General features: G+C 36.4%; 1 protein-coding gene across 4 annotated transcripts; it reads left to right on the plus strand.

Moving 5' to 3' along the window:
* The first annotated feature begins 1,681 nt into the window (after positions 1-1,681).
* Positions 1,682-135,438, plus strand: Ttll7 (tubulin tyrosine ligase like 7). 4 transcript variants are annotated; one of them, XM_047555609.1, is made up of 22 exons: positions 1,682-1,881; positions 21,901-22,034; positions 52,257-52,457; positions 52,660-52,791; positions 54,596-54,717; positions 55,580-55,647; positions 59,593-59,751; positions 63,520-63,736; positions 67,342-67,506; positions 70,564-70,722; positions 75,388-75,482; positions 81,336-81,483; positions 81,569-81,642; positions 82,729-82,864; positions 84,923-85,009; positions 88,855-89,047; positions 94,481-94,686; positions 95,682-95,816; positions 97,628-97,708; positions 111,222-111,382; positions 117,806-117,979; positions 133,242-135,438. In XM_047555609.1, exons 3-22 carry the CDS (start codon positions 52,433-52,435, stop codon positions 133,360-133,362), a joined length of 2,658 nt encoding a protein of 885 aa, XP_047411565.1. In that variant the 5' UTR covers positions 1,682-1,881; positions 21,901-22,034; positions 52,257-52,432; the 3' UTR covers positions 133,363-135,438. The 4 variants fall into 4 exon arrangements, with proteins under 4 accessions (XP_047411565.1, XP_047411573.1, XP_047411589.1 ...); XM_047555617.1 differs by lacking the exon at positions 21,901-22,034; XM_047555633.1 differs by lacking the exons at positions 111,222-111,382; positions 133,242-135,438 and having other exon boundaries at positions 117,806-117,973.
* Positions 135,439-288,358: the final 152,920 nt, after the last annotated feature.

The following is a 288,358-nucleotide window of genomic DNA, read 5'->3' on the forward strand; positions in this document are numbered from 1 at the left end:
GATTGGAAGAATGATAGTATAATATGTTTGAAGTGCAGCATAAAGTGTAATCTAGTGTATCTACTGTAAATGATCATGTAAGACTGATTAGTGGGAAGGCAACGGAGAATTGCTCCTCATTCTTATTTGACCCTAGCAGTGCATTGCTGATGTTGATGTTTCAGTTTAATTCTGGCTGAAGTCCAGCCTCTTCTTTTTAATTCCTATTTCTACATCAGTGTGATGTCTACTTTAGATACACCTAAGGTCTCATCTCTCCACTGTGAAACCCAGTCCTCACAAATGAAGGTTAAACAAACTCACATTCAGTGCCAATCATAGATGTGATAAGACTTTATGTGTATCTCTCCCATAGACACTAGTGGAAAGGCATTAGGTGAGAAGTCCAGGCAGCAGAGTCTTTCTGCCACTCATAGTCTGTGAGAGTTTAACCGAGCACTACAAACTCTGAATCCAGTTCCCCTACTTGAAAATTAGGAATAATGTTACCAATCTCACAGTTTTTTAGAATAGTAAGTGAAGGGTTGAAATTGACAATACTGTCAGTACAATGTTTAGTTTAAAGAAGGTGCTGAACTTATGTTTATTTACTCAGAATAGGACAAAACTTCAATCTAGAGAAAATTACTTTCAATTGTGAAATTTTGTATTATTTGTGATGCCTTTTTTCTTTTAATCTTTTATAGGTAATTGCTAATTCTGAACTCACTTCTCTTTCTTTCTATAAGGAAAACTGTACACTTGTATTGAGCTTCGCCATGGTCTGAAATGGACCTGTGTGTTTGATTTCAAAAGGGGCCAGAAACACACAAGTCCAAGGAATGTATATATGGGAGCTCTTCCCAGTTTCTACAAAGTTAATTTCATATTAAGGAAATGATTGTCTCCCACTTCCCAGACATTAATGTTTAACATGGTGAGCAATAAATATCACCGAATTTTTCTATAATCTTTTGTAGCTCTCTAAATTGAAACAGCGTCCTAAATCTACATATTCCAACTGCTGTAGTTTAACACTTGGAACTAAGTGTGATTCACAACTCTTCCTCACTTCTCCGCAGGTACAAGGCACCTGCAGGATGGGGCTGCACCTGGTTTTATTTTCTAACTTCCAACACGGTCTTGGATACCCTTTTATCCTTTTGCTTCACAAAGATGCTTAGTTAAAGGATCTGAGGAGCACCTTCAAAAATTCGAGAGGCTCCACTGTCTGGTGGGTGAGCTGTCGGTGATAAACCGCACACCAGGACCTGCTGCCACCGGGCCGCAAGGCAGAGAAGGAGGTGGCACGCAGCGCTGCGCGCAGGCCAACGCCCTTTCGCATCTCCCTCGGAGGGGACACCGCCCAGGCGCTCCGTTGCTAGGTCCTCTGTTTGCCGCGTTCTAAAGGAGCCCTGAGCGCGACCAAGACTAAAGGGGAGGGGGGTGCCAGGAAAAGCTAGAACACTGTTTTCAGTAAACCACGGAGAGCAGCAGCGGCTCCTCCCTTGGTCCTCCTGTCCCCAAGCCCCAGCCTTGCGGGGGGCGTCGAGCTATTCCCTTGTTTTTGGTCGCTCCCAGCCTTCGCGAGCCCTCGGAGCCCTCTGCGTCCGCGCCTCTCGGCACGTCGCGCACCCCCGGTCGCGGCGGGAGAATGGTCTGGCCCGTCGGTAGCCGCCACCCCCTTGGGCAGCTACAGCTGTTCCAGCGGCTCCGGGTCGAGCACCGGAGTCCCGAGCCGTGGCTGCCGCTGGCGGTGGGCGGGCGGAGGGGGTCACCGAACCACCAGCGGAGCTGCCGGGCACCGGGCAGCCGTCCGCCGGCCAGTGGCGGAGCGCGGGAGCCGCGGAGGGACCGCCCGCAGCGGGGAGGCGAGGACCGGCGCTGGGCTTCTCTCGCCCGGTGAGTACCTGCTGCCGCCACCTCCCCGACGCCCTCTCATCGTCCCCTCGCCCCAGAGGTCTCGGCCTCCCCCCCCCCCCCCCCCAGTGACCGTCCCGGGTACAGTGTCCTCAGCCGAGCAGCGGAACAGAGAGCTGCTGCTGTCAGGCTAATGATTCAGCACCATTCGCACGAAGAGGTTTGGGCAGAATGGGGGAGGGGGGAAGGGGACGAGGTCAGTTGCGGGTCGCACCTCAGTTTCTAGGCTCTCAGTAGAAGACCTGGGCGTCGGGGTCGGGTGGGGTGATCACAGAGGATCCCTGCCGGCTTGTTCTGTAATTGCGTGCTTTTCCCACAAGCTAGTACAAACCTCCGTGAGTATGGGGTGCATTCTGGAAAAGTGTGTCAGATTAATGTCTTTCCCCCACATCCAAGTGAAGTCTAGGGCCCTTGTAGGTACCTCTGTTTCTCTGCTTCTCTCTGCATTGGGTCATGCCCTCAATTTTTATTTTATGCTACAGCATTCTCTCCGCTAACGTGAAAGATGTTCTGTCAAAGTTGTCTTGCATTCTGGGTGGGTTTGCTTGGTCCTGGCACAGAAGGAAAAGATTTAAGGGAGGTGGGAAGTAAAACTTTCATATCCTAAACTCTTACTTTTATATGTAATATTTCACTAAATCCTCACAACAACCCAGAAACAAATGTGAAAAGTGAGGAGCAGAGATGTTACATTACATTCTCAAGGTCACAGAATAGGAATTTGAATTCAGGTCTCCCTAACTCCAAATGCCATGGACTTTACTGTATTAAACACTAGTGAGTCCAAAGTATACGTATATACACAGTATTAGCTATTAAATATAGAATTTTCATAGGAAAGTGATCTCAAACAATAGCAACAACAACCTGTAAACTTTCTGTATGTGGAATTATTGCTTTTTTAGTACAAAAGAACATTTTTTTCTTTTTTATGTGTAAAAAATCAATTTTCTTAGAAAGCATTTAGCAAAAAATAACATCTGAACAATTGCAGAGCTAGGTCATGATGGATGTTCAACACATTTTTGGCAGTGAAATTTGGTGGATGCTCATGGAGAAAGTCATGGAGAAATGAATTAGGGCAGTAAAAAAAATCTGGATTTTTTTTTTTAACTTTAGGTAACATTTGAAATAAGAACAACCATTTGGTTCATCACACACAATGGGGTGACAGATAAACCTAGACTCAGATCATGTTATTTGGTTCATTACAGCTCTATAATTTGACAGCAATAACTTCCATTTTGTAGACAAAAGAACTGAAAAGCAGAATGTCCAAAAGTACTCAGTAAGTGGTATAGTGTGGACAAGAATTTACTCTTAGGTGCTACCTCTCTCATTTAAAAAATATGTATGTTGTCATAAAACAGAGTTCTGTACAGTGGGGAATTGAATTGATTTGTTTTTGCCCTACCTTTCAGTCAAGAATTATATTGACCTTGTTTGCTCCTTCTGTAAAAATAATGAATGTCACGTTCTTTTTTCTTTTTTAGTGGGTCATTTGATTTGCTTTCATTCATGATTTATGAGTTTCTCTTAAGATGTGCAACTCTTGTTGATGTCTTGGGGCAGGATGCTATAGGGCAAATGTTTTTCTCTAAGTACCAGGATCGTATTTAATGGCAGATAGGGACATAGTCATTTAGTTTATCATTTCTAAAGTATTGAGTCATTTACTTTGGCGAATTCTTTCTTAACTTAATGGGAGATTGATAGACTAAAACCCACTGCCTAAATAAGGACATAAAATTTGAACACATATTCATATTTGTTGTTCAGACAAGACTATAAGTGAAGTAGGGTTCTATATATAGTCTTAAATTTGATTCCTAGGAGGTCATTTCTTTTTGTGTTTATATATCTATTGACTATACTCTGAACCTTGGTGAGGCATTTTGCAATTCAATCTCTTGAATCCCAAGGGTACAGGAGAATTGATTTGAATGAATAAGCAAAAATACAGCATCACTGCTGTTAAAAAAAAAAAAAAAAGGACAGTGCATGTCCTAATGATGAATGGTCAGTAGCAACACTTTAAAAGGGAGACATCATGTTTTATTTAGATAACATCACTGAAGGCATGAATGTAATATCAACCCAGCTTTAGAACTATACTTTGTGTCTTTCCCTGTATGTATTTATCTAATTGCTGCTGTCTGCAGACCATCTAAATTCCTGACTTAAAGCCTAGCTAAGGAGATATTTACTTAACACATGAGTAATTAGCAAAATAATTTAGAATTGGCTTTATATTGGAAAAAGGTGATACAGAATTAAGTGCTATAGCAACACCTTAGGAAAAAGCAGAAATACAGGAGAGGTTGAGATGATCAGAGGATCAACAAAATCTTCATGAATGGAAGTGTATTAAACCAACCTCAGAACTGATAAGCATTTCCATAGGCAGGGAGAATGGGAGACAAATGGGAGAAATGCTCATCTCTTTTGGATACATGGTGACAGATTATGAAGAACCTTGAATGTCTGGTGTGAGATCTGTGTCTGATCTGGTAATAATAGAGAACTAGTGTAGATTTCTAAGCAGGTCAAGTTTCTCTTGTCCCTGTTCTCCATATCCCTTGCCCCAAGTCCCTTTCCAGAAATCAACATGTTTCCTAATAGTAAAATAATTTGATATCAATTAAATGTGAAAAAAATTTTTTCAAATAAAATCTTTCCCTTCCAAGGAAATTTGCCCTTTTTAAAAAAAAGCAAAAAAACCAAATTATAGAATTGTGAACAATTTAAAAACTTTAAGAACATGAAAACAAAAAAAATCACATAATCTTACTAAGTAAAGACGATCTTGACTAATATTTTGAGTTTTTCCATGTATAGTTTTAATCGTACTGTATTAATTACTTATGTATATATATTTTAATTCTGTTTAGATATACATGACAGTAGTGTATTTTGACATATTATACATACATGGAGTCTAACTTAGGATCCTATTCTTGTGGTTGTACATGATGTGGAGTTTCACTGGTCATGTATTCATATATGAACATTAGGAAAGTTATGTCCAGTTAATTCTACTATTGTCTTTCTTATTCTCATTCCCCACACTTTCCTTCATTCCCCTTAGTATATATATATTTTAACTTTAAACGCTATAACATTAGTTTTCACTGAATTACAATTAGGCAGTAAATATTTAAAATGAATATATAATTTTCTACTTGGTAGATGTACTAGAATTTCCTAATTATTCCAGTCACTATTTTACTGATATAGTTACTGCTAATAAATAACACCATGATAATAGACATCTTTGTTCATAATTTTTTGCTTTATTTTGACTACTTATTATTTAGGATAGTGTCTCTGGTAAAAAGGTATGAATTCTTTGATTTAGACTAGTTTAAGCAAGTTTTGAAGCTGGTGGATTCTGTATGTTCCATATGTGATATATACATATTGAATATAGAATAATTGCATATTAATATTGAAGATACCCAATACAGTCTATAGCTCCTTAGATTATACTCTTTCAGGCAACCTCTTCTTTTGATTAGAAAGATTAACTAAATCATAGGAGCTGGGAGAAAGATGGGTAGTTGGGACTATGTAAGAGAGAAGCTGTAATTAAAATGGGAAGAACATATTTGGGGGTAAAGTGAGCAAGAATTTATAGTCTCAGAATGGTCATGATCATTGACTTTCTGGTCCTAGGCTTGTATTTGGGGACTTTAACTTTAAATCTCCACCTCCCTTGCCCCAGTACACACTGTACACCATATCTGTAACTTTAGACTTCAACTTCCATCCACTTGTACCAGATTCTCACATCTCTAATTTCATTATCCTAGTAATTTAAAGCACAGATATGAGCTCACTCTTGCACTCTTATTTGGAGAATTCACATTGGTGACAATGGGAATTTGGGGACTTTGCCCAAATCTCCGCAGAAGCCCTGGGTACAAGTACAAGATTGTATGGAATGCACACTTGATGGACACTGAAGATTCCTGCCCCTTCCTTGAGCACATTTGCCAGAAATGACTTTTTTTGAGAACAGTGACCACTGGAAGATGCATAACATTCCTAACATCACCCTCAGTATTCAGATACTCCCTTCCCCTGTTCCCAATATCTCTTTACCAGAGAAAATTACCCTCATGGGGGAGAAAGATTTGCCTCAGTTTCTCTTGTTACAGGGACACTTTGCACTTGATTCTTATCATGAGAAGAACAGGGACCCAGTTTTGTCATGGTCTTAGGTCAGGCCTCTGACTTTCTCTTCCACGTTTGCAGCTGAGCTTCTTCTGGGACTGCTTCTACTTACCTAGGGCCACAAGGCTGTTGAGGCTCATAATCCATGAAGTATCTCTGAGTACGTCAGGGATATGAATGTATTTTGAGGACAGATCTAGGGAGCAGAGGCAGCTTATTATAAGATGCTATCATTCTTGGGGAAAAGGAACAATGACAACAAAAACATCATATTACAAACCTCAAATAGGCCATTCTCCCCCCTTTCAGGTCCCAAGAGATGTTTTCTGATGGAACTGGACATTCAGGTAGGCAGAGTACTTCAGGCAGAATCTGTCCTGTTTTTAGTTGGGACCCATTATTAAACAATTTGCGTAAGCTCTTAGGAGGTGATAAATCTATTTCCATTTCCCTCATATATTATTTTTCGAAATTGAAGTGAGACTCAGAATCTTCCCTAGTGTTTAAAAGTTAAATTTCAATATACTTTCCTATTTATTCTCCGCTAGCCTTTATTTCCCATTTGACATTTATCTGTTAACACTTCTGTTCTTAGTACACATAGTAGTTGACAGAGCTAAGGCACTGGGATTGTTTAGGCTCTCAGAAGGTGAGTGATAAATATCTTTTCTTCTTTTTTTAACTTGCAAGTACCTGGTCAATACACAAATCTCAGTCTAAATCTTTTGAAGATTTAGAGTTAAGTGGTCAAGTGCTCACTGATCTTTTCTCTGGCTGCCCCAAAGATCTCTGAAAATGCTTTCCTTGTTGAAAGTGATGATATTGTTGGTCCACTGGGTGTGCTGAACTACCTATATTGTTTGCTTTTTCTAAATTGTACTGTGGCACCCGAGCTTCCAAACTTCTGTGTTATTTTTGTCCCACTGCCTAGCCGTGTGAAGTAGAATGTTATATTTGACAAAGGGTTATTTTGGAACATTTCTCTTAAATACTGTTTTGTAAAGTGTGAACTGGTGCCACAGCTAATTTGACAAGATGGCAGTAGCCTATTTTTGTAAAAAATTGTCCTTGCTTCTCCTTTCGTGTATGTGCAATGATATTATCTTTTTTAAGCAATCTGAGCATTTGTAGATTTGGATGATAGAGCAGCAGTAATACAGGCAGCAGCTTCAAGATCATTTTGAGGCTTTGAATCAATTTTAAGGATGTTTATGTATACTTCTTGTTTAGGGTAGTACTGTCTTTCTTTTACAAGTGAAGTTACCCCACTTAAACTTTGCATAAAATCTGTTTTAAGTGATGTGGTCCTACTATGTCATAAGTGTGTGCAATATTGGTAGAAAAAGTTAGGAACTGTAAATTTAATTTGAATTATTGAGTTTGTTGGAAAATTTTTCATGTGTAATTTTGTCATTATTATTTAAAATCTTTTTTTTTTTTTTTTTGGGTGCTGGGGATCGAACCCAGGGCCTTGTGCTTGCAAAGCAAGCACTCTACCGACTGAGCTATCTCCCTAGCCCCCTAAAATCTGTTTTTTAAGGTACATTTCAAATAAACTCTATGCCTAATATGTAATATTCCTAGCAATTGCTAAAAAATTAGGACAACAATTTCAGCACACATCTCAAGTCTATATTTAGAACACTCTGCAGCTAACCAACAAATACATGATAGTTCTATGGAGAGGAATGATAGAAATTACACACTTTATATAATCAGTTTAGTATTTATGAAGGCATTTTCATTTAGCTTTAGGTTTGATCACATCCAAGATGATATTTAGTTACCTAGCATGTCTCAATCTAGAATCCTAAAGATTGGCAGGTACTGTTTTGTCCAATTTAACAATGTAAAAAAAATAGAGCTAGAGAGAAAAAAAATAAGACAAAATTAGCTTTCAGAATCACAGTGGTATTAGAAACTGGTCTACAGCTGCCCCTTAATTGGATAGTATTTTTGGATTTACTTCTTTAAGAGTGTTTGAGGAAAAATTAACTTATTGAATGTTTTTACTGATCTGTGACATTTATTTTCAGTTCTCATCATTCTACTTTGGTCAACACACACACATTTCAACCCATTATTTTTGGAATATGTAAACAAGTTATTTCTGGAACTTGCCATTATAATTAAAGGAAAATTGACATATAAAAATACTAAGGGAAATTTGAAAGGGTTGTCACTGTATCTTAAAATTAAGCAGACTGTATATATGTGCAAGTGCTTTTTCACATGTCAAATATCAGTGCCAAATAAACATTTTTGCCCAAAAGAACCATTTACTATTAATGTGTTTTGGTATTTTCACTTTGAAATGAGAGGCATTTTCTCTTTTAAAAAGTTATTTTGGGTATATAATACATTTTAAGTGCTATTTTCTTTATAAAGAACTTAAAAAAATACACCAAAAATACAAAGAACCCAGTCAATAAATGGGCTAAGGAACTAGGCATACACTTTACAGAAGAAGATACAAGGTGATTAACAAAAAGTATTCAACATCTCTAGTAATTAGAGAAATGTAAATTAAAACCACCCTAAGATTTCACCTCACTCCAAGTAGAATGGTTATTACCAGAAACACAAGTAATAATAGGTGTTGGTGTGGATGTGGGGAAAAAGGTACACTTGTACACTGCTGGTGGAGTTGCAAATTGGTGCAACCTCTCTGAAAAACAGTAAGGAGATTCCTCAGAAAACTTGGAATGAACCCACCTTTTGTCCCAGTTATCCCACTCCTCGGTTTATACCCAAAGGACTTAAAATCAGCATACTACAGTGACGTAGCCACATCAATGTTTATAGCAGTTCAATTCACAATAGCTAGATTGTGGAACCAACCTAGGTGCCCTTTAATAGATGAATGGATAAAGAAACTGGTATATATATACAATGGAATATTATTCAGCCATAAAGAATAATAATATTATGGCATTTGCAGGAAAATAGATGGAAGTGGAGAATATCATGCCAAGTGAAATAAGCCAATCTCAAAAAACCAAAGGCCGAATGTTTTCTCTGATAAGTGGATGATGATCCATAATGGGGGTTGAGTGGGTGGGGGTAAGAGAAGAATGGAGAACTTTGGATTACATAGAGGGAAATGAGAGGGGGAGAGGGAGGGGGTATGAAAGATGCTGGAATGAGACATCATTACCCTATGTACATGTATGATTCATGTACATGAATGGTGTGAATCTACATTGTGTACAACCATAGAAATGAAAAGTTGTACCCCATTTGAGTATAATCAGTCAACATGCAGTCTGTAAAAATAAAAAAATTCAAAAAATAGAAATAATATTATAAAGGTTGCCAATTAAAAAAAAGAGCTATTTTCATCCTTGATTAAGAATTAAAAATTAAACATTTTTCATTAGTTATAGTATGGCATATATACTTCCATATTGTGCTTAACAATGTAATTGTAAATTTTGATTTTAGGACTTACAAGTAATTGGAATAATCCAAATATAGAATGCATGAAGGTAGTAAAATATAGCATTTACTGGAAATGAAGTTAAGCAAATACACTGAACAAAACCTATGAACAGAGAGATTTAGATCTCCAAGAAAAATTAACTACTGGTATGACCCTGGAGTTTTTATCTCTATATATTACTATATATATTCTGGTAATATGAAAGTGATTATCATATTTTCTGGAAGAAAACAAAATATAATAGTTCCATTATATATGTTATCATGTTCCAGGGTTTCAGTTACCTGTGGTCAGCTGTAGTCCAAAAATATTAAATGGGAATTTCCAGAAATAGCAATTTATGATTTTTAAATTGTATGCTATTCTGAGAAGCATGATGCAGTCTCATGCCCTCACCTGCTCTCCAGCCTGGATGGAAATCATCCCTTTGTTCAGTGTATTTAGGCTTCATATCCTATCCACCCGTTAGTTACTTAGTAGTCATTTCCATTGCAGCAGCCCAGTGCTATATGTTCGGGTAACCCTGGTTTTACTCAACAGTGGTCCCAAAGTGCAGAGTAGCGATGCTGGCAGTTTGGTAGGCCAATGAGAAACTGTAAGTGCATCCTTTCACTGAAAAAGGTGAAAGTTCTCAATTTAGTAAGGAAAGAAAAAAAAAAATATACAGAGTTTGCTAAGATTTACAGTACAATAAGTATTTGGAGGGGGAGAAGGAGAGAGTGGGGTGTGTGGGGACACATTTACATTATTTTTACTACAGTATATTGTTTTAATTGATTTTATTATTAGTTATTAATTTCTTACTGTACCTAATTTATAAATTAAACTTTACCATAGGTAAGTATGTATAAGAAGAAACAGTATATATAAGGGCTAGTACTATCTGAGATTTTAGGATCCAATAGGGTGGACTACTGTGGTTAACTTTTTTTTTTTTCCAGAATAGTGTAAAAATATTGCTATTTATGTAATTCTTTGGTAGATTTCTGACAGGTAAGCATTCCACAGGTGCATAAGTTTTTGCCAGTTAATATTGTAGTATTGGATTCTTTTAATAGTTTTTATTTTGATAAAAATACATAAGATTTACTGTGTTAACCACTTCTAAGTGTACAGCCTAGCATGTTAAATATATTCACATTATTATGAAACTGGTTGCCAAAATTTTTCATCTTACTTGTTGGAAACTCTGTACCCATTGAGCAACTCAGCTCACCTTTCTTCCCACTTCACCCAGACAGCCACCACTCTATGTTCTGCTTCTGTGAATCTGATCACATTAAATACCACATACAGGTAGAATCATATGTAACTGACTTATTTCACATAAAATAATGTCCTCAAAGTTCATCTGTGTATATGTCAGAATTTCCTTTTGAAGGCTGGATAATATTCCTGTTTATCCATTCATTTATCCCTGGACATTTGTGTTGCTTCCTTTTCTTGGTTATTGTGACTAGTGCTTCTATGATTATGGACTTGCAAATATATCTGCATGACCCTGCTTTTATGTATTTATTTTTGATTAGACCCAGAAGTGGGATTGCTGGATCAGATAGTAGTAGAATTTTGTAAGTTTTTGAGAAAACTTCATAGTGTTTTCCATATGAGTTACACCATTTTACAATCCCATCAGTAGTGCATAAAAGTTCTAATTTTACCAAACCCAACTTGCCAATACTTCTTGATTTCTGAGGTGATATTTCATTGTGGTTTTGATATTCATTTCTCCGAGAATTAATGATGTTGAGCACCTTTTTGTATGCTAATTGATCATTTGTATATCTTCTTTGGAGACATGTCTGTTTTAAGTGCTTTGCCTATTTTAAAATAGCATTATTTGATTTTTTTTGTTGAATTGTAGGAGTTTTATGTATTCTAGATGTTAACCCCTTATCAGATATTTGATTTGCAAATAAATATTTTCTCCCATTCTGTGTGTTACCTTATCTCTCTGTTCATTATGCCCTTTGGTGCAGAAAAAATGATGTTAGGGCCAAGTGCGGTGCTGCATGCCTGTAATTCCAGTGGCTTGGGAGGCTGAGGCAGGAGGATCAAGAGTTCAAAGTCAGCCTCAGCAAAACGAGGTGCTGTCTCTAAATAAAATACAAAATAGGGCTGGGGATATGGCTCAGTGGTCAAGTGCCCCTGAATTCAGTCCCCAGTTTTAAAAAAACAAATGATGTTTGGTATAGTTCATTTTTGTATTTTTGCTTTTTTGGTTTATGTAGCAAAGGTTATTTTTAGCAGTTTAAAGAATGTATTGTTGAAATTGTTTCAAATTGATATTTATTAATTCTTTTTCTCCTTATTCTTTAAAGTGTGTAAGATTATTTTGCAACTATGTAATTATGATACCTGCCATAATTATTTTACAAATCATACTTAATTTGATTGACTTTTTCTTGGTGAAGACCCACTTATTTATCTTCAGTGAAGGATTTTGTCATAATAATTTAACCAAATGTTAATAGGAATTGTATCAAACCTATTAACCATTTTAAAGAGAATCACTACATTGATTCTTCCAGTCCATGAATATGACATGTCTTTCCAGGTATTTAAGTCTTCTTTGGTGTCTTTAATCAGCATGTTATCATTTTGATTATACATCTTGTACATGTGTTGTTAGATTTATATCTAAGTACTTAAATTTTCTTTGGAGCAATTGTACATGATAGGGAAATTTAAATTTGTTTCCATTTCTTTGTTAATATGTGGAAATGCAGTTGATTTTTTGGGAGGGGCACCAGGGATTAAACTCATGGACACTTAACTACTGAGCCACATCCCCAGCCCTTTTTTGTATTTTATTTAGGGAAAGGGTCTCGCTGAGTTGCTTAGGGCTTTGCTAAGTTGCTGAGGCTGGCTTTGAACTTGTGATCCTCCTATCTTATCCTCCCCAGCCGCTGAGATTATAGGTGTGAGCCACTGCGCCTGGAGATTTTGTATCTTGATATGATATCATGCAACCTTACCAAACTTGCTTTTTGTTCTAGAAGTTGAAGATCTTTTGAATATTTTTTAATGTATAGGATTTTGTCATCTGTTAATATAAATATTTTTCTCTTCTTTTTATCTATATGCTTTTATCATTCTTGCCTTATTCCAACAACTACAACTTCCAATACTATGAAAATAAAAGTGGTGAGGGTGCCTTTTTCCCAACCTTAGAGGGAATCATTTAGTCTTTCACTATTATGTTGCTAACAGTAGTTTTTTTTTGTAGTTATACTTCTCTGTCTGTGGGTCCTTCATCATTCAGTTCAACCAATCATACACACATTTCCTTTTTTGTCATTGCTTCCTGAACAGTACAGAATAATATCTATGTACATATCATTTATGTTGTATTAGGTAGTAATCTAGAGATGGCTTAAAGAATATAGAATATGTGTAGATTATGTGCAAATACTGTGCCATTTTATATAAGGAATTTGAGCACGCAAAGATTTTGGTACCCACAGAGGGTCTCGGATATAGTCTCTCACATATATGGAGGGCTAAAATTGTACATAATTTTTATGGGGTTGAGGAAATTCCCCTCTGTTCCTAGTACAATGAGTCTTTTGGCCCTATATGGTTGTTGAATTGAATCAAGTGCTTTGTCTATGCCAATTGATACGTGTGTATGGTTTTTCTTCCCTCGTCTGTTTATTTGGTGGATTACATTACTTGATTTTTGACTATCAAATCAGTCTGGCACACATGAAACAAGATTCAATTTTTCGTGTCTACACACACATTATTTACATACATACATATGCATACACATATGTACACACATTGTTGGATGCAGTTTGCAAAACTTTGTTAAGGATTTTGCATCTGAATTCATGAGAAATATATTTTCCATTAATCCATAGTTTCCTTTTTATTGTGCTTTATTTGGTTTTGATTGTCAGAGTACTTTTCACTTCTCTTTCATGTTCTGAAAGAGGTTGTATGAAATTGGTGTAAATTTTTTGTTTGACAATTCTCCAGTGATACCGTCTGGCCTGGATATTTCCTTTTCAGGAACTTTTAAATGACAAAATCCAAATATTTCTCTAATAATTAGAGAACTATTCAGGTTATCTGTTTTATCCTAAGAGTTGGTAATTTGTGGTTTTTTAAGAATTGATGCATTTCTTCTAAGTTGTTGAATTTATGAGTAAAGTTATTCAGTTTTTCCTTATGCATTTTCCCCTGTTGTTCTTTTATTGACCATAGATTCTGTTGAGATAGTCTGTTTTATTCTTGATATTGGTGACTTGTGTCTTATCTTTTAAAAATATCTTTGTCAGTCTTTTTAGAGGTTTATTGATTTAACATTTTTTGAAAATCTAGTTTTTGTGAGTATCATTTTTATTTCACTATTTTCAAGTTAATCAATGTATCTATATACATATATGTATATATATTTACATCAATGTACATATATGTGCATATATTTTTTTCTGCTTCTTAAGGTAGGAACTTAGATTTTTAAGAAATATTTTTGTAGTTGTCAGTGAATCTTTTGTTGTATTTATTTTTATGTGGTTCTGAGTATTGAACACAGGGCCTCACACGCACCAGGCAAGCACTCTACCACTGAGCCACACCTCCAGCCCTGGAACTTAGATCATTGATTTGTCATTGTTCTCTTTTGCTTATGTAACCATTTAATGCTCCAGACTTTCTTCTCAACATGGTTTTGTCTATATCTCACAAATTCTCATGTATTGTGCTTTCATTTTCAATTAAATTTTTTTTCCTTTCAGGCGTCCTTTTTGGCCTGTCGACCATTGAGAAACATTTTATTATCTATCTATCTATCTATCATCTATCTATTTTTTGTCTAAATATGGAGTTTACTGTGTTGCCCAGGTTGGTCTTAAACTAATGGACTCAAGTGATCCTCCCACCTACCTCCTGAGTAGCTGAGACTACAGGCATGTGCCACCACACCTGACTGGGAAAGCATATTAATTCCCAAGTGTTTAGAGTTTTGCTGTTATTTATGCTGTTGGTTTCTAGTTTAATTTCATTCAGTCAGAGAACATACTCTACATGGTTTAATTTCTTTTGAACTTACCTTTGTATGTTTTATGAGCCACAGTAGTGCATGTTGGTGAAAACTCTGTAGGCTCTTTAAAGAATATGAGTTCTATTTTTGAGTACAGTGTTCCAATGTCAGTCAGATGCTACTGGTTGATGGTGTTGCTCAGATTTCCTGTATTCTTGCTGATAGTTTTGTCTAGTAGTACTACAATAGCTGAGAGTCGGGTATTGAAATTCACACCTACATATGTAAATTTTTAAATATTTTTTTTAGGTATATCAGTTTTTGGTTTGTGTATTTTGAAACTCTATTGTTTGGCACATACACATTTAGGATGGCTTTACTTTCTTTGTCAGTTGAGCTTTTTATTATTTTGTAATGGCCCTTCTTGCCCATAATAATTTTCTTTGCTTTGAATTCTGCTTTAGATGTATCAATAAAGATACTTTGCTTTATAAAATTCATGACTGTATGATATATTTTTTCTATCCTTTGATTTTCAACACACTTATGACATTATGGGTGAAAACTGAGTTTTGTAGACAACATGTAATTAGTTTATATTTTTAAAATTCACTCTGCTGATCTCTCTTTTAAGTGATGTATTTATACCAGTTACATTTAAAGTAATTATTGATATGCCAAGTTTTCCCTTTTCCTCCTATTTTTTGTGTGTTTTATCTAAGTTTATTTTTCTTGCCTTTCTGTGGGTTACTTGAACATTTTTTAGAGTTGCATTTTGATTTATTTATGATTTTTTTGTTATATCACTTTTTTATATGGGTTTCTTGGTGGGTGCTTTTATATGTTTGTCACAGCCTACTGTAGACATTTAACCATGATATAGAAAACTGTACTTCCATTTAGGTTCTTTTACCCTCTCCACTTTTTAAATATAATGAAGTGTTTCCTCTGCATACATTGACTACTGTAACAGTGTGACATGTTGCTTTTCCTGAAAAAAATGATTATAGAATTTTATGAGGTTAGTGACAGGCTATTATGTGTACTTCTGTTTTCTACCTTTTCTGTTATTCTCTTTTCCTTTTTGAAGGCCCCAGTCTTCTGTTATCATTTTCTTTGTATTAGAAGGTTTTCTTAAGACTTTCTTTCAAGTTAGGTGTGCTATTAATAAATTATTAGTTTTCCTTTGTCTAGAATGCCTTTTCTGTCTTTCATTTCTGAATGTCAGTTTTGCCAGATATAGTGGATAGGGTTAGTAAGTAAGTATTTTCTTTTAGCACTTGAGAAATGGGCCCCTGTTTCTGGCTTCTACAGTTTCAGATGAGAAATTTGTTGTTAACTTACAAATAATATTGTCATTCATGTTACTGTTTTTAAGATTTTTTCTGTCTTTAGTTTTCATAAATATGATTTTGATATGTCTTAGTATATGGGATTCACTTAGTTTCTTAAATCTGGAGACTTGTCTTGACAAACTTAGGGAGTTTTCAATCACTATTTCTTCAAATGCTTTGTTACTCTCTATTCTTTCTCTTAATTACTAATAACATTAGATTTTTTTTAAAAAATGGTTTTAGTTGTAGATGGATACAATACCTTTATTTTATCTGTTTATTTTTATGTGGTGCTGAGGATCAAACTCAGTGCCTCATACATGCTTGGCAAGTGCTCTACCACTGAGCTACCCAGCCTGATAACATTAGAGTTTTTGTTATTGTCACTTAGATCTTGGAGGCTTTCCCAGCCTTCTTTCTCTCTGTTGTTGAGTTTAATAAATTTCATTAATCTTTCCCAAGCTCAGTGGTTCTGTTCTCAGTCCTTACCACTTTAGTATTGATACCATTCAGCAAGTTTTTAATTTTAGCAGTTATATTTTTTGAGCTCTTTGGTTTCCATTTGATCCTTTTTCATAACTTTTATTTCATTGCTGGTGTTTTATGTTTTTTCATTTGTTTCAAGAGAACTAAAAAATTGATCATTGAGGCATCTTAAAAAAAAGTTGCTTTAAAATTCTGGTTAACTCTAGTATCTGATTATATTGGGATTATTCCAGTATGATGCCAGTATCTGATATATCTTGATGCTGGCATCAGTTGATGGTCTATTTTCATTCAGTTTGTGATTTTCCTGAATTTTGGTGTGACAAATGAATTTTGATGGTACCCTTGGCATTTTAGTTGTTATGTTGGGAGACTCTTAGTCCTATTTAACTCGACTCTTTTAGCAGGCGGTCACCCTATTTAGGTTTGGTGTGTAGGTTCTGTCCTATCTTTTCATGCTTTCCGGAGCCATTGCCTCATGACTCTGGGTGGAGGAAGGAGAGACAAAAGTCTCTGCTGACACTTTCCAAGCTAGTGAATCAGACTGTCTGAAGTCATTTTCCTTGTGAAGTGGAGGTACAGGTTCCGTTAGAAGGCTTTTTTTGTGGATGCCTGTTGGTATTCATGGGTGGAAGATTCTGTGATGCTCTGGGGAATCTGTGATAAACAGAAAACCCAGGGAACTCACCACATTGTTGTTTCTTACATCCTGAAGTTCCTAAGGCTAGAATGCCTTCTTACTTTCACATTTCAGAGTCCTTTCATTGTTTTATGATGGGTAATTTCCAGGGTAGTCAGTTGTATATAAAAAGCAGGACCAGAAAAAATTAAATCTATTACAGTTTGTTTCAGAATCAGTATACATGGTTTTTAATGTGCTGTTTTACTCACAGCAAAGTATGCACAGAGCATTTCTGCTGTACATCAAAGTTTGATGACTGTCTGAAGAAAATCACTTGTGTGATGTTTTTAGATGCTTTTGAAATACCATACCATTTTTACTTGAAAGAAAGACTAGCATAAAACAGGTTTTTTTTTTTTTTCAGATTTTGGTGTTTGGCAGTCATTTTTCATGAAAATGAAATGAGCCTATCACTTCAAGGAAAATCAGTGTTTGTTGCAAATGACAAAATTTGTGTTTATAAGAAAAAAGTCAGAATTTTGGAAACTTTAATCCACCACTGTGAGCTTTTCTTCTTCCCAGTACCTAAATATGCTTTCGATGAAATCATTTAGTGTTTTTTGAATACTGTATAATGAAATGTATCAACATTTGGAAGATCTGCATGGCTGAGCAAACCAGTATTTTGTAATGACTAATTCTCTATGTTTCAGAATGATGAACAGGTAAAACTTTTATTCAAAGTATAATATAGATCACTGAATTTTTAAAGTTATTATATTTCATTGACAAATTACAATAGTACATATTTTTATGTTTTGATATGTATATCTAATGTGACATGATTAAATGAAGTCAGTTAATATGTCCATCATGTCACTTACCTGTCATTTTATGGTGAGATGTTTGAAATGTACTCTTTTAGTTATTTTAAGACATATAATACAGTTATGTGTTGTATAATGATGTTTCAGACAATTGATGATAGTCCCATAAGATTATAATGGAACTGAAAAAGTTCTGTTGTCCAGTTTTTCTATTCTATCTTTACATGTGTTCAATACATGAATACTTACTATTGTGTTACAGTTGCCTGCAGTAGTCAGTACAGTAACGTGCTATACCAGTTTGTAGTTTAGGAGCAATAGTCTATACTTTATAACCTAGATGTATAGTAGTCTACACCTACTAAGTACATTCCATGATGTTTGTTCACTGACAGAATTGCTTAACAATGATTTCTCAGAACATATCCCTGCTGTTAAGTGTCACATCACTATACTTTATTGTAGACTACAGTCACTTTTCCATGTTAAGCTCAAAATCCATTCTTCCTGCCATTCAGAAATTTTGTGCCTTTTGACCTACAGTTCATCATGTTTGCCCCAATCTCAGCTTCTGGTAAGCATCATTCTACTTTTAATGAGTTCAACTTTATTAGATGTCATATGTAAATAAGATTATTATTTATCCTCCGTGTCTGGCTTATTTCACTTAGCATAATGTCCTCTAGATACATACATGTTGTCACAAGTGACAGAATCTCCTCTTTTAAAGGGTGAATAGTTTTCCATAGTGTACACACACACATACACATCCCATATTTTCTTTACCCATTCGTTTGTTGGTAAGACACCTAGCTTGTTTCCATATCTTGGAAGTTGTGAATACTGCTCCATTGCTGCAATGAATCCAGGAGTGAAGATATCCCTTCAACCTAATGATCTCAGTTCCTCCGGATATCTAGATGTACACCCAGAAGTGGGATCACTGCTTATGTGGTAGTTCTGTTTTTAGTTTTTTTAGGAGCCTCCATATTGTCTCCCATAATGGTTGTATTAATTTACATTCCCACCAACAGAGTGTAAGAATTTCTTTTTCTCCACATCTTCTCTAGTACTTGGTACCTTTTGTCTTTTTGGTACTGGCCATTCTAACAGATATAAAGTGATGTCTCACAGTGGTTTTTGTGTGCTTTCCCTGATAATTGGTGATGCTGAACAGCTTTTCATATGTCAGCTGTCCATTTGTATTTCTTCTTTTGATAAATGACTTTTCATTCTTTCCCCCTTTTTTTCATCAGATTATTTGCTTTCTTGCTATTGAAGTTTTTGAATTCTTCATATATTTTGGATATTAACCCCCTTATCAGATGGGTGGTTTGTAAATATTTTCTCCTATTTTGTTGTCTCTTCGCTCTGTTGATTGTTTCCTTTTCTGTACACATAAGTTTTTTAATTTGATACCATTCTATTTTTGCTTTTGTTGCTAGTGCTTTGAGGATCATATCCAAAAATTCATTGCCCAAGTCAGTGGCAAGAAGCTTTCCCCCTATGTTTTCTTCTAGAAGTTTTACAGTTTCTTTCTTTTCTTTTTTTTTTTTTTTCAAAGAAAAGCTAGAGAGCGTTTAACTTCCTTTTTGTGGAAAAAGTAGCAGAATGCTTTAATGTTTTATAGTGTCACCTTTAAACAGATTAGGATCTGCTTATTATCTTCCAAAAATGCATTTAAATTCCAATTCCAGTATGAAGAACAACACAAAATTGTATATATAACTTATTGACAATAGGTTACTTTATCCAGCTATAAAACATCAAATGACAGGAATAAATACCAACCAAATTTGTTATTTCTATACAAATCCAAGACTTTTGCTGCAGATAATTTTACTTTGGATAACACCAACTTGGCAAAGTGCTCTCCTAAGCTTTACATTTAACTAAGTTTAATTTTTAACGTATAATTTAGAATCCAGAACATATGGTAACAATAATCACAGGTCTGCATGGATTAACAAAAAAAAAAAAAAAAAAAAAAAAAAATCAAAGGATAGCCTTAAATCTCCATACATTTAGGAAACAGTGTTAATGATCAGAAATTGACTTAGTTGAAGTCATATGAAGACCTGAGTTGGTTTTTTTTTTTTCTCAAAGTGAACCATGTTGCAGCAAACTATACTGTTCAGGGAGAGAAGGCGGGAGTTCTCCAAAGCAAAAGGCGCTTCAGCAGCTGGGAACTCAATCCCTCGCCTTACTCATAGGAACAGTGCCTCTGGTTCAATCCTAGGCAAACTCATCCATCTCCTCACTCTCCTGCAGTTGACTCTCAACAAGTTTGCCAGCACTGTGAATCCTCAACATGGAGGTGGGGTTCCTCGGAGAGCCAGGCCTGACAAGAAAGATGAGCAAGGACTGCTTTCTGGTCCCATCTGGATTGCTAAATTTGTTGCCAAGAGCTCAGTTCTTGTTCTGGATGCCAGTCCAATAATGAGGACATGGTTTTGAGAAAAACAAAAAGGAAGGTTTATTGCTTTGCTAGTAAAGGAGAAATATAGGGGACTCTTGCCCCAAAGGCTGTTATTCTCAGTTTTATAGTTTCAGTTCTTATGTTTAAGTTGTTAAACCATTTTGAGTTGATTTTTGTATATGGAATAAGGTTCTAATTTCATTCTTCTACATGTGTATATCTAGTTTTTGCAATATCATTTGCAATGGTTTGAATATGATTTATTGCTTCCAGAACTCATGATGAAATTTGATTGCCACTGTTGATATATGGGAGGTGGAGCCTTTAAGAGGTAATTGGGTCATGAGTGCTCAACCATCACAAATGGATAGTCCATGAATTTATGGATTCATGGATAAATGGGTTATGGCAGGAATGTTATACAAGCCAGCCTTTCTTTGGCTTGCTGGCTCTGTCTCCCCATGTGGTGCCCTCCTCCATGTTACAGTGTAGCAAGAAGCCCTTCCTGGATGCCAGGGCCATACTGTTAGACATGCAGTCCAGTCTTCTTAACCATTAGGTAAATAAAGTTTTATTCTTTAAAAATTATTTGACTTCCAAGTATTTTGTTACAAGCAACAGAAAATGGGCTAAGACACCATTTATTGGAGGGACTATCCTTTCCTCATTGTACGTTCTTGATATCTTTGTAGAAAATCAGTTAGTTGAATATAAATGTGTGTGTCTGTTTCTGGGTTTTCCATTGGTCAATATGTCTTTTTTTTGGTGCCATTATCATACTCCTTTGACCATAGTTACTTTATAAAATATTTTGAAATTAAGGAGTGTGTTGTCTCCAATGTTCTTTTTGCTCAAGAGTGTTTTGGATATTTATGCATTTTGATGTAACACAAAATGAAAGGTTCATTAATTTAATTTAGATTTCATGCCTCTTCTTTGCAGCTATATCTCTGTGATGTCAGATTCTCATATTCTTTAACAAGAACAACTTAAATTGAATGTGGAAGCACTTGTAAGAATATAGCTGTCCAGTGTGAACCAAGACATTCAAGAGATTTGAAAAAGTGTGAAACAATCTCCATCTCCCTGTTCTTTTTTTTTTGTTTTTGAAATTTATAGTTATTTTTAAATAAAATGTTTTGTTTTTAGTAATATTTAATAATGAATGTTTTAAATATCACTTTCAAGTTCTAACACGTAAATATTGAAGGTCTAAACCATATAACCCAATAATTTTTAAGAGTGTAAAGGGTTCCTAAATGAAAAAGTTTGAGAATCATAGCTTAAGGCAGCCAAGGTAAGAGGAAAAGTGAAGCTGGAGGTGTGGGCACGTGGCTTATCACATTTGGCAAGTGAAGAGCTCTCATCTTATTGGGTTGAGCTATATGCTTGCTTTCTTCTCTCTGTTCTAATACTTGCATCTTCATAAAAGGTGATTTTTCCTCCACATTGTAGTAATTGCACAAGCATTCCACAAGGGTTACTTGCTTTGTTAGTGGTCTTTTAAAGCTATCAGAGGAACCTATCAGGTTTTTGATTTTTTAAATCTTTTGAGTCTTTGTTAAGAGTAGGATTTTCGTCCCTTATTAATCCCATGAGAATTTGACTTTAGCAAATCCTGCAGTCTCCACACATTTTCCACATCATTTAAAGCCACCCTGGGCTATCCACAGAGGACTAACCCAGTTTCATCCTGTGTCTGCAGGCTGCTGAAGCTAGAGCTGATCTCCTCTGTCTCCAAGGGAGGGCCCTGAGGAGAGGGGCCCAGGTCATTCCTGTCTGAACTAATCCAGTGGGAAGGTCATGGTCATACGATTCTGAGTCCACCACGCTCTTTAGGTATGTGTTGAACTAATCAATAAATTAAGACTCAAATATATATCCTATACTCCAGTACTGTTGTATTTCTTATTAGAAATTTTCATTTTGATCACCACTAGATTGGAATTTGAGGGTTTTAAATAAATCTCTCCTATCATTCTCATTTATTTTTCCTTTTCTGAATATGAAAGTACTTCTTACTTTATTGGAAGGCCTTGTGATATAATTTTGGTTTAAACTGTTTCTCAAAAATCAGTTGTAAACATATATTAAAATATGTCTTATTTTCATGGTTGAGATTTATAATTTCTCAGGAAAACTGGATGACTGTGTATGTACATGTGTGTGTACATTTTCTTTGTCACTCATAACTGGATGGACACCTAGGTTGTTTCTGTTTCGTGGTCATTGTGAGTACTGCTGCAGTAGACATGGGAGTACAGGTGTCTCTTTGACACACTGATTTCATTTCCTGTCTTAATTCACATTCCCACCAACAGTGGGAAGCTTCTTTTCTTTCCTCCACATTCTTGTCAGCACTTATTTTTCTTAGTCTTTTCAGTGTAAGCCATTCTTACTGTGGTTTAGATGAACTATACTTGATTTTTGACACAGAACATTTCTTCTCTATAATATATGGAATCTCCAGTATACCATTCTAGAGAGTGATTGGGAAGGGTAATCCTACTACTTCTTTTTTTTTTTAAGTGCCTATAATTTACCCATCTCATTTGCTCATCTCATTTGGATAGAGTTTTGGCTAAGGGTCCCTTTGTTAGGCTGTATTCTCTACTTGTGTATTTTTGTCTGTTTGTGAGCAGTCACCTAAATGCACTAAAAAGCTGAGAAAGAAAAACTTCATGGGTTCATACAAGGGCACATTGGTATCTCAAGCTCTCTGACTTGTGCCTGCTTCATTTTTTATGATCTGTTTGAGAGCTGCCTCTGATTCCATAGTGGATGAAAGATTATTATTTTTACTCTATGGTTTTTAGTTATATATTAAGTAGGTAAGATAAATGTTATATAAAATCTAATGGACAAAATGAGGAGAACAGGAAGTGCATTGATACAGGCTTCTTGCAGGGAATGGTATCTAAAGGGCAATCTAAACTTTTAGGTGACATAGTCACATAACTCTTATATATAGCATTAAGCAAATAAGAAAAACAGTGCTGTATTCTAAAAACATACCTAAATCATCTACCATGGAATCACATTTTGGCTTTGAAAGTTTTTACATTTGTGTTGCCCCATTTCCTTTTTTTTTTTTTTTTTTTTTGTGTTGCCTCATTTCCTTTTTTTTTTTTTTTTTCTTTTGGCTAGAAGAGCCAAATTGAAATTCAAACAGCAAGCTGTGAATTTGTCCATTCCTATTCCTTCTGTTGGTGATCTAAGGAGAGAACTGGCTTATGACCAGTTCTCTACCTTCTTTGGACATCTTTGCACTCTGGGTGCTGTAGGCTGTATCTTCCTGACATGAATCTGCAGTATTGCTTGCCAGTCAGTTTCAACAATGCTGGCTTTTGCTTCTAATGACTAAGCCTGTGAGTGTTATGTGAAGCTGTATAAAATAGAAGATCATAAAGTTATTTGATCTGGACCAGTAATTTAAGGAAAAAAAGTACTACATAATTTTTTCCCTTTTGTTTGAAAATTGCATGATGTTTATAGAAATTTTAAAGTTTAACTTCTCAGAAAGACTGGCAGACTTTTTCCTATGGATTCCTAAAACAGATTTTTATAGAGTGATGTGTATGCTCTCTGGAATTCTCTTTTAATTCTCATTTCTGTCCTATAGTAATTTTAAAATTTTATTTTGAGGCAGAGTCTTGCTAAGTTGCTTAGGGGCTTGCCAAATTACTCAGGCAGACCTGGAACTTGAGATCCTTCTGCCTTAACCTCCTTAGTTGCTGCCATGCCTGGCTTTAATTCTGTTTTTTAAAAAATTATATATTGTTTCCATATTAATTGGTACTTACTAGATGCAATCAATAATATCTGTTAAATGTTTTTATTGTTTAGATCACTGTGATATATAGGACTTTCTGCTTGTCAGGATATAAGGTATTAAAGCCACATATAGATGTTATATGTATACATACATATATAATGCATATTTATTAAAAAAACCTTTTTTCAATTATCAAAACATCCCAATATTTCATATAAAGTTGAGAAATGGGAGACATGATAAAATGACTATTGATATGATCATAGATAATGAAGAGTTTGATGGAGCTAAGAAGTCAAAATCAAGAAAGAATAGAAGTTTGTATTCAATTATTGTTTTTATGAAATTCTTTTTCCATTATAATTCATAACATAGAAAGAAATCATAACTTATTTGGTGTATTTTATTTGGTAATTGTTCAACAAATGCCTGTTGAATTAAAAGCAAGTAGGGAAACATGAATTGGAAAAGTCTGTTTTACATTAAAGTGGGTAAGAATATGTAGTTTGGAGGGCTGATCTATGTTAGTTTCTGTGTTTTACTCATATTGCTCAGAATGACACTGCCCTTTCCAGTAAAAATTTTAAAGCAGATACGTAGAAATATAAGACATAATGTGGTAGGCATTGTAACAATGGGGATACACTTGTGTTAGTTAGCTTTTCGTCATTGTGACCAAAATACCTGACAAGGACAACTTAAAGGAAGAAAGAATTATTTTGGTTACAAATCAGTAGGTAGAGCTCAGAATATAAAGAGAAGCCCCTTTGATATCCAATATGCAGATTTGCAGAGGAACTATTTAACACTTTCTCTGCAGGGTTTCAAGATGGTAGGAAACACAACTGATGATGGTGGCATATTTGCCATTTAGAATTCAACATGGTATAGTGCAAGGGTTTGGAGAGTTGGCAGACCTGTCTAATTCTTTAATAAGTCATTGAATCTCTCTGAGTCTCAGTTTTCTCATTTGTAAAATGGATTTGAATGAATGGTCAGTTGTTTCCAGAGGTTTCCAATATGACAAAACGCAAACTGGTAATAATCCACTTGGATTGAATTCTAGAATTTGTGAGAAATATCCAAACCAGAGTTGGCTCTTATGAAGACTCACATATATTAGTATGGTCATCGGCCATGTGGTTCTACACTTCTGTCATTGTCAAATTGCCTCTTCTGACACTGTGGCACCTTAAGAGCCCCTTGTGAGTGAAAGTTGAAATCTAGAAACCATCATGGATAGATTTTGGGACAGCATTGACTGAGACTATATGATTTTTTTAGGATTAATGATTAAGCATATTTTATAGAAAGTAATGAGTTCATGCATTCCTGTGTGACTAAGTAAACAGACTTGATTTTGCCAAGCAGAAAAATTTAACTCCCAATCCTTCTTCCATTTGCTTTCTTCCCTTACTATATTTATTTCTTCCTCCTTCAATTTTTTTTGAAAAATTAACTACATTCTTTTGAAAAACTTTTATATATAAACAGGGTAATGTATATTTCCATTCTGCATTTCCTTTCATTAAAGAGGTTGAGATGTGTTAAAATGATATTAATGAAAAAGTAATGAAGTTGGTCATGATCATATAAGTGTGTTGTTAAAGGTGCTGTGTTGTGTCTTCTAATCACCTTTACTTATGTCTGAAAAGAAGATAGTGCACATAGTTAGCTCACTGTGGAGATTAGTCAAGATAGGGTTGGTGAATGTGAACATGGAAAACAGTATAGGGATACATTTGAAGCCTGACTTCAGCAAGGTGGATGGATCAAGTTTTTTCTAGAAAAAGCAATGAACTGGTGTTGCAATTGGGTCCTCTAGAATCCAGGATGGCTTTAGGTAAGTCAGCAAACTTCTTTAATCTCAGTTGCTTCAAACTAAAACTGTTTTTGCTTAAGTAGTAGGATACTAGTCCTAGAACTTACAGCAGTGTTTCTTCAACTTTTTATCTGCAAAATGGGAATGATAATAGTACGAGTCTCTGAGGTTTTGTTAAGTATTCTATAATATAACCTACATAAACACTTAACATAGTGCTTTGATACAGAGCAAATATTCATTCATTCATTCATTCGATAAATGTTTATTGAGTGCCTGTGATGTTGCAGGTACTTTTAGGTGCTTAAGATATGTGAGCAGAACCAAACAGGACTCTTTGCAAATTTATGGTCTAATGAGAGTGAATTAAACAATTAAACACATAATTATTATGATAAACATTGTAAAAGAAAGGTACTTCAGACTGTAAGAGTCACGTCTGGGAAGATGGACTCTAAGTAGTCAAAGGCTAAAGATAGGAAGGGTTGAATTCCAGGAAGAAGGAATAGAAAGTGCAGAGTTCGTGTAGTAAGAATATGTGGTGGGTGATTGCAACATGGAGAGTGAAAGGGAAGGTGACTCAGGATCTGGATGGAAAGAGTGGAAGACTGACAGCCACTTGGTTCTGTTGGGGCTGCAACAGGGAGACAGAACCTCTGAAAATGATTTGGAATTAGGTTTTATAGGAATTGGAAGATGTCTACTGAGGACTGGTATCTCTGCATCTGGTGGTGAATCAGCAGGGCTGGCTATCATAAAGAACAGCTGGACATCAGTTGGAACTTACTAGGATAAAACCAGAGTCCCTGTCAGACTCTCACTCTTTGCAACGTTGACCATGTGGTTGACCTCCATAAGGAGCTGGTGATCTTTGCCAAGGAGCTGCCTAATTGAGGGGGCCTGAGTTTGATATTTGCCAAGGGGGGGTACTGGGTTTAGAGGAGCTGAAGGAGAAGTGCTGGCAGGAGCTGGGGAAACTGCAGAATCGGGTGCTTTACTATGCCAACAAGGAAAGCAAGCAGACCTATGCCACCATGCAGGAGCTACAAAAGTACATGGTGCCTTACATTAACTTTCAGAGCATAATGATTAATACTTTAATTCTGCCTTCCAAAATCACATGCTAACTTATTTGGCTAACTCCAATTTGAAACCAGGCAGGGAAAGGAATTGTATGGAATATTTTAGGCTGAACTGATATTATCAGTCCTCAGAAGATCTTTTTTGGCTATGATTAGGGTTTTGGTTTTCATGATGTGAACCAAAAAAGCCATCAAAAGCAGCTAAAGTGTTGGGGGGAAGAGAAATGGGAAAGTAGGATGGCAAGATTTTTGACAAAATTTATATTTTGAAATCCTGCATTCCACTTCAGAAAATTAATTGAAGGAGACTGAGGGTGGAGATAAGTACTGTGAGGAAGTTAGTACAGTGGTCCAAGTGAGAGATGATGGTGGCTAGGATTAGAGGCAGAGGTAAAGAGGATGTGAACAAGTGACAGTGAGTCCTAGAGATATTAAGAGGGTAAAGCACACAGGATTTAGGGATGAAATTGCTGAGAGTGGAGGGAGAAGAATGCATCAAGATCATGAATTTGGTATTGGACATTTTGAGTATTTGGTGGCTTTGAGAATATCCAGATGGAAACATTTAGTAGGCAGTATAATTCTGATATTTGTCATTGCTACAGGAGTAGAAGCAGCAGTAGCAGAGCAGTACTGCTGTTTATATTATTATCATTGACTTATTTTCCAGGCACTAATACTATTTTAATTTTATGGGTACTCAGTACCCTCATCATTCCCTGGCATAGAATAGGGCTAGCTTTTTATATCTCTCCTTCATTCTTTCACTAAATCTTTTCATAAGGATACATTTTTTACTCTTTTCTCTGTGTCTGTTCATTCAGTTTCCTTCCAGTTCCTAGATAATCCTCTTGACTTAGTTTGTGGGTCAGCAAACTTTTTCTGTATAATACCAATTAGTTTCTTTTGCAACTATTGAACACTACCTTATTAGGGCAGAAGCAGCTATGGACAATACATAAACAAATTGGGCTGACTGTTCAGTAAATCTCCCTGTCCCCTATTTTTCTGGTATAAATACTGCACCTATTTGACTCTTTTTAAATTTATTTTTCATTTTATTTAATTGATTTTAATTTAGTAAAGCTTTATTTAGAGAACAGACGTGAGGTGAATTTGGCCTGTGAGCTGTAATTAGACCCTTGTGCCTAGCCCATTATGTACTTCACTTTTGTTTTATTTTTAATTATCTTCAACCTACTGGCTCTCAAATATGTCAAGTTTTTTTCTAATATCTGCATCTTCCCCTCATACCCCTTGCAAGAAACTTTCATTGAGTTCCCCTTTTCCCAAAATTATATATCATCTTCTTTCCTCTCACTTCCTGAAGGTCATCTCTTTCCATCTAGTTATCTTAGTAATCTGATTTGTCCTATTGCTGCCTCAAAAATAATCATGAACTTTTCTAAATAAGATGATCTCTTTTTTTCCCCCATCTTTCCTTTTGTATTATCTCATGTGGTTGCCCAAGCTGTGCCTTTTGGAAACCTCATTCTCCCTTTGACTTCTGTGCCCTTGGAGTGTCCTCTCATTCTCTTCTCTCTGATGGCTACATACCACTACCTTTTTAATACTTTAGGGACAACATATTTAGAATACACTGCACAAATCTTAAAGGTCCAGCTTAGCTATACTTGTGTAAGCATCACCTAGATCAAGTTCCTTCATGACTCTTTCATGATTCCTTCATGACTCTTCCCTTACCCTGATCCCTCCGCCCCCCCACCACATTTCTTTTCCTTTTTCCTTTCTAACTTCTATATATGAGAGAAAGCATACCACCCCTGACCTTCTGAGTTTGGTTTATTTCTTTTAACATAATTATCTTAAGTTCCATCCATTTGCCTGCAATGACATGTCATTTTTCTTTATGATTGAATAAAACTCCACTGAGTCTATACACCACATTTTCTTTATCCATTTGTCTGCTCATGAATACCTAGGCTGTTCCATAGTTTGGCTGTTGTGAATTGTGCTAATGCAGCAGGCTTTATAAAACACCCTTTACTGACTGTCTTCCTTTTTTCTGTTGAGTCTCTGGCCCTCTACCAGTGTTTCCTGTACTTTACAAAACTACTTGTATTTGAATCCTCATATTTGGGTTTGTTCCTGGAGAACCTGAACTAAGACATTAGCCTTCTTGGGTAATACCTACAGCTACATCTTATTTCCTTAACTTGTAAATATCCTCTAAGTTTTAGCTGCTTCCTGGAGTTACTGCTCGGATATACTATTGATATCTCACACAGGACATGTCTAAACTAAAATCAGAACTTGAAAAATGAAGTGCTTCTGCATTGATTAGGAAGAGAAGATTTCTAAGATTTTGTCAGCATGCTATTCATTTCTAAAGGGAAAATCTTTTAAATGATTCAGTATGTACTGAATGTTCCTAATTTTCTCTGATTTGGGTGTGAATAGCACCTCATACAAATATAACATATTGTAACTTCACTGTTAGCTATTTTTACATGATGATGTCAGCCTTGGCTTGGATTCCTGGAATATGAGATCAGTTATTTTATATTTTGATTTATCCTGCAAGTATTAACCTCAGAGGTGGTTTAAGAATTACTCCAAGGACTGAAATAAAGACAAAATGTTGTAATTCACAAATATAATCCTTGTGTACCACTTAGGAATTAGTCTCTTGAGAATAGTCAAATTTATAGGTCATTTTAAGAGGTTTATTATATACCAGCAGTCATCCTGGCTTATCATTTATAATTGAATTTTTTCCTATCTTTGCTTTAAAATATTAAGAACTTTAGACAAACAAATTGAATTTCATATGTAAAGTAGATAAATAAGAAATGTGATATACCAGTTTTTCCTTGGCTAGGTTATAATAAATATATAATGATTTGAAAAAGAAATATAACAGTTTAGATATATTTGTGTAGTTGCAATAAGTTAAAGCAAATTTTTTTGACATTATTCATTAATTCATGGTAAAATAAATATTATTTCATTTATTATACATCCTTACTCAAATAATTATGTCTTCCTATACCAGGAAAATCTCTTCACAGTCATTTTTAAAGACCATATGATAACCTGCTGTTTGTCTGTATCTTATTTAATTTCTTTATTGGATACAATTAGATTGTTTTTGGTTACAGGGATTCTAAATAATGTCTTGCCATACATTCTTGTTCACAAATCTGCCTCAGTGTTTTGGAAGATATTATTAGAACTGATTTCTAGAAGTGGAATTATCAAATTAAGAGTATAGCTACAGAACATATTTTAGGCTTTTGCTAATGCTTTCTAGAAGTTTCCTTTAGCGATGGTCAAGAGAGAAAAGTTCCCATTTATTTTCCTTATTTTTAATTGGTACATTACATATATAATAGTGGGATTTGTTGTTACATATTCATACATGCACACAATAGAACAATATAATTTGGTCAGTTTCATTTCCCAGTATCTCCTCATTTCCTCCCTTCCTACCTACTTCTGGTTCCTTTTCTCTACTCTACTGGTCTCCTTTGTATTTTCATGAGATTCTCCCCAACTTTTTTTATCCCTTCTATTTTTCTTTTCCACATTTATGAGAAAATTTAGAACTCTTGACTTTCTGAGTTTGACTTATTTCTTTTAATATAATACTCTCAAATTCCATCCATTTTGCTGCAAATGACAAAATTTCATTCTTCTCTTTGATTAAATAAAACTCCATTGTGTATACATACTACATTTTCCTTATCCATTTATCTGTTGATAGACACCTCAGCTATTTCGTAGTTTGGCTATTGAGAATTGTGCTGATATAAACATGGGTATACATGTATTGTTATTGTATGATGACTTAAATTCTTTAGGATAAATTCCAAGGAGAAGTATGGTTGGGTCATATTGTGGTTCCATTCTTAATCAGTATTATGCAGGTTTTTTTTTTTTCTATAGCTCAGTAATATAATTTGAAGTTTTGTATTGGGATGCCATTAGCAGTGCTTTCTTTTCTTACTTTTTTATTAGGAGTATTTTTTAAATTTTATTTTTAGTTATATACATGATAGTGGGATTCATTTTGACGTAATTATAAAAGCATGTAATATAATTTGTTCTAATTCAGTTCCCAGTATGTCCCCATTTCTTCCTTCTTCCCTTCCCCTGTTCCTTTCCCTTTGCTCTACTGATCTTTCAGTGTGTGTGTCACATTTTCTTTATCCATTCATCTATTGAAAAGCACCTTTCCCTATCTAATTCTTCTCCCTTCTCTTCATTCTCCTTTGTCTACTCCACTGATCTTTCTTCTGTTCTTTTTTTTTGTCCTCCCCTTTTATTTTGGATTAGTTTCCACATATCAGAGAAAACAGTTGACCTTTGACTTTTTAGTACTGTCTTATTTCAGTTAGCATGATAGTCTCCAGATCCATCCATTTACTGGCAAATGCCATACATTCTTTTTTATGGCTGAGTAATAGTCTACTGTGTGTGTGTGTGTGTGTGTGTGTGTGTGACATTTTCTTTATCCATTCATATTGAAAAGTACCTAGGTTGGCTCCATAACTTTGCTATTGTGAACTGTGCTGCTATAAACATTGATGAGACTATGTCACTGTAGTATGCTGATTTTAAGTCCTGTAGATATGCGCTGAGGAATGGGATATCTTGTTTTCTGAGGAATCTCCATACTGCTTTCCAGAGTGGTTGCACCAATTTGCAGTCTCACCAAAATGTATGAGTGTGACCATTTCCCTATATCCTTGCCAAGATTTGTTGTAACCTGTAGTCCTGAAAATTGCCATTCTGACTGGAGTGAGATGAATTTGCATTTCTCTAATTGCTAGAGATGTTGATTATTTTTAAAATGTATTTTCTATTCATATATTTCTTCTTTGAGAAGTATCTTCAGTTCCTTTACCCATTTATTTGATTGGATTATTCTTTTTTTTGTGTGTGTGTGTTTGTGTGTGTTAAGTTTTTTGAGTTCTTTCCATATCCTGAGTATTAATGCCCTATCTGAGTAGCAGGTGAGAAAAGATTTTCTCCCATTCTATAGGCTGTCCCTTCACACATTTGATTGTTTCCTTTGGGGTGAAAAAGCTTTTAAATTTGATGCCATCCCATTTATTGAGTTTTTATTTTGCTTCTTGTGCTTTAGGAGTTAAGGCAACATTTTGGAGTGTTGGGCCTACATTTTCTTCTGGCAGGTGCAGGATCTCTAATTCCCAGGTCTTTGATCCACTTCGAGTTGAGTTTTGTGCAGGGTGAGAGATAGGGGTTAAATTTCATTTTACTACATATGGATTTCCAGTTTTCCCAGCACCATTTGTTAAAGTCTGTCTTTTTTCCAACATATGTTTTTGGTGCCTTTGTCTAGTATGAGATAATGGTATTTATGTGAGTTTGTCTCTATGTCTTCTGTTCTGTTCCATCTGGTCTTCATGCCTGTTTTGGTGCCAGTACCATGCTGTTTTTGTTACTATAGCTCTATAGTATAATTTGAGGTCTGGTATCATGATGTCTCCTGCTTTGCTTTTCTTGCTAAGAATTGCTTTGGCTGTTCTGGTTCTTTTATTCTTCCAAATGAATTTTGAATGTTTTTCCCCCCAGTTCTGTGAAGAATATCATTGGTATTTTTATGAGGATTGCATTGAGTTTGTATATTGCTTTTGGTAATATGGCCATTTTACAAGTAGTAATTCTGCCTACCCATGAATATGGGAAATCTTTTTATCTTCTAGTGTCTTTCTTAAGTTTCTTTGATCAGCGTTTCATAATTTTCATTGTGGAGGTATTTTTAACTTCTTGGATAGATTTATTCCTTGTATTTTTTTTTAGGCTATTGTGAATGGAATTGTTTTCCTGATTTCTTTTTCAGCAAAACCATTATTGGTGTATAGGAAAGCTGTTGATTTTTGGATGCTGATTTTGTATCCTGCTACTTTCCTTTCCTGATTTTGCTTATTAATTCTAGAAGACTTCTGGTGGAACTTATTGGATCTTCTAAGTATAGGATCATATCATTTGTAAACAGTGATAATTTAACTTCTGTTCTTTATTTTTAACTCTTTTATTTCCTTCACTTGCCTGATTGTATTGGCTAGAATTTCAAGTACTATATTGAATAGGAATGGTGAGAGTGGACATCTTTGTATTATTCTAATTCTAGAGGCATTGTTTCCAGTTTTTCCTCATTGATTATGATGTCGACTTTGGATTTGTTGTATATAGCTTTTATGATGAAGTAATTCTTTCTGTTCGTAGTGCCTTCAGCATTTTTATCATACATGGATAATGACAGAAAAAAGTTATAAACTATCTTTAAATAAGCAAACTAATAACTTAAAATGTTTTGAGTTTGATTTTAGTAATTACTGTGCCCAGTTTTCTAATTTAATAGTACTAAAGTCATAAAGTAATGATTTGTATATACAGCAGTGATACATTTAATGTTGTGTTATATGAGATATTATTTGTAAATAACATTTCAAATTTAGTAATGTAACTCTGGATTCAGTCAGTACAATCTAGAGAGTAAACTGAAAAATTTACCATTATCTACTGTACAGGTGTGTTCTCATGTACCTGTATCCTCTCTGGAAATCTAAATATTTAATTTACTAAATTGCCCTTTTACCTCATGGTCAATTTACTAAGAGTAAACTTGCGGAAAGTACAGTAATCAGGGACATACACTGAATATCATCAAATGTTGTTCCTGATACATTTCTAAGAACATCTTGTTTACTTTGAGGAAATAATTATAAACAAATAAAAAAATTTTTTTGTACTTTCAAGCTGAAAGCTCTTTTGTAATTTTCATTTCCCTATGAATTTTATTTTTTTATAATCAATATTTTTTAAATTTTTTATTTGTTCTAATTAGTTGTATATGTCAGTACAATGCATTTATACGTTTTGATAGATCATACATAAATGGAATGTAATCTTTCATTTTTCTTTTTTTTTCTTTTTCTTTTTTATTGTAAACAAATGGGATACATGTTGTTTCTCTGTTTGTACATGGAGTCAAGACATACATACCATTTGTGTAATCATAAATTTACATAGGGTAATGTTGTTTGATTCACTGTTATTTTTTTTCTTCCCCCCACCCCTCCCACCCCTCTTTTCCCTCTATACAGTCCTTCCTTCTTCCATTCTTGCCACCCTCCTTAACCCTAACCGTAAACCTAACCCTAACCCTAACGCTTACCCCTCCCACCCCCCATTATATGTCCTCATCCGCTTATCAGCAAGATCATTCCTCCTTTAGTTTTTTGAGATTGGCTTATCTCACTTAGCATGATATTCTCCAATTTCATCCATTTGCCTGCAAATGTCATAATTTTATCATTCTTTATGGTGGAATATAATAATATTAATAATATAATAGTAATAATATAATAATATTAATTTCATTGTATATATATGCCATAGTTTCTTTATCCATTCATCAATTGAAGGACATCTAGGTTGGTTCCACAATCTGGCTATGGTGAATTGAGCAGCAATGAACATTGATGTGGCTGTATCTCTGTAGTATGCTGATTTTAAGTCCTTTGGGTATAGGCCAAGGAGTGGGATAGCTGGGTCAAATGGTGTTCCATTCCAAGCTTTCTGAGGAATCTCCATACTGCTTTCCAGAGTGGCTGCACTAATTTGCAACCCCACCAGCAATGTATGAGTGTACCTTTTTCCCCACATCCTTGCCAACACCTGTTGTTGCTTGTGTTCTTGATAATCGCCATTCTAATTGGGGTGAGATGGAATCTTAGGGTAGTTTTGATTTGCATTGATCTTATTACTAGAGATGTTGAACATTTTTTCATATATCTGTTGATTGCTTGTAGATTTTCTTCTGTGAAGTGTCTGTTCATTTCCTTAGCCCATTTGTTGATTGGATTATTTGTAGTCTTGGTGTAGAGTTTTTTGAGTTCTTTATAGATTCTGGAAATTAGCGCTCTATCTGAAGTATGAGTGGCAAAGATATTCTCCCACTCTGTAGGCTCTCTCTTCACATTACTGATAGTTTCCTTTGCTGAGAGAAAGCTTTTTAGTTTGAATCTATCCCAGTTGTTGATTCTTGCTTTTATTTCTTGTGCTATGAGAGTCCTGTTAAGGAAGTCTGATCCTAAGTCAACAAGTTGAAGTTTTGGACCTATTTTTTCTTGTATAAGATGCAGGGTCTCTGGTCTGATTCTGAGGTCCTTGATCCATTTTGAGTTGATTTTGGTGCAGGGTGAGAGATAGGGGTTTACAGAACACTAAAGAAAGAAATTAAAGAAAACCTTAGAAGATGGAAAGATCTCCAATGTTCTTGGATAGGCAGAATTAATATTGTCAAAATGGCCATACTACTAAAAGTGCTATACAGATTCAATGCAATTCCAATTAAAATCCCAATGATGTACCTTACAGAAATAGAGCAAGCAATTATGAAATTCATCTGGAAGAATAAGAAACCCAGAATAGCTAAAGCAATCCTCAGTAGAAAGAGCAAAGCAGAGGGTATTGCAATACCAGATCTTCAACTCTACTACAAAGCAATCGTAACAAAAACGGCATGGTATTGGTACCAAAATAGACAGGTAGATCAATGGTACAGAATAGAGGACATGGACACAAACCCAAATAAATACAATTTTCTCATACTAAACAAAGGGGCCAAATATATGCAATGGAGAAAATATAGCCTCTTCAACAAATGGTGCTGGGAAAACTGGAAAACCATATGCAACAAATAAAATTAAATTGAGAATTTTGCAGCTATTATTTAAAATTGTTAATTTAATTTAAAAAATATTTGAGCTGTGTGTGGTGGTGATCGCCTGTAATCCCAGCAACTTGGGAGGCTAAGGCAGGAGAATTGCCATTCAAGGTTAGCCTCGGCGGCCTGGTGAGACCCTGTCTCAAAATAAAAATTTTAAAAAGGGCTGGGGATGTAGCACCCCTGGGATCCCTCCCCCCCAAAAAATATATGGCATGCTGAAGTGTCTATCATATGTGGAAAATGTTTTTTTCTTAATCAAGGGACAGTTACTCTTTTGTATGTTTCATAAGTACAAATAAGTAAAAATGGACTTGTTCTGAGAATAAAGATTTTATGTTGAAACGAATGTTTATACTTAACTCATTCTTCTCATTATGAAGACTTTATTGGATAAAATTTTAAATAAAACAATAATAATAAAAGGGCAGGGATGCTTTCAATAAATAGCTTTAATGTTCATTATTGATATCCTTACTACAACTTACTACCTTCTTTCATGAAGGAAAATTCCATTTGACAGTTACATGATTCTCATTATGAAGTCTGCATTTGTATTTTTTTCCTTAACAGGTAAGATGAGAACACCCTCAGGAAGAGTGTAATAATGAAGAAATTTTAATTGAGAAAGATACTTCAGCTGCCTATCCTTAGTGTTAAAAGAGGTCAGAGCAATGATAATTTTCATGCCAATATCCTCATTTTGTTTGAGTCTTCCAACATATATATATATATATTTTTTTTTTTTTTTTCTACTAATATCTGCAATAAGATCTTCTGCCTGGAATTCAGCTGTTTTACAGTGTTTTAGTCAGCTTTTTCATTGCTATTCCTAAAAGACCTAACCAAAACAACTGTAGAAGAGGAAAAATTTATTTGGGGGTTCATGATTTCAGAGGTCTCAGTCCATAGACAGTAGGCTCCATTCCTCGGGACTTGAGGTGAGGCAGAACATCATGGCAGAAGAGTGTGGCAGAGGGAAGCAGCTCACATGATGATCAGGAAGCACACACACACACACACACACAGAGAGAGAGAGAGAGAGAGAGAGAGAGAGAGAGAGAGGGAGAGAGGGAGAGAAACTCCACTTGCCAGATATAAAATATATACCCCAAAGACATGCCCCCAGTGACCTGCCTCCTCCAGCCAAACCCTACCTGCCTTCATTTACTACTGATTGGGTTAAGGCTCTTATAACCCAGTCATTTCTCCTCTAAACCTTCTTGCATTGTCTCGCAAATGAGCTTTTAGGGGGGCACATCACATCCAAACTCTAACATACTAGAACCCAAGTGAGAATCATGAAGTAAATGTAATTGAGTTCAGGTTAGTTAAAGAGGAGAAACATCCCCATAAATAATGTGAGTTTAGATATTATCTGTTTGCATTTTGATCACCTGCTAATGCACTTATCTTCTTGGTGGAAGAGTGAGGAGCAGAGTGTAAAGAAAGCAGAAAGCAATGACAGGCAACCTCATTTTGGGGTTAGGTGAGATGAAGGACTGGTATGACACCAGTATTTTTCTGGCTAATTGTATTATGGTGCAGTATCAGAACCACAGGTATATGTGCCATTGAGTTTGCTATTGTTTCTGGCAAGTCCAGAGACATGGTGCTTTTCCATACTTTGCTTCAAATCAAGGCAGTTCCCCCCAGCACCATGGATTCTGGTTCTCCTCCTGCTCTGCCCTGGAAGAACTAACACAAATGGGTGATGGTGTATGAGAATGGTCCTAGGTTAAAATGCCACTCCCACTTCTTCCCCCAGGTTCATCACTGGTATCTTTACTACAACTTACTTTCCTTACGTGAAGGAAAATTCCATTTGACCCATATGTGACTGACTTTATGAAGTTTAGCATTCTCATTTTCCCGGCTTTCTCACTTTTCCTTGAATTGAAGCTTCTTCATTTCTTGTATGCCTTTGGTCATTTTCCAGAATCCTGAATGTTTGTTTCTTTGACAGTTTTGTGCAGTTTTATCATTGTCTTTTGAGGAGAATTGCTGAAAGCAGTCTCATTCTAATTCTATATCCTTTTTTTTTTTTTTTCAAACTAGAAATTGAACCCAGGGGTGTTTTACTACTGAGCTACATTCCCAGTCTTTTTAATTTTTTTATTTTGAGACAGAATCTCACTAAGTTATTGAGAACCTTGCTAAATTGCTCAGGCTGACCTCGAACTTATGATCCTCCCGTCTTGCCGTCATGAATCACTGGGATTAGAGGCTTGCACCACCATGTCTGGCTCTAGGTTCATTTTTAATTGAAATATGAGAAGTTATATTTTGAGTGAGACTTGTGTTAGAAAACCTATCTAGGTTATAAATGAATAACTTAAGCCCTTTCCACCTCTGGGGCCAAAACTTTTGAATTTTAGAACTAGAAAGGATCTGAGTTCCACTTTCTGTCTTTTTCACATTAATAATTATAAACCCAAATGCCTTCTGCGGATTGTTGATGTCATTGATTTAGAAATAGATCATGCATGAATCAGTCATTGTCCCTTACTCTGTGCAGCAGCAAAAGCTGATGTCCTTCCTCTGTGCTCAGCCCTCTGACCCTGAGCTAATCCAGGTCTAAGTACAGAAGGATTCTCAGCCCTGCCCAGGGGTGAGTCTCATGTGAATTGTGCTGTATCGAATGAGAAGCACAAGTAGTCTGTCTCCAGGAGATTCTGATGCACATTCTAGTTTGAGAACTACTAGCATGCTATAAAGACTTAAAAAAAGGTGGTTACTGCTGTCATGAGGTCTGTGTACTAGAAATTCTGATAGCTATTAAGTTGCTGTTTCTCACAGCAACAGTTAAGATCAAATGCATGTAAGACACCATTGTTTTATTCACTGGGGTAAAGAACTGCAATTTCAAATATGTAACAGTGTTTTGTTTTTAAATTTTTTTTATACCTCTATTTTATTTATTTATTTTTATGTGGTGCTGAGGATTGAACCCAGCTTCTCACACATGCTAGGCAACTGCTCTGCTGCTGAGCCACAACTGCAGTCCCTAACAGTGCTATCTTAATCCTGCAGTTTATTTCATACATGCTGAAAGAGGTGATTAGAGGTGGTTTTTAAGTATCACATCACTTTCATCCATATAGAAAAAGGAAAATACAAGTAAAATTAGTTGGTTAAAGCCTTCCTTAAGAAATTTTTTATGGGCTGGGGATATAGCTCAGTTGATAGAGTGCTTGCCTCGCAAACATAAGACCCTGGGTTCAAATCCCCAGCACCACCAAAAAAATAAAAAAAAAATTCTTTACATTGGAGGATGTAATTTCTTCTTGATTCAATTTTCACACCACATCATTCATTGAGAGTTGATGTTGCAGTATTTTATTTTTATACTTTTTATTGGTATATTATAATTATATGCATAATTGGCAGTTATTATTAAATATTCATATATGTATACAATATAACAATATTATTTGATCAATTTTATTCTCCAGTACCAGTATTTCTTAAGAAAGTTCCACTCTCATATATGGATTTTTCTTTCAGCTTCCAACACTGATGCTGTACATTTTGTTGTGTATGCACAGACAATAATAACAATGTCAGGACTGCCACCTGACTGACTGCAATGATAAGATACATCATAATTTTAGGGGTTCTTTTTAAATGGTAAAAAAGAAAACAGTATGGTTTACAATCAAAGAAATATGGTGGTAATTATAGATAGTATATTATCTCTCATTTCCCCATTCTGTTATACATACAGTTCTGTTGATTCTTCTTTATACAATGTCCTCATTCATTTATTTCTTTTATAATGATCATCCTTATTTTAAATCTTGATTATATTAGTTTATCTTTGCATCGGGAATTTTCTTGCCATGCAAAGCATTTTCAATCATATTTTTAGTTACATGAAATATAACTGATCCTATGGAATGATGAATTAATTAGTCCAGGTTCTCCAGAGAAACATAAACAATAGTGTGTGCATGTGTGTGTTTGTGGTGTAGTGTGGGCCAGGGGAGGGAGGAAGAGAGAGTGAAGATACTGATTTGAGCAATTGGATTATGTGATTAGGAAGGGTTTGCAAGTCTAAAATCTACAGAGTGGGCTGGCAGGGAAGAGTTGATATTGCAGCTTGAGTTCAAAGACAATCAGAATTCCGTTGTTCTGGGGGAAGCTCAACTTGTTTTCTCTTAAATTTTCAACTGATTGGATGAGGCCCACACATGTTATGGAGAGTTATTTGCTTTACTCAAAGTCCTACAGATTTAAATATTAATTTAATCTCCAAAGTACCTTTACAGCTACATCCAGATTGGCATTTGAATAAGTATCTGGGTATTGTGGCCTCTCAAAAGTTGACATATCAAATTAATCATCACATAAGATTACCTGGTATCTATGATCTTAATTTTGTGATGCCAAATCTTGATCTTCCATAGATAAAGTTTCTGAGTGAGTTAATCATTCCCTAGTGATTTTACTATTTTTACCTATTGCTGTATACTTAGTAGTAGGTGGCAAGTTTCCGTTCTCAGACTATGATTTTGGGGTGTGTGCTGAAGATGTGGAAGTTAGGTCTGCGGATGAGGAAGAATTTGAAGTATTTAGTTCCTTAAACACATGCTTACTGGGGACTTATAAATGAAGAGCCTGTATACCCTGCACCTTTGCCCTTAAGACACTGACATTTTAGTTGACATGTATTTTAGAACACATTCAAGTGAAAAATTTAATTTAACAATTGAATAACAATAATGAGGTTAGAGTATTGAAAATTGTATACCGAATGTATATTGTTATAAGATTTATCTTTGCATGTTCTTAATGTAAATAAGTCTGTTTTTGTTTTAATAGTGTGCCTGAGAATAGAGAAATGAAGTTTTTCAAAGTAATGTATTAATGTAAATTTTAGCAATATGGCATGTTCATCTAAGCCAGTTCAAGCCAGAAATAGATGAGTTTTACAGTACATTGATTAAAATTTCTCTAATAAATGTGAATTTTTTTCCTAGTGAGACTTGTATATTGGATAATTCTGAATACTAGGTATGATTAAATAAAAAGAGTAAGTCCAGATCCTGAGTCACAATTGAGAAATCAACTGGCTTTGTTGATTTAGTATAAAATTTAATTTATAACACTAAGATGCACATTTTGAGTATATGGTTACATATGGTTTAATAGATATCTAGGACCAATCATCATTCTTGAGTGTATTTATAGTTGATAAGAACAATATTTCATGGATTCCAGATGTATTTTTATTTTTCAAGTAGTTTGTGAACTGATAAATTCCCCAAAAGAAAAATGTGTATGTCAAAAACAGGAGGCATACACACATTCACTTATTATAATTATTAATGCATATTGATTGTATAAAGTAATGGGGTTCACTGTGACATTTCCATTTACACATATATATTATGCTTTAATTATGTCTACACTCCCTTTTACCCTTTCTTTGCCTCCCTTTTCTCTTATATTGCCCTCCTTCCCTTTTTCTAATACTCTCTCTTCTATTTCTAAGTTTGTTTGTTTGTTTTAGTTTCCACATATGAGAGAAAATGTGATACTTGTTTTTCTGTGACTGGCTTATTTTGCCTAAAATGATGTCCTCCAGTTCCATCTAGTTTCCTGAAAATGACAGAATTTTATTCTCTTTGGTCGAAGAATACTCCATTGTGTGTATATAGAAATATATGTATGATATTATATATATTGTGTGTATGTAGATAAATATATATATGATGTATATGTACACACACACACACACACACACACACACATATATATATATATATACACATACATTTATGCATTCATCTGTTGACAGGCACTTAGACTGATTACATATCTTGGCTATTGTGAATATTGCCACAACATGGATGGCTATTCAGGTACCTCTTTTGTGTGCTGACTTCATTTCCTTCCCATAATAGCTGGGAGTGGATAGCTGGATCATATGGTAGTTCGGTTTTTAATTTTTGAGGAACTTCCATACTGCTTTCTGTAGTGGCTGTACTAATTAACAGTCCATCATCAGTGTGTAAGGGTTCCTTTTTCTTCATATCCTTGTTAACTTTTGTTATTTTTTGATAGTAGCCATTCTGACTAGAGTGAGATGGAATCTCAAGGTAGGTTTGATTTGCATTTCCCTGATGGCTAAAGGTTCTGAGCATTTTTTCCTTATGTTTATTTGCCATTTGTATTTTGTCTTTTGAAGAGTTTCTATTTGGATCATTTTATCATTGTTTTTGAATAGATAACTTGTTCTTTTGTTGTTAAATTTCTGAATTCCTCATATATTCTGGATATTAATTCTCTGTCAGACGAACAGCCAGTGAAGATTTTTCTCACATTTTGAAAATTATCTCTTCACTCTGTTGACTGTTTCCTTTTCTGTGCAGAAGCTTTTTAATTTGATGTAATTCCATTTGTTAATTCTTGCTTTTGTTTTCTGAGCTGTTGGAGTGTTCTATTCAGGAAATTGTTGGCGGCAATATCTTGAAGTGTTTCCCCTGTTTTTTCCTAGCAGTTTCAAAATTCCATGTTTCACATTAAGATCATTGATCCATTTGGAGTTGATTTTTGTATAGGGTGAGAGGTAGGGGTCTAGTTTTAGTTGTCTATATTTGGATACCCAGTTTTCTTAGGACCTTTTGTTGAAGAAGCTGTTTTTTTTTCCTCACTTTTGTCAGGAATTAGTCGACTGTAGATATGTTGGTTATTTCTGGGTCCTCTGCTGCATTCCATTTGTCTGCATGTCTCTTTTCACCAGGAAGTGCCTCTGCATGTCCCTAAGGGCAGAGGAAGGCTGTGGTATCTCAAAGATCTGTACTGGGGGATGATGGTGGTGAGTTCTATGTAATTCCCCATCCAGTTTTGGTGTTTTCAGCCCTTGCCTCCTACCCGGGGCCACTGCTTACTCTCCCAAGCTCTAGCAGCAGGTCTGTCAAACCACCAATTCCAGAAGGAGGAGACTTCTGTTCCTTCTGCCCTGTTTCTCAAAGCAGTAAGCTCAGGCAGTAGGGCCCTTTTCAAGATGGCAGAGAACTTCTCCAGAGTCAGTTCATCATTCAAATGTTTAGCCTCTATTTCTGTAGGGTGCTGAATCCTATGCCAGTGGTGTGCGCTGGGACTCTCCCTCTTTCTCCTCTACCCTTACCATGCTTCCATGCAATTGGTGATGGGTCATTCTGTTTCACTCTTCATTCCACTTTTTTTCCACTATCCAATGTCTCTGTGTTTCTCTAAGTCTCTTGGAGAGACTCGTCTGTCCACTATTGTACTCCAGTGTTCTCTCATGGTCAGCTATGTTATGGTTGTTTTAATTGTACCTCAAGGGGATACCGGCAAGTTTTTATTGCCTTTTATATGCTATCATTGGAAGCAAATATATATTATCTTTGGCATTCATTTTTTTTCTTTCTAGGATACCTAATGAGATGATGAGCACTGACAAATATTTGCTGCTTTAACATCATATATAATGAAATAATGAAGAATAAATAAACTTCTAAACATCGGTGACACATCTTTATAGCATTTACTATGTGTGAGAAGAGAAGACAGTGGTCAAGAGAAGGAATGAAGGATTAAAAAAATGAATTTGAATTATTTCAGAATATCTGTGGAGATTATATTATTGTCCACTGGTTAACTTCAAGTCCCAGTTCTATTCTACATTCCATTATTGTTTGTTAGATTGAAGGACAAAAATAGTTCTTTTCCTCTGCATTTCCAAAAAAGGACTCTCTTCATGACAAAGATTATGGTGTGAGAGAGTGTTTTAAAAGAGCTGGAATGACTTTTGGGAAAGATTTCTATTTTAAAATGAGCTACACTTATTAAATATAACTGATTTGAATTAGTTTTTTAACAGTCTACTAGATAAATGGTATTAATATTTTATTTCTCTTCAAAGATTATCTTGTAAATTCACTTTGGATCTCAGTTAATGATTCAGACACAAAATAGTCTTATTATTCTCTCTTAAAATGTTCTGCTCACATTGTAGCTTACCTGATGGAGACACATGGTGCATTATGTGGGCTAGGCCTATGGGTTTGCCTTATTCCACATGGATTTTATAAACTTTGATTCTTGAACCATGTCATAATTTACTGGGATTTAATTTAATTTAGAGGGATTTGAAAACTGTGACAACCTTACTGATTCTAGAAGTTAGTACAGTTAATTTTTTAAAATTTTAAATTCAAAGACTTTCTAGAGAACTGTAGCCCCTGATGTGGTTTCTCAGCAGTTTAGCTCCTGTGTTCCAGGATCTGTGTTTAGCCTGGAGAATATATACCTTGACATTTTGCAGGCTGTCTTGGAGAGCTAACAGGTTTCACTTAAATTGTGGCATTTTAGGCAAAGACATTTTGGAGTAATTTTCTTTATTAAAAAAAAAAATCAAACCTAAATTCTTCTTCAGGCTCTGTTTAGAGGGAAGATGGGGACCAACAACTGTAGGCATGTTTCTTTTCAGATTCAAATCCAGTTCAGAAGAAGAACCTGTCTTCTTCCTGAGTCTTAAAATTAGCTCCAGTGCTGACTCTGACTGACCTTAGTTGGATCCATATTCATTGCTGAACCAACTCCATGGTCAAGGGGATGGAATTCTTCAGTCGTAAGTCACTTACCCATCCTTGTAGCTAGTGTCAGCTTCATTCTACCCAAAATACCTTTGAAGGAGTTAATGCAAAGTATGCATTTTGGCATATTGATTATTTCAAGCTGAAGTTATCTGAGGAACTGTAACTAGTAAGGGCCATTTGACCTGCTTTTCCCTATATGCAGCAAGCCATAAAGATTCTTTTGAGAGGAATGCCCTTCATATACCAAGTTTAGAAATTAGCCATGATTACCAGAGATTAGTAATGGGACTGCAGTGAGCCCAAATAAGCAAAATCCTTGAAGTCACCCTTGTCTTCCACAAGCTTCTCCCTACATTGCTTACCATAGATCTCTTTACGATGTCCCTAGAAATTATTACCTTGCTCAAGGTATCCATCCATCCTGTCCCATTCCTTCATAGATTTTTTGTTGTTCATCTAAAAAGTATGTAAGGATCATGTTCTGGTCATTTCTTCAGACCTTACTCTTTGTGATGACCCACTATAATAATTCTTTTATGCTTTCTCTCAGCAGTTTTTGTATTAATTGTGTTCCTAGGCAAGTTAATGAGTGCACATAAGAGCTAAGGAGGTAGCATGATCTCTTTTTCCCCTGCACAGGAGTTGAGAGTGAGGGAGCAGTGCTTCACCAGAGGAAAATCAAATTACTGTTAGTGGAAAATGGGTAAACATAGACTGTGGCAAAAATGGTAAATGGTCAGAATCACTGTATCAGTGACTTTGCATTTTGGCTAGTATATCTTTTTTAGAACCAAAATAGTAATTTCTTTTGGAGTAGCCTGTCCATTCAAAGGTGTAGTTAAGTGATGGTAACAGAATTAACGTAACAGTAGCTTAAACATGAAGGAGGCTTATTTTCTCTGGAGGTAGGCTGTTTAAAGTTAATGTATTTCCAAGACAAAATCAATGCACTGTGCATTGCCACAGCTCCTGCAATCACATTTGCTTCCCAGTTTGGAAGGAAGAGAAATAAATAAGTGCTCATTGATTATCCTTCCCTGCTCAATAACTTTAACTTCTACCTCATTGGCTTATCAGTCCCCATGTTCTTGTAGCCTCATGGCCACATATGTATTCATGTAAGGAAGTCTGGGAAAGGGAATTATTTAGTTAGGCACAAAGCCACCCCTAATAAGCCCCAATAGTTGGTTTGTTAGTAAGTATTATTTAGTGAGTAGCTACTAGGTAGGTGAGTAGTAGTGTTAACTAAATGTTTTTAACTAATATGGGTGTCATAGGAGGCTTAACAATTCAATGAATTTTATAACTTAATATTTAAGATTCATAGAAGCAGATGGAAATACAATTAGCAAAACTAAGATATGCCCTGAAATTGGTAACAAGGTATACTTTGAATGGGTATTAAGCAAAGAGTTCAACAGAAAATTAAAGATAATTCTGATGTATTTCTCTTGGATGCTTGACATTCAATATTAGGTATATCTTGGTATCTTTTACAAAGATGGGGAACATAAAAGGATTATCAGATTTTTAGGAGGAAGTTAAAGAGTTAAGTTTTGGATGATTGGAACTATAAATACTGGCATCAAATGACATTTGGTTGATGTCATCTGTTCACCAGCTAAGCAGCTGCACATTTTAATATCTATTGTGCATTATCTGGCAAACAAGGCAGAACTTGCTATTTTAGAAATTTTCCACTTCCCTTATTCCCTCTCTTCCACCTTGTCTGATTCCCTCTCCCCAGGACCTTGGACATGCTAGGCAAGTACTCTGCTACTGAGCCACACCTCTACCCCACACTTTTACCTTTGATCCAACTCTGGGAAGAACTGGGTCCAAAGAACAGTCAGTTCCAATGCCTTAGCTTAGAACAAGAGTTCTTTTTGTACTAAAGCATAGTTTGGGTGTTTGGAGGATACATATAAGTTCAACTCTGCTGGTTTGGGTTCAGTACTTTGTAGGATGAGGGACTAGGAGGTGGCAATGGTTTGACAAAAGTGAGTGAGAAATGAAGTTAACTGATATCATCACATGAGATTTCTAGGGAGCAGAAGCGATTTATTTTTAGGCTACTGGAAAACTCTTTAGATCTGAAATATTATATTGTAGGAGAAAATGTTATATTATAGGAGAAATGTATCCAAAGGGCCTTTCAACTCATTTAAGTATTTGATTGATACATTGTGAAATAATTTTGTCTTCTGTCACTTTAAATAACTATAACTGTTACTTGCTTTGACTTTTTCAATTCACCATTTATTCAGTGAGGTTTTCGCCTTTTTTATTATCCTAAGTAGTAAAAATACAAACAGTAATAAGGAAAAATGCCTTTAAGATATGCTATGTTACCATTACCTTTTTATCAGTACCCCCCTTTTTATTGTCACTGTAGGCTAAATTCTAAAGACAAGATAGAACACAGATCTAAGTGTGGGTGATGTAGTTTAACCATAAATACTGAAAAAATACTAAGCAAGCTAAGGTCAATTTGAAAAATAAGTAAGTTGTACACATATGGGAGATACTATTGCTCAAGGTCAACATTAATTCTGTTATAGAAAGAATAAATAGTTATGTTTGTTCTTCCAGCATATCACACTTGATTCATTACTGCTATCAGGTTTATAGAGGTGATTGATTAAATGATACTTTCAGATATCTAGAAGAAACTACATCTTTAGCTGTGGCTTTGGGGAATATGCCCAGCTGTGAAAAGGGGCAGAAGTATGGGAGTAAGTAGCTTCTCTAAACCCTTTAATTTGTACAAAGAGTGGTGTCAATGCTTTGTTGTTACTGGGGGTGTTTGGGTGAGGTCATTTGTTCACCCATCATGCAGCTGTGCATTTTGAAGTCTATTGTCATTTCTTGGCAGATAGCACAAAAATAGCAAGGGACCTTTCTGTGGGTCCCCATTTATAAAAATAGATGCTTTCTTTATTCCTTATCTCCAATTACTAATTTTGTTTCTATTTTTTATTCATCTTTTTTTGCTTATATAAAACTGAAGTCATCTTATACCTCCAGTTTTCTTTCCTTTTTGTAGACATTTCCTTTTTGATGCTTGGTAACAGTTCCTACCCAGTTTCCTAAGTCAGAAATCTCCATGTCATATGAGATTATTTTTCCCTTCTTGATCACCAAGTCCTGTTACTATTCTATAGTAGCAGTATTCTTCTTCCCTGTATCTGTTGCTTTGATCTGTGATCAAGCTCTTAGCATCTCTTTCCTGGACATTAAAATTGCCTTCTTAGACTCTCTGTCTCCACTCCGGCACTCACAATAACTGACTGTGTGCTCCGTCAAAGAGAACTCTTGATTATGTTACTCTGCTTGGTGTCCTTTAGTGATACCACAATGCTGACAAGTTAGGATCACACTTAACTTTCCACAATGTGATTTAGAACATAGTACTTAAAAAGACACACAATGACTCAAACAAAAGTATCATGACTGTTTTATGTCTACCTGTTATTTCAAAAGAATAAGCTATGATCAATGTATACTTTATATTAGGAAATATATCTCTGGTATGTAGAAGAACACAGATGCTCAATGTAAAAAACAGGGCTATTACATCCTCCTCCTTTCTCTCAAGAGGTATCAGATTTGGTGTTTATCATTCACCTAGTTCTTTATATTTTTGTTTCAAATGTTTTTTCTAAGCTAACTAAAACATATGTAGATTTGTAAATATGTAAAACACACATACACTCACACACATACACAAACACACACGTGAGAGTTTTAGTTAACTTTCCTTCTCTGTGACTAAAATACCCAACAGGAACAATTTTGAGGAGGGAAAGTTTATTTGGGGTTCATGGTTTCAGAGGTCTCAGCCCAGAGATGGCTGACTCCACTGCTCTGGACCCATGGTAAGCAGCATATCATGGAGGAAGGGCCAAGCAGAGGAAAGCTGCTCAGCTCAGGGGGAGATCAGGAAACAGAGAGAGAGAGAGAAAAAGAGGTTAAGGAGGAAGGAAGATGTCACAAGGAAGCTGAACCCATTTCAGGGTATGTCCCCAATGACCCATCTCCTCTAACCATGCCCCACCTGTGTCAGTCTACTCAAACTAGTATGGACTTATTAGGTTATAAAGTTCATAATCCAATCATTTTACCTCTGAACTTTCCTGTATTGACAGGAGATTTGGGGGATACCTCATTATCTATCTATCTATCTATTGATGCAAACATCTCTGCCAATCTTTGGTGGATATGTAGTGTGATCAAGAAATAGTTCTTAATTATTTTAAGTTCCTGAGATTTTTTTTTTAATTTGAAGCAAAACATACTTTGTTCTGACTAATAAAATTTGGTTTTTATCAGTTTTGAGAACTGAAAAGTCCTGCCAAAGGATAATAATTATAGAAATGAGATGGGGAATGAGCTAGATTCCAAAAATTATGATGCGAGGTAACAAAAAGAGGACATGAAGCTTGATGGCTTTGGTTATAAATATGAAATTGTTGATAGAAACTTTTATTATAAGTATTTTATGTTTTTTGAATAGGTAAAATATGCGTGGGATGCTAAAAGGTGTTCATGCAGGCAAGTCTCCCTGGGCCCTGTCCCCAGCCATAGCAGGGCAGCTACTGCAGTCTGTATATACCCAAGTGGCTGTATAATATTCTTTATACTTTGCCTTTTTTACTTTAAAAATTTGAAAATAAGAGATTGTAAATGATGCATGTTTTCTTCTCAGAGCCCCATGACCATCTCTCCTTATTCCCAGCTGTCATGGTTGATTTTTTTTCAACTCATTGTCTTAGTCCATAGGTACTGTTAGAACAAAATACCACAGATTGGGTAGTTTATGTACAATAAAAGCTTATTTTTCATAATTATGGAGACTGGAAATCTCTTGATCAGGGTACCAGAAGTATCCTTGTCAACTGAGGACTACACTCTTTGCTTTTAAACTGCCACCTCAGTGCTGTGTCTTCTGGGAAGGATGGCTTACAGGGCATGAGGGATGGAAAGGCGAAGGGGGCAGAATTCTGCCGGAAGCCTTTTTTATGAGGGTCTTAAATCCCATTCATGAGGGAGGAGCTCTCACCACCTGATCAGCCCCTAAGGCCCCCCTGCCAGTTCTGTTGCGTTGGGGATTAAGTTCATCATGAATTTTGGAGGAGGCATAAATGTTGAGCCACAGCACTCAGTAACAGGTGCCTTTAGGACACTGTGTCAGGCACCATTCTAGGCTCTGGGAGTGGAGGAATGAAATAGATGGACAAAAACCACCTTGTTCATGGAACTTGCCTTCTTGGCTGCTGGTTATGATAGAAGTATGAGAAAAGATCTCCATGATAGACCAGAGGAGGGAGAAATGAATTTCTTTGGACATGATCAGAGGAAGATTTCAGAGAAAAGTGGTAGAAGTTCAACATGAAAATCTGGAAAGAAAGGATTCTCTTGCACCGGAATTATTTTGTATGTACTGGAATTATTTTGATTTTGTTTCAATTGTGTTATGTATTGGTACTAGGAAGTTCTATATTCAAGGTTATTATTTGCTTGAAATTTTGGCAGATTGTTTTCTTTTAGAAATGATTTTTTGGTTTCTTTTTCTTAGGAGTCATTTTCTGTTGATCTATTTCTTTTTTGTTCCTCAGTTTTTTAGTTGAACTAGACATAAAGATTTTTATAAATGCTTTTAAATCTGTTTTTTCTTAATTTTAAAATTTGTAATGATTTTTTCTGTTTCACTTCTTATAATTTTATATGCATGTTAAAATTTTATTTGCTTAAATGTCCTTAGGTGCCTGTAGTTGAGATTCTCAACTTTGGATGCACTCTATAATCACTTGAAGAGCTTTAAAAATGCTGTTGAGTAGGTGCTACTTGGTTCTGAGGTTTAGTTTGGTCACCAAGATTTTCAAAAGCTCCTCAGGTGTTTCTCCTTTGCAGTCAAACTTTAGAAATCATTGACTTAAGGAATTTAGGAAGTTAACTAAAACATGCTGTTTTGGGAAAGCAGATAACTGTGGCTTACCTGAGTAGTATGATAAATCTGTCATTGTAAATTTCTTGCCTGGAATGAAGTGAAATAATTATAATTGGGATGATATAGTGAGGTCCTCACATTTGTTAAACATTTTTACCAAACCATAAAAAAATTAAATGAAGTCTATATATGAACATAATAATTTCTAAGACTTCAAATTCCTGAATGGATGGGATAAACAGTCTTATTTTGAACTCTATAGAAAACAAATACAAGATTTGTTACAAATTAGCATATCTGCTCACAGAGCCTAGTGTAAACGAACATTGTTTTCAAACTCTTGTTGACTTTGGCACCTACTTTTAATGTACTAAGTACTCTGACACTTATAAAGGGGGCCTTTGTTTACTCTAGTGACAAGATGTTGGACATGACCTGGTAAACTCAGTTATCTCCCGGAAGTATCAGAAAACTTCTAGAAAGAAATGGAGCTGAACTCTATGCTTCTACTTTCTTTCGTTCTGAGATGTGATCTAGTCTGTGTCCAGCTTGCAGTTGGGAACTGAGAGATAGGTTAGAGATGTTCACTATGATTTCACTGTTTGGTTTTAAGTACTGTGGATACTGTTGCAGTACATACTGCAAGACATGCCAGAATACTGACATACAAGAGATGTAAACTTCTTGTATGTATATGTAGCCTGTTAGCATGGTGTCTGAAAGCAGTGGAATTCAATGAAGAGAATACTTAATTAGAATTTAGATCAAAGTCTAGGTTTGCAGTTTCTAAACTGTTGCCTTACCTCCAGCCTTCTTAGTTTCTACATCTGGAAATCGGGGGAGAAATGAACTGCAGTTCAAGGTTGGTTAATGAGATGAACTGTTTTAAATATTAATACACTGCCACTTTTGTTCTGTAATAAATAATATATTCCTAGTTTTGGTATTGAATTATACTGGACAGTTACTCTAGTAAAAGTGATACCTGTGAACAAATAAAGCTCTAAATTTCATTAGTAATGAATCTTATAATGATGGTGTTTGGAATGATATATGTGAGTTACATTTAATGTAGCTGCATTTCTGGATAGTTCTGAATTTCTGATGACTGGGTAAATTTCCTTGTGAAGGTGTTGGTAACATACCTTTGTTTATCATAAAAATAGGTTTCATAATTTTTCATTGTACATAGAGATGTTTTATAAGAACTCAAAGATTATTATACTATGAAGGGAGAAATCAGAATGTTGATAATAGAGACCTGGCAGTACAGTATAGCCAGGGCACAGAAGCCTAAGTTCATACATATACAGTGCACACACAAAGTATACTGTAGGCCAAGATAACATGTAAATCAAAATGGGTCATTCATTAAAAAAAATGCTTGTTTTGTTTTTCTCTGTGCTCAGATAAGATCATTATAGTGATACCCATCCTATTTTTATGCCCTTCAAAATCATTTTTATTTTTTAAGATACAATTCAAATGTGGTCTGCTTTGTTGTTATTCCTTTTTCCCCATTAAAGACAAATCACTTCTCTGTATTCACTCACTCAGCAAGCCTTCTCTACCCTGGTGGTTCTTTTATAAAATATCAATATTTTACTCATGTTTAAATGCAGTTACATTTTAGGTATTGGGTTGAAGGTTGCATGGTTTCTGGTTAATGAACTCTGACTTTGACATTAGAAGTATCTTCATTTTAATCTCCACTTTTGTCTCTTAGCAGACAAAATTATTTGTTCTTTATGAGCTCAATTTAGTTACCAATGAGATGGGGATAAAAAACTTCTACCTCAAAGACTTGCTGAAATTAAGTGGCATAATATAATGCTGAAGATTGTAAGTGTTCAATAAGTGGTAGTGAATTTTTTTATTGTTGTTATCACTTATGTATGTTAGTGTTCATAAAAGTTATACATAATCTCATAAAACCCCCTCCACTTAACTTGCTCTCTTTCAGGACAGAGAACCATCACTTTGCATTTTGTATAAGGTTAAGAAATTGATTGATAAATACTTGTTGATTGAATACATTAATTTTTGTCATTACCTGATCTTTAAAAAAGAATAATATTGGCATGTATCAAAAATTCATAAAACATTTTTTCTAAATGATTTTGTTTTATAATCCCTATAGGTACTTTCATAGCCCATAACTTAAGTGTCTTGAAATCTGAGGATTCCACCAAGATAATATGATAAGAACTTGCAGTCATTTGGGACTACATCCTACTTAAAGTAACCTGAGGCTTCCAGATTTCATGAGAGCGTGGTACAGCTACATACACTTCTTTCCTATTGGCATAGGCAGTAATGCCATCTCTGCCTCAAGACGGAGGTAAGCAGACTGGCTGAGCCATGTTACACCATGTGATGTGTTGTAGATCCTTACTGTTTACTGTTGAGTATTCAAAATTGCTTGTGTACTTTTGAAGTACCATAAATTATAATTTTACCTTGTTGGAGGGCATTTGTGTTTCTGGTGTGGATTATTTTTCAATTTCAGTTATATTTGGTTGTTTTTTATATTTCTTTTAAAGTTATTCAGGGATCCTCACCCCTGGATCTGAATATGGAGTTACCTTATCAAAGCACTGTGAAAAGGAAAGTCAGAAAGAAGAAGAAGAAGGGAATCATTACTGCAAATGTTGCTGGGACAAAGTTTGAAATTGGTAAGTTTCCTTGGAATCATGTGATTTTAAAAATTGCTTGAAAAACTGATTTGGTGTTGAAAACAATACCGAGAGATAACTATCTTTTATGTAATGGGTTTTTAAGTGCTTTCTATAAAATTTCTGACATGTTAGAGGGATTCTTTTTCTGTGCAGTGGAGGTTGATATCCTTGAAAAGATCTTAAGTGGTTTCTAAAATTTCAGTTCAAACAAAAAGGCAGTTAAATAGCTTAGGTGAAAAAAAAAAGTGAGTTTCAAACCCGACATTGTATTTTTTTCTTAAAGCTCAATTTGGCTCTCTGAACTTTGACATTCTTTATAAAAGGGATTTATATATGACTGACCCTAAAATTTGATTTGTGAATATAAAAAAAGAATAAATCTTCTTCATTCCTCTTATGCAAACTCCATGTTCCCAGCTCCACTGGTTTGTGTGCACATGATACCCAGATTTAAGAAGCGCATCGTACTCCCTCCTCCATAATTGCCAGGAGTTCCATTTATCTCAAGGTCCTCCCTGTGATTTTTGAGAGGCCCCTGACAGTGGCTCTCATTTACTCAGGAATAGGTCTGCTCCTGAGCTGCTTGTGGACTGGTTAAAGGAGTCTCCCAGGCTGTGCTGCTGTTGCCCTTGCCCTCTGTATGTCTGAGCTCTAGGTAGCACAGCCCTCAGAATGCCAGAGCTGTGACAGGAGTCAGTAATGAACCTTTCCTTCAGTTCTCGTGTGTTTATATATGATCACCTGGGGCTTCAGTACAGCCCCAGGTTCCACCAAGCCTCCCTGGAAAGCAGCAACTTCAACTCAGCAGCTGTCTCTATCTCCCTCACCTCTTCCACCCACACACTGTCTACTTCTTTATGCCTGTCATGCCTGCATATAGAGCCCTTTCTTTCTTTTCAGCAAGTAAATATCAGGAGGCCCTAGAACTTGAGACCAACAGGTTTGGGTTATCAGTTTTGTACTTGAGATAAATCATTCCAACAGTTGATATGTTATAGGTAGGGTTCCCGTAAAAAGAAAACATTAACAAAACATTCTTGCACTCTTGTATAGCTCTGTATCATTCTGTTAAGGTTCAGAATTCTGTTGGAACCCCAGAATTATGCTAAGTATATTGCTTATCTTTATTTTAAAATTGAAATTTGTTGGAAGAAAAAGATCAGTATATTAACTGTGAAATCTAGATCAGAGAGTAATGCTTAAATAGTTTGTACTCAAAACGAAGCTTTTTTGAGTATTAACTTCCTCAGTAGAATGACAGAGTTAGGTCAATATCTAAATTCTTCCAGTGAATTCTGCTACACTAGTTCATACTCTGAGTAAACAGAGATGACTTAGTTTCAGGAGCCAAAAATAATTTGAACTAGGGAGGTGGAAAATACAAGATCAGTCTCAAGATCAGGGGCTATTTTTACCTTTGCCCTTTTGTACCTATCTTTAGGTCATGAAGAAGAAATAAAAGTGAATTTGTATCTGAGTATAGGTTTTGTCTCAGCTACTTTTGTGTTTTTATTGTGCTAAAAATTGACTACTTAACCCTTTGGGAGTTTTGCGTGCCTGTTAAATCTGAGAGGACTGAAAGTAGGGTTTGGGGTACAACTTAATGCGGTTCTTAGTTATTTTGAGAAAAATGTGGTCCTAGATAAAACCATTTTAACTAAAATTGAAGTTATGCTATAACTAATGTGTATTTTATAAATGAAATACTGTATTAATTAGTTTGTAGTATTTATAATACTGTATATTGCATATATAAATATTTCAGAAGTATTTCAATTCTGGTTTAACTATTTGTTTGCAGTTCGTTTAGTAATAGATGAAATGGGATTTATGAAAACTCCAGATGAGGATGAAACAAGTAACCTTATATGGTGTGATTCTGCTGTTCAGCAGGAGAAAATTGTAGAGCTGCAGAATTACCAGGTGGGACATTAATCACAACCAATTCTTGGTATGAGGGAAGTTATATGAATTCCATCATGGTTTCTTTATATAGGTCCTTAGTATGCTGACGTGGTAGATTTCAGTTCTAGCTTACCTCAACAGCCTGTTTTGTTGCTTTGCAGTTGTGTTGACTCTTTGCATGAAGCCTGCATCTTTTTAAAAAGCTTAACTTTTAACCTCTTTCTTTCTTTAAAGAAGACTTAATAGGAAAAAACCCTTTTCCTAAGAATGTGTTCTGCATTACACAAAGAGGAGTGAAATGGACTAGATTGCATAGGCAGATCAAGAAATGGAAATATCTTGCAATGTCAGATATATGTAATTGGACTTTTATTTTTACAGTGCAACACAAATTTTTATTCAGAAGAAAGTAGACATCACATTGAAAAGCTAAAAACAAGGCACTTCAGTCAATTGACATTTTATATAGTCCTTCTTCATTTGTTAATTTAGAGGATAATACACAATTAGCCAGTGGTAGCAAATATTTGATAAGTTCATTTTCAGCATTTTTTTCTACAATCCCTGTGTGTGTTAAGATAGTAAATGTAGAATGCCAAAAACAATTTGGGTATTGACTTACCACTTATTCAACACAGGACATTATTTACCATCAACATAAAATCTTTCTCTGATTTCTTTAAAATTTACAATTGTGTTCTTTATTATGACAGATTCTTTAATTCCATAATTTAATTATAGGTCATTTAATTTAAAATATTTTACACTAATAAGTTCCAGTTTATAAAACTCAAAGGATGAATTTAATTGTATTATAGTATAAATGAATATATTCATTAAGTTAATGATAATATTAATATTTACTTTTTTTATTTTCCAGAGGATCAACCATTTTCCAGGAATGGGGGAGATCTGTAGAAAGGATTTCTTAGCAAGAAATATGACCAAGTAATCTTCATTTCTTTGTAATAGAGAAGACCTGTTTGAGATTTTATACTATCAATATTGTAGTGTTATCTTTTATGAGATTATATTGATTTGAAATGATTTCTAGATGAGAGAGAATTTTAGAGCTAGAATGATCTTAACAGTTCCCTCATTCTAGTCTTTCATTTTGCAGAGGAGGTAACTGAGGATCAGAGAAATGAATATCTTGCTCAAAGTCAAACAAATAGTTAATAGCAGAGCTGGATCAGAATTCATCTCATAATGTCAGTTCTCTTTTTTACTGTAATTTGCTGTTTCTTTATAATGGAAGTTTTTCTTTTAAATGTAAGTGGTCAATTGATATTTGTTTATTTTTAGTTAAACTGTGCGGTAACTAATTTGTTGCATTATATGCCGTGTATGTGTGCTTGTGTGTGTCTGTGTGTGTGTGTGTGTGTGCGCGTGCGCGTGCACGCACGTGTGTTTTTATACTGGTTATTGAACACATCTAACATGTGCCAGGCACACTGTAATAGGTGCATGTGTGCACACAATACACGAAGATACATGTATGCATGCTTACCCAGGGATGTACATGCACAGAAATTTATCTCTGAGGTCAGTAACAATGTACTTTCATGGAAAAAATTAACATGTACTCCAGTGTTTTGCTAAATGAACTGTAGAATTTTTGTCTACTTTATATTTCTGCTGGTTAGGTTGTTTTATGTTTTAGTTTTTTTTTTAGTTTAAGAGTGTTGAGTGGGTAAGAAGAACTTTTTAAAGGAACTCTATTCTTAAAGTTTAGTAAACTTATGTTTATAATTAAGAACTATTAATATGCTTCCATGTTAAAGTTTATAAATATTCATCTATTCATGAGACAAGATTTTTTGTAGGTCTGGCGCATGCTCCAAAAACTGCTAATTTTTAAGTAAAAAGATATTAAGACTTAGTTCCTACCTAGAACTCACATTTTAGTAGAGGAGTAAGAAAAATATGAAGTGTTAAAGTCATGGTGGTCATATGCCACTATTAGGGAGAGATCACTTTGGTGGTCAGAAAGGTATAGTTAAATATACAATGGATGTAGAAAAGTGTACAGGGTTTACTCTTTGAAAAAGCTCACAGCAGAGATAGCAGTGGGTGAAAATATGTGAAGACTTGAACCAACTTAAAGGTGACATTTGGGCACCTTTAAGTCGTTTCTATGGTTATGTATGTTGTGAGACTCAGCCTGAGATGATGCTGGAGATTTATGCAAATGCAGGGTCAATGTACCATATTATATTTTATTTCATTATTCTTTTATCTACTCAACAAAAATTTTTTTCATCTGAGGGAATTATTGAATTAACTTAAGCACAGAAATAATGCCTGAGAAAATCATGGTGGTACTGTGCATAATGAATTCAGTAAAGGTAGGACTGGAGGAGAAAATGGTGAGATGATCATCACTATCTAGTTAAGAAATAATGATCATCTAATGAACCACAAGAGTGATAGTGGGAATGAGGAACAGAGAATAAATCTGTGTGTTATTAAAGATAAAATTGGTCTGCTATTAAAGATGTTAAAGAGATGGAATTGACTGAAAACAGCTGCGATGTGAGTATTAAAGATGGGAGAGGTTTTCTGGATGATTCCTGGGTTTTTGATTTGGGATATTATGTAGGTAGCATGATTATAAGGATTATAAGAAGAATGGACCTTGGGGGGGAAAGGTAATTACCTCTGTAAAGTTTTGGGCATGTGTCTTACTTGTCATTTAACACATTTTTAAGTATGTACCATGTACTGCGAATGGTGCTGGACCCTGGGCACATAAGTCATCAACAGCAGACCTATTGTTACTATAACATTCAGTTGCAACTTTGATAATTGCTGTGAAGTACTAGTTTGTAGTCCTCAGCCAGTATGTCAAATAGGAGCTCTGACCTTGTTAGGATGGTATGGGAGAGTTTCCCTGAAGAAGCGATGTAGAAATTGATATATGAATGTTGAATAGTACTTTATTGGTACAGATGCTAAGTAAGAAACATCCAGGTAGGAGGAGCTGCATGAACCAAGGTCAGGTGGTAGGAGAAAACATAAATGATCAAGATACTGAAATAATGTCAAGTACAATTGGGGCATAGAGAGAGATGGTTGGAAAACAGGGAAGAGATTAACTGAGGGTGAAGATGTTCAGAATTATGGTTTTTATCTCCAAGCCATGGGGGATATAGGGGTGAAGAGACTGGTAGTGGTGGTAATTTGACCAGATTCTCAATTTCTAAAGATGCTTTTGGCTCCTTTGTAGAGAAAGAAGTTTGTGTGGTTGGTAGGCTATTGCAGTCGGACAGTTTCTTATTCCACAAAGCCCATGGAATTCTCCTTATGGAAAAAATAGTTTTCTATTAGATAAAAAGTTATAACCTAGTAATAAATGTAAAGTTAACAGGATTACTTATTTAATATCACTTAGTAAGTCTATGACAAAACAAATTATCCCAGATATCTTCTTAAGAAAAACTGCATGTTTCTTTTGAGCTAGATAACTTAGATGGAATAAGGTATTCACTTGATTATACATGTGCTTGACTCTTTTCCAAATATATATGTGAAAGCATGGTACCATTTACAAATACCAAATGGTTAGTTTTTAAAATGTATTATTCTGATAAAAACTTTTACTTGATCTAATTTTATATCATTGTTAAATATATAATAAATTTAAAGGTGTTGGAAACAAAAACCATGGACTTTATCACTTATTTTGCTTTGTTTCAATTGTCTTTAATTTTCAAACCAACTTATATTATTCTCATTTTGTACTGAGATTATTTAGTTTGTTGACTTAAAATAGATTTTCCAGATGAAATGTGTAATTATTTTCTTTCTCATAGTTGCATCATTTTTATAGGATTCTTATGAGGAAGCACTTTTTAAATATAACTATATGAGTCTTTCACTGTGTAACTGAAGTGACTGATGTATTCCACACCCAGTCGTAGAATTTAGACTCAATTCTGTGTAAGCTGTGTGCTATGACTCCATTTTAATTTTTACCAATTTCATTTGGAGGCCCTATCTTCTCATAAAAGACTTTCAGAAAAAAAAATCTTCTTTGAAACAATCAAATTTTCATTAATAGGCAATATTTAAAAAACCTTTCTCATAATTTTTTCATTTTATTGGGAACTACTAAGTACAAAATTATTAACATTTGGGATTAATCAAGATTAAACATTTTAAGCCTATGATTATTTCTAAATTATGTGATCTAATAGAATAGATGACCTAATTTATAGCAAAATGAAAGTATCAGGACATATATCATAACTATACAACCACAAGTACAGATAGTGCATACAGATAATAATCAGCATCTCTGTTGATTCAGATGCTTTCACATTGTTTCTCAGAAAAGCAGCTAAATTCTAAAAACAGTAGCTTAAAAGTAAATTAGTTGCTCCCCATGGATGACCCAAAATTTCTTCCCATGGATGAACCAAAAATCACATTTAAAGAGCCCCTGTGTCTTGCTCTTGGCCTTGAGCCTCCCTGTCAGTCAGTGACACTCCCACGCCCTTGCCTCATATGCCATCCGTGCAGTCATCATTTGGTTTTGTGATCAACGGCCTTTCTATGGATTTGCTGGGGCAGAGACCATATTGCATTTATCTTTATATTGCCAGTGCCTATCACTGAGTATGATCAAATAGATCTTTGGTGCAACAATATGAAAATTACCACATAATAGGGCAGAGATTTTGGTTTACGTTTTTCACTAATGGATCTAGTAAAGTCTAGACTAGTGTCTCGTACATAGTAGGTGCTTAATAGATATTTGTTGAACGGGATCAATAAGTGAAAGAATAAATGAAGAAATGGAGGGAATTTAAATCATTGTAGTATCCCTAGTAGAGAAATAAAATAAAAATTTAAATAGAATTTATCTTTCATATTGTCTCTGATTTATAGAATGATCAAGTCTCGGCCTCTGGATTATACCTTTGTTCCTCGAACATGGATCTTCCCTGCTGAATATACTCAATTCCAGAATTATGTGAAAGAATTGAAGAAAAAACGGAAGCAGAAAACTTTTATAGTAAAACCAGCTAATGGTGCAATGGGTCATGGGTAGGTTTATATATACCTGGAATATATAAACACTTTGAAAATGGAGGGAAAGTAATAAATGTGCATAATTACTTTGAGTACTGTTATGAAAAAATAATAAAATTAAGTTTTTATCGATTTTTGGAACTAAATGCTTAATGAGCTTTATTCTTTTAACCTATCTCACAAGCTTTAGTAATTTAATTTAAAAAATGAATCAGCAGGCATGAGAACTTAATAGATAACAAAATGGAAGGAAAAATCTGTATTCTGTTTTCTTCATAAACATAAAATGCTCATTTATAATTTAATAAGCTTGGAGGGAAAGTCATTTGCTATAGTAAAGAGAAAGAAATGAAAAGGAAGTTACTCTTTGCCTAACTAGAATCCTGAAGCAGAATAGTATGATCTTTGCTGGATAGTTTTTTTTTTTTTTTTTAAATGTAGCCATGATAATTGGGTTAGAAATGAGTAGAACACATTTAAAGCTAGAGTGCCAAGAATTAGACATGTTAACTGAGATTAGAATGTGGACTTAAAATTCTTCTTTCCTTTTGCTTTCTTTATGTTTAGTTGTCTGCAATGAACTTTTAAAAAAATATGACTGAGGCAGTTTTTAATAAAATAGAACTAAGTTATTTTAAATTTTTTATTAAAAATGCTATGGAGACCTGTAATCCCAGCAACTCAGGAGTCTGAGGCAGGAGGATCTGGAGTTCAAAGCCAACTTTAGCAAAAGCAAGGTGCTAAGCAACTCAGTGAGACCCTGTCTCTAAATAAAATACAAAGTGGGACTGGGGTTGTGGTTCAGTGGTCTACTGCCCCTGAGTTCAATCCCTAGTACCAAAAAAAAAAAAAAAAAAAAAAAAAAAGTGCTATGGGAAAAAAGATTCTTGGAAGTGGTATCTACTTGCAAAATTATTGTCCAAAAATTTTCCTTTAACTGTTAATCATAATATTTCAATCATATATTATATTTAAATGTGGTTTGATAACTTAAGAATAATCAAGTATGTTAGTGGCAGTTTTGTTTCAATTGATTAAGGTTTATTTGGCTTCCTATAGGTATCAAAAGGAAATTTTTTGGAAGGATTACTAAATTTTATGTTTTTCTTAATTTTAGTGTTAACATTTAGTATAAATATATTTATATTTATTGTTAAAATGTGTATAAGTAATAATCTTCAAATTTCTTTTGGTTACGATATAAAAATAACCAAAAGAGCAGATAATTAAAAGGGTATTCTGTATTGTTTGAGTTTATGTCATATAATGCAACAGTATGTAGGTAAAGATGCTTTTAATTTTTGAAGGTGTCTATTTCTTGCTGATCTGCTTTGTAGGTGCTATTATTAGAAGTGGAGTATTGAAACCTTCAACTGTTATTGTTGAACTGTTTCTCCCCTTGATTCTACCAGTTTTTGCTCTATATATTTTCAAGCTCAATTACTAAATGCATATATATTTGTAATTATTATATATTCTTGATGCATTGACAGTTTTTATCATTTTATAATGTCATTGTTTACCTCTTGTAATTCTTGTCTTTAAGTTTCTTTTATCTGATACTAGTATAGCACTCCAGATTGTTGTTTACATACACTGTCTTTTCACTTTCATCCTATTCAGACCTTTGATTTTGAAGACAGTTTTTTGTAGACAGCATATAGTTGGACCATGGGTTTTTTTTTTTTTTAATTAATTCTGCCAAACCTTTTCTTTCATTGGAGAGCTAATCTATTTATACTTAATGTAATTACTGAAAAAGAATTATTTCCTTTTGCTGTTTATTTCATATATGTCTTATTGGTTTTTATTTCTAAATTTCTCTACTATACTCTCTTTTGTGTAAATAGAATTTTTTGTTAACACCTAATTCCCTTGTTATTTCTTTTACTGTAAGTTTAGAGTTATTGTTTAATGGTTGCCTTGAGCTTATGATTAACACTGTAATTTGTCTAATATTCTGTGTCCATCAGTATAGATTTATAACTATTGTTTTATGCAGTTGTCTTTTAAATCATTAAAAATAAATGAGGAATTACAAACCCAAACTACATTGATAGTGATTTTCATATTTATCTGTGTTGCCAACTTTCTGGTGTTCTTTGGCAATTTAATTATTATAAAGTAGATATGGATCTCTTTGAATTTTATTTTTCTTGGAGTTAAATAAGATTCCTGAATGCATAAATTTATTTCATCCAATTGGGAAGTTTTCATTCATAATTTCTTTAAATATTCTTTTTTTTCCTCTCTCTTCTTTCCTTCTGAGACTTCCATTTTGTGTATGTTGATATCCTTGAAGGTGTCTCACAGGTTTCTTTGACTCTGTTCATTTTTCTTTATTTGTGTGTGTATGTGTGTGTGTTTCTGTTCCACAGACTAGATAATTTCAATTGGCCTATCTTCAAGTTACTGATTCTTTTTATGCTTTTACCAATACACTATTTAATGACTTTCATTTCAGTTACTGTAATGAATCCAAAATTTTTTTAAATCCAAAATTTGTGTTTGTTCTTTTTTTTTTTTTTCAAAAGATATGCTCTGTTTAATGATACATTGTTTTCATGATTTCCTTTAGTTATTTGTACATAGTTTCCTTTAGGTCTTTGTGTAAATTTTAAATAGTGATTTAAATAGTTGATTATCTAGTAAAGCCAATGTCTAGGCTTTAGTTTTTTTATTTCACTGCATATGGGTTATATTTTCTTTTTTCTTTGCATAGTTCATAATTTTTGTTGAATATTATAATGTAGCAACCATGGAAATCAGACTCTTTCCCCCTCATGTTGTTTGTTGTTGTTGCTTTGTTGTAGCTGTTGTTGTTTGTTTTTTGACCTCTTGGAACTGATTTCCTGAAGTCTGTATTGTCTGTTGTGTGTGGCCACTGAAGTTCCTGGTCGTCAGCTCAGTTCTCAGCTGGAAATTTGACAGATACCCTCAAACCCTTAGACCCAAACAAACAGCTTGAATATGAAACCTGACTGTCTTTGCAGATGTGTGCTGCTTGTTGGGTGCTTCTTTCCCACTTCACTTTAGCCTTTAGTGCCTGCTTATTACAGTTTGATGGTTAGTCAGAGGTGAGAATGTGTGACATTTTCAGATATTTCCTGATCCCGTGACTAGCCCTGAGCATGAACATTGCACTCTATCCTCATTGGAATATGACGGTCTTTTCAAAGTCCCAAAGATTTTCATTCCCAAGCATTTTCTCCTAGTCTTTTTTAGTTAGTCTGTTGTTTGTTCCAAGCATTATTTTTTGCACTAGGCAACAGACTTTTGCCCTTAAATGTTTTCAACAGTTGTCCCTCAAGGGGCACCTCAGCACTGGTAGAACTTTGAATTACACAAGGTAAATGGAAATCCTTGAGTTCTTCCAGGGAGGCCCAGGGTAAAATAAACAACTGCAAGAAAAAGGTCCATTCTGTGCAATCCAGAATTGGTACTTGTGCTAGGAACATGGGCAGTTGTTCAAGGTCATTGCTGAACTGGAATTAAGTGGTGGGACTAGAGTAGGTTAAAATGCTACAGAACTTTTTTTAGAGGTTTAGTTGGTTTTTTTCCTTGTTTAAATGGTCACTGGATGTTGTAGGCTTTTAATAAGTTTCTGGGGCTCCAAAATGTTGATTCTGACAATTTTTTTAAAAAAAATCTTTCTTGCCTTTGTGGAGGGATAGATTTTTGGAGTTCCTGTTTCATTATTTGCCTCTTGAATATGTAGATAACTTTTTGAACATTTTGTTTCCATATCAAATTATTCATTTTGGTGTTTCTCTTTAAACTTAGGATATCTTTGATAAGAAATGGTGACAAACTTCCATCTCAGGATCATTTAATTGTTCAAGAATACATTGAAAAGCCTTTCCTAATGGAAGGTTACAAGTTTGACTTACGAATTTATATTCTGGTAACATCATGTGATCCGCTAAAAATATTTCTCTACCATGATGGACTTGTGCGAATGGGAACAGAAAAGTATATTCCACCTAATGAGTCCAATTTGGTAAGTGATACCAGAGAGAATTTTTGTTTTTATTAATTTGTTAAACTTGTATTTACTAAAGCATCTATTACATATGAAGATTGTGTGAATCAAAATTCCTCATCTTAGGTTTTTATGATCTAGAAGAATCATATACATAAACAAGACTGCTTCTAACTAATTTTTGTTAGAACAGTTAAAAAAAAGGAGGATTGTAAATTTACACTGACCAAATGTGAATTTAAGATATAAATTAAAGTATATGTGCTTTTTAATGTTAAAATTTTGTAGAGTTTTTGTTAAGATTTCTTTTGTGCAACCATTGCATATTCATGAAAGTCATAACGAAAATATCATGAAAATTATCAACTGTAATTTGCAGTTTATGAAAGTCAAATTGCAATTTATTATCTATACTTAAAATTTTAGTTAACTTCTATTTTCGGATCTACTAATTATAATAAAAATTGCAATTATTGTTTTCTGTTTTATCAAAAGCCTGATTATTGTTCCCTCCAAATATTATGCACATAATTATGCCCAATAAGAGGGGTCATAATGAATAAGAGGGATCAAAATTGAATAATGGCTGATCATAAATATCACTATGTTCAGTATGCTTGAAAATGTGTAAACCTGGCAAAGGAAAATCAAGGGAGCTGTCAGTTTTATAGGAAAGGCCATTAAAAGAAAGAAACATCTCATTAAAGCTCATAAGGTATGGAGCTAGCCAATCACCAAGAAATGTTTGAAATCTACTGTGTTGTAGGCATTGTGCTGGTTTTGGAAAAAAGAATGACCAGGACAGATACAGTGCTTGACCTCTCAGAATCAACAGTCTAGTGGGGAGGCAGAAAATAATATAAGCAAATATAATAACTGATGGTAAGTGTGATGGTCTAAGAAACTTGGGTTGCTACGGCAGTGCATAGCAGTGGCACCTAACCTGAATGAGGATAAAGATTTAGAGACAGAGTTTGTTTGTAAATTGAAGTCTAAATAATGGGGAACTTATTCAGGTTTGGGTGGTGTGAGGTGGGGATTGACTGTAGCAGCAGACGAATGAACAGATCAGAGGTAAAAGATAGGGTGGGATGTCTGGAGAAAGCAGAAGGTTGAGTTTGGCTAAAGTACAGATGAAGAAGGGGTGTTGGTTCAGAGACAAGAATGGAGGGTTCTACACACCAGATCTTTCAAGACTTTGTAGTCCATGTGTTATGGTTTGTGTATGAGGTGTCCCCCTAAAGCTCCTGTGTTATTGCAGTAATGTTCAGAAGTCCAGCCTAGTTTGAGTGAACTGACCGAATGGTAACCTTAGGCAGGTGGGGTGTGACTAGAGGAGATGGCTCAGTGAGGTGTGCCCTAAAGGGTTCATCTTCCCTGCAGGTCCCTTTCCCTGTCCTCCTTTTGGCCTCCTAGCTGCCATGAATGGAGCAGTGCTCTTCCACCGCACCCTTTCCCCACGATGCACTGCCTTGCTTGGGCCCAGAGCAATGGACTCAGATGACCATGTACTAAACCTCTAAACCGTGAACCAAAATAAAGTTTCCCTCCTCCAACTTGTTCTTGTCAGGTGTTTTGGTCACAGTGACATGAAACATAACATACCGTATCTAGGATTTTGGAATTTAACTTAAAGTGAGAGAGAGCATTGTGAGATTTTTAAACTAAGGAAAGAAGGGGTGACACTTGTATTTTAAAAAGGTCACATTGTCTGTAATATGGGGAGTGTGATCTCGGGTTCAGATGGGTAGCAAAGACTGGAGAAAGGGAGACAAGAGACTGAACTTTAGTTTGACCATGTCTGAGAAGAGGAATGACTTAAATTGAAATAACAGTAGTGAGGCTGGACAGAGCATATGTACACGGACTTGAGATTTGTTTAAGATGACATGGATAAAACTGATGAGCTATCAAAGGTTTTGTGGTAAGTTTCGTGTTCCATTGAAATGTTTGTGTCACCTTCAAGTGGATCTGTTCTGTAGTCATTTGGATATATTGTATGGGCTTTTGAAATTCAGAAGAGAGGTCTGAAATACAGGAGTAATTTGGCATTTGCCAGTTCATAGATTATAATTAAAATAATTGGAATTGGTAAAAATAGCCTATCAATTATGTGAGGCAGTAGTGATTTTTTTTGGTAGTGTTGGAAAGGGTAAGACTTTAGAAACTCTTTTTTGGGTGATAGAGTGCATTATTATTATGTTAGGTTGTGTGTATATAATTTGCTCAAGTATACTGGATTAAGAATTTATAATGAGAGAAGGGAAATGTAACCTCTAGATCTCTTTTTACCAAGTGTTCTGGAATCATATAAGCTTTGGTTTTTCATAGAAAAAGGATGTTCTCGTACTTAAATGTGAGTGTTAAGTATCAGGCAATAAATTAAGTCTATTAATTTAATGATTGAACTCCTAGAACGAGATTTGAAAACTAAAAAAGTGAAATATAAAATTTTATGCAAACTGAGACCACAGTTATGTAAAAGATCAGTTTAAGATAAAAGACTGGGGGAAAAAAGAAACAAAATGGTTTTACTGGTTGTTTTGGATGGCAGGCTGCAGCATGTGTTTTCTTATTTCCAACTATTAGAACAGTGAACATGTATAATGAGTTGTGTGCATTTCTATAAAAATTAAATATTGAAAAACTAAACATAAAAACATTTTAAGGCAAGAATTTCAGTTGTGTTGACATGTAATAAACATTTATTTTTTTGCTATCATTGTAGTGGTTGGCCAGTCCTTGAAAAGTTCTGTATGTACAATGCATTGTATTGGCACTGTATGTTGACAAGCAGGGTAAGGCGGGATTATATCATTTTCACCCCTTGCAAGTTGCAAGACAGACCAAAGAATGCTTATTGCTAGCTTGATAAAAATCATTAGTTGTTGATTGATTGACCATTATGAGAAGTATTAAGTTTTGGATTCTTTTTGGAGTTTATTTAAGGAAAAGAGTGTCAACAAATGTAAGAACATAGAGACTAAAATGTAAGAGCCCCAGCGTGGAGGACAGTACATTTACTTTTAACCATTCAGATGTGCACAGCAGTGTGTGGTTCATTCTGTCTGCTGACACTGAGTGCTCTGTCCTGTTGATATGATATAGTGGCCTCCCCTTCAACATAGGAGCCCCGAGGTTGTGTTTGGTAGTCCTGTCTCTTGGTTTATGCTACCTGCCTAAGCTTTTATTTTTTACTTTCCTTTGAAAAGGCATAAAATACTTTTGCAAAAAATTCCTTTCTTCAAATTTGGGTGGAAACAGTGAGGACCAAAAATATTAAAAACAATGTAATGAAAACAAATTTGGAACATTTTGCTGCTTTGCAATAGGTAGTTTCACTTTCTAACCTAATTATTTTTTATATACTTATTCATTTGATACTTCTTTATGGTAGTTACTATTATGAATCATATATAAAGTAATTTTGTAGATGATTACATTCTCAATCCTTTCAAGGGAAATATGCCATTCCAGTTCAATTGAAAATTATTTAAGTAAGAGATTGGCCGTCTGTATAGTTTTAAAACATTTTTAATAGTCGAATGCCTTATTTTCTGTGAAAACACACAGTTGGAAAGGCTCATAGGTTAGGTAATGAATTTGCTTCTTACGTGTTACAGACCCAGTTATACATGCATCTGACAAACTACTCTGTGAACAAGCATAATGAACGTTTTGAACGGGATGAAACTGAAAACAGAGGCAGCAAACGTTCCATCAAATGGTTTACAGAATTCCTACAAGCAAATCAACATGACGTTGCTAAGTTTTGGAGTGATATTTCAGTAAGATTATCTCATTCAATTGTAACCCTCTTTTCTCAGCATTAATTTAAAACACCATGAGCATTTAAAATAAAGAACAGATTACATCAGGTTGTACAGATAAAGAGCATTTTTGTGAAGGAAGTGGACCTTGTGATGGACCTTGACAAGTAGGAATTTAAAAACTGCTAGAGAGAGGAATTCTAGGTGAAGAAAAAACATAGGTAAAGGCTCGGGTTTGAGAGTTGTAATAGGTGGTGTAGGTTGTCACGTATGGCATATGGGTTATCTGGGAGACTTATGCTGAAAAGATATGTGGGGCCAGATTTCAGGTCTGAAAAGTGAGGCATAGCTTGGTCAGCAATGGGGATTTATTCAGTTTTTAGTGGAAGAGAGAAATAGAACCCAAATCCATGCACTTAAAAGATAAATAATAGGTGTAGTATGGTTTAAAGTGAAGATCCAGAGTAGGCAGGGAGGGCATTTGGGAGGCTCTATAAGTAGTTGAAATGAAAAGAATGGCCTGAATTGAACCACAGCAAAAGAGATGACAGTGAGGTAAATATTGGGGTTAACTGAATATCCAGGTAGAGAAGATTGGCATTCCCTCTGAAGTTTTCAGGAAGAACTGTAGGAAGAATGTGTGCCACATTATCTGAAACAGACTGAGAAGGAATTTATTCTAAGAGGATGTAGAACTTTGTTTTGAAGATAGAGGAAAAGTGTTTTATTCACTTATTTGTTCATTGATTCATGTAGTACATGGCATAAGTCTGTCTCTGGTTGATAACTTGAAGATTTATAAGACACAGTTCCAGTCATCACACAAAAGTTCTTAATAGAAGGCAGTGTCATGAGTACGGCAGAGGCATGTGTTCCATAGCATGGAGATGTGGAAGAAGACCACACGTGGTACCTTTAAGTGACACAGTCAGAACGCAGAACTTCCTGGAGATGGACACCTGAGGGGAGGTTTTTAAAGTGTATGAGACTTTGATGATGAGTTCCACTTTAGATATGCTGATCTTGAACTGCTGTCTCAGGCAGAAGGTCAAGGAGGCAGTGAAAAGTGTGTGTTTGGGGTACAACTGATAATTAAAGCCATGGCAGTAGAGAAAGTCCAAATAGTGAAGATAAAAGAGAAAAGAAAACAGATAAAAAGATTAGTTTGGTAAAACAGATCATTATCAGTCCTAACAGAAGTATTAAAATAGTATGTATAGTTAGAGGAGTAAGTCTGCTGAAAAGCCTCAGTATGATTAAGGTCAGACAACTTCTCTGAGGTTTCTTCTTGGGATGATCAAATGATACGTCTATTATGGAAGATGGTCATGAAAGTTCAGAGTTGGTCAGACTTGGTTCTAATTGAGAGGATCAGAGAGAAAAATGTCACCTTACTTGTCTGACACCTGAGAGCCGATAAATCCAGACAGGCAGGACAAGTAAGGTGTGAAGGCATCAGATAAGTATGTCATGAAGTGATCTGAATAGAAGACAGGGTGTGGTGTGCTGGGAACATTGCTGGTGGGACTGCAAAGTGGTGCAACCACTCTGGAAAGCAGCATGGTGATTCCTCAGAAAACTTGGAATGGAACCACCATTTGTCCCAGCTATCCCTCCTTAGTACATATCCAAAGGACTTAAAATCAACATACTAAAGTGATGTAGCCATATCATTGTTTATAGCAGCTCAATTCACAATAACTAAGCTATGGAACCAACCTAGAATGCCCTTCAACAGATGAATGGATAAAGAAACTGTGGTATATATACACAGTGGAGTATTATTCAGCCATAAGGAAGAATGACTTTATGAAATTTGCTGGTAAATAGATGGATCTGGAGACTATTACATTGAGTGAAATAAGCCAATCCCCCAAAACCAAAGTTCGAATGTTCTCACAAGGGTGGGGAAGGCAAGAATAGAAGTTCAGTGGATTAGACAAAGGGGAATAAAGGGAAGTGAGGGGGGATAGTAATAGGAAAGACAGTGAAATGAATCTGACATAACTTTACTATGTACATATATGAATATCCCACAGTGAACCTCAACATCATATACATCCATCAGACTGGGATCCTAATTAGAATAAAATAAAATATAGAATAAAATATACTGCATGTTTCTATAAATATTTCAAAACAGTCTGTACTATCATGTATAACTAAAAAGAACAAATTTTAAAAAAATCAGTAAATCAGCCTTCTTAAAAATGTTAGTAATTCATCCTATTTTGTATTTTGTTTCCTCACAGAAAATGTTGATAACCAGTTTTTTAATTGGAAATATTCTCTTCTCAGATAAACCTTAAGAACTACAAAATCACCATGATACCAAAAACCCCAACTCTCATAGATTATGTTTTTCTAGCCCTTTCAGCCTTTGTCTCAGTGGAGGTTCTGTGGTGGTGTTTGTGAGATAATGTACCCTCCTTGAAATTTTTCTTCCTGATTATTTTCATCCCCTTCTGTATGGGGCTATCATATGTTCCTGATCTTACATATTGAATGGATAGAAACCACATTTATCAACTTCTTTTAAAAAACTTATTTGGTTACTAGTGTTTTTGAGCATCTACTAATGTGAGGCAATCTTTTAGGTACTGAAAATGGGACTGTAGGTAAGACAGTCAAGGATCCTTCTTTGACAAAAAGGGCTGGTTATATCCTGTGTCAGCAGGTCACATCCTGTGTGTAGTGATGCTGAGAGCAATCATGGTTGGTTGTTTTTACAAATGGGGTTGGGAAAGGCCTCTCAGAATATCAAAGAGTCAGAGATGGCAGTGAGTGAGTATAAAGTGTTCCAGGAAGAGGGAAGAGCTAATGCAAGGGACCCAAGCTAGGAGGAAGTGCCATTTATTTGAAGAAACCCAAAGAAAGTGAGACTTACTGGGGCCTAATGGGCATGGTAAATGGTTGGATGAAACCAAGTCAGAGCAGTGGCAGGGGACAGAGGTCATAAAGCTTAGTAAATATAATCAGAATACTAGTTTGTAGGGCCAGGCCATATCATCCGGTATATGTGTTAATGAGGTACAAATAAACAAGTCCTCTTCACCTCTGCTGTAATCTTTATAGGAGTTGGTGGTGAAGACTCTGATTGTGGCAGAACCTCATGTCCTGCACGCGTATCGAATGTGTAGGCCCGGTCAACCTCCAGGAAGTGAAAGTGTCTGCTTTGAAGTCCTGGGATTTGACATTTTGTTGGATAGAAAACTAAAACCTTGGCTTCTGGAGGTAAGGCACTCTTTAACAAGTTAGAGAAGTTATCACTGTTCTGTATTAAAACTTATGATTTTTAAATGTGTTCTTGGCACAGTTGTCCCCATTAACTGTCTATAGAATCAGCCCTGAATAAAGTATGTGGGAGGAAGAGAATGAAAATTCAGGGATTCACATACTTCTAAGAGTGAATCAATATGTGTGTGATATTACTTTCCCCAAATTAGCATTCAGTGTATTTCTAGGACAGAGATTTTGAATGTAAGCACAAATCTATTTTTACTGAATTGTTGAGTTACTTACTTGGTCTACTGTTTTCTCAACCACGTGGCTTCTCCCACTTCCTGAACTCTGGATACTGTCTTTCCTCTGTGTGACTGCCTGGGCTTCAAGGCCTTCAGTGTGTCTCTCTTCAGTGTCGCGAAGAAGAGAGAGACTTTAATTGGTTTATTAATCAGTATTCAGTGTCCAGTACCCCAGGTGGAGTAAATTGTCCTTTAAGGCCATATTATATGTCTGAGACTCCCCTCATGTCCAGCCTGTCAACTGTATGCCTTTGGGTTTGCTGCCCAACCCAGGTAAGGCCTGAGTGTTCATTACTTTTCTTTGATTATATAAGGTCACCTAATAGCATTTGAAAAATATGGAATAATGTAAAGGAGAAAATTAAAATTACCTCTGTTTAAGATGCTTCTGTTTCCAGACAGTTATATTTATATTTAGATTGACCATGGGAAACCTTGGAAGTCATTCTGTCCAGACATGCTCCATCCTGCAGCTCCCTCCATGCTCCCTGAGCTGGGGTCACGAATCTTCCTCATGGCTGCTGAAGCACTGTGTTTAGGCAGCTATCAGAAAAATAGCATGTATCTAAACAGTACTTAATGAATTAATTACATTTTGAATACCGTATTGCTACAGAAGTTATAATCAATTGCTTACCTTTCTTTTTAAATTGACTATCTCTTTTTGTTAGTGATGTAGAAGTTGGAAGTTACATCTGTCATATCAAGGTTTGTGTAAGCAAGCCAAATGAGTTGTGGGTGAGATCAAGATGTTCAAAGTATATGTTTTATAGATATATAAATATCTATAATTTGAAGGCCAACCACCCCCTCTGTGTTTTCATCTATTGTGAGCAAATAATTGGTATTATATCTTTAGTTCTCTACTGGCTATTCATATTTTGATCAATCTGGCACTAGATGTAAGATTATAGTGAAGAATTTTGCTCACCCTTTGCTTCCTCCATTCCTTAGATAGGAAAGCACTTGATTGCATGTGGGCCCTTCATCTTACTAAGGCCTTAAATTTTCTTCTTTCGATTTACTACTTTGTCTACAGTAATACTTTCCTGTTCTTTAGCTGTATTTTCCTTTGCCCCTGCTACTTGATGAACTGGAGAAGAGGTAAAGGCATATGAGAGGATTGCAGGGAATATAAGGGAATATAAGGCCTTACTGGAGCTCTCCATTAGCTTGCTCAATCAGCATTGACTGGAGGGTCGAATTCTGTATGTTTTTTAAAGACTAAAAACACCATTTTACTTCATTCTTTATCCTCTGCTTCATTATTTCCAGATCAATCAGAACCATTAAAAAATCTCCAAAATAAATAAGCAAAATCTGTGTATGATGAACATTTAGTATATTAAAGCAGTTAAAGTAATCTTTTTAAGATCTTGGTTTGTATTTTGCATCCATCTAAAATTCTGGTGGGTCTGATGTACATTGTTAAAAACCATTTGGCGCCATCAAGTGGAATAAGGTAGAAGATACGTCTGAGAATGTGACAGCTTTCAGCTAACTAGAATAATTTAAGGTGATGATTGGTAGTGATAAAATTGAAGAAAATTTCAAGCATAGAAAGCCTTTTTAAAATGAAAAATTGTGTGGAGTGTGAATAGATTGTCAATACTTTAAGTAACCTTGAATTAAAGCAAGTACTTATTGAGTAGTTATAGATATTGTGCTATGTGGTGGGGATACAAGAATCACAGAATATTTGCCTTGGTCTAGTGGAGATCCAGATGTGTGTTTTATGTTAATAGTTGTAAGAATTAGCAGGGAAACAGAAAGCAGCACCAAAAATAGTGATTAATCTTTATATGCGGATATGTGTAATTGAGAGTTCAAACAAATAAAAAATCCAAACCAAACAAAAAACCTTTGTCAGTGCATGTACCTGAATCCCAGCAACCTGTCTCAAAAAAACAAACAAACAAACAAAAAAAAAAAACAAAAACAAAAACGAGCTAAAAGCTAGGGATATAGCTTAATGGTAGAGGGCCCCATCCCCAGTACCCCACCCCCTAAAAAAATCAAAAGAAACAACAAAAACTTTGCAGAAAGGACATCTGAGCATCTTTAAGGCTGGAGTAGGGGGTTGGTTTGGGAGAGATTAGGTGAGTGTCAAGGAAAGACTGTGGGACAGAGGAACAGCAGTAATATAGGAATAGCACCTAAATTAGTTTTTTAATTAGTTTATTTTTTATGGGTATACTTCTTCAAATACTAATTTCTTCTGTATTATAGTAGAAGGAAGAATATGGATGAAAGAATATATGAAAACTGTATGAACTAAGATGTCAGTAGCATCCTGAGGAGGTATATACCTGGCAGAATTCCCAGCTGCAATTTGGAATGGAATAGCTAAAGAATTCTATGAAGATAGATAACATTACAATGAACCACTTAATCATCAGTTCCTGAATCTGGTTTACTTTATAATCTTGTTACATGTAGCAGCCAGAGCTATCATTAATCATCTTAAAATTTCCAGAGATTTGAATTAGCATGGTTGAAACATTTTTTATAAAATCTATTTGAATTAGCATGGTTAAAACATTTTTTATAAAATCTATTACTTTTATTTTATAAAATATATTACTTTACCCTTTCTCTGCACTTGTAAAGGAAAGGACTTGATGCTTTGAAGTAAAAGATTAATAAACTATTTTTTTCAAATTGACCTAGAATATGTGGGTGTTTTTATAGTTCTCAAGCTATTTCCTTATCTTAAGACCACACCACAGAAAGATAGGACTATGTCTATCACCTTCTAAGTTAGAAATCAACAGAGAAGTCAAAATGCAACTTGATCTATGTCTGTGAAGGGGGAGTATGATGTATTCATCAAAATGATGGCTTGATGAAAAATTTGCATGATATATTTATTAAGGAAAAACTTGGATTATAAAATAAAATATAGTTTGTATAGACATGTACTTAGAAAATAAGATGAATAGTAATATATGTATGCATAGACATACATATACATCTGTAATACTCTTTACCAAATGGTTAATAATATACCAGGTAGTGAATGACAGGTGTTTGCTTTGCTTCTGTTTACTGTTTTTTCTGCTGGGAAACTGTGCCACTTTTCCAGTTAGAAAGATGGTATTCCTAGATATATTTTTGAGTACAATGGGGGCATTTCTTTAGGTCTCAGCTGTAGAATGTATGCTGTTGGTTGTCCCTTGTACCAAATTTGTATAAGTATGTTTAGAAGCATATAGTTTTGTTGAGATAGCTTAAGGGGTTAGTTGGTAATGAAGAAAAATGAAGTTTTATTTTTAAACTCAGTAATATTCTAACCAACTGATTTAATTTAGTTTCTTAAAAACCTGTCATGCCAGTTAATTTTCCCAACAATAACATTAAAACCTAACAACAACAAATACAAAAAGAAAAACTCCAGCTCTTGAAGTCCCTCAATATCATATGAGCAATTTCAAGGTGCTACTTTTTTATCTTGTTGAATTCCTGGGAATGGCATCAGAAAGTAGAATGGTCACAAATAACTCATTTATTCCCATTAGTCCATCCTTATACGGTTAGAAAGACTCTTAGAGGTTAGTCTGCAACTGCCCTTAAGATTACCTTGTCAATGGGGAATGGAGGGAAGAGTGGGGGGAAAGGAAAAGGAAAAACAATGAATAAATGTGATATAATATTCCCATGTACATAGGTGAAAACATCACAATGAATCCCACCATCTTGTATATCCAGAAGAATGGGGTTCTAACAAGAATAAGATATATTCCATGCTTGTATAATTATATCAAAATGGATTCTACTGTCATGTATAACTAAAAAAGAACAATGCAAAAGAGTATCTGCGAAATTTAGTCAGTGCCCTTTGAAATGACAATTGATGAATTATTGTTTGAGCTGAGTAGAAACACAACCTATTTTCTATGTATCAAAAGATGAATTCTTTAGGAATATCCAAAGCAGTAAAAAGAGGGCACTGATTATTTTCTACTTTTTAAAAATGTACATGTATGTAATTATTATGGTGTTGGTAACACGAATGTCATGATTACTGTTCTTCCAACTCTTTGTCAAGTTAGATCCCTTTTAACTTCCCTAAACTAAAAAACTCCAGTGCATGGGGTAATGGCTGGAGAGAGTGGCTAGATGATGCTGACGGTGAAGATCTTCAACTTGAGGCAACAAGGGCAGAAGGTCATGCTCCTCGTCAATTCCTTGACCTAGGGTGGTGGCAGGAAAGATGTGACAGTGGCAAGTGGGTCTTCCACAGATAAAGCTTTTGGATTTATTGTGAATTCTTTCTCCTGATTGGAGATATAACTTTAGATTAACAAACATGCATGGAATGTTGATCGACCTTCCAACATTTGGCTGCCAACATTGTTTTCTTTGTAAATTTCAGATTAATCGAGCCCCAAGCTTTGGAACTGATCAGAAAATAGACTATGATGTAAAAAGGGGAGTGTTGCTCAATGCACTGAAGCTACTAAACATCAGGTAAAGTATTTTCCCCATCTTTTGGAAAACTTCCCACATTTGGCATAGATAAATCATTTGTACATGAAATTGGCTTATAATCATTTATATTTTTTACTTTGAATTTTTTTATTTCATTTTTTAAACCCATGTAGTCTTAAAAAATATTTTCCCTTCTTCCTGTAAACTTTTCCCGACTCCCTTCCCATATAATACTATGCACCTGCAATAATTATTTTAAAATTACAGTAGGTACTAGAAATATAAAGTCTCCTAAGAGTCCTAGGTTTCTGGCTTGGTTTGTTTAATAATATGCTATTCATGGAGATAAAGATTATAGTGGAGTTATAGACTGAGAGAAGTGATGGAAGAAGGTAAAGAGAGAATTTTAAATTAAAATTAAAATTTAAATTAAATTAAAATTCAATTTTAAACAGGCTAATTTTTATTTGTTCTAATTATGTACATGAGAGTAGAACACATTTTGACATATAAATGGAGTATAACTTCTCATTCTTCTAGCTGTACATGATGTAGAATCACATCATGTATAATCATATATGCACATGGGTCATAATATCCAATTCATTCCAATGTCTTTCCCACCCCCATGCCTCCTCCCTTCCCTTCACTCCAAAGTACTCCCTTATCCAAAGTACCTCTATTCTTCCCTAACCCGACTCCCCCTTATTGTTAATTAGCATCTGCATTATTCTGTCTTTGGTTCTTTGGGATTGGCTTATTTTGCTTAGCATGATATTCTCCAGCTTCATCCATTTACTGGCAAATGCCATAATTTCATTCTTCTTTAAGGCTGAATTGTGTATATATCCCACAGTTTCTTAATCCATTCCTCTGTTGAAGGGTACCTAGGTTGGTTCCATCACTTAGCTATTGTGAATTGAGCTGCTATAAACTTTTATGTGACTGCATAACTGTAATGTGCTGATTTTAAGTCCTTAGGATATATACTGAGGTGTGGAATGACTGAATCAAATGGTGGGTCCATTCCAAGTTTTCTGAGAAATCTCCATACTGCTTTCCAGAGTGGTTGCACCAACTTGCAACCCCACCAGCAGTGTATGAGTGTACCTTTTCCCCTACATCCTCACTAGCATTTATTGTTATTTGTATTCTTGATCTTTGCCATTCTGACTAGAGTGAGATGGAATCTCAGTGTAGTTTTAATTTGCATTTCTCTAATTGCTAGAGATGTTGAACATTTTTTCATATATATGTTGATCGATTGTATTTCTTCTGTGAAGTGTCTGTTCAGTTCCTTAGCCCATTTATTGATTGGGTTATTTGTTTTTTTGGTATTAAGTTTTTTGAATTCTTTATATATCCTGGAGATTAATGCTCTGTCTGAGGTGCATAATAAATCTGCTACTTTTAAGATAATTTGAGACAGAAAGGTAGGATTGTTAAGTGGAAAATTTGGTTTCCAGGGCCTCGAGGGAGGTAGAGATATCTGATTGATATTCATGTACAGATTGGAGTTGATTGTAATGAATAAGATCACACAGTTGGAGGGTCAGAGTCAGAGCCCTGAGTGATGCCAACATTTGAAGATATGTTTATAAATTTTGATATTCTGCTCAGATAATTTCCATCCTATGAGACAGAGTTTAACTTCTTTACATTACATACAAGGTACTTTTTGAGCTGGCCCTTGCATCTTTCTCCAACCCAATCACTTGTTCTTTTTTCTCTGCCTGGGGATTGATTTATCTGAGAACTTTATTGTAGTGCTGTTTCTCATTTATATGCTTTTGCCCTTTCTCACATTTAATATTCATGCACCTTTGTCCCTCTGGTGAGCATCAAACTTATTTTTTTAGTTGTGGTAAAATATAGTTAACATGAAATTTATCATTATAACCATTTTTAAGTGTACAGTTGAGTCGCATGAAGTACATTTGCAGTGTTATATAATTATCACCACCACCTGAAAACTCTTTGTCCTGCAAAACCGAAACTATAGACCCATTTGATCCTAACTCCCCTTTCATCTCATCTCCTACTCCCTGGAAACCACTATTATGCTTCTGATGAATTTGAGTAGCCTAGTTTTATCTCATAAGAGTGCAGTCATACAGTATTTGTCCGGCATATTTCACTTAGCATGTCTTTAGGTTCATTGTAACTTGTGTCAGAATTTCCTTTCTTTTTAGAAAGTCAGAGTAACATTTCTTTGTATGCTGTCTTTCTTTGTTTTCTGATGCTATACCTGAGACTGGGAAATTTATAGAGAACAGGTTTATTGAGGTCACAGTTCTAGAGATCCAAAAGTATGGTGCTGGGTTCTGCTAGGCTTCTTGTGGGGACTTCATTTTGCATCAACTCAGGGTTGAAAAGAGGAAGGAAAGTGGATGCATGCAGAAGAGCACGTGTATAGTAGTGAATTGGGAGACTGACCCATTTTATAAACAACCATTCCTCACAGTAACTAATTCAGTGCCATAATACCCATCTCAATCCTGCAAGACTTAATTTAGTCTCCAGAGAACTAACCCAGCCATTGCAGAAAGTCATTAATCTATTACTGACTGTGGTGCCCTATGACCTAATCACCTGCCACTAGGTTATACCTGTTAAAGGTTCCATCACCTCTCAATACTATTAAATTGGGGACCAATAGCACATGAACCTTTGGGGGAAATGCCATACTCAAGCCATAGCATACATGTTGATCGAATGTTTATCAGCTCATTCTTGAAACCTAACTCAAGCCTAACTTCCTGTTTGAAGCCTTTACTAAAGCAGCACGGCTCACTTCTCCCTTTGTGCTATCACGATGCTCTTACATTGCAAACGGCACTCCCTGGACCCTGTGTCTTTGTTTACTTGCCATCTCCCCACCCTTGTTTAGTCTTTCAACTTCTTGAGGGTAGTGGCTCTGTTTTTCTTTGCATCTGTTGGGCCTTATCTACATCTAGCATAGAGTAAGTAGTAAATATAATTTGGGTTGGAAGACAAGGCTAGGGGAAGGACTTTTATTTAAGGTAATTACTTGTAGAAAAATAGGGAAGTGGGAAGACAAAGCAAAACATGTTTATAAATCTTCCACTTATTCTGTACTTCTTGATCATGCAGCATATGACACAAATGTTTAGAGAAATCCCTTGAATGGAATCACAGGGTAATGAGAAATGGGAAGGAATCCAGAAAGTCACAAACAAAACTTTTTAGGTCAATATATGAACACAGTTGAGTAGAAAAATGCTGACTAAAATGCTAAGTCAGCCGGGTGCAGTAGCACATGTCTGTAATCCCAGTGACTCCGGAGGCTGAGGCAGGAGGATCGTGAATTCAAAGCCAGCCTCAGCAAGGGTAAGGTGTCAAGCAACTCAGTGAGACCCTGTCTCTAAATAAAATACAAAATAGGGCTGGGGATGTGGCTAAGTGGTTGAGTGCCCTGAGTTCAACACCTGGTATCCCCCCAAAATAAATAAATAAAATGCTAAGTGAATCGGGATGTTTCAGTCTTTGATTAAATTTTTTTCTGGTTTGTGAAGTAAGTACTGAGACTCATTAGTGCTAATTTATGCCTGTAGTTATAGAAATGCAAACCAGGTTTTACAATGACAATATTCTAAAGGCCAAAATGTGAAGAAAATATTCTAATTAAAATATCATTATTATATTAATCATAGTTGTTAGTTCAAGGGCTATATTGTAGTACTGGTATTATAGTCTGATTTGTGAATTGAAGTAATTTTACTGCTTGTTACTTTGCTATTTTTTTTAATGAGAGATCATATCATAAAAAATAAAAAACTCAATGTGATTGTCTTTCTTCATTTTTTAGTGTATCTGAGAGGACTTCTGTGTGAGCTTATTTTTGTTTCTTTTCTGTTCATATGTGTTTGATCTGCTTTTTCTTTTCAGTATCCTTGTCTATCAACCTTTTTTACTGTGGACGGGATATAGGTCTATGTTTATATCTTTTATAGCATATTAATTAAAATATCTCATTCCTTCTTTGTTTTTCCTTTTTTCTTTTGTTCCTTTTTAAAAAATTTTACTCCCTTTTTTTTCCTCCCTTTATTTTGTTTGGTCTTTTTTCCCTTGTATTTTTTTTTTCCTTTTCCTGTTTTCTCCTACCTGTAAACTGAATTCTATATAGAAATAAATTTTCTCTATAAAATGGAGTATTTAAAAAATCAAGTTTGATGAGCTACCTAAACTTCTGTATTACCTCTTCCCTTTACCCAGAAAACTCAGAGCCAAATATGTATTCATCATTGGAAAAATGATATTCATAATTACCCACTCACTAAAATCAGAAATCTTTGTATTATTACAAGTTTATCCCTCTTTCTTATTCTGCACATTTAATTACTCACCAAAGCATTCCTATTCTTTCTCCAAAATATTCTTCTAAACTCACTCTTTTTCTCTAACATGCTGCTGCTTCCCAGTCTTCATATTTCATATTGTTAATGAAATAGCATCTCATCTTCTTTTCTCATCCTCTTTCTAAGCCACTGTACACTGCACATACTGCCAAGGCCATAATCTTTATTTAACATATGCAAATATAATTATGCTGTTCTCCTTTTAAAATTTATGTCTTTTTAATTGTCTGAAGATAAACTTGAAACTCAATAATCTACTGTTAACTCCTTATGATTACCTGAATATCTTGCATTCACCCATGGCTCCAACTCTACTAAATGGTTTCCAACATTCTGAATATGTTTGTTTATTTTCTCAATTATTTCTTTGTCCTGACCACCTACTGGATGCCTGCCACTGAAGCCTCAGTGTTGTGTTGTCCTGAAAGAGAATGGATCATTTTCCTAGCACTTCTGAGTTGTAGTTGTGAGGGGATATATACTTGAGGCAGTAGCAATTTCTTTATTGCCCAGAGTCTTGGTCTTATATTTTCAGTGCAATTTTCTGATGAATTAAATGGGGACACATGTGAATTTAAGCACCTCTTTACCTCTTCACAGCAGAAGCTGGCCAAATGATATCATGTCCATTTCCCTTTGATTTGCATCCTTACCTGCACCCTGCCAGGATAATGACACTGTATGAGGCATGGGCATAGAAGCTCAAGGATAGGAAATTTGTTTTTTTCCCCAAGGCTGAGGACAGAATTGGTTGTGATTTTTTCCTTTTCTCCTGAATTCCATCCTGTTCTTGAGAAGTCTTTTAGGGGTTGTATGTAGGAGTACAAACTAGAAGAGTTAGAGACCTTAGACTTATTTCGCTAGCTACATGGGAGGGAAATAAGAAAAAGTGGCTCAGAGGAAAATAATCCCACAATGGAATTTCTTCTATAAAAAACAGAGAATTTTAACTAAATTTTCATGATTAAATAAAATATTAGAAGGACCATGCAATTTTTTTTGAACAAATGATGACTGTTCGGCTGGAATTTCAGTCATAACTAAAAATGTGCTCAAGAGCGGTCAGTATAAATGAGAGTGCTTAAATATAAATGGAATTGGTTGAAGAGGGAGAAGAGAATGACTAGTTACCAATTAATGTTACCACAAATTGATTTGTATAAGTTTTCTAGGAGGGAAACATTATTGTTAACATTTAATACAGGGGGTAATAGACTTAGCAGTTAATTGACCAGGGTCAGATTGTATAGCTGCTAAGTTGTTAGTATGGTATATCGAGACCCTCTGGCTCCTCAAGCATCTAGTGTTTCCATTTTATTTTATCTTGTTTTCATAAGTTTACCATACAGAGTCCCATATTTGGTGGGAGGTTAGATGAATATATTATGTGAATCTATAAAACCATCTTTGATTCCTATCTGCATTGTGTCTTTTCATCTGCAAGTGCTTCTCACAGTACTAAGATCAGAATTTGTTTGAATTCTTGCGTATGGTCTTGTGTTTCATATTTTAGGACCAGTGATAAAAGGAGAAACTTGGCAAAACAAAAAGCAGAGGCTCAAAAGAGACTTTATGGTCAAAATTCAATAAAAAGACTCCTACCAGGTTCCTCAGACTGGGAACAGCAGAGACACCAGCTGGAGAGACGGAAAGAAGAGTTGGTATGAACATGTTAGCAACATACGCACAATTTCAATTGCATGATTTATGCATTGGGTTTTATTTGTAAACTTTCTTTATTTTTAGAAAGAGAGACTTGCTCAAGTACGAAAGCAGATTTCACGAGAAGAACATGAAAATCGACATATGGGGAATTATAGGTAACTTTGCTTCCATTTTTGTATACACTGAAGGAAATATAGTGTCAAATAATCATTCCGTATTTTTAGACCTCTTATGCTTATTTTTACTTTTGTTCTTTTCATTCTTAGAGTGTGCCTTTTGCTTAATATCTTTTAAGAAAGAAAATGTAGTCAGCCTAGTCAGTGAGTAGTTGGTTCTGACTTGACAATTCTCCTGCCAGCTGACCTGTGGAGTGCCCACTGGAAATCTTTTTAACCAGCTATTCTTGTGCCTGGATTTGGTTATTACACACTATTTTAAGAAAGTGGAAATTTTTAATAATAGTTTTCTACTAACTCATAATGGTTGCTGTTCTTTATTTTAAATTCAAATCCTGAGGAAATGGGAAAATAAGAAAATATTTGGAGGAGCAAGTTAGAGACAATAGGCAGGATTTTGGACTGTGTTGAACTGGGACCCCTCAGAATATCCTTGACAGGATCTAGAGAGGCCCTTTAAGCTCCTCATGCTTTAGGAAGGGTGTCCCCTCCTCTCCGGCTTTGACTTGCTTCAGTGGGATTAAGAAGGTGTGGGTGTAGAGTTTCTTCCACCCCTGGTAAGGTGTCTTTCCTGTCCTCAGCACCTACCTCCTTAGTAGTGAGGGGACACATTCCTCCCACCCTACTGCTACCTAGTCCTCTTTACCCCAAAAGAAGCCATTAAGACTATATGCCTCATTTTTGCATACTTCAGTCACTACATGAAGTCAAAACTTCCCTAGTATCCCTTATCATCTCAACACTCTCCCACAAATTTTTGTATTTTACCAATTCGACCAATTGCTATTCTTCTCCAGTCACTTTCTTTGAACCAAACCCTTATACCATATCTTCTGGAACTACTTTGTGTGATGATAGTTCTCTAGAGAAGCCTTAATTTGTCTGAGTAACATGAAAATTTGTGATCTTCTCAAAACCATCTTTGTTTCTAGCAGTTAGCTGTATTAACTGACTTGGAGCAGGAGGGCAATAATTATCTAAGCAATTATCTTAACTATTGAACTATGATCATTTCTTTTAAACAGACTGGATTATCTGATTTTTTTTTTTTTTTTTTTTTTGTAGACGAATTTATCCTCCAGAAGATAAAACACTGCTTGAGAAGTATGAAAATTTGTTGGCTGTTGCCTTTCAGACCTTCCTTTCAGGAAGAGCAGCCTCATTCCAGCGAGAGCTGAATAATCCTTTGAAAAGAATGAAGGTAAGAGGAGGAGGTTGATTCAGAGAAAAAAGGATGAAACCCAATAGGGTGTCTATAAAAACAGCCAGCCTTCATTGTCCGTGTAAAGCATTGTACTTTTATTTTATAGTGCATTTCAGGCTTTTCATTTTAGCAGTTGGTAGTGTTTTACAACAAACCAAGTGACTTCATAAATAAGATGTCTAACAGGACAAATTATGGAGTAGAGAATTTTGATATAATATTGTAATCATATTATAAGAACATTCTTATTACATAGATTCATATGTGTAACTGGATAAAGAAATCCAATGAATTAAACTTGCAGTTTGTGATACTTTTGTTATTTGCATTATAATTAACATTATGCAGCATTTTTTCTTAATACTACATAGACCTGGCATGAGAGCCGGTAATTAAACCACACACATACACACACACACACACACGCACACACGCACAGCTGTTTATCCTAATGAAAGGTTTATCAGTTGTCTATTATAGCATAACAAACCACTTCATTTATTTGCTCATTATTCTACAGTCTTTCTGGGAAATATTGAGTGGTTCTTTCACTGATCTTTCCTGGAGTAGATCCGGTAGTTGCATTTATCTGAAGGTAGTTTCTGGCACTCAACTGGGTCTAGAACTTCAAGGTGGCTTTACTGTTGTGTTTGGTGCATCAAATGGGATAGTTGGAGCATCAGGGAGCTGGCTGAGTGTGTCTTTCTTTTTATGGGGCCTCTCAGCATGGTAGACAGATCTCTTAATAATAGTATCTAAGAGTTCCAAAAGGGAGTATGTTAAAAGCATTCCTGTCTCCCAGCAGAATCTCTTATATGATAGAGCCGATCTTTGCCCTCATATGCTCAGACTTGACAAAGGACCTAAAATAGAAAGTGGTCATTCATCTCTGTTCATTTGGGAAGAACTTACCTTTCTCTGGAATTTGTTCTTTTACACTACTTTTTACTTATGGCTTTCTATTTTAAAAAAACAGTTTAGTTCATCTGACATTTTCTAGCTGTTAGGATGAAAGTATAGTCTGTTGCAATTTTTCTTCTGAACAGAAGCAGAACTCTGTGAGATCCTTTTTAACATGCCGCTACCCATGGAATTCATTGTAGGATTATTATTTCGTCAAAACGATATAATGAGTCTTTTGGTATTTTATTAGCTAAACTTCCTTGGACGGGAATGAAGAATAACTTATTTAAAAATTTCTCTTATGTAGTGAAACTTCTACTTACTTCAGAAAACTTTTATGGGATGTTGAAGCACACAGCATAAATATTAAAGTTTTGATTTTTATAGGTGGTATAACACCTATAAAGTAACAGTGAAGTATTTGATTATACCTCTTTCACCATAGTTACTTCTCTGGTTTGTTTAACATCAACTGGGGTGTATGTTTTTATAATTTTTCCTTTTGAGTTCAAAATGTCTCTGTAAGAGCATAAGAGACAGGTTTTAGAGCACTTTTGAACTGGTGCTACCATTAATGCCTATAGAAAAAGGATGTTCCATAAAGCCCTAAAAATACTCTTGTGCAATAGTAAAAATTTATAAAAATTTTCATTGAGTGTTGCCAAATACTAATATTAGATTGATTTGAAATGAAATTTTTAGTATAGTCACCGATTTACTATGTGGAGTGTTAGTATTTTTTGGAGTAATTAGTACAGGAATGATTAATGAAATTATAGTCTAGAAAATTCCGTACTTCCAGAAATTTGAGTGTCTAAAATGAGCTAAAGTATTATATTACATTAGAAGATTTTAATAGTATAACAGAAGGAAACATTTGTTTATGGTAATTATTACACAATAGATTTTAACTATATATTATTTGTATTGCCAGATTTTAGTGAAAGTTTCTTCAAGAGAATTTGCCATGACCCTTTAGTTTTCCTTCATTGAGCTGAGCAATCTTTACTAAATAACTTTAAAAGTACTTCTTGTACATTATTAACATTAACATTATTAACATTATTAACATTAACATTATTCTGTACATTAACTTGGAAAAATTTTAGAGTTCATTAGTTATCACTATTTTAATTAAAATGTTTTTTGAAGGAGGAAGATATTTTGGATCTTTTGGAACAGTGTGAAATGGATGATGAAAAGTTGATGGGAAAAACTACCAGATCTCGAGGACCAAAGGTGCGGTATTTCAACCTTCCCGAGTGTAAGAGTAAATGCTACCAAGTAAAGCTGGTTTTCCCTGATATTTCACATTGTAAGAGTGGCACCACTTTGAAGGAGTTCAGGTGGAGTTGGAAAGACGATATTGTCTCGCATGCAGGAGAAGTTTTGTTTCCCTTTTTTTGGCTTTCTCCCTAGGGCTAGGGAAAGTCTTAGCACTTTCCCTAAGAAAGTGGACCAAGAACTAGTATTCTAATTATAAACTCAGTATTAAGTTTTCTTTATATCTTTAGACCAGTAATTATCAAGGACACATGTAGCATTAGAGAGAAGAAGAATCATACTCTCGAGACTCATATTGATAAGTGAGGAGGGGAAGTCTTGTTCTTGATAACTCAGCAACAGTTATAGTGTTTTAATAAAAATAAGCACAGATCCTAGGGATAAATAAAAAGCTCTTATGTAGGAAAGAAAGGACAGGTGTTTGCTTGCCATGCTTCTGCTCTATTGTGGTGACATCTCTATGTTTTCCTAATGTATGTTGAAGTTCTTGTTAGTGGATAAAGGGTTGAGTTTGAAAAATCTTAGAAACATTTTTCATCCTGTTCCTTTTACCTTATATTTCAACATTACTAAACTATGTCTACATGATCAGACAATCGTGCTCTGTTGTGCTCTCATGCTGTCCATGCCTCTGAAATGCCTGTATAAAAAAAAAAAAATCATGATTAGTTGCCCTCCTTCTCCTGCTGTGCCATAAACAACATTTTTACAGAGCAGTCATAACAAATAACTGTTTGCATGTTAGCCTTAGTATGAGGTGGTGAGCTCCTTGAGGTGGGAAGTGCATTTTCATCTTTGCATCTCTGCTGCTAAAGTTATCTAGAACATCATAAATTCTCAAACTCTTTTAGTTACATTTGTTGAATATGTTCACAAGGACTTCTTTGGCAAGTGGAAGAGCAAATTGATAAACCCCAAGCAGGAGATCATGTGGCAAATATACAATAGAGAATGAAAAGTGCTATAGCAGCATAGAGAAGCACAGGATCAGTAGGTGGAATGGGAATGACCTCATAAAGGCTTTGCTGTTTGAACTGGATCTTGAAAAATGAGGAGTGCTCCACACCCTTCAGAGAGGTAGAAGAACATTCAGGTTAGAACCTTAAAGGCAAAAACTTGACAGTGTGTTGTGGAAATAGTGAAAAATTTGGTATGACTGAAGTGGAAGGTTCTTGGAGGGTGAAATGGTGCAAGATGGGCCTGGTGAGAGATCATATCTAAGGAGATCTTGGAGGACACCATTCTGAATTATCTGCTCTATTTTGAGGCACTATGGAATAGTTCCTTTGGGACAAATGTAGAGTTATTCGTAGAAGTGAATCTTCTACCTTCATGAATCATGGCTTCATTTTGGGAAATGTTGGGAAGTTTCTAAGCTTATGTATCAGTTATGGCAAACCACATACCAGACCTCCTGGGGGCTCAGTGCTCATGGCAGAATGGCAAATGCAAAAGGCCCAACATAGTCAGACACTGGTTTTCCCCTTACATTAGATTGGCCTCCAAACAAAAGTACAACTTCTTGGAGGGCAGAATTCACATTGTCTATTTTTTAACCCTTCTCATTTTAGCCTAGTAATGGGATCTAAAAATGTATTTGTTGAAATGAAACGAATTGGATAGAGCCCGTCATTGTTAAAGCCAACAGTATTTCAAAGTTGAAAGCTGAATAAATAGTTCGAAGTAGAAACATTTTTATAACTTTTAACTTAATGTTTTCAAGGGTCTAAATGGAACAAACTTCAAAGTAAACTTTCCTTTTTAGAGGGTTGATACTTAGGCCAAACATTGGTCTCCTATATCTTCATTGGAGATGACCTCGGTTAAATAAAACTTTTATTGTTTTTCTCTTATTTTAGAATTTAAGAAATATTAATTAGTACATAAATAATAAATGCCACATACGATATTAGCAACCTTCTTTTTCTTAAGCTGCGTAGTAAATACATGGGTATTTGCCTTATTCTTTAGACATATTTTACATAAGACTGATTTTATAATAAAATTCAACATAAAGATAAGTAATATGGCTTGGGTCGTAACTCAATGCCTATTTCCAAAATTCCTCTTATAGTTGAGGCACTATTGAAAGTTTACACTGCTGTGAAGTCTATAGTGTCTTGGTCATGGAGTCCTGAATGCATAGGTGACACAAAGGCTCAGTGGTCTGTTTCCCCTGTGGTTCTTCATAGGGTCAGACAATTCATTGTGTAGTCAGGCTCCTTAAGAAACTTAAAATGCTTGCTGCCTGAGGAAAGGTACTTCTAGCAAGTCTAAGTGTGCTGGTGTTTCTTCTTTGTGTGCTAAACCTCTGGAGAAACATCCTTCCTCTAGAGATCATATTTCCTAACATTGTCAAAATATTTGTTAATTGTGTTACTGGTAAATGTTTTTATGTACCTCTTTGAACATTGTTAGTGCTCAGTAAAGATTAGACTATCAAAAGGAGAACAAACATTGAAACACAAGTTGTCCCTAAGTGTATTAAACCTCTTTCCTGCTTTGGTTATATTTCATCCTTGCAAAGCTTGTAACTTTAAGAAGATCATGCTTTGGCTTACTATGTATTCCAGGCACTTCATGAAGTGCCATTTCTTTCTTTTTATCCTATGCAGTTACACTGGAGAATATATTTTCTTTCAGTGAAATCCCATGGTATGCAAGATTTCATTATCATGTATGCTAACATCAAAACCTCTTTGATTTAACACAGACCTTTAGTATGCAACTGCAGGAACCTCTCCCAAAGGAATAGGAGGCAAATGGTGTGTGTAGCAAATAGTCTTTTAAAATGACTGCATTACAAAACAGTCCTGTTCTCAGTTTTATGTGTTCCTTCTGAAGTGATGCTGTCCCATGTCCATTCTTTTCTATTCTTTCAGCTGACATCTTTGGAAATTCATTGATTGGGAAGATTGGAAACAAGTGATTCTGATAAGATACTGAAACATACTAACAGGACATTTCGAGTTTTTACAGATTTACCCTTCGATATGGGGGCTGTCCTCTAAAAATATCCATGTTGAACGGATTTTCACATTATTATCATTTTGTAAAATGTAGCACTGGCAATAAAAAGCAGTGTTACTCCCTTATGGCTAGACTCTGTTTGTCAAAGTTAGGAGTCCTCTGAGAAGAGAGATAAGGTATTCATGACTAAGTTAGGAAATACATAATTAGCTAAATTTTTTCATTTTTACGTATTAAAAGGGTCAGGGGTATAGCTCAGTAGTAGAGTTTGTACTTAGCACACACTAGGTTCAATTCCCAGCACCAGAACTAACTAACTAATCATTCACAGCAAATTATCTGTGTAAGTAGTACCTTACTCCTTGTTGTGCCTTAGGCCCTGTTTTAAGGTGTGACTTTACTTATGGATGCTTCTCTGGCTGTCACTTTCTGTTCCTTTCCATCCTTTCTCCCTCCACCCCCACATTTATTGAGTGACTCGGTATGGAATGAAGAAAAGACGAGTACATTTTTAATTTTGATGTTTTTATATCAAATGTTTTCCCTTTGTACTTTTATTCTTTGTTTACAGATATTCTGGTTCCTTATTATAGTCATGTAGAAAAATTTCCTCATGACTGAGCTATATGATTTAAGAAAGCATATTTTGTGGGAACAACAACCAGTGAATGCTTTGTAGGCTGAGCAGACTACAGCAATAGCCTGTTGGGGGATTTTCAGCCTTCAGTGAAAAGCAGCAAGCAGAAGGGGAAAATTAAAAATAGCAACTAATCATGTTAATGAGCCTTTTGAAAAACTTGAGCAGAATAACACATTTTCCTCTGTTTCAGCCTCTGTGTTCTATGCCAGAGAGTTCCGAGATAATGAAAAAGCAGAGGTACTGCAGCAGTGACAGCAGTTACGATAGTAGTGGCAGCTCCTCAGAATCTGACGAAAATGAAGAATATCAAAATAAGAAAGGAGAAGAGCAAGCTCCATGTGATCTTAAGCACTCCAGCCACTGCAAATTAATCCAGCAATCCAGTAAGTCATTTTCTTCCAAGTTAGTTGATATATGAAGAATCATGGAATTGAAATTATTGAACTCAATAAAAGGTCCTTGAACCAAATGAACCCTTGTGTGCGAGGAGACCTGGATTCTACCCCATTTCCTTCCCTAACCAGACCTGGGCATGTACATCCCTCAATCCCTGTCAAGTTCTGCAAATGGAAAACAATTGGCTTATATTAAGGATCCAGCCATTTATATTTCATAGCTTTTAAGTACTGCAGTTTTGCCTGGGTCTTTAAAAAAAAAATGTGCCTTATGACTCATCTGTTGGTTATCTTCTTTTTAAAACCAATGTAATCTCTCTCCACTTCCCCCTTTCCTATCACCTCTTTGTTTGGTTCCACCACCTATTTTTTTAAACAGAACGTATCTCTCTAGGCTTTTGACTTGAATGTGTTTGTGAGCCACACAATGGTGAAATAGTTGAAGTTTTGAAGTTTTGTTCCCTCCCATTTTCATCACGGGTAAGCACTGAAGCTTTTGGTGCATTGGAAGTAATTAGGAAAGCACCCAACCAGCCTGTCCATCTCCTTTCCTTTCTGTTTCCTTTTCTCTCTTTCTTTTCACATTCCCCTTTCTCCTGTCTCTCATTCTTTATTCAACCCCAAATGCCCACTACTGTCCCTGTGATTCTTCTTTCATCCCCCAGATGTCCAACATAACTGATGCTGCCTCCAATCCAGTTTATTTTAAACTCCTGTCTCTGATTATTTTCCAGTATTCATTGTTTACCTAGAGTTCCATGTCTCAGCGTTCTCTTAAAGGGACCAGTTCAGTTAGGCAGTAAACACAATTGTAAGCCTTTGCTCATCTCCAGTAATGGCATAATATGTTCCCAGTAATGTGTGTATTTTAAAACTGGCATTCCATGCTTATGGAAAAATGCATGTGGAATGAAGAATAGGTAAAGATTTTAGAAGAATGGTCTTAACTTTACTTCCAAATTATTCCATAAAGTTACATGCTACTGCTCCGTCTTTGAGTATTTGTATATTTGGAAATAATGTACTATGTTCTATTTCATTTATTTATTTACTTGTTTAAGAGGTATTCACTGACCACCTCTTCCAGAGTTTGTAAGCTGTTCTACCTCTGGTTTTACTTAAGGATTTCTTAAGAACTTTCAGTGTGTCTCCACTTAAAGCCTCTCTTTCTGTTTCCTGCCCAAGTGTTGTCAGTTTTTGAGCCCCCCTCCTACTAGCTAATTGTCTATCCATAACAACAACAACAACTAATGAGGGGTAAAGGAAAGGTAGAGAAAAAACTTCTGGGGTTCTTGTAAGTTCTGAAATTGTTTTTGGTCCTCAGACCAATATGTTAAAAATTGAGATAAGTGCAGTTGTGTACTAAAACAGCATATGGATTTTAAAAGAATGTTTTGAATATAAATTTTCATTTTAAAGCGAGTCTAATTCAATTATATATCCTTTCCTTACTAGTTATATTCTTTTATGCTTATTAGGAATTATAACAAGGGTTTCACCTTGTTTTATATTCTCTTTAATCTTACATGTTGTACCAACAAATTCTCCTTGAGTTTTATCCTTGAAGTTATATTGCAAATGACTGAAGACATAATCCCGATTATTTCTAATACTATGACTAACTTGGGAAATTCAAATTTCTTATGATTTCAAAGGGATATGTTTTGGTTTGATAAGTTAGTCACACAAAAAACTATATAAAATACTTTCTTCACATAGTTTGTGGAAATTACAACAATTTTTTGTTAATCTACCAAGTACCTTTGGGGGATGTTCAGCTGTTTTAGTTTTCTGTATGAATTTTCTGTGTATGCAGATGAATGATGAACAATGGGACTGGCTTATTTCACGTAGCATGGTAATCTCCAGATCTATCCATTTACTTGCAGATGTCATAAAGTCATTCTTCTTCAGGCTAATACTCCATTGTGTATATATACCACATTTTCTTTATCCATTCCTCTGTTGTAGGGCATCTAGGTTGCTTCCATAGCTTAGCTGTTGTGAATTGAGCTGCTATAGACATTGATGTGGCCATGTCCTTTGGGTATATACCGAGGAGTTGAATGACTGGGTCAAATTGTGGTTCCATTCCAGGTTTTCTAAGGAATCTCCATATTGCTTTCCAGAGTGGTTGCACCAATTTGCAGTCCCACCAGCAATGTATGAGTGTACCCTTTTCCCCACATCCTCACCAACATTTATTGTTACTTGTATTCTTGATAATGGCCATTCTGACTGGAGTGAGATAGAATCTCAGTGTAGTTTTAATTTGCATTTCTCTAATTGCTAGAGATGTTGAACATTTTTTCATATATTTGTTTACCATTTGTATTTCTTCTTCTGTGAAGTGTCTGTTCAGTTTCTTAGCCCATTTATTGATTGGGCTATTTTGTTTTTTTGGTGCTAAGTTTTTTGAGTTCTTTATATATCCTGGAGATTAACACTCTATCTGAAGTGCAGGTGGCAAAGATTTTCTCACATTCCATAGGCTTTCTCTTCACGTTATTGTTTGTTTCCTTTACTGTGAAGAAGCTTTTTAGTTTGATGCCATCCCATTTGTTGATTATTGATTTTACTTCTGGCATTTTAGGAGTCTTTAGATTCTGAGCTGACATGTTGGAGTGTTGGGTGTACATTTTCTTCTCAAGTCAAATAGTGTTTCCATTCCAGGTTTTCTAAGGATTCTGGTTTGATTTTTAGATCTTTGTTCCACTTGAGTTGAGTTTTGTATAGGGTCAGAGGGGTTAAATTTCATACTGCTACATATGGATTTCCCAGAACCATTTGCTGAAGAGGCTATCTTTTCTCCATTGTTTATTTTTGGTGCCTTTGTCTCATGTGAGATAACTGTATTTTTGCGTTTGTCTCTGTGTCTCGTATTCTCTTCCACTGGTCTTCTTGCCTGTTTTGGCATCAGTATCATTCTATTTTTGTTACTATCACTCTGTACTATAATTTAAAGTCTGAGATTGTGGTGCCTCCTGCTGCATTTTTCTCACTAAAGAGTGCTTTGGCTATTCTGGGCCTCTTATTTTTCCAGATGAATTTCATGACTGCTTTTTCTACTTCTATGAATAATGTCATTGGAATTTTGATGGGAATTGCAGTGAATCTGTATAGTGCTTTTGGTAGCATGACCATTTCAAAAATTTTTAAAAAATTTGTTCTAATTAGTTATACATGACAGTAGAATGCATTTTGACACACATAAATGGAGTATAACTTCTCATTTTTCTGCTTGTACGTGATGTAGAGATAAATAGGTCATGTAATCATATATGCATGTAGAGTAATAGTGTCTGCTTCATTCTACTATCCTTCCTACCCCTTCACCCTTCCCCTCTGCCTAGACCAAATAACCTCTATTCTCCCCACCCCCTTATTGTGAATTAGCATCTGCATATCAGAGAAAACATTTGGCCTTTGGTTCTTTGGGGTTGGCTCATTTCACTTAGCATAGTATTCTCCAGTTCCTTCCATTTACTGGCAAATGCCACAATTTCATTAATCTTTAAGGTTGAGTAATATTCCACTGTATAATATATATATATATATATATATATATATATATATATATATATATATATACACCATATTTTCTTTATCCATTCATCTGTTGAAGGGCACCTAGGTATGTTTCATAGCTTAGCTATTGTGAATTTAGCTGCTATAGACATTGATGTGGCCACGTCACTGTAGTATACTGATTTAAAGTCGTTTGGGTATACACGGAGGAGTTGGATGACTGAGTCAAATGGTGGTTCTATTCCAGGTTTTCTAAGGACTCTCCATACTGCTTTCCAGAGTGGCTGCACCAATTTGCAGTCCCACCAGCAATGTATAGCATGATTGTTTTGATAATATTAACTCTGCCTATCCAAGAACATAGAGGGATATCTTTTCATCTTCTAAGGTTTTCCCCAATTTCTTTCTTTAATGTTGTTTAGTTTTCATTGTAAAGGTCTTTCACCTCTTTTGTTAGATTGATTCTCAAGTACTCAAGTATTTTATTCTATTTTATTTTATAAAATGGGATAGTTTTCCAAATTTTTTTCTCAGTTAATTTTTTGTTGGAGTATAAAAAAGTCGTGTTCAGAAGGAAGTTAGTAGTTGGAACTAACAGCTTGAATGAGTATACTTTTCAATCTCTACAGAATCTGAATAAGCAGTATTGTATCTGTCACATATTCAAAATACCCATCAGATATACATCCCAAAATATATGGTTTATATCCTTTATAAAGGTTGAAATATATTTCAGCAACTAACGAAGAGAAATATTTGGGTGTTCTACCTGACTAAATATGAGTTTTATTAATTATGTAATTAATGAAGCTTGCTATATTCCTCAAGCAGAGAGAGAGAGAGAGAGAGAGAGAGAGAGAGAGAGAGAGAGAGAGACTGACTAAATGTTCTGTAGATGAACTAGAAAGAGATAAAAAATATTGATAGTATTGAATGATAATCTATTTCCCAGAGTTAAGAGTCACATTTTATCAGGAACAGTTGGTCTCTTTCTTAAATGTTCTCAGTATGCATTGGGGAAGACACTGTTTTTTTCCACTCTATTTTTTATAGTTGTTCTGGTAACAATTCTATAAATCCATATTTTTTTCTTCATTTAGATTTTTTAGTATTGAAATTTAATCTAGTTTTTTATTCTTCATGTCTGTAAGTAAGAAGACTGTTTAGTATTACTTTTATAATAACCAATTATATATTTAAATTACATTATAATAATCTTTATATTTTTCTTCTGTTTTATTTATTTTTTCTTTAGGTGTCTAAATTCTCTTAATTTACATATTTATCCTGATCATTTTCTAGACTCCTTTCCTATCCTTCCTAGGAATCTTACAATAATATTCAATCTCTAACCTGTACACAGATTCTGATAAGTGACCAGTCTTGTCCCAAGGATTGTAGATGGCATCATGATGTTATAGAAAGAGGGAGGCCACTGGAATCAGATAGGTAAAGACTTAAGCTTGAGCTTGGCCCCATGTGGGTGTGTGTCCTTGAGAGAGTTCTTACTCTTAGCCTTTGAGCCAATATGGTCACTTCTTCAGAGGGCTTCTATGAGCATGATACCTGGCCTATAGCGGGTGCATCATCAGTGTTAATTTCCTTTCTTCTGGTTCTTTTATGTAATGTTTTGAGAACATAACTTTAAAGTGGTGTTTATAGTGTTATTCTGTAAGAGCCATTCTTTGCACAGTAGTGGGGTTCTACACCAAGTTTTTTGTTTAAATTTAAGAATTAATTCCAATTTTATAATCTCATGATGATGCCTGTGCTTTGACATTTACTGCCACTCCACTGCCACCTGCTTTAATCCTCAGTGTATATAGGCTTGCTATAGAGGGAAACTTCTACTTACACTACTACTGTGTTCTCCCTCTTTTCCATCATTGATAGATTCCATGAGGCGGTCAGTCAGTTGCCCTCGGTCCATCTCTACCCACTCACCTTCCATGGGGGACACTCGCCCCATTTCTGCTCAACAAGTGATATCAGTATCACGGCCAACTTCAGCATCTCGGTCACATTCCTTAAATCGTACTTCCTCCTACCTGAAACCGCTGCCTCCTAGTAATGAAGCCAACTCTGACAATTCTCAGGTGGTAAGTCATCTATTTTGCCTTTTCAGGATTTCAGACTGTACTCTGAATCTTGGTGGCAAAGGGAATCTGCTTCAGAGGACAGATTAGCCTCAGATCCTTTCTATAGTTCAACTCATGACTTCTGGAATTAGAATTACTCATCTATTTTAGGCTGCAATTTAGAATGGATGTTTAAAAATACAGACTTTATCACAGAGCTCCAAGATGACACTGAGAATAGCATTATTTTATTTTCTACTTGCTAATGTAGTAGGATAATATTGTTGAAAATTGTCTGAGTAAATGTATGGTTTTGCCGTATATTATGCAATCTAAATTTCAAAAAATTTGTTATATGGAAAATTTTACTTACCAGAACTATTGATTAATAGGCTGAAAAAACATTGAAGCAGATTGATAAGTTTTCCTTAGAGTACTTAAGTATCAATTTTGTTTATAATGTATATGTTAGAGCAAAGTACAATATTGTTTATGTTGTTATGATATATACATTAACATACAGTATTCTCTCTTTAGCAAAAATTCCATAAATTTAGAATTAAAGATGTCAGTGAATTTATTTTGCAACAAAAGTACCTACATATAGATCAGGGATTTAATTATTTCATTTGTTTATTTAATGTTGATGATGTTTACAAAAGGAAGATGAATTCATTTGGCAGCAATGATTGAATTTTTTTTTCTGATCCACAATTGTTTAAGGTATATGTGGCAAATGAAACTGATCAGGAAGTCATTTTTAAGTATTTATATTTATATTTTTATTTTAGTTATATGAGCAAAATAAAACACAACCATATAGAAGCACGAAAGATACCCTTGAGATTTATATTCTTTTAATGACAAAAAATTATAAATGTAAAACAATATATTCTTCCTTTTTTTATTATTTTTCAATTAAAAGTGCATCATTTTTACCTAGAAATATCTTTCAGATTATACTGGCACAATGAAATAAGACCCCCTCCAAATATCTGTATTCTTTCAAATTTAAGAGTGAGACTTTGCGGCAACTGAAAACAAAAGAAGATGAGGAAGAATTAACTAGTCAGACCTTAATTGTTCTCAAAGACATGAAGATCCGGTTTCCAGGAAAGTCAGATGCAGAATCCGAACTTCTGATAGAAGATGTGAGTATTTGATGTATATAAAATACCAAGGAGCATTTATTTATTCTTCTTGAATACTAAAATTTACTTACTGATAGGATTATATTTCAGTGACATAGCAAACTTAATAGAGGTTCTTTTCAGCTTCCAGAAGCTTTACGAAATATAGGGAATTATTTTAATTATTATCATTCATGAACAGCAAGGTCCCATTTATAATCAGCGATGCAAAATATCTCAGTTCAAAGCCCTATTTTAATGTTAAGACTTTCATCAGGCAAAAATAATTAGTCTTAAATAATTATTGTTCCTAGTGACTTAAGAAATATCACACACACATTAAAATCTTTTACAAAACTTTGGATCTTGGATGGAATGAGATGTGATGAAAAAAGCGGGGCCCTGACACAAAATGACACTTTGAATTTCATAGTTTTTGGTCAAATTTTGAAATGGCATATGCTGAATAGTGTTTTTCTTTTTACCTGCACATTTGCACCATCTAGTGGAGCATTATAAAATGGCAAAGAGTCCTGAAATTCACATTACAGTCGACTCTCATTCATAAAGAAGATCAAAGTTACTAAGATATTTTTGGTGAAATAGCATTTCCTTACTCAAGTTTCCATTTATTTGTTCAAGCATGCATTTCAAATGGTTATTCTTAGGTAATTCCTCAGTAATTGAACATTGCTTGCTGGGATCCCCTTTTTTTTTTTTTTTTTTTCCTTTTTTGGTAGTGGGGCTGTTTTGTTTTTTACAGAGAAAGAGGCACCATCTAGTGGTCAACTGTAGAATAAAAACCTACACAGCCTTCTTAGATTTTTAGCATTACTTTAGCATTACTTTAAACCTAAAGCAAGTGAGAAACAAAAACAAACAACAATGAAGAAGACTTCTTTGCTTTAATAAACACACGATGACAATTTATATTTTGTAATTATGACATAATTATAATTAAATCCTCAAATATTATGCATTTTGTTGATATATCTATTACTAAAATGGTGTCTTGTTTGAAGTGAGCTGCTATTTACTACATAAAAGGGAAGAAAGATAAATATTGGCTGTAATGTGTTATGCTAGATATATATTTTGTTTATATATGCTATCTTATTCAATAAAGTTCTTTTCTATGTAAACCAATGATGATGTACACTTATTTTATATATTTCATAGATATTAATTATATTTTGATGTTTTGAATCAGAAGAAAACTTGACATAGAGTAGAACTAATATCTGTAGCTTATATGATTGTTCTATAAAGAACATATATAGACTTATATAATTAATAAAATGTAATTAATAGTGACACCAACCTTAGATTCTTTGCTATATGTTCACTATATGCAGTAAATAATGTTTGCTCTAGTATATATTATTAGACTATGCATTTAGAAATTCTGTAGATTTATAGAAAAGAAAAAGGGATAGCAGAATCATATTTAAATATAATCTGCCTTCTAATGTATCATTCAATATTCTATTACTATGGATGATGTGGTTAATACAGCCCTGGGAATAAAGATGGAAAATCTATGTCTTGGATTTCTTCCCAAAACATATGTGCCTGAAGACTTCTGCTTTCCACTCATTGTTGATTGTGTTATTGGTATGACAAGAAGAGACAGCTGTGGATTTGTATAGCTTCTGTACCTGATGTTATAAGTCTTCACACGTCTTTTACTGAAAGTTGGCATTCATTATGAGTACTATTATATTGCTTTCATTCCACAAATTAATAAAATTGGTTTTCACCCCTTTAGTTTTCATTTATTACTTTTGATGAACATTCTAGAATAAATTCTTAATGTTTCTTCCCCCAAACAGATCATCGATAACTGGAAGTATCATAAAACAAAAGTGGCTTCATATTGGCTCATAAAATTGGATTCTGTGAAACAGCGAAAAGTGAGTAGTGCTCAGGAACAGCTTTACCTGTTTGGATTGTGTATTAAGCCAGGGTCAGTAAGTTAAATACACAGTCAGATCTGTACACACATTTATTTACTCATTTCCTCAACAAGTATTCACAGAGTACCTACTATGCTGGTATTGTTCAGAATTCTGAGGATATTAAAACCAGTGAAGATCTATGCTTTCACAGAGCTTACATCTTAGTTAAGGTGTTTGATAATAAACATGCAATAGAATGTAAGATAGTATTAAGTATGTGAAGGAAAATAAAGCAGGATTGAAGGTAACATTCGAGCCAGACTTAAATGAAACAGGAATTATACTCTGTAGATATAATGTTATGGAGCAGAAGGAAGAACTAGAGCAGAGATCCTGAGGTAGAAATTAGTTTGATGTGTTCATGAAGAGTAGCAAGGCACCATTATATTTTTTCACTTATTCATAGTCCATTTATTTTTGCTGGAAAAGAGTGAGTGATTTAGTGGTGAGAGATGCAGTTGGAATGATAGGCAGAGTTCAGATCACAACTTTGCAGGCTATGAAAAGACTCTGAGATTTATTCTTACTGATGGGAAGCCATTGGGAATATTTTGAGCAGAAGAATTGCATAATATGGTTTATAATTTTATTTTTCAGTGCTGGGGATCAAACCCAGGCCCTGGTTTATAGTTTAAAAGGATCATGAGAGCTACTCGAAGAGAGTAGAATTGAGGGAGACAGAATGTAGCACAATGGAAGTCGAAACTAACTAGATTTTTAGGGTAATTTAGGCAAGAACTAATAAGTGTTTAAGTAGGGTGGTAACTGAGTGGGTGGATGCTGTAGAAAGAGAGTAGGGTTGTTATTGCTGTTGTATTGTTTTGACTTTGAGCATGCTTTGTTCTGTATTGATTATACATCTAAGTGGAGATGTTGTGTGCATAGTTGTATGTATAGTTTTGAGTGCAGGACTGAGGTTGGGTGTGAAAAACACGAGAACTTGAAGCCAAGCATAGTAATTATTTTAAGACAGAGCAATCACCTGTGCTAGTTGTTGCTGCTGGGGTTCTGCACTCAGAGCTCTCTTGTTGTTTTTGGCAACATGGTTAGTGGTGTCCCAGTCATAACATGTTTGAGGAGTAGAGGGGAGTAAAACTTGACTGGAGTAGCCTTGATGGAGGAAAAGTGGAGAGAAAACCCCACAGCTTGTGCAGGCACTTTTCCAAGAGGGGAGAGGGAAATATGCTGGGAGCTGGAGAGCAATGTGGGCCAATGAGAAGGCTGTTTGGTTTGCTTTTTTATTTGTTTTTAGATAAAAATATTTTCGGTATGTGTGCTGATGAGAATGATCTAGAAGAGAGAAATGCACCTCTAGGAAGGAGAGGTGCTAAAAGATTTTTGAATAAACTGGGAGGGTTTGACCTAACTGAGAGCATTTATTCTAATCAGGGAGGGCAAGATATATATAGATAGTAATGTGGTGGGAAAATGTGAAAGTTTTCTTCTGGTGGGAGATTTGAGAGGAGAATAAGAGGAACATTATAGTTCTTTTGGAACTTAGAAGGGGGCCTGTCAGATACACTGGAACATAATTTTAAAAGGAAATATGCTGTTTTAATAGCTTTAGTGAAGTTTCTGTATTCTTTCAGTAATACAAATGACCATTTGTCCTTTCTAGGATTTATTGTTAATAAGATGAACTTGACATTGATCAGATTGATTTGTAAATTATATATTTTATCTGCATCAGCTGAACTCACTATTGTACATTGGTACATTCAGTAAATATTTATGTGGTGTCCTGTCATGTGTAAATATAGTGCTGCTATTGAGGAGTTTATATCAGAGCTGGTGACAGGAGTAGACTACAAATCATATGGTAACCCCTGAATCTTTGTTTACCTACTCACTGACTCTGGCCTTGATTGATGAAGATAGGGCATTTTATTAGAATTACAACCTTGAATCCATGCGATTTTTGTAATTTGAAAGAGAGAATAGTGTAGGTAAATTGTTAATTAAAATGAGAGTCCAGAAATAGGTTAAATTATTTACAAGACATTAACACATGATAAATGTGGTATTTCAAATCAATGTAGGAAAAATGATTTTTCTAGCAAATGGTACTGAAACAATTGACTATTTGTAAGAAAATTAATTTGGAATTTATCTCTCACCATAAGCAAAAATAAATACTAAATGGATTATAATTTGATATGTAAAAAAAGAAAATATTAAAGATTTAAAATAAAGTACAGAAATATTTAAAAGTAGGGAAATAAGAGAGACCTAAAACTTGGAACTCTTAAAGGAAAATCAACAGATTTGACTATATAAAAACTCACAAATGGAATGAGGCATCTAAAACCAAGTTAAAAGTAGAGTGGTGAAGAGAATTGGGTGAGAGGGAGTGGATCAAGAAGATAGATATATTGCACATAAAATGAAAAATAATGTCTGTAAACTGGCACTTGCTACAACTCAACTGCAAGGCAAACTAGCCTATTAACAGTAATAAATAAAATGGCAAAACATAAAAAAAATCCTTGAAAAGAAAACTTATGAATCTTCACATAGCCAATTAACATGTAAATAGATCCTTAGCCTCACTAATGATGAAGAAACAGCAAATAAAAACCATCATATTGGTAAAAAGTAATAAGACAGATAATATCCAGTGATGGGAATAGTGTGGATAAAAGGGGATTTACCATACTATTAGAAGGAGAATAAATTGATAAACCTCTTTAGAAAGGTAATTTGCAGTATCTATTAAAATTACAAATGTTCATATCCTTATAACTCAGTGGAATCACTTTTGGCATTTTGCCCTATAGAATTACAGCCTGAATGTATCAGAGATTTCTGTACGTGAGCATTCACTGCGGTGTATTTATGAAAGCAAAATACTCGAAGCTGCCTAAATGTCTCTCAATAGGTTTATGGTTAGATAAACTTTAGTACATTTATACAATTCATTTGCATTCAGTTGAGTACTATTCTAGAACCACAGATCTTAACCTGAGATATAGTACAAGACTGTGACTTTGACCTATGTTAGTAAAGTTACCCACACTTTACTAATCATGACTGAAGGACACTTGCAGGAAATAGCCACCAACTGCAGCGATTCTGTGAAACTGAGTCTGTCTGCTCTCTGGTACTTCTGTTGAGATACCTGGAGGCTTTCTGGGTTCAGAGTGTGTGACCCATGTTGGCATAGAGGGAGCCATTTAGATTTGGGTGGGTTTTATTTTTATTCTCTACTGGTCACCTGTGAAGCCTGTGTGACTAACTTCCATTCTCCAGCCAGACAAAATACAAATCCTAGGCTTATTTGCTGTGAGCTCTGTTCCACAGAACTTTCTGCAAGGATGGAAATATTTTATACCTGTGATGTGCAGTATAGTAGTGCTTAGCCACATGTGGCTGGTGAACCCTTCAAATGTGACTGAGGAATTTAATTTTTTGATTTATTTTTAATTAATTTAAATAGCCAACTATTTTAGTGGCTTCTGTATTTGAGAGTGTGGATCTAGATGCAGTCTTCTGAAGCATTTTTTGATGAGAACTTTCTCGGTTATCTTCCTGCTGATAAATTGAGAGAATGTCCAGTAAGGTCAGCATTTCCATAGGCATTCCAAAGAAGTAGCACCACTGTTTGCTTTCTCACTTTGATACCACCCTAAAAAGATAGCAATATATTAAAGAAACAAGTTAAACAGTAATATATAATGTCCTTTGTAAATTTAACTGTGCGTGTGTGCTGTTCTAAAAAATACATATCCAGCATTAAAAGATTTATTTAAACCATGTAAACCTGGGTACCAGATTTTTTTAACTTACTTCTGGAGGGAAGATTTCTTAAGCCAAGGAGGGGAATGTGGTGTCATTTGGTGTCCTTTTTCCTTTTGTTTTTGGGTATCTCTCTCTCTCTCTGTCTTTCTCTCTCTCTCATATACACACACACGTATACATATACATATTTATTTATGTTAGAATAATCTTTTTAAAACTAGAGGAATGGCAGGACAACACAGACTTCTCTGTGGAAAGGGGCTAGTAATATAACAGGGATGTAACCTGGCTTACTGTCCCCAACAATGATCTCATGTTGAGGCAGGGGCAAGGAAAAGAGGTGGAGCGGGTCTGCTGGGGCCTCAGGACCTTGCCCAGCTGTCCTTGCTACCTGGACTCATTCTTCCTGTACATCACTCTTTTGGAAGGTAGAGTTCGTCTTCATGAAACCTGTCAGGTTCTTCCACAGCCAAACATCATCTTTTCCTACTTGAATGTTCTTGGCACTTTGTACTCAACTGTACTTGTGATCTACTTTGAGAGATTTATGGATTGATTTTTTTTCCCACCCTTTTAAAACCAAGAAGGTCAGATTTACCTGTAGTTACCTTTGGAGGCATCCTCTAAACACTTATTAAATTGGTTCAGTTTCAGACTTATGAGCTCTGTTAATACCAAGCTCATTTTCTGTACCTTTCTTTCCTTGCTAGTGATGTGTCCATTTGAATGCAATGACAAATTAAGATAGTGCTCTTCTATGTTTCACATGTGATATAAAAAGGCCTGATGAGCATTGTATGGGATGATCAAATAATGTGTGTGATTAGTAATACTGTTTGTGAATAGGAAGAAAAAATTTATTGCATATGTTTTAGAGTTGTTATGCTTAATTGGGTTTCTGAATTTAGAGTAAAAATAACTGCTTGCTTATCAACTTACTAGTCAAGCACCTATCATAGTATATCTATTTTTCCCATGCTGATTTACTCTAAGAATATTTGTGTAATCTTTTCTTCCAGTTCTAGATGTGAAACCTCATTTAAGTGTCCATCATATACTTCACTATTAAGGCAGGGGTGGACCAGTAGTGCTAATGTGAGGACAGGATCTTTGTTTATGATTTATCCATCCTGTTATCTGTTCTTTGAGCTCTTGTTTTGCCTCTTGCTTTGGCATAAATGAATGGTATTGTATTTCCTTTGTGTTCATAGAAAGTCACAAGATGTCCCACCTGCAATAGGAAGCTTGCTAACATCCCACAGTTTGCACTAGCCAAATAGTTGCCATCGTTCTTCTACATAGGTAATTTAATAAACTTCTATTTTTGACAGAGGAATTCATATATTGAATTTGGGTTCTCAAAGAGTAAAAAGGTCTGATTTTAAGTAGAAAAAGCTAATCTTGCAAAGCGGCCCCTGAAAGTGTCTGAGAAATTCAAGGCACAAGCTGTGAGCTGAAGTGGAAGCCCAGGATTTCCACATGTGCAACTTATTTGTAGCAATTTTTCGTGCTATGGTTATGATTACTGTGGTTCCTTTTCTTTCTTCAACCATTTTGTTCTTTAAGAGACATTTCCCAAAACAAACTCTGCTTTCTCAGACAAATAGTGCAGGGTGAGCCTTGCTGGGAAAAGCAGCAGGGCGTAGCTTTCCCCCATTGTGGGTCGACTTTCTTCCCCAACCGCATGGTTAAGAGCTCTTACCCATGAGTAATCAATATAAGGAACCCCAAGACATATTTTTGCAAAACTTTTCATTTCTGTTAAATTAACTGTGCCAAAATGTATTGTTTTCACCTATAGTCACAAAAAGAAACATAACAAACACACATTGTGAGTACCAGTCAGCAATGGGGAGACCCTAACCGTTCATGTAACTGAACATTTCTTATTGGAGTTTTAAAAAATATTGTGTCCACTTAATCAATAATGTTTAAGTTAATCATGTAAAATACTTAAAATTCACCTCAGACATGAATAAAAAGTATAGTGATATTGTGGAGACCACCATGAGGGCAAACTTAAATGATATTAACTGATTTATTTACATATGTAGAATATTAAATATGTAAATAATTTTTCTCTGCCTCTTCTATGCCTCAGGTTTATTTTACGTGAAAGCAGAGATGAAGTGATCACAGAATGACTAACTGAAAAATGTTTTTCCTGACAATAAGAAAGCTTCATTGGGTAAAACTAGTCAGATTCGGTGGTGGAAAGCAGTACTGGGCTTACAGTATTTTAGATTTGGATTCATGACTGCCTCCATCCCTGCCCCCAGGCAGGTAACTTCTTAGAATTTCTTTGAGATTAATTTAAGTCCTGAAGGGCTCTTGTAAGGAGTGAGACATAGAATGGGATTGTCCTCTAGCCTTAGAAAGAGTTAAAGGCCAGCTGATTTTTTTCTTTTCTACTAAGGAGTCTCATGTCAGGCTGTTTCTCTATTTTATTTTACTAAGAATTTTTCATATGCAAAATTATTTTGTATAGAGTATGTAAAAATCAGGTGTAGGTGTGAACCTTTTATTTGACCATCAGTTTGTGACTTGTGGTGTTTCCTTATAAAGCTAGGAAATGTATCCGAGTAAACCAAAAGAAACATGGAAATTTGGTCAGTTTAGGAATGCAGAATTAAATAATTATAAAAAGTCACCCATTTAGAAAGCAAGGACTTAACTAATTTACACTAGATGTGGATTAATTAGATCCATCCTTTCTTTGACTGTGATAATAGTCGATAATCATTGGAAAGCTTTGCCAGTTCAGTTCTCTGGGAAGGACACCCTAAGATGGAATTAGAACCGAAGGAGATTTATGTGGGAAAATTCCCAAGAGAGATAAAGGGGAGAGAGAGCTGAAGTAGGCAGGAAGAGCCTTTAGACTGCAATGAAGATCTGACACCTGTGAATGGAAGGGAGGATGACTGGGTAGGAAAATGCCTCAGACTTTAGTGAAGTTCTAAGAAAGTCGTGGCCAGGTTGATGGGCCCAGAGCCTGTTGGAGAGAATGTACTGGTACTGGGAAGACCACTCAATTCCCCACTCACTTCTTGGCTGGGAGTCTGGGAAGACCATAAGCATGGCTTAGATATTACAGGGGATCCTGGATGGGAAAGCATCAGTTTTAAAACATGCATTCTTTAGAACAGTTTGGTTCAAGTGGCATATCTCTGTAGCTGCCACAAAGGCTGCGTGCAAATCAATTTAATTTGACAACATTTATTGGTTGCTAGTTTTGTATAAGAACTTCTCTAGGCACTACAGGGGATTTTCAGAGTTCATTCATTTGTTTGCTCACTCAAACATGCATTCAGCAGATATTTATTGAGGGATTACCATGTCCGAAGCACTATTCTAGGTGTGGAATGCACATCTGAATTCTAGTTAGAGACTGCTATTGAAATATTTGTCTCACTTTTTCTGTTCCAGGATTGAGGCATTTGCTGGTTGTTCATTAGAATGTCATATAACTAAGATTAGAATGCCATACAGTCTCCCACCTGCTTTCCTTTTTTGTGTTCCTGGAAATAAAAGAAAATTATTTGCCTTTTCACATTTTCCTTGATAGGTGTAAAATGTAAAGATCCTCGGTACAGGAATTAAGTACTGAAAAGAATCCTTACCAGGAGAAAATGAAAATAGTTAATCTTATTTAACGTCATGTTGTGGTAAACCCACACTTGCATAATTTTGCTTTCTGCCAAGGTTGCAGTTGCCTTAAATAGTTTGCAAGGAATATATATGACGTGTGAAAATACTATAGTGTCGGTGGGCTGTGAAGAATGCCACATATGCTGAGAAGGTTGTTCTCTGTTTTGATATCTAGGCATAAACTAAGATTAGAGGATGAAGAGAAATCAGTAGTGAGATGAAGGCTGCATTATATTTGCATTTATTTTAGGGTTCTTAGAGATCTTTACTTATTGATGACTACTTCTCTGCATAGTCATTTCTTTTCATACCTACCCTTGTTGCTTCTGGCTGCATTTTGGTGATGGTTTTCCCATCTCTTTTACATATGGGCTGACATAGATGCTGCTCAAAGCTGTTCGTTTTTCGTCAACCAAGATGCCTCTACCCTATAGCCATGGCTGCTGCACGCATCATTAGTACAGCATGTAGTGATTTTAATGTTATTTCTAAACTGCCTTCACCTTGTGCCATTATTTTAATTTAGGACCAACTGTTCAGCCATATGGAGCGGTTTGTCATTCAACATTTGAATGTTCTTACAAAATATGAATTTGTCAGTGTGCTTTATGCTTTCAAATATGCTATATCTCATATGGAAAAGACAAATCTTTTTATTTTATTAATGTTGTCATTGACTGACACTCCCATTTATTTTTCCCATGGAGAATTTAATGTTGGACTGGGATGCTTTTAAATGTCATAATGTAAGGAAATGGATACCTACATTCTACAAGTTAGCCTCACTTGAACACATAGATAAAAACAAGGGCATCTTGCTGACCATTTATTTTTGTGTTTCACAGATTATTTATTTCCATCCAATTGCATCTAATCCTAAAATACCAGGAATCAAAAAAAAATCACAAAACTGGCATTAATTTACATTATTACAGTCTGATTTCTGGTCTGTCTGATCTCTGCATTCTTGAAATGATTCAGTGACTATTTTGCTAAGGTGCAGTCATTGTTTCCCTACTTGTCCTACTCCATTGCTGTGAAGGATGGTCCCCCTGACCCCTTCCCAAATACTTTTGCCTAGTGGTAATTGTGAGTCTAAGAAGACACAGTTGGGTTCTCCACTCAACTTTTGATATTGGCAGCTGCAAAGAAGACATTGTAAGGCAATGGTGGGAAATAGCTGAGAGCACAGGTCTGGACACAGTGGTCCACTTAACAACTGTGTACTCTCGGACATGTTACTTATCTATTCTGTGCCTGAGATTTCTCATACATAATACAAGATCAAGAATGTTTCACAACCAAAAACTTTTCATAACCCTTAGGCAGCAAAATATCACCCACCTTAGCTCATTTGCCGATGATCATCAGACAGGAAATAATGCATTGTTTTTGACTGTTGCTGAGATTGAATATTCACATCGCATTTTCTGCAGAAATATTAATGTGTATAATCATGGAATTTATCCTCAAGATTTTTAGAATGATACTGTGGACCAATAATATCTATCCCATGTTTTTGTTTTGAGATTAAATGAGTTAATATGTATAAAATTGCCTAGAATAGTACTTAATATATTGTAAGTCCTTAGTAAATGTTAGCTCTGATTTTACCTTGTCTGCATAGGTTTCACTTTCTTGCAAGGAATAACTCACTACGGTAAGCAACTACTGAGTGGTAGACTTTGTCTCAAGCCTTGGAGACAGGTAACAATATTACCAAGATGGTATAATTCCTCCCTTTACATAAATAGTAGTCTTTCTTACTTAAATTGGAAGTTAAAGTGAGATGATTGATGATGGAGGAGGAGCCAGGCACTGAAGAATAATATAAGTTTGGTGGCAGGTAATGTCTCCTTAAGAAATGATGTTTAAGGTTTAAGACAGAGTTTACCAGGTGAACAGACAGAAGACTGTTACAGTTTGCAAAACCTGTATGAAAGAGATGAAGCTCTTGGGTTCTTTTTCCCTTGGTTTGTGTCTCCTCTTCCTCTCCAAGTCATAGGAGTGGGTGTCTCTAACTACCCCTCTTCCAAGGACCCAGGCTTGCCTTCTTGGGGAGGATCTTTGGAAACTGAAGGCAAGAGGATCAAGGGGGATGTACATTCTCAGTTGTCACTCTGGAGAGGAAGGAGGAAGTGCCTGTGTCACTCAGACCATGCCAGTCTCACCAGTCTGGAAAATGCTCCTTAGCAAGTGCAACATGCCTGAAGACTGTTCTGTCTCCATGTTGCAGGACACATTCAGAAGCATCTCCCATCCCAATCTGCTGCTTTGGACATTTGTGTCCTGGGAATATTAGACCATCAAGCTTTTCAAATTCCCTAGAATGAAGAGTAGTGTAGAGTGGTGACCAATAAAGATGATTTTAAGTGGTGTACCTTGCACAGTGTGTGGCATAGAGCAGGAAGCTCTAAGAGTTGCCCTTCTGTTTGGTTCTTGTGTATCTTATATGCATTTTACCATAAGATGTATTTAAAGAGAAATGAATGAATATGTCATAATCTCAACTGCTTTATCATTTAAAAGATGAATAATTTCCTTTATAATATAAGGTGAAAACATTGATTTAGGGCAGTCTTATAATTCCCAGTATTGATAACAGTTTCAATTTCAATTATTTTAATGCAACTCATAAATTTTTAGATTGATTTACATTAACCCATAATTTGCTGGTTTTCCATTCTTTCCTTTCTGATTTGACTTTTAGCTTGTTACTCCTCACTGATATATTGACAGAAAGTAGAAAATTGGGAAATGATTTAAATTTATGTTTTACTATTAGTGTTGATTCTTATATCACCTCAGTCATAAGTACTGCTCTCAGCATACTACAGTAAAGCAGCCACATCAATGTTTATAGCTGCTCAATTCATGAGAGCTATTTTGTGGAATCAACCTAGATGCCCTTCAGTTGATGAATGGATAAAGAAACTGTGGTGTATGTATACACACACACACACACACACACACACACACACACACGGTGGAATACTACTCAGCCATAAAGAAGAGTAAAATTATGGCATTTGCTGGTAAATGGATGGAGTTGGAGAATATCGTGCTATGTAAAATAAGCCAATTACAAAAGCCAAATGTTTTCTCTGATAAGTGGATGATGATACAGAACAGGGTGGGAGAGGGTGGCAGCGGGAGTAAGAGAAGAATGGAAGAACTTTGGATTGTGTGGAGGGAAATGGGGTAGGAGAGGTTGGGGGAAGGAAAGATAGTGGACTGAGACAGACATCATTACCCTATGTATATGTATGATTACACAAATGGTGTGAACCTACATTGTGTACAACCATAGAAATGAAAAGTTGTACCCCATTTGTGTACAATGAATCAAAATGCAATCTATAAAAAATAGTTAAACTAATAGCTTTAATGAAAGTTGTAAAAAACAAAAGGCATAAATTAATGCCTAATATGCATATCATATCAGCATTATTGTGAATAATTCATATTAAAGTTTTAAAAAATCCTCTTTATAATGAAGCATTCATTATTTGTACTACTGAGCTTTTCCAAGTCAGTGTTTTTCACAAGCTACTTTATTGCAGATTGTCTTATCTGTCATTCCTGTCCCCTTACTGACAGACCCTGATCCACTCCAGGGTTTGCATTTGTGCTTCCACTTCACAGAGGCGGCAGCTGGCACAGGCAGGGAAGCAATGATGCTGTGCTGCTCATAGTTCATTTTGAGAGACTGTAGCTGGTATTCTTTTAGAAATAGGGCATTATTTTGAAAGTTTTTTACCAGATCCATTTTTAAACAATCTAAATTTACCCTGATCAGAGATAAGGAACATCACTTTAATGTTGCTGTTTTTAAAAAAGAAAACTTTATTTTATTTGTTTCCAATTTTTCAAATGTTCTTGTTCAAATCATGTCTCTGCTCAGCCTTCATATTTGAGAGTCATTTTTGTTTCTGTTTTCATCTTTCACTCTTATTTTTATGGCAATTCTAATAATTAGATAAAACAAAAAGTGAAAAATCTATTTTGGTGAGATGAAATTAGTGTTACTGTGTTTATTCGCATTAACTTTTTTATGGAAGAGTTTTATTGGAAATACCTGCATTGCATAAAAATCAAGTACTCATGACTTAGGCAAAGTAGCTTTCCCCAAAACACATTTCCTAGGAAGACTTGACTTTTCATTTGTCCAGATTAACTGTAGTCCTTCTTCCGTAATTGTGTCTCTTCATTAGTCTGCAAATGGCCTACTATTATTTAGCATTTTTAATATTATGCCTCCTGTAAAACCAACACCTAAACAAAAGCTAATCTGTTAATAATAACCTATATCCAGTCAAATCTTTCCCTTTCATCCCTTTGTGCCCCCTGTCTTAGGGAACTCTTTTCTTGGATTCAGCATTCACCAGTCCCTTGCTTTTTTTCTTTATATTTTAATATCATAATTATGTATTTTTCCAATAAATATTTTAAAAATTTCTTGTTTTTTATTCTGTTAAATATCACACTGTATATAATTTGACTGTTTTTAGTATTTGTTCTAATTAATTTTACATGACAGTAGAATGCACTTTGACACATCATACATATATGGAATATAAATTCTCATTCTTCTGGTTGTACATGATGTAGAATCTTATCGGTCATTTAGTCATATATGTACATAGGGTAATAATGTCAGATTCATTCTACTATCCTTCCTATCCCCATTCTTCCTCCCCTCCCTTCTACCTAATCCAAAGTAACTCTATTCTCCCCTAACCACACCCCCTATTGTGAGTTGACATCTGCATATCAGAGAAAACATGCAGCCTTTGATTTTTTGGGATTAGCGTATTTCATTTAGCATGATATTCTCCAGCTCCATCCATTTACTAGAAAATGCCATAATTTCATTCTTCTTTAAGGATGAATAATACTCCATTGTGTATATATACCACATTTTCTTTTATCCATTCATATGTTGAAGGATACCTCAGTTGGTTCCATAGTTAAGCTATTGTGAGATGAGCTTCTATAAACTGACACTTATTTTTAACTCATCATTCATTATACTACCATAATACTCTGTTTTGTGTCATATTTTATTCATTTTTGAACTACTATATAATAGTCCAGGGGGGTTAACTCATTTATCCACTATCACTCTTTGTTTATCCATTCTCCCACTGTTGGGAAGTTAGATCATTTCCAGGTATTTACAACTGTGTATAACTGAATGAACAATCTTGTACATGCCTCCTATTTTTACCTTTGAGAGATTCTCTTAGGAATGAAGTTTCTGAGACATATAGTATATGAATTTTCAAATTCAGGAGATAATATCAAGCTGTTTTCCAGAGCAGCCGCACTGGTTTGTACTTATACCAATAAGTCTCAGAGATCCCGTAGATCCCCAACCTCTCCAGCACTTGGTATCATTAGACTTACTTTTTTTCATTTAAATGAATATGAAATATTATCTTACTATGTAGACTTAATTTCATTCTTTTTATTCATTTGGGCATATTTATTTCCTCTATTGTAAGATGCCTGTTCATAAATTTTATCTGTTTTTCCTAAGATATTTATAAAGTTGTTAGAAATCTTTGTATATTCCTGATACTAGTCTTTAGTTAGAAGGAAATATAAGTTTTGAATATGTTTTTCAAATGTGTAAGTTGGTCTTTTGTTTTCTTTAATGATCAGAAGTTCTTCATTTTTATATAATCAAAATCTATTAATCTTTTGTGGTCTTATTCCTTTTTGTGACTTACAAAATATCTTTCTAACCAAGGATTTGAAAATATTTACCCATAATTTCCACTAACATAATTGATGGTTTACTAGAATGATTTTTGTTGACTGAAAGAAGGATTTGACTTCAGATGAAGGTCTTTTTCATAAAGATTATTATTTTTAAATCTCCATTTATAGAATGCTCTCTTCTTACTCCAGTGGTATCACCTGTTTTCTCTGTATATACTGAAGTTTTATGAGTATATGGATCTACTTGTGGACTTTTTATTCTACGCTGTTGTTCAACTTGTGTGTGTGTGTGCCCATCCTTGAACATGGCCCATATACATACCTAGATTTTTAAGTGCTTTGGTTTTTCCACTAGGTGTTGGACATAGTAAAAACAAGTATTCGTACGGTTCTTCCACGCATCTGGAAGGTAGCTGATGTTGAGGAAGTAAATTTATATCGGATTTTCAACCGGGTTTTTAATCGCTTACTCTGGAGTCATGGCCAAGGGCTCTGGAATTGTTTCTGTGATTCAGGGTAAGTTCTAAGTCATTTCTTTTTGTGTAATTTTAAGTATTTTACTATTAAGTTAAAGAGGTAGCCCAGTAAAATGGTTAAATTTCTTTGATAATCTTTAAATATGGATTATTTTTACTGCATGTAATTGTGTTAGTACTCAACTGTAATTTTTATCAATTAACCTAATTTATATAAGATGATTAATATGAACACAACACCATGTAACTAATTTGAATTCAGTGGAGAGAATGTAGTCTTAATTAATCAAAAAAATTAAATTACAAACCAATATCCTTAAATCTCTTATGTATCAGACTTCTAAAATTATGACAATATCCTTCCTTCCATCCCTCCAGAATTTCAGTGCTGCCAGAGTTGCTGTGACTCACTGTCATTTGTTCCTCAAGATATCTGAAACCGAAAACTCCATACCATTACATTCAGAAATGTCTTCCCATAATCCTGGTGTTATTCTCCTTATCATACAGGCTTGATGTTTCTGAAGCATCTGCATCTTCCTTCTCAATTACTGTCTTTATTCATTCATTGGTGAAATCCTACCAGTTTTTCTGTCACATTATTTCCACTGTGGCTATTCTAAATTGTTTTCCATTTATTCTTTCTATAATCATCAACATTTACCTATTGGGTAGATACTTTTGGAGATACAAAATTGCTGATACAGCTGCTTTCAAGAAAGTTGATAACAGTTAACTATGCTACTTGATGTGTGCTAGGCATAATTTAATCACTTTACATATGTTAAGTGATTTATTCCTCATAGCATCACTCTGAGTCACGTTCTGTATTATCTCTGTGTTATAGATAAGGAATCTGAGATGCAGCTAGGGGATAAGGACCCAGAGTAACTGGGATTTGAACTCCATTATCTTTGACCCCAGAGTTCATACTCTTAACCAAAAAGTGCCTATGTCTTTTGTAGACAAAATATGATGTACATGAAAGTAAACAAAAAAGGCACAGAGAAAGTATGAAAGGGTTTTTGACAAGAGGAGTCTTTTTGATGGAAGGGCTAAGTGACATTAAAAGATTACTAGGCATTTTTGTCTCCAATGTTTTGTTTCCCATACTATCTTACTGTCAGGGTCATTTCTTAAAATCTAGTGATTTCTCTCATTTATCATCAAAGTCTAAATTTCTTATCTACAGGTACAAGGCTAATATGCTGATTATTTTTTATTTCTTCAGTCTTCTCTCTTATTACTCTTCTACTTGAACTCTGCTCCAGGAAAGCAAACTCACTAGTTTTCTAATATTCTAAAAAATCTGTCCCTTCTACATTATTTGAATCTTATGTAAAGCCTGAGACTAGAACATTCTCTTTTGTAAAAGGATTTTGGAGTGCTCATTTCCATATTCTAACCATCTGATCCTGAGTCATTTATATCATTTGCAGATTCCTGACCACCATGTTTTTCCTCAGCTGCCATTTGCCAACAGGAAGATCCATAATGTGCCTTGGGGTGTGATAAAATCTGAGCACAATCTTGGGAATAAATTATTTCTGCAGAGACTTAAGTGAAATATTTGAACCATATTCCATAGCTCCTTAATTGATAACTTTCTGTAAAAGTTCTCCTGATTTGAATTCAGAATTGAATTTTTTTTTGGTATGATCCCTTGGTTTGATGCTGTATATGGATCTCAGCTACTTTCCACTATGGATGGCAATGAAACAGTTTGATACTAAGATTGGTGCTGCTGGCTCTGAGTTCATAGGCAACCTCCAGTACCAAACGCTAGAGATATTTGTAGAGTATACTTCCTTGCCTCCAGGGCTCCTCTTTCTTGAGCTAATTTGCTACGATACTCTAGCTTGTTTCAGAATCCTTCTCCTATCCTTGGCTTAATACTCTCTCCAAATTTCCCTGGTGGTGTCTTTTGCTACTAGTAATGATAGTGATGTTCACACAATTGAAGACCTACTGACACTGTTTTAGATGTTAAATACTTACAAAATCCCCACAAAGATATTTTTTAGTAAACTATTATTATCCACACTTGACACATGAGGAAATTGAAACAGAGTATGTAAATTTCTCATATTCCCAGAGTAATTGGGTGAGCCTACATTTAGACCCAGGTTATCTGAGTCAAAAGCTCAGCAGCTGATGCTGTTCAATGACTCTTCAAAGTGGAGTCACCAGTGCCTGCCAAACTTGTTTTACTGCAACTCCAAATTCCTTGCCAGTTGTGCCTGGGCAGGTGGAGCAGAAATAGTATTGACTGTACTATGACTCCACTCTCCATCCAGTTCTTTCAATTTTGTGGTTTGTAGAGGTGAATTTAATATCAGGTTTTAGTTTGCAGCTTTACAAATTGGTTTCTTAGGCTTCCTTAATTTGATGAAGTCACGTAATACTCTGATTCTCAGTTTGGATCCAGCTATTTATACCTTATCCTTTGAATCATGTCTAATCAGCATACACTCCTTTAACATTTGGTCTAACAGCCTGTCAGTCAGAGTGAAACCCTACTTTTCCCAGATTTGAAGGAATTATTTTAACATAAGGCACAACTCTTTCCCAGTTAGGTGCAAAAGCTTGGAAAAATATAAACTAATAACTGTAGGCCATCTTGATTTCTGCCTCTGTCTGTCAACACATCCAAGAATAAAACAAATTAAGCCATTCCATGTCCACTTGCACAAATATCAAAGAGTAATGTAGTTCTTTGTGACAGATTTCTTTAGAATTGGCTCAGGAATTTTGCCGATGCATCAAATAGAAAATACCCTTGTCCCTCTTCAAGGCTGAGCTCATGACCAGGAACCCTTCTATTACCAGTAGTCCCACCTGGAACTGTTATAGTGCCCCACATTTCAAATATCATCTCTTTAGGGAAATAATTCTTGGAATTTTTGTGAATAAAATTATCTACCAAGTTATATTGGATTAAGGGAAGTCTACGATTCTGTGGAACTCAAATTCAGACCTTGGAGCTTAGAAAAGGTGGTTATAGCTAGTAGCATTTCAGCCAAGAAATGAAGGAAGACTAAGAGTCTGCCACTTACTGCAGAAGGAGAGGCAGTGGAGCAGGGGAGAAGGAATGCACAGTTTGGAAAAGCCCCCTCTGCACTCAGTCCCGGAGGCGCAACACCCAAACAGGAGGATCTGCTTTTAGCCAAAAGTATTTTCTTGTAGGAATTGGTCATGTAAAATCTTTCCTTTCAGAATTTTAGGGCAAAAATAAACTTCAAGGAGCATTCTTAGATAGCAGTCTGCTTTTAGGTTGCTTTATGCCTACTTGAAAATACATGCATAAAATATGGACTAAATATACTTAAAATAATGTGAACCTCCCTGTTCTAATACCACTTCCAATTGGAGATGTTCTTGTTAGTATTTTTCAGCTTGTTCATGTTTCTATTGGTGATCATTCATTCAGTTGATATATTGTCCAGATTCTTCTAAAGTATTTTTTAGTTATAAATGGACACAATATCTTTATTTTATTTATTTATTTTTATGTGGTGCTCCACCACTGAGCCACAATCCAGTCCCTGTCCAGAGTTTTTAAAACTTACTTTCTCCTTTCTGGCCAATCAATTAGTACTTCTGCAGAGGAGAAAAGAATGAATGAGTTTCACTCTTCAGATAACTGCCTTATTAAATGTTTTGATGAGAAAGGGGGTGAAAATTATTAGATTACTGTGCAATATGAGAATTTTTAAGTCTTTGGATTTTCATTAACTCCCCTTCATTGTCAGAAGTATTCAGTATTGTATATCTTATCATTATATTACTAAAAAAATCATTCATTTCCTTTTTTACCTCTCTGAAGTTTAGGGAGCTCCCCAAAGAACTTGTTAATCATTTAATTTTTCTTTTTGAATTCATAGGTTTTGGTACTTCCACTTCCTTGGAATTTAGATTCAGAAAGCAGGCAAATGAAACCCTGGGTTCTTTGATAAAAGCACTGGTATTTTTAACTATTTCTACTTTCTCTAGCCTTTTAGCACTGGCAGTTAAGATACTGTAGTACTTAGGAGGTGTTTCACAGGACACAGCCCTGTGGGGTGGTGGGCATGTGGCCTAGTGTGAGATACTGTGGGAGGCACAGGTTTCCTGAGTAGAGGGGCTCCATTAGCCCAGAACTGAGCAAACTGGTCTTACTCACTCTTTCTTCTTAGTGAGGGGTTTTGGTTTGCTGACACTTGAATATTGGATTAATCCAGAGTAGAATGAAGTATGGCCAGTAATGGTGACTATATACACAAGAAATAAATATGTAGAGGATTCTGATTCATATATTAATTTTAAATATTTTAAAAAGAATGAGAGAATGAGAAGCCAAACTTGCTTAGATTATAACTCATATATCATTTAGAAAGTTATATCAAACTAGAGTGTTAACGTAGCCCTTTTGTCATTCTCCCACTTTGTTTATTCTTTTTCTAACTCTAAACCTTGAGTTAAGAAAAAAATTACCTTAATGTGAGTGACGTGATAGTAACTATTCAAATGACTCCAAAGTGTAAAAATAATACGTCCTTGTTGAGAGTGGAGGGTGGTGGTGGGGGTGGACTTTTGTAGACATACTCAGAATCCTGTCAGAAAAGTGCTAGGCAGATAGTGAAAACAGGATGTTTTCTGTGTGTATTTACATCTATATAAATTTTTAATATCTGAGTCTGGAGATTTAGGGCCTGCTAGATTATGACATATTAATTATAAATATAAATGTTTCCCATTTTTGGTCAAATTAGGTAAGTCTATTTTCTATCTACATACCTATCTTTATCTTGGTAAACATATGGTTTTTCTTATATTTAGTAGTAATTTAAATTTATTTTGAGTTAATTTAACTAGCATATTATTGTTTACTGAATAAAAAGGACTTTTACTCCTTTGTTAAGGAAAAAAAAAACATTATTATATATACTCTCTTTTTGGGATCAGGGTTATCCTGTAAAAGAAAAGAAACCATTTAGCCTTTCTAATAACAATACCTTTTTGAGTGTCTAAGGCACTTTATAAAATTCTAAATATGTTAAATAACCCTAGAAGTTTGAAAATGGAATTTTTGAATTTTCTATTAGAAAGTACATTTTATCAGGAAAATATTTTTATTAATATTTTTTCCTTTCTGAAAAATCTATACTCTTTTCTCTCTGAGGATTACATGAATTAGTTTATATAAAATGAGACTTGAACCATTACCAAGTCTCAAATCACTTTCCCCTCAAGGCTGAAGAGTTTCATTTACATTGGAGAAAAAGCTTCTCTCCTTTCTTGGATTGCTGGGTGGCCTGGTGAGGTGTTTCCTGATTGTTAACACACACACACACACACACACACACACACACACACAAATTGAGGTTACCAGGGAAGTGTGCACTAGTTCTTGCTTTGGATTGAGCCAAGCACACTGAGGGAGGAAGGACACTGACTTTGGGATTTTGCAGTGCCGTGTCCTGAACGACTGAACACTAGTCGGTGAGGGATGGTGGGGGATTAAGAAAAATACACAAACATTAAGAGAGAAAGCTGGGGTCAGGTGGGACACTGATCTCTGGTTGAGAACAGTGACCCAGAGCTGGCTCAGCATGTTTATTATGTAGGTTTTATCATCAAAAGGTTATTTGTGGGAAAGTTTCTGCAAAGTAGGCAGGCTTGAAGATTACAGCCCTGATGAGACATGATGGTTATGTTGCTATGCTCAGAATCCCCTATTCCTGGAAGCTGGTGTCTGAATTTCATGGTCAAGACTGATAACTCTGAGCCTTTGCACAGAGTTTCCTTGGGCAGAGCATCACCCTAGCAACTGGGCAATCTTAACCTATACTTTTGCACAGGTGGTTCCCAGCAGAAGAGTCCACAAGGCAATAAAAATCTTGATCCAAATCACTGCTTCCCACATTGCAGTACATTAGTACTTATGGAGATAATGTTATTTCTAGAGCACAGGACCCATGTTCTGGGAATATCATGGATGTAGTTTTAAAAGGGTTTAAACTAAATTATCCTAGTGCTGAGTGTTCACAGATTAAATTGCAGCAACTTTTTAACTCTTTTGTGGGATCATTCTTAGTGTTAAGGTAAATACAAATTCTTACAAACCATAAATTCCTAGAATAATTAATTTTTGAGAAATTAGTTAAGCATTTTACTAAAACTTTAATATGGAGGAACTCCATTTTTAAGGAGATGTTGGGAAATTATCCTTTTAGTTACCAATGGTTGGTACCGCCAAAGGCTTTAAAGAGGAATATTACATGAATTTGATGTTGGTTTTTTTCTTATATAAAGATTAATTTCCTAATTTGTATTTTTTGTATACCTTTCAATCATCTGTAGTTACTATAGGTGTGTGAGAGCATTTCTAGTTTTCTTTATGGGTTTGTTGCTAGGTAAATGATACAGCTGGTTGCCATTTTTAACAGCGAACGTGAAATCATGTTTGTTTCCATGTCAACAGATCCTCCTGGGAGAGTATATTCAGTAAAAGTCCGGAGATGGTAACTCCTTTGCAGCTCCAGTGTTGCCAGCGCCTGGTCGAGCTTTGTAAACAGTGCCTGCTAGTGGTTTACAAATATGCAACTGACACAAGAGGATCGCTCTCAGGCATTGGTCCTGACTGGGGTAATTCCAGGTACTGGTTTACATTCTGTATTCCCTGAGATTTTGATATAAAATAATGCCACAGCACAGTTGGTTATTGAGAGTTTCTTTTTGCTTATATAGCTAGAGAAAAAAATCTAAAGGCTAAAAATTACATATGGGATAATCTACAAAATATTTTTAATTGGCACATCTTTTCCTTTAAGGGACTAAACAAGGGCAGCAATCACAAACCTGGGCATGATGGAAACAGCATACATGGAAATGAACTTATTTGGTTTATTGCATTTAACAATGCAGTAAGAGCATCCAAAAATGTGGTAATAAATTCAACTTCTGTTTCCCAGTGGGAACATTAGAACATTTATCCTGGAGCCTTTAGTGGGGAAAATGCCTATGGTTTCATTTTATTGTTCAGATGCCTCCACTACTCTCTTCAACACTAAACAAATCTGTAGGAGTTGAATTTTTGTCAAGTTTCACTTCAAAGTTGAGTTTTATAAAAGTTGTTAAGTTGAAATAGTAGCTTTCCAAAATAAAACAAAACAATATTGTTTTTAAGTTGCAAAAATACAGAGTAAATAAGAAACACATTTTAGTATTTCTCAAAACAATTTTAGTTCCTCTTAGAAATAAAGATGAATATATTAGCTTTATTATGTGTATACATTATAGTACTACTCAACATAGAAGGAAGTAGGCCATTACTTTGAAAAAGTAAGCAATAGTAAAAAAAATTGTACTAATAGTTGGATAAATGGAGAGAAAAACAGAACCAAAATAGTTTGTATTTTCTTTATGAAACAGCTAAAAATTGATGTTTATTAAAAAAAAAATCTCAGAGAGAATAGTAAAACAGCTTTCTCCAAAAGTGACCTGCAACAGCAGGATCCTTAGAATATGCACAAAATCGATTGAGGGAGATATTTTAAATCTTAGTTCTGGATTCTGTTGTTATACAGTACCTTTAACCTATACTAACTCTTCCGAAAATCTTAACCAATTGATCACAACCATGAGAGGGGTAAAGTTAACCATTTTGAAAATACGTAAATATCCAAATTATATTGTACAGTTTTTATGGTTTGATTGAAGCAAATTATTGAAATAAAATTTATTATTTTCATGAATAGTCTCATATGATGTAAAAAGAATGATAGCCATTTTTTAGACATTCTAGCATATAAATAAAGAGCCTTCTCATTAAGTGGTGATACTTTGGGAGCATGATCAGGACAACTTTAAATTTCAGTCTAGGAAGGAATTCATTTAGACTATAATATCATTCCCGAAGTTCCAGATTTCATAACCCTGTTTCTGTTGATGAATCATGCAGTTTTAGTGGGTAGACAAAATAAAACGAGCCTTCCTGGTTACACCAAAGGAAGAAGTTATGCCTTACAGTTGCTTCAGGCCTTTCGATTTTCTTCCCCTTCTGATGGTCAGAAGAGATATTCCTGACCTTGTAATATTGAGTTCTAGACTTCTGATGAGTGCTCAGGATGACCCCAGTATTGTGAGTATAAACATTTAAGAGTGTCCATAAATACATCTTCATTTATGCCCATGTTCAGAACCTTTTGAGAAAGAAATGTGGGAATCAGACAGTCATTAATGTAACTACATTACTCACAAAAGTTACATGGGGGAAATAGTATAGATGTGAGATCCGTGATTTTTCCAATATTGAATTCCACAACTGAACTTATCCACTCCAAGGCAGAGCTGGATCAGCCAGACTTTCCTTTATCCTTACCTAATGAAGTTTAGTTCCTTTAGTGATAGTGGGAGGGCAAGTGTGAATGCATTCCCTCTACAGAACTGAGCCAAGCATCCCTGTTTCTTTGAAATCCACAAATCAGATAACTCAATTGTGGTAAGAAGCCAGGAAGGTTATATTTTTGGAAGTTGTACATGGAAACACAAGGAGCAGAAGATACACATTTCTTCGTAATATCTAACCACTAAAACTTAAGTCAATGTCACATTAATTTAAGAACATAAATTTTCCTCTTATAGATAAGTAAGGGAACCTATAGCATTTTGCTTTATATGTAGAGGTAATAATATTTGTTAGTAGCTTTATTTTATTTATGAAGTATATCTGATAAAATGCACATATGAATTTATATTCATACATAAATTTTAATTATAAATAAATATGTAAATATATTTAATATACTTAAGAGGTACACCAAATAATTTTAAGGTAATACATCTTTGACTAATATGTCTATAAAATTAAAAGAGAAAAAATAGAATTAACATTGGTCAGGTTTATTGACAATGTTTGTCTTGAGTAGAGATCTGTGGGGTATTTCCTAAGAGGCTTTATAGAGTTGATGGAATTTATTACATGGGAAGAGAATGACCCTCAACCTTACAGTCTCAGAAATATAATAATAGGCACAAATAGTAAAAAGCCTTTCTCGAAGGTGGGCTCATAATATCTAAGCAAATAGAACTGATATATAAACCTACATGATCAATTAAAATCGGTCAATCAATCAATCTATCTATCTTCTATCTATCTATCAATCTATCTCCAGGACACTAGGGTTTTTGGGACCAACTCAATATCTCACTGTAACAGGACAATTACAGTGAAACTTTGGGATCTCCAATGACTTTTTGGCCTCCAGATTTACATGACTTCACTAGTCAGTTCTATCACATCCACCCAGAGAATGGAAAAGAAGGAACTTTATTCCCTTGTTTCATTAGGCTGCCATTCCTTTGATACCAAAACCCAACTGGAGCATTATTGCAAAAGAGAATGAATTTCGATCTCACCTCTAAAAACATAGATGCAAAAATTCTAAACCAAATATTAGCAAACTGAACCAAGAGAGTTTAAATAGGATAATATATCACAACCAACTTCTGCTTAATTCATCAATTTCAGGATGCAATAACACTAAGACGTGATCAGTATAATTTGCTATATTAATAGAATAAAAGATGACTTTAAAATAGATAAATAAATCACTTGGTAGAATTCAGTGTATATTCTTGCTTTAAAAACTCAACCATCTAAGGGGAAAAATAAATTCTATAGTCCAATAAAGGATAACTATAAAAATGTCACAACAAACATACCTAAATTTTGAAAGCTTTCCTTTTCAAACAAAGGGCAAAACAAGATTGTTTATTATTACTACTTCTATCCAGTATTGTGTGGAAAGCCTAGCTCATTCAGTGAGGAAAACAAAAGAAATAAAAAGCATTAGGTTTAAAATAAAGAACTAAAACTCATTACCAGTAGGTATGATTGTGCTTATACACATCTAAACAAATTTGTAGATACATTTAAGTGAATGCAACAATTTTGATGAAATCAAAGTCAATATAAGAAAATCAATTGCATTTTTCTATATTAACAGTAAAAAACTAGAATATGAAATTTGACATATCATTTTTCAGTAACTTGAAAGTATATCTAACCCTTAAGAATAAGTTTAGCAATAAAGGCATAAGACCTATGTGTAAGAAAATGTAAAAACTGAAAAGATATACCTTATTCATCATTGAAATGATTATTATGAATATGTCAGTGCTTCTCAAATAGTTTTGTACATCTGTAATTTTCAACTACTTTTTAAATTTACTTTTGGTAGGGAAACTATTTAACCAAAGCCTTTTTTGGCATTATAATACAGAAAAGCAAAGGAGTAATCTTGAAATAAAGCCATGGACAGGTAGGATTTATTAAGTACTATGTACAAAAACTTATAATAAAGATAAACAGAATACCAAATGCACAAAATCACAACAGATTCACACTAAGGCACATTATAATGAAAATGCCTAACATACAAAATAAAGATAGGATTTTGAAGGCTGCGAGAGAAAAGCATCAGATTACATATAGCGGGAAGTCAATACGGATATCAGCAGATTTCTCAGCCCAGACTCTAAAAGCTAGAAGGGCCTGGAACAACATATTTCAAGCTCTGAAAGAACATGGTTGCCAACCAAGAATCCTATAACCAGCAAAACTAACCTTCAGATTTGAATGAAATAAAATCCTTCTATGATAAAGAAAAGTTAAAAGAATTTACAAATAGAAACCCTGTGCTACAGAATATTCTCAACAAAATATTCCATGAGGAGGAAATGAAAAACAACAATGTAGGTCAGCAAAGGGAGGGACTACCTTAAAGAAAAATCCATTCAAAGGAGAAACCAAGTCAAGTTAAAAATCAAAAATAAACCCAAATGACTGGGAATACAAATTATATCTCAATAATAACCCTAAATGTTAATGGCCTAAACTCATCAATCAAAAGACATAGATTGGCAGAATGGACTAAAAAGAAAGACCCAACAATATGCTTCCTTCAAGAGACTCAGCTCATACAAAAAGACATCCGCAGACTAAAGGTGAAAAAACCTACCACACATACAGACTCAGTAAAATATCAGGGGTTTCCATCCTTATTTCAGATAAAGTGGACTTCAAGCCAAAGTTAGTCAGAAGGTTATGATAAAGAAGGACATTTCATACTGCTTAAGGGAAGCATAAATCAGGAAGACATAACGATCGTAAATATTTATACCCTAAACAACAGTGCATCCATGTACATCAAACAAATCCTTCTCAATTCCAGGAACCAAATAGACCACAACACAATAATTCTGGGTGACTTTAACATGCTGCTGTCACCACTGGATAGATCTTCTGAACAAAAACTAAACAAAGAAACCATAGAACTCAATAACACAATCAATAACTTAGAATTAACAGACATATACAGAATATTTTGTCCATCAACGAGCAAATTCACTTTCTTCTCAGCAGCACATGAAACCTTCTCGAAAATAGACCATGTGTTATGCCAAAAAGCAGCCCTTAGGAAATGCAAAAAAATAGAGATACTGCCTGTGTTATATCAGATCATAATGGAATGAAATTAAAAGTCAGTGACAAAATAAAAAACAAATTACTCCAACACCTGGAGACTAAATAATATAATATTGAATGAAGCATGGATAACAGAAAATACCAGGGAGGAGATAAAAAAAATTCCTAGAGGTCAATGAGAACGACGATACAACATATGAAAATCTCTGGGACACTATGAAAGCAGTACTAAGAGGAAAATTCATTGAATGGAGCACATTCAAGAAAAGAATAAAAAGTCAACAACTAAATGACCTAACATTACAGCTCAAAGCCTTAGAAAAAGAAGAACAGAACAACACCAAAAGTAGTAGGTGACAGGAAATAATTAAAATCAGAGCTGAAATCAATGAAATTGAAACAAAAGAAACAATTCAAAAAATTAACAAAAAGTTGGTTCTTTGAAAAAGTAAACAAAATAGACAAACGCTTAGCCACACTAACAAAGAGGAGAGAGAAAACTCAAATTACTAAAATTCGTGATGAAAAAGGAAGTATCACGACAGACACCACTGAGATATATAACATAATGAGAAGCTACTTTGAAAATCTATATTTCAATAAAATAGAAAATACTAAAGACATTGACAAATTTATAGAGGCATGCTTCTCCCAAACTGAACCAGGAGGACATACACAATTTAAACAGATCAGTATCAAGCAATGAAAAGGAAGAAGCCATCAAAAACCTACCATCCAAGAAAAGCCCAGGACCAGATAGATTCTCAGCTGAGTTCTACAAGACCTTCAAAAAAGAAGTCATTCCAATACTTCTCAAAGAATTCTAGGAAATAGAAAAGGAGGGAATCCTACCAAACTCATTCTATGAAGCTAATATCACCCTCATATCCAAACCATTACTGTACCCACATAAGTACAGTAACCTCATACTAGATGAGGGTGCCAAAACCTTACAATGGAGAAAAGATAGCTTCTTCAACAAATGGTGCTGGGAAAACTGGAAATCCATATGCAATTAAATGAAACTAACCCCCTACCTCTCACCCTGTACAAAACTCAACTCAAAATGGATCAAGGCAAAGACACATAAAGGAAAGAAAATTTTAGACCAATGTCCTTGATGAATATAGTTGCAAAGATCCTTAACAAAATACTGGCAAACCGTATCCAAAATCATATTAAGAAAATTGTGCACCATGATCAAGTGGGGTTCATCCCTGGAATGCAAGGATGGTTTAACATACGTAAATCAATAAACATAATCCTTCGTGTCAGTAGACTTAAGGATAAGAAGCATATATTTCAATTGATGCAGAAAAAGCATTTGACAAGATACAACACTGTTTCATACTGAAAACACTAGAAAAAATAGGGATAGTAGGAAAATACCTGAACGTTGTAAAGGCTATTTATGCTAAGCCCACGGCCAACATCACTCTTAATGGAGAAAAACTGAAAGCATTTCCTTTAAAAACGGGAACAGGACAGGGATGCCCTCTTTCACCACTTCTATTCAACATCGTACTTGAAATACTAGCCAGAGCAATTAGACTAAAGAAATTAAAGGAATACGAATAGGAAAAGAGGAACTTAAGCTGTCACTATTTGCTGATGACATGATTCTCTATTTAGAGGATCCAAAAAACTCCTCCAGAAAACTTCTAGACCTCATAAATGAATTCAGCAAAATAGCAGGTTATGAAATCAACACGCATAAATCTAAAGCATTTTTATACACAAGCAATGAAACATCTGAAAGGGAAGTGAGGAAAACAACTCCATTAGCAATAGCCTCAAAAAAAAATAAAATAATTTGGGAATTGTCCTAACCAAAGAGGTGAAAGATCTCTACAATGAAAACTACAAAACATTGAAGAAAGAAATTGAGGAAGACCTTAGAAGATGGAAAGATCTCCCCTGTTCTTGGATAGACAGAATTAATATTATCAAAATAGCCATACTCCCAAAGGTGCTATACAGATTTAATGCAATTCCAATTAAAATCCCTATGACATTTCTCATGGAAAGAGAAAAAGCAATCATGAAATTCATCTGGAAGAACAAAAGACCCAGAATAGCCAAAGCAATCCTGGGCAGGAAGAGTGATGCAGGAGGTATCACTATACCAGACCTTAAACTCTACTATAGAGCAATAGTAACAAAAACAGCATGGTACTGGCACCAAAATAGATAGGCAGACCAATGGTACAGGATAGAAGACATGGAGATGTACCCACATAAGTACAGTAACCTCATACTAGACGAGGGTGCCAAAACCTTACAATGGAGAAAAGATAGCTTCTTCAACAAATGGTGCTGGGAAAACTGGAAATCCATATGCAATTAAATGAAACTAACCCCCTACCTCTCACCCTGTACAAAACTCAACTCAAAATGGATCAAGGATCTAGGAATTAGACCTGAGACCCTTCACCAAATAGAAGAAAAAGTAGTCCCGAATCTCCATCATGTTGGCTTAGGACCAGACTTCCTTAACAAGACCCCCATAGTGCAAGAAATAAAAGCAAGAATCAATAAATGGGATAGATTCAAACTAAAAAGTTTTTTTCTCAGCACAGGAAACAATCAATAATGTGAGAAGAGAGCCTACAGAGTGGGAGAAAAATCTTTTCCACACACACTTCAGACAGAGCACTCATCTCCAAAGTTTATAAAGAACTTTAAAAACTTTACACCCAAAATACAAAGAACCCAATCAATAAATGGGCTAAGGAAATGGGCAGACACTTCACAGAAGAAGATATACAGGTGATCAACAAATATTTGAAAAAGTACTCATCATCCCTGGTAATTAGAGAAATGCAAATTAAAACCACCCTAAGATTTCATCTAACTCCAATTAGAATGGCTACTATCAAGAACACAAGCAATAATAAGTGTTGGCGTGGATGTGGGGAAAAAGGTATACTCATACATTGCTGGTGGAGTTGCAAATTGGTGCAGCCACTCTGGAAAGCAGTATGGAGATTCCTCAGAAAGCTTGGAATGGACCCACCATTTGACCCAGCTATCCCACTCCTTGGTTTATACCCAAAGGACTTAAAATCAGCATACTACAGAGATGCAGCCACATCAGTGTTCAGAGCAACTCAATTCACAATAGCTAGGTTGTGGAACCAACCTAGATGCCCTTCAATTGACAAATGGATAAAGAAATAAAGAAACTGTGGTATATATACACAATAGAATATTACTCAGCCATAAAGAAGAAAAAAATTATGGCATTTGCTAGTAAATGGATGAAGTTGGAAAATATCATGCTAAGTGAAATAGGCCAAGCCCAAAAAACCAAAGGCCGAATGTTTTCTCTGATAAGTGCATGACAATATATAATGATGGGAGGTGGGGCGGGGAGAGAAGAATGAAGGAACTTTGGATATGATGTAGAGGAAAAAGAGGTGGGAGGTTGTGGGAATGGAAAAACAGTAGAATGAAACAGTATTACCCTATATATATATATATATGTATGATTACATGAATGGCATGAATCTACATTGTGTACAACCATAGAAATGAAAAGTTGTAGCCCATTTGTGTACAATGAATCAAAATGTGTCTGTAAAAATAAAAAATATTTTAATAAAAAAAGATAAACTAAATTAAGCTAATATGAAGTTGGCAAAAGTGTAAATAAATGAGCTATCAATACACCTTGGCCTATCTTCTGACTTGATTTATGACAAAAAGGGGGATCCCTTATTTACGAAGAGTGGGAAAAGAAAATTTGTTTAAAGAAGTGGTTCTGGACAGTTGGATTTCCAAATAGTAATTAAAAAAAAAAAACTTGATCCATGTCATGAAAAAGTTATTTTCCGCTGAGTAAACAGACAGGTAAAGCAAAACCAATGCTTTCAGGAGATAATATAGAATATATTCATGAATTTGAGATATTTAGTATTTATAAAAAGAGGACTGAGAAGTGCTGATCATAAGTGAAAAAATGAATATATGTGACTGTTAAATTAAGAACATTTGTTCATCAGAATATCCTATTCAGGGGCAGAAAAGCATGCTGCAGGATGGAGGAAGGTATTTGCAATCCATAAAATATATTAAAATTCTTATACATATCATATAAGAACTTCTACAAATTTATAGCATGGAAAGAGACCACTGAATAGGAAAATGGGGAATATATTTGAAAAAATACTAAAAAACATTTGAAAAAGTATTCATGCTAATTAGTAATCAGGGAAATACAAAATCACAAAAATAATGCATACCCAACTCTGCATACCAAGAGTTGATGAGAATGTAGAGAAATGGGAACTTTCTTACACTGCTGGTGACAGTGAAAACTGGCACCTTTTACAAACAGTTCAGCATTACCTACTAAAGTCTACCCGTTTTGCAGCTATTCTGCTCCCTGTATACTCAGCAGAAATGTGTGGGCATGGGCACCAAGACACTTACTAGAATGATCATAACAGTATTAACTTATAATATGTAAAGACTGGAAACAATTCAAATATCCATGGAAGAATGGATGCATTTTCTTGAATATTCATACAATGAAATCTTATACAGTTTTGATAATCCATAAACTGCACATCCAATATAGCAATACGGATGAGTCTCAAACATAAAGTTTCACTAAAGAAGTCAGATACTGAGGAATACATACTTTATACATTTATTTAAAGAATTTGGGGCTGGGGATATAGCTCAGTTGGTAGAGTGCTTGCCTTGCATGCACAAGGCCCTGGGTTCAATCCCCAGCACCGCGGAAAAAAAAAAAAAAAAAAAAAAAAAAAGAATTTGTGTATTAAGAATAAACAAAACTAAATTATGTTTAAGGAATATATACTTAGGTGGAAATTAAGGAAATTGCCTTAAATGTTAGTATAGTGATTAACTTTATGGGGAAGGGAGTTCATGGAGATGCTGTAATTCAGGGCCCAGGGATACTATGAATCTTCAGTAACCTACCCTGAGAGGTAGTTATAAAAAATACTTATTTTATAATATTCATTAAATTGGATATTAATGTTTTATGCAGTTTTCTGAATGTGTATTATACTTTATAATTAAGAAGTTTTAAAACTGAGGAGTTAAATACCTGGTATCATTTATGATCCTACATTAAGATAGTTTGATATATCTATCTCAGAATAGGAATGTTGTTTCTAGTGAGGCTGGTGCTTATAATACATAAATTATTAAAAGTACTTTCTCTTTGACTCCATACTGTATGAGGCAGGCATGGCAGAAGCTACTGGACTGTTTTCACAACTGAGAAAACTAAGAAAGTACAAAGAAGTTAAGTGATTTATCAAAGTCCACATTGGTAACATGTGATAAAGGTAAAATTTGAAACCAACACTTATCCTCTAACCCCCCAAATCAAAGTTAAAAATCACAGCAAAATGAATATCCACTAGAATGGGTGTTTTTAAAAAGTACAGAATATTAAGCGCTGGGAAGGGAGTGAAGTTGGAACCTTCATGCATTGCTGGTGAGAATGTAAAACAGTGTAGCAGCTGTGGAAAATAGTTTGGCAATATCTCGAAAGGTTATTATATGACCCAAGAAATGCACTCCTAGGTGTATACCCAAAAGAACTGAAAACAAGGTCTCAAAGAAATACTCGCACATCAGCATTCACAGCAGCATTTTTTACAACAGCCAAAAGGTGGAACCAACTCAATGATCTATCAACAAGTGAATGGATAAAGAAATGTGATGTACATATGAAATGAAATATTATTCAGCCATAAAACAGAATGAAATCTGATACACAATACAGTATAGATGAACCTTGAAAACATGCTAATAAGCAGACACAAAAGGATGAATATTGTGGTATCCATTTATATGAGTTGTGTAGAACAGGGAAATTTATAGATAGAGGAAGTAGATGTTACCAGGGGTACAGAGGAGGGGAATGAGAAATTTTTGTGTGTGTTTGTGTGTGGCGCTGAGGATTGAATACAGAACCTCATGCGTGCTAGGCAAGTGCTCTATTACTGCACTATATTCCAGCCCAAAGGAGGGAAAATGGGAATTAATATTTAATGGGTATAGAATTTCTGTTTGGGATGATGAAAATATTCTGGAATCCCTGGTGATGGTTACATAATATTGTAAATGTACTTAATGCACTGACTGTATACCTGATAATGGTAAAAAATTATAACTTTCATGTTATTTCATTTTACTACAATAAAAAAGTTTTCAAAAAATACTGAACATATATTCTGATAAACTTTATCTACTCTCCATTCCCCATATCAGGCAGCTGAGTTTATTCTGGTTTGGGGTGTTGGGGGTCAGATGTCTTTGTCCTACTTTAGGAAAATACTAGAAAGTTAGTGGAGCTTACATTTCCTCATTTCCAAGGTTAATTTCTTACCAGTCTTGAAATGCTTCATGTTCTAGAGACCCTCCAGAAGAAGGAACATTGTGTATATATACCATAGTTTGTCTATTCATCTGTTGAAGGGCATCTAGATTGGTTCTCCAATCTAGCTATTGTGAATTGAGCTACTATAAACATTGATGTGGCTGCAACACTTGTAGTATGCTGATTTTAAGTCCTTTGGGTATAAACCCTGGAGTGGGATAACTGGGTTAAAAGGTGAGTGCATTCCAAGTTTTCTGAGGATTCTTCACACTGCTTTCCAGAGTGGCTGCACCAGTTTGCAACTCCACCAGCAGTGTAAAAGTGTGCCTTTTTCCCACATCCATGTCAACATCTATTATTGTTTGTGTTCTTGATAAAAGTCATCCTAATTGGAGTAAGATGAAATCTTAGAGTTGTTTTAATTCTCATTTCTCTAATTACTAGAGATGTTGAACATTTTCTCATATATTTATTAATCACCTGTGTGTCTTCTTCTGTAAAGTTTCTGTCCAGTTCCTTGGCCCATTTACTGATTGGGTTCTTTGTAATTTTGGTGTAAAGTCCTATAAGTTCTTTATAAATTTTGGAGATTAGTACTCTTATCTGAAGTGCGTGTGGAAAAGATTTTTTCCCACTCTCTAGGCTCTCTCTTCATATTCAACAGATGAATGGATAAAGAAACTGTGGTATATATACACAGTGGAATATTATTCAGCCATAAAGAATAATAATATTATGGCATTTACAGATAAATGAATGGAATTGGGAGAATATCCTGCTAAGTGAAATAAGCCAATCCCCCAAAACCAAAGGTCGAATGTCATCCCTGATAAGTGGATCATGATATACAATGGGAGTGGGAGTAGGGGGTAAGAGAAGAATGGAGGAACTTTAGATTACATAGAGGGAAATGGGGGAGGTATGAAAAATGGTGGAATGAGACAGACATCATTACCCTATGTACATGTATGACATGAATCTACATTGTGCACAACCATAGAAATGAAATGATGTACCCCATTTGTGTACAATTAATCAAAATGCAGTCTATAAAAATAAAAAGAAGAAGGAACATAAAAGACCAACCAGTTGTATCAGGAATAAATGAGCATGTGTACTATGTGTATAGTATGTATACAGTATAGTACGTGAAGATGCTCATACCTAGCCTTAGAGAAAAGGAATGAGGCTGTGTGGGTGAAGCAAATGGAAATAAGGGGGTCTGAATTATTTCTCCTTGGCATGAGGCAGCTGAGTTAGCCTGTTTTGTACATAAGAAAAACTAGAATATATATAAAGTTGTAAATTTTTCATACTTCTTAGTGTTTTACAAAAACTCTTTAGATCTGGTCTTTAAATTTGCTTCCTTGAGGTAATTTTCCTGTTTAAAAATTCAAATTGTATTACTTAACTTCACTGTAAGTAATCTTTAGTGTTCAGCTAGTGTGGGATCTTCCAAGAGATAATAATGGAGACATTAAGACAAATAATACATTTTATTTCTCTGTAATGCTTTAAAATATCCCACAGCACTTGCTTTAAGTAAGCAAACTGTTTCTTCCAGTTTAAGTTCATATGTACTTCTTTTTCCAGCCTTAAGTTTTTTTAACTTTGTTTCTATTGAAAAGTTTAATTTTATGACATATATAATATTTTTCTATTTTCACATTATTTCATACTTCATATTTTTGCAAAAAAAATATATAATTGTACCCATTAGTTTAAAAATTTGGATTCATGTACAGTGACAATTATGTGAAATTGTCATAACAGCATAGTGTAGTAGTGATGAGCAGTGATGCTGAAGCTGGCTTTTGTGGCTTTGCATCCTGGTCTGCACTTAGTAGCTGTGTGATCATAGGAAAGGAATTTGGCCACTGTTTGGCGTCATGGAATTTATTCATCCATAAGATTTAGCTATCAAGAATATCTAATATATAGAATTGTTATGAAAACTGAATTAACATTTGTAAACTACTTGGAATAATACTGTGCTCACCGAAAATGCTATTTAAGTACTTTTTTACTTAAATAGAAGTTAGCTGTGGTCTGGACTTTGCATTTTCATTTTTTCTTATGTGAAATGGAGATCTTTACTTCAAAAATTTGTGTGAATGTTACTGAATTCCTATTAATTGCTTGGAAATTCTTTGTAAGAAAGTTGGTAGAGTAAGTGTTTACTATGTAATTACCAGTACAATCAGAATGCATTTTAAAAGAAGGTAGATTAACTGTCAACTGATACAGAATAATGGATTTTGATCAAACACTTTAGTTGATTTTGTACCTCTGTCCCAAATAGGAAGGGAAGCTTTTTCAAAGCAAAAGGTATAAAATTGGGCTGCTGGGTTGTGGCTCAGTGGTAGAGCACTTGCCTAGCATGCAGGAGGCACTGGGTTTGATTCTCAGCATCACTTAAAAGTAAATAAATAAAATAAAGATATTGTAAAAAAAAGAAAGGGTATCAGATTAATCATGACTCCACTAACTCTTGACATCATAATTAATCCATATAAATTACCCATGATATTAATGCAATATATAAACTATGATGTGAGAAATTGTTTCATTATTCATCATTCATTATGGAATTTTGATTTAATTTACTTTGTTGTATATTATTTTACTGCTCTATTAACTTAATGATTTGAGCAATTGCTTATAGCTTTTGCTGTTAGATAATAGATTTAGTGGATATTACTAGATAATTTATGCTAAAAATGTTTATGTATATTATGGAAAGTGCTGTCATTTTAATCTGAATACTGTACAAAGTTGATTATAATGAATCCATTTTCTTTAACAAAATTCAGATAAAACAAATATAAATGTAATTTGCCATTGACATGTATAATAGTTTCCAATATTATCTAACATAGAATAGTAGCTAATAGTGTTCTTGACCTTCACTTTTTTCATATATCTATAGATTTATGACACCGTCACCCAAGGATTCTGATGTCAAATGAAGAAAATAAAATGAATAATTTGATGTTCATTGTTTATTTCTAAAACCACTGCTAATGATCAGTCTCCTGTTGCAACCTCTCCTCTTAGAAATTTCTCATAGAGATCTTTGTTTTGACTTTTTAGCATGTCCTGTCCTTTTACATTATTACTTGGACTTATACTTCAAATAGTGTTATTCATGAGGATTTCCCTGCTTGTTTCTCTCTAGACATGTAGTTTGGACTGGCATAATGCTAATCAAGGTTTTCATAGGAAAAGGGGTTATATGGGTGTATGATTTTCTTTGAAATTCCTAGTTTCCAAATATATGAGTTTAAAAAAAGGGGGAGGGAACCATTTGTTGGCAATTATAACATGAATCAATATGAAATTTCTTATAGTCTTTGTCTATCTGATTTCTTATGAATAGTCACACATTTTACTATATTAACAGTTTATTTACAGCATGCCCAATGGAAATGTTGTGTAGTATATGCACTGTATTGTCTTTCTAAAACCTGGAAAAATCACATGTTCTGAAATACATCTAGCTATGAGGTTTACACATAACCTGTAATGATAAGCACTATTTAGCCTAAGAATATAAAATTTATAATCTAATTATGAATGCTAATCTTTAACTTTTTCTTTTAGATTACCCTTAGGCATAATACATCAATGATATATCTTAAATTATAATCAGTAGTTCCAGCTTCTTGAAACATTAATTACTGTTAATATGGTTTGTCAAATTCTTACATCCCATCTTTTAAAGAAATACTTGGCTCCACATGTTACTTACAGGAACTGATAATGGATTCTAAATTAACAGGAGCCACATAAACAGTTTCATAGCATTTGAGTTCAATGATTATTTATGGGATATCTTGAGATAATAATATTATATGTTGCATCTATATTCGATTCTTTGAGTGAGGTTCTATGATCTTCTCTTACCCTGATCTTGGGGAGGAAATCTTTTTATATGTATTGTACTGTTGTTTCAGTAACATATTTCATATAGGATATATAAATTACTAAACACATAACCCTTTAGTGAGAGATGTTAATACTAATCTGCTTGTAATAATCTAAATTTTTAACTGTCATTTTTAGGTATTTACTACCAGGAAGTACCCAATTCTTCATGAGAACACCAGTCTACAACACAAAATACAATTCTCCTGGAATGACTCGCTCCAATATTTTGTTTACATCCCGATATGGCCATTCGTGAAACTGAAAGGAAGATCATCATAGGTCATGCATAATAGCAATTATTTTACTGCCTCAAGTTGAACACACAAAGACAGTGACCATTAAGTGCTGTTTTATGTATATATGACATATATATGTGTGGAAATATATGCACACATGCACTCAAATAGTATATATATATATTTATTTATTATAATACATGAAAGAAGAATTAGCAGAAAATCGAATATAAGATTTAACCTTTCTGGAAATGTAATAAACCATGTTAAAATTGTTTACACAAATATGTGAATGTCTAGAATTTGCTAGGTTTATAATTCCTTCCTACTAGAAATGTTATTTTTCTGCAGAGATTATAAAACAGAATTGATCTTGAAGATCCCATTACAGTGTTAAATTATTTTCTAGATAATATAGCTTTTGACTTGAAAAAGCATTAATAGTATAATATGTTATAGTTCTCTTACTCACAGTAACCATTTAAAATGAAACACAAAAGATTTAGAAGCCTGGTGTTGCTTGATGACAGGATTAAGTATAAAATGGGCTTACCATTAACATAGCACATGTAAAGTACTAGAAAAAAATCCAAACCTGATTTTCCTACATTTTTATTCCTCTGTGTGGGAATTTATCAACATGTAATAATGTACATTTTCAGTAAGGATCTCATAAGATCATATTATGGTCTAAAACAGAAGACAATCCATTGGGCTAACAATAAAATGTAATATAGTTTTTACCTTTTCCTTTTATAGGGAATCACATAAAGGAACAGAAAATGATGGTAATGACAGAATTCTATGAGACTTTTGTGTCTCATAACATTCATTATTATTTGGAAAGTATATCTTTGATGGGTAAACACATGGTTAAATACAATTCTTCTGCAGAAGTAGAAGAGCAAACATTTCAAACTCATTTTGGTGTTAAAACATAATGCATCACATGTATTGTGTAATAAATCTCTCAATGTTGACTCCAGTTTACATTAAAAAGTCTAATATGGTAGTTTCTTATTGCACCATAGAAAATCTAAATGATTCTGAACAGAAAATTCTAGTAACCACATATTACTAATAATTGACATACCCTTAAGAGTTTTTTTTTTTTAAATACAATATGGAGTTTTCTTCCTGTCCATTGTTATGGATAAGTTTCACAGCAATTTACTTCCATTTCTTACTTACAGTTTCAAAACCAACGATGAGCTTTTAGTTTTCCACAATATATTAACAGTACTATCATTGAACTCCTTAGAAAGTGTAATATTCCTTTCAGAAATTTTATTGAAACTTCTTCACCCAATGGTTCTTCTCATAGATGCTAATTCATTTGCAAAATTCATGAATGTTTTACTTCTTTTTAATATCCTAAAATTTAAATCAAGAAACGGCCTCACAGCAGGAGAACTGAGCAGGCAGATTGGCCTGGTTTAATTCAGAAGCGGATAGCTGGCAACCCAGAGTTGTAAGTTAGGTAGACTGCTTTTAAGGCCATCTTCTGAGAGTTTTCAATGGAAATGATTTATTTCTTTCCTAAATTATTGCTCATTACTTCATTTTTTTTTTTGACTACTTAGCATCCACATTCCAGTTGGGAACTTTCTTTGCTGAATGCATCCCAAATAATTAGTCATTGTCATTGTGAGAAAAGAGGACAAAATATTGGGATGAAGGAAATTCCTGAAGTATTTATGACTTATTTTGTGAATTCTCAAACATGGGATAGCTTTTCCAGAATAAATAATGTAAAATCTTATAAAATGATCACTATAAGAATGATCAACAAGTCAGTCATTTCATAGAGTATTTTTAGTCTTTTTTTTTTTTTTAATCATGATTTGACCATGAAGGAGATACAACTTACAGTGGCTGATAAATGCTGTCAACCCAGTTCATTGACCATTTTCATTATCTTAAGTCACAAATGGTCACTTAATTTGCAATAGTGCATGTTTTGGAAATTCTGTTTTTCGTCATATAAGAGTGAAATTTTTATTTAAAATAAAAAATGAAAATGCTCAATACTGGGAGGAACCCTTCCTCCAGAAACACACACACACACACACACACACACACACACACAAACACAATCGAAAACTAATAGTAAATTTAAAAGTATGTAACTACCCTGCTATTTGATGAACCAAATTTTACTTCTCTAGCTACTTACATCTGGCCTTATTTTGAGCACTAGAATTTTATTACCCACATTTGCCTTTTTATACCGATCTGCTTTGATATGATGAAGTTTTGAATAAAAGCCATTTGCTCATTGTTTATATATGCTACCTGGCATGCTGTGCACTCTGGCTGCTGTAGTGCTATTCCCTAATGAGCAACTAAGAGGAGAAGACGCAATAATGAACCATGAAGTCTCCAGAGGCCATAGAAATGCTTTAGAGGTATAAAATACCCTTAGTTTTTATTATAAATTTTTTATTCACAGAGTAAAAACATATCAGCATAAGTGTTAGTACAAATCCAACTCTTTCTTCTAGGAGAGAAAATAACTTTATCTGAAAAACTGTGAAAGCTATTCTCACCAGGGGTTTTAAAAAGGGAATTGGTTTACTTACGATGGAAGCATATTTTCATTATGTTATAGAGAAAAACATACCCCTACTCATTGGGTAAATCTTAAGCCTGGAATGCTATAAGATTGGTTTGATTTCCAGATTGCCTAGGGAAGAACCTTCTTATTTTAAGTAATCAAATACAAACCCAGTCTGAGACTACAAATTAGTTTTCACTCAAATAAACCAGCACTGTAGATTAGTTACCATTTGCTTTATATACTATATTGAAGGTACTATTGTTCTTCATATTTTGATTAACTTTACTAGCAACAAATTTTAATGCATTTCATTTATGGTAAGAATATAATGATGTTGTAACAGGATCAAGCATGGAAATGAAAATGGTAGCCTCTGTTTAGTATGTAGTTGAATATTCCTGGTTACAGATAAAATGTCAGGATATGTACACCAATTTTATTATATGTCTATGCTAGGTCTAAATACACAAAAAGTTTCCACTAGTTCCTCATGTCCCAAATTAAAAAACCAAAACAACAAAAATCCCTTTCTTTTCATCTAATATTTATGCATAATTAGATGATATGGCTTCTAGCCATAAGAAAATGAGGGCATCCAACTAAGTGATGTCCAGCTGCCTGACTCACAGACATAAGACATTGTTTTCTTCTGAATTGGGGGGTAATTGGTTACAAAGCAATAGGTAACTGATGTATCCAAAAGCCCCTGACTACTATTAGTTTGAGAATTTGTATATTAAAGAGATTATTATTGTGGTTTAAGTGTGTAAATATTATCTTATTTTAATTTTATTTTTAACTTGAGAGTAGATGAGTATGGAATTTTATCTAACTTGAAATTTCAGATGTTTTAATATAAATAAATTCAAATGTTTTCTTCTTTAACATGTCAGTCATTCTGTGTAGAAATTCTCTTCAACATACAATATTCAGCCTTTTCAAAAGTACCAAAAAAACTAGCTTCATAAATTTTATTTAATTTTCTGTAAAGCATTAATTCATTCTTAATTGTATATTCTTCGAAAATAATAGGAAATACCTCAGGAGTGACAGAAAATGCTTTCCATTTTTGTTTTGCAATGCTAATTTACTTTTTGAGTTTTGGTTTACTTAATTCTAAGAGTTAATAAAAAAAATGTAACTATGTAATGAATTGTCTTCCTGTGACCTGATGATTTTTTAAATATATGCTCTTCTTTTTAAATTGAGAATTTGTTTTTGAGTCATGTTATCTAATTTTTTGGACTAATGTTAACTTAAAAATAAATTAAAATTTAGAAATATATTTATGATGAAAATTTTATGCCTTACATTACTTTCTGTTTCTCTTCTCCCTCTTATCTTTCTCCTTCTCTAAATTCCCTTTCAAGCTTTGAACTTTGCATGGACAAAGTCAAGAAAAGAGAAATCCTGCTTTTTAAACATTAATTTTACTTGAATTTTATGGTGTGTTTTTGCCTAAGCAACAGTAAAATTCAGATCCAATATGTTATTGGATCAAGTCAGTTTGCTGAGATTTTTAGGAACCAGGTTTTGAAGTCTCTATGCCTAAAAAAGCATTAATTGCTGGATCCATACAAAGCAAGATACATGGCTACAAATAAGAGTCTTGCAACCAAAAGTTGGAATATTAAAACTTATTGCACTTTGAGACTGCTGCCATTTTTTGTCTGTCATAAATATGTATATAGTATATTGAAGGAAAATCACTCAAATAACATAGTCTGTATTTACTGGACTGTCTTACCTAAGAAGAGCTACATAAAGCCTTCATTTTATCCCCACCTACTAACTTGAAAGCTGTTGGTAAAAACATCATTCAATAAACTAATTTTTCTTAAATTAGTAAGAAGGCTTACCTTACAAAAGTAACCACATAATGCTGATATTTCTCTTTCAAAGGCTAACCAAAATTCCTTGTCCTGAGTTCCTATGGTAATGACTATACATACTATAACATGTGATTAATGGATTTGCAGAAGATTCTGGGTTTGAGGATTAGCTGGAAAGCAATACATGTGCTAACACAAATCATTACTCAAATTATCCCCTTGTGCTTTAATACCTGTATATGAATACAAATAATGTCACAAAAAATATGCTTGAAATGTTAACACAGTATGCAATTAGCATTGCATGTCATGCTCCAGCATGTGGTACTGTATGTTGAAGTTATTTCAATTATTCAGATATGTTACTGTAATAAAAAAATGTTTAACATAAGAAAGCTACAGTATGTCATCAAATGCTTATTTCTATTTCTCTCCACGCACACCTACCCCTCCTTTCTTTCTTTCTCTCTCTCTCTCACGCACACACACATACATACACTTTAGTAATAGAAATTGGTTTCAAACTAAGCTTTCAAGGTGATGAGATATATTTTCACAGTAATTTTTTGCTGCTGTACAGACAGCAATAGCACTGTCCAAAATAGTGCTACCTGCCATAAAAGTCAGGTCAAGTAAATAAAATGGGTGTGAACTCCTCTTTTGGTTAACTGGAAGCCAGATGGTTCTAAAATTTAGAAATTTCACTTTTATATCTTTCTAGAATTATGGATTATAGCAATGGTGTTAGTAATCTGATTAGAATTATGTCACAATCTCTGGCATGAAGTTCATTATTTTCAGGAATTTATAATTTCATCATTGTTGAGATTTTACATACTAAGCCTCAAAAGGTAGCATGTCTTATTGACCCTCATACAACTGTGATTTAAGATAATTACATATAAAGAATCTTAAAATGTTTTCTTTCATTTACTTAGTTTTTGCAATGCTGGGGATTGAAGTCTGGGCTTTGTGTATGGTAGGTAAGCCTTCTACCTCTATACCCCAACTCAGAATAGTTTTCCTTAAAGAAAGGAAGCACTTTAGATAAAAATCCTATCATGCTAGGGATATGGCATTCTATACCTGAGAGCTAAGCTATTTAAGAGACCAGGGCAGGAGTCCAAGTTCAAGACCAGTTTGGGCAACTTATTAAGACCCTGACTCAAAATAAAAAGGCTGGGCATGTAGTTCATTGTTACAAAACCTAATATGCACAGGTTGTGAGTTTGGGTTAGTCCCTAGTACTGGAAAATAAATCCTATCATGTACAAGGTACTTTAATGCATGCATGCCTTGCATTAACAGCCAGATAGTATAAATGATGACTTTTCAAAAAATGTATTTTTAAAAATTCACATTAACTTATAAAGTTAGAATATTCTATACAGACTTTAAAAGTTGGATTCTTTGATTTGTTTTCAGTGAAGCTACAGATGAGGTGTGTGGTTTGGCATCTCCCTATTTTACCAGATAATTAATATATTATCAAATATATATCAAATTACACATATAATCCATATTATAATTCCATTTAATTAAATGTCAAGTATTTTAAATTATAAAAATAAAATATTCTGACATAATTTCTAGTGTCAGAAAACTAAATATAGTGTCTTGAAAACAAAATGAACATATTGTTTTTTTGTAGACAGTAAGATCTAGGTTTTTCTAGTTCCCAAAAGCCAAATGTCAAATGTTTTCACTGATATGTAGAAGCTAACCCACAATAAGAAGAGAGAGGGGAAGAATAGATATCCAGTGCATTAGGGGAATGAAGAGAAGGAAAAGGGCATAGGATAAGGAAAGATAGTGGAATGAGTCTGAAATAACTTCCCTATGTATACACATGGATACACCACAGTGACTCCCACCATCATGTATGTTCGCAAGAATTGGGCCCTAACTAGAATAAGATATATTCCTTGCTTGTATAATTATATCAATAAGATATACATATTCTACTGTCAGGTATAACTAAAAATAACCAATAAAAAAGGATATAGGCCTTTAAAATAATATGGAAAAAGTTGGCTTTTAAGGCATACTCATTATGTATAAAGAGTATGGTGACAATAATGCCCATTACTACAGTCAGGTAAAATTTGAAAATGCTGAGTGTAAAAATTGGATGTGTTTCTCTACTTTCAATACCTCTCAGAATCTTTAGTATCTCAAGATGCATTGAGCATCCTGGAAGGGCTGAGTGGAGATGTAAAGCTCCATTATACAATGCTTGCCTCACTTGGCCTACATGAAGCCTTGGGTTTAATTCCCAGCACAGCAAAAACAAAAACACAAAAAACGAATCTACAGAAAGTGACTAGAACATGCATTGATTCCAAATTAATTTTGCCATGATAGATTTATTGCAATGCATCCCTCAAGATTAGTCTTCTATTGACCAAACTTTGGAAAATACCAAACTAAACCAATTCATTCCCTAATAAAGTAATTAAGGTGTAGAATGAATTATCAAAAATACATTTGGTGGCATAATAATGAACAATGAAAATTAAATTTAGGTCAAGAAATTTACAAGGACTTATTACTTGAGAATTTGGTCATTTACAAAGAAATATTTGAACCAGGGTTTCAAGAGGAATGGCTTGAGGCCAGGAAGGCTAGCCATAGATAAATAACCATAATGGTAAACATGAATTATATTAGATACTTGTAACATGACTGTGATATGCAAAGTCATGTAAAACACTTAAGAATGTGGTTGGAATGTCATCTAAGACCTTATGAAAATATATTAATCATATATTGGGTCTTATATGATAAAAGTTGGTCTTTAATGAAAATCTAAATTTACCGCATCAGCATAAAAGAGGTTTGCATTATATTATGGAATATCTAGAAACACTTGACAGTCATCTGAAAATAGAGAAACAAAAATCTGTTGTGGCCAACCCACAAAGATGGAATTTATTCAAATTTTGTCATATTATTTGTGAGAGATGATATTCATCATGTCAGACTTTTGTCTTTTTTTTTTTTTTTTTTAAAGCAACATGGTAGGACTTCGTAAGCCTTAATAAGTTTTGTTACACTCGGTTCTGTTTTATCCCAGGTAAAATATTGCCCTTTAAAAATATAGGACCTACCATTCATTATATTGAATGGTGCTTTAGTGATCTAAACTGTTTTATGCATTTTAAAAAAATACTGAGATTTCTGTAGACTGAGTAGTGTGTTTCCTATTACACACAATAGATATTTTGAAATGTTACATTAATGCATCCTTCAATATTTTATATAGTAATGGAAACATGTGATGGGAATACGAAAATTCCAACTTTTGTTCTAAGAATAGATGCAAATTGGACAACCCTTAAATATTAAATAAGCACTGTAGTGACAAAAACTTTCAAGGGCAACCACAAAACTATATACATTTCATCAAGCTTTGTTCTATTACAGCTCTGCTGTTGCTAGTGTTAGAATAAGATAATGTAAAAGATCAAGAGACATAAAATTAATTTTTTAAACCTGCAGCATGCTGTTAGCAGTAAAAATGTTAATATATCTGCATGTTCATAATATATCTGATTTAGAGGAAAAGCATATGATGGTGTATATGAAAAATCAAGAATATATAAACCTTAATACAATCTAAGAAAACACCATTTCAGCATATTACCTCATTCTCATTAAAATGATGAAAATGTGAATACAGAAAATCACTTAGTCCTTAGGCTAAAAATAGGTAGATCATCAAAACCTAATACCATTTCAGCTCAAATTGGTATTTGTTCAGTAAATGTTCTACATCATAATATAAAAAGTACAAACGAAAACTCAAATTTGGGGAGACCTTGAAGGGGTTTTTAAAAATAAGCAAATTTAATTCTATTTTGACTTCCAAACTAAAGCAATAGACTTGTCATGAAACATTTCCTACAAATAAAAAATAAGTAAATTCTTCAGAAATTAGTTTGATTTTGTATTTTAACCTCAGGCTTCTTGGCCAAATATTATTTATATTGGCTTTTTGAATTTTTTTCCTTCCATTTCTCAGCTTCTAAATTTCATCTCATTTAGCTACACATTTTCTCATGTGTTACTCTACAAATGCTAAGTAAATCTTGCTTATTTTGGCTGTTTTTACTAAAACATTGAATTCTTACATTTAAAAGAATCGGTAGAAAAGACAAAAGTGATTATTTCTGAATTATGATTACATTTTTTGACTTTTTTTTCTTAGCAATTTGGCTCAGTCATAGTTATTTCTCTGAGCTCAAGTAAATGGTTACAGCTTTTCTAAGTTCTGTGACTACTCAGAATCTCATGAAAGTTATGCATCCTTGTAAACCACAAGAAACACACTTAAAGACCTGAAATATTCTAATGTTGATTTTGCTTCTTTCTACACATGCTAGAAATATTCACAGCAGTCTGCAGATCTGACCTGGATACCTAACTGTTAGCTGGAGGATTTCGATTTCTAAAAGGCTGCACAGAACCTAACACTTTACCAACTAATGCATAGGTTTAGGGAAAATCAAAACAAAGCTCCTTACAAAGATCGGAGTCTACTTTATTAGTGCTTAGTTTATTATTACTAGTCTATTGTTTATTTTTCTTATGTAGTAGAAAATATTCTGGAATGGGAAGCAGAAGATGTAGGTTCCAATCCTGGTGTTGCTATGAAACTAGCTGGGTTGGACAGGGTCTTTGTCTCCTAAAAATAAATACCACCATGGTTTTTATAAGAGTTTCGTTGCTAGGAACATAGTAAGCAGTAGTCTTTGGAGTAATGTATTACAATTTCCTCATTGTATGTACAGAAACATCTCACCAATGATGATAACGAGTTATCACTGGGTCAAAGAATAGGACTCAGGAAACGTGTTACCAGGTGGTAATCATTTTCATCCATGCAGTAACAATGTTTTGGGTACAAACTAAATAGCAAACATTCTAGCTATCACTGGGAACACAAGACTCCATCTCTAAGGATCTCAAGCTCCTAGGGTCCGGTAGTATTTCCTGAGGGGAGAGATGTAACAGTGCCCTCTCTTTGGTACAGAGGCTAGAGAGAAACCCTGTCCGCTGGAGGGTGTCCTTGAAAGGCGTCTCATCCTCAACCACCTTCCCCTGGCAGAGCAGGGAGCCGGCCTTGCTGGTGCTTGGCTCCCACACTGGAGAGTTGGAGTGACTCAGCAGAGGGGTGAGTTGCTTGGCGTCACCATGGGCCTGAAATAGACCTGGAAGATGACATAAGATCCGCACAGTGGAACCTACCACGAGGGCCAGCGCGGGAGGTGGGTTCGGCACCTTCACTGCCAGTCCTCGGTCTCCTGAGGCACCCATGGGACTCCAGGGCGGCCCAGAGTGGGGACGAGGACCACGCGGTGGAAGAGGAGGAGGAGCTGAGTTCAATTCCAGACCTGTCCACGTCCTCCTTTCTGTTCAGGTGACTTCACACGGCACATCATAAAGTAAAAATCATGTAGCCCGGAATGTTTAGCTAAAATGAACCCCAAACTCCTAGATTTTATTTCCAATAAAGCAAGACTGGGGTGGAAGAGCAGCTTCAGATGCCACAATGACCTGATTTTTCAACCCCTGGGAACCTTGGGCAAATGACTCTGTGAGCCTCAATTTCTTCAAGGTAGAGTAGGACTTTCCTACTCTTTTCCTTATAGCGTCGTGTGTATAAACGTCTGAGCGCCTACCTCCCCGTAAATGTCTGTTCTCACCACACGATGCCTTTCTCCACCATCCCCAGAGAAACAATTGTGTTGAAATATTTTAGAGCTCCCAACACCAGTCTGGTATTCTCAGTTGTGCTCAGGGCTCTTCCATCACACATTTCCCAACCTTGCTGTCTGGTTCCTCCTCCTTGCAGGTAACATGTAAATTGAGAACAGGGTGGGCAGGTAGTGTGGTGGTTCCATTCCCTAGAAAACTCTTCTGTGGGTTGAGATCTCATTGTGTGAACAAAAGGAAGACTTGGGCCATTGTAAGAAGCTGTCTTCAGCATGTTCTTAGGAAATATTAAGCATAAACACCTTAGAATTACCATGAACATGCTTTTTCTGGGAGTAAGAGAGATGATAAATGAAAGCTTTTAATTGGTTCTGATTTTACCCTGTAGGTCTTGATTAATGTAAAAGCAGTCAGTTGTTAGCACCATAAATACTAAGGCTACTTCCTGCTGAGCACTGTGCTCTGGGGGTATGAAGAGCTCATATACTGGGTGGGGAGACACATAATCACTACTAAATGATACCTGCAGACAAGTAATAGATGAATACACTAGGCATTTGTGGGAATGTAGCAGAAATCTTAAGTATCCTGTGTGGGAAAGCTGAGAAAAGTAGAAAAGAGCACTTCCAGTGGGTCTTGACGTATGCGCAGAATTTCAACAGCAAAAAGGAAGGATCCAGACACACGAAATATCAGAGCCAGGGGACCCAACTTACACAGGGGACTGAGAAGCTCAGCCTGTCTGAATATATTTTGGGGTGTGCTACGGTTTGAATGCAGTTTGTGTTGCAAGAGCTCATGTGTTAAAAGCTTGATGGCAGTGCTGTAAAGTGAAGAGGTGGTGGGACCTGAAAGAGGCGGAGCCTAGTAGTCAGTGGAGTGCTGCTCTTCCAAGGGAGGAGGGATCCCTGGTTAATTCTGTGAGGAGCTTTGTTTTTTCCTTCCTTCTCCCTCCCACCCTCCCTCCCTCTCCCCTTTCTCTCTCTCTCTCTTTCTTTCTTTCTTTCTTTCTTTCTTTCTTTCTTTCTTTCTTTCTTTCTTTCTTTCTTTCTTTTTTTTCTTTCTTTCTTTCTCTCCTTCTCCTCCTTCTTTTAATAAAAAGATCAAGGCTGGCACTGCCTCTTGTTCTGGCTTCCTGTCTGGGGATGAGCTCTGTCATATCACTCCTACAACCCCTGGCATCATCCACCATGAGGTCTTCAGGAGAACTCAGTTTATATTTTGGGGTGTGCCAAAACCAGAACCAGGCTCTCAAACTCCAGAATGATGAGCTAAATAAACATTTTTTCTCTATACAATTATCTAACTGGAGGTATTTCATTAAAGAGATGAAAAATAGAATAATACAGGGTGTGTGTGGATATGTGTATGGTTGGGTCAAATCCCAAATTCTTAGATGTCATGCTTTAGACTTTGGCTTTTACCCTTTACACAATGGAATCAATAAAACATTTTAAAACAAGTTGTGAGGAGATAGAGTCTTCATTTTATGGAATTGGCTATGTCAGCCTCTGTGGAGGAGTTGGGGAAGACAGTTTGGCGGTGGCTAATTTCAAAAAAATAGTAGGACACTGTAGCCAGAGTCCAGGTGGATAAAGAAGAGGCAGGGCAATAATGAAGCAGATTTTAAAAAATGAACCCTTCAACTTTTGGACCTTTATTGTATGAAGAATAAAGGAGACAAGTCAAGGAACCATCTAACAACATTTTTTTTATTAAAATTCTTATTTAGTGCAAAATACCTGGTTAACTCTGTTTAATATGTAGACTGAGATTTTCCTTTCAAAACTGTTTCTTGGCTGTGGTATGTGATTTCATTTTAACAGATGTGTTGAGTATCAGCTGTGTGTCAGGAATTATGCTAGCTAGCAAAGGAACAAATTATAAGATGACAGCCTCACTTTTCACTAGTTTGAATTCTAGTACAGAAAAAGTCATCTAAAATAGTTGTTAAATATAACAAGAATAAATAGCAGAAGTGTCTGTCAGGAATTCTAACACATGTTGCATTATTGGCAGCATGGAACTCCTTTGTATGGTGGGAGGGCCTGTCTCTGGTTCTGGGATGGAATGGTCCTTAGGCATCAGGAATGCTTGGTAATCAGTTGATCAGAAGACAGAATTGTAAAGTATAAGAAGGGGGCGCAGAGTAGAAAAAGGAAAAAAACAGGCCAAGATGGAGTTTTCTCTTTAGAAAGGATTCTGGGGATTTGTACAGTTTTGTCTTTAATCCAGAAGAGAAGTGTGTTATGCAGTTGCTATGAGGCTGGATTTAGGAACTAAACTGCCAGTCACATCATTTCCTAGTGATCTGACCTTCTGTATGTTAGTTAATTAATGCCCTGCTTCTCATTTTCCTTATCTGTGAAATGGGGATGATAATGATAGTACCCATATGGTATTGATATAAATGTGTATTTGTGTATTTCTGAAGTCAATAAGATGAAGTCTCATTTTCATTATTTATGATAGGAACTTTCAAAATAACTATACCCAGAGGTCAGGTTTTTTACTTTATTAAATAAGTATCTTATTGATTTGGTAAAATTTTTAAAAAGTTATTTTTATTACATGGTTTCACAATAGATTCTGATCATCTGTTGTATTTAAAACTGACTCTCATATATCTTCAACTTAATGACTTATAACATTGAAAATTACATTCCCATTGATTGTTTTTTGCCACATGATGATTCTTTCTTTCCATGTTACTGATATGATGATTTTTCTATCCTTCTGTCAATATTAGAAATTATATCATCAGATATCTTTTATTATGCTGAGGTTTAAATGATAAACAGACAACTCTTGCTGATCAATGATTATGTTTTCTCTAACATCCCTTCATTTCAAATACACTTTTGTTATTGGTTTTCATTGTGAGGAAACATGTGCAAAGATGAATTTAAAAAGCTCTCTTTCTGCCTTCAATGGCTGGTACTGTTTATCAATTGCTCAGCTGTGCTGTCACTGTTAGTGACATTGTTGGAGCTATTTAGCTGAACTATCGCTCAATTAGTTTCTTTTCATTATTTATATGTAATAATTAATTAATTAATATTATATTCTCTTCAATAGAATAGTCACCTTGAGGTATAACATATTCAAGTGGGTCCTGGGGGCAAAGGCAGAACTGGAATAATAATCAATCAAACTTTCCCTTGATAATCCTACACACACAGCGAGCAGTACCTAATGCAAACGCAAGCTACCAGACCATGCATTACAAGTTCATTTCCACGCCTTTGACATATGTGGGCTGCAGGAGACTGTGATACTTTAGAAGTAATTTTCTTGTCTTGGGACAGGAGGTCCCAAGGTTTGAAATACTGTAGCAGTTGCTTTCTGAGGTTGTTCTCTAAATTTATGGGTGAATCTCCCTAGTGAAAGGAAGATTAAAACAGGTTCCCCAGTCTTACCTTCTAAAGTGTAACCCAGTAAGCACTTGAGGGGCTTGCCTTATGAAACATCATTTTCAAGTCTTTACCAAATAGACTTACTTACACCTTTTACATCTTCATTCCACCATCAAACATCCATGTCACCAGTCTCATATGTAAAATACAAAAGCGTACAGAACATTCTTTCACTTCGATTGAGTGTGATATTTTAGATAAGTTAAAAATTTCCTGAAGGTTACTCATCTCTATTTTATGACTATAGAGAATTGGTTAAAAATGGGCTGGGCTCTGAAAAGACTTGATTTGGAAGAGAAGAAATAGGAATTGTGAGTAGTTTCTATTCTGACAATAAAATGCTACATATTATTTGATTTGTAAGTATTTGAAAGAGGGGGAAAGATGCCCTTTTGTTTCAAGGTACTACGTTGTATTAATTAGTGCCATCCCCTGAAAAATCCTTTATTCTGCATTTATATTCATTGCAGTTAGAAAAATTTGTTAATTATGTACCAATTGTCATTGATCAAAGAAAAAAATTTTTATTGATATATTCCTTGGCATTTCTGGTCTTGTGCTGGTTAATGTTTAACCATCAGTCTCTCTCTTGCGCTCTCTCTCTCTCTCTCTCTCTCTCTCTCTCACACACACACACACACACACACACACACACATAGAAAATTCTCATTTATAGCATTTTTCCAATTTTGGTAGTGTAAATACTCCCACCATGACAGATTTCATCTGTCAAAATCATGTCACTGAACATGGAATTGGGAAGATAATGCTCAGTTAGCTCTTGCAAGCTGGTACCAGCTAGTTCCAGCATGCCACTGGTTCTGATATTAAAATTGGTTTTTGCAAAAAAAAAAAAAATTTTACATGTTGAATTTCTGCTACCACTTATGTCTATCCAGTAACCTTTTCTTTTTTTAATGGATCATAATTTGTTTCTGCAAATACACAAGTGGATAGAGCACTTAGGAGACTCTGCCAATGTTTTCACCTTCTTTTAGTGCATCAGGTTTTCAAAGTCAAATTTCTTATATAGTTAGTACCCTCCTGCTCTTCATTTTATTTGGTACTTTGCTTATTACAAAATGAAATTTCCTGGAGTCCATAAATGAAAACATTTGAGGTGTACTCCAACTGGCTTTTAATTCACATCAATTTAGAAACCCAGAATTATTTAAAGTAGTTCTAGCTGTTCTAAGGTTAGCAATTAGCACTCTAATTTGTGCAAATGGCACTGAAAATGCTGTATCAAAACAGACTGTTTCTCTTAACAAGAAAACCTTTCAAAGAAAAGTTTTTAAAAATCGTGGTAGTCAATTCGAACAGTACTGCTTTTTCACCAAGAGAGAGCAACATAAGCACACTTAACAGAATTACATCCAAGTGGCCATTTTCCATTGTAGGCAGTAGCATCGTGTGCGTGCTTTATCCAGGAATCTATTACTTTACCTGCCTTTGAACTTGATGGATGAGGTGCAGTGATTAGTTAGGGTTATGGCAACTGATGGTGCATTGTTCAGATGTCATATTTTTGTCTTAAGATATTTTCTGTGCAAAATATGTTTCTTCATTGTGCTTTCACTTATGGTCCGTGTTTATGAGTTTCTAAAAATTGACGTTGTTTTTCCTGTCAGAAATGGCTTTCAACAGGATACATTTTCTCCATCTGGTATAGCGAGGTTAAGAATAATCATAAGAGTTTTAAATGTGTGAATGGTGGATTTTTAATTTTTGTCTTGTTTTAAAACAATTAACATACATAATATCCAACTTTTAGAGAACTGGTATGACTGGAAATTTTTTAAAGATGATTTCAGAACTGCTAAATGTAATGACAGTTTGATGAATATAAACAGTTGACATTGGAATAAAATGGGAGTGTGAAGATTATACCACTAAATTTTGAACTTTAAAGAACTAATTATAATTAATTAGAAATTTTGCTAGATTTTGTGTCTTATAGTATTACCTTAATTATTATAAGGTCACTGTTTCCACATGCAAGTTTTATCCATCAGTAAAACATAGTGTCTTTAGGTTGCAGTAACTAAATATTAAAATTATATTGCTTCTATATAACAGCAGGAGTACCTGCAAAACATATCAGTTAAAACTCGATAAGGCCAAATCTTAAAAATGCCAGTAACAAATGATTTATTATATTATTAAACTCATGTTTTATGGATCTTCAGATACTTGTCAGCCTGGGGTAAGAGGAACATTTACCAAGGTGAGGGAAGAAAAAGAAGAAAAAAAAAAGGTCATGATTACAAATAAATGCAATGGTTTCATGCTTTTAGGAAAGGCATTTTCATGTGATTTTAAATATAGAAAAATTTATGAATTACTTGAAATACATGTAAATTATTTTTGTTAAAAGATTTAATTTTAGAAGTCTTTATAGGAAGAAGTTGGTGGATTTAAAAAAATTCTGTGTAAATACTTGTATAATTTCGATAGATTTTTGTTAGGCATTCCGACAGGCATGTGTTAGGGACTCAATGCCACAAGGAGGCATTTGCCCCATATATCCTTGCAGTCTTTGTACAACTCCTCTTATTCTTTCATACCTACTTTTGAAAACATAGACATTATATCTAAAATCTCAGGACTAATTCTATACTGAAAGTAGTTATATCAGATTATGACAAATTTCATGTATTCAGTGAACCTCCTGTTTTTTTTTTTCATAATATTCCTGGATCATTTATATATATCTTTATATCTGCAAAAAATGCCACTTTAAATATTGTAACTTAATGACTACACATATATACATATATCTCACTTCAGGGTTCCTTTATAGAGCAAACTCTCTTAGTGAATAAAAATTCCCATAGTGAATAAAAATTGAATGAAATCTACTTTAAAGAACCATCAATCCATCAATCAACCAATCAGTTAGCTAAACAAATATTTGTTCAGCACGTACTATGTGTCAGGCACTCCTGTGAGTACTAGAGACACAATGGTAAAAAGATTTCAGCCAGTGAAAGCACATTCCACCAGAGCTCTGGAGTCCTGAAGTGATAGAGGATGGCCTGTGTAAGGAACAGAGAAATGCCAGTGTCGCTGGTGTGTGAGGGGTCAGGGAGGGTGGTACAGTGAGGATGGAGAAGCAGCTACTCACATGAGATTTTCAAGATCGTGGTGGGGAGTCAGATATTAATTCAGAAGAAACTGACTGGTAATATTCACCGCTTGCTACTTGGAGCTAAGGCTAAGAATTTAAAGTGAAGAGTCTCAAAAGAAGATGAATAAGATGACTAATCTGATTTTAGAATGCTAGACCTTCATAAAATAGGATGCAGCTAATATACTTGTAAAACTTGATTTCATTTTATATCTGTCCATTTCCTGATTTTTTTAAAGAGTATTTGTTATTGTTCCCAAATTAAATTGCATTATCCTGGTTCACATACTACAAACATAAATGAAATCAGGTCATATCTAACAAAAATTATAGTGAGACTTTTGATATCAAACAGCAAGAAAAAAAGATGGATAAACTTATCCTTCTATTATTTATGGGGTTTATTATTCTCATTCTACTTCATAGGAATCAGTTTTGGGATAAAAATTCATTATATATATTATATTATATATATTATATTCATTACATGTAATACATATTATATGCAATTATATTCATTATAATTATTATATTCATTTTATATATATATATATATACATATATATGTGTGTGTATATATTCTTATCTGGGAGCTGGGAGTTGTCAACTCAGGAAATTTAGAACTTGATTTGTTTTCCTGTCAAGTTCTACAACATGTAAATGGAGAAAAATTCCATAAGGTCTACATAAGTAAACATACATACAAATTTGACATGTAAAATTAAGGTTTAAGATAAAGGAATATAAGAATCTAACAAATCTAGCAAAATAAAATTTTACTCGACTTACTAAGAAAAAATGAAGGAGTTCAGGAAGTTTACATTTTCAAGTGGAGCGAGGGAGAGAGCCACAAAAAGAAAGAGACTTCTGACATTCTGATGGCAAGCTATGTAGAGAGGCAGAGAGAAGCAGATTTTGCTCTCCAGCAGCAACACAGAGTATGAAAGCAAAGTTCAACTCACACACCCTACTTATCTAGATAAATTGAACAGAAGGAAAGAAGAGACCACCAGATAAATACACTAAATAAAAAAGATTATGAGCTCCTTAAAGGCAAGGGTCATTTCTCATTTATCTTTGTGTCTTCAGCTCCTAGCATGCCAAAGTAGTTTCTTATTAAATATTAATTAAAATGTTGAAAAACAGAAACAAATTTTTACTGAGTAATATCTCATCTTGTAGCCTATAAATGTACTTTGCAACTCTAGGCATGAATGGAATATATAAACTGTTTGTAATCATTTCTCCAAGGACTATAAGAAGTTAACTGAATATTGAAGGTTTTCCACCCAGGCTTTAGCCTATGGACATGGAAAGTAATAGAAGGAAGCCATAGTCTGACCTGTGGAGGTCAGCACTGATAGGTTCTGAAATGCTCCATACAAATACATTTCAAAAGACTTCCTGAAAATTTTCTCTGTGGCCAAATGAAATGCCTGTGAATCTCTAGGGAATTGTGAAATGTGCTATGAAGTTTTCCCTTGGCCTGGTAAATTTTAAGTACAGCTACGTCACTTAACAATGGGGATAAGTCCTGAGAAATGTGTGGTTAGATGATTTCACCATTGTGCAAACACCATGGAGTGTACTTACACAAATCTAGATGGCATAGCTTGCTATATACGTAGGCTCTGTGGTATAGCTACCATCATATATGTGGGTCATCAGTGACAGAAACATCATTCAAACCAGGACTATTATTTAGTTTTGAAAGCAGAATATTACCAAATTCAATATACAGCAACTCCAAATGCTGGTGTTGATTTGACTTTGGGATTTCTTAAAACCATACCTCTTCCACATATTCTTTTTCCTTTTGGTTTTCTTTTGATAAGACAAAGAATCTATTTGATATAACTTAGTTTCTAGAAAAGAGTATCTGTCATTGAACTGTTCTTAATGTGAGTCCAAGGAAAAAACTGGCTTAAAGCCCAGTTACCCTGGAAAGGTCATTTTCTCCCATGTTCAAGTTAAGAAGGAGGTTTTGTAGGTAGCTGTTGTGAACAACTTTGGATATGTCAAATGGAATCTTACCACATTCTGTATTGTAAGGTTTTGTTTTTGTTGTTTTTTTCTTGTGGGTCTAGCCCCTGTACAGGGTCTCAATGACTTCTTGCCCTAGTTGCCTTCTTACCTATTATTGTTTTTTTCTCTTCCAGCCCTCCTAATCTGTGTGTGTGTGTGTGTGTGTGTGTGTGTGTGTGTGTGTCTGTGCTGCCACACAGGATTGAACCCAGGGCTTTTTGCTCATGCTAGGCCAGCATTCTGCTACTGAGTCCCAGATACATGCCAAATCTTTATCTGGTCTTTCTAAATAGTGTTAAGTAGTGTTATGTCATAAACTTTATTCCCTGAATTTCTTTAACGCTTCACTCTTTTTATTCCTAGTCCAATTCACCAAACCATACTTCTGAATTAAAAACAAAACAAAACAAAACAAAATAAAACAACCTTCTTTCTTGCAAAATAACTGAATTCTTGCAAATAATTGCTTTAACTTTCACACTTTTGTCTTTGGTTTCATAAATCTACTTTAAATCTCCAAACTGAACCATTGACTGTGTCTTTTTTCTTTCTTTTTTTTTTCATTTTTGCAATAACAAGTCTGAGATTCCTGAGACAAAAGGTCATACATTTTTATTTATTTATAATAAATAAACCACTGAGTTATATACCTAGCCCCCTTTATAAAAAATTTCCAGACAGGGTCTTGCTAAGTTCTATGGCCTTGAAAAACTGCTGAGGCTGGCTTTAACTTGTGATCCTCCTTGCCTCAGCCTCTCCAGTCACTGGGATTATGGGTGTGTGCCACCGCACCTGCTAAGACCATTTATTACTGAGTGTTAGGAACTCATCCAGATTTCGTGGAGTCTGTTGAGTTACTTGTTCTTGCAGAAGGGGCATCAGTAAAGCCAGCCTGTGCGCCCATCACTTGGTGTCACAGTGATGTTATTTTCCATGGAGTAAGTGCTGGAAGTCACCAGGCTTAGGCTGCATTGATGATACGCCTTATGCCTGTGTTTGAGAATGTGGGGATCATGGGTTAGCCAAGTGCCCACATCAAGGAATTAGAGATCTCTGATGTACTCACAAATGGACCCTGTAGAAAAGATTCCATCATATCAATGGCATGTAAATAGCCTGAAATAGTTAATAGATACTACAGGCAGCAACAGCTAAATGAAAATGCTTTGGCCTTTTTTCTCTGCTGTGACTCTAGAAAAGCCAGAGTTAATTGATGGAAGAGAGAGGGAGAATGAAGGAGCAGACCATGTCCAGCTTCTTTGCTGCAGAAGCCTGGATCACCTGGGGCTGAGCCCATGCTGTGGGAGAAGAGAAGCTTTGAATGAGATGTGTGATTAAAATTTTAAATTTAACAGAGACTTTTACTACCTGGAAGTGATTCATAATTACTGAAATGTAACTGACTTCTTTTTGTTGAAAATGACTGGAAAGCTAGGGAGCTGCCTGAAATGTCATGAAGGTATGGGAAAGGAGAATGTGACATATTGAAAGGCAGTAGTAGGAGGAAAACACAGCTGCTTCCTGTTTGTACTCATTATGTTCAGTCCTTTCAATAAATTGGTTATGCATCTATTGATTCTTATGTAGTCATACAGTGACTAATAGCTACCCACACTGAATCTCAATAGCATGAGAGCTAAAGGAGGAAGAATTATAGGTAGATATACCCAGGTTTCTCAGGCTACAGAAAGAGAGGAAGGAGCTCATCCATTCGTCTAGTGAGTCTATACCTACAATTTGTAGCTCTCTTCTTCTTTTTCCTTCTCAAGTCCCAGGCTGAATCTTCCACTGTTCACTTTTTAACATCTTTCTTGTTCTGTGTTTCCTGATTTCTTTTATCAAGTTCATCCTCACCATCTCCTATGTGTGACCTTGCTCTTGACAGTTTTCAGCTTTGCCATTCATGTGAAGAATTAAACCTTTAAATTCTGTCTTGGCAACGGCCTTCAAAAACACTACTTCAGATTTCTCATTTGAACCATTTATTAAGTTTTTCACAAATGTTGGAAGGCTGTAGATACAATGGATAGACAAGAAATGCTTCTTGTCTGTTGGTCCTTGTGGTTTATCAAGGGATGCATTTATAAGCCCTTATAATTCAATGTGATGAATGAAAATAGTGGAGATAGGTACAGTGGAAGAGTCTGGTGATGGCAATGACTGTTCAGCAGATTGGAGAAGACTCTTCACAGGAGGGACATTTGAACAGGTCCTTTAAGGGTGAAATACAGAGAAATAAAAAGTAGGGGGAAAAGTAAACCAGGAAGAAACCAGCAAGCAAAGAGAACTTTATTTGCAAAGGCCCAAAGACAATCAGAAATTCTAGTAGTTCTTGCAGTTGGAGCTAGAGTGAGGTGGGAAATGACAAGAGATGAGCCAAAAGAAAGATATTTTAACATTGTAGATTTTTTCTTTAGAATAAGTTCCAAGAAAAGTAGTGCTAGATGTCATGAATATTTGTGCTGGGGGTGGGAGGGGAATACAGGGCATTTCAACAGAGAGCACATGGTTTTAAGCAATGTGAGAGGATGTTTGTCTTTCTGTCTTTGTGTTGGGATGTGAGACAGATAAAGCAGGAATGATAGGTGTGGGCCAAACTGATTCGCCAAGTATACTATTTCTATTGTTAGGTGATGTGAAGTCCTACTTTGTAGGGCATTGAAGAGCATGCATACATTTTAGAAACAATTCTAGCAATAATAAAAAAAGCAAGTCAGGAGGTTATTACAATTGTCCAGGTAAGAGGTAAGGAGGACCCAAAGTAGGTCAGTGTGAAGCATGGCAGGGGTCAGGGGAGAACGATATGAAATAAGGAAATAGTAAGAGAAGACTGAAAGTAGGCAGTGGCTTCCTACCTGCCTGAGTATTCAGATCACCTCTGGATAATTACAGCTGTATAGATTTAAAGTCTGTCCCCCACCTGACTCAGAATCTTGAGGAATTTACACAAAGTCTTACACTTAGATTTGGAAACCATTGTACTAATTGGTCTGCCTTTCCCTTCTCAGGAGAGATTCTTCCTTTAACACCTAGTTTGGAGTCAGCTTAATCATTAGTTAATTGTGAGCTATAATCAACTACTATTAGATCTCCCCTATAAGTACTTTCTTTGCTTCCATGCCTTTCAGCTATTCCACTACCTTTTGGAACATTTCATCTCCTACTTCCCCATTTGTCCAATTCCTATACAACCTTGGAGAAGCACCCAAATTGAGCTGTGTCCTGAAACTTTTCCTACATGCCTCCTCCTTCTTACCTGGCTCCCACTCCCCTGTGAATGAAATTATAATCCTCTTCGGCACTAGGCCTCCCCTCAAACTCCCAGTCACTTCCTGTGTGAGTACATTTTGTCTCTTTAATTAAGCTGTGAACTTCTTGGGAAAGAAATTATGTCTGGCATATAGTAGGTTCTCAGTAGAAAATAAATAAGTGAATGCTGGTCATCAATTCCATTCATCTGGACCCAAGGTGAGGCAGAATATTATGACAGAAGGGAGTGGAGGAGGAAATCAGCTTAGGACATGACAACCAGGAATCAGAGACAGAGACAACTCCCCTCTCCATGGACAAAATATTAAACCCAAAGGCATACCTCAGTGATCCTCCTCCTCCAGTCACACCCTACCTGCCTACAGTTACCACCTAGCTTATCCATTTTAGGGGATTAATGCATCGATTAGGTTAAAGATCTTAAAAAACCAATGATTTTACTCTGAACTTTCTCGCATTGTCTCACACATGAACTTTTGTGGGATACCTCATATATAAACCATAACATTCTGCTCCTGGCCCCCAAACATTCATGCCTGTTTCATAATGAAGAATACATTTAGTTCATTTTCAAGAGTTCCCATAGTCTTAACAGTTCCAGGATTGCCTCAAAGTCTAAGTCCTAAGTCTCCTTTGAAACTCTGGGGAAACTCTCAGCATGAACCTCTAATATCAAAAGCAAGAGACATTTCCAACATATGAAGGCATAGAGTAAACATTTCCATTCTACAAGGGAGAAATAGGGGCATAAAAATAAGGGATGGGACTAAAATAAGAATGAAATACAGCTGGGCAAATGAGTTCTGTAGCTCCACATCTTAACAGTGGAGGCATATGACATTTTGATGTTCTGTCTAAGGGGCTTGTGTAGTTCTACCACTATGGTTTTGCTGGTTAAATCCTACATGCTCTTGGCTTATCAATTCCTGCAGCTTTCCTCAGCAGACATTCCACATTATTGGCATTTCTTAATGTCAGGCCTCTCCATTGCAACTTTGGTTTCCTCCTCACATCTCCATGCATCACCCTATCAAGGCAGCATGCAGGGACTCTAACCCTATTGTACTTTGTGAGTCCTCCCAGGTCTTCCTTCAGAATCATGGTGGAAGCCTCCATGACCCCTTAACTCTAGCATCCTGCATTCCTGCAGAACAAGCACCATGGGGTTGACACCGAGGTCTGCCACTATCTCAAGCCAAGTCTCTTGGGACCATAACTGTGGCAGTCTTGGGTAACTAAGTTGGTTGAAATAATTTCCTAGTCCCTCCTGTGGAAGTAGGGTACCCCACTGGTCTCTTTTCAAAGGAATTTTTACTTTTACACCCTTGAGCCTGAAATGGATATGGTCTCGCCCATTCCAGAGATACCCTACAACATCTTTCCTATTGTTCCTGGGTAAAGTTTATACTGTTTCCTAGTGGCTATAATCCCTTTAACAGTAACCCAATCCTTAGCCCAAATTTTATTCAGTTTTTTGTCCAAACTTCAAGTTTTTCAAGTTTTTCTGCTCTGACTTCTGACCCTTATTATCTTAATAAATTTGACTAAGCCACCAGCAATATTTATTCCACCCTCTGAAGGCTGTGCTCCTTTGAAGTTTCCTCTGAGAGATTAATTAGTCCATCACCTTTAAATTTAGCCTCACAGACGTGGGCAATATATAGGCAACTTCTTAGCAAGTACATAACATGAATGACTTTTAGTCTAATTTCCAACGGAGTCCTCTTTTTTCTCTGAAACTCATGAGCCCAGTCTTTACTGTCCATAGTACTAATCTGAGCACCCACCAAAATTTCCCATTAAGCTCCACTTACAACATTCTAAAGCTTTTCCAGCTTGCATTGCTAAATTTTCCAAAATCTATCCCATAAACTCCAAAAAGCTTCAAAAGCTTCTGAACCACATGGTCAGGATAGTCACACCAATGATCCCACTTCTTGGTACCAATTTTTATTTTAGTCAGTTTTTTCATTGCTGTGACAAAAAGACCTAACAAGAACAAATTTTAGGAAGAAATATTTATTTGGGGCTCACAATTTTAGAGGTCTCAATTCATAAATGAGCAGTTCCATTACGTGGACCCAAAGGAAGGCAGAACATCATGGCAGAAGAGCATGGTAGAGGAAAGCAGCTCAGAACATGGCCACCAGGAAGTAGAGAGAGACTTCTTCTTTCAACAAGGACAGATTATATACCCCAAAGCCACACCCTCAGTGACCCACCTATTTTAGCCTACAGTTTTACCCAGTTAATCCTGATTAATGCACTGATTAGGTTAAGGATATCATAACCCAGTAATTTCACTGAACTTTCTTGCCTTGTCTCACACATGAGCTTTTTGGAGGACATCTGATATATAAACCATAATACTATGAGAAAATGTTTTTCCTTAAACAGGGAGTAAGACATAGTAATAATATTATAAAACATAACCCTTTAATATGGTCATCCAGCTCGATCAATATATTTGCACAATTTTGTATAGTGGAGACATAATTTCTGCCTTTAAAATCTAAATATGTCAATGTTATTTTTCCTTATTTTAGTAGAGAATAATTTACCTTCAAAGGAGAGCCATTAATCTTTTTAATGGTGAAACTCAAAAAAATTACTCCCACAATTCTGTTCTAAATAGGAGAGAAATCTCAGGAAAAGAAATGCCAGCAGGTGACTGCCCCCATTTCTGTAAAGCATTTGAGCTCCTCTCCCCAAATTCACGGCAGAGAGCTTTGCTATTTTCCACTGGGCATCTTTAATTTTTGTCTCGTATACTAAGTTGGATCCTTAGGATTTACTGGAAGGCTAAATTATTCCTTGTGAATTACAAGAAATATGGATGAATAGGCATGTAGTATTTCATTTTTGCCTCATTATGCTTTAGATTAGGGATCTCCAGTTTTGTAAATGATAGCTACGATATATCAGTCCATCTTTACACATGCTCATGCTTGAATGCATCCTGCTTCTCCTCCCATATGGAACCATGTCAATCATGATGTACAACTGTTGTTAAGATACATCCTGTGTCTACAGAAAATAACACATAACTATTTGTTATGGAATAATGTATAAGATTGCAGGAAAACACAAGAAAAGTGCTCTTGTCCTTAACACACACACACATGCACACACACACACACACACACACACACACACGCTCTCTCTCTCTCTCTCTCTCTCCTCCTCACACTTTTAGTATGTTTTAAAATAGGGACATCTCCCCTGTTTTCAAGGCTTCAAGTTCTCCTCCTAGTTCCTGCTACTTTCTGGGTGACTGAGACACATGCCACCATCTTCCAGTACCTCAGTTTCTTCATTTGTAGATAATTTTGAGAGTTTATTGTGTTTTGTGGGGAACAACAAATAAAAATGCTTTGGAAGTGCTTTGCAAGCCTACAGTACCCTGTAAATGCTTAATGATAATAATATACAGTAGGGCATCTTCCCTTGAAAACAGCAGGAGCGTTTCCTTCCATAATGACCTGACAGATGGGTTATGGTATCTAATCCCCTTAAACCCCCAAAGCTCTTTGATAGTGGATGTTGTAAAAAGCCAGATTAGAGCACATGCTGCTCTTTTATTGAGCCCTTTCTTTCAGTATCTATGCCATATTCAATTGCTTCCTTCTCTAAGTACGTTCCATGTTAACCTACTACCTGCAGGAACAATCAGGAGCAAAAATAGAGACTAAAGGACAGTGCACTCCAGTAGGAAAAATTAGTTAATGCTTGTTGTCCCCAATATTAAAAATCCACTTTGGCCTTCACATGTGGCTTTTATCGAAGGTTCCTGCCCTCCTAATTCCTGACTATTAATCTCAAGCTGTGGGTATTTGTCCATGTTGAACACAGGCTTTTTTGTGAGATAGTCCTGTGTGTGGTGAGAATGGAGCTTTAGTGATATTAATTCTAAACCAGTGAGGCTTAGGAAAATCGCAGGCAGTTTAGGATATTTGTAGCATTTATGTAAGAGTTGGAGCTTTCAATCAGTTCAAAATGAGGAAAGGATGATTAGCGGGTATTCTACTGTAACCTTAATTCTGCTCTTGAACCTGGATTGGACCAAGAAGCTGTATAAATTTCCACTTTTTGCTGTGCTTTTCTTTGGAGAATAGTTATTAAAGTCATCAGTTTCTAAAACCTTTTGTGACAACCCCTAAACCCGAATTCATCATCTGTCCTTAGTTACAAAGTTTGCTTTTTTGCATGCTTGAAGAAGTATGAGTTGTTGTGAAATCACCCATGGCATGTAATCTCTGTAATCAAAGAGAAGAAAAAGGAACAGCAGCAAACAATAATAGTTTTTTAAAAAATGGGATATATGCCAGTACTGCAATAACTGTTTTAGTACACTATCTCTTTGAATTTGGTATATTAAAAACAAGCAAACAAATAAGATGCTTCTTACAGAATTTCTCTGAAAAGTCCTCCTTTTATATGCTGAATCTCCTTATCAAAGACAACACTTGTATGTCTGTGCCCTCCTTTTCCTGCATCTTCTGTATTCCTTATTTTCTGAATTGCTTCCATGGTACAAAATGCTGAAATATCTCACATTTTTATAAACAACCCTTACTTTGAATCTGCATTCTTTTCTGCTCTTCATAGCAGGACTTTCCAAAATAGTTATCCTTACTTGCTCTTTACATACCTTAGTCTGTTTGTATTGATATAAAAAGTACAGATAGTTATTTCTCACAGTTTTGGATACTGGGAGTCTAAGATCAAGGCACCAGCAGGTTTGGTGTCCAGTGAAGGCTACTGTCTGCTTCAAAGGTGTCACCTGGTGCTATGCACTCCAGAGTTCCTTCCTGTCCTTTCACAGTGTACAAATCCATTCCCAAGAGCAGAGCCATCATGACTTAATCTCTTTGCAAAAGGTCTACCTCTTAACAGCACTATGGTGAAGATTAAATTTCAACATGAATTTTGGAGGGGACACATTCAAAGCAATTCACTTTCTCTTTTCATATTCTCTTTCTCCCTGTCCCCACCTCTCTCTCTGAGGTTTGTGTGTGTGTGTATACATGTGTATGTGCGTGTGTATTCAACAGGTGTTAAATACTAACTGTGAGTACCTTTGGAAAGTTTTCTGCAGTTCATTTATTCCTTTGTAAATCGAAACAACTATTCATTATGTATGCATTGTCCTTGTATGTGAATACCATGTAACACAGCTCACTCAAGATACGAACTATTGCCTTGCTCCAGAATTCCCTTGTTTCCCCTTTGCAGGCAATTCCCAGTCCCACAGGCAATCACTATCTAGATTCATTCTACCTGTTTCTGGATTTCATATAAATAGAATAATAAAAAGTATGTGATTTTTTTTCTTAATGTAGTATTTTTGAGATTCAACTAGTTTTTTGCTTGTATTGCTAATACATCCTTTTTGCTATTGCTAAATAGTGACATAATGTATGAATATTCCACAGTTGGTGTTTTTGTTTACTTGTTTGTAATCTGCTTTCCTGTTGATAGACATTTGGATTGTTTTCATTTTTTTGTCTACTAAGCATATTCTTGAACAAATATTTTTCTTAGCAATACATTTATTTATTTATTTTGGGGGGTAGATATCTAGAAGATGAACTGCTAGGTAACCTAGTAGATATACATTTAATTTTATAAGAAGCTGCCAGTTTTCAAAACTGGTTGTACCATTTTTATGCTCGTGCCAGAAGAATAAGAGTTCTGGTTGCTGCACATTCTCACCCGTGTATGGTTTTATCAGCATTTTAAACTTGGTTATTCTAGTATGTACAAAGTTGTACCATGTTTTGAGTTGATTTCACATTTCCCTAATTAGCACTTTACATGTACTTATTGGTCCTTTGTATATTTTATGTAAATTGTCTGTTCAAGTTTTTGCCCATTTAAAAATGTGGAGATGTCTTTTTATTTTTGATTATAGTAATTTTTTTTGTGGTCCTTATGCAATCTTTTGTTAGATGTGTGTATTGCAGTAATTTCTTGTACTTGGTTGATGCCTTTTTATTTGCTTAAATGATGTGTTTTGTTAAGAAGGCTTTAATATTGATGGTGTCTATGCTTTCATAGTTTTTGATTTTTGTATCCTGCTTACCTACTTAGGAAATCTTTGCAAACTACAAGGTGATGCAGATATTCTTTTATGGTTTCTCCTCCAAGTTTTATAGATTTAGCTCTTATATTTAGATCTATACTCCATCTCGAATTAATTTTTGTGTGTTGAATAAGATATGCATTGGAGTTCATTTACTTTTTCCTAAGGATGCCCTGTTGCTTATGACCATTTGTTGAAAAAATTTTTCTTTTTCTATTGAATTATCTTAGCACTTTGATAAAAAAACTCTTGATATATAACCCTCATATTTTGTTTCTTATTGTTTTTAGTTTTTATGTCAATAGTACTTGCATATCACTTAATTACTGTGGATTTATATTAAAATCTTGAAGCCAAGTACTGTTATTCATCTAGTTTTATTTTCCTTTTTTTTTGAGATTGTTTTGGTCTGGTTGAAGTTAAATTTTAGGATATGTGTATCAATTTTTATGAAATTTTTTTTGTTTTTGATTGGAATGACATTAATTACATTGGTGAATGTACACTGTAATTAGAGTGAAATTAGCATCATCTTCAAATCTTCTAATCTGTAACATGGTTTATTGTTCTTCATTTATTTAGGGCTTCTTGAATATTTTTCAGAATTGATTTGAGTTTTCAATATACAGGTCTTGTACTACTTTTGTGAAATGTATCCCTGATTATTATATATTTTTGGTACGTTTTAAATGGAAAGTCTATTTCATTTTCTAATTGTTTGTTGCTAGAATATAAAAATATAATAGCTTTTGTTACCTGGCTTCCTAATTTCACCTTTGTAAGACTATTCATGCTCTACATTTCTTCCTGAAAAGAAAGGTTCTAGAAGACTTTCATTTCCTATTAACATGGCTTCTCCATTTGTGGCATTTGGTTAATTTGAGGTTCTTTTTTATTTAGTGTTTTGAAGGGTGTTTAAGCCTTAGGGTTTTGTAATTTATCTCATCTGCCTTGCTTTGGTTGGTAGAGTGAGAGTGGCAGCCTCTTAGAACTCTCTGTATCTAATCTAAAAGTGGAATGACCCTTAGTACAGATTTAAAGTCTACAAGATCTGAAGTGATAGTCCCTCTTACTAGTTTGCGTTTTCTGTCTTGATTTCTTCATCCATTTTTAAAATTCTTTAAAAAATGTCATCCCTTGCTTTTGTCAATTTCCTCTGCCTTTTATTTTCTATTTAAACAGTTTCTGTTCTGTGATTTATTTTTCCTTCTGTCTACTTATCTTGGTTTTTATTTGCCCTTCTCTTACTAGTTTTAGGTAGAAACTTAGATCACTATTTATATGCATTTTTTTCTTTTCTGATGTTTGTCTTTAAGACAACATGCATTTCCCTCTGAGCACTGCATTAGTTGCATCACACATATTTTGGTAAGTTGCATTTTATTGCCATTTAACTGAAGATTCAACTAAAATCTGTTTTAGTTTTCCTTATGATTTATTCTTGACCTGTGGCTTAGAAATGCATTGCTTTATTTGAAAATATTTTGACATTTCTAAATATTTCTGTTATTGATATCTACTTTACTTTTGTTGGGCTCAGATAACAAAAGTTTTAGTCTGTTCTATAAATTTTTAGTATCTAGCTATTATCTATATTGCTTTATAAGGGTCAATTACATCAAATTGATTATTCAAACTTCTGGATATTTTGCCTAGTTGATCCATCAACTGCTGAGAGAGGGGTGTTAAAAGAACCAACTCTGATTGTAAATTTGTCTACTTATTCTTTTAGTTCTGTCAGTTTTTGCTTCATATATATTGAAGTTCTTTAAGATTGCTACATATCCATAAAAGGACATGACCAACAGAGTAAAATGACAAACAATGGAATGGGAGAAAATATTTGGAAATCACATATATGACTAGAGAATTATAACTGTAATATATAAGGAACTCCTACCACACAGCAACCATAAAGCAAGCAATCCAATTTTAAAAAGAAGAAAGGAATTGAATAAAAATTTCTCCAAAGAAGACTACAGATGGCCAATAAGCACATGAAAAGATGTTTCACATCACTAGTGATTAAGCACAATGAGATACTACGTCATACCCATTAGGATAACTGTTATCAGAAAAATAAACAATAACAAGTGTTGGTAAGGATGTAAAGAAATTGCAACCCCTGTGCATTGCTGGTGGGAATGTGAAATGGTGCAGCCACTGTAGAAAGACTATGGCTGCTCTACAAAATAGTTAAACATAGAATTACCATATGACCTAGCAATTCCACTTCAAAGGAGTGAAAGTGGGGACTCCAACTGATATTTGCACATCCATGTTCATAGCAGCATTATTCACAATGGTGAAAAGATAGAAGCAACCTAACTGTCCATCCACAGATGAACATGTGAATGAAAAGTGACACATACATACAACGGAATGATATTAAACCTTAAAAAGGAATGAGTCCCCGACTCATGCTACGTTGTGGATGAATCTGGATGGTATTGTGCTAACCATGAGAAGACAAAAGAACAGACATCATGTGATTTATACTTATATGAGAGATACAGAGTTGTCAGCTTCATAGAGACAGAAAATGAATTTGTGATTACCAAGGGATGGGGACAAGGGAGAATGGGTAGTTATTAAGCTGATCAAGTTTTGGAGACAGATGGTGGTAATGTTTGTCGAACAGTGTGAATATGCTTAATGCCATTTAGCTACACATCTGAAGTGGTTCAAGTGGTAATTTTAATATTATGTATATTTTGCCAAATAAAAAAAAATTATCTTTCTGATGAATTTACCCTTTTATATTATAAAGTGTCTTAACCCTGGTAATATTTCCTGTCCTAAATTATCTTTCGTTAGCCATCAATGTAGCCACACATATCACTTATGGTGAGAGATTATTTATCTTTTGCCATACTATTGCTTAAGCATTTTTCAATCTTTATATTTAAAGTCAGTTTTTTTTCTGAATACAGTTTACTTTATTTTCTCTATCAGATTGACAATTTCTTATTTTTAATTGGATTTGACCATATTTATTTTGTGTAATCATTGATATTGTTGGCTTACATCTACTATCTTGACATTCATTTTCAATCTGTTACATCTGACTGTTTTTCATCTATTTTTCCAATTCATTTTCCAGGTTTTTGCTCTTCCATTTTATATCACCTGCCACCCCACTTTGTCACTGTACTTCATCCACTGTAGTCAAAAAGTCAAACACATTCCCACTTCAAGGATTTGCTTGTACATTTCCTCTGCTACGACGTTCTCCCCCAGATACCCATTGCCTTGCTTCCTTGCTACTCAGAGGTGACCTTTGGAGTTCTGTCTTCACCATCCTTATTCATGTCCCTAATACACTGCCTTATTTTTTATTATGGCACTTTTTGCCACTTGACATTATATTCACACTTGTTTGTTGACTTTCTTTCACCAAGGTAGGATGTAAGCACCTGGCTTATCACTAGCACTTGGAATAGAGTCTGGTGAATAACAGATACCCAGAAATATTCTTGGAACAAATGAATGAAAAGGACACGTGCAAATGATTGAAAGAAGGGCATTTAATCATGGGTGATTAAAAGAGTGGACTAACCCTATAATAATGTCAATCATATTACAATACAAAATACTGAGGTTTATTTTACATATTAAGAACTGATAGAAAAGACAAAAACCCACACAATTCCTTAATTGTTTTTGCTTCTGTGTTATCTGTCAAGGAAATTAATCTTCAGCTATCTATGATAAGACTGAAATTGTACAGAGAAAGTTGAGCCAAGAATGACAAAGAGGGGCAGGGGTTGTGACTCAGTGGTAGAGCAGTTGCCTGGTATGTGTGAGGCACTGGTTCGATTCTCAGCACGACAGAAAAATGAATAAATAAAATAAAGGTATTCTGTCCATTTACAACTAAAAACAATTTTAAAAAAGGATGACAAAAAGATTTTAAGAAAACCTACACATTCTAAATAACGTTGCACCTCTAAATAACGTTGCACCTCTAAATAACGTTGCACAGGAGTTCGTACTCCAGATGTCATTGTCCCTGTGTCCATCAGACCTGCCAGGAACCCAAAGACTGGCTGAATGAGAGCTAAAGAAAAAAAGCAGAATACATGAGAGCTTAACGAAGACCTACTTCTATCAGCAGTGATGCCAGATGAATATCCAGGGCCCCTCTATACAAGAAATATAGTAATGTCTAATTCTGGATGTGACTCTGATGATGACAAGCAGTACTAAGGTGATTGATCAGGGCATGGCAACAGAGCATAACCTAGATCATGCTGCTGTATAAAATTAGTAACATATATATCAGAAGGAGGACACAGTTTTTGAGTGATAAAAATGTGTTTTGTACCCCCAACCTGGGGATTTGTGCCAGTCTCAGTCCTAATTAAAATTGGTCAGAGTTCTTTTATTACTCGGGGCACAAAATTTGTTATAGGATCACAAGCTACAGATAAAGTTCACGGGTTGGAAAGTATAGGACTTAGCTATTGTTGTCTCAGGGCCTATTCGAGCTGATCCTGCCCATCACTGGATATTATTTTACCACATCCGAGATGGAGAACTTCTTGATAAATTATGGAGGAATTGGAAGATTAGAAACATCAAAATCCATTTTCATAGTTTAAAAATGGGAAAAAAGGTCATTTATTGAACCACAGATTCCTTCATTTAACCTACATTTATTGGGTGCATGCTGGATGCTGGGCTCTCAGGACACAGGGAAGTTATGGCGACCTGCTCTCACAGAGTTTTCAATAGACTAAATCAAAATATAAGTTCTAGACATTGTTGTCAATTCCAGGCAAAAATATAGGTCAACCACTGAACAGATGGAGGAACTTACTAAAAGCAGGACATGCTAATCTGATTCTTTCTTTCAGAGCACTTTACTGGAAGATCTTAGAAACGTATTATTTTATTTTGACTTTTGCCAGCTGTATCATAGCTTAGATTGAGAAGATACAAAGGCTGACGGGAAGTAACATTAGGTAGTGTTGTAGCAAGTTGAACAACTATATCCAAATATTTCAGATGAGTTAATCAATATTAATGTGGTGGCAAGTTTATAATATTTCTATTTTCAAACATGTTCTGTGTAACATTCTGTTAATAGTCTGCTTGAAAATATGAAAGGTGTGATTTTCACATATGCTAATAAGATGAGGCTGGGAAGAATATCAAATATTCGATGCAGGGAGACATCAAGAGATGAATTAGAAGACCTATTTCTCATATATTGTTGGCCTCCATCATAAGTTTTTTTCAATATCGTGCAACAGGTTTGGCAAATGTTTCTTTCAGGACCATCTCTGGATAGATTCCTGTCCATCATAAAAGACCCTTGTGTAGAAGTTCTGCAGTATAGTAGTATAGATAAAGATACTGAGAAGCTGAAGGGTAAGCAGAATCTAAGAAGACGAGTTTTATCAGATTTAATTATAAGGTAATGTGTATGAGTTTGAATAAAATTTAAGTGGGTTTTAATGATTTAAGTGGGTTTAATGATGTAGAATTAGAGAAAGGGGACTGAGGTAGAGAAGTAGCCTGGCAACAACCTCTACTTATAGAAGTAGTCAGGAGATCTCAGCCAAAAACTCACATGAGATACATTCACTCAGGAGCTAATGCCATTTTAGTTTACCAAGATGAAGTTACAGTGTGTGAACTAATCCATCTTAGTTTGAATGAACTGATTGGATGGTAACTGTGGGCAGCTAGGGCATGGCGGGATCACTGGGGCATGCCCAGGAAAAACACCCACCAACACCCCTGCTTCCTGATTCTGCCATAGTGGAACAATTTTCCTCTGCTGGGCCCCATGATGTGCTGCCTCACTTTGGGCCCATAGCAATGGACTTGGCAGAGCATGGACTGAGACCCTTAAGAACATGAGCCCCAAATAAACTTTCCTCCTCTAGGTTGTTCTTGTCATGTATTTTGATCACAGTAATGAAAAGCTGACCAACACTCCTATAAAACCTCTTCACCCCAAAGCTCATAAAGTGGCATTTATTTTTTGTGAATGCACCTTGGTTCAGACTCTGACCCTCACCCTGGCTACCCTAAGAACTTAAATCCATCTTTGTCTTAAATGTAACCAGACCTTGATCTCCTGAGCCACATGAAAAAAAAATTGTGGGAACTTATGATGGTTATTTTGGTTTTGGTCATCAAATAATCTCTTCTACCTTTCCACCAGCCTGTTTTTTTTGTTTGATTGTTTGGGGGGGTTGTTTGTTTTGAGCGGGATAACTCTCTCATATTGTGTTGTCTTTGTGATACAGTGAATTTTGGTACCTGCCATTCCACCATCATAGGTGAAGAGGCTCCTCTTGCCATATCCTTCATCTGTTGTGGTCAGGAACAGTTATGTGACTGAACATAGCCAATTAGATTGTCTCTTTTTGATTTAGATTTTCAGCATATGATAAGACAGAGGATACATATGGAAGTCCAGCATTCTTGTTGTTGTCTCTGCCCAGATTCCCCCAGACCTAAGACCATCCAGTATCTTGACTTATGGTCTAAGTCAAGACTGGATTCTCTGGTCTTCTGGTTTGAGCTTCCAATAAATTCTCTTTTCATTTCATCAAAGTTAATTTATATTGATTTCATGCAAAGAGCCCCCAAGTGCTATGAATTTATACATAAAACCTGTAATGTACAAATTTACAAAAATACTGGAAGCTCATTGGGCAGGTGGTCTCTTTCTATGGGACACCCCCATAAGAAGCTAGAATATCAGAATATTTCTTGATGAGCATAAAATCAGAACAAGGGGATTTATGCATGAGTGAACTGTTTCATTAGATGACTTTGTGATTGTGGTATTCTCCTCAGTATACAGACCTGTCATCCTGCATACAACACGCATGTTGACCTGACAGGATATGCTCTTTCCCAACAATGTTTGATGAGCACACCCCGTGAGCTCCCTCTGTGACTCTTCTTTTTCTTTGCTTTGAAATGAATGATCCAATTTAGATCTGCTTCTTCTTTCACTCAAGTTCCTGACAATCCAGGTAGGCCTCAGAACCCATTCATTTAAGTAAATTGTGTATTCATTCCCCTGGTTTGAGAAGAGTAACCTTATCTCTATCCTTGAACACTCTCAAAGTGTCCTTGACTCTTCTTCTCTTCTTTATATTTCTCACCTTTACTTGGATTTCCCAGGTCACCTAACTCAGGAAATTTTTCTTCATTTTGGCATGAAATGGCAACAATTTCAGCACCTTTGATTATCGTATAATCCTCAAATGACCCCTGTTGAAACTTTTTTCGATGAAGATGTGGCTTTTTCCTGGTGCAGACAGTTGGCATTTGACATTTAATTGGAGTCTATCTAGGATAAAATTAAAAGTTAGCTGTCCTACAAAGATTACCAAGTCTATGTACCACTATTCAGGGATATTCCTAAGAAAAATGTTAAAATTCACCAGTATTTAGGGTGATGTGTTTTGTCTTGGACATGATACAATGAGTTAGTGGAATTGCAATTTCTTTAGGGTCAAGTTGGGTCAGATTGATTTTGTTTTTCCTTTGCAGAATGTTTGCCTGGAAAGCCAGATATGCTAGATCCAGTTTCACTAATGACTTTTCCACATTACCTAATTGGCCTGTAATTGGCCTGCTGTTTGTTAGAGGTTGTACAATATGAGCCAGTCTCAAGTTGTAGATATTTACACAAGAACTAGCACACTTACTGACCTGAGCTCTTCTCACATAACAAGAAAAAGGATTCTCAATTTTACCAAATCAATTAGAGAATTAGAGTATGAAGAGTCAATTTACAAATGATTGATCTCTTCGGTATAGAGAGTTTAGCCATGCATTTAGATCAATATCCAAATGACATCTATTTGAGATGCTAACACTATGAATTTTAGTTTCTCTGTGACATAAAATATTCAGGCATATCAACACATGAATATTGATTTAATCAGATAAGAATTCACTTTACAGGGGAAAAATAAAGAGACTAGTGACAATGTGTCAAATAGAAAGTCAAATCACAAAGGTATGTTCTAAAGAGAAGTAGGTTAGAATTTTATCTTCACCCCTTATTAGTTGTGTGATCTCAAACAAGCTGCTTACGTTTTCTAAACTTTATTGTCTATAGACTAGGGATACCAATAATATTGCTAGTATGTTTTGTACCAACAATAAGACTGTCCTAGCAGTGATATTGTCTGAAGAAAGATTCTGAGACTGTTGTTGGGAGTAGCAGCATTTTTTGTTGCCCCATATGACATCCCTTTATTAATCTTTTTACTGGATATAACAGATGTTGAATTGAATTATTTCTTTTTCTCAGATTTGCAGAGCTCCCCCCCATCCCCCAATGAGAACAGTAAGCTTCCTTTCTAAATACAGGCTCTAAAAAGAAAAAAAAAAAAAAAAATCATTGCAGGATCTATGTAAGAGGTGGCAGACCTAGTCCTGCTATTATCCCCTTCATTCTATAAGGAAGTCAAGGGAAGCAATCAGAGATGTTGTCAGCTAGCAGACAGTACAGTCTTGGGACACCGCCGCCTCTCATACACAAAATCAAGTAAGAGGAGGTCTAAGGGAGTCTTTTACATTCGTAAGAATGGCTGAAAAAAGAGAGTGGTTTCTTCTCTTCAGATGGACATCTCTGTGAGAAATGGGTAAGGGATATGCGTATGGGGAAAAGAAGTTGACACGAGATGACAGGAAGAGAAAGGCACGGAAAAATTACCTACAATCCTACTACTTTTTGGCCTAGCAGGTTTTCTGAGTTTCTTTTGGACTGTCAGGACTCTTTATTGGAGCTGCTTGAGCTCAAATCATCTGGCCAGCATCCAGACCCTGTTACATGAAAGGACACCAACACCAGGGAGGTTATGGTGGGTCACACCAGGAGCAGATTTAGAGAACATTGGAAAAAATCATGTCAGAGAGCACCTCCCTTGAGAAGAATGGAAGTTGTTCAGACCAAACCTTGCAGTGTTCAGATTGTTCAATACACAAATGGCACTCTTTCTTCTTAGATTCTGATCTGCAATTACAACAGGATCACAATAATGGTGACCCAATTTCCCTAAACCCTTCCTGTCAATTAAAGTACCCTGTATTTTCTTAAGTCCTTTGTTACAGCAGATCTCCACATATTCACCTAGGTATTTCTGCTCTATCACTCTCAGCATAGGCCAAAATGCTCCCAGGTATCTGTGGAATTATCTTGTGCTATTTCCAAGTGGTTAGTTTCCATTGTTCTTTAGTCCTGCTCTGGTGGTCTTTGCATGAAAGTGATAAAATATGCTCTTCTAATCTCTCTTGCTTTATTCCCTTCTATCTCTAGTAGCTTGATGCTTCCCTGTGACATAAAGTATTTTTTATGAGCATATTTCTTTGAAGATGTCACCAAACCGAGAAGTACTATCATTCCCTAGGACTCAACATCTGGGTCCTGGATCAACTGTTTAGTCTCTAGCTTCTTCTTGTTTTTTTGGATAGCTCATTTCTCCTCCATTAGAGCATCAGTGTCCCATCACAGTATCCTTCATCTTCCTTCACCCATAGTGTCCACAGAGGCACTCTGCCTGATCTGTGGGAAACATCTTTCCTCAGAAGTCTAGGGATCTTAGCCCTGGAAATCAGGTAGGTGTCAATTTCAGTATTTTTCAACACTTCCCTGATTGCTTGAGTCTTCCTGCAAGGGAGAGCTGGCTGGCCTTCTTGCCAACCTCTGGGATGATTAAAGTCCATTGGAATTTGCAGTGTTATTCAGTATAGGACTTGGTTTTGGCACCTACTCATAGAGCAAAGGATTCTTACAGGTGATGCTAATGGGGTAAAAGATCTTAAGAAGAGGAAATATGCTCATAATATTTCAAAAAATTCAGTTTCTTTTCTCTGATGAATCATATCTTCATAATCCAGCTTTACCATGTTGGCAAATCTTGAGGCTTTGCTTTCTAAATGCTTTCAGAAATGCCAGTAACTACAGGTGATTATTAACAACCATACACATTATTTTGCAATATAATGAGTAGTTACAGGGTTTAATAAAAGGGAAAGGGCCAAGTAAAACATTTTGACAAGAATGGGGAAATGGAGCATTTAACAGGATTTGTTTTCAAGCTGTTATTTAGGAGATTTACATAAATCTTCTTAAGTACTCCAATTTTTGAGCCCTAAGTGTGCCTTAGTTAGTTTTAGGATTTTTTTAAAAATGAGTAAGTGAAAACTGTCCTAGTTACTGGGTGTGATGAAGTCTTCCCTCTCAAGTTCACAGAAGGTTTTTACCATGAAATCTGTGAAAGATGCTTTCACACTAATTATACTACTTAAAAAGCCATCTCTAGTTCTTGGGCTTTTTTTTTTTTTTTTTTTTTAGCCAATGACAGTATTTTTAGTATTTGACCATTTTGAGATCAAAGTCCACATCCTGGGTCAGGCTAATTTAGGCAGATTATTTCACTGCTTCATAATCAAAGGTACATTACTCAACTGTGAGTTCCAGCTTCCTGTCATAGAAGCCCCAAGAGTATATCTGTCAAACATGGAAAAATATTTACATTAACTGGGGCAATGCAATAGTGTCTGGCCCAAGAGGACCTGCTTACCCTGGGTATGTATGGATTGTCCTCTGAAAGACCTCCAGGCATAGAGGTTCCATAACCTTCTGGAGTCATCCTCACCATCTAGAAACGTCCTCTGTGCATTTGAGGGTTTCCTTTCCTAATTTAATTTTTTTTCTCCCAGTGGAGACAAGGAACAGCTGGTCCATATCTGTATAGAATTCCTTTATTCATGATAGTCCTACCCTCCCCTTACTCTGATTAAAAAAAGGAAATACTAATTTCTTTATTTAAAATATTCCTTAATTAATTAAAAACTGAAATCCCAGTTCTTTAAGAGTTTAGTAAAATTTGCTCCTTACTGAAACCATAGGGAACACATTGCTTTGAAAAATGTCATTTGCCACTACATAAAATTTCAAATCTCTTAATACCAAACATGTATTTAGAGGAGTAGTTTTCTGACAAAAGCACCCTCTTCATGGACACTTAAGTAGGTAGATGTGATCCATGTGTATTTTACCAGAAGCTGTGGCTTCTCAAGATGGCCTCAGAGGTCTTTCAGAACACTGCTCTGTCAGTCATTTTCCAGGCTTCCACATTTATAGAACAATTTACCAAGCGTGACCATGCCATTTTAATAATACTTTGAACTGTTTGATGAGACCAGTGTTAGATAATTCATTTAAATAATAGTGAAATGCTGAAAGACCAATTAGGAAAACAGTAAATTCATGTCTAATCTTTCCAAGTTATCCAAACTTCAATAATTTTGTAGTTGCTTCATGTAAAAGTGAAGTTTCTAAAAGACATACTTTGGTTCGCAATAGCTCGATGTTCACAGCTGTGCAAGCTGGCTTTCTTCATATTTCTCAATTTATGACCATTCAATGAGAAGAATGTTATTTCATATCTGGAGACATTTTAATAAAGCCTTCAGCCTTCATGTCCTTTCTCCAAATTTTTAACAGATGACAGTGTATCATTCTTGATTCTTAAAAGGAAAACTTGCTTTAAGCAGTATGGAAAACATGAAGTTAATATAAAACAGTGATGTGTGTTTCTATGCCAGAGGCTGGAGACAGAAAAATATTGCAACCACATTAATGGTGGATTCATGTGCTTTTACTGAAATGTCCTATTTCTAATAATACAATTAATGCAGTTGTAACTTATTGAAGGGCTCTTATGTGTTGATCATGGTGCTCAACCCTTCATATTTTACAACTCTAAGAGATAGTTATTACTTTCTCTACTTAGAGCTCTATTAAATAACTGAACTTTCTTCAAGAGGATGAGTGACTTGTCCAAGGTCATTGTTTTAATAGGTGGCTGAGCTAATATTTGAGTTCATGCTATCTGACTCCAAAGTCATGCTTTTAAGCCATCAGAGGACTTTATTTTCCACTACAGAAATATGCCATTCATTTTGTCCTGAGGTCTTTAAAATCTCAAAGTTTCCCATTTTAAAACCACAAAGTCACATGCAAGCAGTTTAAAAGGATGTTGAGCTCAGCATCCTGAATGCAAAGACTTGTCTTCCTCAGAGATTAAGTCTTGTCACCTGTATTTCAGAGACAAATATTGGTTGCAGCAATTACATATCTCCATTAGCAGAACTCAGGGAACAATACCTTATTCTAAAGCTTTTTTTTTTTTTTTTAACTGCTTGGAAGGAGACTGCCTTTTCCATTTATTAAAAAAAAAGTTAAGTCTTTACCTAATTTATGTGGAATTGCTTATTCCCATTCTGTATTCTATGTAGTGTTGACTTTGCTCACTAATTCAATTTCTCTTGTCCCAGGAATGCTTCCTGATTGAGCAACTTGAATGGGCACCATGACATATGGGCACCTCACATAACCCCAATCTGTGTGGAAGATGACTAAAAGAGGACATGAGTGATTCATATATACTGCCTGTCTAAAGACTTTGAGCCTCTTTTTTCCTATGGGAATTTTTTTGTGTGTGCATGACCAAAAATCATTTAAGTCCTATGATTCATCCCAGTTGAAAACTAATAGAATTATCTTCAGCTTTTTGTACCTATAGTTTATTGGGCAGAAAGTTTTCACTCTTTCCAAATAATGCAATCAGAACAAAACTAAATCATTGAGATATTATTTTATGATATCTGTTAGTCCAATTATGAAAAACTCTGAAGGTTAGAAATTGTCCTTATTACTTATAAAATTTTGAAATTTCAAATTCCAGCACAATGAGAATCAGAAATTGCCCATGATTTAAATTGATATTGGATTTTAAACATTGAAATTACATAGATTTTCCCAAATCTTGTTCAATTTATAGATAGTATTATTATTAAAATTTTGCATTTTTAAATAATTAAGAACTATAAATTTGAGGAGCAGTTGTTCAAGTATTTGATTGACTTCACAAAATAATTTATCTTTAAGCAGTCAGTCTCATTTACAGATGTGGCTATTTTAAATTGCAGCTATAAATGTAATACATTCATTGTTCTTTTTAAGCTTTTCAAGTACTTGACCAGACAAGTTCATGTCTCTAATGAGTAAAACTCTCTTGAGAATTTAAATGTCACTCAAGTGTAATAAATTATTAAACTTATAAATATAATAAATCTAGTTCTTTTAAACCTTCTAATTCTGTTTACAAACTTAGTAAAAAATCCTGCACCTTCAACTTGAAATCACAAGTCAATTACATATTTTAAATTGGAATCACAAGGCTAATCTGTCAGAATCTCTAATATGCCAATTCTAAATCTTTATAAACAGTTTAAATACTGAATATACACAGATTGTCCCAATGATTAAAAGCCTATTCCTGAACTTGACACAAAAGTATTAATACTTCATCATCTTTATAATTAATTCTAAACCATCCTGGATTTGGAGAGACACTCACTAAGAGAATACTTTTATCATCTCATATGTGGAATCTGGAGCTTTGCACATGTGGGGTGATTCTTTTTATCTTGGTTATGGACACCTGGAGCCCTTTTAATAGTTGCTATGGATGTATCCAAGCTATGTGCTTTAGATAGGCTTTGTTTTACAACCCTTTCGTCTTGGGTTCAAGATACATTTTTATCAAGTTGCTTTAGCTGATTTGGGCATGGGCCAGTCTTAACACCCCCAACCAGGTTATAACTAACTGTTAGTACTGTGCTCTTTATTCTCAGTTTCCCAATTAAATTCTAAAATTTTCCATAGTTTTCCTGACTCTCTGGGCCATAACACTTATGCATGTTAATGACATCTTTTTGGATTCTGTGTATTTTTTATACTTGTAGAGATGTGCTAATGACAGATACATTTTGGGGGAAAATGTATTACAAATTGGAAACTTTTGGTAAATTCTTAATCAAGGATGAATGGAGAAGACCATTAAAGAACCCTTTATTTTTTCAGTGTCTGTATGAATAAATTTGTTTTTATTTTTCACAATAAAAATATTGTGAGTGAAATAGTCAAACTTTAAAACAGGTATCTTTCAACAAAATTTTTCAGATATGATACCCAAAGCATCAGCAACAAAATTAAAAAGCAGATATATTGGACTTAATCAAAATTAACAACTTTTGTGGATAGATTGGCAAGATGACTAAATAGAGATGCTCAGTGCTTGCCTCTTCCTTTACAATAAAGGACTATACCAATTGGGCGCAGTGGTGCACACCTGTAATCCCAGCGGCTCAGGAGGCTGAGGCAGGAGGATCACAAGTTCAAAGCCAACCTCAGCAAAAGTGAGGCACTGAGCAACTCAGTGAGACCCTATCTCTAAATAAAATACAAAAATGGGCTGGGGATGTGGCTCAGTGGTCAAGTGCTCCTGAGTTCAATTCCCAGGACCCCAAAACACCCAAAAAACAAAAACAAATAGACAAATAGCTACCATTTGAGTGGTGAAGGGAGAGCCCTGGAACCCAGCAAGGGAGAGATGGGAACCCCATAAAACATGACAACCTGGAGTGGTGGCATGGAGAACGAAGTAAAAGAACCAGCAACTGTAACCATAGTTCCCCAGCTAGGAGGACTCCCCACTGCAAGGGTAAGGGTGAAGAGGTGAGGCCCAGAAAACCCCATCCTCATGGATGTTAGCTACCCTAGCTATAGGAGAGTTTCAGTGGCTTGGAACCCAGTCAGGAGGCTAATTGGAAGTGCAATTTTGCTTCACAAGAGAAACTTGTCTTATATCCCTCTCAATCCCCAGGGCACAGGTTACTGCAGCAACTCACTCTTTTGGGGGTGGAGCTATGCTGAAGACCTGCCATCAGCTCTGCTTCACCACTGGGCTTGAGGGCATGCATATCATGCTCCACACCATCCACTGCTACTGTGGCTAGCCTGCAGTCAGCCTGAGCTGCCCACTGGGCCTGAGGATACATGTTTTAGGTCCTTACTGCCTGCCCCTAACATGTTCATGATGTGAGCCTCTGCTTGGCTCCAGTGCATGTCCACCTCATCCCCATGTCCCATGATTAACACTTCACCCATACTCTTGTGTGCATCAACGCACATGAGCTACTAGATTACTCCTTTCTCTGTGTGGTCCTTAATGACAGAAAGATGATCTAAACCCAGTACTGCATGCCCAAAGTCATCAAATATAGTCAAAGAAGTCATAGGAAAATTACACTACAATGACCAACTGGAACAAAAGCTAATATAGTATATCAAACCAAACAGCCTAAGACCGCATTATATGAGAAAGTCACTTGCTATAAAACCAATAGTGTCAATTGATTCACCAGATGCACAAATCCCAACATAGGGGCACAGGAAGAAAAGACACAAGAAGTATGCAAAAACAAGTTAATGTGTGTCTCCAAAGGAATACAAAAACTTTTTTGCTACAAAACTCAAAGAAAAAAATTGATGAAATGCCTGATAAAGAATTTGAAAGAATGATTATAAAAAAACTCAATGAAAAATAAGAGAAAAAAGAAAATTCAATGAAATAGGAAAAAAATTATGATATGAATTGGAAGTTTAGCAAAGAAAGATCATAAAAAGAATCCAACAGAGACCTTAGAAATAAAGAACTCATAAAGTCAAATAAAATATAGTTGAAAGACTCAACAATATAGTAGATTAAGCAGGAGAAAAAATATCTTAACTTAATCACAGGTCTTTGAAAATATACCAGTCAAACAAAAATATAAAAATTAAAAAGTAAAGAGAGTCTTTTACGGGGCTGGGGAGATAGCTCAGTTGGGTTCGATCCCCAGCACCGCAAAAAAAAAAAAAAAAAAAAAGAGAGTCTTTTATGGTTTGGATATGAAATGTCCCCCAAAAGCTTACATATGAGACAATGCAGGAAGGTTCGGAGGAAAAATGATTGGGTGGTAAGAGTTCTAACGCAATCAGTGAATTAACCCCAGATGGAATTAATTGAAGTGGTAGGATGTGGCTGGAGAAGGTGGGAATTGAGGTGTGGCTATGTGATATATATTTTTTATCTGGGGAGTTTCTCTCTCTCTCTCTCTCTCTGCTTGCTGATGATGCAAGCTGCTTCCCTCTGCCATGCTCTCTGCCATGATGTTCTGCCTCACCTTGAGCCCTAAGGAATGGAGCTGGTCACCTATGGACTAGGACCTCTAAAACAGTCCTCAAATAAACATTTCCTCCTCTATAATTGTGCTGGTCAGATCATTTAGACACAGCAGTGAATAGCTGTCGTTGCTGTGACTAACCTGACCATGGGGTTCAGAAGCTTTTGGAGTTTCCTGGAATTGGCAGGAGGAATTTTGAGATGCTTAGCAGTACAAGCTGGAAATACTTTGGATTGTTGTAAGCGGAGATTAATGGCCTATTCTGGTGGGAGCTCAGAAGACTAGAATAGCAATAGGACCGTGGTCAGTGAAGATAGGGCTCAAGAAGATTCAGAAAAGGAGGATTCTGTTGACCATTTGTGTTATGTTCTGGCTGAGAAGTTGTCTGCATTTTGCCTGTGTCCAGAGACTTTCTATGAGCTGATTTTAGAAGCAATGGACTTCTTAATCTGGCGGAAGAAATGTCTAGGCAGCATAGCATTCAGGAAGTGGCATAGATATTGTTGGCTGCTTTCAGTCAAATTTATTGTGATAATCAGGAGCAGAAAACAGAGTAGAAAGATTTGGAAAAAGTGAACTTGAAAGGCAGGAGTAAAACTAGGGCTAAGGAAATTGAAGCTGTTAAAGACATTACTGTCACTAAAGGGATGCTAAAGACTGCCTAGAGACAGTAAGAAAGATGACTTGAGGGCATCTCTGATGCTGGCAAGACCATACCCATCTCAAGCTCAAGGGAATAAAGGTAAAAATTCTCTTGAGAAGAGACCAGCGGGGGCACCCTTCTTGCACAAGGGGGCCTAGGAAATTCTTTTGACATGCTCAGTCACCCAGACACTTGGCTGCTGCAGAAAGGGTCCCTGGAGGCTTGGCTACTGTTGGAGATGGTTGCAGACTTTGGCGTCAATCATGTGGTGCTGGTTCTGCAGGAATGCAGGATGCTGGAGTTAGGGGATCACGGAGGTTTCCACAAAGATTTCAAAGGACGACATGGGAGACCAGGCAAAGTGTAGCAGGGTCAGAGTCCCTGCGGGCACCTCCTGAGAAGTCAAAGTGTGGCGATGTGAGAAGGAAGCCAAAGCTCCAACGGAAACCCCTGAGATTAAGAAATGCCAGTAACATGGGACATTGTCCTAGGAAAGCTGCAGGAAATGAGCAGAGAAAAGTCAACCAAAAGGCCACTTGGGTTGCAACCAGCAAGGCCACGGGGGCAGAGCTACACATGTCCTTTAGAAGGAACATCAAAATGCCATGTGCCCCAGGTGCCGGACATGGAACTACAGGACTTGTTTGCCCAGCTGGATTTCAGTCTTGCTTCAGTCCTCTACCTTCTTTCTATGCCCCTATTTTTGTACATGGAAATATTTACTTAGTACCTTTATATGTTGGATATTTGTAAATTGCTTTTAATTTTACATGAGTTCATAATACGAGATTGACTTGAGCCTCAGAGAAGACTTTGGACTTGAACTTTGAACAATCTCAGAACTGTTGAGACTGGGGATTTGTGGAAATGGACACAACGTATTTTCCATTGTGAGATGGTTGTGAGCTTTTGAGGACCAGGTTCGGAATGTTATGGTTTGGATGTGAAGTGTCCCCAAAAGCTCACATGTGAGACAATGCAGGAAATTTCAGAGAGGAGAAATTATTGGGTGAAGAGTCTTAACCCAATCAATGAATTAATCACAGATGGGATTAACTAAAGTGGTAGAGTGTGGCTAGAGAAGGGGGGAATTGAGGTGTGGCTATGGGGTATATATTTTGTATCTGGAAAGTGGAGAATCTCTCTCTCTCTCTATGCTTCCTGATGATGGGAACTACTTTCCTCTGCCACGCTCTTCTGCCAAGATGTTCTGCCTTACCTTGAAGATTGAGGAATGAAGTTGGCCTTCTATGGTCGAAAATCTCTAAAACAGTGAGCCCTCAAGGAAACATTTCCTCCTCTATAATTGTGCTGGTCAGATCATTTAGTCATAGCAGTGAATAGCTGACTAAAACAGAGTCTAAAACATATGGAGGACCATTAAGTGGACATATAATTGAATTTTAAGTGTATCAGAAGACAAAGAGGAGAGAAAAGGTATAGAAAATGTGTTCAGTGTAATAATAGCTGAAAACTTCCCCAATCTTGGGAAATATATGGACATTCATGTAAGAAGGCCTATAGGATCCCCAAATAGACATGACTTTTAAGATACTCACCATTGTATGTTATAGTCAAACTGTCAAATTTCAAGACAAAGAAATAATTCTAAAAGTAGAAAGAATATCAAGTCAAATTTAAGGGAAACCTCCTTAGATTAATAGCAAATTTCTCAGCAGAAACTTTGTAGACCAGGAGGATATAGAATGACACATTCCAAAAAAAAAAAAAAAAACCTGTTGACCAAGAATACTATGCTTAGCAAAGCTACCCTTCACAAATGGAGAATATTTTCTAAGACAAGCAAAAAGTGACAGATTTATCACCACCAGACCAACCTTAGAAAACATGTTTAAAGGAGTCCTACAGCAAGAAGTTAAAGGAAGAAAACTACAAGTAAGAAAACATGTGATTGTATACACACCAATCAAAAAGCAGATGTACAAAAGAAAAATAGAATAGAATCAAACTTTATCAATACTGTAAACAACCATACTATAGAGAAGGAGGAGGAGGAGGAGGAGGAAGAAGAGAAGAAGAAGGAGGAAGAGGAGGAGAAGGAGGAAGAGGAGGAGAAGGAGGAGGAAGGGAAGAAGAAGAAGAAAAGGGCCTTGCTGAATGAATTACCAAAAACCAGACCCAATTATATGCTGCCTACATGAAATTCAACACATCAGTAAAGACATACACATATAGCCAAAGGCTAGAAAAAGATATTCCAGGCAAATGGAAACCATAAGTAAGCAGGAGTAGCTACTAGAAGAAAACATGGGAAACAATTCAAGACATTCTCATAAACAATGATTTTTTTATAAGACCTCAAAAAGCACAGAAAACAAAGGAAAAAAATAGACAAATGAGATTATATCAAACTAAGACACTTCTGCACAATAAACAGTGTGATAAACTACAGAATGGAAGAGTATATTTTCCAACTCTTCATCTGTAAAAGGAGTAATATTCAGAATACATAAGGAACTAAAAAAACAAAAGAGAAAGAAAAAGATAATTCAATTAAAGTGAGGAAATAATCTGAATGAACATTTCTTAAAAGAAGAAATGCAAACAACCACCAAAGAAAAAATACTCAATATCCTTAGCTGTCAGGAAAATAGAAATCAAAACCACAGTGAACATCATCTCATTGCAGGTAGAATAGCTATAATACAAAAGGCAGAAATCAACAAATGCTGGTAAGGATGTAAAGAAAAGGGAACTCATATACTGTTGGTGGGAATGTAAGTACAGTCATTATGAAGAACATTATGGAGGGTCCTCAAAAAACTAATAGATATACCACATGATCCTGTTATTCCACCTCTAGTTGTATACTTCAAAAACATTTGTTATGATCTTTTGCAAATAGAAAAGTTGATTATTTCTGTCATCATGCTCTAGAAACATGTAGATTCAAAATTTACTATAGATTTAGTCCTCAGAATGAGCTCTAAGAATAGGTAATATTATTATTTCTGTTTTACAGGAAGAAGACTAAGTAATATGAGACTAAGTAAATTGGTTAAATATACTTAGCTAGTAAGTATATTGGGTGAAGTAGCATTCAAGTAGACAGTCTCAATCCAAAGCTAAGATTTTAAAACTAATATTATTTTCTATTTTGCCTCTTGTTCTGGTTCTTTCTCTCCCATCTGCAGATTGGAAAGGAATAATTTTGAGATGGTAAAGATGTAAGATGAAGCCTGTTTGGATCCCTAAATCACTAGTAGAGGAAAAATGCCTCCCATTCCCAGACATTGACTGTATATCAGACTTTGACATGAGCGGGAAGTGAACATTTATTGTGTTAGGCAATGAGTTAATTTGTTACCAGGGCATACCTTAGTGTCTTCTAAGTCAGGATTGTCATGTGATAAATGACATAAGATTTTGACCCATGGGACAAGATATTTGCAAGGGCCTCTTGGTCCCTTCTTAGTATTGTAATGGTAGACTTGTGTTCCCCTTCTCCCAGATAGGATTTTTGCACATATAAATTGTTAATATGAAGTCAGGAGGGTGGACTCTAGTTTAATATTGTTTTCTTATAAAAAGACTTGTTGAGCTGGGGAGATAGCTCAGTCAGTAGAGTGCTTGCCTCTCAAGCACAAGGTCCTGAGTTCGATCCCCAGTACTGCAAAAAAAAAAAAAAAAAAAAAAAGACTTGTTTTCTTATAAAAAGAGGAAATATGAACCCAGGGATGGGCAAACAGGAAGACAGTCACATGAGTTGAAGACAGATTATTTACCAGCCAAGGAATACCAAAGATTAAGAACAGACTACCAGCAGTTAGAGGAAATATGAAATAAACTCTCTCTCACCACTCTCAGAAGAAACCAGCCCTTCCAACACCTGGATATTGGACTTTCCAGTTTCCCGAATAATGAGAGAATGCATTTTTGTTGCTGGAGCCATGCACTTGTGGTACTTAGTTAACAGCAGCCCTGACAGACTTACACAGCGATCCATGAATGTTACATCTAAGTGGAAGGGTGGTTGGGATATATTTAGCCCAGGGCAGACAGACTAGGACATGGACTTAAACATCAGCAGCTGGGATTCTCCAAGTCCTTTAAGACCTATCAGAAGCCTGCTAAGAATCCTTTGGAAGATTGTTTAAAATGACCCAAATGAAGTAATGATTCTTTGTTTTAAAAGAAAATCCCTTTACAAATAAACATGGGCAGGATCACGAGGTGAACCAAATGTTCAGACAGTGATAGGGTGTACTATAATACATAGTGTGGAAGAGCTTGAGGCCAAGCAAGACAATTTTAAGATCTGAAATTGAAATTTCTCACTAATAAATTCTTTACCCCATGACAAAGGGAAACCTTGAACGCGAGAGCTCGCTAACCCCTGGGAGCTTGTTCTGACATTGATAGCAAACTCAATCTTCCTGGGCCAGGCAGAGGTCAAGTCCAAAATGGAATGTTTTTTTTTTCTTTCTGGCTGTAGATTCTGGTTACTCCCCTGCCTGTCTGAGCTACTCTGTCTGCATCTGTAAGTGAGACACCTGAAGTAGAACTTGAGCTCGAAAAAGGAAAAAACTTTCTCAAATACTCATCAGCTTCAGAAAGGAAACATTCTGATGCAGACAGCATCCTTATAAGAGGATGATACAATACGAGAAAAGCCCTGCTGTATAGATCTGTGCACTGAAATTGCCTGAAGAAATTTTCCCCCATCTGTATAAGAACTATAAAAATGGTTAACAAATCACCCCAGATAACCCCAAGTGGTATGCCTTAAATCTGAGCTGAGCAATACAGACCTTATGTAATTTTCAATCTTTATTATTTCCCCCTCACAAATCTCGAGTAGAAGTAGATTAACAACTATGAATCATGGTTGGGCCTGTTATTTATTTACTTAGATGGTTTTCATTCCCTAAATAGAGAGTTTGGGAAAGTGGCTTGACTTTGCTTTACCTGTCTACACCTTAGGTTCCCTGCCTTTCTTCACATGCCTCTGAAAAGGTTTGTTTAGTGAACAATGTGAGTAAGACATTTATAGCTAGGAGGATTTCAAACCCAGCATGGATTTGCAGGGGTAGCATAATGAGCGTCGTCAGAAGGGAAAGAGAAATGATTTGAAAAGGACTTCCTGTCTCACTTCAGGGAGTGCAGGCTCCAGTGCCTGTTTCTCCACTGTGCTGTCTTTGTGATTAAGGGGTCAAATCTGAGAAATGGGAATACTTATCTCTATGGCACTATACTAGTTCTCCAGTATACTAGTATCTGACAATCAGAAATCCTCACCTGTCAATCAACAACCATTTAATGAGAGGATCTGTTCAATTCATTTCAGTTGTCTTTTGAGCTCTCATTCCATTCAAAGTAGTGAAAAGGACTATAGAGAGATAAACTTGCAGTGAAGAGTCCTGACCTTTCTGAATTTATAAAGGGAAAAGTGACATGCCGGTAGGTAATGCCAGATATAATGTGATTGGTATCTTAGTCCAACACAATTTCATCCCACAAATATTTAGTACCTAGAAGGAGCATAGAAAGAGAGTGAAGTAAATTCACTTGGGTGGACTTCATGGGGGAGGTGAGGTGTTAGCTAGGCCTGAAGGATTCGTCTTTGGCTGATCCAGATGGGCAAGAGTACTCCAAGGTAGAAAGGGTGGGAGAAGGCAGTCAAGGCTGGGAAGCCCAGGTCAGTGAAGGAGGGATTGGCAAGGAGGAGGATGGGACCCAGGATGAGTGTGGAATGAGAGTAGCAGGAATGGGATTGGAATGGGACACATCTGGGAGGTGACTGAGCAGAGTGGTGCACATAGATCTGTTTCTGGAATAGTAACCTTCTGCTCATAGAATTTGAAAGGTCTTTTATTTAAAGAAAATGAATACAAAATTGAGTATAAAAGTATTTGTATAAATACAAAATACTTAGAATGGGAAAAAGAAAAATACCTCACTGAGCTATTGGGGGCTTCTGGATTCAGGCAAATTTCTATCATTGGAGAACTTTTAGAGCAATTTACTAGAAATTTCTATGTAGAAATCTTCTGTGATTAAAGCCTGGATTCTACTTCCCTACCAGGACACTGGAACTCCCCACATGCCCACTACTTCCAGGAGGCTGTTACTAGTGAGGGTCCCTGAAAGCCAAACCTCATTGGCATCACAGTAAATCCACCTCTGCAGAAGTTTCTAAACTTTCCTGATTTCTTTTCAGTGAAATCTGTGGCCAGAGGATGAGGGTGCTGTAGTGGTCCTTTCGAGTCCAAATGTTTACTCCTGCATTCAGGTGGGGATGTTTGTGATAAAAGCATCTTTCCCTAACCCTCAAAACACATGATTGGAATTAGAAAAAAATTAGTTTCCTAAAATAATGGAGACGCATGGAAGTTTGGGTTACCATTATTGTATTTAAGAAGACAGGAATGGTAAAGATGTAAAGAAGAGAGTGGCAATGGAGGGTCTTTAGGCAGGAGGCCCATTTAGGAGACTAGGCCAGATCTGAGATGTTAATGTCTTGGATGAAGCTGATGGAAGTATGTAAAAAAATGAAGGATCTGCAAACAAGCATCATCGTGAAGAGGAGATAAGGCAGAGGCAGAACTTACAGCTTTCATCACCATTAGTGAATCTATAACAACCAAAACAGCCAAACACCAGGCACTTCTTATGGATTGGTTGGATTATCTTGAGTGTTATTTCGTTTCTACTTAGTGCCTTCAAAATGCACCTTGGATGTTATCTGTAATTTATTTCAATCCTCATAAACATATGCCCACTCACCAACTCTCAGGGTAGAGGTTCTTGCCTTTTTTTTTTTTCTTTCAAACAGGTCACCATACATATTGTCCCCATACATTGAGGTGGCAGAAAGCTAGTACCTTGATTACTCAAAATGATCTCCTAGGATAATTTTGGTCTCTGTCTTTGTAATAGTAACATCATTATTTCTTGAATATCAGTCTCTGGCCTCCTTATGAGTAACAGTGAGGTCAGCTTCCTTATGTAATGGCTCCCACTCAGCCCATAAAGCTTTGAAACCCTTAAACTAATCTTTTACCAAAAGTTAGCAGTAAACAACTGGCCTATAAAACTTTCTAAGAGGCAAGAGAACACTGGCTCTGTTGCTATAATTATTACTTCTCTCTTCATGACGACCCTTGAGTAATATAGTTAAAAAAACGGAAACATCACCTTTCTATTTTTCTTCATCTGTTTATTTTTGAACAGTAAATTGCCAACTCTTTGTTTGACATAGGAGTAAAACACTGCAATTCATCTTATCTGTAATTCTTGAAAGTGCAGCAAAGCACATACCCTTTAATTCCAACATAATCAAGAATTTACTTTCCACAAACTACATTTCATCTCTTTCTCCCTCATGTGGCTGTTGGTGTTTGGAGCAGTTTCAAGTTGTTTGAGAATGTGCCTACATCAACAACATTGGCAATTTATTTCTGTACACAGGAAAGACAGGGAAATGGAAATCCCAATAAGGTTAACAGGAAATCTACCTGTGGCAGACTTGTTCTCCTGGCCTGCGACACGTTACTCAAAGAATGCTTAATTAGGAAACACATTTACACCAATAGATGCCATGATCCTAGAGGCAGTAGGACAAGTGGCTAGACTCCAGTGTCATTTCATGAACCACAAAAGCCTTTGAAGCTGAGAAACATGGAACTTTTCTCATTATTTGTGACCCAGTTTGGCAATATCAGTTAAGCAATCATGTCTCAGAATGGCATTGAGTGGGGAGAGCTTCTTTCCCAGGGGAGTTTAGGAAATGGAATAATTGATTGTGCTTTGAGTAGTTATGCACTTCAGAGATCGTGTGAGATGCTAATTAATTCACACATCTGCAACCATCAGTTTAGTTTTATTCAGCATGTACTTGTTTAGTTTGCCCTCTGTACCATGTTATGGGATGAGTAGCCAAAGCTGAATAAAATATGGCCACTCCTCTCTCAGTGCTGATTCTGTTGGTGGAGACAGAATTGTTAACAGATTATTGGAGTGGTAAATTCAGTGATAGAAGATGTTACACAGGACAGGGTAGGATGAGGGGTACCTGACGAAGTCTGTAGGAAGTGGGAGTGGAGAATGGGGTAGGCTTCCTGGAGGAGAGGCAGCTGGCACTGCCTTTAAAAAGGGAGTGGACTCAGGGGAAGAGTGAAGGCAAAGGCTGGGAAGCATGAAGGAGCATGGAGTATATGGGTAACACTAAGCAGCTTGAATTTGTAACAATTAAAGAGTGAGATAAAGAGCAGAAGATATGAGCGTAGGGAACACAGGCAGAGACAGATCATGGAGCTGTTGAGATGCCATCCTGAAGAGTTGGAACTTGATTCTATAGGTAATGAAGCGTGAAAGGTCACAAAGCGAGTGACTACTATGGTTTAAGTACTGACAGCCTGGGTGGAATGGATTTGAGAAAGGCAGATTGCGGGGTACAGGACATTGCAGCAAACCAGGAGAGAACTGAGGGGCACCTGGGAAAGGATGGCAGATGAGACAACAGAGGGAATTGGGTGGATTCAGGGGATGCTCTGGGGTGGAAAGCCAGGGCAGAAGGCTGGTAGAAGATGGGGACACACACATAACCATGAGGGCTGTGCTTATGGCTGTCTGTTTAAGACCAGATCACACGTGAATATCATCTGAGGTGGCCTGTGTAGAGTAAGAGAAAAAAATGCTGAGCTTAGTTCTCTAGGAAACCAGCATCTTTGAGAGCTTAAAGGAGGAGAAAGGCAATGGAAACTGAGTAGAGAGGAAAGAAGAAAATCAACGAACAGTGGTATGGCAGAGCCAGATGAGCAGAGTTCAAGTTTTTAGTTTTCTTAGATATGTAGCCTGGCTGACCTTGAACTTATCTTCCCACCTTGTCTGAATAGGTGAGATTACAAATACACCCCAACACATCCAGCTCTCATCTTCACATTTGGTACTGTGCTGTGAAAGGTAGTCCTCATTAATTAATTCAACAAATATTTACCAAGTATTAAAGGTGTATCACATAAAGATGTACAACTTACAGTATTTTTACCTTTAACATACTGAAGGTCAACTTGCAAATGACTGGCAAGGTGCAAACTACAAAACTGATCTGTTGGACTACATTCTTAAATATTTTTCTGCTGAACATTGTTTTTAGTTTATTCCTCATAATGTTATGATTTTTAAAAACTCTACCAAAATAGGCAGACTTCCATCTGAGCATAGCATTCAGAAAGGCGGTGCAGAGATGGTGTTGACTGCTGGCAAGATGATGCAATATAATAAGAAAAACATTGTTTTTTCTATTCCTCATAATTATCAGGTTGGATGGTGTAAGAGGCTCTTTCTCACTGTTTAACAGAGAAGGTTGCTTTTCATTATTCAGGTGGAGGAAGGTTACCTCTCTCCATGCTTCTAGTTCCCATAAGATGAAAATATGTCACATTCTTTCAACACAGTCATGCACAAACATATACTTAGCATCAGCTGAATATATGATATGGGACATCAAAATACAATTTACTTAGGTCAATATTCATGTCAGACGAGTGAAATTTGCTTCTTTTAATCATCTCTTAATATGTCAGGAAAAGCCCCTGGGGCTATGTACAGGTAAAGATGATTTATTTTGTAATAGATGTTCCTTTGTCTTTATCTGGTGGTGCGCCTGAACCCTACCCTAGAGTCAAAGAATTATCAAAGATCTGTTGATCCATGAGACCAGTCATTCTTTGGTCCCCAGACATTTGCTGAGCAACTTGTTAGACCTTGCACTGGGACCTGGGGTAACAAAGATGCATGAGCTCTACTTACAGTCTTTGAATTGAATTATTCATGTCCAGTAAGATATTTCAAGTAGGTTTCAGTTCTCCATGAACTTTTAAATTCTTTCCCCTTAACCTTTGGCCTTTTAGATTACATACATCCTAACATGCAGATAGAAGCAAGAAGGTAAGATGGTTTTTTGTGAAAAGCACAACATCCTTTGCAGGCAGTCGTTGATCTTTGTTATAGAGCCTTGGTTTAGGGGACCGGTCTTCAGATCCTTTCAGACTTCATTCATTGCCCAGGTTCTGGCTCTGTTCTTGGGGTCTGGGAGCTTTGGGCTATTACAGATGAGACAGTTCCTGTTCCTGTCTGGGTCCCCCAGGATTCCCTACTGGGAGCAATGATTGGGAAGACCCATGTTTCTACGTAAACATAAACATCAGCAATCATACATCAAATTCCAATAGAATCACTGCATTTGAGCACTTGTATTTTCAGAACAAACAATACCTTATTAATTAGTGAAAGACATGTTTAATGTAATACCAGCAATATGCCCTATTCTCCTTCTAGCTAAGTGTTTATGTATATGGATTTGTTTTTATGGTTAAAAATGTTATAATTACATTCTCTTCATACTCATAAAATACCATTTAGCTTAAATAACTGGTATTTTCTCTGGTAACTTCCATGTGGCATCTGCTCAAACTACCCTTCAAACTATGGCATTAATTTGCTAAACTGTTGTCTCTTTGTACTTGCCTTGAGAAACCTGTTTCTTGCTAATACCCTTTTCCCAAAACCTCACTAAACTTACAGCAATACCTCAGCGTATTACATTTGACAATATTTTTGTGTTACATTTTCCTATGTGGTGTACTGGTTATGTGTGTGGGCTTTAGAGTTCATCAGATGTGGCTCTGTATCCCAGTTTTAGAATTTGATAGATGTGATCTTGAGCAATTTGCATCAACTTTCTGTGCTAGTTTTCCCCATCTGTAAAATGGGCAAGCTGATATCAAACTTTTAAAATAGCATTATTGTTTAAGAGGAATAGCATAGTGTCTGGTTCAGAGTAAATGCTTAATATTTTTTTTTTCCTTTGGCATTGTGATAATTTTCTTGGCATAGTAGGAAGAACACAGGCATTGAAATCAATAGACTCTTTTAAACCATGTCACTGGGCAAGTCAGTTGCCTGCATCTGAGTTTCCTCACTTATTAAGTAGAAAAAAACATCACCTTACCACACTGAGATGCTACTACAAGTATTAATTAAGATAAAATATGTAACAAAAAAATCAGTCATGTTGGATGAAGTCATGTCATGGGCCTTGTCATGACTCACAAAGAATCCTTTGTTATCACCAATCTCTTGTCTAATCTACAGGTATATTTAGCACCATAGGGGGTTTTACTATTTATAAAATGTACGGCTTCCTTGACTGGGGTTATATGCTGTTTACTAACCATTGAAGCCCTTTTATAATTATTTCTCCTTAGGTCTATGTATAAATGTTTTAATTAAGAATATTTTGTCTCTAGGTACTCTTGAGATTGTTTCTAGTTTATGCCATGGCTTTTGTCTACCTGGAAGCACTGCTGGGAGTTTGCCAGTGTGTGCATGTGTTCATTCCCTCACCCAGCAATGTCTGCTGCATGCCTGTTATGTATGGGGCCGTGCTTTCTGTGTTTGGGGTAATCAATGAACAAACTATATAAAGATGTCTTTCCTTATGAAGCTTACATTACAATGGAGGAAGATAGACAATAAGCAATCACATTTATATAGACTCTTAGCAGTTACATTGATAGGCTTTGTGGAAAAAAAGAGTAAGAAAGTTTAAGGCAGGTCAGGAGTCTGGGTGGAGCTGCAGTTTTAAATAGGGTGGTAGGAGTGACCTCATTGAAAAGGTGACATTTAGACAAACATTTTAGATGAAAGCTACACAGAAGCAATTTGAAGAGTAGAGTATATTTTTCCCAACTCCATAAAACCTTGGTACTTTCAACTTGATTACTTCATAAAACATAAAGATCCTTCCATGAACCCGGTTCTGCTTCTGCTTTACCTAGGTGCATTGTGTTACTGCTGGGTCTTTCTGATCTCCTTATTTCCAGCCCTGGTTTTCTGTAATTGATATTCTCACATCACAAGGTGATATTTGAAATACAGATTGGATTATGTAACATTCCTCCTCAAAATGCCCAGTCTCTTTCTGTTGCTCTCTGAGTAAAGTCCATACTCCTTGGCAGGAGGACCAGGGCCGTGGGATGCTCCACCAACTTCCTCTTATGCCATATCCCTTCTTGGGGGCCAGACTTGATCTTGGTTTCTCTGCGTTTTATATTTCTTTCCCTTTGCCAACATGCTCACCAGAAATATGCTTTCCTACATTTCATGTTTAATATAAATTGTGTTACTCTGTCAAGGCCTAGTTTTAATAATGCCTCCTTTGAACTTTTCTTATGACTTCCAGGTCAAGTTCATTATTCTATGCACTTATTCATTTCTCTAGGCTCTGAGCAATTTAGGCTAGATGCCTATCTTCTCTGGAAATGGTCTATTTTATTTTATATTTTATTTTATTTTTGTACCATGGATTGAATCCAGGAGAGCTTAACCACCGAACCACATCTCCAGCCCTTTTTATTTTTATGTTGAGACAGGGTCTTGCTGAGTTGCTTGGGGCCTCACTCAATTGCTGAAATTCACTAATTGTGATCCCTGCCTCAGCCTCTAGAGTTGTTGGGTTTACAGGTGTGTACCACTGCTTTCTGCTGGTTAATTTTTAATGGAGCAAAGATGGTTCTTTCTTGACATGGAATCATCTCAGAGTTTAGAACGCTGCTTAGCCCACATGAGACAATTTTGCATACTTGAATTAACCAAATCAAATAAGCCACCTATCATCTTTGAGTCTCAGCCTCCTCATTTAAAAATTATTTAAGGGCATATTTTCATGAATAAAATTAAAAATTAGATGAGATTGAGATAATGTCTCATTATTTAAATGCTTCTTGTTGTGACTGGCATGTCGTATGGCTTCTGTAAATGTTTGGTGAATCAGACTTTGTTTTCTAGATTACCTTTTAGTAGCAGTAGGATTTCATTATCCATCTTACTCTTTCTCATTGTAGAATAGCTTCATAATTGTCAGCATTTTCTTTCTTGGGTTTTAAAGCAGCCCTCTTTCAGTTTTCTCTTTCTAAATGGTTTCTGTGTGTTTTTTTCTGTATTTTTTTTTAATTCATAGGTTTTTATTTTTAAAGGTCTGTATTAGGTACACAGCAAAACTTGGTGGAAAGTAGATCCCATATACTTGTCCCTCCCTGCCACATTCAGCCTTCGTACCACCAATGTCCTGCACCAGCGTGGTACATTTGTTACAACTGACATTCACGCGTCAATATCAACCAAGTCTATATTTTATATTAGAGTCATACATTCTATGGGCTGTGTTTTAGTCAAGTTTTTTGCTGCTGTGACTAAAAAGACTCAATTAGTCTTTTCCTATAGAGGAGGAAAGGTTTATTTAGAGCTCACAGTTTCAGAGGTCTCAATCCATAGACAGTGAGGCCATTCCTTGGGGCTCAAGGTGAGGCTGAACATCATGGTGGGAGAGTGTGGCAGGGGGAAGCTGCCTCACATCATGGTGGACTAGGAAGCAGAGAGACTCCACTCACCAGATACAAATATAAACTCCAAAGCTACACTTTCAATTCCCATATCCTCCAGCCACACCCTACCACTTCAGTTACCACTCAGTTAATCCCTATCAGGGGATTATTCACTGATTGTGTTAAGATTCTTACAACCCAATCATTTCTCCTCTGAACCTTCTTGCATTGTCTCACCTGTGAGCTTTTGGGGGACATCTCACATCTGAACCATAACAGTTGTATATTCTACATTTTATGGGCATAAATTCTATGGGTTTTGACAAATTCTGTGATATATTGAACATGGTATGGATTGACATTCTATGGGTTTTGACAAATTTATAATTACATGTATCCATCATTATAGTAACATACAGAATATTTTCACTTCCCTAAATATCCCTGGTGGTCTACCTGTTTATCCCCTTTCCCCCATCAACCCCAAGTGTAGGGAACTTTCCTCAAGCTTATCTGACAGCAGTCACTGACACCATGGTCTAAGTAAGCCAAACAGTCTGAACAGAGAAACTGAAGTAATGGTAAAGACTCGCCACGGAATGAAGTTCTTTGCAGTTGCTGAGGCTGAGTTTGAGCTGAGGGGAGGCCTCGTTCTGTCATGCATCCCAGAAAGCTGTGATGTGAGCTCGCTCGGGCTGCCTTGCCTCATGCTGTGTGCTGGAGCTTGCCATTTCCCCAGTCCTTTGTCTCAGACCTGTTGCTGGGCAGAATTGCTTAGGCATGCTTTGTTTGTTTACACTACCTGGACCCTTGTTCACCTACAGGCTGACTCTGTTATACTTTAACAAGCGTGTTAACCTGATTGGATAATGTGCCTATATGTCCTGTGCAACCCTAAATAAAATTAGACCCGTGCCTTCAGAGCTTGATCTCTGATGCCTGAGTAAGTGCACTGGGTAAGACTAGGTAGGATAGGCATTGTTTGTCCTCACCCTCAGTAAACCCATCTCTGAACATCTACACCCAGGAAGCTACCAATATTTTCAGTCTCTCCATGTTTTTGCCTTTTCCAGAATGTCATATGACTGGAATCATGTGGTATGCAGACTTTTCAGACTAGCTTCTTTCACTTAACTGTATGCATGTAAGATTCCTCCATGTTTTTTGTTTTTTTGTTTTTTGTTTTGTTTTTTCTTTTTCATGCTGAATGAAACTCCATTGTATAATATATATTTTTTAAAGACTGTCTTTTCCCCATTTTGAGGCCTGGTTAGATGTTGCTCTTGAATAACTGATACAGTCCTCACTTTATACCATCTCCCTTTTCAGGCTCGAATACACATGTATTTATATTATAGGCCCACCTGGATCACTCCAAGCCCAGGTACCCAACAACTGGGTATATTGTATATTCTCCAAAGCTCTTGAAACCACTTACACTACTCAATCCTGAGACCACTTGCCCCACCTTGCCCATCCCTCCCTGTGGAAATCATAGTTAAGGTGCTTGCCCACAGTTCCTTCTGTCTTTCTGTCTTGTGACCCTAATGCTTTCTCTGAGTGACCCTGCATGGCACATTGTTTCTCTTCAGAGAACTGTGTGTTTGTTATTGTATAACAAACTATAAATTCTTTCTGCTTTCTTTCTTGATTTGTGCCTGGCTTCACCATACCTCTCTCATGGTAATAGGGACAAAACACATTATTTGAATGTACTCTAGTTTATTTTCCCATTTACCTATTGAAAGTCAGCTTGGCCATTTCCCATTTTTGACAATTATGAACAGAACTGCTGTAAACATTCAAGTGCAGGTTTTTATATGGATGTCTCCTTTGACTAAATATGAAGGAGTATAGTTCCTGGATTTTATCATCAGAGTATGTTTAGATTTATAAGAAATCACTAAACTCTTTCATAGTAATTACCATTTTTCATTCTCATTAACAATGAATAGGAGTTCTTGTTGCTCTACAACTTTGCCAGCATTTGGTATTGTCAGTATTTTGGATTTTAGTCATTTTAATAGGTGTATAGTGCTTGTCACAGTTTGGATGTTGAATGTGCCCCAAAGCCCATATGTTAAAGGCTTGGGCACCTTAGGGAGATGATGGGACCTTTGGCTTAGTGGGAGGTCCTTAGGTCATTGAGGGTGTGTCTGGAAGTTCTCATGGGACATCTTGTCAGTTCCTGTGAGAGGATTGTTGTAAAAGCCCGAGTTTGGCCCCACCTTATGCCCCTGCTCCTGGTTTCAGATGTAATTACTTGCTCACTCCTGATATATGTACCCACCATTGCCATCTGCCACATGCCATGAAGTGGTAGAGTTGAGGGGTGTCCCTCACTGCTCCTGTGCTCTGCCCTCTGGAAGATGACTTAAATGCAGTTTTTCTTTTTGTATTAGCTTTCTCAAGTATTTCCTTATAGTAATGCCAAGCTGACTAGTACAGCAGTATCTTATTTCAATTTGCAATTCCTGAATGACCTATGATGTTTAGCATCTTTTCAACGCTTACTTGCCATCAGTTTACTCTGCTATTGTGTCTGTTCAAGTCTTTTGTTCATTTTTAAATTGAGTTGTTCATTTTCTTATTGTTGAGTTTTAAGAAATCTTTATGTATTTGGATAACTGATATGGCTTTTGTGCATGTACTTTGCTATTTGGTTGTCTGAGAATTCATAGATTTGCTTTTGTAATGGGTGGTCCCCTGTAACCATTTTAGTTATTCAAAGGCATTTTTTTTCTGAGTATTTATTCAAGCAACATAGTGAGAGACACTAACTTCTAAAACCTCTATTGCTACTTATCAGATGTTAGCAAATCAATAAGTCAATCAAACACTTAACCACTTTATATTTTTTCCTAGACATATAGAAGATTGCAAGGAAGTAAAAGGCATGGCCACTGTTTTCAATACAGCCAGAGTCTGTTTTTGAGTGATAATTTAAATAAAAATATAGAGTGGATTTTGTGGTACAAACTATAAATACAGCAAAAATTTAGAGAATAGGCATCCACATGGACAGAATAATTGAGAATGGTTTCATGGATGACCTGAAAGATGACCTTGATCTAGGATGGTAACCTGTGGACAAGTGGCAAAAAATAATGTAAAGTACGAGGCAGAGCACCTTTAACTAAGTGCCTTAATCACTGTAAATGCTTACAATTTTGATTGTATAGTTAGCCCCTCAAGAAGGCAAAGCAGGGAGCTTCTTTCTAATTGACTGATTTGAAAGGGTCAGCAGGACCCCAATTCCATGCCTACTCCTTATGCTCCTACCATGCCACACTAGATATTTATGCATTTAATCTTTCAGAAGCACTAGAGAGATGAATCTGTGGAATGAAGATGTGGTTGTAAGTATAGTACTCATTCATTAATTTATGTGATCTTCTATTTATTTATTTGACAAATATATATTGGGCCCCTTCTCTATGGTAAGCATTGTGCTGGATCCTGGGTATAAAAGAGGAATAGGCTCTACTTCTTGCCTAAAGTCGCTCAGAGCTGGTGACCCTGTGTTTACCCATGACCGTGGTACAATGGAACACATGCCCTTTTATAGGAGAGGAAAAAGTGATGGAGGCATGTGGAGCCCGTGGCAGTAATGTGAGGCTTGAGGGGATAAGAGCGTTGACCATGGGGGAAAAAGGGAGAAGAGAGTTTCTTATTGTTTTTTTCTTCCCCTTTGCCCTTTGTTTTCACTCCTGAAAATTTTTCCTTAAAGCCTTTAGGAGTACTAAGCAGAGTGGTATTCTTAGGAGACTCTGGGGGGTTGGGCTCAGTGGTCCCTTCCAACCAAGAGAGAAAGGTGGAGTCTATGCAGGTGGGTTGTGGCCCGCCAAAATGGAGTGTTGGCACCTAAGAGAGGTGAGAAGGGCTGCCTGGCAGGAAAGCATCTCAGTGTGAGGAGTTAAAGTTTAAGTGCAGCAAGAGGAACAGCACTTGTAGCCAAGGAGATAGACTAAATAAGTAAATATACTACAGACAACATGAGGCAAATTTTCATAGCCAGAGAAGGTAATTCCACATATGGAAATGACAAAACAAAGAGTGAACTCTCTAGTATTGTATGAGAATTGGAGTTATCAGTGTAAACTCGTGATTTTTCTCTCTTTACATATGCACAGAAATAAATAAAGGAGTGGTGTGTGTGTGTGGGTGTGTGTGGGTGTGTGTGTGTGTCTGAGACATTTGAGAGCAGTGGCAAGCCAACAGCAACAAGCCCAGCAAACACCCAGATCTTTGGCTGGGCCATTACCTTTAGGGCAGGGCAATTACAAGGTGAGCCTGCATAATCTTGCTATACTAGAAAACAGTGACTTGCTCAAAGAATGACAGAATGACAAGAGCATGGCCAAAGAATCCAGAATCCAGCTGGAAGGCGCTTCCATTGGTCAATTGGGGCTGTTTGTGCATCAAGACAAGTAACAATAGTAATAGATGATAACTTTAGAAGAAGATAAGAAACTATGACCTCATACTGATACAAATAATTAAGTATGTTGAAAGTTTGATGAAAATCAGGGGAGCTACAGAGGTTGAAAATATTCCCCACAAAATACTTATTAATTACAGAAGGAAAAAAAGTAACATCCAGTGGAGAAACTTGGCAGAAACTACCTTCATTAAGTGATCAATGTCAACCTCGCCAGAAATGGGAAAGACGACGTGTGCTGCAAGGTGGAATATGATGAGTCGCACACAGCATCATTTCTGAAGTTTTCTTGTTAAAAATAAAAGAAATTGACTCTAATCATGGAAACATCAGAAAAAGGTAAAGATAGGTCCATTTCATAAAAACTGCCCTGAATATTCAAAGGTGTTGAGGTCATGAAAGTTTAAAAGCATCAAGGAATAAATCTATGTTGAATGAGACTCTGACAACAAAATGCAGTGTGGATTCTAAACTGGACTCTTCTGTATAAAGGGCATTTTTGGAAAAATTAAGAAAATATGAAGGGTATCCATAGATTAGATGGTGATAATATATAAATCTTGATTTCCTACTTTCGATGGTTTTATCTGACAATACAGGAGAAAAGTATTATTTATAATGTAGTATATTTATTTATAAGATATATAATTCACAGTATATGGAGGTTTGGGATATTGTGCTAGATATGGTTTATGGAAAACAGTTCTTTGTACTGTATTGCCATGGCTTGTGTATGGTTTGTTCACACCAAAAGTTCCCAAGGTAATAGTGTTGAAAGGTGTTGGGCCCTTTAAGAGGGATTAATGTTTTCTTGTGGGATTGAGTTCTTGGTCTTAATGAACTGGATTGGTTATGGCAAGGGTGGGTTATTATTAAGCCAGCCTGGTACTCTCCTTGGTCTCTGTCTTGTGCATGGGTTCTTCTACGTGTGCTCCACTTCCTGTTTGCTTTTCTGCCGTGAGGTGAACAGTAGCATGAGGATCTCACCAGAAGCCAGGTAGATGCCAGCACCATGTTCTTGGACCTCCAGAACTGTGACCCGTTTTTTTTTGTAATAGAGTTCCCAACCTTAGATATTTTGTTGTATCAACAAAGATGCACTAAAACATGAATATACATTTTTTAAAAAAACACAAACTTGAGACTACTCATTTTAAAAAAAGGTAGAGAAGAGAAATTCCTATGGAGAGGCCTAAACCTGTTATCAGATAACATATTAGTGGGAATGTTGTCACTTGAATCTTGAACCAAAGGGCTTATTTCTTAAGGGCTTTGTGACCAGCCTGTAGTGCTACTGGGAGGTGTTAGAACCCTTAGGAATTGTGGCCTAATGGAAGGAGATTAGGTCATTGGGGGCATGCTCTTGAAGGTGATATCTCGACCCTGACCATTCCTCTCTCTCTCTTTGTTTTCCAGCCATCCTGAGATGAACAGGCCTCCTCTGCTATGTGCTCTCAGCATGATGCAGTCCTGAAGCAACAGGGCCGAATGACCATAGACTGTCACCTCTGAAACCATGAGTCAAAATAAATGTCCTTTTAAATTTATTTGATCTCAGGTATTTGTTACAGTAATTAGAAAACTGACTAAAACCAGGAGCTTGTTTGATAGTCAATGGAGAATATAGCTGTGGAAAATATAACACCAAACATGGTGCCTATGATAGCTCTAAGTGTACATTTGGAGCTGGGATTCTAGGTGTGGGGTCCACGCAATTTACAATTTAACAGTGGAATGTCTAGTTAAAGTACTTACTTTTTCTGGATGGCTATTTCCTCATCTGTAAAATAAAGAGTCAATGTAGCTCTCTTCTGGCTCTAAAATTCGATGCTGTGATTTCATCTTATAACATATTATAGCTCACTACCAGCTCTGTGGGGGTTTTTGTTACAAAATTCTCCATATCCATCTGCCCTAGGGAGGTCTTTGACTTACGTGGTGCTGCCTGGTTTGGCAGTTTGGCTACCTTGAACTGATTTAATTCTCCTCAGGCAAGCAGGATTAGTGTCTCTGATGCACAGAGCTCTGAGAAGGGAGCACACCCTGGTCTGATAATTTGAGATAAATCCATGCTCTCTTCTGTCTTGTATAATTCCAGCAGCATGACTTGAGTCTCAACTGGGAACTTGCCACAGAGAACATTCCCTTGGAGGACCTCCAAATGTTAATTCTGGAGATGATGGTGGAGCCAGGAGGTGATGAGCCAGATGGATAAAACTGGACTGTGTTGGGATTCTCAACTCTCCACACCCAGGCCCTCTGAGTTTCAGAACACATCAGGAAACTTTAGCAATCTCCTTTCACATACATGCCAACCACACATAAAAAATAGTCATTTCAATTGACATTTGGCCAATGGAAATCAATATACCACAGTGTGTTGAAAACTCTCTACTTAATAATAACCAGATTTAAGAGAATGAAAACAAGATGGCAGACTACTGAAAAATAAAGGGCAATGATATGTATATCATATGTTTTCAAAAAGTGTATATTTCCAAATTCCAAAAGCAGTAGGTTTTATATATAATTAATTGGGGGAACTTTCTGCAGGTATTTATTATGAATCAGTGATATGATTTCTATAGAAAGAACACCAAATTATTTATGAATTTCTTTGCCCAATTATGATAAATCCTGGCACAAAACTAATGCTCAGTAAATATTTGTTGAATGAAGGTAAGAAAGAAAATACCTCTGTGACTATGAAGTTCATACAGGTAGACTCAGGAAGCCAGCTATTCTTAAAATATTATGCAATTTAGGTTTTCTACAGAATTCAAAATCAGATGGAGATTAATTAAGAATTGGTTAAAACTAATGATAAATATTTCTCAAATAGAACATGCAACCTGAGAAGTCTTTTTTTTTTCTGTAAGTGAGAATTGTTTCTCTTTTCATTTTCTCAGCTTCAGGTGAGATAGTTTTAGGGGAGACTTCTTCCTTCACACCCCTTCACACCCTGCCCCTCCAATCTGGCAGATAAGGGCACCATAAAGTGGAATGATGCTTTCTTGTGTGCGTGCTGAGATTTCTCTAGTGCAGTTCAACCCTGCCACGAGGATGATGGCTTGCTTATAAAGCTTGGGTAATGAATAGTCCAAGATTTATTTTCACATTTATTTAGGACAATCTTCTCACTGTCACTGTGCCAACACTATCAGCACAACTCAATGTTGCATAAAAAAAGCACAAGCTTTGGAGAAAAAGAAAAAAACCCTGGCCTTCCGGTGTCTGCTCTGACACTCATCAATTGCATGACCTTGAGTGGTTATTGAACACATTTGAGCCTCATTTCCCATCAGGGCTGTTGTTCCACTTAAACAAGTTCACATTTGTACAGTGTCTGGCACCCAGTAGGTCTGAAATGTTAATTCCCTCTCAGTTAATTTTCTACATTTTGCTTACTGTCACATCAGCCCTCATGTTGGTTGCCAGCCCTTCTTTCCTCTTCTCTCCAGACTCTACCCTGAGGAAGTTCAGGCAATCGCTAGTTAACACACAGTGGGACCATGTCTGCGATGCTCTTCCTAGGTTTGCATCTTCTTGCTGCTCACTTAGAGAAGGCGAGAGTTAGGGTTTCTTGGAGGTATTCCAGGTTGCCTTCTGCAGAACAGAAGTCTGTTACTTTGTCCCATGATGACATCGTTAGAAACATTGATCATTTTTAAGTCCACATTCCTGACTTGCTTTCACATTACTGCTCAGTTTAAAGAGCCCCAACATAGGATTTTTTTTTTCCCTTTGAGGTAGGTTCTAATTACCTTGCCTCGATTTTTATAGGGACTGAGGGTGGAGACACCAGTAGTTATCCAGTCAACCCTGGTAGTGTGGTCACTCCAAACCAGGGAGTGGCTGTCACCTATCATTAGGGATTACATTCACTTTTTGACACAGCAGCCAGCACAATTCTTCAAAACATGTCAGATAATAAATGACACTCTCCTTCTCAGTGTCATTCAGTGAGTTCCCATCTCTCCGAGAATAAAAGGCAGACCCTTACGTCTCATGGCCCCGTGTGACGTGGCCTTGCCTACTTTCCAACTTCACTTCCTCGTTCTCTTCCTTATTCACTGTACTGCAGCCCCAAGGGCCTCTTGGCTGCTTCCCACCTCACAGAGTTCAAGGTCCTGCTTCAGGACTTTTGTACCTGTTGTTCATCATATCAGAATGTTCATCTCCCCATCTATCCATAGTATTACAGTTCTACTCAGATGTCACCTCCTCGGGGAGGGCTTTCTGGACTAGTCTGTCTAAGTGAGCACTGGCAACACTACTCTCTGCCCTTTAATGAGGTTTGTGTTTCTATACACACGAACAGACATTTGTTATTTGTTTTAAGTATGTGATCTGTAGAACCCAGGGACTTTTGTTTCCTTCACCACAAACGTCTCCAGTAAGTGGAATAGGGCCTAACCCAGAAGAAGGCACTCCAGATATCTCGGCTGAATGGAAGAATGCATGATTTTAGGGATAGTCCTGAGGTTATTATGCAGGTGGGTAAGGAAAGGACTGGGAAACTGCTTTTGCTGGAAAACATTCAGATGCTGTGTCTCCATAATAAGAACAAGAACAGGAACCTAATATCTTCAATTTATTGAACATTAGGGTGCCCTGCTCAGTAGGAATGTATAAATTGTTTGTGATCATTTACGAGGTGATGATTTTATCACATTGGTCTATGGAAAGAATATTCAATAGTTTGTTATGAGGTTATTACAAAGGAAATGTGCAGTTTTTAAACCACAACAGAAAGATAGCACATTATGAAAGTCACATTCAACTACTGACATACCTAGAATGTAGCCTGTCACTAGAGGACTTCTTAGAATTTCAGTCCTATCTGAGACATCCTCCAACACTCTACCCTGGTTTCCCATCTCTCAGCAAACAAACATAGATAATGCCTCCTAAACATAGAGATTCCAAAACTCAAGTGATGGTTCTAGACATGTCTGGCCATATCTACTTGGCCTCGAGTGAGTTACTTAAAGTCTTCCTGCCTCAATTTCCTCACCCTTTAAATGGAAATAAGGATAGTGCCTATATCATAGTCATATACAACTCAGGGAATCAGTGAAATAATACATGAAATGATTAGCATAAAGTTATCACTAGCAATTGTTCACATAAAAAAGGTGTGTGTGGGACTGAGTCTGTGGGATTTAAAAAGGCAATTCTTGACTTTCTTTTCTAACCTGAGACAAAAAAATTTTCTTCAAGATATTTGTTTAAAATTATATCAGACTGTAGAAATGTGTACATATTTGTCAATATGCAAATTTGAAGGGTGTCAGATGTCTGCTCAATAAGAGGCCTTTTGATGTTGCTGAGTGAAATAAAGCAGACTCAGGAAGTCAAGGGTCATATGTTTTCTTCATATGTAGAAGTCAGAGAGAAAAAGGTGGGGGGAAAGGAGGTCATGAAAATAAAGGGATACCAGCAGACGACAGGGATGAGGAAGAGGAAGCAGGGGAGGGAAAAGGAGGTATGGGGAATGAATTAGGCCAAATTATGCTATGTGCAGGTATGAATATATCACAAGGAAGCCTACTATTACGTATAATTATAATTCACCCATAAAACATTTTAAAAATAAAAAATTAAATGCCCTTTGAATGTAAGGGGTAATTGTTCTCATAGTTTTCACTGTGGTCAGCTACCTGACTTCAACATCTTCAGTCCCTGCCGTTGAGTAGAGTGTAACCTTGTTTGGTTACATCATTTTCATTTTTTTCTTTGTTTTCTGATTTGGGTTTTAGGAACCTTTGTACCAATTGCCTTACAGGAAACATTTTGCTCCCTCCTGGGTATGAGAGGACTGCTCCCAGGAATAGGCCTGGAGAATGACTGGTTTGCTGTGCCTGGGGTCAGATGGGAGGGATCCAGGTGTCACTCAGAGGGATATGGTAAGAGCTCATATCCGTACTGAGTATTTTTTTTTTTCCAGTACTGAGTGTTGAACCCAAGTCCACTCTACCACTGAGCTACATCACAGGCCCTTCTTATTTTCAAATTTTGAGAGACAGCTTGCCAAGTCGCTGAGGCTGGCCTTGAACTTGCTACACTCCTGCCTCAGCCTCCCAAATCCTTGGGATTACGGTTGTGCACCACCAATGCCAGGCTATAATTTGTATCTTCTTTAGCTATGTTCCTTAACAAAAACATGAATTACGGACCTCACCTAAACATGAGAGCAATTTTAACAATATTCTTTTTATTGAGCATCAGCTTTATTTTGGCGGTGGGCAGGTAGGAAGAAATAGGTATTATTTTATATGGTTACACATGTAACCATTCACAGAGACCTCCCAAAAGAAGAGAATCCAAGGGTGCATCCCTAAATGATCTTAAGTCAACTTTTGGAAGCAAAAACTGTTCAAAGACAACCCTTTGTCTCTTTAGGGTAAACTTAATTGTCACATAGGAAATGTCAGAGCTCTGAAGCACCAAGGTGCATATGTGTGTGTGGCTGGAGGTGAGGGAGGGACACCAGGATAGAAGGGTGAACAAGAAACATTGCAGCAGAAATAATTTTTTATTTCTACCATACCCTCCTTCTCACAATAAAATAGAGTTTTCCAAATTACACATCAGCTGTTTAAAGTGTCTGAGGCAAAATGCCTGGGATTTTTTTTTTTTTTTTCCAAAAGGAAACTAGGAAATGAATCATAAAACATTAATACTACCTTAAAATAACTCAGGGTAGGGGCATCCCAAGATGAACTCAGTAGAGCACTAGAGGAAAGCCGCACCTCCAGAGGAGAAATTTCATTAGAGAGGACTTGCCCTTTCCCACAGAGAGTTCTAGGGCTGACTTCTAGAAGCTGGGAGGGCTGTGTCATGCTGAGTGGGAACCCTGGCTGCTTCTCCCATCTGTGGAGCACTGCTCTTCTTGGAAACAGAAATAATCAAAAAAGTAAGCCATCTCCTGATCCTATGCAAAGGTGTTCCTCATACTTCAGCTGGACTCATCCTGAGGTGATTTCAGGTTTCCGCGATCATCAAATTCAGAACTTCACTAGGTGGAGCTAGGTGGAAATAGAGATGAATGGTTAAGTGCACAGCTTCAGGAGCCAGACAGGCCTGGGTTATTAGCTGTGACCTTGAACAATTTTTTAGTTAGCTTTCTGACTGCTTTTTCCTCTGTAAAATTGGGACTATGGACTTAATTATAATGTATTTTTGAGGCTTAAATGAGATCAATGCACAATTGTCCATGATTAAGAAATAAAGGAACATTCTATTTTTTATTTAAATTACTTTCAGTCCTCATCTCGTTGATTATGAAATTCCTATTCCAAGTTTTGAGTTTCTAATTTTTGGTTCCCTCTTCTCCAAGCTATTTCTGGGAAGATCCGAGAATGTGCTTTTAAGTTCTACATGTTAATTCTGGTAGTCATTATTCCTCTCATTGTCCTCTGCTCCAGAAATCTTGTGTAACCTCATGCTATGGGACAGTCTGTTCTCTGAGCTTAAACTGGAATGAAGCCATAGCTAGCCCATAGAGTACCTTTGTGTAAATGGGCAAAAGTTGAGCCTTCCAGATAGGGCCAGGTATCGAGGAGCAGAGTTAGCAAAGAATGTTCTCTTTTTTCTAGGTGAACACAGCCCATATCAGGATCCATGGTTTGTTGATTGAAGCACTGGCTAGATTTCAGCCCCCATCCCTCTCCCTCAGCCAGATGCTTTTGGGTAATAAAAACAATGCAACCATGCTTGATAGCCCTGGGTAATCCCTGGCTGCATGTAACATAAAACCTCACAGCAACATCTGTGTAAACCAAGTAGAAGTTTATTTCCTGCTCACATCAAAGGAGATAAACCTTTCAGTTTTGATCTGACCACTTTATGTTGTTATCAGACAAGATTTCGGTCTTTCTGCTCCCCCATCCTAGGTGAGTGGCTCCATTGTCAATGGCTCTCATCTAATGGTCCCTGATAGCCTTGATGGGCTATGAGATGGTTCATGAGCCCTCATACTATCTTATCAAAGTTCAAATAGTAGGAAAGGAGAAGGGATGAAAACCAACCTTTTTCTGTGCCCATAAGGCTATTTTGCTTAAGTCTTTTTGACCAAAAATTGATCGTATGATCACACTTGTCTGTGGAAACAACTGAGAAATGTTATTTTTTCAGCTAGGTACTTGGCTATAGATGGGTCTGTTACTGAGAAGGGAGAAGAATGGATGTTGGGAGTGGGCGATTAATAATTTCTCTTTCTCAGTTCTATTTTCTCCTAGAATGTACCTACCCAACTCCCTTACCATTGTCCCTTCCTGCCCCAATTTGAAACAACCAAGAGTTTGGTTTAATAAAATTTAATTGAATGTAGAGGAGGATAAGAAAGCAACACTGCAGGGTGCTGGGGGCAATACTGCACAGTGGTTAAGCATGTGAACTCTAGAATCAGATTGCCTGGGTCAAAACCTTGGCTCTATGACAATTAGTTGTGAGACCCTGGACAGATTTTCTCCTAATCTTTTTGAGGTTGTCTTTTCCCAATCTGCAATATAATAGGTTTATTAGTACTGAATGAGATAATACACATGTAGCTAGCTCATTTAGTGCAAAATAAATATATTCCTGCAAATTATCACTCTAAATTATGTGAGAGCAGACAAGATATGACACACCCCTGGCCATAGTTTCTTGTAGATACCACTTACAAGACTAATAGTCCACGTTTCCATTCTATAGTGACATATATGAGGTCTTTGCTGCTGTCAAAGATCCACCAGTACTTTACTTGCCTGCTGATATTTTGTCACTCCATTGTATCCTTGCAAGTCAGAAAACTTGCTTTTGAACAGTTAGCACAATTCTTATTCTTTCTGGCAAGTTGAACACTTCTTTTGCTTATTTTTGTCAGTCATTATTCATCAAAACTATTTGCCAGAAATAAATGGTCACATTTAGCCACAGAGCAGTAAGATTACAGAATGCACTCGACTCTTCGAGCAGCTTCTGACTCCTGGGCTCATTGGCCACAAGTCAATGGTATGGGCTGACCCACCAGCTCTCATGTATTTATCCACATGGCAATATGTGGAATGTGGACTACATTGGATGGCTATATATAAATGCATAGCTTCTTATTTTGAGAAAAATATCTTAGAGAAAAACAGAAATCTAATGAGTCAGTACTTTGACAGATAACTTTAAACAGATTGGTATATATACACACCTACTTAACTGAAAGTGTTCAGTAAGGGCAGTGAAGAAATAAAAATAATGATACAGCTGGAATTGGTAGCATGCTCTTGCAATTCCAGTTACTCCAGAGGCTGAAACTGGGTGATCCTTGAGGCCAGGAGTTCAAGGCAAGTCTGGGCAACATTAGTGAGAACTGATCTCAGGAAAAACAAACAACAACAACAACAACAACAACAATATTGCTGTCACCGTGATCATTTGGGGGTATGTAGGCTCTGATCCTCATTTGAAGTTCCTTATCTTGCTCCACAGCTCCCCTGCTAAAGGGCATGTCTAGATTTCCCCTACACATTTTATTTCAGACCTCCACCTGTTTTCGTCCTCAGTTTGTGAGATTGATGGTTTCCTTCCACCAATCCCTCTCTCTAGGCCCTGTTGTTTCCTCTCTGACTATGATGGACAGTGCAAACTTTCATTTCTTTTAGGGAAAGTTACTCACACACCCGCAGGTATAGTCTGAACTCTATTGTTCTGAGAAGACAATCACAAAGTTTAGATTACGTTGCTTGGAAAGCAGATTTTTTTTCCAACTTAAGTAATACCACATGTGGGCTCTAAAACCCAGGCCAAACCCATATTTCCAAAAAACATATCTCTACATCTGCAAGGATATAGCATAAAGTTAGGCCATTGATATTGCAGTAATAAACAAAACCCTTTATATCTTGATCTACAGCATCATCAAGACTTACAATGACTTCATAGGGTTGTTCCCCACCCTTCCCCAAAAACCATAGATTGGAACTAGTTTTGCATTAGTAATAGTAAATTTTCCTGATGATAGTATCAATCCTCTGCTTCTAAAAGTATGTCACACAGGTCTTTTTCTAGAAAAACTGAAAATTGTCAACCACTACCAAACTGAACTTCTCTTGCTTAAAAAGAAAATAAAGTTTTTTCACTGGACACCTAACTTTATATGTAAAGATCTTGCCAGTGTTTATCTTATGATAAGTAGTAAAACAATTGTTATTATTTTTACCTGCTTTCTAAAAAAATGGATTTTCATGACTTTGAATAAAGGACTTGTGAAAAATAAGGTTAGGATATTGTAAAATCTGGACCATCTAAAAGGAAGGATCTGTGCTGTCTATAGAACAGTAAATTACTGTGAGTTTCCTTGCAGCCTGGACAAAGAAAGAAAACATTGCAAGCTTTATAACCCAGAGAAGAATAAATGTCAATTCTTTAAGGGAGTGATTATTTTCATGGTAGTGCATTCGGTATTATTCCCAATGGAACCTTCTGTAAAAGGCACTGAGAGACATTATAATAGACAACATCCTTGAAAACAAGTTGACAAAACTGATGTCAGCAGATATCGTATTACTATTTCTTTTGAGAGCTGAGAAAAGCAAAATGCATTTTTTCTTTTTGATTTTGGTCATTTCCAAAGACTGCTAGATGGGTGGGGAGGTCTGCCTGAACTGATAGGTAGGCATCAGAATGCCCTTGTTCTTTAGACGTGCTCCCTAGTATATTCCTTCCCCTCAGGTATTTCAGGACAAGCTGTCATTTTTCAGAGGATGTCATAAAGACCAGAGGAGTAATTAATAGAGTTGAATTTGACCTTTGGAAATATCTCTTTTAAAGTCTGCTGAGTTTCTTGAATTGCAAAGACATTTATTGCTACTTAAATAAAAATTTGTCTTTTTAACTTTTTATTATAAAATATAAAATAAATGCAACATGGAAAATTTGTTAATAAAGAAAAAAAAATACCCATACTCCCCATGGTCTTACTATTACTACTGAGGTGAGTTTACAGCACATTCATAAGTTCTTTTATAATCCTTCTTTCAGAGGGTGGAAGCTAGTTCTCTTTTCCTTGAGTGGGATCTGTACTCAGTGATCCTAACAAACAGAAAGCAACAGAAATGAAAATGTGAGACTCTCTGAACTAGGTCAAAGAAAGTTTTGCACCTTCCTATTTGCTCTTAGATCACTTACTTTGGAATGACCCAGCTGCCACTTGTCTCATGTGTCCTTACATGGAATTGGTACTTCCTGTCCAAAGACAACAAGGACCTGAGGCCTCCTGCCACCAGTCATATGCATGAGTTAGCCTTCTTAGACGCAGATCTTGTCCAACTTTCACATGACTTAGTCAATAGCTTGATTGCAGCCTCATGAGAGAACCTCATGTGACCAATGAAGTCACTCCCAAGTTCCTGACCTGAAGACTCTGAGGTAATAAATGCTTATCGTTTCAAACTGCTGAATTTTAGGAATAGCGTAGTAACAGTTAACTAATATAGTCACTATTAATACGCTTTTGGTTTACTCACTTCTCTCTTCCCTTCTGCTGCAGGGGTGCTTTTACTTGGTAGGTCCAATCAAATGTTCATAAACTTGTCTCCTAAGTTCTTCAGTTAGCATTTGAGAGACAGGAAGTTAGAGTGATTGATAATGCAAACCATGGAGCCAGCTTACTGGGATTTTCCTCTCTCTTTCTGTGTGATTTTGGGCATGTTACTTCCTGTGTTCTTGGTTTTTCTTATATGTCAGGTGGGCATGATAATCATACATGAGGTTATTGTGGTGATTAAATGAGACAATACGTATAAAATGATTTGAAGAGTATCTGATGCCTGTGAGTACTACAGAAGAGTGAGTGGCTACTACACCCTGAAACTCTTGGCAATTACTGCTAGTGACTACATAATACTATCTCTAGAGATGCACTTTTTCTCATCATTTCCCTATTCTTCATAAATTATGTAATCTCAACACTTAATTTTTCCTTTATAAATAATGTTGTGATAAACATAATTGACAAAACACTATTTTGACAGATACATGGAAATGAACTCACTAGAAAATATTCTTACAAGTGGTAAAACTGTATTTTCAAAAATTTTGAGATTCAGACTCTGTAGCTTCAAGGGTATTTATGTTGTGTCTCTTGGAGAATCTTTGCAGGTCAGCCTGCTGCCTGAGTGGGAACAGCCCCTACTGGAGACTTGGAGATCTCAGGTACTGATTTCTATTGAGTTTTGTTGCCAGGTACCTGGACCCACAGTCTCTGCTATCTGGACCTTGCACACTTGTGCAAACAAGGCACATGAGCTTAAGTTTTGGTGCTGTTGTTTACTGAATGGCCCTGAACAAGGTCAAGCTCATTTTCCTTAACTATAAATTTAAAGGATAATAGTTCTTACATTATGAGGAATGAAGAGAGGATACAATAAGCTAGCTTTCATCTGAGTACAAAGTAAAAATGTAAAGATGGTTATACTTAGGACTATGAACTCCTTGGAGGCAGGAAACTATTCCTTTTTCTCCTAGTGAATAAATTTCATTGTTGCTTTATTTGTGGTTGAATTATGCATGGGGGCCATGCATCTCCAGCGTCTAGCACATAATGGGCACTCAGTAAATGTCAACTGAATGAACAAACTAATTACTCTTACCTTGAACAGCGACTTGTGTGACCTCTGGGAAGTTGTTCACCATCTGAATCCCTCAGCTGTACCTCCCACTAATGCTGCTGCTGCATGGACAGCAATGCCTCAGGGGTCAGTAGTTTCACAGCCAGAACCATCTCCAGCCCCCCATATCTGCCATTATTACGGAGAGGCCCTGGGACTTCACTTGATGCCGTCCCACTGGGACAGAAAAAAAATCAGGCAAAACCGTTAGCTTGTCTTAGTGTTTTATCATCTGTTTGTTGGCAAATTCCTTGCTTCCGGCCTCCTCCAATCCTCACCTTCTCTGTTCCATGCACAAAGACACACATGCACCTCCCAAGTATCACTTTAGGGCTGGAGTCCAAAGTCTCCTCTTATCTGAAATTCACTGTGCACTTGCCACTTGGCAGAGCCTGCAAACAGCTCAGTGGGTGTTTTTATAGTCAGCATTAAAAAAAAAAAAAATTACCACACCACTAATAAAGTTTTCCTTATTGCCGTAACTGTTGGCAAAGGCAAATGTCTGGGGAGATTGACTGCCTGAAAAGCTTCATTATGCTGCAAGAATATTTTTGATAGGATTTCAACAGCTCCTGACTGACTGTCAACTTTACTATGTGGCTTTTTAAAGTCGTCCCCCACCCCTCCCTAATAGGTCCTCAAATTCATGAAAATGTTCAGGTCAGTTGTTGAGTGCTTGAGTCTTTCCAAGTAATTAGCAGGTAGAATTACCAGGTAGCATGCAATGTTTGCTTGTAATCCGTCAATAGGAGCTGCAGTGGGGTAATTGTCATCTTGAGTGGCCTTGCAACCGCGTCTAATTTAAAGTGTCAATAGAGAGTTTATTTCTGTCTTTGTTCCCTCTGCCAGATTGTTCGTTTTCTCTATAGAAACCCAGACTCAGAGTAAGACAGACATTTGGAACATGTGAACTTCAAGGAAAAATGTTCCTCAGCAACCCCCAAATATACAAAAGTAGTCAACACTCATTCTTCTATCCACACGATGTGGTCAGTTTATACCAACCTGGATATTCAAGGAAGATGGACAGTATCTGATAAATGCAAGATCAGGAAACCTTTTACTAAGCAACAAAGCTACATTTTGCCTACTGACTGGAGATGGGGATGAAGAGGGACAAAGAGGAGGGTCTTTTGAGGCTTGCTGGCACTTGCCTGTACTGGTGGTGGAACTTCCGCTGCTAGGCTTCTTGCTTTTGATTCATATCTTTTCTCTCTTAATGCTTCACTGAACTGTTTTCCAGCTCAAGATAGGTAGTTTGCCAAAAATACAAAGCCTGCATTGCATCTAGGACGTGCCTAGATTTACAGAGCACTGGTTCAGGAACTCGTTTTTCCATCAGCAGAGTCTGGGTCTTGGCTAAGTTAAAGTTTTGTGACTGCTCTTGGGATCAGTTTTGGGTTGGGCCTCTGTGAGTTCCAGCTAACTGCTTTATTCTCATAAAAACCTTTTCTCTTTGAAGTCCCCTTGATTTGGGAAAATCATTCCTTGTTTTATATGTAAAGTCAGGTCCCATTTTCTTCTTTTTATTCTTTCTTTTTCTTTTACTTTTTTTTCCCCTGACTCACATATAGAACCAAGATTCGGGTTCCAGAAGCCTGTATGCTGATTCACAGATGGTTTTTAGGGGTGGTTTATTTCATTCTTTTTCTCTTGCCATTTGAATCATTTAGGTAATGTGCTTTGTTTTCCAATACAGAATTTAAAAACCTTCTGTATAGATAGTGGTATCGTATAGTGCCTAATGATTTCTTCAAGCACTGTGGTCAATGCAGTTTGGTAATGGTGGTGAATGAGACAAATCCTCGGATTGTCACCGGATTAAATATCTATTGGGCATTATTTATCTATGTACTGGGCATATAGGTCATTGTACAAAAAGAGAAACCCTACTGGAAACTTACCTCTATAACATTCAGATGGTTAAAATCTGCTCCTCCTCCACCCTTTGTGTTAAATAGCCATCAGCAAATACAAGGTGAGCCTTGTAACTTTTTCTTAAAAATAAAAAACAGAACAAGTGTTATGAGCCTATCCATGACATAACTAAGCTCTATTGCATAAGGCCCTTCTGATGAGGATTTCTGACAAATTCTGTGGCAAACTGACAGATGTGTCATGCTGTCTAATTCCTTTAAACCTCCAAAGCTCTTGGAAGGTGGATATTTTAGGAAAGAAGACTGGAAAACGTGCTGTTCTCGTGTTGAAGGCTTTCCTTCAGTATCTGTACTTCCCCCTAAATCCTTCCCTTCTATAAAATACTAGATGATGGGTACCATGCAAATCTAGGCATTGAAACGGTAATTGGGAAACAGGAGCTAGATGGTATTTCCCTGCAGCTGAAACAATAAAAATAGAAGAGGAGAACCTAAATGAGCTTGCCTTTCCCTGACTAAAAAACCCCAAAGCTCTACCAGTTTCATAAGACTGCTTCAGCTGAACCACTCTGTGGCAACATGCCTGCATATTTCAGTTAAGAAATACATTCTGATTTGGAGTCTGGGAGGGCATAGAGTAAAAGTGGGGATATTCTCATAATGAAATAAGGAGAGTTGCCCTCTCAAAGCTCCCCGCAACAACCTGCTGGGTGCATTTGGGCTCCGGCCCGCATTTCTGAATTGTACAAATCCACGCTCAGTGTGTGGCATAGTGCCAGGTTCAGTGGAGGCCAGGAGGTGCTTTCGTGGAGCACAGTGACACCCTTGGAATTGCACACAGTTGTGAGGTCTGCTTCTCAGACATTTGGACAACTGCCATCAGGAAGGGAGGGAGGAAATTGGGCCAGTTTGCATTCTGTTACAGACCAGCCTTTTGGATGACAGAATTCTTTCCAATCAAAATGCCATGGATTACTCCCTGCTGTGAGCTAATAGGGTGCTAATTAGCATATTTCATTTATTTACTTAACTGGGATAGAAACCACTGGGCACGTGGCCCACTTAGAATGGTTTCCTGGGGAAGCCATGAACTGCTCTAAGCACTACCTCCATATGCATCACGGAAACCAGTTCACAGAAACACAATACCAGGCACCCGCCTGTCTCCCTCCACCCTCCCCTTCACACCGCCCTCTCCTCTAAATTTACACGCAGAGCAGACAAGAATGGAGTCTAACCTGGTCTCACTTCAATAAGAATCTGAAATGAGAAATGAAATTGCACAGTCATTTCCAATAGTTCATCTCCATAGATGCTCTTTGGCAAATGCAAGGACCTCTCTGGACTTGCTGCTTCACCTGCAATAATGCCTCTTGGGCTTCAGCAGAGACAAAGATCTTTCTGATCTCTTCATCACCCTCTCTTTCAGACAGAAAGTTAAGCTCACATGTCAGTGAATATGGCTGCCAGGTCCCAGGGCCCTCTCTGGACTATTGCCTGGGGAATCCTAAAACACCTGTTTGCCATAGTTTCCTCCTTGCTTTTTCTGTCTCCCACTACACCGAAGTACATTAAGGATCTTTGGAGTTCCATGTCCGCTAATCTCCCTAATGGCATATTTTCCACTGGTTCAGGGACAAATCATTAACAACATGCAATGAAAACAAATTCATCAAAACTCACTAAGCAAAGAGGAATAGATCCCAATCTCAGATTGCTTCCTGTGTGCAGAGACCCATGTGCTAAGTGGCAATAGGAAGTGCTCAAAATAGTGGTCTCAATGCTCTACAAGGAACTCTACCTGAGTGGGCAAACAGAGCTCAAAAATAGGTAACCACACTAGAGGAGTAGTTCTACAACTTGGCAGTAATAAGGGAATTTAAAGGCTTTCATGTTTCTTCATGATCTTTATTTACTAAGGACTCATTTAATGACACCACGATTCTACTATTTGTCTACTAATTGTCCTAACCAAAAAAACCTTTGAGTTACCATGAATGTTTCCTTTTACTACTCTAAGTCACGGAGAACTTTTGTTTTTACTTCCTAGTGCTTCTCAGTCAGGTCCTCTCTGCTTTTCCTGTGTCACTGCCTAGTTCAGCTTGAGTCACCTGCTACTCAGACCCTTGTTACTTAAAATGTACTCTGTGGACAAGAGCATCAGCTGCACCTGGGTGTTGGTATAAACACAGAATTCCAGTGACATTCCCCCACCCTCTGGACAAATCAGGGTTTGCATTTTAACAAGCCCCTGGGGGACTTTTCTGCACCTTACAATTCAAAGATCACTGAGCAAGGCTACCAGAGCCTTGGTCTCATGTGATTCCATCCTTGATTTCCCCTGTACCAACATCATCTGCAGAATTCTTCAGTCCTGAATGTGCTAGTCTTCTGCTAAAAATTTTCCGACGAGCTCCATAACCTACAGACTGAAACTAAGTTGCAGATATTTTCAGTCCATAATATACAGAACCTAGTTTCTATGTCGTTTTCTGTACTATCTGATGTGGGAAACCTTTTTTAGTCAATTCTAGCTGATCCCAGTTGTTTTACATTTAAATTTAGTTGACTAGGATTTGCCATTCTTGGCTTTTCACCTCCCAGTGACATTGTAATTCCTGATACAGAGTTTCACAGCATCATCTGGAAGTTATTTGACCCTTCACGGGTGTCTCTCTACACTGGAACAGGTGTTCAGGCACCATTGCCCTCCATGCTGGTATTCACTGTCACTGGATGGCTGGATCCTCATGTTTCCAGACAGCCCCTCTTTTTATTGCCTTGCTCCTTTCATGTGTGTGTTCTTTCTGATAACCAGGGAGTCACCTTTGGGTCATTTGGCTTTCTCTTTTGGTTAATATACAACCCCCTCTTGGGAGATATGGAAAGACTTCACTGGTCTTTGGAGTCACAGAGATGCAGTGGGGCCAAAGCACCCTAACAACTACTGTCCTCCAGTTTTTGAGCCTTGGTTTTTAATTTTATTTTTAGCTTCTTTTTCTTCTTCCCTCTTCAGATAAACCTAAATTTTTGCACCGTGTTTTATCAAAATGAAATATAGTGTCTGTTTGTACCAAGTTGATATGATTCTCTCTTTTAAAACAGTTACTGTATCTCATTATTACTATTATCCTGCTCAGATTTGGAATTCTTTTTCAGAGCAGAAATAGTATGGTCCTTGTTTTGTAGCTTGCAAAAATTCCATAAAGTAACTATTCAGTAACTATTTGAGTTTAGCTAACTGAAATAACAGTTTTATGTATGAAGATGAGATATTATTTATTACTGGAAATATTAAACTTTCAACATTCTAATATTATAGCCTACTTCTTCTAAGAATTCCTCCTAATTCCTGAGTTCTCCAAAAATGTCAGTGAATATGCTATTTTCAAGAAAATTGTAGGAAGAAAGGAAAGAAGAGGCTGACTGATTATGATTGATTCTTTGAGTGGTCTCAGACTGCTTTGGGCTCAAAGTGATGGACAGAATTTATGATTCACTGAAAATTATTGTTCACATATTAATATAACTATAGATAGTCTCTGACTTACAATGGTTCAACATAATTTTTGGACTGTATGGTGTTACAAAGCAACATACATTCAGTATAAATTATACTTCAGATTTTGAATTTGGATCTTTTTCTGGGCCATTGAAGTGTGTTTCATTACTCTCTGATGGCAGTGAGATGCAGCTCAAAGCCACATGATCATGAGGGTCAACCACTGATCACCTGCAGTCTTCTGTGTTGCTAAGTTGTTATGTTTGGTAGGTTAGGTGCATTGAATGCATTTTCAACTTATGATGGTTAATTTGGATGTAACATTATTGTAAATCTGAGAACAACTACATTTATATACCCTTTATTTCAATGCCATAAACTGATACCAGTGTCACATGTGATACCTATTCTGCTTCCCTGAGCATCCTTCTATTTTCTAACAGAAAAATAACAATTGATCTTCTGAATTGATAACCTGTAGCTTGATTGAAGTCCCAAATCAGAAAAAATATTTCCTAAAGAAAAATCATTTTTTTTAACTGGACATCACCATCATTTTTGAAATTTATAACCCTGGTAAATACAGTTAAACATTAGATTGAGGCTATGTCTTCAATTTTAGGGACCACAATGAGTATCAGTTGTGACTGTCTCCCATGACTTATAGAAGTAAGACAGAACATGTTCATGGCAAATATAATGCCATATTTTAGGGTACTGCTCTAATGCACAGGTATAAATGGGCTTAGGTTCCTAGAGTTCCTCAGAATAAGACCTGGTACAAAATGACATGAAATTACAAGTCAGTTTCCTATGTATGGCTCACTGAGATTCACTCTTTCCAAAGAACCAAGTATTCAAGCTGGTCATAAAATCTCCATGGAACTAGAACTTCTTTTGGTACTCCAGGTCTGTTGGTAAGCATAATCTAAGGGGGATATTTGGAGAGAAAAAAGAAATTGTATTTGTAGGTTACAAAGCACTGTTGATAAACTATGTACATTCTCCATCTTCTCTGAAGTTCCATGGTGCGTTTGGTTTGGAGGAGAGTCAGACTATCTTTCGTGAAACTTCCTATTCAGGGGCTTCTGTAAAATGAAGATTCCATTCCTCAGCTTACCCAAAGACTTCCTACATTTCATTCTGAGGTTGTGTTATTTTCCTATAGTGTATAATGTAAGAATGTAGTGTAATGGCTGTAAACTGTACCTGCTGTGAAGGGGAGTGTTGTGATTTGGGAAGTGGAGTGAGTTATATAAACCAAAGATGTGACCCAGATATGCTGTCTGCAGGAGTTTGGAAATGGAGTTACTCTTCAAGGGTTCAGTTGATAACAATTAGTTAAACTGCGAAAGATGACCACTTTCTGGGTAAATACAAACTTGTAGAATTTAAACAGTTCTTTGATAAGGATGGAGACCTTCTAGGATCTGCAGCCACATATTCTGTAGCATGAGAGTTCATGGAAGCAAAAGAAACCTCTTTGTTAAACAGTAGTATCGGTATTCCTCTGATGCTTTGAGGGAGCATCAGAGATGTTGCTCAGTGAAAAAGATTTTTAGTGAGAGTGGCAAAATTGAAAGGTCACCTTTTGTGTATCACTATATACAGACAACATTGTACATATCCTTGGTAGCTCATTTTGTAGAAACCATATGTTATTTTAGAGCTGCTGGGTCATTAGGAGCTAGTGATGTTCTCAGACAGGTAATGTTTATGTTGCTCACTGTGGTTTTCCTGGCAGAAGTACAGATCTTCATTCGTTAGGAAACACACTGGGATACCTGTGGAGCAGGTGGAGAGTTTGAGGACCTCTTGCTCTGAGTTGGTGTTCTCATACTTTTGGAACACCTTGGTCTTGGGATTGGAAAGAGACAAGGACAAACTCAGATTCTTTATTACTTGTGTAATCATATTTACAATTTGAGGCCAATTCTTCAGAAATTTTGCTCAACAAGCCTAACTAAGAGCTGGCATTAGGATAGGAGTGTCTAAGAGTCATCAGAGAGGTAGATAATGATGGCAACAGGTAATTGAGATGAAGGTAAATCCTGAGTTTTCCCAAGTATGGGTGAAGGAACTTTGACTTATATAGGCCTGAGAAAAAAAAAGGGAAATATGGGCAGGAGGTAATGAAAAGTACCAGTTTCTTGCCATGGTCAACTTAACAAGATTGGTCTGAAGTTACTAACACCTCAGGAAAGGAGAAAGGGGCTGAGAATAGGGTGGGAGGCTGGTAAAATTGCCCAGAATTTGTTCCTTATAATTGACTTTAGTCCCTGAGATTGAGACCTTTTGCTTTGGTGTTAAGCACTCTGAGCATCATAATTTTCCTGTCTGTGGGCAGCATTCCCACCCTCTTTGATTCTTGCTAGTATATTGTGACTATCTCTTTCCAGGTAGGTCACAAGATACACTGCTTGATAAGCGCTCTCTGTGGCCAGAGAAAGACCTCATAGCCTTCTCTGCCTCCTGAAAGGGCCATTGTGTTCCCATGTGTACAGACGTATATGCAGCATGTACTGCATGCCTGGAACTTAGTAGCAAAAAGGCTAAAAGTTTAAGGGCATTGTCTGGTTCCCGTAAGTTAAAAGTGAGTAAATAACATCTATTTTAAACAAAATTTTATGTAATAGATCATTATTTTGCTAAACATCTGTTTTGTTTTGTTTTGTTTTGTTTCTCTAACTGCCAATGTTGGCGTTAGTCCAAAGTTGGCTCACTTAAAATGGCTTTGATCATCTGCTGGATAATATGATTTTTCATTCAAGTCTAGTAGGAAGTGAAAACTCTAGACATTATCCCCTGTTGTTTCATTGGCCCCAGCTAGATCACATGTCTATTGTTGAATCAATCACTACATAGCCTGGGAGATGAATTTCAATAATAGGATTGAATTGATCTGGGGGCAGAGGGAGGCCTTCATAGGTCTAAACCACCAATTATTTTTGATATTTAAATAAAATAGTGACAGTTAAACATAACCACAACATTTAGAATAGCAGAATTATTCTAAATTAGAATATAAAAGAAATCTTAGTTTCCTATTAATTCTGTGAAGAACTAGGTAAAGAATAAATTCCTTGCCAATATGGTTAATGTTAAAAATACACTGTAGGGCAGCAAGTGTATGTCAGTGGTAGAGCACATGCTTAGCATGCACAAGGCTCTGGGCTCAATCCCCAGCACTGAAAACTAGAAAACAAAAATTTCATTTGACTGAAACTACATTTCTTAGAATTTTGAAAAATATCTTATCTTCAAATAGATACCTGGTCTTCCCTATGATTTATGTGAAATCCTGCTTTGATACAGGAGGATGGAGTAGATAAAGGTTCAAAGATCCTTTTGTTTCTACAATTCTAGGAAGATGCACAGAAAATATTTTACATTATTCCTACCACAAAGCAAATAAAAAAGCCATGTACTTGAAAAATAACTTTTCTCCTGTTAGATGGTGTGATAGTACAGTCTAAGAAAGTAGAAATAGCAGGGGATGAGAATCTGGAGGAAATTGATTTCTGATCTCTGTTCTGCCACATACCAGCAATGTTACCATGGTCAAATCATTTCACCTGTCTAAGCCTATTTCCTTACCTAAAAGTATAGATGATAATACCTTCCACTTTATGAATTTGCTGTGAGGATCAAATAAGATAATATACCTAAAAGTGTTCTCTAAATTATATAGCCTTTCTGGATATAAGGTGGTATTATTACTGTTACTATTAGTTGACTGCTAAGTTTGCCCCAGATAAATTTGTGGTCTTGGTCAAGTTATTTAACTTCACTTGCTCTCATTTTTCGTTCTTATAAAGTGAGATATTGGACCAGATGATTTCTAATATCTCTTCTAGTTCAGCTCTGAGTTCTTTTATGTGTGTGTGTGTGTGTGTGTGTGTGTGTGTGTGTGTGTACATGCACACATGTATATAAATCATACACACATACACACACACACACACACACATTTTCTTGATCATTGTAGAAGAAAGCTTATGTTGGACAGAGTTAAGGGGGCAGAGATTCACAATGGCCAGTTTTGATCTGTAATGCTGAGGGTCAACTACAACTATATCCCTGATGCAGTTCCTAGGAATTTTAGTGGTGGTTATTAAAACCAAGGTTAAGTGCCTTTAGTTGGTTTACTTTTTACATGTAGACATGGGTGTATGCAAGAGTGAAGGATAGTTGGTAGACATATTGTAGGCATGTCTACATGGACAGAGATCTCTGAAACTATGAACCCCAGATAAACTTTTCCTCGTTTAAGTTGTTCTTGTTGAGTGTGTGGTCACTGTGATGTAAAAGCTGACTAAAACAGCTAATGAGGAAGGTTTGCCTTTGATGGTGGGAGGTTTTAAACTATATAGATGAATAGGAAAATAAACAGAAAGTTCAGAGAATTAGAACCTCCAAACCTTGAACCCTAAACTAAGTGCTTTGCATATATTCTTTTGTTTGGTCCTAACTATATAACTTCATGTGTTGGTACTATTATTATCATTTATTTGAAGATTTAAAAAAAAGAGGCAAAAAATGACCAACTTACTCAAGACCCCATAGTAAGTAAGGGACTGAGCTGGGCTTCATGCTCATATAACCCTGAAACCATATTTACCTTGTTGACACCACCACCAACATGAACAATTAATTCTACTGTGGGTTTGTTATTCTAGATCATAGTCTTTGGAATGGGATATTTCTACAACCCTGAAAATTCTCTCATGATCATAGTCAATCCTTACCTTCCATGCTGGAATTCCATCACTTTTTTATTTCTGTCTCCGTAGATTGATTTACCTGTTATTAGAATTCACATGAATGAAAACATGCAGCTTATTTTTATGTCAGGATTCTTTTGCTTATTTTAATTTTTTTTGAAATTCATTTGTCATTGCTTGAATCTGTAATAATAAAATAATAATAAATAATGATGTAAAAACAGCGATGAAAAATACCTTTAGAATAACAGCAACAAGTCCTTGAAAGATTTTTAATAGATTAGGAGCAAAATGATTTGTGTACAGTATTTTACCGTAATTACATTACTCACAAATAGTTTTATTTCCATTTTTGAAAAATGAAACTGAGAAAGAAAAATTAAAAAATTTTCCCCAAATCTCAAAGATTATGCAGATGGAATTTGAGATTGACTCTGGAGACTGACCCTGAACTGACTGATTCTGATTACAACTCTGGTTTGAACCACAGTCAGTTGGATTTGGGACAAAACATTATGAAATATTGGCTCCTTAGGGTCATGACATTTGTTCGCTTGTTCATTAATTTATTCAAGAAGTGTTTATTAAACACCTGCATATTGTGTACTGAGTAATATATCTCCATGATTTTCTGGGCAGGTGGTTAAATGGTTACAATGGTTTTTCAACCACAGAGAACCTCTAGGAAAATGAGTAAATGGTGACAAAGAGTTGGATAGTGATTATTCTAGATTTGATCTCAGAAAAATTTCAAATTAATTAATTCCATTTTAAAGCAATATTTAAGTTGACAGGTAGCAGCAAAGCTTGTGTATGAACAGTCAGGATAACTTAATTAGAGCCAAGTTTTTGCACCAAGAACCTCCCCTCACCACCACTACCACTTTGTAATAACTGAATCAGGGAAAATCAAATGGGTTTACCTAGTGAAGTGTTTTAAAAATATTTTGAATAGGATCTCCTATTTTACTTGCAAAAGGAGGGCTAATTCAATAAGGCCATGGTCTTTGGGATGGAATATTTCTGCCACCCACCCTGAAAATTCTCTCATGATCTTAGCCAATTCCTACTGGAATTCTAGCACTTTTTATTTGTATCCACAGATTGATTTGCCAGTTACTAGAATTCCTATATGAAAACATGGAGTGTATTTTTATGTCAGGATTATTTTGCTCATGTGAATGTTTTTGAAAGTCGTTTATGTTATTGTTTAAATCTATACATTATTATTTTTCATTGCTGAAAAATATTCCATTTTATGACTATAACTTGTTTAACTATTATTTTGTGATGGACATATCAAGCGTTTTCAGTTTTTAGCTTGTTAACAACCTAACATAGTGCTTTTGTGGATAATAATCACTTCTTCTGGAGAAATGTCTTAGGTGGAATTCCAGTTCGGAAGGGTAAATTTATGTTTTCAGGGTAAATTTAAGTCTATAAGAAACTTCCATGCACTCCTTCAAAGTGGTTGTGCTGTTTTAATCATCCCCATTAGGGGGTTCTAGTTAATGTTGTCAGGCTTTTGAATTTTATCTATTATGTAAATGAGAAGTGGTATCATAATATAGGTTTAATTTGAATTTTCCTCAACTTGAACACTGATACATGGTTATTGGCTGTTTTTTTTTTTAATCTTTGTGATGTGCCCAAGGCTTACTTTTGTCCTGTTTTTATTTAGTTGTTTGTACTTTAATCTTGATTTGTAGATGTTTTTAAAAAATCCAATTTCTTAAATCAATTTTTTCTTTTCTTTTTAATTGCATTTTGTGTCCTATCCTAAGAATCTTTGCCTGCCCCACATTTGCAGCAATACGGTCCTGTGTCCTATGTTTTCTTTCTTGTTTTTTAGGAGCTTCATGGTTCTGTGCCTTTAATTTAGGTCTATGGTACATTTTGAAATAATTTTTATGTATGGTGTGAAATCAGGATTCAGGCTTATTATTATTTTTCCCACACCAATATTTAGTTGTTCCAGCATCATTTGTTAAAAAGATGTCTTTTCCCTATCAGGTCAATGCCCAGGTAAGAAATCAATTGACCTTATATGTCAACCTCTATTTCTTAAGCTACTCTTCCATTGATTTGATATTGTATGTCAGTACCACATTGTCTTGGTTATTGTGGTCTGTAATAAGTCTTGAAATCAGGTAGTATAAGTCTTCCAACTTAATCTAATTTTCAGTATTGTTTCAGTACGTAGATGATTCTAAAATGGTTGTATTCCATACAAGGTTTAGAATTAAAAATTGTTTACAAAATGCTTGCTGGAATTTTGAAGGAGATCATATTTAAGATGCAGACAAATGGGAAGAATGGTCATTGTAACACTCTTGAGTTCTGTAATCTATTTATATACTTTTCCATCTACTTATGTCTTTCATAATTTTTTCAGCTGAACTTTTATAATATTTAGTATAGAACTCTTGCACGTTTTAAACAATTTTTAACTGAATATTTAATGACTTGAAAGTATATAGACTGTATGTTTTAAATATCTTGCTCAAGTTATTCATTGCTGGTATGTAGAAATAAAATTTATTCTAAAATATTGAACTTGTATATTATAACCCCATTAAATTCATTTTTAAGTTACTACCTTTCTTAGTATCTTTTTTGTAAGTTTTTTTATTTATGCAATCATACTGTTGGTGGATTGGTGGATAATTCCAGTTTTGCTACATTTTCAACATTTGTCTTGTATGTATTCATCTTCACTTACCACATTAGTAGAATGGTCAATCCAATGCTGAAAAGTAGTGAGATCATTTATACTTATCTTACTTCTAATCTTAACCTTTAACCATTAAGTAGGATGTTAAGTATAGGTGTTATGTAGATACATTTATCAGGATGATAAAATTCCCATTTATTCTCTCTGATAGTTTTTATTATGGATAGGTCTTGTCAAATGTTTTTCTGCTTCTTTTGAGGTTTTTTTTTTTTTTTTTTCCATTCACTCTGTTAATGTGGTAAATTGCATTGACATATTTTCAAATGTTGACCCAACCTTCCATTTCAGGGTTTAACCCACTTGGTAATGATATATATTCCTTTCTATATATTTCTGGATTCAGTTTCTCCCCACTGCCCCCTTTGGTACTGGGAATTGAAACCAAGGATGCTTTATCACTGAGACAACTTCCCAGCCCTTTTTTGTTTTTTATTTTGACATAGGTTCTCCCTAAGTTGCTTAGGCCCTTGATAAATTGCTGAGGTTGGCCTCAAATTTGCAATTCTTCTGCCTCAGCCTCCCCAGTTCTGATTACAGGAATTTCATATTCATCTTCAGGAAGGATATTGATTTGTAATTTTTTCTTTTGTAATATCTTTGTCAGGTCTCAATTTACAAGCTACATAGATCTTATAAAATCAATTGGAAAATCTACCAATCAAGAAAAGCCCAGGACCAGATGGATTCTCACCCATTCTACAAAAACTTCAAAGAAGAATTAACACCAATACTCCTCAAAGTATTCCATGAAATAGAAAAGGAGGGAACCCTTCCAAACTCATTCTATGAAGTTAGTATCACCCTGATACCAAAACCAGACAAAGACACATCAAGGAAAGAAAACTTCAGACTAATATCCCTGATGAACATAGATGCAAAAATTCTTAACAAAATTCTGGCAAATCGCATACAAAAACATATTAAAAAGATAGTGCACCACAATCAAGTAGGGTTTATCCCAGGGATGCAAGCTTGGTTCAACATACAGAAATCAACCAAGGTAATAGATTGATCACATCAATAGACTCAAAGACAAGAATCATATGATCATCTCAATTGACACAGATGATTGAGATTGACAAAATATAGTACCCCTTCATGTTCAAAACACTAGGAAAACTAGGAATAGTAGGAACATACATCAACATCATAAAAGCTATATATGCTAGAACCAAGGCCAACATCGTACTAAATGGAGAAAAATTGAAAGCATTCCCTCTAAAAACTGGAACAAGATAGGATGCCCTCTTTCACCACTTCTATTCAATGTAGTCCAGAAAACTCTGGCCAGAGAAATTAGACAGGAGAAAGAAATTAAAGGAATACAAATATGAAAAGGCAAACTCAATATATCACTATTTGCTGATGACATGATTCTATGTTTAGAAGAGACAAAACATTCCACCAGAAAACTTCTAAAACTCATAAATGAATTCAGCAAAATAGCAGGTTATAAAATCAACACTCATAAATCATATGCGTTTTTGTACATCAGTGATGAATCTACTAAAAGAGAAGTTAGGAAAACTACCCCATTCACAATAGTTTAAAATAAAATAAAATACTTGGGAATCAATCTAACAAAAGAGGTGAAAGACCTCTACAATGAAAACTACATAACACTAAAGAAAGAAATTGAAGAAGAACTTAGAAGATGGAGAGAACTTCCCTGCTCCTGGATAGGCAAAATTAATATTGTCAAAATGGCCCTTCTACCAAAAGCATCATACAGATTTAATGCAATTCCAATTAAAATCCCTTTGACATTCTTCAAAGAACCAAAAAAAGCAATCATGAAATTCATTTGAAAAAATAAAAAACCCAGAATAGCCAAAGAAATCCTTAGCAAGAAAAGTGAAGCAGGAGGCAACACAATACCAGACTTTAAACTATACTACAGAGCCATAGTAACAAAAATGACAGGATATTGGCACCAAAACAGACACATAGGCCAATGGTACAAAATACAAGACACAGAGACAAACCCACATAAATGCCATTATCTCATACTAGACAAAAGGCAACAAAAACATTCACTGGAGAAAAGATAGCCTATTCAATAAGTGGTACTGGGAAAATTGGAAATTCACATGTTACAAAATGAAATTCAACCCTTATCTCTTACCCTGCATGAAACTCAGCTCAAAGTGAATCAAAAACTTAGGCACTAGACCAGAGATTTTGCACCTAATAGAAGACAAAGTAGGTCCAAATCTTTGCCATGTTGGCTTAGGATTGGACTTCCTTAACAAGACTCCCAAAGCACAAGAAGTAAAATCAAGAATCAATAAATGGGATTGATTTGAACTACAAAGCTTCTTTTCAGCAAAGGAAACAATCCATAATGTGAAAAGAGAGCCTACAGAATGGGAGAAAATCTTTACCATATGCATCTCAGATAGAGCATTAATCTCCAGGATATATAAAGAACTCAAAAAACTTAACACCAGAAAAACAAATAACCCAATAAACAAATGGGCTAAGGAACTAAATACTTCATAGAAGAAGAAATATAATCGATCAACAAATATAAGAAAAAAATGTTCAACATCTTTAGCAATTAGAGAAATGTAAATCAAAACTACTCTAAGATTTCATCTCATCCCAGTCAGAATGGCAATCATCAAGAATACGAACGACAATGAATGTTGGTGAGGATGTGGGGAAAGAGGTCTCATATATTGCTGGTGGAATGCAAATGGTGCAACCATTATGGAAAGTAGTATGGAGATTCTTCAGAAAAACCACCATTTGACCCGGCTATCCCAATTCTCGGTTTATATCCAAAGGGCTTAAAATCAGCATATTACAGTGACATAGCCACATCAGTTTATAGCAATTCACAATATCTGAACTGTGGTACCAACCTAGGTGCCCTTCAACAGATGAAAGGATAAAACACATTTATATGATGGAATATTACACACACACATATATATATGATGGAATATTACTCAGCCTTAAAGAGGAATGTAATTATGGCATTTGCTGGTAAATGGATGGAGCTAGGAAATATAATGCTAAGCAAAATAAGTCAATACCAAAAATCCAAAAGTTGAATGTTTTCTCTGATATGGGGATGCTAATTCACAATGGGGAGAGGGGGCTAGGGAAGAATAGAGTTACTTTTGATTAGGCAGGGGGAATTGAAGGGAGGGGGGTTATGAGGATAGGAAAGATAGTAGACTGAATCAGACATTATTACCCTGTGTACATATATAACTATATGACCAGTGGGATACTACATCATGTATAACCAGAAGAATGAGATTATACTTCATTATATATAATGTATCAATGTGAAAAAAATCAGTTGGAAAATATTCCTTCTTCCTCTGCATTCCAAAATGTTTTTGTTAGATTAGTATTATGTATTACTTGGTTGTTAATAGAAGTCACCACTCAAGTCTTTTGAACTTGAAATTTTATTTGTTAGAATATTTTATCATGAACACAATGAAAAATAGTTCTTATTATTTATATATTACTATGTGAGAGATTATCTCAAAAGTAGAAACTTAAAACAGCATACATTTATTATTTTATAGTTTCTGTGGGGTCAGAAGTCTGAGCAAGGCTTAGATGAATCTTCTGCTTGAGGGTTTCTCATAAGGGCACAGTTGAGGTGTTGGTCAGGACTGGGGTCTCACCTATGGCTCAAATGGAGAAAGATTTGCTTCTATGTTCACCTGATGTCAGTCAGTTTCTTTTGGGAAATATGGACTTCATTTCTTTGCTGACTGTGTGCTGGAAGTTGCCTTCAGGTTCTATAATGTGGACCTTTCCACATGCAGCTTCATCAGAACCATCATGGGAGAGACTCTTAGAGGGCCTGCTAGCAAGATGGAAGTTACACTTCATATAACATGATTGTGGAAATGGCATTCCTTCACCTTTTGCCTTATCTCATTACTAGAAGTCACAGGTTTCACCCATTCTCATGGGGATGCAGTTTCACAAGGGCATGAGTAATAGGAGGTGTCGATAATTGTTAGAGTCTGCCTACCACATACATATAGGGCTATTTAGACCTTCTACTTATTCTTATGTCAGTTTTGCTGAGTTGTGTTTTTCATGGAATTTTTTCATTTCATCTAAGTTGTCAAATTTATTTGCATGGAGTTTTTCATAGTATCCCTTTATTATCTTTTAAATATTTGTCAAGTGATGTCCCATTGTTCATTCTTCATGTTAATGATTTGCATTTTCCCTAGTTTTTTCTGTATCAGTCTTACTAGTATTTATCAATTTTATAAATCTCTTCAAAGAACAAACTTTTGATTTTGATTTTTCCTATAGTTTAATTATTTTAAAGTTCACTGATTTCCTCTTATTGTAGTTTCATCTCTTTAATTTTTTTTTATTGTAAACAAATGGAATACATGTTGTTTCTCTGTTTGTACATGAGTAAAGGCATACCATTTGTGTAATCATAAACTTACAAAGGGTAATGTTGTTTGATTCATTCTGTTATTTTTGCCCTTCCCCCCACCCCTCCCACCCCTCTTTTCCCTCTATACAGTCCTTCCTTCCTCCATTCGTGCCCCCCTCCCTAACCCTAACTCTAACCCTAACAATAACCCCTCCCACCCTCCATTATGTGTCATCATCCACTTATCAGCGAGATCATTTGTCCTTTGGTTTTTTGAGATTGGCTTATCTCACTTAGCATGATATTCTCCAATTTCATCCATTTGCCTGCAAATGCCATAATGTTACCATTCTTTATGGCTGAGTAATATTCCATTGTATATAAATATATACCACAGTTTCTTTATCCATTCATCAATTGAAGGGCATCTAGGTTGGTTCCACAATCTGGCTATTGTGAACTGAGCAGCTATGAACATTGATGTGGCTGTATCTCTGTAATATGCTGATTTTAAGTCCTTTGGGTATAGGCCAAGGAGTGGGATAGCTGGGTCAAATGGTGGTTCCATTCCAAGTTTTCTAAGGAATCTCCACACTGCTTTTCAGAGTGGCTGCACTAATTTGTAGCCCCAACAGCAATGTATGAGTGTACCTTTTTCCCCCATCCTCGCCAACACCTGTTGTTGCTTGTATTCTTGATAATCGCCATTCTAATTGGGGTGAGATGGAATCTTAGGGTGGTTTTGACTTGCATTTCTCTTAATACTAGAGATGTTGAACATTTTTTCATATGTTTGTTGATTGCTTTTAGATCTTCTTCTGTGAAGTGTCTGTTCATTTCCTTAGACCATTTGTCAATTGGATTATTTGTATTCTTGGTGTTGAGTTTTTTGAGTTCTTTATAGATTCTGGAGATTAGTGATCTATTTGATGTATGATTGGCAAAGATTATCTCCCACTCTGTAGGTTCTCTCTTCACATTACTGAGAGTTTCCTTTGCTGAGAGAAAGCTTTTTAGTTTGAATCTATCCCAGTTATTGATTCTTGCTTTTATTTCTTGTGCTATGTGAGTCCTGTTGAGGAAGTCTGGTCCTAAGCCGACATGTTGAAGATCTGGACCTACTTTTTCTTCTATAATCTGCAGTGTCTGTGGTCTGATTCTGAGGTCCTTAATCCATTTTGAGTTGAGTTTCATGCACGGTGAGAGATATGGGTTTAGTTTCATTCTGTTGCATATGGATTTCCAATTCTCCCAGCACCATTTGTTGAAGAGGCTATCTTTTCTCCATTGCATATTTTTGGCCCCTTTGTCTAGTATGAGAAAATTGTATTTATTTGGGTTTGTGTCGTGTCCTCTATTCTGTACCATTGATCTACCTGTCTATTTTGGTACCAATACCATGCTGTTTTTGTTACTATTGCTTTGTAGTAGAGTTGAAGTTCTGGTATTGTGATACCCCCAGCTTCATTTTTCCTGCGAAGGATTGCTTTACCTATTCTGGGTTTCTTATTCTTCCAGATGAATTTCATGATTGCTTGCTCTATTTCTGTAAGGTACGTCATTGGGATTTTAATTGGAATAGCATTGAATCTGTATAGCACTTTTGGTAGTATGGCCATTTTGACAATATTAATTCTTCCTATTCAAGAACATGGGAGATCTTTCCATCTTCTGAGGTTTTCTTTAATTTCTTTCTTTAGTGTTCTGTAGTTCTCACTGTAGAGGTCTTTCACCTCTTTGTGAGATTGATTCCCAAGTATTTTATTTTTTTCGAAGCTATTGTGAATGGGGTAGTTTTCCTAATTTCTCTTTCTGAAGATTCATCACTTATGTATAAAAATGCATTAGATTTATGTGCATTGATCTTATATCCTGCTACTTTACTGAATTCACTTATGAGTTCTAAAAGTTTTCTGGTGGAATTTCCTGGTTCCTCTAAGTATATAATCATATCATCAGCAAACAGGGATAGTTTGAGTTCTTCTTTTCCTATTCGTATCCCTTTAATTTCTTTGGTCTGTCTAATTGCTCTGGCTAGAGTTTCAAGGATGATATTGAAAAGAAGTGGTGAAAGAGGGCATCCCTGCCTTGTTCCAGTTTTAAGGGGGAATGCTTTCAGTTTTTCACCATTTAGAATGATATTAGCCATGGTCTTAGCATAGATGGCCTTTACAATGTTAAGGAATGTTCCCACTATCCCTATTTTTTCTAGTGTTTTGAGCATGAAGGGGTGCTGTATTTTATCAAATGCCTTTTCTGCATCTATCGAAATAATCATGTGATTCTTGACTTTGAGTCTATTGATATGGTGAATTACATTTATTGATTTCCTGATGTTGAACCAACCTTGCATCCCTGGGATGAAGCCCACTTGATCATGATGCACTATCTTTTTAATATGTTTTTGTATGAGATTTGCTAAAATTTTGTTGAGAATTTTTGCATCAATGTTCATTAAGGATATTGGTCTGAAATTTTCTTTCCTCGATGTGTCTCTGTCTGGTTTAGGTATCAGGGTAATATTGGTTTCATAGAATGAGTTTGGGAGGGTTCTCTCCTCTTCTATTTCATGGAATACTTTGAAAAGTATTGGAATGAGCTCTTGTTTAAAGGTTTTGTAGAACTTGGCTGAGAACCTATCTGGTCCCGGACTTTTCTTTGTTAGTAGGCTTTTGATGACTTCTATTTCATTACTTGAAATTGGTCTATTTAAATTGTGTATGTCCTCCTCGTTCAGTTTAGGCAATTCATATGTCTCCAGAAACTTGTTGATGTCTTCGAGGTTTTTCTGTTTTGTTGGAGTATAGATTTTCAAAATAGCTTCTAATTATGTTTTGTATTTCAATTGTGTTTGTTGTGATATTTCCTTGTTCATTGTGAATTTTAGTGATTTGGGTTTTCTCTTGTCTTCTCTTTGTTAGTGTGGCTAAGGGTTTATCAATTTTGTTTATTTTTTCAAAGAACCAACTATTTATTTTGTCAATTTTTTGTATTGTTTCTTTTGTTTCAATTTCATTGATTTCAGCTCTGAGTTTAACTATTTCCTGTCTTCTATTACTTTTGGTGTTGGTCTGTTCTTTTTCTAGGGCTTTGAACTGTAGTGTTAAGTCGTTTATTTGTTGAGTTTTACTTCTTTTATTGAATGTGCTCCATGAAATAAAATTTCCTCTAAGTACTGCTTTCATAGTGTACCAGAGATTTTGATATGATGTTTCTTTGTTCTCATTTACCTCTAAGAATTTTTTAATTTCCTTCCTAATATCTTTTGTTATCCATTCATCATATCATAGCATTTTGTTTAATTTCCAGGTGTTGGAGTAGTTTGTTTTTTACTCTTTCATTTATTTCTAATTTCAATCCATTATGGTCTGATAGAATACAAGCTAGTGTCTCTATCTTCTTGTATTTGCTAACATTAGCTTTGTGGCATAATATGTGATCTATTTTAGAGAAGGATCCATGTGCTGCTGAGAAGAAAGTGTATTCGCTCTTGGTTGAATGGTATATTCTATAAATGTCTGTTAAATCTTTTTTTTTTATTTTATTGTAAACAAATGGGATACATGTTGTTTCTCTGTTTGTACATGGCATAAAGGCATACCATTTGTGTAATCATAAATTTACATAGGGTAATGCTGTTTGATTCATTTTGTTATTTTTTTGTTAAATCTAAATTACGATTGTGTTATTGAGATCTATGGTTTCTTTGTTCAAGTTTTGTTTGAAAGATCTGTCCAGTGGTGAGAGAGGCGTGTTAAAATCACCTAGCATTATTGTGTTATGGTCTATTTGGTTTCTGAGATTGAGAAGGATTTATTTGACATACATGGATGTGCCACTGTTTGGGGCATAGATATTTATGATTGTTATGTCTTGCTGATTTATGCTTCCCTTAAGCAGTATGAAATGTCCTTCTTTATCCCTTCTGACTAACTTTGACTTGAAGTCCACATTATCTGAAATGAGGATGGATACTCCAGCTTTTTTGCTGAGTCCATGTGCAAGGTATGTTTTTCCCCATCCTTTCACCTTTAGTTTATGGGTATCTCTTTCTATGAGGTGAGTCTCTTGCAGGCAACATATTGTTGGATCTTGCTTTTTAATCCAATCTGCCAGTCTATGTCTTTTGATTGATGAGTTCAGGCCATTAATATTCAGAGTTATTATTGAGATATGATTTGTATTCCTGGTCATTTGGCTCATCTTATTTATTTATTTATTTATTTTTGACATGACTTGGTTCCTCCTTTATTTGGCTATTCCTTTAGGCTAGCACCTCCTGTTGCTGATTTGCATCGTTGTTTTTCATCTCTTCCTCATGGAATATTTTGCTGAGAATGTTCTGTAATCCTGGTTTTCTTTTTGTAAACTCTTTTAGCTTTTGTTTATCATGGAATGTTTTTATTTCATCTTCAAATTTGAAGGTAAGTTTTGCTGGGTATAAGATTCTTGGTTGGCATCCATTTTCTTTCAGGACTTGAAAAATGTTGTTCCATGCCCTTCTAGCTTTTAGGGTCTGGATTGAAAAATCTGCTGATATCCGTATTGGTTTCCCCCTGAATGTAATTTGGTTCTTTTTTCTCACAGCCTTTAAAATTCTGTCTTTATTTTGTATGTTAGGTATTTTCATTATAATGTGCCTTGGTGTGGGTCTGTTGTAATTTTGTGTATTTGGAGTCCTATAAGCCTCTTGGACTTGATTTTCCATTTCATTCTTCAGATTTGGGAAATTTTCTGATATTATTTCATTGAATAGATTGTTCATTCCTTTGGTTTGTTTCTCTAAGCCTTCCTCAATCCCAATAATTCTCAAATTTGGCCTTTTCATGATATCCCATAGTTCTTGGAGATTCTGTTCATGATTTCTTGCCATCTTCTCTGTTTGGTCAACTTTGTTTTCGAGGTTAAATATTTTGTCTTCAATATCTGAGGTTCTGTCTTCCTGGTGTTCTATCCTATTGGTTGTGCTTTCTATGGAGTTCTTAATTTGGTTTATTGTTTCCTTCATTTCAAGGATTTCTGTTTGGTTTTTTTTCAATATCTCTAACTCTTTATTGAAATGATCTTTTGCTTCCTGTATTTGCTCTTTTAACTGTCGATTGGTGCGATCATTCAATGCCTGCATTTGCTCTTTCATCTCATCATTCAATGCCTGCATTTGCTCTTTCATCTCATCGTTTGCTTCTCTGTTCATTTTAATTATGTACATTCTGAACTCCCTTTCTGTCATTTCTTCTGTCATGCTGTCATTGGATTTTATTGATGTAACATCTAGATTTTTGGGGGGCATTTTCTTCCCTTGTTTTCTCATATTGTTCAGGTATCAGTGGACTGCTGAGATGTTGCAGATTTCCTCTATTGACTTATAATGTCCCTGAAGATTTCTATTATATCTCCTCTTAGCCTTCAGTAGCCTGAAGTCTTGGAGGAAGTTGATAATGTGGTGCTCCACAAGGAAGCTGCCTCTCTAGGGTTGGTGGCCTTCAGGTGGGGTATATTCCCTGCTAGTGGGCAGAGGTGCCTCCACTTGTTGACCAATGGTCATACAAAGGGTATCTAGGCTGCGGGCTGAGGCAAGGCCTGTTTGGGCCTGTGTCTCTGGTTTAACAGTCCTTGTGAGAAAACCTCTCCCAGCGGGGAAGACTCACCTGGTGGGGAGGTCTTGCTGGTCAGTTCCCCTCCTAGTGGTACCCCTCAATCCACAACTACCACCTGGGCTGGGCTGCCTTCCTCTGCAACGTTCCCAGGGGCCCGGACCTACCTCCTGGTCCTGGGAGCCTCGCCCTTCGCAGACGAGTCTCCTTAGGCTGCCCTTCCTCAGAGAAGCTGCCCGCAGTCCTGGAACCTTCGCTCTGCCCCTCAGCTTGTCTCTGTGAGGCTCTTCCACCAAGAAGCTGCCTAGGTCCTGGGATCCTGCTCTGCACCTAATCGCCTGGCTATGCGACCCCTCCTCTGAGCAGACACCTGGAGCCCCGTACAGACGCTCCGAGCCCTAGTGACCTGCTGCACGCCTCTTCCTCCAGGCAGCCGCCCGGTGTTTGGTCCGGTCGCTCCGAGTCCAAGTGACCCTCCGCGCACCTCCTCCTCCAGGCAGCCGCCCAGAGTTCCGGAGTGGTCACTATGAGTCCAAGCAACTCACTGCGCACCTCCTCCTCCCGACAGCCGCCTGTAGCCCTGGTGCAGTCACTCCGAGTCCAAGTGACCCGCTGTGCTCCTCCTCCTCCTCCAGGTAGCCCCCCACCCGGGTGTTCAGGAGCGTTTGCTCTGAGCCCAAGCGACCCACTGTGCTTCTCCTCTTCCTCCGGGCAACCCCCGGTGTTCAGGAATGGTCGCTCTGAGTCCAAACAGCTCACCACCCAGCTCCTCCTCTGGGCAGCCTCCCGGAGCCCTGGTGGGTTGCTTTGAGTCCAAGTGTCGTGCTGAGCGGCCTTCTCTACGATGCTCCCAGTTGTCCGAGTTCACTGCCTCAGCGGAGAGAGGGGTGTCTCGCCGGGCAACTCTACTTCACAAAGTTCCCTGCATTCCGGGACTACCGCCCCATCCAGGACGCCTCCCCAATGGGAGAGACTCACCTGGCGGCTTTGAGTTGGTCCCAAATCTCTCACTATCTCCTCTTTTGAATCCTGAGTCCTGGAGCAACATGAAATGCAGCCACACTGTAGTCCGCCATCTTGAAAACCTCTTCTCTTTATTTTAAATTTGTTCTTATTTTTCTAGCTTCTTATAATAAAAGCTTATATCATTGATTTCAAACCTTACTTTTCTAACGTCAGAAACATTTTCACAATTATATGACAACATGAATACATTACAGGAGCCCCTCACAAGACTTTGGAAAGAGTCTATGCAATTGAGAGACTGGAATGTTCTCTCTTCCTTAGGTTCACAATAAACCCAACTCTTCTATTGCTGTATCTCATTAATTTTGGGGGGTAGGTGGGTACTGGAAATTGAACTCAGGGGCACTCAATCACTGAGCCACATCCCCAGCTCTAATTTGTATTTTATTTAGATACAGGGTCTCACTGAGTTGCTTAGTACCTTTCCTTTGCTGCGTGTATCTCAATAATTTTAGGATGTATTTTCCCCACATTTTAGCATGTCTGAAAATGACATGAGTCATATGAGTCTTGCATCTTAAAATTGCTGTCTGCCAGGCAGAGCCCTGGCATGGTCATTATTGCCTGAGGATATACAAACTTGGTTACGGTTGTTCATATAGTCATCATTTAAGCTGAGTTATGTGAATTTTTGGTAACTATTTGAGTTTGAGTGTTAAAATATTGTAAAATGATTATATTATGATTCAGCACTGAAACCAAAAGATTGTGTATATTCATAAAGACAAGAAAAGACAGCAGACTTTAACATTAGTGGAACAAATGTTCTAGGAGGAATAAATGATCATAATTTCATACTTTCTTTCAGCATAACAGCCCATTTATTTCATTTATATTTTGCTTTTTGTGTGTACATAATGGTAACATAGGATAAAAATAATGTCTAAATCATAGCTATAATTAAAATTTTAAGTTATGATAAAGCATTAGGTCATAATTTTATTGGCAGTATTTTTTCTTTTCTGATGTATCTTGCAGTTGACAGAGACTTCTATTTAATGAAGTATAAGCAGCTCATTTAATTCTCATATAAAATACCAGGAAGTTGCTAACTACTATTACCCACTTTTGGAGATGAGAAAATAGAGGCATGGGAGGCTGACTTGTCAAAGGTCACATAGCCAGTAGGAATCTGTGACAAAGTCTGTGTTCTCTGCCACAGCTTTATGTTACCTTGGGACTTGAGGGCAGGGGAAGAGTCGTTTCCCTTTTGAGAGCCTTATCAACTAAAATATTGGATTTTTCCAGATGATTATTGGCCCTGTTCTTCTCCTACTTGAACTTCCATTAGTTCTCTACAACCCACAGATAAAGTTTAAACTCCTTAAAATTCAAAGTCATCCATTATCTAGCCTCAGCCCACTTCTGAGCTTTGCTAACTTATGCAGCAGCAAACTCAAATAACTCCAGAAGATTATCTCATATGTTACCACAGCCAGGTCCACACCCAGGTCATTTCTGGTTTATACTTCTTATTTTAGCATAATATTTAATTGGTCCTCCTTTTACTCATGAAAGAGTGCCAGTTTGGATCATCAAGTCACTTTACCTAGGGTGCTGCTAGCTATTTTTTGCTTATCTGAGGTTGTTCGTATTCTTCTGTGCAGAGAAGAGTTGGCATAGTGAGCCCAACTGCCATCTTTTGAAAGATCTGCCTAAGTGGTTGCTGGTTACCATCTGAAGACTTGGATTTCAGGAGGCTTGCAGTTCCAACCATTTCTAGAACTGATAAGAGCTACTAAACTGTTTGTGCAAACAATATGGTTTATGCTGAACACCTGTGTTCCTTAACGAGTCTAGTATTTTGGTACCTTTTAGGCAAAGATGTCCACCCTACTAGTCCCTCTCCATAAAAATCCTTGGTTCTGAGTCACTACCAAAATTTCTTGGTTGGCAACATGGTTGGGAGAGGACTTTGGGGAACTTGTTGAGGTGCACCCTGGCCTTCACTCCTTATGTCTTTTTTCCTTGTTGATTTCATTTTGTATTTTTTCCACTCTTGCAAATTATCTGTGCTTATAAGCTGAGTTCTGTTTAAGTCCTCACAGTGAGACATCAATCTCTCTGTCTGGACTCACTTCCTGGACCTTTCTTTGCCTCTGTGCCTAGATAACATTTTCCAGGAAGCAGCCTCTGAATCTTCCTGCTCTACCCTGCTGCGCTTGGTATTCTTCTTTGGAATTAGTATAATAACCTGGAGCAGTGTCCATCATTACATTTATCACATCCTTTTATAATTATCTGGATATTGTTTTCTACTCCACTGGACTGTGAGTTTCTCGAGGGCAGAAACTGTGTTATGTTCATCTTTGTATCTGCACACCTGTCACACAGATGTGGTCAATTAATATCTGTTGAATAAATGAGCATGTTGGTCAATCCAGGGTAGTGTTCTGATTGCTAGTGGCATCTATAATTAATGTAAAAATTGAGAAAGAAGTTTGGAATAGATTTTGAGATTTTTTTTTCTTTTCTTTTTTTTCATAATCCTGTCTATATAGTTAGTTATTGAGTTATTGTTTTCTCATTCAACAGACACTTAGGAAACCTTTACTGTGTATTATATGTTAGGCAGGGCTTTAGCTTCTAATAAGAGAGAAAAAACTAAAAGTCCACCTTGATGTTAAGAAAATTGTAATAATTATATATGAAGCTTCAGTTTTGTCATTTTGTAAAACTGTGCAAAGGTAACCTGTTCTTCTTAATTCACAGTCATGACAAGAAATTAAGTATTCTTAGTGTGATGCTTTGAAAGAAGGTGCTAGGCAAGTCCCTGTATGTGTTTAATTATTGTGTGTTTCACAAATTCTAAAGAAAATGCACGTATTTTCTCTTTAGGACTGCTCATTGACTAGAAATGTGTATCCTTATTCTGTAAAATTCATTTTTTGTCCATTTGTGAAGATGATATTTAGATTTATCTTTTCCCTCACTTGCGTGTTTGCTAATGCCTTTCTTTCCCCTCCTACAGTTGTACAATCAGCTTGCTATTTTTAATATTGCTTTTTTGACAAAACTGAGTCTAAGCTTTAACAGATACATTTCATATCTTGGAAGTTGCCTCAATGACTCACTCTGTTATGAACTGAATATATTATATATCTTTTTGATTGTTCTTACTCTTAAGAAAAGATATTGGGTTTCCTGAGATGTGATTTTTTTCAAGTTAAAATTAGAAACTGAGATAGATACCCTCCTCCTGGGGGGTGGGGTTTTTGTACTGCAAAGAGTGGTAATTCAGGATAGGAATAGTTCCAGCTAAACTGAGCCCACGATATAATTATAGCTCATATTTTCTATTCATAATGTGGATGGTATGTGGCAATCGCTGGTGTGGAGTTGATCAATGTTTGAATCATTCAGTTTGTGAGGACATAAGCAAAGCTTACACAATTCAAAATGCCCTTCCTATATGCTCTTTCTTTAGTCATTATTAACAGTCATTCTCCTACTCAGGAGAAAACAGTTCATGGGACCTTGCTTTAGCTCAAGTAAGGCTTATGGAATTAAGCCTATTTCAATAGTTATTTAACTCTTCTCTTCATTGTGAATTCTATACCAATGCTGCTTGAATCATACATAAGTTTTGAAAATTTTTACATGGGAATATTTTGGATTACTAATTATTTTAATATTAACAAATTGCATATATCATAAGTAAAAAGTCCAGACTTGAGTTGGATAAATCACAAACCTTGTGAAGAAATTGATTCCTGAGAAAAAAATTTTTAAAAAATATTCAAATTTTTGCATTACTCAAGCCTCATTTACTTTTTACCAAGATAAAAATTTATGTCATAAATCCATCATCTATTCCATGCTAGCAAAAATCCATAGAGAGCTGGCTAAATAATAGAACTGCAGTTTGGAAAGAATCAGAAGCCTCACTCTCTCAAATGTTCTTATTCTTCCACTCTCCCCATCTTCTCTTACTGAAATGTTTTAGAATACTAAATTATCTGATTTCTGATTATAGGCTTTTTGCCTCTTTAAAAACTCAAAATGAGTACATTTTTGATAGTGCTTTGATTTTAAATTTCGAGATAGTATTGGGTTTTTCTTTTTCTTTCATTAAATCTATACACTGGCCCACATTGAGTTTATGACTGTACTTAAAGCTATTGAAAAATTCCTAAGTATTATAGCTTAGTATAATCCTTTTTAGATATATTTATTCTGATACAGTTTTCACTGCTTACCATTGTGCTTTTTATAAATCCCACCTGCAAAATGTTTGCTTTAAAAAAAAAAAAAGAAATGATGTACTAAAATTCTGATTTTGCAACATAGAACTACAGTTTCACAGTTGAAGAAGAACTGAACCAGACTTACACATTGTGTGGCGAGGAGAACACAGCGTAAGAGCCGGAGCTTGTCATCATCTGCTTCCTGACTTCTACTGTTTCTTTTCACATTGCTATTTCTTAACTGGGCAAGGAAACGCGAACAAAGACCCATTCTAACAGCATAGTTTCTCTTCTCCAGGAAAACAGCTAAACGTTCAACATCTTAGTGTGAATCTAACTACTGGAAGAACAAAAGAATCAAAATGAGCATCTCTAACTCACACTTGACAATATTTTAGCAACAAAGTTCAAACTGCATTATTAATAAGAAACTGTTTTTTTTTTTTTTTTCTCCTTTTGGTCCTAAAGACCTGTCTGTAAAATAATAAAGACAGTTTTAATTATTATTGCCCTCAGCCCCAAGATTTCCCATTTCTGGCCTTTACATTGCTGATGTCTTATCAGAATTCCAGCCCTCTGAGGCAGATCGTGGGCACTGACAGCTTTGGGAAACTGGGCAGCGTCTGAACATACAGTGATTGATTCTCGCTCTAATTGAGATAGCTTTGAATGCAAAGTTACTGTAGGAGTAATAGGAGTAAGATTACTTATTTTAAAAAACAACAACCCAAGTAGTCATGTTGTCAAGAACTCTCTGGCTTGATAAGCATCATTTCTACTGTTGCAATATATTTGTAAGTGTTGACAAAAAAGCCAACATCAGCAAAATATTAGTTGACATGTAAAGATATGTGTCTATTATTAGGGTAGTCAATTTATTATTTTTCACCACTTGTTTTATTAGGGTGCCTCTTCTGTTACATGTTGCTATAATCTCCTTTATTAAGACTAGCTGAAAGTCCCTGTCATTATTTACCGTTTCAATGCCTCAGGTTCCATGTTTTGTTCTGAATTTTCTATGCCAACTTCTTCTGACATGAACGTGAAATGTTGTTTGGGTAGATGTGCGAATGGGTCTAGGGTGGGTGTTTTATATAAAAACAATCACAGAAAATCAGTTGTGTGAGCAAATTCTATCTTCAGGCAAAATAACACTTTTGCAGCAAATGATATCCCACTGTAAATGTTCTCTTATCATAGCTTTCTCTGGGCTAATGTGGTCCTTTCTCATTGCTCCCCTCCCTTCCATGCCCCCCAATTCCAATAAAACTAGAAATGCTATTGTGCAAATGGAGAAGCGAACATACTTCTCCTTTCCAGAGGCGCTTTTATTGAAAAGGGAATATACCACAAACTGTTTTACCACTTTGACGCAGCTTCTGTAAAGAAGAAAGAGTTAACTGCTCGGTCTGCAGCTGATCCGTGCTTAAGCAGTTCACTGGGGCATCATGGTTATAAATGTGATAGAGTATCCCAGGAGCCTGGCTTGATTTTATACTATTTTTCATAAATAAGTAAAAATGCATCAGAAGGCATTCCCACTTCCCAAGGAATGCACAATTAAAGAAAACGGAGAAAAACAAGACCTCGGATATGGGACTCTGGCTTCAGCCCTATGGAGGAAAATGCTTTTTTTCTTTTTTGTTTCCCTCAGTCCTCTGATTGAGTAATGACAAGAGTTCAGTAGGAAAGCGTACAGAAAGAAAATAATGCCCCAGAGCACATCAGTAGTAAAAGTAATTAGTTCATTGTTAACATCAGGGTGCTGTTAACAAGCACACAGGCCTTGCTCTCTGGCTAAGCTGCCACATATTATGTTAGGCAACTCCAAAATAAAAATTATTTTGTGTAGAAGGAAGGAGAAAGGGGATTATAAGCTTGGAAAAGACTAAATTTGGGGATGGGGTTATTTTTCAAAAGAATAATCAGTATCCGCAAATGCAGTCTCGCCTCCCAGATTTGGTCATTATGCATCACACGTGCATTCAAAGCATGCATGCTTATGAGAAACAGAGACAGCGAGAGACATAGAGAGAGCAAAGCCAGCGAGCTCGAGAGTGCGGGAGACTGAGCAAAAACCATTATTATACACAGCACCTAGGGAACACAAGATCTAATTGGAGAATCAATAACTGAAACCCCATTTTAAATATTCTGCTCTATTAATTCTTCAGGTTAATAAAAGCTGCCCGCATGATGATATTTTGGGATATAGATATTCAGAGTTGGATTACTTTTGACAAGAGCGTAAGGAATCTATTCAAAGCTGATTTTCCCCCCTTTTGTTCACTGAGGACCTGCAGAATCTAAGATAAAAATGGCAGTTGTCCTGAGGGCACCCTGAGGCATGTCATTAAAATCGGAATTTGATCCTCTTTTCATGGTTACTTGGGACAATCAAGCACAGGAAACCTGAAAACTCATCAGTTTTCCAAAATATGACATGCCCTTGACTTTGTCAGTTTGGCTGCCATACAGCAGCCCTGGCTATTTCAAAATCCCTTTAGATGTCACTCTGTCTTCAAGAATGCACGCTGCAGCTCTTGCGTGAGAGATGAGACTCAGTGCTTCCCGACGTTCCCGTCGGTGCCCTTGTCCTGTTGAAGCATTTGCCTCTGTGTTTCCCATCAAAGAGAAATTCCATCTGAGTCTTCCAGTAAAAGGCCAGTAAAAGGCTTATGTTTTCAAAGAAACAAAGAAATGTACTAATTGTAATTAATGTCAATCTGGGAAGTGTTTTCAATCTACTTGTTCAAGCATTCCAGGTAATGGGTTCCTTGGTTTTTAAAGCTTCAATGAGTGGTAGATGATGGGACCACAGAGAATCTTGGAGATAATTTGTTACCATATAAAATTATATGGCTTGTTATTGTCCATTTATTTTTGTGTCTTTGCTTTGTTTTTGGATCTTAATTTGGACTAATAAGGCTTTCTTCATTTTCTTCTTCCGGTTATCCAAAGTCGAAGATTCCATAAAACTAGAAAGTATGGCCAACTTGAGTAGCTCGGAAAGTGAAATGTGTTTTTCACAAGGCAATCCCCAGGAACCAGTTTTCTTTTAACTAATAAATTCTTAAAGGAATTTGTGAACCCAGGTCTCTTCCCACCTTCTACCCTAACACTTGTTTTTTAAAGATGAATGGCAAAGAGTCTCCATCTCTGAGCCCTATGCATTGCTGTGACCTGAGAGACAGTTGTGTATTCCCAGCAGTAAGCACAGCTTTTCATGAGGAGAGGGTAAAACTCTAACCCCAGGGCAAACAGGAAGCTTTTCCAAGGAGAAAGCAGGTGGGTTATTTATTTATTTATTTTTAAATGCCTTAAAACTAACTTTTCTCTCTATGAAAAGAAAAAATAAGAAAAGGAATTTGGCTACTGAACTTGACCTGCTCACTAAAGCCAGCTACACTTTGATAGATGTTGCCTGCTGCAAGTACTGTCAGTTCACAACTGGGCAAGAGGTGGCCACGTGACTAGCTCATGTGTGCCTCAGAATGAAAGTAATTTAGCATTGCTGGCAGGTCTGGGAAATTCGTGTTCTGTTTGGGACTTTGACTTGGTATATTCCTCTGCTTATGTAGAACTTTCCTGATGGGACTTTGGTTGGTGAAAACTATTGTTTAACAATGTGAACTTTCCTTATGAACTTGTTTTAAATCTGCTTCCTGTCACATAATACTGTTCACCTTTGGCAGAGGTGCATGATTACACTCCTTTCCTCAGATCAGCTCTTTCCATAGGAGTAGTTTTGAGAACTTTTTGCCATAGTATACTTCCAGTTCTCAAGTTAAATAATGTAACAAAAGGAGTAACGTTGAAAGAAGAAAGTCTTGCACAAATTCTTTTTTTTTTTATTATTATTATTATTTTTTTACAAATTCTTGATATTGTTTTTGTTTTTCACTAAGGTAAGTGTTTCTTGCAAGCTAATCAATTTGTCTTTCACTTTGCTGAGTTCTAGGGCTTGGCCCAGGGTTTTCGTTTCACCTGGATGCCTTTTCTTTTCTCTCCCTCTTTTCATGTCCTACTCTGTCTTAGGAAACAGTTCTAAAATCAGGTCCTGCTGATGATTGTTTCCTATTATGTTCTAGACAAGGATCACTCATGTGTGTTTCTGTTCATTTTTGTCGTTGGTGCTACATTGCAACTTACAATTCATTACTGCAGAAACTTGAGTATGTTGTCCACTAAATAGTATCCCCACAAACCCAAAAGGAACATCCTGTAACAATGCTTTCTTTTACCACGTGTTAGCACTAGCAAAGGAATACAGTGGAAAACTCGCCCTCGTGGGTTTGTTGTTTGGTAAGCCTTTTCCTCACATGGCTATGTTATTGAGGCTACACTTCTTTTCCTCTCTTTTCTCTAGGGAGCACAAGTTAGTGACTAGCACCACTCAAATATGTCCTTTTGATTCAGTAAAGTGGTATTGAGCATTTACTATGTACAAAGCACTTGAAGCGGTATAATAATTCTGAAGATCTTGTCCCAAAGGATGATGATCAGGGGTGGTCAAACTATCCAGTCCTTGGTGCAAATTCAGACTGCTGTCTATTTTTGTAAATAAAGTTTTATTGGTACACAACTAAACTTGTTCACGTACGTATTTCTGACCTATTTTGTGCTATAACTTTAGTAGTTTTGACGGATAGATACTCAATAACCTACAGGACTGAAATGTTCCCTATCTAGTCTTTTATGGGAAAATTTTGCTAACCCTTGACCTAAATCTTTGTGGTGGACCAGAGCAATACCTGCTTAAGTGCTGCAAGGACTGAAAGAAAATTCAACCCTGATCAACTATTAACAGAGAGATTGTACAAATGTACAGTGCCAAGCAACTTTAAACAGAAACTTCTTTCTATAAATAAATACATGGGAACTTCTGTTTTCAATGGAATGGAGGGGAAGAGCCTAGAGAATTGCAATTATCATTCCTCAAATCAACTTAGAACTTCACATTTAGCAAGCACTGTTTTATAAATTGTCTATGAAGTACTCATCTCATCTCTTTATTCAACAAATATTTGTTGAGGACTTGTTACATCACTATCTCTAATGCTGGAGACTCATGTGCAATCCAAAACGGAAGCAGTAATCTTACTCTCCATTTCTTATGAGAGAAAACGAAGTCTTGGTAGTAAGGGTACAGTGCAGTATAACTCCAGTATTAGGAACCAAATGAAGTTGTAAAGATAGGAGAAGGTGGAGAATGGCTGTATTTCTTGTTCTCCCTCGGCGCACCGTGAAAATGGTCATCTTCTCCAAGGTGATGACATTGAGGAAAATGGCAGGGAGCTCCATGTGATGAAAACCCGTTAGCACATCCCATCAGAAAATCTTGTTTCTTTGCCTTGGTTTGAAATTTGAAAATGGAAGAGAGTCCTCTTTATCACTTTAGTTGCCAGGAGCGATTAGACAAATTACACATAAAAATAATATTTAAGGGTCAGGTAATTATTCTAGTAACTTGGGGGAACTATCTCGGTAATAAAAGAAACACTCTCTTATCTCCTCTTCATTCTGAAGTCTAAACTTCCTTAGTACCAGTCTGCTTTAAAATCAGATGACACCGCTGCTGGCTGTCGTTCCATGATGTTAGAGAGAGTGTTGAGCATTTAATGAATTCAGGGGTGTGTTTCCAGTGATGAGAAGTGCTGTCTTGTGTTAACAGTGTCAGTGTGAGAGAGACTTGAAGGCACAAAAGACTATGTTTATGTAGGTGTTCTTTCATGTCGGGTGCTACACTTATTGCTTTTGATTAAGATGTATTATTGAGTTACCGAATATGACATTTGTTGAGAGACAGAAGATTACCATGGGTGAATTGCAAGAGAGTAAGGCATGAGGTGGTGGATGAAGTGTGAATGAAAGGTTACATGCATTGATGTCTTGTTTGTTTGATTTAGGAGCTGGTTGATAGAATTAATCTATTTCATTTTTTAGCATGTTAAACAGAGAACTATCTCAAAAAAATGTGCTCTCCAATACATAATCAAAATATATCAAAATAGACTTTGACAGGTGGCTTAAAGTCAGTTTCAGTTAGATGAAAGTGTGTGTTGGAGGTTGGGGGTGAGAGTTGGGGAGGCTTTTAGAAAAGCTTCAACTGCTTTCACATATATTGCTATTCTATTTATATTCACAATATTCCAGTACAATAGGTGAAGCCAGACTTCTTGTGAAGTTTAAATGTTTCAAATGAAAGCCCATTTTATCCGTTATTTTTCTGAAACACTGTGAATGCAAACCAAAACTCATCATCTCTGAGCACAGAAATTAAAGAATGAAATGGACTATAAACTGAAGCTGAACAATCTAATTTCACTGTTGCAGTTAATATGGTGCGAAAACCCTCAAAACCAGGGATGTTTAAAGGGCAGAAAATAATGCCATTTGAGGTTGAATTCTCTAAATAGCACCTGGATTTAGGTAGCAGAAAATGATGCTAAAATTCACGTGGAAGAACTGAAATTCTCCCAAAACTAATCATGCTCCCAGTGTACAAACCATCCTCTTCGACTAAGGGCCACGCTGGGCACATTACTGCCTCCATTTTACAGATGGAGAAAAAGGAAAGGGCATGTTCTTCCCATACACATCCACAAGCAAAGCTGTGGCACTACCAGAAATAGAAACCTAGATTTTCTTGCTCCTAATCCAGAGCTCTAGTCAATGAATGGAATGCCTACTCGCTGTTCCATTCTAAATCCGTTCATTTATTTGAATCTACAGAATAAAGCACCAGTGGCCCAAGAAGGTGGGTGTGGGGTTCTTAGTGCTCTTCAGTTGGCTTGGGCTGGCTTCACATCCCCAGAAGGCCTGTTGAGGCTGAAGAGGCCTTTAATGTGCCTCCCTGTTTTCTAATCAGGACCATCCATCCAGTCTCACCTTGCCCTGAGGTCTTTACACACTGCACTTTTGTTTGGGAACATATTGTAAAATGGCTCTGTGTTTCTTACTAAATTAAAGAAAAAAAAAAAGAAAGAAAGAAAGAAAGAAAGAAAGAAAGAAAGAAAGAAAGAAAGAAAGAAAAATAACAGAATGAATCAAACACCATTACCCTAGGTAAATGTATGATTACACAAATGGTATGCCTCTACTTCATGTACAAACAGAGAAACAAGATGTATCCCATTTGTTTACAATAAAAATGAATTACAAAAAAAAGACTTTTAGGATTAGACTTTATTCTTTTCCAACTATGAAAGTAGTAAGTCTTCATTATGGAAAATTTTGAAAGTATTAAGCAAAGGACAAACAGAACAAAATTTCCTGGTTCACTAGGGAATGTTAACTTTTGTGAAGAACAAATTAAACAAAACTTTTATTTTCCATTTTTAACTGATTCAGATGGTTTTCCTGTTTTTTTTTTTTTTTTTTTTTAAATCTTTGTGTGTGTGTGTGTGTGTGTGTGTGTGTGTGTGTGTAGCTAGGTCTGTATCATAACAGCTTGAGATACAGAATCAAGGAGATATTTCCTGTTTCCTACTCTCCATTATAACTTCTTTTCTTCTGTTTTTCTGTCTTTAAATTAAGAGCGTGGTGTGTGCCAGAGACATGAGAGAGGACAGAAAGTCAGGCCGTGAACATCTCTGTTGAATCCTAGGGCACAGAGACAAGCCCTAATAAAAACTCCATTTTTCCTTCTGTCCATGCAAGGTAATCCAAAACTGCATTCGTTTCAGGATTTCTGCTGGAACACTCACACAACCAAAGGCCCGAGACTGCCTTTCAGAACCGCATGGAATTGTGAATTTAGCAATGCCAGCCCTGCTCAGATGACTGCCTGGCTCTCTGGGACCCTGATCAAGTGCTGCGCCAGAGGGCATGGGGTGGAATCTGATATAAAGGCAGCCTATTGATTCTTTAGATTACTTCCTTGGGAAACCTATTATCATTTAATCTTTAATATGAGTGACTCTTTGTATTTTAAAATCTACATTTTTTTGTCAACAAGAAAAATATTATTTTGATCCTCAAAAGTTCTTTTCTCTGATTTTAAAGAGATACGGCTTTAGTTCTCCATCTTTTATGGTATCAGTAAACTAGTGGAAATGGTGGCGGGTAAATCCCATAGAAAGTAGTTAGAGATCAAACATAACCTTCACTGCAGACGTGGAGGTGCCTATTCTTCACTCAAAAAAGATCCCGACTTGGAGATGCCCTCTTTTTTTTTTTTAACACAGCCAACATATTCCTTTCTTTCCAACTATATTTACACAAAAATAAGCTGCTGTCCTACTTCAATTGCAGGCAAGTGTTTTATTAGTTTATTCTCTAACAGATATCATTCTAAAAGTCTAAATAATACCATGTGTTTGGTGACTTGAGATGAAATATTAATAAATTAGTAACTTTTAATAAATGAGGTTGCCAGGTATTTTTTAACATAATCTTGCTGCTATGCATTAGCTGCGTTGCGTAAATAAATTACTTCTCTAACTTTGATATTTGAGAGGTCATTTCCTTTTTCAATATCACGAGCAGAGATTTAAAGATACGTAAGAAAGATGATTCTTTGAAGTGTATTTCATTTACCTTTTTTTAAACACATAAAGAATGAATTTTCCACTTAACTTGTTTTTGACTGAGAAGTCTGAATGTTTACATTTTATCTGCAATATCCCATTGTTATTTAAGTTAGAGTTTGCATGACTGAAATAACTTAGTTCCTTGGCTAGGAATGTTATCATGAAGAACTTTATGCTAACGTGGAGATTGGGTAATGAGGGGCTTGTAAATTGAGTCAGAGCATGTAATTCTCTTCATAGGTTGCTCTCCATCTAGATTTTATGACTTTAAGTACTTCATGATCAGTAAATAATAAATTCAATTTACCGGATAGAAGTTTTGTCACTTAGAAATACTCACTTGGAATATATATTTCTTAATTGGCATCAATGGCATATTTCCCAGGAAGCATAACAAAATGGATCATTTAATAGATGCCCAATCTCTCCATCCATCTATCTATCAGTGCGGCACATGATGTTTTGACTTTAATATGGTAATTATCTCAGGCTGACTTCAGAGCAGGAAGCTGCCTCCCACACAGCAGTGCTTAATTACTTTAGACTTCAGCTTGCCAAGTGAAAAATTGACTGTTTTTTTGCACATTGCATGGAATTGAAATGATTTCATTGTCATTTCAGTTGAAATACAGCCTGACATCAGCATAGAATCATGGGAAAGATAATGCAAAATTTCTCTGAAATTCTAAAATGGTCTGAAAGCTGCCTTATTTTTTTATGAAGCTGCATTTCATTTTCAGAATGTTAATGAAGATCCACTTCATCTTGAGAGAAGCAAACTTTGAGGAATTCACTTCTGTGAATACATTCCAATGGCAAGTCAATAATGGGTGCTGTTGTTAGGTAGCTACAATCCAATGCATACTTTGACAATTAGGGGGCAGAAGAGCAGTTGGAATGGCGTTGATGTAATTAGTAGTGAAAATTGTTAGTTTGGGCATGTACCTAATTTTAAAAAGTGATCATAACCACCCCATTCAGAAAATGTAAGAAAGTACATCTCTATGCAGATTATAAACTAAACATTTGTATGATGAAGATGTAAAATAAATCCAGGCTGTCTTTGTGTTGAAATTTATCAAAAATTGCTTTTCCTCTTCGAATTTCAGCTGTCAATCACATGCTCCTAATTGAATAATATTCAAGATACTAAGAGCAGATTTCATGAATAAAATGTCCACAAAAAAACATGTGATTGGATAGAGGGAAAAAGTAAATTACGAAGGCAGGCGTTGGTATAATGGAGCAAATCATATCCAAGCTTTCACTTTGGCCAGGAGCACTCTGCAAGTAGCAATGACACCTTTGCCATGTAAACCGCAGGGGAAAGTAATTAAATTTAACAGAAGCTGCCCTTGATTTAAAGCCACAGGGGAAGTAATTAAATTTAATAGAAGCCACTACTTCTAAACAAAGATATATGGTATTTCTATCACCAAATGCTACTCTTCCCACCTCCCATCCCCCCGCCAAAATGTGCCTATAGCTTCTAGAGGTCTGCCTTGCAAACCAGTTCCAGAACACCTACTGGACAATACGTGATTGAATATTATGAGCTAGATTGGACAGTAATCTAATGTCAACCATCTGAGGTGCAATTTAAGAAATGGCTTGGTACTGCCACTTTGACAGTCTACTCAGAAATAATACTTGGTCTTAGTATAAGACACAAAATTTTAGGGGAAAAAGTAGATTTATGCTTTTCTTGGTTAAAATTTGACGCATTTTGTACATCTGCTTAAACTGTCCCTGAACGTCAGCCCCTGGGGGCTGCCATTGACTTGTTGAACTGCTTCAATATCCTGGCTTTGAGGAATAAAGTTCTCCTTTCCTAAAATCTGTTCTTTTGCTTCAAGGATCTCCAGGTCCAGCCACAGAGACCCATTTATTCTCTTCTACACTGAATCAGGCTAGGTGGGACAGGAGTTCCAGGGACACCATAGTTTCATGGATACCTGTGTAGGATGCTTACTACAAATGCCATTTTTCACCAAGCCTTGTTCCCTGGCTCTCTCTGCTTGGCAGAAAGGGTGCCTTTTAAAATTTTGTGTAGGGTTCCCCTACATGTCAAGTCATGCATCTTTGGGGCTTTGTCCTAAATCCCCCATGAGTCCACAAAGGCCAGCACAACTTAAGCTGCTTAAGTCTTCTTCTCAACTTTAAGTAGAGAACCACAACAATGAATATTTCTTGACTGTTTTTACTGAACCAGATTGGAAGGCATAACATTGACAGAGGATAAGAAGATTCATTTTTTTTTCTCTGAACTTAAGGTTAAGAACACCAAAGATATCTGGTTCCTACTTACCCAGATCCTAAGGGGTAAAGAAACAGAGGAATGGGTGTTATCCAAAGGAGCAGCCCTAGTGAAGACCAGTTGTTAAGATGGTGTTATCATTTACAGAGACAGAGTGATGAATAACCAGCCTCTGGCTAGACTCCTTGAGTCTGAATTTGGTGCAGCCACTCCTAGCTGCATGACAGTGGCAAGTTACTTTCTTGCATCTTAGTTTTACCATCTGTGAAGAAGGGGTCATAACAGCGATTGATACACAGAGCTGTAGAGTGGGTCAGATAGGTTCATATATGTGAAATTGTCTAGAAGAGTGCCTGATGCATAGCAAAGTGTCTAAATGTTGACTCTTGTTACAACAATATATGTTGAAATTCACTGACTATTCATAATTTGGATTTATATCATACCCAGTGCCATAAATAACTTTCCCACATGGCTTTATTGACTCTCATACCCCAATGACATTGTAAACGTCGATCATCACCTATTATATTTGAAGTGAAAGCTATGCAGCCACAGTCTCTCTTGCTCAGATAGAAGAGTGGTGGTCAGATATCTGGTCAAGCAGTTTGTGTGGGGTTCTTGGGGAGATATTAAGGGGGCGAATTAGAAGGTAAAGTTAGCAAGGAGGTTAGATTGGAAGTGTAGATCAATATATACTGTTAAATCCTCCCCAACCCCCACCCCGCAAAAGTCCATATAATGCCTCCATTTCAGTTGTGATTTGCCAGTTTTCCTGGTTAGCCCAGAACTGGCACTGTAATAACTGAAATCAGTTGCTATTCCTTCCAGGACTGAATGCAGTCACAACACATTTGTCAGCTATATATTTTCCTGTCAAGTACTTGTTGGGTGGAAAACCACCAAAAAAAGAATATTTCTTTGTCAGATAAACTTTTCACTATAGAAGAATGTAGTGAAGGCTTCTGAAATAAATCTAGTGGCACTGGGGAGTTTACAAATACTAGCATATTAATATACAGCTAAAATAATAATAAAAAACACCATGCTGCTAAAGATGTTTAGTATTATCAGCTCACTGCAGGAGTTTATTAGAAACTCCTGCTTTCTTTTATTAAAATTTCAATTGGCTTTGTGAATGAGATCCTATGTTAGTGTCATAAAGTGAGAAGCCAGAAGGAGAGGATATTGGCATTTAAGTGCAGATTTCATTTTAAAAACACTTTACATTATAAAAGAAGATTGCATATTGTAAATATTACATATAATGCTAGTGGTGTTAAAAGCGGAGTAAATAATTTTTTTAAATTCATCAAATTGTCTTTGTTGATGATGATATCTGGCAGATTTTATATTTCTGTAGTAAAGTCAAGTTTTAAATTTATCCCAAGATGTTTTTAGTGATAAGCAGCAAACATGGTTTTTAAAAAAGTTTTCATAAGATATGCGTAAGTGTAATTTAATGGGAATCCTCTTTGGCAGTAGCATATGACAATTGCTTAATTTTATAATTAGCTGATTGTTTTCCCTTTTATTTTGGAAGCTTTTGTTAAACTAACTCAGTTTACTGGGCAGTCGGGCAGATTATAAATTTTAATCTATGGTTGAACATTGTGTTGGCAATGTTGAAGTGAATTCCATGGAGCACTTTCTGCAGTAAGTGCATGATTTTCTTTCCTGGTGTTAAATGGTCACTTCTTCTTTGCCTGGGGAAACACTGTTTAAGAAGATGGCGGCAGGCGAGGCTCTAAGGTGTAACAGCTGGGGAGCCAAGATGAGGACCTCATCTTCTCATCTCAACATCTGGAGTCTTCATGGAAGTGAGAAGTTTGCAGGTTTGCAGCTGCAGCCCTTTCATGACAAGTTCGGTAAATTTTACACATGGTTGCTTGCTTAGAAAATATTTTCCAGATTTAACATGTTTACAGCATTGACATTTGAAGCCAGAGCCCCTTCCTCCTTGATTAGAGCAGAAGAGTACTCACAGACTGCATTCTAACTTTATGAGGTTGGAAAACTGGGAATGGGTCATTTACAATTTTCAAACAAATCAAAATGCACTTTGATCTCTGGTCCAAGTTTCTTTAAATGCAATGAGTAATAATAATAAATTAACCTAACTTAGCTATTTTTCCCTTAAATATGGTCATTTTTAATGTAATCATTTTATTGCATTCTAAAATCCAACCAACATATTTAATCCACCTTATTCAAAGTATATATTTTCTGAGAAGGAACGCTAACCCAGAAAATTAGGTAGAAGAGATACTCTGTGTGTGTGTGTGTGTGTGTGTGTGTGTTCTGTGTATCTGTGTTATGTGTCTGCATTTGTATATTTTTACATTTTAAGCGACAATTCATTCTGTGAGAATGTGTATTTATAACAAAGACAACATTTATCTTTACAGATATTTTCTAATTGAAATCTCTCATTTTATTTACAAGTCTTAATGTTGTCAAAGCAATGTATAGAATATTTCAGCAATAAGAGACATTCAAAACAGACTGTGCTTTAAAATCCCGCATTTAACATTTATTTTAGCAGATTAATTTTACATTAACAATATCAGTTCTGTTTAACATTATTTTGAGCATAACTTTGAAATAAGATGAGGAATAATTACTTTCTATTGACACAATTTTTTTTTTTTTTTACCATAAATACTCAGTTGATTGTTAAAATGCCCTCAGGTTGCTAACAGGCTCGTAGAAGGCATTCATATAATGAATACATTTACCATCCTCATTTCCTCAAATGCAAGTCCTGTTGCTTTTAACTGGATTTTCTGAAGTTCAGTAGTACAATCCTGAGAATTTTCTTTAACATTAGTCACAATGTTGAATATAATATTGTTCGTTCATGATTTAAGATAAGCTATGGCACATACTGCATGAAAAAGCCTTTATAGAATAGACTTCAGGTCATGATATTTTACATGTAAAACGACAGTCACCTCTATCCCTCAGACAAAACAAGACACAATATAGTTTGTTCTTTTCTGTCCAGTTTCCTTCACCCTCCTTCTCCCACAATAAATAAATACTAGATATTTTCTCTAAGTAATGTTCACCTCAGCTGAGGAATGACTTATGTGGTCTGTACTGATTTTGATCTTTATATTTGCAGAAAGATATTTTAGCAAGTTTTTTGAAAGAATAAAATACTCCAAAAATCAGATCAAATCTGTGCATGCTAAATTGCAGTCAAACATTTTAATTTGAACTAGGACAATTGAAAAAATTATGAAGACCCACAATAAAGAGCAGTAAAATAATCAATGTGAATCCTTTTATTGAAATGGTTGTTTCACTATAAATAAGGAACCATAAAAGAGACAATTTGTATATTCTGTTACAAAAAAACCTCATTCTAGGCAGCCAAGTACTAAAATTTTATATGGAAAAAAAAAAAAAAATGCTCCCCTAAGGAAAATGTGCATATCTGCTGTTTCTTTTTAACAAAGATTGAGATGCTTATAAAGAACTTAGCAAAGACTTCTAAAAATAAAATCTTCCTACAGTCCTTCGCCCCCTCCATTGCACACACTGTATGTGAGGGCTTGTGTTTTTTTTTTTTTTTTTTTTTTTTCTGTTCAAGCTGAATTGTCTGATTTCAATTTAAATTGCTCGTCAGTGTTTCACAGCTTTGCATGGCACTTTCTAACCCTTTCCTTGTGGGCATCTCTCTTTGAAATGAAACTGTACTGTCTTTTGTACAGTACACCTATTTGATGGTTTGACTCTAACTGGTCACACTCAAAAAAAAAAAAATGTGCAAGTTCACCAAAAATGCACGGGACACAACCAGCTGACAAAACCAAAACTCTCAGCAGAGATGCAAATGATGTTTTATTATTTGTCACAGCTGCCGTGTAGCCTCAGACACTTTTTTCCTACAGATTTTTTTCTGAATAACTTCATGCTTGTGTGGTATATCCTTTCATGCCTTCCCTGGTGACCAAAGCCCTCATGGCCATTTACCTTGCTCCAGGTAATTTGGGGAAATACCACAGACTTGTATCATTACGAAGTCTGTGGAGTTGTTTGGCTGCTAATTGACTCTCAAAGGAAGCTGTCTGTGTTGTCGCTATACTGCGATGTGAAGAATTTTTCCATTTATATTGTATTAGTGGAATTAAAAAATGTTAGCAAAGTAGATATTTCACTACAAAAAGCTTTTACAGAAAAGGTTATAGTAAATATTGTCTTTACTAATCAAAAACAAAACAAAAGAAATCCTCAAATTTTCTGGACTAGGGTGCTGTTTTATGATTTAAAATTTCACTATAGTTTTAATTGTTGACCTACTTGATGTATATCATGATAAAAATTAATTCTGGATGCTTTAAACCCAGGGTTTAAGAGGACTCATGTCCTGTAATCAGAACCTCAGAGAACTGTGACATAGGGACTTGTTTTAAACATGGTTTTCCTCTCTGAAGGCTTTACCTGGTAACCCTATTTTCAGGGACAGTGTGTTTATAAACTCTGCGATAGAAGAGAGACTTTCACAGAGAAGTGCCTTTACTTTAAAAACAGAGCATGGTGTCGATTTTTTAAAGGTACATTATTCCTGTGAATGGGTTTATCAGCAGTACAACAACATTACAAGACAAGCTAAGCCATAAAAAGGATGAAGTGGTGCTGTATAATACTGATTAAGTAACAGAGCAATGCATGCAAGTTGTGAGAATAACTAGTGCTGCCAAGTCTTCTGAAACAACACAGTAATAAAAGTTTACTTTCCTTGCAGACCCAACTCTTTCCTCTGGGATCTTCCCTAAGAATATTCAAACATCAGCTCTTCTACAGTCACTAAATTCTGCCTGTGTTAAAAACAGTCATCAACGACCCAAACTGTTTTTAGGTCATTCCGTTTTAATAATGCTTCTGTGATACGTAGACTGACCTGTGTTTCATTCTGCCTCTGCTGCTTACTAGTGAGTAGCCTTGAGTACAATTCTCAATGTTTGCTGTTTCTTTATCTGTAAAATGGGGGTAATAAGGCTTAAAATGTTGTTAATGAGAGTCAAAACAGATAATGCATAAAAAGTGCTTTCTGTACTTCCTTGTGCATTTTAAGCACTAAATATATTAACTGCTATTAAGGGAAATAATTGTATTTTCCTTTCCTTCCAATGATAAATATGTTTTGAGAAATAGATCTGCTTTTTGTTTTGTAAATCTACAGAAACATCCTAATGATTTTAATTTTGTTTCGAAACTAAATAATGGCAAATTCCCCAAGACTACTTTGTGATATGCTCTGGTAAAGGAGTACTGTGAATGGTCACTGATTTAGATGACTAAAGGAGATTTAAGACACATATATCTATAAAGTGCTTTTTACAAATGACTTGGATTATTTGCCCAAATGATATATTTAATGTAAAGAATATTCCAGAACTGAAGTTATCTCACTACAGATTCTTTACCTGTCAACTGCTTATGAGACGGGTTCACCCAGTTCAATTTTTATGTGAGAAATTAGTTTTAAGAGATAATTTTATCCATATCACTTGAAATGCTTTTCATATGGGTTATAGGGTGTTATAAATTCTCTTAATATAAGACAAAGAAAGAAAAGCCTGTAGATTTCACACATGGAATCCATTCTACATTGCTTTTGCTAGTTTTTCCAAGACTCCAGGGGGATCCAACAACAATAGGTTGTATCGAGTGCAATTAGCACCATAATTCAGGAGCAAGAAAATTAGGGCAGATGTGATATTTCCAAACTAGTCTGCTTCCTTGATATTTGGACACAATTCATGGGATTCACTGGGAAGTACTGTGATTACTGACTATATTTCCTCTTCAATACATCAGGAATATTTTCAGAAAGTAGGGGGAAAATCCATTGGTGCAACTCTGAAGTCCCATCCCAACAATGTTATTCTATAATACATCAAGATGCTGATTATGTAATTTCACCCAGAATTGGAACCTAAGATTTTAAATGTTTAAATTTAATTCTGCACATCACCTTTCTGGACTGTGCTGCAGATAAGTGTGAGTGGGAATATGGAACAGTGGGGTTGGGGTTGGAGTCACAAAGGATGATGCGTGAGGGCTACATGAGTGGCGCTGAGCTATGCTTTGTCATTAGACACTAAGGTGCTTTTGATGCTTAGTCATATTGCTTTTGATTTGGGAGGGGCTCTGTGCCTGAGCTGGAGAGGACCAAGGGAAACCAAGGACCACAGTGGGAGCAGACATGGAGCATGGGGGAGGGCAGGGTGTCAGTGATGATTGGCAAAGAAGGATTGGTCCTGTTAGGAGGACAGAAGTTGATGGAATGTAAACATGGGTAGGACAGGAGCAGAGGCAGAGGAAAGGCACAGTTCTGAAGCAGCTTCATGGAAAACTACTCTCTAGTTTTTGTCAAAACAGAATAGCGGGAGAGGGAGCTACCCCCAGAGGATCTCTTCAGCCAAAGTAACTCTGAGTTCGGGAGGGACATTTTATTTTTATTTATTATCACAACACAGACTATAAATTTTAAAACCTATTTGAGTAATTTCCCTGAGGAGGAAATTTGACCCCATTCCCATAGCCTCCCCACTCTCAAAGTGCTAAGTGTGCCACAAAGCATTCAGAATGCTGCCTTTAAAGTTCCAGATCATTCGGCCACTCCCACGGCTGCAAGTCTCTCTCTGCCTGGCTGATACTGGAGCTTATTTATGAGTGGTGGGCGGGCAGGATGGCAGCTGCAGGGCCTGCCCCACACCCCAGGAGATTTGTGGCAGGTGGAGGTGGAAGGGGGGATAATGACCATTCGGAGACATACTATTTAAGCAACTGTTTGCTATACAATAAAAATTACTCAGTGGTTCTGCGCATGAACTCTCCAAGGGAGGGTGCTGCAGGAGGCAGTTGGAGACTTTGAACCAAATGAGCAAACAGGAGCTTGGGGCTTTGTTGTGAGGAGCGATGGCTTTGTGGCAGGCCTTCCTTACTTCCTCATGGCTTCATTTGCTTGTCAGGCAACAGTGCTGCCCCTGAGGGACTCCTGTGGATGAGGCAGCTGCAAAAGAGAAAGCAGGCTCAGGAATTGGGAAGGGCTAAGTACAGCTCAGAAACAAGAGAGATGGGGCAGAGCAGAACACAGGTTTGTAACGCATATTCCAAAATGCACAGGTACACAAGGTTTCTGTTTCTCCTTTAGGTTATATGCATTTTCATAAGCTCAGGGACAAACAAGATTCACACTGGACCACAAAGTAGACTGAGTCTGAACCCTGACAACTGACAGAGGCAGTGATTTCAAGAGTACAGGCCCTTGAGAAGAATCTCAGGGTCCTCCAGAGGGGAGAACCGGGAGTGTCTATAGAGTGCCTCAGCGGAACAAAACCCCCCGGGGCCTCAGATTGCTGCACTGGGACACACCAGCAGCAGGAGTGGATGTCTGCAATTCCAGCAGCATCTGGATGTGTTTGCACACTGCTGGGGAATGCAGATATCATACACCTCAATCCTTGCCACCAGCTCCCCTTCTCTATAACTTGGAATGACTTTGATGCTGTTTGCTTTTTTTCAGGGAAACGGGTCAATTGAGGAGCCAGAGAAGGGCAAAGAGTCAGGAGCAGCCCAGGGATAAAAGTGAGGTCAGACAAAACCATGGCTTTGCAGAACTTTCATATAGGCAGTGTTTCTGTATGAGTGTTTTTACCAAACAAAATACAAACAACACTGGCCCTGGAGATGGCAGGGGATACAGTCTGGTGGCCGAGGTGGGCTGCGGGGGAGCTGTGTTCTCCTTCGTGCCTTGGGCTGTCGTTTGGGGCTGCCTACCAGCTCATCAATCCAGGTGCAAGAAAAGCTAGTGATTAGAGGACTAAGTCTCCATAGCTCATCTCTCTGAAGCCGATTCCTGCCTCTGAGAATCTCCCTGCTGTAGAGAGACTGGGAATCTTCTGCAGGTTGCTCCTGCAAGCTGCTTGGCCTGCTTTATATTATCTCCTGGCATTTGAATGTGCCTGCTTGCATCTAATGTATTTTTATTCTCAAGGACCGGGAGCCTCAGCAGGCAACTGAAGTTTAAGTGAGTGAATGGCATAGCAGCGCTGGGGAACATTCATTATCGGTACATTTCTAAGTTATTTGACATGGGAGATTTTAAGCAGTTTATGTGGTGAGGAGAAAGCAAAGTGACAATGTGGGAACCTCTTATGATATGTAAAAATGTGCAGTCAACAAAGGATTGCCATTTATTAGATAATAAACGTGATGCTAGATTTTTCCAAAGAGCAGCAGGGAAAATAAATACTTGAGGCATGGGCCAAAGTCCAAGGACCAACTTTGGGTCTGGTCCATGGCTGGGGCCATCTCCTAGGGACTCCATTAAAGAGATTTAGCTCCCTTAGCAGCAACATTATGAGGCAAGGTTACTAATACAACTCCTTTGAATATGAAAAATAGAAAGAAAACCCTTTTTAATCTTTGCTTTTATGGCTGCAAACATGATTACATAGAGGAAAATCAATCCCAATGGAACACAATGGATAATACAAAGTAATTGATTGGCCTCTATCATTTTCCGTTATGATATTAAAATAACAACATAATATCAAGCAGCAGCCACTGATACATAAAGAAAAACAGGAGTGATTATGTCTAAGGGTAATCAGGTCAGGGAAGTGTGAAGGTAAGATAAATAAGGTAAATACAAAAATAGAAAAAAGGCTTAAAAGAAGCAAAAGGGAGTTGGTGGCGAGGAGGCTACATAATAGAAGGGATGTTTAGAATATCATTAAGCAGCAAGCCACGAGAGACAGTCCATTGCAGCTGTGATTGCAGTATGTCTCGGTTGGTGTCCCAAGCCATGGGGGCAAAAGCTGAGTGACTTTCACTTCTCAGGAAGTGCAATAATCCTTTCAAAATACAATGCCTGCAGCCTGACCGCTACCAGGCTATGAAATTTAGAAAATGAAATAGGGGAACCATTTAGCTCTTGGTATTTCCCAGGCACTAATGCCACCAGCATGGCATTGCAAGCAGCCACTTAGAAAACCTCCATTTGCAGCCAACTTTCCAAACTGCCGGAGATCTGTATGGCTTTGTCAGGCCCCTGAATGCCTTGGTTTGTGTCCTAGTGGCAAACTGCTGAAGCAGAGCTGTTGAGAAAAATAGTATCAATAGAATGCCGAAATACATTATTCTATGATCTTGCCTATTTTGTCTTTACTTATACATTTATTCTCTCTTTCAACAAATAGTCATATTTACTAGTGCATGCATAATTGCTATTAATTATGTAAAACTATGACCAAATTGTAATTCCTACCAGCATCTTTCTCCTTTGATAATATTTCATGTATGAAAATACATATATATGCTTTGTGTCTGATCAATAAATGAATACATGTAAGAGCCAGTTTATTTAAAACTACAAGATATTTGGTTTGGTCTTTGCATTAGTACATAACATACTTCTAATTTAGATTTCTTAACACAGCATCCTACATGTGCTAAGTAACTATTGCAAATAATCCTGTTTTGGCTGGAAGTCAGCTTTTCGCATTCACACTTAAAACATAGCAGAAAAATGTCATGCCCACCAGAGTGATCCAGCCCCTTGGATAAGCAGAAATCAGGAGTATAGTTTACTATGGTGGAATGAATCACAGAGCAGGCTGGAAACTTTAGCAGACTGGTCAACTCTGATACTCTCAAGATCTGTGGGAAGTGGCTGCTCACTCAGCAAAAGGATTCTAAATATTATAGAATTTTTTTCTAACTTTTCAGCTCCTGGGAGATTAGACTCATTTGTTCATTTATTCATTCCTTGAACACCAACTGAATATCTGTTATGTGTGGGTCCAGAATTGAACTTCGTACTGAGATTACAGAATGGTCTCAAGGGACAATGTATTACTCAGAGTTTCAGAGAGGCAGAGACAACAGCATATATATATATATACTCTTGTACCACTAACATTTTGGTCAACAACAGGCAGCGTATATGATTATTTATGCTGCATATATGCTTATAATCCCATAAGATTATATGATAATCTAGGTGCATAGTTGGTCATACCATCTAGGTTTGTATAATACATTCTCATGTTCGAAAATGATGAAATTGCCCAAAGACACATTTCTCAGTATGTATGACTGTAGTGAAGTAATACATGATTTTATATATGGGGAAAGGACAGATGGAAGGAGAGAAAGGAAGATTATGGAATTGGTTCTTTTGGTCATGGAGGCCAAGAAATCTGTCTGTCATCTCTAAGCTGGAGAACCAGGGAGGACAACAGAAATGCACGTCTGACAGCAGAAGATGGAAGTCTCAGCTCAAGCAAGAAATATGTTTGTCCTTCCTCTGCCTTTTTGTTCTATCTGGGATCTCTGTTGATTGGATGATGTCCACTCACATTTACTCATTGTACTGATTCAAATGTTAATCTCCTTAGGAAACACCCTGATGACCTACCCAGAAATAATGATCTGTTAGCTACTTGAGCATTCCTGAGCTTGGGCAAGTTGATACATAAAATTAACAGGTGCACAGGCTATTGGGGAGGACTGATGCATGTAAACAGAAAGATGGAAAGATCCTAGTGGATATAACTCAGGTACCAAGAAACAGAAAAGGAAGTAAGAGTTAGGTATGGATAGAATTAGATTTCCAAATGGCCTAGATGGTGAAGGGCATTGTAAACAGTATGACCTTTACCTAAAAAAATCCAAAAGAAACAAAGAAAGCTAATATGTTGGGAAGCAGAGGGAAGGCCCAAGTGGTTCATGTGCTGAGTATATGCAATGGAGTGCTGGGGGAGAGCAGGCGAAGCCCAGTTTCTGCTGTGGAAGAGAATTTCCCTTGAAGAAAACATGAAATCTGTAGACATGTTTAAACAGAGATACGGTCTAATAGAATTGCTTTGGGGATGCTTTGGTATGGGGTAGAGGATAAGTAGGAGTGGGAACAAGATGGGCCATTTTACAATGTAATGATCCATTGCCCTGGTTGAAGCTTAGCCCAGCAACCATGGCAAGTATTGGGGGAATCACATCAAAACCGCCATCCCTTCAAATGTTCTTGGCAGCAGATGACAGAAAACTGACCTAAGTAATATTGGAACTTATATCATAAGAAGAGATAGCTCACGAGCGTTCTGTCAGTGTTTTCACTTTACTTCTTAGCCAACCTCTAGCCATACCTTTTCCATGTATTGATTTCATCTTTGGGTTGGAGCATGCTCAGGCTGCAATATTTCTTGCATTTGCATCTAGACGTTTGAAGTTCAGAGGAAGGATCATCTCTTCTTTTTAAAATGTTCTTTTTATAGGAATATAGAATCCTTTCCTGGAAATTTCTAGCATGCCTCCCCTCATGTATCATTGGCTATATTAGGTCAAGTGTCCATTCTTAAACTATAGGTAAGATTTTACAACAAACTTTTGGAGTGTCAACTACCAGGCCCATGCTACTTTCCTTTAACTATTTTTAATTTTGATCTTGCATCTCTCTTCACTGAAACAATAACTTCTAGGTAGTTCTGTAATCCTGGATGGCAAGGAATGCTGCATTTTTCTATCAAAATCAAATCTGGCTTATTTCCATCCATGAAGATTGGTAGATGTCTTTCTTCAGTCACACAGTTCATGGCTGCTTTCCTTTTCTTTTCCTTCCCTTCATACTGATGGATGAGTTCTAGTATTTACATAGATTCAAAAGATGTAGGGAGGCCTGGTCCTCAATTCAGGGTTCCTCATTCATGTGCTTCTTGACCAGATCTGTTAAATCTTCTCTCATGTGATTTAAGATTCCCATAACCCTTTTAGAATCTCCATATCTCAACTCGTTCTCAGGCCCTCAGGGTTCACTTCCTTTCTTATATGGAAGTTGTCTTTACTTACAAACCCAGACAAATACTTAATTGTCTTAGTGGGTACTCACAGTTTGTATATTAAGTGTCTCCAGAGGTCTAAGTGTTCGAGGCTTCATCTCTAGAGTGGCACTACTGGGAGGTGGTAGACCTTTGAGAGATGGGGCCTAGTGAAAAGTCATTGGGTGGCTGAAAGTGTGCCCTTAAAGGGATTGTGGGATCCTGGCCTGTCCTTTTTTCCTTTGCTCTGTTTGATGAGGTGAACTGTTTGCTGTGCCATGCACTCCCTGTCATCGCCATTCTGTACCTCTACCAGAGACCCAAACTAGTAGGTTTACCTCATCATAGACTTTAACATCCCGGACTGTGAGCCAAAATAAACCTTTTCTCTTCTAACCTAATTATCTCAGGTATTTCATTATAGTGATGGAAATCTGACTAATTCAGTGAGTATGCACTGGCCTATTCAGTGATTGTCTGCCTGGGTCTATCTATACCTGACAACATCCTCCCAGAATTTGAGGATCCAAATACCTGGTCACCCTGGCTGGGGAATCAGGAGATATGCAGTGGAAAGTTCATTCAATCCTTTCTGAGTCAGTCAGATAAGAGAGTCAATTACTCGATTGTCCATTCTATAGGATCCAGTGTTCTTATGTCCTGATACAGTATATCAGAGCGCCGAAGGAGTAAGCACTGCTATCCTGAGCCAGCTTGAGTCTTGACTGGTCTCTTAGAGGAAGTCAGGCTTTCGTTCCCAATTCCCACAAGTCCAATATTCTCTTCTTCCATTACCTTTGCTCTCTAAACCATCGAAACTTCATTACCTGAGTTTACAATGTGGGGTGTTTGTTAGTGGAAATTTGATAAGAATGATTAATTCACAGCAAGTAGGAACAATGGACAATCCTGATTAAAGTGATGTTTTTACCAGAGCTCTTTAAAAATTAATGGAAGTTATCCCAGAAGAATTGATCTCTGATAGTGAAATTCTGGGTCATATAGAGACATGTACTTACATTGAGAGATGTAGGTTTTACTTTTAGATTCGTATATGTTCCAAGAGCACCTTTTACAAACCTTAATTACAGAATATTATATTTTTGTTATCTGCTGAGGGAAATTTCTTCCCACAAAACAGCAACTTCCTTGAGGGCAAGACCATGCTTCATTTATGGTTTTGTGCTCAATCCTAGCACAGTTTCTATCACAGAGCACCTCAATGTGTTTTTGATTATTGTTTAAACCATATTTTTACAATTAGACTGTTGCATGGGCTATGGGGGAGTCAAAAAGAAAATGAAGAGATCTCTGTCTTCTTTTGTTTCCACTAAATAATCCATACTTACCTAATCTTTTTCTGCATTTATGTCCTGTGAATTTCTATTACCCAGTTTAGAACTTTTAAAATTGCCCACAATTTCCTTAAAATACAAAATTCCCATCTAGGCCTTGGTATCTGGGTGTACATATGACCAGTTAAGATGTTCATATAGCTGATGTGGGCTTGTGTGCTGGGGCAGATGCAACTAACCTCTTACCTCCTGGGAATGCCCATACGTGTTTCACAGAAGTTTCTTCCTAAGTAAGATTTCTCTGAATTCCCTGTGTCATGTCTCTAAAAATTTAAAAACGCTTATTTCAGTCTGAGCCTGTTGTCCATATTTACTTTTTGCAAGGTTCATTCCCTTTGAGCTGAAATAAGATTTTAAATACATGAAGGCTGAACAGATAACTCTCACTCATTCTTTAGCAGAGGTGACACTACTGCAATGAATCAGCAATAAGGCCTCACAGACTCACTCTTCTCTCTTAGCTAAAATATGCACCACACATTAACTTTACACTTACTAAAGAATAGCTATTATGTTGCTTACCCAACATCTTTTCCTTTCAGTAAATGTCCCTGCCAACTTGGTGGAACTGTTGGTCACAAGCAGGTGTGTCCTCTGCAATGTTAGCAATCATATGACTCAGTCTGGCCAATCAGATTACCTTCTCTTTACTCCTGAGACTGTTTATAGACACATTCAAGATGAAAATTACTCAATTTGAGTCTTTCCCAGAAATTTGCAGAAAGTGTTAGGAAAGAAGTCCTAACTTCTCTTTATCACAGATTGTTGCAAGAATGACACCAGCTCTTTTGAGCTGCTGGGGACAATTTGTGCTATTATGTGCAATGATAAAGCAGAGTGAAGAGATGGATGGGTGAAGTCATAAAGAGAGAGAAGGAGCATGAGGTTAATGTTAAAAGATCCAGATTCAGCCATGGCTGATAATTTGATAAGTTCTTTTTATTCTGTTCAAACTAATTTAAATTGCTTTCTGTAAATTACATCAAGAAGACTCCAGATAAATAAACAAACATATTCCTAGCTTATTTACACAAGTACAAATTATATAAGCTTTACTAGGTAAAGATGCATATATTTTTAGCCACTTTAAAATTGCAGTTTGAAACCTGCCATCTGAATCCATTGAACTGGGCATTATCAAATATTAACTTTGAGCAAGCTTTTAAAAAAAGAAAACTAGTATGCGCTTTGTGCTGTAAAATGTGCAGGATATTGCTTCACCTTAAGAATGATTTCTACAGCCTGCACTTAGATGAAAAGTGCAACTAATTCGGGATCCAGTGATTTCTGTCTAATTCTACTAAAAAAACAGTGTTTAATAACAAGCTTTATAAGCAACGAAGAAGAATTGGGAAAGTAAACAAACTGGTTCTGGACTAAAATTAAGTTTAGATGGAGCACAAAAGTCACAGAGAGAATGTGGGAGAGCATGTGACAAGGGAGAGAATGTGACAAGAGCAAAAAATTTTGAACCAGATTATATAGAAAACAATGTAGATGATTTCCTCATGTGTACACCAGCATTGGTAGCTCTTGGATCATCTCTGCTCTTCAGGTTGCAGCTTGGGGAGCCCTTCCTCTGAGAAATCTTTCTTTATGGCACCCAGCTTTACTTCTGGGTTCTCCAACTAGACAATGAACATTTTGAGTTCAAGGACGGTCTTGTTTATCTCTCTACCCACGGTAGCTAGCATCTGCCCACTCACAAGGCACCCTGAGCAGAAGAGGGAAAAGTCTGGTGACAGTGCCTGTGCAGAGCAGGGCTGGCTGTGCAGAGAACCTGTGTTCTTGGAGCTTCGTCCTCTGGGGTCGCCCCTGCAGGCTCTTGTTCTTTCTTATCATCCACCATGTCCTCTACGCTGATGATTCTTCTCATGTTCATTACACAGATGTCTCAACCAGAATCCAAGGCTCAGTAGAAATATGATCAGGAAACTGTAGGAAGATTTCTCTGACCTCAACTCCTCCTCATCCAACATTTTATACGTGCTAAATTGCTGGTCACTAGACACAAGTTTCCAGGGCGGGAGAGAAAAAGTATTTTATGTGTACCAAGAGTGATTTCAGACACTACAGGCTTCATTTTACTTTTACCTCCTAATTACCCTCTGAATATTATTTCCCTTTCATAGATGATCAAATAGGACTGAGAGCAACTTCCTCCAGAATGCTTGTTATGAGCCAGGATTTGACCTAGTTCTGCCTAACTTCCCACATCCTGGGGTTTTGTGCATTATCACTAAGAAGAGTAACAATCTAGACTATTTCTAGCCAAGGTTAGAAAAAATTAATTTATTAAGGATTATATATTCCTTGATCAAAAAGCAATATGTTATAAAGTAAATTCAATTACAATCATCTCTCAATTATTACCAATAAAAAGTTTGTGAGGAGAGTAGATTACCAGCAAATTTTATGTAGCTAAAACTCATAAATAATATGTGAATAACTGAAAGTTGCCATCAGACTGTGTCCTTGGCTATAAAAAGAGACTGGTTACAAGTGAGACATGATGAGTACCATGTTAGGTCAATTTACTCCTCCAGATTTTATGGCAAATAATAATTTAGCAGATGGAATTTTCTGTAGGAAATTTAATTTACTTGACTTCCTCCTTACTTACCCTATTTCTTCATAAGGTTGAGACTACTTAAAATTAATTTCTGGGATACTGTTTGGGAGAGTAACAGAGACTTACTTCATTCCAGAGGGAAAACAAAAGATCGTCTAAACATCAGCTTAATCCATAGACTGTAGTAGAAGCCCTGTGTCTATTCTCCATGAGGAAGTCTGGGAGAGCAGAATAAATATTCTGTGTGGAAACTCCAGAAGGGACCTCTGTCATAGAGTCTAAATTATGAGGTGTTCTCAGGAAACATGTATTTTATCCCAGGTCAAGGCCAGCTGAAGTTGGAAAGGCAGTCTCTAATGATTTGATATTTCCCTGATGTCTCCTGGAGGAAATATTCAGGTTCCAAGTGGGGAGTGTGTTCTCGGCTGACAGCTCGTGTCTGTTTTCAAGGCACCATAACCTATGGCAGGTGATGAAATACCCTGTAAGTTCTGAGGTGGTAAAGGCTGGAATTATTCAAAAGGCGCTTGTTCCCATAGACTGAGATTGCTGCACCCCCTGAGTCTTTACAGACCCCTACCTCTGTGTACAAACACACAGACACAGAGAAACATGAACATGTAGGAGCACACACGTATTTGTGTGTGCTCACATACCTGTACTGCCACATACGTAACTGCACCACTAGAAAGTCTTTCCATTTTAGTGCTCTGAAATAGGGGTAGTATTTGGAAAACATTAAGGTACACATTTTATTGCCCTGTAAATTTTGTTCCCTTGAAGTCTTCTGCCTCTGATACTGGGCGTGAATCAAACAACCTCTGGGAAAGTGTGAGTTGGGAGGTGTACTACTCAGAATAAAGAAATCAAAAGTATAATTGCTATTGACTGAATGTGTCCCCAACCCTCCAATTCATATGTTGGAACTCTAATCCTAAATGTGATGGAATTTGGAGATGTGGGTTTTGGAAGGTCTTAAGTGTGGAATCCTCATGATGAGATCAATGCCTTACAAGAAGAAATAGGAGAAAACGGCCCAACCCCCTCACTCCCTTCTCTTTGCCATGAGAGTGTTAGGTAGCTAGGCAGCCATGTATGTGTGAGCAGGGAAAGGAAAATGAAGGGCAGCTGACAACCACAGGGAGGCTTATCTGACAGGTAAGCACCTGGAAGATGGGGGCTTGGTATGTTAACCCCCCCAGTCATATTTATATCCTCCTAAGAAAATATATTGTTTCAAGATCATGTCACAGACTACCAGCTGGCCTGGATCCTCCCTTATCATCTATTGCAACCCCCAATCACTCTAGCAACCAAAAGATCAAGACCCTCACAGAGAAAGTTTGCCCAGAACTCTTCAAAGGGTAATAGACTGTTTGAGGGAACAGGAAATTGAGGCAAAAACAAGGGGACTAATTTTTCTTAAAAATTCCTACTCTATAGGCACCACATCATTCTCTCTTGGAGGCAGTCTGTGCAGTTCCTATCCTGTCAGTCAAAAGGTGAACCTCCGTGGGACTCTGGAACCTTCCCTGGGACCCCCAATAAAATGAGGGCAGGAGATGTGCACTGTCTTTCTCTCTGACAGGATTCACTTTCTACCTTGAGACGATCTCCTTTTCCCTTTTCCTACCCCTCCTAATAAACTTACGGCTGTTATTCTGACAGACAAGTCTGAAATTTTTCTGGCATGATTGCAAGAATTGGGGTGAAGAGGGGTCTTGGCAGTTGACTCAGTTTCACCTCAGAGGAAACAATGAGGAGGGAGACATATGCAAACACCAGAAAGAGGGATTCATCAGGAACAAATTAACTGGCATCTTCATCTTGGACTTCTCATTCTCTAGAACTGTAAGAAATAAACGATTTTGTCTAAGTCGTCCTATTTGTAGTAATTTGTTATAGTGACCTGAGCTAAAACAATGATGAAGGGGGTGACCTGCTTATGGGGGAAGGGAAAACGTGCCTCTGTCCTGTGGAATGGTAGGAAGGAGAAAGTTGGAAGTAGGGAAACAAATGGAAAAACATGTTCTGAGTTCTGACCTAGAGAAAAAAGTTGGGAGGTCACCAAATGGAGGTCACAGACATCAAAGTAGCTTCAAGTTTCACTAGTGAGACAAATTCAAAGTCACTCATCAGGGAGATGAGACACCAAGGGCATCTCCATCCCCAAATCATGAAAACTGTAATGTAGCCCCTATACCCAGGCATCAATTGGTGCAAGAAGAGAAGGGAGAAAGGAGAAGTTTCATTAGGAAGTGAACTTTGAATTGACTGAAAAAATATCCCCAAAGAGGCTATATAACCCAGAGGAACTGAAACATTATTAATAGGCAAATTTAAATTTAAAGTCTATTGCTCCACATCCTTCATCCTCATGAGACACCCAATATGGTGGGAGCTAGTGAGAAAGATTCTTCATTTGTGGAAAATAAAGAAGCTGCCTTTTCTCTGTACATCTTTTGTTTAATTGTGAGTCTATCAACAACATACATAACTCTTGCTTGGGTCATAGATAATGAATCCATGCTGGAACAAATGTCATTTTCTGGGTTTTCCTGCTTCTGGACCCAGAAAAAACATCACTAAATAAAACTTGTCAATGCAATCCAATGTCTTATTTCTTTCCTTTCAACAGCCTCCCAAGTTTGGTTGGTGCTTGTGTTGAAAATGGAAAGTAACTTTTGGCCTGTGTTTCCCATGCAGATGAAGATTCTAATTGTGCTATTACAAGCTGGTACATAAATCTGTGACAGGTTTCTCATAATATTGTATCTGCAAATGAAATCTTGAGAGCTTTGTTCTCCCTATCACCTGATGACAGAACAGAATGCTTCATTGAAAAATGATAAAGAAGGATGATTGAGTTCAACTCAGCCTGAGAATTAGAGTTTGTATATTTTAGGAAAATGGACTCAGAAAACGGAATAGAGTTTCAAGCACACCAAAAAGATGGAGTGAAACATCTGGAAAAATCCCTTTGTGGCTGAAAGCATATGATACACACTCACTTGATCACAGGGAGAAGCCAAATTGCTGGCAATCTATGTATCCTTTATTGGTCCTTGTTAATATCTGGTAATATTTCCCAGGATATTGAAAAACCTCTGGTCAGTGAGAAATTATGATGTTAAGTAACTATACAGCCCTTGCAAATTTAAGGTGGTCAGAAAACAAAGTAATCAAAGCATCTAGAAAATTGGATTAGGAGTTACTATATTTCACCCAAATCTTACTTTTATTTGTGGATTTTTTGTTTTGTTTTTCCTGGCAGGGTATTTACTGGAGTTAATAAGGAGTCTTTGTATTTATTAGCATATTTATTTGAAGTAGCTCTGAAGCTGGGGCTCCACAGATATTCTTTTTATTATTTCTCACAACATCTCTATAAGGTTTTTGGCAAGAGGATAGGTATTATCCTTGCTAAACCCAGATGCTAAAAAAGTAACTGTTTTCAAATGTAATTTACAAGGCACACCTCTTAGGCTGAAATCTAAATTGCTGTTAAGGAATTCTCTCTTGGGAATACGTTTCTCCCCTTTCCTCTTTAAAGTGTGAGACTGTCAATTCTGTCATTAGTTATTGCAGTAACTTTTTCCTCTTCAGACCAAGGTCAAAAGTCTCCCGCTGTTAGTCTATCTATGAAAGTGCTTGAACATACACAGCCGCATATCATGCATATTTATGCTGCACAGGTATTAGAGTAAACATAAGAGGGATGAATTATTAAGGGCAAAGTAAGACTGATGAAATGCTGTTAGTTTGGATATTTGACTTTTTTATACTTTTATGAGCTTACATGAAGCAGTTGAAGGCAAAGGAAACAAACTTAGTCTTGCTACTAACTCATTCAGAATGATTAGGAGGTTGAGAATAAGAAAATATAAATATGCATATACATAGGCATTATCCCCAAGTACCTGTAGGGGATTAGTTCCAAGACCCCCATGAATACCAAAACCCTCAGTTGCTCAAGTCTCTTGTATAAAATAGTGTAGTGTTTGCATATAACCGAAGTACATCCTCCTGTACACTTTAAACCATGTCATACAATGTAAATGCTATGTATAACAGTTGTTCTACTGCTTTGTTTAGGGAGAAATGACAAGAAATATGGTCTGTACATGTTCAGTACAGATGCAAATATTTTTTCAAATATTTTGATCTGATGTTGGTCGAATGCAAGGATATAAAACAAAGATACAGAGAAGAAATTGCATATTAGTTTATATATTTGTGAGTTATTTCAAGGCATGTACAAGAACTCCTACTCCTAATTTACCAGGGTACTAGGCTTTTTGAACTTGAAGGGAATTCTACTGGCTGTTGGTTCCCCATCCATCTTTTGCTGAACTGGGCTCTATTTCACTGAAGAGTCAGTATCTACTTTGAAGGCTACATATGCCCAATTATCAGAGCTCCTGTCTGAAGTGAAGGTCCATTTTGAGATCCTCAGCTCTGATGTAGATGGTGAAATATCATTACAAATCCCCTTGTCTTAGAAACAGTTCTTCCATGTTGAAGAACCCAGTTGCTTGGAGTTTAAGGTTCATCACACTTTACAAAGCCTGTAGTTAAATCTTTATTGGAGACTGATTCTGGTGAACAAACCTCCATAGATTGAAAGGGAAATATGTCTATTCTTTCATTGGTCTGCTAAACCTGTTCTTTCGTTGGGACTCCTGATCCCTTCAGGTTGCCTGGCAGGGGAGACAGCTGAGAGCTCCAGTCTCCTAGAGCAGTTTGTTATAATTGGTGTCAAGTGGGGAGGGGCGAAGCTAGAAAGAGGTAGGGCTCGAGTTTTTTTTTTTTTTTTTTTCCCTCTTCCTGTTTGAAAGAGTCCTGTGAACTAGCTGTTGAAATGAAATCATGTGCTGGGGAGATATGGGCATGAGGAAGGTAGATGAGAAACAGCTAGATAAAAGGTGGGGTCTGGGTTGTATCTGGAGATCTGAATTTTATGCTCAACAGGAGAAGGCCAGATTCTGATTTCCAGGGCTGCTCTAGTCCTGTTTGTGATGTTGTCTCTTGGTTATTTCTCTTTCTATGATTGAAGAGGGTGCAAGTTGTCAAAAAGAAAAAAATCATATCAAACTAAAATATGCCACTAAAAGACTTGATGTAGAAAAGTCTTCACTGCTCAGTTCTACACAAAGCATTCTGAAATCCAACACCCGCTCCCCAAGCTTTTATAAAAGGTGTTCTTGTGTGAGGACAGCCAAGAGGTCCTTTCATTATGATCTTTAGGTAAATGAGTATAGCAACCAGCAACTATCACCTGATTCTATCTGACTCTTAAAATATTTTTCACACTAAAAGACTCAAGACATCCACAGTGCTAGAGCCATGTACTCACCAAATAGCCACCTTTCACAAAGTTACATATAAATAGAAGATTGTCACAATGTCCAGGTAGTGCTTATCATTTAAAAAATAATTACTTCCTCCCTATTGCTTATAATAACTACTTTAAAGCACGCAAGTGAAATCTATTTCCTCAGCTCAATTTTCTCTCCTCAGTCAGGTCTGCACACACTGTGGGGCTTCTGGGGACTGCTGGGCTGCTAGCATTGATCTTTTCTTCCCTGGGGGGTTAGGGAGTGGCCTTGAAAGATTTCCTTTGGGGAAAAATATCACACCTTTTACAGATAACCAGGTTTCTCTTCTTTCTTCTGATTTGGATTATTTTGTGTTAGGAAACAGTTTTAAGCTGGCTTTATAGCCGTTTGTCTATCATTGTTCATATACTTGTACACTTAAATATTTAGCTATTCATTTGTGCAATATTTTGATGCCTCTCATGTGCAAGGCATTGTGCAAAGCGTCTGAGATGAAGCAGCGACTGCAGCAGGTGCTGTTGTGAATCATCACAGACCTCTAGGTCTAGCAGGTCTTTCACTAAGTTGGGAGAAAATTCTATAGACTGCCTATTTTTATAGCTGGATGTTTTCATTTCCATGTAAAATGATAATGTCAGAGAAGGTAGCTGGTATAAGGAGCTTCCCTTTGTATTTGTTAATCTTGACAATAATCTACTAATTACTTTGTTCAGTTTTTCCATTGTATGATTACAGATATTAGGGCTACTCTGGAAGGTGGAAAAAAGAAATCATGGCATATTCAGAATTTCAGAAGTTATGTGGATGACTAAGGATTAATATAGTATATGAACTTCTCAGTCATTTCATCTGACAGTGAAACCATACTAGGCTGATGAGGGGTCATATCCCATCCTTTCATCATACATGTTCTCTTAGAGCCGGCTCAAGAGAATCATCTTTGACCTGGATAGGAAAGACCTCCTTAGCCCTAGGGAGGAAAGTGCCTAATTAGATCTGACTAGGCCCTTGATTTTTAAGCATTGGGGAAGAATTAAATTCTGTTAACCAAAATGCACTGTTAAGGATCCTAGCCTCAGACCTCCTCCAATATTTCTGAATCCCCTGGGTCAAGTCAGGACTAAGCAGTGTGTTCCAGTCTTGGCAGCAGCCTGAACTTTCCATGTATAAGATTTGGTGAGCATAAGTTGACTTTGGTGTGTGGTTTTACTGAATGCAAATTTCCTCTGGGGCTCTGAACTGTGGACCAGAGAGAAGTTCCACTGTCACAAGAGTGAAGGGCAAAAGGAGACCAATACTTTTTCGACCTCTCACTTTAAAGCTGCTCACCTCTGTTTTATTGCTTTTTCAACACTGCATCAAAGCAGGAAACTTTCAAAGTCTCAGTGAAGCAGGAGGATATCGCTTTTCCCGGGACCCAGGGTAGCTTTAATTAAAATTGGGTTTTATTTTGGAATGTTTGGCTTTGAATTTGAACCAAAAAGAAGTGAAGGAGACAGAGAGAAATGTAGAGCAGTTGATGGTTTCCCTAATGGCAAGAAGGTCAATTAATTTACAATGAGAAAAAAAGAGAACTGCATTACAGATTTACAAAATGTTCATTATCTATGGACTTTGGATATGACCCATCATCAACCTAATATCCAAGGCAGAAATCTGACAGTTCCAACCCTGAATTCAGGGACCAGTTGATAAATTAAAAATCATTTTAAATTTTAATATTAAAATTGATAATTGCTCTGTGGGAAATAGATTTTTCTGAACTTACACCCTTTTCCTGCAGAGCTGAGCAAACGCAAAGCGATAAACTGTCCATTTGTCACAATGATAGATAGACAAATCCCACTTTTACCCTTGTTCCTCAGTACTCATACATTTCAATTAAGGGGAATAAGTGCTACCATTTGTAACATGTATCCATATTGTCTTACATAGCTTTTTAGGGCTCAAAGAATTCTCTTCAGGAATAGAAAAAAGTATATCAATACACCCCATAAGACTATTGGGGTCTATTGCCCATCACTTCAAGTAACTCGGCAGGAAGACTGAAGAAGAAGACTGATTAATATTAGTGTCTTAGAAATAAGACATAGAAAGTGATATCTGGTGATATTAGAAACCTTCTAAGTCAGGGAACTACTAACTCAGGTTGTTTAAGTGTAATGTCACATGAGGTGCATGTGACACTTTTCTCTATTTCACTGATACCTTCTGCCATATGACTTTGCAAAGAAATAGAGTTGGTGGGGTGTATTTCCCATTCCATTGATATTAAGCTTGGTCATGTGACTTCCTTTAATCCATTGGAAATTAGGGGATAATACCTGAACAGAGACCTTAAAGATGCTTGTGAAGCTGGGCTCGACTACTTGTGCTCCTCTGCTCACTGAGGGAGGAAGTCCCAGGTAGCTTTTGCACCTTCATGTTGGGACCCACAGTGAGACACATGATGTAGATGTGTACCTGACCTGAAACCTGTAGTCAAGCCCAACCGACCTAGAGTCTGAGGCAAAACTGCCCCAGACAAACCACAGACCTCTGAGTGAGAATAAGAAATGCTTCTAGTTGAAAGGCAGTAAGTTTCTGGATATGTTAGTTTGCAGCATTAATTGTAGCAATAGCTTCCTAAGAATAATTCCCTAAGGAAAACCTCCATGGCCTCAAGACTGTGACTCCCTACTGGCATTTATCACAATTATAATTAATCTATATTTCTCACCACTTTATCCCTACAGTGTGGCAGGGGGTAAATTCCTAACAAGTGTGCATTGAATGAAAAAATGAAGGACTCTCCAGGTCTGGTTTTCTCTCTACTTCATTGCATGTCCAGCTGGTTTAGCTTAATTCTCGGCCAGAGATGACATTCAAATTAAATGAAAAGCATGAGACTTTGTTCCCATCTGTGATGTCCTTAAGGGTTCACTGTCCCAAAAGGGATATAGCACAGATTAGTAAGTGTGATTAAAAAGAGGTGTTTGGAGATTACAAAATATGGAAACTGAACTCAGACTGGTGATGAATTTGCTAGGGAGTGGGTGATCTAGCATATTCCAGTAGACTTCCTGTGGAAGGAATGTTTGAGCCATTTTAAGGATACTGATACCAAATTTTGAAGCTAAATTTAGTAATAGGTAGTCATTTGTGCTAAGTCCTTTATATGTGTTGTCTCACTTGAGATAGATATTCAGATTATTTCCATTTTACAAATACAAAGCAGAGCTCAAAGACTGCAAATAACTTGCCTGAGTTCAGTGACAGTAACTGGTAGAGATAGGACTTACATCCAGGGATGCCTTAACCCAATGTCAACTTGCAAGATCACCCCAAAATACTAACAATACAGACACTGAGTTCTGAGCAACCTGACCCAGGCTGCTATACCCATAAATCCTTGATTTTACTTCTCTGGTCTAGATCATCATCTCCTCTCTTCCTCCTTTCCTTTCCCTGAAACAAATCCATTCATAATTATAGTTGTGGACTGGGGAGGAGGTGCTCTTGCTCTGTGCCACAGAGAGAAGAGAATATGCAGGAAGGGGGCCACTAATTAGCTGGTCCCAGCTCTTCACTAGGCTAGCATGGTTTCTTTATTTTTTAGGCTTCAAGGCAGGGCCAGGCTGGGCAAAGAACAATGAGGAAGTCGTGAAGGTGATGCTTTTAATGATACATTCACTAATGAAATGGCACTCCATGGGTTCATTTATTAGTAACTTAGCTCAAACAGCCATGTCCTACTGTCAGCTTGCCATGGACGACCCAGTGTGACCTCAGAATTGTCAGCTCCACCTGAAAAAGAGCAAATGTAGCAGAAAATATAGAAGCAGCAGCATAATTTGGAGTGGGAAGATTAGCAACAACAGGGAAAGCTCTTGAATCTATGCATTTCCAGTTTGCTGTGAAATTATGCCAAAAGTGTAGTTATTTGAAGAACGGGCTAACCTTGCAGTATTTGGGTTTGCTCCTGATTTGTAAACAATGGGATGACTTGATTGAATGTTTTCGGAGGCTAGATGACAGTGTTGGTATTACAGGAGTGACTAGCAGGACTCCATTCTCAACTAATTATATAGTGTGGATCTTCCTGATGTTTTTCAGGGCACTGGGGTTTTTAACTTTATATTCAGAAAATGATTTATGGGGAAAACACTTCTGTACAGATCTTGCTTGAAGATCGGGGGCTCATGAATGATATATGGATGTGAAAGTTTATGATACTTCCCATTTATATAACCTCATTTATTCAAATAACTCAGTGTCCTTTACATCAATTATTGAATTAAACCTTTTAATATTCCTCTGTCAAATGTGAAGTGTGTATTTACTCTTCATTTTATAGCTGGACAGACAGTCCTGTGATGATTTGAACTGTCTTTCTTGGGCGATGAACCAAATCTTACACCCAAGCTTTGCATCCATGGTTAGAGGCTTCTCCCTAGGCACACTAATAAATAGAATTTCTGTTTTTAAAATACCCATTTATGTTTCTCATCAACAATTCTCGATTCTTATATTGTCGTTATTTTCTTTGTTCCAAGCTAAACAAACACAGTGTTTTTGGGTCTGAGTTCTGATTGAAAAAATGAGATTTTCCAAGGTGAAGTGAACTTCTAGGAAACTTATAGTTTGAAACCTAAGAGTTTTCTTTCTTCCTGGTGAATAAGTTGTGTTTTTTGGTGATAAAATTAGAGAAAGAACAGTGTCTCCCAAACTTAACTGGCAGCTTGGGGCAGAAAAGCATTCTAAACGTCAGAAGGGTGGTTGGGCCACGATGGGGTGGACCACCTTTCCATGTTGTCCTCTCAGAGAACTTTTTCATAACTTTCCAGGGCCACATGTCCTTCCACATAACCCACTACCTTCTCACTTCGTCTCCTTGTGACTTCTGTGTAATCAGCTCATCTCTCTCAGACTTTCAAACAGCTTCATTCACCACGGGCTTCTGTTCTCTTCCTGCCTTTGGCTATCTAGTCACGAAGACAAGCAGTAATGAAAATGGGTTTCATTAAACAGGAATCTTACCTATTTTCTCAAACCTCTATACTAATAATCTCTCTTCTTAATATAAAGGCTTAAACACATACCAATATAACTAGTTTTTTTTCAGCTATTTTTTCTAAAGAAGATTATTTCCCAGAGATAAAAATATCCCTCTTCAAAATCCAAGACTTTGTTGTTAGAAATGAAGATCTAAAGTATATAGAACTTTTTTTTCTCTCTCCAGAAGCGAATGGAACTTAAAACTCCCACCTTTTAGTCACTCAGTTTTAAAATGACCACAAAAGAGGCATGAAGAGCTAAAACATTTCCTCACTAAAGCATGAATTTTGCAGGCCCTTATGAATAAATCAAGATGAGTATTAGGATACAGATATAGTTTGTCGGCATATGAATATGAATATTAGAAATATGATTTTTTCCCTTGCAATTGAAATATGTACTAGGACATATGTAGGATATTGAAGGAATAACAAGACCATGGAAACTCTGGTGGGTGTTGTATTTTCTCGAAGGGAGCCATCCACATAGTAGAATGTCACCCATTTCTCTCGGCAGTCTGCTATCGCAGACCCTACTTTGATTGGGGTTGAAGTTCGTCAGCTTCTGCAGCCTCTGTCTAACGACTGCCATTTCTAGTTGAGTGTCTAACTTCCCATTTATCTAGAGGCCTGTTTGGAAGTCGGTCTCCCAGTAGTTACACTGACATTCTACATCACGGCCTCAATCTCCCTTTTTCTTCCCCTTTCTCCTGTCATGAAGTTTGCGATCATCAGCAAGCAGTCAATTTTGACTCTTTTCACTCTCTGGAGCTTTTAGAGCTCTTTGCAAATACAAGGAGCATAACCCTGGAAATTTCGTTTCCCCCAGAAAAGGAAAAAACTCCACTTGTCAATCAGTCATCTTGAGCATAAGTTCTCACAAAGGGACTCAGAGTGGCCCCTGACTTCATCCATCAAAGAGGGGGATGGGGAAAGGGGAATCAAGTTAGTAAATAACTGTGACCAGCTTTAAAATCTAGCTTCAGTTATTACATTTATTGCCTTTTATACTATTTAAACACAGCATAGATACACAAAAAAATGAAAGAAGACACATCCTTGTGAATAGACAAGTCTGAGGAGCAAGGCATCTGATTAATTGAATTTCTGGCTAATCCAATTTTAACCTATTTACAGCGGTAGCTTGCCTAGGGCAGGTGTATTGGTAGAAAGATGACTATTTCTTTTCTGATGTTCACAATTCAGTGATTCACCCCATACTGCTTCATAGCTTTCTGCTGGTTCTTCTATTTGTCTTATTTTATAGTACACTGTCTATGTTTCTCTCACCCAAGAGGTTATAAGCAATTTTAGAGCAGAAGTATTTTTTCCATCTTTGTAAAACCTGTAAAAATATTTCAGATGGTAGATGTTCATTAATTATTTGCTGAGTTGAATTGATTTTGCCTCCCTAATATATTTTTAGATATATTGTTTTGCAACAACAAATACCCACTACGTATGTCAATGCCTTAAGTACAAAAAAAGAGGTCTGGAAAACAAGAAGTTAGTGTGCACTTTGATGACTTTTATAAAACTTAAAAGCAAAATTTTTCCTTAAAACTTCAAACATACACAAAATAATACCTAAAGTCACACACCACACACACACACACACACACACAGAGAGAGAAATATATACAACTAGAAATGTGAAAAGATAAAAATGGATCACAGAACAATGAAGTCCCCTGAAAATACTAGAAAGAAAGAGACTGAAAGTGATCCAATACTAAGCATTTATTTGGCACCTTCTAGCTTTACAATGCTGCATGAGGAAACGGGAAGATTTAAAAATTTGGAAGCCCCTGCTCTTTGCTCTCCTGGAGTTAGAAAGAGAACCCGACAATGAACAATTAGTACTGTAAGTAAGTTACATAGTGGTCAGCGAGGGCTAGCCACAGGTGAAGAAGAAATGGGAGGATAAGTTGAAAGTGGCTGAGCAGCAAGATAGGCGTTGTGAGTAGGTCAGGCCTCATTGAGAGGGTAATTTTTGAGCTAAATCTTAAAAGAAGTAAAGGAGTTACCAAGAAGATGCCTGGGAAAGAACATTCCAGGCAGAGAGAGAGACCAATACAAAGGAAGTCTGTCTGGCAGGTGAAGTGTCAGCAAACAGGTCAGTGTGACTGGAGCAGAATAATCAAGGAGATGCTCTAATAGGAGACAAAGCTAGGAGGGTTTCAAAGGTTCAGATGATGGGAGCTTCTAGGCCACTACAAATGAAAAGTATGAGCAAAATGGACTTCAGTGGCATGATCTTCAGCACAGAAGTGATCAGACCTCTTTTAGAAGGCTCACTCTAGCTGAGTGTTAGGGTGCAAGCATAGAAGCAGGCAGATCAATTTGGAGGCTAGTGTATAATTCAGGTGAGACAAGATGATGCCAGATTAGTTGTTTGTCTACCCCATTAGACTTTCAATTTTCATAGGAAATGTGCATCTTGCTCAAGGCATCCTATTTAACACACCGTTCTGTGACTAAGTATGTGCTCAATGAATACGTGTTCAGTGAATGGGGACGGGACTTTGGCACATCATAGTAAATGACTAAATCTCCCCTTGAAAGCTTAGGATGTAGTGCAAAAAACATGTAGAGGAAGGTAAAACTGTAACTTGTAAGATTTAGAGTGGCAGAAATATTTCAGCAGGACTAGAAGGACTGGTGGTGATGATAGTAACGATAGTAGTAAAAATAACTGCAGTTACTATTTAGCAAGGAGAGTCTGCCTTCCAGGTTGTATGCTTAATGCTTGGTGTGGTTTGGATGAGAGGTGTCTCCAAAAAGCTCACATGTGAGACAATGCAAGAAGGTTCAGAGGAGAAAAGATTGGGTTGTAAGAGTTCTAACCCAACCAGTGAATTAATACCTGATGGGATTAATTGAAGTGGTAGGGTGTGACTAGAGGAGATTGGAACTGAGGCATGGCTTTTGGGTATGTATTTTGTATCTAGTGGAGTCTTTTTCTCTCTCTCTCTGCTTCCTGATGATGCAAGCTGCTTCCCTCTGCCACGCTCTTCTGCCATGATGTTCTGCCTCAACTTGAGCCTTGAGGAATGGAGATGACCTTCTATGGATTAAGACTTCTGAAACCATGAACCCTCAAATAAACCTTTCCTCCTCTATAATTGTTCTGATCAGATAATTTAGTCACAGCAGTGAAAAAGCTGACTAAAAACAATGCTTTACCTGAATCATCACTTATAAAGACTGGAGGAGAGAATCCCCAGAACAGAACACAAGGAAGCAAAGCTATAGATTTGCATAGGAAGATGACCAATTATTTCACTTTACTGAAAATCTGATGCAGAATATGTAATGGGAAATAAAGTTGGAAAGAGTGTGAGGCTAGATTGTGGAAGACCTTAAATTTATGCATCGAGCTAGTGTGCTGTGTATTATTCAGGTTTTAGAGTTTGTTTCTTTAGTAGGGGAGAGACAGGTCTAATGCTGATCTTGGAGAGGATTAGTATAACTCTTAGATTGCCTCTGGATCATTTAGCTAGAGAATAAAACTAGAGGAGCAGTTGTTTCGAAGGTCAAAATTACAGTTCTATCATTTGGAAGCGCTGATGTGGAAAACAGAAAAATGACACACCCTAGTATTTGTATGAGCCCATGCATTTGACAAAGCCCTTGCATACATATTACCTTGATCAACCCAGCAACCCTGCTAGGTGGCATTGTTATCACATCTTACAAATGGAGATGATTTATGCAAAAGTGGTCAGTGCAGTCTCTCATGTAGTAGATACTCAAGAAATGTTAGTTGAAGTTGAAAATAAGGAAGCACAGGCTTAGAAGACCTAAGCACATTGCCCAAGGTCATAGTGCTGAAAATAAGTGCCAGAACCAAGACTTAAAGTCAGTTTGTCTGAATTTGAGTCCAATCTTTGCTTATACCCAGACTCCAGAAAGCCTCAAAAGTCCTGGGAAGAAACCAGGGTGAAGAAATCAAGTATAGCACTTGATGACTAACCTGATACACACTCCTTGTGTGGAAATATTATTCTATAAATAGTAGAAAATTTTATTTTACCTTAAGGGTTTCTTTCATACACATATGTAGATTTATATCTATATTGTGTGTGTATATAAATATAAATATATATATATATATTTCCATATATATTATATGCTGTGTGTGTGTGTGAGTGTGTGTGTATGTGTGTGTATTTTATTAGTTTGCTAAGGTTACCATACAATACAAAATACCTCAGCCTCGGGGACTTAAACAATAGAAAATTTATTTTCTAATCGTTCTGGAGACTGGACAGCCAAGGTCAAGGTGTTGGCAAGTTTAGTATCTCTTGAGCCCTCTCTTTTGGGCTTGTAGATGCCTGTCTTCTCACTGGCTCACTGTGTTGCCTTACCCTGTGTGTAGAATCTTTTCTGTCTCTTTATCCAAATTTTCTCTTTTTATGTCAGATAGGATTAGGTCCCATCCTGAGGGCATCAGTTTAACTTCATCATCTTTTCAAAGACCACATCTCCAAATTCAGTCAAAATCTGAGATTTTAGGTATTAAAGTTTCAAAATATAAATTGAATTAGGGGACACGATTCCCCTCTTAACACATGTTTATTATTATCACTTTTGCTCACATATATTTATCAATTATTATTTTTGTTTTTAGAAATTAGCAGTACACCCAATCTCTTTCAACCTTCCAGAATTTGGTGTTTGTTCATTAATTTCTTAGGGAAAACTAAAGCCCTGACACAATGACTTAGGTGCAGTGTGGCAGCCCAGTGCACATGCCACAGATTTGGGACCTCTTCTACCTTTGTTTTTATTCCTTACTCCATTGCCATTGCCTATCTATAGAGCTATGTGAGAATTACTTCTGCTTCTTCATCTGTGAATCGGGGTGAGAGGGGCTTCTCATCAGGTTTGGGTTCGAATCAACAATAATTCACGTGGACATGTCCTGTACAGGGCTTGCCCTTCCTAGGAGCTTGTCAGTGCTAGCTCAGGGGTGTGCTCTTTCAGATAGAGGCTGAGTTGTACACAGATGATTCCTCTAGAACTTTAGATAAGCCATAAGAACTAAATAGAATAAAAAGTTGTGGTTTGCTTGAGTGTTTTGGAGGATTAGTTTAGCCAGAATATCGCTGTGATAAATACAATACACCATCCAGTACATGACACTATGGAAAGATCATTAGCAAACTTAACAAAGAAGGGGAAGGTATTATTATGTCGAAGCTATTAGGCTAAAGAAAAAATGAGTAATGACCAGACTAGACATCTGTCTCACTGCAATAGGCAGCTTCTAAAAGGTCCCTTAGCATTCCTCACCTACTTGGACTCACTTCCTCATTTCATCCCTGCCCTCTCTTGAATGTGGGCTGGATCAGTGATTCTCTTTGAACAAATAAAATAGAAGAAATAGTGATGGGATGTCATTTCTGAGACTTAGTTTCAGATGAACTATGGCTTTTGTCTTGAGCACTCACTCTAGTGCATTTCTTGCCAGCCTCCAGAGTCTTCTCTGTCTCCCTCTTCACCAGCTGCCATTTCCTGAGGACACCCAGGAAGCTTATGGAGAGACGCATGGGTGAGAATCACAGGAATGAGCTGAGCTTGGGTGCGGATTTTCTAAGCCCTGCCAACAGCTATGTGAGTGATCTTGAAGCAGATTCTCCGGCCTTAGCTGACAGCTTGATTGTACCTGGGCCAATGGCACCCATTAAGCTACACCCAGATTCCCGACCCACAAAAACTCTGAGATAATAAGTGTTCATTGTTAACTGATAAGATTTGGGTTACTTTTCCATGCAGCAACAGATAACTATGGCACCCAACTTGCGCCAAATCTGTGTTTTTCTAAGTACAAGAATGCTAATACTTAATTCAACTTGTGTATTTCAATGATATGCTAGAAATCTGTTTTATTTTTTGCTAGGATCTTAGCACTTATGTATCATATATACACCATTTTGAAAAAAGACAACAAAAAAGAAGAAGAAATCTAATCAGAAGGTGACTTTATATTGATTTTTTTAAACTTACTACAATCAGTAAGTGAAATGTTCTTAGACTTAATAAAATAAAAAATAAGCAAGATATTTTATTTTTACCCACTAGTAAAGAAGTCAGGCATGGCATTGTTGAAAAACACTCTGAGTATCACTGTAATAAATCACATAACAATTTAGGATCTAAGCTCACAAATGAGATCTGTGCTTGGAACTGGCTATTTAAAGGACCCCAGACAAAATCATGATAATGGGGACCTTGGGAAAGAAGCTGTTAGAATGAAAACAAACATTTAATTTTTGCTTTACTAGATAAAACTGCAAATATATTCATCACCTTATAAAAGAGGCTACAAAACATGTAATAGCATTGTTAAATTGAATTTCTAGGGTACTTCCTTATATGTTTTTTGTAACTTCCCTGTTTCATAATGTGAAAAGGGTCAGAGTAAGTGTTTTTGAGAAAACAGATTTGACTGTATCACCTTGGGACTACAGATTGATTAAACCATCTTTCGTTACAATGATTTGAAAATTTTAGTTCAACTGTAATGAAACATGTCTATCTAACTGTCCTCCTACCTACATATCTACATACATACACACTCCATCCATCCATTCCTCCATACCTTCATCCCTCCATCCAGCCATCCACCCACAGATCCACCTGCCCATCTCTCTGTCTGTATCTAGAGGTCAGCTTTCTGACAATCTCAACACTCTAGTAGCCTTCAGGAAAGGCAAAATGTCCTTACCATTGGTTAAGGTAACTTCCATGTGTACTAAAAGTTGGTCTCCGAATAGGCACACATGAAAGGAATCTCAAACTCCATGCAGAATCCATGCACAACCCATGCACTAAAAATAATTAAAATTATTAAAATAATACTAACAAGTTTGTTTATGTCCAAGACCTGAGCAAATGAAATGAGGACAGATGAAGAAATGGCAGTGAGAAACTGACAGTTATCTAAATTATATGAAAGCAAAGAGAGAATAAAGAAAAACAATTAACAAGCAAACATGGAAGTAGAGTTTTTGAATACTTTTAAGATAGTGATAAACATTGCAACATGTTTCAAAGTTCTATGCAATAACTAATACTGGTAATTATCACCCCTGAATCATTAAAATGTCAAAATAATGTTGGCACGTTTAAGGAGACAAATTTATTGTAGCTGGCATTATATTGAATATCTACTTTGTAGCCAGAACTGTGCTAGGTGCTTTACATATATTATCTCTAATCCTCTCAACCCTCAAGGTTTTGGAAATGAGAAAAATGAGACTTTGAGAGTTTAAGCCACTTTTTTAAGGTCACACAGATGCTAATAAATGTATAAGCCAGAATTCAAACTCAGATTTCCCTGATTGAAAATGCTCCACTCTTCCCATTATTCCACACTACCCAAAATGTTCCTATGGAAAACTATTTAAGTGAAAAAAACAAAACAAAACAAAACAAAACAAAAACCACTGCCTAAGGGTATAGTTGACTAATATAGAAGCAGAATCAATCGTTCCTCCAAAGCATCATATAAATAAATCACTAACATTTGTGAACTTTCTAGGGGAGAGGGGAACATTTTCTGCTTGACATGAATAAGATTTAAAAAACAGAATTAGAATTATATAGCAGCAGAGCAGGTTGCTTTTGTGCATAGTAATTTTCTGGCATCTTGAGAATATTGTATCCATCGCTATTTAATAATTTCAGGAATGTTGGAAGTGTTCTTTCTATATAGAATAGAAATGGATCCCTAAGAACCAGCCTTATTTCTAAGAATCAGTGTCTCTAAAATCATATTTATTCTAATATGTGGTACTTCTAACAATTCATGAATGGTGAAAAAAGTTTTGCTGCTAGATGAATTGTCATTCTTGAGAGCACAAAAATGTGAGTTCAGCCCTCTTGGAAGTTGCATTTAGCTAAGCATTTTTTTTGTGTCTTTAATTCTTTGATGTCAAATGGATCACTGCATATTCAATGCTTAATTACTGAATCTTCATCCCCCAAAACTTCTGTGCTTAATATTTATTAAAACCTTTTTTAATCAGTGAAACAAACTTCATCTACTATCTGAAATCTAATTTTTGTGACACCTTGTAGATATTAGTTAGAACTAATAATATACAGTGCTGTTTGAAATCATCATTCCTTTTGCTATACTATAAAATTAATTTTTCCTTTTGATTTTTAATATGTTTCTCTTATTCTATTCAAAGAACAGTAGGGTGCCCTCCTAGTGATAATTTTGACCAGTCATTGTAAATTGCTATTCAAAATGGACTGAGTAATGTTTTACATGAACATTTCTATTAAATTTCCCCGATGTCACTTATGGATTAAAAAATAATTACCACAGTAAAAAAATAAAGCCAAAGGAATATATAATCAAAGATAATGTATCTTGCTCAAAACAGATGAAATAAACCTAAATCAGCTTATGCAATTAAAACTAAATGTGTCTATTAGGAGAGACCCATCTGGCTGTTCATTCCAGTGTGGCTTGACTGTTAGGCTCAGCAGGCACAGTGTTAGGGTCCACAGTGCTTTAGGGGCACATGAAAATGTTTTGTTTTGAAGTCAGAAGGATAAAATGAACTTTTAGGTCAAACAAAATGTTTTAATAAGTAATATTAATATAGTCATCTTCATACCACAGCAATCATAACACGTAATTTTAATTTTTTTTGGAGAAAATAGCCCATGAAGGAAAAAGTACTTAGGAACCACATAATGCCATCCTGATTTTCTCATCCTATCAGGATTTACTGAACTATCTGCTGCCTGTCAGGGACTGTGTTAAACCTTATGTGTGTAGGGTGGGAAACAGGGAGAAGGAGTGATAGATTAAATAACATGAAGAAGACCTGCTCTGGTCTTCAAGGAATGCATGACCTTCCAACCAGTGGTGTTTTAGTCAGCTTTTTTGCTATTGTGACTAAAAGCCCTGACAAGAACAATTAGAGGAGGAAAAGTTTATGTGGGGGCTCACAGTCTCAGAGGTCTCAGTCCATAGACAGCAGACTCCATTCCTCATGGTTGAAGGTGAGGCTGAACATCATAGCAGAAGAGTGTTGTGGAGGGAAGCAGCTCACGTGATGATTAGAAATCAGAAAAAGAAAGAGACTCCAGTCACTAGATACAAAATATATAACCCATAGCCACGTCCCCAATGAACCACTTCCACCAGCCACACCCCACCTGCCTCTAGTTACCACTCAATTAATCTCATAAGGGAATTAGTTCACTGATTGGGTTAAGACTTTCACAACCCAATTATTTCTCCTCTAAACATTCTTGCATTGTCTCACACAAGAGCTTTTGGGGGACACCTCACATCCAAACCATAATAAGCAAAAAAGGCATGTGAATTGATAATGATGATACAATGTGATGTAACCATAGATTGGTGATAGTGTAACCATAGATGAGGAGCAAGGAAAGCACCAAGGAGGAAGTGGATGATTCTGCCTTGTAGACCCGTGGAGAGAAGAATTTTTACAGGACATAATACTTACATTGAATTTTGAGAAACAAAATAGACTAATAAGGTGCAATGAAGGGGACTGTGATCTTGGCAAATGGTTGACATAGGCAAAGACCTTCTGGTATGATGGCTTTATCTAGAAACTGCAGATAGTTCATACGGCTTCACAGAATGCATGCAGGTAGCCAGGGAGTAGGAGAAAAGATAGGCAGGGCCTGGAAGAGAAAAGGGACCTAAATACCTTTTTTTTTTTACCTCTGCTCTTTTACATGTTTCCCTTTATCTGAATGCATTTCCTTCAAACCAACCAACTCAACGTTAACCTCTTCCGTACATGGTCAAAGCAGATCACAGCTGAGAAGGATCTTGAGGCTAGTCTAGTCATTAACTCTCATTTTCCTGATAGTACTGAAGCCCAGGGAGATCGGGTAACTTGTGCCCATTTACATAATAAGAAATGGAAGCAAAATGGAACTTTATTTGTCGGACTCATGGCAGAAACAGTTGCTATAACAATTGTCTTCCTAATTCATTTGACGATCATGGAGTGTCTTGACATAGCTGATTTTTGTCTTCAACTATTTAAATTTCACCATTTGATTTGTCTATACCTTGTTATGCTTTCTTAACCGAATTTTATTACTATGTGGCTGGAATTTCCTCTCAGAGTGATTTCCACATGATCTAAACCTATGATTCAACATATCGTGAAGCCTTGAAGTACTTAATCTGATTTAGTTTCCTCATTGGAATGACAGATTTACTTACATTAGAGAGCTTATGGACTCTACGACAACACAGCACCTATCTTTATTTGGGTCTCCAAGAAGTAGAGCCTATGACATGGGTTCTGTGCCCTTGGGTCATTGCGAAAGTGCTCTGCAGAGAAAAACAAAACGAAACCAAACCAACAAAACCATGAAAGAGCAAGGGAAGCAGTCAAGGGCAGAGGAAAGAGCCAAGTTTAGCTTTGACTGGATCTATGAGGGGACTTTGCATAATTTTCACCACATAAATTTCACCACAGAGTGATACTGCCTTGAGCAAGGGGATTCCCCGGGGCAAGTCACAGTCTGTGGCCTGCACCAGAAGTGGGTGTCAGGGGGCGAGTGTGATCTCCTTGATAAGGGGCTCTTGTTGGCTCTGGAGAGAGGGGCAGCTGTGAATCATTGGTAGACAGCAGTCACAGTAGCGTGGGGTGGGGGTCAGCTCTGCAAAGATGATGTGGACAGAGCATCAACAGAATCTATTCTCACTTTCATCTGGATGACAAAATACGACAAAACAAAGAACAATAGCAACAACAAAAACCAAGACCAAAGAACTAATCTTCTCCATTGAAAGTCTGGCCTCTTCTGTTAGATCAGAAAGTTACTCAAGTTATTCCCACAGAGCCTTATATATCTAATGTCCACGATGACTCTTATTCTAATAAAAACCAATTTAATATACAAACAAATTATTCATTTCTTCTGATGGCATGGTTTTCTATCTCAGAGGATTGTAGTTGCTGCTGTGAAAAAATTGTCACAGATCATTGGTTATTAGATCATTTCTGAGGTTTTGAAAAATAGATTGCAGTTTCCTATTCTGCCTCCGAATAGCCACAGTAATTGAGGGAGTGCCAAGCCCTAAAAGTAAACCCCCCCAAAAAAAAACCCTTCCAAATAATTTCCTGAAGATCATGTCTAAAGAAAGAAACTAAGGCCCATATCAAGAGAGATTTTTTCTTCCAGACCTCACCTGGCATAAATACACCTGCTGTTGCAGACACAGTTCCCGAGTTAAAACACAGTGTCTCTCTCAGGCAGGTCCTAAGTCACTCTCCCATGGGGCCTCAAAAGTAATTAGTTCTAATCTTAATTTGAGCCCAGCAGTTAGGATGCTGGCAGATCTCTGCTACTCTAAATGGCCACTACTCTCATTCCCATCATTCTCACAAAAAGAAGGTCATGTTTATTCCAGTCTTGGGCACCTCAGTGTAGTCGAGTAAATTTGCATTGCCTCCCATGGAGTACATGGCTCTGTATCTGAATTTGGACTTAGTAGTAACCAAAGTAGGCTTTGTGCTTCCAGAAGCTTCGCCCAGTGACGCCAGGCAGAAAGGAAAATACCTGGTCCCAGTATGTGGTTTCTTTCTCTGCAGTCATCTTTACCTGCTGCTCAGGGTTGATTTTTTATCCTCTTTATTTGGTATAGCTCTCACAGTATGGAATGGAGAATAATTCAGCATTCCATTGGAAAGATATGGTGGGAGGTTTGCAAGATACACTTGCGCACCATGAAGTTGAGCTTGGATCTGGCTCCTGTGCTATTTCCATTATTAGCCCCCAATCAGACCAGATGCTCAGTAGTCCCTGTGGCTTTGCTCAGGATGCTATGAATATAAATTTGGAAAAAATAATTAGTAATAATAATTTCTAAGAAAACTGAGGTCAAAACTTCCATAATGTCTACTTTTCTCTTGAATTTATACCTAATTACATTACATTTAAAATATGACAAACGCTTAATGCATTTGGCATAGAAAGAAAAACCAATTAACAAATGAACACTCAAAACTGTTTCTCTGAGAAACTGTTTTATCGTGTAACCTCTATAATTAAAATTCTTTAACCCTCAGATTGTACTTGAACTCATGAGAAGTTAAATAAGCAGTTGGTATGCACACATTTGCCCCAAACCTTCCCTAGCTTTCACATTACTTGGCACATTTCTTAAATTAAGAAAGAAAAAAAGAAGAAGAATCCTTTGAAGTGAGTGGATTTTCACAGGACCTATTGCCAATTATTAAATAAATGGACCCTTAACTAGAAGGTCATAAGAGGAGTTGAAAGTCAGGTGACTCCAAATTTTCCAGTCTGGGAAGTTAGGACAGGTACAACATCAATGGGAGTTTGGGAAAGAGGATTATCTTGGTAGAAAGGTAATAGAGATTTTGTGGTCTATTCGAAGTGACTTGGGATATCTAAGTGGAGATTCCATTTGTAACTATGAACAACTTGGGGATCACTTCCAGCTTATGTACCTATGGATCTCCCCTGAATGTTGCAGATTTTTTAGTTTCCCTTAACCTGCCTTTAAGAGAAAGTGTGTGGTAGGAACAAGCCAAATCTGGCTTGTGGAACAGCACAAACTTCCCAATAGAGAAGAGTAAGAGTAGCAGGGAGACTCCTGCAAACCCCACTCTATATGCTAATACTTTTAATGGGTTTGTCCTGATGAGAATTTGGGAGTTAGAAATTGGTCAATTTTCATTCCCATTCAACTGATAAGGAGAGGTCAGTGAGACACTTTAAGCCCCAGGAGATTATGGGTTTGGGCTTCGCTGCCCACATGACTAAAGAGGCCACAATTTCTGATAATTTCTCCTCCCAGAGGATAGAGAAAGAGAATGAGGAAACTGTTGGTCTGGTCCTCATTCTGAACCACAAGAGGAAATTGGTTGATGAAGTGGGAGTGATTGAATCGTGGGGGGAAAATGTGTCCAAGCCATGTCATCTTAAAGCAACAACGTCGAGTGAGGAGGCTGAACCCGGCTGATGTGTCCCTTGGACCGGGCAGCACTGGTGTTTTAAAAGGAGAAAACAGACCAGCAGAATTCTACTGTCAAATTCTGAAAGGAAAGGAAGTTTAAGATAACTGGAAATCATTCAAGAATAGGAGTCTAATTATGCAGTTTCAAATGCACTAAGAGAGTGAAAAAGCCACCACAGACTGGCACGAAGGGTAAAGCAGAGAACACAAAGCTTCTGACAAACTCAGATTTTAAAGCACATGTACAACCTTTTAATAAAAGAGGAGCAATGTATCCAACTGAATTTTTGTTCTCTAGTACTAAGATTCATTTAGTTATAGTGAACCTTCCAAGTTGTTTATTCTACTTCTTATTTTATAGGGGGGACACTGAGGTTCTGAGGTGCTGAGTGACTGGTTCGTTTCATGGTGACATACAGGGGTACCACCATGTTTTTCTAATTCTTGTTCAGGCCTCTCTCCCTTACATCAGTGGTTGCTAAACAATGACTGAGTTTCCCAGGGGGACGTTTGCTGTACCCCACTCCCAACACCACAAACACCACTTTCAGACATGGAGTTTCAATTTTGTAAATGTGGTGGCACCCATGTGGTTTACTTTTTAAAATGACTTCTGCTAAAATATTTGAAAACCTGCATCGCCCCCTGCTATTTCATTATGTCTGATTCCAAAATGAACCCTAAGAATATTAAACCATATTGTGTGTGAATTAAATGAAAATGATTAGGATGGAGACTCAATTAAATTGGTATTTAAAAATGTTAAGTACAAGTATTATTCTCAAAAAAGCTAGGTCATATAAACAAAGAGGAAAGAGGGAGCCCACATCTAAAAGAACCTTCAGAAAGCCTAGAGCTAGGAATTGATTAAACTTCTTAAAAATGTCAGTGAAAATGCATTTTTGAAATTATATGTAGCAGGTGATAGTTGAGGACCACAGCTTTGTTAATTTTTTTGACTGAGTTCTGATCACCGGAGTCAATTATCTCTGGATTTGTTTTTAACCGCATCTTCAAGTGTCTAACTATAATCTTGAAAATATTTTCACCACTATTTATCTAAATCTAATAAACTATAATCTGGTAGTCATTTAGCCAAATGCTCAATGACTTTGAGTGCCCACGATTGACCAGTCGACTAGAGAACTTGTGAAGTTTTGCAGGTTGACTGGGGGTTCTGGTTCTTCTCCTCTGCTCTCCTCCACTGTTCCCCAGCCTTTCGTCCTATGTGCTTGGCTGATAGAGTCGATGACGTCACTCAGAGTGTTGGCTGCTGAGCCTCGTTAATGGTGAGCCACAGTTGGTTTGAGCTTTCTGGCTCCTGCTGCAGAGAACTCTCCCAGGGTGCTTTCTGACCTGCCTGTTCTTGCTTTCTGCTGAATCTGCTTGTGCAGAGGTTGACTCGTGTCAAGTCCTGTGTTACCTGGCTGCCTTCAAATCTTCTGGCTCAGCATCTCTTGGACTTGCTCATGTTTATTGAGAAAATAACTCAGGATCAACCAAAGAAAAAAAAAATGTTTTCTGTTACGCATGCCAGAGGACTCTTCATGGTGGTGATGGTTGGATCTCTGCCTCAGTAAGGGGCATCTGAGCCGGGGCTTTCTGTTTTGGTTTAGTTTTTAAATGGATTATGTAAAAATGTTTGAAAATTTGCACCATCCCATTTGCACCATGACATTTCACTGGGTATGATTGCAAAATTAACCCTAAGGATATTGAACCATTCAATATTGAAGACTGAAGATTGTGATTCTGCCTGTTGCTCTGCACTGGTGCCTAATGCATTCAGAAGCTCGTCTATGTGGATGACAGGTGGGCAGCTGATGTCTCCTGTGCTTTTCCTGCCTTTGTGTATTTCACACCCCTGTCTCTGACTCTGCCCATAG

This window comes from Sciurus carolinensis, chromosome 1 (genome assembly GCF_902686445.1).
Source record: "Sciurus carolinensis chromosome 1, mSciCar1.2, whole genome shotgun sequence".
Taxonomy (NCBI): Eukaryota; Metazoa; Chordata; class Mammalia; order Rodentia; family Sciuridae; genus Sciurus; species Sciurus carolinensis.

Coding starts and splice junctions, on each gene's coding strand:
- Ttll7 (XM_047555609.1), top strand. CDS start 52,433: ATGCCATCTCTGCCTCAAGACGGAG. Junction 63,737..67,341: donor CACCTAATGAGTCCAATTTG/GTAAGTGATACC, acceptor TACGTGTTACAG/ACCCAGTTATACATGCATCT. Junction 97,709..111,221: donor ATTCTGTGAAACAGCGAAAA/GTGAGTAGTGCT, acceptor TTTTTCCACTAG/GTGTTGGACATAGTAAAAAC.